The sequence below is a fragment of the Onychomys torridus genome, chromosome X, assembly GCF_903995425.1.
Source record: "Onychomys torridus chromosome X, mOncTor1.1, whole genome shotgun sequence".
In the NCBI taxonomy this organism is placed as follows: domain Eukaryota; kingdom Metazoa; phylum Chordata; class Mammalia; order Rodentia; family Cricetidae; genus Onychomys; species Onychomys torridus.
This window is the reverse complement of record NC_050466.1, coordinates 54,274,805-54,563,162: the sequence shown is the minus strand read 5'-3', so window position 1 is coordinate 54,563,162 and position 288,358 is coordinate 54,274,805. Positions and strand designations below refer to the sequence as shown.

The window sequence follows — 288,358 nt, the reverse complement described above, 5'->3', positions numbered from 1 at the left end:
ATTTGCTTGTTTCACTTCAGGTTGCACAAAGTGCACCTAATATATCAAGAGCAAGTTTTTGCACTTAATTGTATTTTGTTCCGTGAGAAAAGTGACATACACTATAAACATAGACCCAAGACAGTGAAGTTCTGGCTGAGCTGCCACTGCTGGCTCTGAGTCTGAGCATTAATTGTGACAGCCTACTAGATTGGCCAGGGCCAAAGAACAATGAGGCACTGCCAACGGCTGGCAGGAGAGGGGCCAGTTGGGTGTGAGAAGCTGGAGCTAGTTGTCAATGGAAATATATTAGTCCCAGAGCACCAAGGCTATATAAGCTCCTAATGATTTGGGCTACTCGGATCTCATGAACTGTTATCATCTTGAGCTCACTAAATTGATCCCAGAGGCTTAAAAATGGGCACACTTTAACCTCCCTTTTCTCTCTACAATATCAGGCCTAGCTGTTCTTAGTTTATAGTTTCGAAGGAGAACAGATATGATATGAGGAATTTTTAGAAGATGTGTGCAAATCTTAAACACATGCTATACACACCTTCTAGTAAAAATGATTCACATATTCAGGGATGGAATCAGGGATGCATAATGTGTTGACTCCAAAAACATACAAGAGAGAAGTTAATGAACTAGAAAGATTTCCATGCAGAAATGAGTTTAAATGGGAGGGAAAATTTTTAAACATATCACACAAATAATCACATAAGGAGTAAATTAATAAGGCAAGACAAAGTGCAATTGATATCACAAAAGATCTTTAAAAAGAAGAGTTGTAATAACTGTCCCAAATTTTCAAACCAGGTAGACATGTTAAGAACTTACAATCTTTTATTTTTTCTTTATTATTATGTATTTTAAATTTCATACATCAGCCATGGGTTCCCCTGTCCTCCCCCCTCCCGCCCCCACTCCCACCTTCCCCCCAGCCTCTCCCCTCCATTCCCATGTCCTCCAGGATCAAGGCACCCCTGGGGATTCATTTAAACCTGGTGGATTCAGTACAGGCAGGTCCTATTACCTCCTTCCAGACTGAGCAAAGTGTCCCTGTGTAAGCCCAAGGTTTCAAACAGCCAGCTCATGCACTAAGGACAGATCCTGGTCCCACAAACTGGGTGCCTCCCAAGCAGATCAAGCTATTCAATTGTCTCACTTATCCAGAGGGCCTGATCCAGCTGGGGGCTCCACAGTCTTTGGTTCATAATTCATGTGCTTCCATTCGTTTGGCTATTTGTCCCTGTGCTTTTTAAAAAGTAAAAATAAAAATAAAAAATTTATTCCTCATATATTATCAAAATTCCCATTATTGAGATTTAAAATTTGTTAAACTTATGATTAAATACAGAATATGAAAAAAAAGAACTTACAATCTATGAGAATGATCAAAAGGCTTTAGATTTTCTTAGAGCCCATATCCCTTGCCTGAATTAAGAACATTTGTGTAGTGCTTAAATGAGTACGAGGTTGTAGCTTTTGGAGACATTCTGTCCTATGAAATTCACATGTATTTGAGTTCATAATGGGCTTTGAATACTTTTGGATCCTCTGACTCCCAGATTTCCTAAAGAATTCTTGTCCATCTGACACTACAATCTTAATGTTAGTCTAATCCTCATCAACTCTGTCCTTAGCTATCTCTTCTGATTATTATTTTGTAGGGGTGTAAAAAGAACAGGGGGATGCTAGGGATTAGATTCAGGAATTTTACCACTGAGCCACTTCTTCAGATCCCATATCCTCAACCATTGGAGATCTCTCAGAATGTTTCCCTCCCCCTAGTCTCTCCTCCCTCACATTCACCATTTCATAGTGTCATGAGACTGAACCCACTAATTTCTAAATTGAGTACCAAATTTCAAAACTCAAAGCCTTCATGCCTCCACCCCTGCTTAGCTGGTTATCTGCAGCATTGTCAATGAAACCATGGGTCCCTGCCAAGCCTTGTCTTCTCTCTTTCTATCACCTATCACTCTCTTCGTAGCAACTCATGTTATTCTCATTTAGCAAATTATGGATCATTTGTAGAACAATGAAACGTTTTCTTGCGTGTGTGTCTAGTATCAGAACTCTTGCTCGGGATATATTTTTAATTATACAGTGAAATATAAGATGCCTGCTCAAGCAACACAAAGTTTCTAAACCTCTGATATGAGACAGTTGAAAGAATCCGTCCCATCTCAAGTAGAAAGTTTTAGTGTTACAGCTCAGATAGAAAGGTGTCCTGGCAGTCAGGAACCAAGAAATACCACAAAATCACACTGCACAACCAACCTCACTCAAGAGATTTATCGGGAGGGAAAAAACAGGAAGGTAGCTGCCTCTGCTTGGGCAAGAAACAGTAGGGAACTGAGCAAAAGACAGGGTTTATATAGAGTTTCTTGAAGGAGAGTTGCAACCTTTCAGGGTGAAGCTTTCCAGGTGGGGATGGGTGGGATTTCAAGTCCAGAGTTTTGATTTTTTTTACTCTGTAGGGTGGTGGCTGGGTCCAGCTGTTAGGACAGTTAAAGTGTTCTGTGGGTGGAACCTGGCAGTTAGAGGTCCTTAGGGGAGGGGCCTTGACACTCGTGTGCCAATGGAGGCTTACAGAAAGTAATTTCTCTGACTCATGGAGGAAGATGAATGTAACTCCTCAGAAAGCTTTGGAATGGATGAGAGAATGTAATTAGAGAGATGGTAGATTGCTGTACAATGAAATCAACCAAAATATTCAGAAAAGACCCTTAAATTTAGGAATATGAGATTAGGTGTGTAAGTTATTTTGTTTGAATGGATAGAATTCCATGCAAAACTCAGTGATCAAATTTATAAGATCCAGGAAGTTAGACTTAGAAATTCCCAAACATCTTGCTTGACCTTTGTGCTGGTAGTGGCCATGGCCATGGGACACCAATCAATTATACACAGATCTTGAACAATACAGTGGTCTTCAGCTATTTTGAGATGCTTCTAGAAAAGAAATAAAGGTTGCTATACTGATATCTTGTGTTTAGCCACAATCCATGAGGAAAGTATTAGCAATTTGTCCATATATTTTCCAGCTCTCCACACTATAACAAAACGAAAGCATCTCATCCTAGATAAGGTCAATTTCTGACCTTTCCCTATATGATACTTTGCCTTAAACTTGAGAGAGTGGCAGAAGCAGAGCTAGGGCCTAGTGTTTAATGCTTCTGTACCGTGCTTTTCCCCCCTCTTTGTATTGACTTAGTGGAAACTAGGAAGTCTTTGTCAGTAAGAACTAGTCCAAGTAAATAGAGGCTAGAACATTACAGCAGTTAAACTAATTGTTTCAGTGAATCAGATGGCATGGGCAAGGATGATCTCTGTCATCAGTGCCACTCAGTAGCAGATCACTGCTCTGGGGTCACAGTGTGTACCTTTCCTCTATTCTAGATAAGTCACCTACTAAGGAGCTTATTTGACTAATGGGTGGAGAAACAACTCTTCCAAGTACATCTTCATTCACAAATGAGAAAGGAAGCATGATTCTCCCCTACTCAACAATAATACATAAGCATGTAATTGCATCCTCTCTGCCTAACACAATGCTAAAGGATTTACATGTTCTCATTAACTTGTTATTGAGCTGTTTGGGAGGTGATAATCGGGGTTGTCCTGGAGAACTGAGGAAGTTAAGTAAGGTATGTTAATAATGCCAAGCTGTATTTCTCTTACCTCTGTACATTACCCACTGCCAGTTTCTTTCTCTTCTGTTATAGACAAGCTTTATACACATATCCACATGATGGGAAATGTGGCTGATAGCCACTCTGCCAGCTTCATCACTGAATACAAACAGGGGCTTTCTCTGGCCATATGTGAACACATAAGCCAGTTTTTAAAATCCCAACAGTAGTAACTGATCAGCCTGCTCCAATAACTGTGCATTCATTAGACCAATTTGCTCGCTCTCTCTCTCTCTCTCTCTCTCTCTCTCTCTCTCTCTCTCTCTCCTCTCTCTTTCTCTCTCTCTCTGTTGTGATTGTGATCAGTAGAACATTCTAGAGCCAGTCATAGGTTAGGGTTTTCTCCAAAATAAAACAAGATGACTAAAAGAAAAAAATAGTTATAGCCTAAAAACAAGCACCTATCAAGGATATACGATTCTGCCCCTACAAAACACAGAAAGTGCTTCAAGACTTAAGGACAGTATATAACTTACCTAAAGTAACCAAGTGAAAGTAACAGGACGTGCATCTAGACTTGCCACAGTGCAGAGATTGCACTGCAGATTTCCTGGCTGTAGTAGTCAAGCCTGGACTATATCTGTTCTATGGCTGTTTGGGGGTCACTGTTCAACTGATTAAAGCTCAAGTCTCTTTCTTGGATGGAGCTTATTAAACTAGAAACAGTAGTTGACTCACTAAGTTCTGATTAATGAAATCACAGGATCTAGGTCTTTCAAAGGCAGAACTCTTACTACCAGGTGAGCAAACAGCAAACTGTGAGTCATTCCTAACCCCATCCATCGTCCCTACTACTGAACTAACCCAAAGCAAGCCTTCCCTGCAGGGTGCTCTTAATGCTGCTGTCTCAGTGTAGGAAGGGCCTCAGCCTTTCATTTTCCTGCCCAGGTCTTCTTATATTTGTTCTAACAAGACCACTTTCCTTTTCATTTTACCCTCAGCAGTGGCCCCTGCTGGGACAGGAGACAGAGCTATCATGGCTGATGATATCGCAGCTCATACCCCCTCCGGTTATTCTTAAGTGGCAGCCTGTGTTCTGTTGCATGTTTCTTAGCAACCACCACATGCCATGTACTCTCTTTTCATTTGTGTCTTCCTTTGTCAACCTACGGGGCAAATTTACTACAAAATGAACCCCTGCCTTCTCAGATTTCTAAGCCATGAAAACCAGAAAATTAACAATGATTGCATTTTTAATCTCTTAAAATGATAACCAAGTTTAGGTGCTTGGTAGGAAGAACAGAATCCTTTTGTCACATACTGGCCATAGCTTTGTAAAGTGCATGTGATTTAAAGCCTGTGTAAACTCATGCTGGGGAAAATCGATTTTAACTGAGATTCTTCATATGATCAAACTTATCTACTGTGTTGTAATTTGCTAGACATGCATTTAAACCTAAACACTGAGAAATGTAAGGATTGCTTTCTTGTAAGTTTCTATCAAAAACAACCAGTCCCCCTAGCTGATTTGCTTGCATATGGCGTGCACTCAGTGTGGTTTTGTTTGTGAGGAAGTTTCCCAAGACACAGGCTTCATGTTTTTCATAGCCAGCTAACAGTTTGTTCTTATTCCATGTACTTGTGAATAAATGACTCCACACCCCTTACCCTAAATATAGTTGTTAATATCCTTGGACCACGGAACAAAGGCTAAAATTCCTTCTCCAGAGTTTGGACTCTTGGCTCTAATTTATATTAATCTGGTTTTGTTTGTTTGCTTTTATTTTGCATTTTTAATGCTGCTGTTTCATATTTATCTTTGGCTTGTGTGTTTTTCTCTATCACCACCACATTGCTGTAATTCAGTCTCAGTTTGTTTATAGCTATAGCCACTGGGATTGTTCATATCTACACACATGTGGGAAGCTAAAAAAAGAGTTTCTCACATGGTGTTCCCAGCACAGATCACACAAATGGTCACCCAGCTGAAGAAGCAGCCTCTGTAACGCATCATGTTCCTTCTAAGCCACAATGGTATTCTTCTGTCTAGACAGTCTGTTCTCTAGAACAGATGCATGTAATTTAATATGTCAGTTTTCAGGAAAGACTTGATTCTAATAAGCTTTTAATTCTAAGTAATAAACTTGAGCAAAATGCAAAGACAGTATATTGTTTAAAGAAAACTTTAGGGGTGGATATTTTTGGCTTGGCACTAGTAAACTATTTTGTAACCCCTTTTCTTAATGTCATTGGGAAAGTACCAGAAAAGTCAAGTCCATGTCATTTGTTTCAATACACCCAGTGAGCATATCTGGAGACCAAATATTCAAACATACTCTGTTTGTATTCATTTGATAGGTTGGAGTTAAATCATTAGTCACAGGGACTGCCAAAATCAACCAATTGTTCCAGTGACTGGAGATTTGAAACATAACAGGCCCACTTATGTTAGAATGGGGACATGAAAACCTCAACTTGTAAAAAAGTGAATTCAATTTTTCTACTGAGAGTAATTTGTAACTTTGATAAAATCAAGAAATCAGGGATAGGGTATCTTGCCCTCTGGTTGTTGAACCCATAAGCAATTCCTCTTTTTACAATGGAAAGCAATTTTTAAGATACTAACAAAGAAAATCCACAAGGTAATTTTCCTTTAAATCTCTCTCCTCTTTTTTTGGGGGGGGGTTTTTCTATTTGAGATAAGTAGATTTCGTTTGATTGGTTGTTAGAAGAGCTAAATTGTATCTTCCAAGACACACTCATAGAGGGTTTTTTTGCCATTTATGGTGCAAACACATAGAAAAGAGAGTTTTTAAATGTAGTATGCTTTCTTTAAGATTCTGTTTTGGTCCATTCTTGCTCAAACTCTTCTCTATTTTGACACTGGCTGGCCACAGTCTTGAATGTCCTGTGAACTCATTTGTTTAGTGACTCTTTGATCTCTATTAGCATGCACTTCTAGGAAGAAGGAGGCAAAGCATTGCCATTATATAGCAGTTGCCAAGACTTTAAGTGCTGGAGTTGCAGGATCTTACCTGAGACTGAGAATTTATAAGAGATAGTCTTTACAGGGTGGAGAAATTTAGTCACTAAGTTATAGACAGAGGTGGGGTAAAAGAGAGCCTACAGTAGCACTCTGAACAGAAGAGAGATTAAAGTTGGAAGACTGAGGCCTCCATAGCAAATTCCTCTGATTTTAAAGTATTCCTAGAATTTCTTATTCCTGCTTCTTTTTGTTATCAAGAGCTTTACAAAAGTGTAACTTGTTACTTTTAGTTCCTTAAAAATAGCCACTTATTCTTCCAAACATGTCATTCAGTTGTGTCCTTGAGTATCATTTATTCATTCAGAATGTAATTTTCCCCAAATGACAATACCCACATTTCTTAAATTACATATTGCTTGATATCTTTTCAACTTAAACTCCCTTCTTCAGGTGGCATGATTTTCCACCATTTACTTTACAAGTTGCTTCTTTAGTACATTATCTCCATACCTTCACTGTAAAATTAACCTCTGCTTGGTTTTGTAGTGTTCCTGTAACAAGCTCAGGAAATGATGAGCAGTTAGAACAACTGCCTTTGTTCTCTAGGTTTTCAATAGTGTAAAGAGAACAAAGATTGTTTTCAAAGGCTGATTTTTTTCTAACCTGAGAAAAGAATGCATTGAAAAAGGAAATGAAAAAGAAAGCATGTCCTCACTACATTGTTATCACTGACATTACTTCAGGGTCTTGATCAGCACTTCCTATCTGCACACAGATCCCTAGTGTGCAGGCCAATCACAATCTTAAAACACATCCAGAATTCCTCCTTTCTCTGACCCTCTCATTGTTGAAATTGGTAGTCTTAATTTATTTCCAAAGTCAGTGTTTTCTCTCCAAATTAAAGTGCCAAGGAATGCTTCACCTTTTCTGTCCTATCAACAAAATCCTAACCTTCATAGTCCAAGGCTATGGTTTGAGCTTTAAAAATGTGGAAACATTTAGGTGAAGTTGATGTTGACATAGTACTGATTCCCCCTTTATAGGATCACAATGAACTTTCCTTTTTGTGTGCCTTTCTTGCAAGCAAAGCCTTATCACTTGTTAATATGCCTTGCACCACATCTCACATTTGACTTCTGGCTGTTTTGCCTGGATCTTAAAAGTGGTTAGGAGATGTTTATACGGCTTTGTTTGATTAGACTTTATAAGAAGTTATCTTTGTTGTTCTCAGACACCAATTCTTTCAAAATACCTGGGTCTCTCAGAGTAAGCTCAAGCAACATTCAAGACTGATACACAAGTCAACACTGAAGAAAAGTTCTAGCATACACTTGGAGAAAACAATACTCAAAATCCTAAGTGTAGAAGGAACACTGAGTGTGCTAAGAACTTTACATGTTCAAATTTAGTTGATCCTTACAACCATATGAAACATTATTTTTAACCCCATTTTACAGCTTAAAAAACCAAGGGTAAGAAAGGGTAAACTCTCTGCAAACATTAAACAGGTAATTGAAGGAGCAGGGATTTGATTCCATAATTCAATAAAAATCTGTTTTTTCATTTCATTAACTGAAGTAAGTTGTCCAGGGACAATTTAAAATAATAAAGATTGATGAATTCTCTATCAATCATATAGTATTATGGAAGACACCTCCAGCAGGATGAGTAAAGGATGGAAGAATTGGAAGCTCTGAAACTAAATTAGTCCCTGGCTGGGTCTACACTTACTGAGTTACTGTTTCCTTCCCTGTAAAATGCCATCAATAACTCCTACCTAATACCAATGTTGAGAGGATTCCAAGTGAACATGTAGTAAACCCTAAATCAGAGGTGTCACATAAATGTAATATAATAGCTGTCTCTGAGTTGGATTTTCTCCATTTTGTACTTTATATGTCATATTGCATCCCAGCTCTCAAAAATAAAGAAAAATGATGTGATGATGGCATAGTTCACAAATATTTTTAAGTATATGCCAAAGGTATCAATGATGTATTTTCAAGTATGTAAGCATTTATATAAACATTTTCTACATCTATACATATCATTAGGTTGCAGTTCAGAGCCCTCTCTGACAGGAGGTCAATGCCCAGAGGTAGGGTGTTGAAAGTATTCAAAACAGATGCAGCCCACTCTCTAAGGCTTAGTCTGTGGCCAATTATTTCCCAAGATGTAAAAAATTGTGGCTCTATACTCATCAAAGAGAGTCTATAGTTGGGTGGATGGAGAACATTAAACAATGACCCCTTCAGTTTGAATTTACTTTCTGTTTTTCAACAGTGTCAGAATACTCTTTGCCCCAGTTATTTTTCCTAATGTTCTTTATTTTATACTTCAACTCTTTTCTTGATACATTTCCATGACTTTATCCTTCTATTGGTAACCTCCACATTCTACCCAACCTACTGGCACTTTTTCAAGAGATGATTGACTCATTCCAAAGTTCAACTAGTACCCTGATAAAATATTTAGCTTGAGTATTATTTTTTTAATTCACAAGTTTCCTATTCTAATTTTTTTGAGGGAAGATATAAATTGTTTCACTAAATGAAGACAGTTTAGGAGACACCATTTCATTGCTTTTGGAGAGAAGGTTGCTAAAAATAAATAGGGATTTTTTTAAATTAATACCAGAAAAATGTTCAAGTTTGATGATATCTGAGAGACAGATCTATCGTTCTCATTTACCACTCCTCTGGAAATCAGTAATATAGCTCCTTGTGGACATTTGCTACTCACACAGCAAAGCACAGTATATCTAATTGTACAATTATTTCTCCTTAACTAAACTACTACTCCCCAATTTTATTTCTGCTCTCTAGATTCTTGCTCAGCAATTTGTCTAACCAATGGACCCTTTCCTCTGCACATATTGAGTTTTTTGCCCTTTGAAGAAGTGAATGCATTGCTTTCCTCCTGAGAAATAACAGTTCAGTGAAGGAAATTGCTTTAGTGAATAGTAAAAGAAAAATAAACCATAATATACAGAATAAGAGCTTAGAAATATTTTGCAATTAACAGGAAATTGCTTTGTAATAACAGTGAATGTGAGTATTCATTATTAATCAATATATTTTAAAAAATGATGGGTGATATGATGGAATTAATGAAAATATACATTCATAATGACATAGGATAGAAAAGTAGACCTGGAACTGGAGTTGGCAGATTAAAAAAAAAAAATAGGGTACTCTCTTTAACTGGTAATTTAAATAAACTCATTATTTAAAAAATATTTATTTATGCAGATGAGTGCTCTATTTACATGTATGCTTGCATGACAGAACAGGACATTAGATCCCATTATAGATAGTTGTTGCTGGGTATTGAACTCAGGATCTCTGGAAGAGCAGGCAGTTCTCTTAACTGCTACAACTACAGTATTTGAAAGTTTTTTCTGGTTCCACTGGTCCCATGGTCCTGCAGCCCACTTATAAAATAATCACTCAGAAGCTTATATTAATTATAACTGCTCAGCCATTAGCTTGACTTATTACTGACTAGCTATTACACTTAAATTAACCCATAATTCTTATCTATGTTTAGCTACATGACTTGGTACCTTTTCTCAGGTCTGTTTTGTCATCTTGCTTCCTCGGTGTCTGGCTGGTGACTCCTTACTCTGCCCTTCCTCTTCCCAGCATTCTCCTAGTCTACTCACCCTGCCCATACTTCCTGCCTGGCTACTGGCTAATCAGCATTTTATTAAACCAGTGTACAGGAGCATTATCACTTTTCTGTAATTTTAAGAAAATAACACCCACATTCCCAAGAGGTGGGGTGGGTGGCTTTTGGTCTTTCAATGGGTTTTGGATAATTCTCATTGTTTAGGATGGTTGGTTAAAGTTGTTATTGTTAATGGTCAGGAAAAAAGCTAAGCAAAGGAATTTAGATTCAGGGTGCTTGTTTGAAAAAGAAAAAGAAAAAAGAGAATTTAGATAAAAGGTAGATTATTGAATCTGCTCTGAAAAAAAAGATATAGAAATGATAGAATAAAGTGTAGATTAATGAATCTACTCTGAAAAGAAAAAAGAGAGAATATGGACATGATAAGATAAAAAGGTAGCTTATTGAATCTACTTTTAAAAGGCAACTACTAGTTTTAAATATTTTACGTTGGATTATATTTTTGTATATTGTATACAAATTATGTATATTGCTACAAATTTGAGATTGATTTATATAGATATTATAAGATAAAAGGTAGATTATTGAATCTACTTTTAGAAGGCAACTACTAATTTTAAATATTTTATATTGTATACAAATTATGTAAATTGGTACCAGTTTGAGATTGATTTTGTTAGAAAATACTATACATACATTTCTAATCTTGTTCAAGGTATTGTACCTATACAATTCATTTAACAATGTAATGCAATTTTCTAATCCTTGAAAGCTATTACCAACTAATTAGGATATAAAGAAATGTAAGTTAGTAGTTAGTCATTACAATTGAACTTGTAGTCATATTAAGTATGTTTTCAAGGTCAAGCAGAGATATGTTTTAGATAGACAGGTCATCTTCAAACACTTTGGAGATCTACAAAATATGCCATTTAAGATGTTTTAATAACAGATTTTTTTCTTTTTTTTTTATGGCAATAAGACATGTCTGCTCCTGGCAGCACCAATCTACTTGAGAAGATGATGGGCACTGATGAAACTCCATATGGAGCTTACTTTCACTGTGGCAAAAGTTAGCCGCTGGAAAAGAAAGTGCCCTCACACCGACTGCTGACAGTATGCTGTCCAAAATGGACAAGCAGGACACACACAAAAAAGAATTCCAATCCTTACCAAGACATGGTAGGAAGGCTCTTTCAAAAATCCTGCTTCATATATGAGTCTGTCAGATATGCTAAGCCTGTAGACCAAAGAATGAATGCCCCAATATTACAGAGAAATCTCTGGTGACTATCCAGGCAGCTGGCTGTTTCTGTCATAACTCACATTTTTTGGAAGTTTCTTGTTTATACTTCCTATTTTATTAGGTAATATTATTTCCTTCTCTGGTCTCTAAGGGAGTTAAGATTAGATAGTTATAGTTTTCCTTGTTAAGAAGTTCAGAAAAGAAACTCACTAAAGAGGTGTAAAGTGTGTAAGTTTGAAAGACATCAAAAGATAGTTTTTGGTTGGTAATACAAGTTAGGATAGACAGTGAATTTGGTACATTTTGGACTCTCCAAGATAGGATAGATAATGAAATATTTTTGCTGAATTTATCAAATGCAAATGGACTAGATATTGTTGATATATTTATTGCCTGTATATATTGTAAACAGTTATTGTACTTATTGTATATAATTTTTCATATATTAGTTATCTTGTTTTATTTTAGACCAAAAAAGGGAAGTGTGGTGATATTTCATTTGTGCACTCCAATAAAGCTTATCTGAAAATGAGAGGAAAAAGTCAGCCACTATATTAAACATAGAAGTCAGGCAATGGTAGCACACACCTTTAATCCTAGCCTTCAGGAGGCAGAGATCCATCCGGATTTCTGTGAGTTCAAGGCCACACTGGGAACAGAGCCAGGTGTGGTGGCACATGCCTTTAATTCCAGCACTAACCATAGAGGTCTGGAGGTCTGTATAAACATGCAGGAAGTGATGTAGCTAGGCAGACAGAGGAAATAAGAGGACAGGAACAGAAAGACATATAGACATGGGTGTAGTGGGTAGCCGGTCCAGCTTTGACCTAGAAATACTACCCACTTTGAGGTTTTGGTAACTGTCATGCCTACAAGGTGGAGTCAAGAGAGGACCCCTGAAGACCTGGATCCAGATGGGGGAGCTCTCTTGGTTCCTGGACCCTGGATGCTGGAGGTAGACCGAGCAGAGTTCTCCAGAGAACACTGCCTGACTGCACTACACCTTTTCCAGATCCTATAAACTATCCCTTCACTTGTAAGTTACCCCACAAAATAAACCTCCCTTTTAACTATGTGGAGTTGCCTTAATATTTTAACCAATACATGAGTATACAAGAAGTAGGTCTCTCTTTTTGGCTGAGGATTTCTAGTGGTAAGAATGTGGCTGGCTTCTTTCTGCTTCCCTGATCTCTCAGTTTTTATCCCAATATCTCGCTTGAGGTTTTTTTTGTTTTGTTTTTTATTAATAAGACCTTTTAAGATTCGTCTTACATTAAACAATCTCTCCAGCCACTTTTTTTGTATTTGTTTTATTATTTTCTGTGCATTGATATTTTGTCTACATGTCTCTGTGAGGGGAAGGTGTTGGATCCCCTGGAACTGGAGTTACAGTTGTGAGCTGCCATGTAGGTGCTTGAAATGGAACCCAGGTCCTCTGGAAGAGCAGCCAGTGCTCTTAACTGCAGAGCCATCTCTCCAGCCCAAACTCATTCCTTTTTAATACATGTATGTCCTGAAGATTTTGTTCATCTCTATCTCTTCAAGAACTTCTGCATCTCTTCTCACTTTTGCATCCTTCCTTTCATTTCTTTTAGAACACATGAGGTGTGTTTCCATTGGACTACTCAATGCAAAAGATAGTGAGGCATGGATGGATAGTATAAATGACAAATAATAAAAACACTTTATTTGAAATAAACAAAAAGGCAGACACAGGTTTTATTTGCAAACAAACTCTTGCTTGACTGGAATACTGAGCCAAAACAATGCTGAATAAAAACACCCTTCTGTTTTGACATATATGTGGGGATAGATAGGAAGACACTTTTGATTTTTTAAAAAACTGACCTTCCCCTAAGGCCTGATAATAGAAATGTAGATAATGTAAATGAATCTGAAATTTCCAATTGTACACACATACCTGGGAAGGTTGCTATATCACAGTTACCTATGGGTTCTTGGTGATGAGTTCAGGGTGATGGAGGAAGAGTAATTTGGAGTGAGTTTTACATTCTGTTTAGAAAAGACAACTAGCATTCTCTGAAATGCAAGGTTAGAATAGTAAGACCCTGCCTGGGAGTTCTTTTCACTTCAGTTTATTCCAGTTTTGTAAGTGACATAGGTGTTTGATTCATCTGCTTATAGAACAATCCTGGCAGAGAGCATTAAAGCACACACAGGTACCTATTATTCCTTTAATGTCAGTATTATTCAAGTTTCATACTCTACTACATACACAGTATGTCAGAAGTTCTTGAATATTAAACAGAAACATAAATGGATGAAACACTTCTAAAAATACCATCGTCTATAGCTACAATGGAACTAGATGTGGGGAGACAACTAGGGAATGAAAATAAGTAAATGTTTATGTGCAGGGGATGTGGTTCATGTCTTTTTGTTTAAAATAAGTCCTCAGAGAAGCTGCTGCCATGGAATTTCCAGGAAACTCCCGTTTTCTCCCAACATGGACTAGAAAAAATCCTAATCCAAATGTCTGAAAACTATAGTGATGCTATGCTATAAACAAGGAGGGAGAAGAAGGGATGTGGTGTGTACTTAGCTACAGTTTATAGTGTAACCTATTTAGCAGTTGGTAGACCAGTAAAAGACACTGAAGCACTGAAGTGCCTTAAAACATAGGTATAAAAGATTATCTGGATAAACCAGTACCAGAACTTCATGCCTAGGAAATTTTCTAAACAGTAAAATCTACTTCAGGGTAGATCTCCTTGGCATTAAGTGTAGCAGACTTAAAAAAGAGATTCACAAATATATATAGTGATAACAGAAAACTACAAGGCAGAGAACACACAAAAGAATCAAAACAGTGCTACAGGTTCAGCAGTATCTCATGAAGCTAGATCTCCTAAATTTCTTAATGAAAGTATCGCTCTCATTTGTTTATTACTTATTTATTGTATGAGCACACCCTGTTGGGTACTTTTTTTCCTAAGTACTGGAGACATTAGGTGGTGTAATGATAAGCTTCCATTCTGATCACCAACATCCATTCCAAACGTTTTCGGGCTGAAACTGGTGGCTTTCAATGCATGCAATAGTGATATTTTGCCCATGTATAGTTTTAGCATAAACTATATTAAAGCCAGTAGAATAATTCTGTTTCATATAGGCTCTTAAAGCCCTATGACGGGAATCTCTCCAAGAGTTTAAACCTCTGTCTACAATCTTTGGCTAGGGGAGTCACGTGCTTGTTTTCATAAGTGATTGAACTTAAAGGAAATTTTGTTTCTTGTATCTAAAAATCTGTTGTCACCTAGAGCACCATGTTCTGTGACTAAGACCTGGTCTTCATAACCTTGTATCTTAACAGGTATGAAGTGATCTATGTTATATTTGGGCAATTGCCTGTGCTACCCTTGCTCTGAGAAGATTGTCATTATTAAGCAGCAGCCAAATATCCCTGAGGACTTCCTTAAACTCCCTTGGGGGTACATGGATGATGAATTTTGAAGCAATAAGTACCTTTTCCTTATCGGACATCTGATTCTGGAAGTTGACCATTTTGTCTTCTCACTTTAGCTCTGTTTTCAAAATACTGCATATCTCACTTCTTCTCTCTGCTTGGGATAGGGATAGCTTTAGAAAGTATTTCTTCTGCTATGGATTATCTGAAATTCAAATCCCACTGAGCACCAATGTGTTTGCTAAGCCTATTCATTCTAGCTAAGATACTCAAAGACTAGAGAAAGGCAGCACAGAAGCCCGGGTTTTGCTTTTCTGGTCTTGGTCTTGCTGACTCCTTGGCATGGCCTCCCTCCTCTTACCATGGATCTAGGTGTGATAAGCAAAGCCCTCACTTGGTTTGGGGGAAAGCAGGAAAAACTACTTACCTCCAAAGGTTTGGATGTAGGATTACAGTTTCTGCTTCCAGTAAACAGCCACCTTGGTTTTACTGTGACATTTCTTGTTTGGCAAGCCCTCCTCATTTTGGAAACTTGAGCCCTAATGTGAACAGGAAAAGATAATGCCTTTTACAATTCGTCAAACCACCAGGAAGCCACTGCTACTATACTAAGATTAGGACACATACCTGATGGTTAGTGCAGGACATCTACCTGGTGATTAGCCAGGTGACTGTCAAGCTTCCTGACTATGCCCTCAGAGAGTGGCATTTCACTACTGGCAGCTCCAGGAAATGTTTCAGGAGGGTTCTGTCCCACGTTGTTAGCTAGACTATCCACCACAGTGATGCTGTCCAGTAGAGGCCTAGCTGCACCATGGTCAACATAGCTGTGAATAGCCTCCCTCCTTCTTCCTTTCTCTATCCTTGTCCTCACCTTATCTCTGCTTTTCTGTGCCTGTCCTATGTTTTTTACCACCACCACCCCCTTTCTTTACAACAACGTCTCGCTTTGTAGTCCTGACAGGCCTGGAACTTGCCATGTAGACCCTGCTGTCCTTGACTTTATAGAACTCTGTCTGCCACTGCCTCCCTAGTCCCACAGGACTTACCCCTCCTTTAACAATGTCCACACTGCTCTCCTCACCCACTCTCATTATTATCATTTTATTTCTATCTTAGTCTCTTTCTAAATCTGCCGTCTTGTTTTTCTCCCTTCATGTTCCTTTTTCAATGTTGCCCCTTGTTTCTCTCCCAAACCTTGACTTTCCTCTATCTGACACCATGCTGTCTATCTGTTATTTCCCTGTTCCTCTTTCCTTGTGTAAATGGTACCTCTCAGTCAGATGGAAAGGTATCCTGACAGTCAGGAGCCAAGGAATACTACAAAGTCACAAAGCACAACAAACCTCATATAAGAGATTTATTGGAAGGGGAAAAAAAAACAGGAGGGTGGCTGCCTCTGCTAGGGAGAGAAACAACAGAGAACTGAGCAGAAGATGGATTTATATAGCTTTTTCTGGGGGCTAGGGTGGGGCAGAGCTTTCCAGGGTGAAGCTATCCAGGATGGGGATTAGTCGGATTTCATGTCTAGAGCTTGGCTTTTTACTCTGTAGGGTCGGGGCAAGGCCCATGTGTTAGGGTAGTTAAGAGTGCCCTGTGAATGGAACCTGGCAGTAAGAGGTCCTCGGGGAAGGGACCTGGACACTTGTATGCCTTCAGGGGCTTGCACTTTGTTCTTTCATGGTCTCTTCCTCCAGCACCATTCCATATTCATCTTTTCTTCTCTTTTTGCTGCCTACCCCATACATTTTCATGGACACCTGCTATGAGTATCTTCTCAGAGGTAGCTATTGTGATGGTGGCAGGTAACTTCTGGTGGTATTTGCCCTTCCCAGCTCTGCCATTGTCTACATATTCAACCTCGTGTTGGCTCACCTCTACACAACAAAACTTCTTAATTAGATACCAAAATCCACCCAGAGTAAGGAGATTTAAAGATTAAAAAAGTACTTCAGTACATCCCTTGAATATCAATATTATCTTGTGTACAAGGGTTGTATATGTTTGATGAATTTTGGGGTTCAGCAGAAACCAGTTTTGCAAGAATTCTCAGAAAGCTTGTCAAATAACTCTGATCGTTGGGTCCTGTTTGTTCCTAACTATAGTTTTGAAGGGATTAAAGTACGGTTCTATTAGCATTTTTCAACTTTTTTGTTAAGAAATGAAAAACAATATTCTAACACTCCTTATTTCCCAAATTCAGAGGGAGAATACAGAAGTATTTTTAAATAAGAGTATGCATGTTTACTTGTGTGATGATACACACATGGTATAAATATAATAACTATGAATATGAATGTACTTCAACAAAAATTTTCATATACATAAATCCTTTCTCTTTCTCTGTAAGACCTGCTATTATATACATAGACACAAATCCTCTAGAGCAGTGGTTCTCAACCTCTCTAGCTGTGACCCTTTAATTCAGTTCCTCATGTTGTGGTGAACCCCAACCATGAAATTATTTTCATTACTACTTCATAACAGTAATTTTGCTACTGTTTTAAATTATAATGTAAATAATTTTGGAAACAGAGGTTTGCCAAAGGGGAGGCAACCAAAAAGTTAAGAACCACTGCTCTAAAATCTACAATGCTATGTGAAGACTTGACTATTTAAAGATAATTTTAGGATTGTTTTAGTATTACTATTGCTGTGATAAAACACCATGACCAAAGCAACTTGGGGGGGGGGGGTTATTTGGTTTATACTTCCACATCGTAGTCCATCACTGAAGGAAGTCAAGATGGGAAGTCAAACAGGTTCAGAACCTGGAAGCAGGAACTGATGCCCAGGCCATGGAAGAGCGCTGCTTACTGGCTTGCTCATCATGGCTTGTTCAGCCTGCTTTCTTATAGAACCCAGAACCACTAGCCCAGGGATGACTACATCCATAATGGGCTGGTCCCTCCCTGGTCATTCACTAATTAAGAAAATGCCCTACAGTTCTGTCTATGGGCCAATCTTATGGAAGCATTTCCTTAGTTGAGATTCCCTCCTCACAGGTGACTTTAGCTTGTGTCAAGTTGACATAAAACTATCTATCACAGGACATTATCATCAACTATATTTAGGAAGGATGACTAGGCAGTTTGAAAGTTTCTAATTTTAAAGATACTATGGCATCTCTTGGTTCAAGTTTAAACAGTTTCATTCAAAAACACATCTAAATAGCTGTCACAAATAACTGAAAAAGGAAATAACACACAACTCTAAGAATCTATTAGTTTGCATAAAGGAAAAGAAGTCTGAAAAAAAGAAAAAAGAAAAAAACCTGAGGATAGAGAAGTGTACAAGTTCTATCATAGACAGACTAAGTCTATATGTCAGTATGTCCCTTCCACTGTCTTCTGTGTATATTGGGGCTGAAGAGATCCTGGTAACCTTCAGAACAATATGCCTCCTTTCTCATCAAACTAACCCATAGGAGCTGCAATGTTCTTTGTTCTTATTGATGGAAAGGACAATTTGCAATCTTGAACAATAACAACTACTGCAAAATAAGACTTAGGGACATCATTGGCAAAATGTTTCTTGGCTCTTGAAAAAAAAAAAACCCTAAAATAAAGTCATTCTAAAGTGGTACTTTTCAAACAAGATTCCCCACTCACCTTCTAAACACCTTCTCATTTCACCAACTAGGTTTCCTAGCCAAAAGGCCCAGAATACACCTTCTGAATTCAGATTCAATGTAATAATGTAATTCGAATTATAAACAGTAATTTTAGATTAAATATATTACCCTTTGAAAACTCACTTCAATTTGCCATATTTATACTGGGGTAGAAATTAGAAGAATATTAGAAATTAATTTACCCTGTCCATGTTCCTGAAAAATTCATGAATAAGAATATTAAATTATTTTCAAGAATTCTTTGTCTTTAAAGGCAAAATATTTTGAAGTTTCAAGAATGAGAAGTTTCAGTACAACTTCAACAGACATAAAATTCAACAAAATTTCCCTAAATTTTATAGTGCACTATACTAGATTTTATTTTAGTATAGGAAAAAAATACATCAAATACCTGCCAAAATAACAATTAAGACCAAGAAAAATTGTAGAGTGTGTGTGTGTTTCCAGATCCTCTTTGTGTATGATATTTTATTTTTATGATGGAAAATGGAAGAAAAGTAACTTTAGTTAACAGTTGATGTCTGAGATTGCCGTGCTGAATTTCAAATAATCAGGTAGTGATAGACAAATCTCCACTAAGAGGTATGAGGGAGATGCAGCCACAGCCACTCCTGAGCTCAAAAGAACAAAGAGTCTAGGAACTGCCAAAACTTGTTGATTGAGATAAAGCTGACCCCAGGTGAAATTCACAGATCCCAAATACACAGTATAATGAGTTTTAATGAATGTATATGCCCATGTAACCAGAGCCTTAACCACTAGGACATTACTATCTCCTGAAAAGTTCCTCCATGCCCCCTGCTAAGTTTTCTACCCACTTAAACATTTGGCTTATATACCACTTGTGGGTATTGTGAATAAAAATGTTCAAAAACATTTATGTACAAGTTTCTATGGGGATACTTACCTTTGGTAAATACCTGGGAGTGGAAATTGTGGTCACAGAGTGTATTTACTTAAATATACTAGAAGCTACAAAATACTTTTTCAAAGTACATCCTATATACTCTCAGTGGCAATGAGTGAAAATAATTCCTGTTACTACACGTCTTGCTATTCCACTCAGCATGAAGTAGTATTTATATTTCCCTGACAGCCAATGATGCTAAAAAGTGTTTCTGTATACTTACTGGTAATTCATATCATATACCTTTGGCAGTGAAGTTTCTGACTTGTTTTGCCCATTTTGTTGGGCTGATTGCCTTCAGAACACTAAAGTATAGGGATGCTTTGTATATTCTAGATCCATGTCTTGTATCTGAAATATAGGTCTATGATGATTAGAGTTACAGATAGTTGAGGGCCACCATGTGGTGCTGGGAACTGAATCCTCTTAACCGCTGAGCCATCTCCCCAGCAGCTCCTGAGAGTTTGTGTACTTTAAATGTCCTTTACCATTTTAGTAAATGTGCCTTCAGTTCTTAATTTACAGAGAGCTCTACTTTGTTGAGTGAATGTGAAAACTTATAAGATATCTTTCTGTCATTAACGAAATGATCATCTGGTTTTCTTCTGCAAATGTTGCAAATTGTACTGATTGATGAGTTTTGCATGTTAAACTAACCTTACATCCCTGGCAATGATGTATTAGGCTTTTTACATGCTTCTGGACTTAAGTTACTAGCACTTCAAGCCTTTCATGTCTATTTTCATGAGTGATGTCAATTCATGATTTTATTTTCCTATTCTCTATTTGTTTTATCAGATTTTCTCAGCTTTATGTCACCTTCATAATGTGAGTTAGGTGAAACAGTTCTTCCTCCTGTGTTTTCAGATAGTTTATATAAAATGAATACTATTTCTTCCTTCTTTTAGTCAGTAGTGAAACTCTCTAGAATTCTTTTCTTTTTATGATTTCTTTTATTTTTGGAGATTATAATATAATGACATCATTTCCTCCTTCTTTTTCATAATTTCATACCACCCCATATACCTCTCCTTGCTCTCTTTCAAATTCTTGGCCTCTGTTTTTCTAGGGAAAGAATTTTCATTACATTGCAATTTCTTCGCTAGATATAAAACTAGCACAATTACTCTATTTTTTCATGTATCTATTTCCACCAATTTGTGATTCTACAAATTTATCTCTGCCAACTACGTTGTTGATTTCATTAGTACTGAATTGTAATTTTATTCTTTCATTGAAGCTCATAAAATCTTGCAGAATATGCTACCATTTTTTAATTTATGATAAAACTGATTTGGGTTTTCTCTTCTTCCATGATCAGTATTGCTAAGCATTTATCAATTTCTTAAAAGAAATAAGTTCCAGGAATCGATTTTTAAAAGCTTTAAGAATTATATTCATTTAGCCGGGTGGTAGTGGCGCACACCTTTAATCCCAGCACTTGGGAGGCAGAGCCAGGTGGATCTCTATGAGTTCGAGGCCAGCCTGGTCTACAGAGCAAGATCCAAGAAAGTCTCAAAGCTACACAGAGAAACCCTGTCTCAAAAAAAAAATTGTATTCGTTATTATAGTTATATGTACATGTGTATGTGTCTGCAGGGTGGGTGATGTATGTCAAGGCACATGTGAAGGACAGAGGACAACCTTTAGTAGTTAGTTCTCTCCTTCCCCTGTGGCCATCTCTCTGGTCCTTCACTCTTTTTTTGTGCCATAAATTCTTAACTTTTGCTGAATATTTATGATTTGTCATCTTTTATTCACTGTCTTTATTATTTTCCTTTTTCCTTCTATTATTCTAAGTTTGAGTTGTACTTCTTTACTGAGATGACTAAAATGTGAATATACATAATTGATTTTAAACTTTGAGCTTTTTTGTAGCCATTTGACTCCAGGAATTTCCCTACAGTCAGTGACTCAAATCACATCTCACAAATTTTAGTATATTGTGAAAGTGTATTCACTCAGTTGAATCATTTTCCAATTATTTTTGCAATTTCTTCCACTTATTGCTTACCTGGCAGTGTGTTATTTCATTTTTAAGGTATTTGAGGGTTTTATTTATGTTTTAATTTTTGATATTTATTTAATTACCATGTGCACATGACATGTGTGTGTGTGTGTACATGTGTGTGTATAGTGTGTATATGTATATATGCCATGGCACACGTGTGGAAGTCAAACAACTTGCAGGAGTAAATTCTCTCCTTCCATCATAAGGATCCAGGTATTGAACTCAGGTCTTCAGGCTTGGTGGCAAGTGCCTTCACCTGTTAAACCATCTTGTAATCCCTACTTTGGGTTTTTAAATATCCTTAACTTTTTTTGGCAAAGTTATTTCATTTGCTACTGAAAAGAAAGCATAATATATGCAGCTATGATCATGGGTTTATCTTTTTCTTCTTTGTCTTAATTTCCTGTTAAACTCCATTAGAGATGCACAGATATATCATTATTGATATATCTTCTAATACTTTCCCTTTTCTGATTATTACATGCTCTGACCTTACCTAACTTTAGCAGTCCTACCAGTTTTCTTATGTTGACTATTGGTATGAATATACAGAACAAAATGTAATACTGAAGAGCAGTAATAACAGTAGACTAATTGTTATTCTTACTTTTACCATATCTGAAATTATTTACATTTCAATTAGGTGTGATTTCATCTCTGAAGTTTCTAATTTGAAAGATCAGTTGTTTGTAAAGATTTCTAATCTTTAAGCATTAAATGTTTTAGTTTGATTATCTTCTTATAAAAGCATAGCAATAGCTTTTGAGATTAAATCTAAATTATTATTCTATTCACTAACATATCCTCTTACATACTTTCTATGTTCAAAATTTAGATGTCAAAAAGAAAGAGTTAGTGGAAGTAGAAGAGGAATGAAAGAGAGTGCTAGGAGGAAGTGTGGAAATGACCAAAATACATTAAATATATGTATGAAATTAGATAAATAATGAATAGATAAATAAACAAATAATGGATAAGTAAGAAAAAAGTTAGCTAAGATTATATGTAAATCTACACTCTCTTTCACATAAAACATATGTAGCATGTTTACTATAGCATTAAATTAATATATATATATATACATATATATATATATATATATATATAATATGTTTATGTGTTAACTGTCACATGCAGGATTTTTTTCATCTTTAAAAACATGTTGAATCTCTAATATGCCATGTCTACAAATGAAAAAGATCTTACCATAAAATCCATTTTGATTGTTTTAAAGAGTTCATATCCAAGGCTTACAGCATTTCAAACTATGTTTTGAAAGTAACAACTGGAAGTTAACACTACAGAGATTTATAAGAGCCACTTTATTTTATTGATAATCACAAATACTTTTTGTAAACTAGACTGGGATAGAATGTAGATGAGGTTTCACTTTATAGGCCCACTTATAAGATTCAAAGTTTAAATATTTCATTTTTAAGGAAAAAATATTTTTTACCTAAAATGTCAGGGGTTGGCATTAAGTTAGATAGACATAATAATTGCTTTACTTTTGAAGTTAATTTTGCAGTTTATTTTCCCTTTATACTCATGACTTAAGCAAGGATTAGCATTCTGTAACTAAGGTTTAAGAATGCACTGTTGATCCACTGGGGCAAACATGGTTTTGGAATTTTAATTTGGGCAGTCTCTGCTTTAGCTGGACAAAGAACACGGAAGATGATAGCATGTCTCGAGCTTGCTGCTGCTAGAAATGTGACCCTGTTCTTTTGAACAGTGCCCAGTTTCTCTGCTGAAATAAGCCTGCATGCCACAGGAGAGCAGTCAGGAGAGGACAGGGAGTGAACATGGATGACAGAAGTGTCTGTGCCACCCATTCATTAGGGACTCACAAAGGGGTATAGAAATTCTGAGCTTTTGTAGGGATTGAGAGCTCCATATCAAATGTCTATGGAGTAATTTAATTACATGGGCATGGTAGGAATGACACAGTGGTTACATTAATAAACTGAAGCATTAAAGAATAATAGCCCAGTTATTGCTGAATTATGGGAAACACGCTGCCTATTCATTCCTCGTGATATTAGAAGGGAGAAGGAGGAGGCTTACTCACCACTTTGCACCCCCAATGCATAAAGAAACAGTCTCTTGCTTCTCCAGACCTGTGGAACACCTGTGGAAGACCCAAAGTCATGCCCAATAGTATAAATCTTGCTTTGTGTAAGATGCTTAAAATATCATAAGCTAAGTCTGTTTTTACGGTGCTAAATAAAATTGACTTGGGCCAGACATAGTAATAAGTATGTGCTACATAGACATCTCTGAAGAACCTTTTCAACGGATCTCATAGATGATAAGCCCTGTTTGTTGTCCTGGGCCTCTTGTTAATAGAATCCATTTGACATACTCATAGGCCACTAGATTACTAGCTTAAAAGAAGTAGTCTATTATTTAATAGAAGCTAAGGTGGCTTTTCATTTTTATCCATCCCTTATGGACAACTAGAAGAAAATACTCTCTACCCTTTTGCAGGAGCAGGGGAAATGGAACTCACATCTGATTTCCTATCATTTATCAAAAAATGCTCATTGAATTGTATCAACACTGTTCCAAGAATTGCACTGCAGGAGAAGAGAGGAGGATATGTAAGATATGGTCTCCACATTCAGATTCCAGTGGGGGAACTCACAGCCACCACCTCCCACTTATTTCCCAGGAATCTCTTTGTAAACTCTTGTACACACTGTCTTCTCATTGGCGTTTCTCATGGGTTAATGATTCCTATGGTTCATATGGTTAATGATTAGAAGATCCATCCACCTCTGAAATCTTTTGACACTATGAAGGCAGTTATCTTGAGGAATCAAAAAACTTCTCATTTTCATGCAAACAAATTACAATAAACAGAAAACGCCCTTACGAACCACTAATAATACAAATTAATATAAACATACATCTAACAAAATAAAGTACATGTTGTACTTTGAAGTTTCCGGAAAGCCTTACGAAATTCAAATTTGAAAAACTCAAATAATGGAATGTTAAAAAACAGAGCACTTACTTTCTTCAGCTAAAGGAGTCTGATATGAATTCATGGGCAAAATTCAAAGTTGGAGTACTTCTGGAGACATGTATTTCCCAGAAGGTGCCAATACTGCTCATTGTCCCAGAAACAGCTCCACAAAGACTCTACGTCAATGGTCTTCAAGTAGAACAGGCAAGACCATCACATGGGAAACTTGTTTAAACAGGTTCCTGGGCCCAGTCACAGAGCTCTGATTCAGCAGGACTGGGTTGGAGCCAGAGAGTCTGTATTTCGCTCCGTTTCCCTCCTCCCTTCTTCTGGGGCCAATGATCCAGGGACCAGCTTAAGAACCTCTGCTTTAGGTATTAGAAAGACAATGCCCTCCAGAGCCTTGAGAGAAACTGCAAAATCCTCTTTAACTTGGCAGTTAAGGCCAATTTTCTTTCATGTTGCATTGACAGACATCCTTGATGAGGTAGTCCTTGATAATTCAAAGGGCAGAGTTTAGAAATACTAAAGACAAAATGGAAACAGCGTGGTTTTGCCTTGTGCCACTTAACAGGCGTTACATAAACAGACATTCTCCTGCAGACGTGGTTCTTTACTTCAGCTCTTCAGAGCATTCCACTGGGATCAAAGAGTAGCTGGATAACCCTGGCTAATTGCAACCCTTTCCAGTCCCACTTCATCATGTGCTCTGGGCAAAGCAGATGAATCCAAACATTGCCCATTGGTTCCTGGGTAGCCACAAGTTTCAGAAAAGGATTAGTCAGCAGTTTTTGGCTCTCCTGCCCACACTAACCGCAGTTTGGACACCAAAAATGTGGGTCAGCACATTGCCAAAGTGCCAAAGCATGGCGGTTACAAGGACCAGAAAGCTCAATGTGAGTCCGCTGCTGTTCATAACATGGAGAAGGAGGGCAAAGGTCAGCCCTGCTGTTCTTGGACCTGATCCTGTTATGTCATCCTTTTGTGAAGCTAAGTGCTGCTCACAGGATTTTATTTTTCTCTTATAAATTCTGCCAGACAGTGGTTTAATTCAATGAGACTTGGCTGTAATATTTAGTCAGATGTACCTATTACTCTATTTTTTTTCCTCAGAGAAAAGTAACACTTGACTAAAATTTATACTGCAGATTGAATACTGAAAATCACTAACCTTCCCTCCTACCCAGACTTACAAAGCCACACTATTAGAAACACCTCCTTTTCTGTTTTGGTTGTGCTACAAGTACATAATTTAAACATTTGCTACTTTTGCCCTCATAGGGAATTATATTGTCAGCTTCTTGGGAGATTTCTTTTTTATACTAAATTATTCATTTGTAAAGAATGACAGTGCTTCTCAGTCATTAAGGAAATGCTATCAACTTGCTGGTTCTGATCTAGTGAGAAATCTACCTTAGGGTTTGGCTGAAACAAAATTCTCAGGACCTATAATTTGTTATTCGCCTTCCTTACACAGCTTTAGCCACAATGAGAAGCTTAACAATACATATTGGAGGGATGGAGAGATGGCTCAGTAGGTAAAATTGATCAAGCATGAGGACCTTAGGTAGATCCCCAGAATCCATGTAAAACTTACATGTGGCTATGTGTTTCTGTAATCCTGGTGCTAGCCAGCCAGTATAGCTGAATCAGAAAGCTTTGGGTCCAGTGAGAGACCCTGTCTCAAAAATAAGGTGTAACGTGATTAAAGAAGACATCCAGCCTAAGCCTCTGATTTGCACATGCACCTAAACCTGAAGTATATGTGCGTGCACGCGCGTACACACACACACACACACACACACACACACACACACACACACACACACACATATGTACAAAGAAAAAATCCATAATGAATTTTAAAGCTTTTATTTCTCTGCATTAAGAATTAATGGACTGGGTCCTAGAAACATAGAATATATTAAAAGAAACCATGAGATGCAGCAGAATAGCAGAATTAAAAACATATTTGGACACTCTGCTATGTTCATTGGCTATATCATTTCTTTTGTGCAGCAGTTATTTTTCTAAGCACATTAATAGTAAGGATGGCACAGCTCATGTTTAATAAGGCACACCAGTTTTTTAAAATTCACTATTGTAGGCTGAAGATATGGCTCAGCAGTTAATAGCACTTGTTTAGAAATCATGAGGATGAGAGTTCAGGTCCCAGTACCCACTTAACAAGTCAGGCATCCGGCAAAAATCCTGTAACTACAGCTCTCAGGGATCTGATACACTCTTCTGTCTGTGTGCAAAGATGCATGCTTGTACATGCTCACACACATGAATACATACTTGTGCAGAAACATACATCCACATAAATAAATAAGTTTTCTAAAAATTCATGATTATTTCAATATGGAAAATTTACATGGACAATATATCTTTATATTTTAAGATTTATTTTATTAATTTGTATGTATGTGTGTTTTGTCTGCATGTACATCTGTGCACCACATGTGTCTCTTGTGCTCAAATGCAGCTAATATGACTGAGAAGAACAGGAAAGCACAGGTGGATTAGAGTTCAGGGCCCTTAATGAAGCCTTGTGTGACTTCATAGGGGTGCCATCCATGAAGCTCACCTCTCCTATGAGTAACAAATGAATGACTTATTTAGTCACTCACCTAACCAACCAAAGGCATAGTTTTGGGCTGTGTAATAGTGGTTTGGGTCTTTAACTAACTTACAAAACACTGAAGATATGTTTTGTGGTCATTTTTTAAATGCCTTCAGATAATTTAATTTTGTCTTCTTTTAATTATTGCCATTATTTAAATGGGAGTTTCCTTAACATACTACAAGTTAGTGGACACCATTGAAGATTGCCCAGCCAACAGTAGACTTTTTAGGGAAGTCCAATCACCATGCATTATGTGTCTACAGCCCCATTTTACTGGAACTTATAAGTTTCAGTTGTACATCCAGCACTGAGGCAAAAGGGTAAAGAAATAGTACGTTAAATGAAATAGCACAATTCTCCTAAATAGTCACAAATCACATTTTAAAATCAAATTCTGTCCTTATTATTGTTCTTTTTTAGGGAGGCTGGGGATGTCAGTGTGATGTGTGCTTTCTGTGACAAATTTCCTATGTGATTTTTTAATGAGAAAGGAGTGTCACATGGGGACATTCTTGAGCAAGGCTTGTTTTTGCAAGTTGGAGAGAATGGAGCTCTACAAAAGGCAAACAAGAGAGAAAATTTTTCCCTGGAAAAATTCAGCCGCTGGAAATGTGGTCTTGTCCAGATAGTGAGAAAATAATTGTCTCCAGGTTTGATGAAGGGGTTATAGCACTAACGTTTTAGGATGAAATACAGCTGCTTTCAGATTCCACTTTCAACTCAAAATCAAGCTAATTTCATGTGGTTTGGAGTTTTGCAACTATTTTTTCTAGAGTACTTGTAGGGACTTTTTGTTCCAGACATATCCTAGGGAATACCCCACCCCATCCCCATTCAAACTCTAGCTCCAACGGAAAATTTACCGGGCAGCATTACTGATTTTCCCCAGCAGAGGACACCATTATACCTCCAACGGTTCTGGATGTAGCCACCACTTCCGCAAACCCCTAAAAAAAAAAAAAAGTTTACATCCTCCGCATGAACACATAAAACTCAACAAGACAAAAAGAATAGGAATAAATCTAACAGGAAAAAAATACACTTCTCCAGAGCTGCAGCTTCTGCAGTTCTAAGATGGAGTTCTTTGTGTCAGTAGTGTTGATAGGGGAATTTTGTCTTAAAAACTTAATTCCAAGATAGGTTTGGGGCTGGCTCTCTGGTGGTCTTGCTTCTCTTTGTTCTTGTCCTTTTTATGAGCTGTTTTTCATTCGTCTCAGAAACTGCTTTGTTTTTTAATGAAATTTATGTATACATACACTATAGTAAAATGAGGTAAATGTCAATTTTCCCTTTGAAGTCTGGTAACTTGTGGACCTTGTGTTTGGGATGATGGAACATTGAAATGTATTTTTTTTTCTGTTTTCATAACCAGTTTGGTAGAGGAAAACAGTTCACTAATTCATATTTGTAAGTTATTACTCAGCTGTGCATATGACATTGTATTAATTACTCTTTAATTCACACTGGAGAGAGCTGTTCTGATTATAGAAAATAGGTCTATTCGCATGCAAAAAAAATTGTATAGGAAATACCCTATTTAGAACAAGAAACCCTGTAACACCCAACTTGATTTTCAAGAAAAGATCATGGCAACATTTAGATTCTGGAGATTTTTGGATAGTTTTAACTAGTGGTCTTAAACTTTATACATTTATGATATCATCACCAATCTTAGGCTCAAGATGTGAAGCAAAAATCCTCATCACAAATATTATATTTAATCTATCAAGCTTATGAAATTATCTTGCTGTTCTTTACTTTTTTCAAATTACATTTATTTATTTTGTTGATAAGAGTGGGCCACAACACACATGGGGAAGTCAGAGTACAATTTGCAAATGTCGGTTCCCTTCTTCTACCAGGAATTGAACTCAGGTCCTCAGGTTTGGCAGAAAGTACCTTTAGTCACTAAGCTACCTCAATGGCCCTATTTTGATGTTCTTGAGTGATTCAAACTTAGAACTTCCTTGAGAAACACTTGCTATCTGTCCCTTTGTGTTCCTCTCCATGACTCTTCAGCTTGGGTGTCGGTTTTAAACTTAACCATGAAGTCAGCATCACCTAAGAACACAATCAGTCCCTTTCTGATTTCTCAAGTCTAGGATGGGGCACCAGATTTCTACTTTCAGTGAGTTCTGAGGTGATGAAGATGGTGGTGATGAATTTGATGGCGAAAAGATGATATTCAGAAGACCATTGAGCTATACTCTGAAGATACAGCAGTCTCTTCTTCCTTTGAGGTCTTGTTGAAAGTTGAAATACTCCTAAATCACTGCACAGCTTCTAGAAATTTTTTGTTCTGAAAATGAAGACATCTATCTGAAAGCTAAGGGAGACTCCAATCTTATTAGAATCTCATGTGATCATGCCTGATAATGTTTGAAATAATTACTCAAATTTTGAATCCAACAATCTGAGTGTCTCCATCTTGTCATTAACAACAATCAGACCTGGTTATTATTTGGGGTGCGAAGTTATCCTGCAAACTGTATAGCATTATCTAGCTTGTACAGGCCAGACGCCAACAGCATCACAACATGCTTACTCAGGCTGTGACAGCCAAAATTGTTCTAGACATTGCCAAATGTCACCTGGAAGGGGAAAATAATCCCTGGTTGAGAAAAACTGTTACATTATTTTCAAATTCATTAAAATGTGGGAAATGATTGCATTGCAGGGTACAGTCATATGAACATGCCACTGTAACTCACTTGAGCTTCCCTTTCAACATTTAACTGGTGCAAACCTTCATATTCTGCCTATCACATCTTAGTTTTGGCTCAGTTATTCATAATGCTACCATTTGTTCTTTCTCTTTCTTTCCAAGAGGTGAAATATTTAGGAATTCATGAATTTCTAATATAGCTATTCTGTAGTGGTTCCTTGTGATTTGAACGTTTTAATCATGTTTTGTATCTTGTGTGCCTTAACATGTTTTATTAGTTTATAAATACTGCAGTAGTTTTATTAAACTTCAGTAATCCCTGTAAAGGCCCAAATATTGAAAGGGCTTTAAACAAACAATCAAAAACCTCATGAGATGCTGTGGCAGAAGTTCAAGGCCAGGTAGCTCTATATAGTGACTTTTAGCCAGACCTTCTCTTAAAACAAACAAAAGAGGCTCATGAACAATTTGAAATGCATTAAAATGTTCTGGGCCAAGAGTGAATTCTGATCTTCTCACTAATTGAAAAGCTATTTGGAAGCATTTTCACTTAAAATAATACAGAAAAGGGCTTCATTAATTGGATATCACATTCCTTTACAAAAGATCACAGCTCATCTGGCTTCTTAGAGTTCCATGAAAAGAGCCCATTAATACAGTATGCAGTTTTGTAAGGGAGGAATGAAGAGCCTGACAGGCTCCACTGCATGGCTTATGATGCACTCTTGTCTTCCCGCTGCTGGGAAAGATGAAAGATGAAGTAGGGTGTGGAGGAGGCACTATGTGCCATGACTGAAGAATCAAAAATAGGAAGCATTATTTAATGAGTTCAGCAGTCAGTCTGAAGACTGGACATGGCTGGTTTCTGTCTCACACAGTTATAGTGACAATATTTCCAGAGCAAAAGAGCATAGTCTGACACAAGAATCTGTGTTACTTCCAGATGTGAAAAGCATCTGGGAAGGAGAGAATGGAAGTCAGTATGTTGAAACACTCATGATATTTATGTGGGTTGTGTAAAAGGGCAAAAGAAGACTGCAATATGGAATCTTTATCTTCCTCTAATGCTACTAATATGATCAGAGACTGTATGGCTAATGCCGAATGGGATTCATCAAGGTTTATCAGAGTGTATGAAGGAGAAAGGAGAGGAGGCAGGAAATAGAAGGAGGAACAAAAGACCAAAATAGAGAAATACATTCTTCTCTTCTGTAATGTAAAAGTTGATCTGGCTGAAAACTATTAAAAGAAACTAACAACTCTCATGTGTCTTGTGGTATGGTAAAAAGACACAAGTTTTAAGGAAAGTAATTTCATGATCTTATAAAAGATAAAGCCATATCTTATAAATAATTAGTTCTACTTCTAGAAATATACTTATGTAAATACTTGGATAGTACAGCTAATGTGACAATAAATTAAGGTTGATAACAATGATGTATATATTATATTTAAAAAACTGTAAATGATCAAAAAGCCAACCTAAGTAGCTAAAATACTATGTGGCCTATCCATATAATGGAATGTTATATAACAGTCAAAAATAAGAATGCTAGTTAAAAAAAAAAAAACTTTAGAGTGCTATACATAGATTTACTCCACTTTAAAATATATTTGTTATGTTTACATAAGGGCAGTTCTGGAATCTTGAACTACAAATTGTCACATGTGATTGATTTCTGTAGGTATACTAGATCAAAGATTATTTTATATTCCTAATTTCTGATAGTTCAGCAATGCACAGGAGCAATTTTCATTTTTACCTCCTTTTTATTAAAAAATATTCATTTTATATACCAACCACAGATCCCCCCTTTCATCCCTTCTCCATCTCCTCCTCCAGCCTTCCCCCAAGCCCACCTCCATGCCCTCCTCCAAAAAGGTAAGGCCTCCCATAGGGAGTCAGCAAAGTCAGGTACATGCTGAGGCAGATCCAAGTCCCTCCCCCTGCATCAAGGCTGTGCAAGGTGTCCCACCATAGGGAATGGGCTCCAAAAGCCAGTTCATATACCAAGGATAGATCCTATTCCCACTGCCAGGGGCCCCTTAAACAGACCAAGCTACACAAGTGTCTTGCTTTTTCAGAGGGCCTAGTCCAGTCCCATGCAGTTTTACTTCATTTTAAAATAATGGGTGAAAGATCTATATGATATGAAGTAAAATCAGAGTATCAATAACAATTTAAAGGAAAAAGATGTATGTAAAAAGTGATTCAATATATATGTGCCTCACACACTTAGGCTAATCACAAACTGGATAATACAGTAATTGTTATTTCTTAGGAATTACTCTAAAAAGCATATGCATTTGTTGGCTATGTCAGTTCATTATACATGAGTTTTTCTTGCAAAGACAACAGTGCTACCCAATAGCTAATAAATTTACTAATTTATAGATTACATAATTATGGGACTGATTAACATAAGGTGGTATAATATTACCACTGCAGAAAGAGGAAAAAACATTAATTGTTGCATATTCTTGTTTAACTCTCTTGGAAAAATAAAGGCAGGAGAGATATAAAACACATGCATTTCCATAAAGGAAGAAATAACAAAACTTTGCATTATGCCAAACTACAGAGCAGAACAGACCAACACCCGGAGCTACTAAACCCCCATTAGCAGCAAAGGCCCTAGGCTCCCTCCTGACCTACCTGTCAATGAACTAGCCACTATCTGAATTTCTGCCCTAGCAAGTTCTCTCATTGCAAGCAACACATCCCTACACCTGTAATAACAACTGCCTGTGAACGTTGGACCGCCAGGTAGCTTCTTTCCCCCAGAGGACCCAGACACATAATCTTCCCCAACAGTTAGACCCATAAATTCAAGACTGTTAAACTGAGCTGTCTCATTTAGAAGTGAATAATCCCTTTTTTTCAAAAAATAATAATCTGCTGTCTTCCACTCTCTCTCCATCCCACTCCCACTCCATCCTCCAACCTTCTCCAGACTTACTGACTTTTCCACTTCCTTTCCTGAAGTTTGTCTTGTGAATCAAAATCACCATTGCAATTAAAGCTGTGTTAGAACAAAATAAGAAAGTTTTAACTGGCTCTTATAACCTGTCACAAGGGGATTACAGCTTCCAAAATGTCATGCCATCCAAAAACATACAGGCTTCAGAAGAAAGGGCCCAGTGATAGTTAATACATAGCATGTGAATGCTGCAGCACATAAGTGAATCCACTTGTATAAATTTGGAATTGAGTTTCAATTGCAGTGGTGATAACTATGATGGTGGTCAGAATTTGCTAACTGCCTCTGGCTGCCTTCACTCAAATAATTTTCATCCACTTCTAGGAACTTTTCAAGTCACCAGGCCTTTTTTTCTTAGACAAATGAACCAGAAAGGGCCCGAATTGCCTGCTCTTCTGTGTCTCCCAGATATAAAAATGAGTGGAAAGCTACATTACCTACTGTGCTGCTCATCAAACAGACCTACCATTTTGATAATTGCTGTTGTCCCATACTTCTCAGTCCATCGCTTAATCATTGGACAATGTCAGCTTTTACAGATGATAATGATGATGATGATGATAACAATAATAACAGTCCTCGTGCTTAAAAGTGTTGAGGCCAGAATGTTGGAGAATTTGAATTACCTGGAAGTAATGCCTTTTGAATTAATTCACTCCATTAACATGTTCCCCCCACACTAGATTATTTTCAACATAATATATTTTAGTTTTTATAAAGGATACATTCCCGGCCAGATCTTAGGGACAAACTTAAAAAACAAAAAACAAAAAACAAAAAAAACCCTACCATTTTATGTGGTTTTCAAAATGGTCAAATAGTGACAGTTTCACATAACTCAACCTAAATATGTGAAAATAATGTTTACAAGACAAAGTGTCTTTCACTGGTTCTAAGGAAAATGGACTAGTTCAATATGTTTTACATACAGTAAATGCCAAGTAAAGAGTGAATTCTCTTTGTAAAGCTGATAATCATCAATGCATTTGCCTTATGTTTCCATGTTGTCTTTGCTTAAAGTGGAGAATTCCACAGACACTGAGATCCAGCTAAACAGAGAAGGAATGCCAGTTATCAGCCTGTAAAAGCCACAGCTTGTAGGTTCTCACTTCCAGAACACACGCAAGATTGCCTGGGAAGAGACAACCCCTTTTGTTTCTCTTCTGTCTTCTTTCCCCAACCCTCAGCCCCAGAACTTCTATTTTCTCTGATAAGAGGCAGGATTCTACTTAAGTAGTCTAGAGAGAAATTAAAGAGCAATTTCCTTTTCCTCTAGGACCAGCTAACCATTCTTTTCTGCTCTGAATTTCCATCCTTCTCGGAAGGAATTGATTCATAACCTGAATTATGCAGAAAGAACTGTGACTGCTGAGAAGTAGGAGTTATTTTGTTGCCATTTAGTTAATTTTTCAAATTTAACTTGTTTTAAAAAAAACATGAATTATTTATACATGTCTGAACCACGGGTCCACATTTTACTCCCAAATATAATTAGTTTCATAGAATATACACTTTAAATATCTAATAAATGTTAAGTTGTTGGCATGGAATGCCCATTCATTTTTATGATTTGAATAAATATTAGAAAAGCATAACCCAATTTATTCTTCTTCCATATCAGAAAAATGATCAGATAATTTCTACTAGCCATTTTCCTGTTATCTGATTTATGATTATATCTCTTTACTCAATAGTAAGGTCTTGACATTGAAAGATCATTCACATAGCTTTAGCAAAATCATGCATTTGTTTAAACCACATTTGACTAGTGGTATATAAATAATCTCTCCTAAACCATATTGATTTCCCAAAGGGAATATTAAAAGCTAAATAACTTCACAGATTGAAAGTAGTCCTATCTCTACCCTCATTTTTGATCAAATGTTGATATTGTGCCTAGCTTATTTTTAATAATTCACACACTAAGAGCAAAAGAAAATATTACACCACTGCTGGGGACATGGACTCTGGACTGCAAAACACATGCTCCTTTTCTAAATGAATAATTGTCCAACCACAGCATGGTGTCGGCCATGGATTAAGAATGTGTCTCTTTATAATGGTGCTATAAATTAGCATAGAGTATTATTCTTCAGATATCAGATATATACGTAGCAAAATCTTTGAGAAGAGTGTAGCTTACATATCTTTCATTCGTCCTCACAGAACTTTGCTGAAGTATATAATACTCTGATTTTATAAATCACGAAATTGGACAATGCTTAACTCCTGGGCAATGAAAATAATTTTAACCACATTGATAAAGTATGTCTATATGTTCATCAAATAATTCTCCATTCCTATCTGGCCATATAGGTAGATTCTGTTAGCCAGGTTCTCTACTACTTATTGGTAGTCATGTAACTATAAGTTCATACCATTAGTGTGTATCATATTGCTAGTCATGGTCATTAAAAAATGGCAGAACTATTCATGATTGCTAGAAGATTCATGATGCTTGAGTTCTTGAGCCTGAGTAGTGGGGAACATCTCAGAAGACAAAAACTCACTGGAGTACAGGTGGGACTGTTACATGAACAAGAAATAAATCTGCATTGTATAAATTTTGAATTATAATTAGGTACCTACAAATATAATAAGTCTTCCAATATTGACTATAACAGTCCTTGATTCTAGCCTCCCCTTTATCAATGTTTTCCCAACTATTCAACTATAATGATACAATTAATCTCAACTATATTAAGAGATACTATGTCTTTATAATCATTTATTCTTTGAGAACATAGCCTATTTCAGATACAATGATTATAAAGTATACTTCATAAAGAAATTTTGATTACTTTTATTTGATTACTTACTTCCAAACTAGAGAAGTTCCACCAAGAATATTTTGATACAAAAATGTGAGCATTTTTGAGAAATGATAGTTGTTCATCACACTCTACGTCATATGCAATTTGAATGATATTCTCTTCTTCGTTTTAGGAAGAAATTATATGTTTAGAAAACTTCAGCCTAAGTAAGGTTTTATCAGTTTTGTAGACACAGGATTCTATTTTTATCTTTTGGCTCAGACAGGGTAACACTATGTAGCAATCCTGCCTCAGTCTCCCTCCAAAATGCTAAGAATACAGATGTGCAAACTCACTCCCAGAAAGGCATTTAATATTGGATTCACAAAAGTAGTGGTTCTTATTGCACTGGCCTAGAAAATTTGACTTTTCACAGGTTTTATTTATTTATTTATTTATTTATTTTTATCTATCTATTGGGGGGGTGTTTTTTTTCGAGACAGGGTTTCTCTGTGTAGTTTTGGTGCCTGTCCTGGATCTCGCTCTGTAGACCAGGCTGGCCTCAAACTCACAGAGATCCTCCTGCCTCTGCCTCCCAAGTGCTGGGATGAAAGGCGTGCGCCACCGCCGCAGCCAGCACCACCTGGCAACATTTCACAGTTTTACAGACACAATGAGGGAAGGAAACCTAATGACACCTAGAATCCAGACTTGCTGCTAAGTGTCCTGCAATATGCAGTCCTAAAATGCCAGTAGCATTGAAATAGATAAACCCTGAGTTAAGTTGTGAGGTAAAGAGTGAGAACCATGTCTGCTGTAGTCATTAGTTTATGGTCAGCAAGTGATAAGGTACCTGAAAACCTAGTGAACACTCAACAGAATTTGTTTCATGAATAAATGGTCCAAGAATATCTTGTATAACAGATCAGTGGGACAATGGGCAATATGAGATTTAAAGATGGATTATTAGTTTTATGGCTCAGTAAGAATACATTATTGATTAAGAAACTCTATACTCCAAGATATTAGTCTTCTCATCTGTAAATTGGGGGTAAGAATACCCTCAAAATTGATGTTATAAATAAGTAAGAAGATAAAACATGTGGAATACTCAGCATAGTACCTGAGATGACCTCAATAAAGACTGATACTTATTTTTCCAAAGGAAACAGAGTCACTACTTTCTGGGTTTAATTATGTGCCAAGCACAAAATTAAGGATGCTCATAACTGGGGGCTGGAGAGGTGAATCGGTGATTAAGAGCACTTTCTGCTCTTGCAGAAGACCTAGGCTCTCAGTTCCCAACATCCACATGGTTGCTCACAACTGCCTGTAACTCCCATTATAAGGGATCTGATGTTCTCTTCTGGCCTCAGCAGGCAACAGGCACACATGTGGTCCACATACTTACAAGCAGGCAAACACACACAAAATAAAATGTCTTTTTAAAAAATGGTGTCCATATTTAATTGTTCTCAATGATATTTATGCATTAAAGAATACATTTAGGACTTAAAGGAAAATAAAAAAGAAACTGGATGTTAAAGAGGAACACTAACCTGCCCCCAAATATGCAGTAACTGAAAGGCACACAGACAAAGCAAGAATCATAAGACCCCAAATTCTATGTTCTCTCCATCATAGTAAATTGCCTTCTTCATGAAAATGAGGCCTTTTCTGTGAACTTGGAGGTGTAAAGCCCATCCGCTATGCCTTTACTACTTCACTTTTATGTGATATTGAGCATGTTTGTTCAGCAAGATGGCACTAGCCCACTTTTCTGGAACTTTCAGCTAGAGTTGTGGTATGTTCTGGAGGAAATCCAACAACTTACCAAATCAGAAGTCCCATACTGTATAATTGCAAATAGGTTCATTAAAAAGGAAGTGTACCTGTATTTGTTACCATGTGGGGCCTTCCCTATTTTGTCTTCTGATGTTAAATTTCTTGAATTTATTTATTGTATTCTGCTTCTTTCATATAAATACCTGGCCTATTGCTCAAAGCCAGGCAGAATTTCTTCAAATAATCCTACTACCATGCTATAGTAGGCATGCCAGGAAAAATAAGCTTACTTAGATACTGATTTTTATAGATATCTCAATTGCTAAGATGCAAAACTATAACCTCAGAGTACCATAAAACTTACATTGACTTCATGGTAACAACAAGATTGAATAAAGTTTTAAATTTTCTAGTAAAGCTTATCTAATATTCATCTAGTGGTTAACAAGATTTAGAAAATTAGGTATAACAGTGTTTGTGAATGAAAACAAAATGAAATAATAAAGGAAAGAAGCCTAGGTGATCCTAATCTTTCAGTTTCTTTTCTTCCTTTTTCATTCTCTGAGTTTAATATTTCTCAGCTTATCTTGTTCTTCTGTCTTTTTTTATGTGTAGAATGATATTTGGATTTGTTTTAAGATTTACTGATATTTCGCATCCTATACCAGCTTGATAGTGGCATTACTGGGTTTTTTTTAAAAAAAAAGCAAATTACAGTAGCATTTAGAATTACTTAAAGACTCAGAAGTGCTAAGGAAGCAGAGCTCCCAGTGTTGGGAGGGGTCAGAGGCCCTTTTTGACTCAGGCCTTTCCCTTTGATACCTTGATAACAACTGCCACACAGTAGCAACTCAGTGGTCCCTTGACTCTTATTGAACTGTATTTTTCTCTGAAAAAAATTATAGGAAAACATTCATCTGCTAATGACATAACTATACATTAAAGCTAAATGTACCTTTAAAATGTCAAGATTAAGTAGAAGAAATAAAATATAATCAGGAAAGATTGTATAACCATTTCAGAAAGTGAGATGATTGATAGAGGGGTCAATGTGCCTGCTGAACAAAGCACTTGGGCTACATGCTTTGCTGTGCACTGATTTGAAATCATCATTTACATCTTTTCTGAGGAAACAGACATCATATGGTCTTTGTTTTGGGGAAAAGGCAAAACCTAGTCTATCAAAACTACATTATAGCAGTTCTCTGAGAGGTGTTTTGGCAATGGATTTGTTTTAGTAATTTCTTTTAGAATAAATCTCATTTCTGTTCATAGAGCTAGGACATGAAGCACAACTGGTAATTAGTCACTACATATTGATTTTGACAGAAAGGGAAACTATTTTGAACTTTGGGGCTTACTTTGTGGTCTTTTTCTTCCTCCTTCCATTTTAAGGTCTTTTTCAGATTCAAAATGAGAAAATTATATAGGAAAGAGGGATTAAAAAAAACCTCTAAAATTCTCTGCCAATATCTTACTTTATTTTATGAGTTGTCAAGTTCTTTTTTGTTGTCACAAAATTATGAAGTTTTAGCAAGAAATTGTCGTGGTATTTCAAAATTAAACATGCTGCCAGCATAGTTTTGGGGTGCTTTCTCTTCTTGAATGCTAACAAATTTCATGTTTGCTTCTGAAACACCAATGAAGTTACAGTTTCCAATAAAAAAAACATTGGTGAGCTAGACCTTGCTAAGTTGCCTTATTTGTTGAATTAACATAACATGGACTACCACAGCAAGATACCATAGATGGAATGGCTCAAAAATGTAGTCTTTTAGCAGTTCTAGACTCTGATAAATCCAAGATTAATCTGTATCCTTCTCATGCTCTTGCATGCTCTTTTTTCTCTGTGCCCCCTTAAAGCCAGACCAAGCAATCTGACTTCTCTCTTCACGGGGACACAAATACATTGTATATATACCACTCCTTTGTTAACCTTAAGTACTTCCACTAAAATCCAGTTTCCAAATTTAGTCACATTGAGAGTTAGGGCTTTAACACATGAGGGGGACATTAATTGCAAAAATAGCAAATATCCTAATAATTTTTAATAACTATCATCTAACTTTCTTGGTGGTTAAGTGATCATTGTATTTGAGCTAACCAGAATTTGGTGGCAAAAAAGACCCACAGTGGTGCTTCCTCAACTTGCTCATGGGTTCTGATAACTGTTTGCATGTATGACAAATAAGCAGGAAATTTTAAATGCCTAGATTCATGGGGGATCAAAATTATTTAAAAAGAACCTTTCGCATGAGCTTTCCTTTGTCTAATAAAGCTGTTAGCCAGACTCAGTTGGAAGACAATGATTCTTTCTAAACAGATTCTCCACAATATTTGAAGATACACTGCAATAAACATTCTTCTCAGCAAAATGATTTCAGTGTAGGACTCCTGACAGCTTCATTTTCAGACCAGTCAACTAGGTTGAAAACTGAGCTGCCCAAAGAGAGTTGGCAAAATAGATTACTCCCTGTAATTAAAATAGGGGGAAGTTTCTAAACCACAGTCATATTCAGTGCTAATTGGAACAACCAAATGTTATTTCCAGTAGATTCTTTAAAAAATTTCCTCATTCTTGGCAAGCTGGTACAACACTGTGCTGTGGGAAATCAGATAATTTTCCCATAAGATAGGAATATTCCTTATGTCAAATACAGAGTGTTAGAGTTATCCTGTATTTTCATTTCATAAATACATTCCATTGATCCAAATTCCGTAATTTTGAATGTGAACACTTAACTATACACCTTTAATTTAAAAAAAATCATAGAAATTTTGGAGTTCAAGCAGAATATTTTATGAAGACCATTTGATTTACTTAAATATCATGTTTGTAACCATGTGGAAAGATCTATGCCAAGGTATGAGCTTTTCTTAAATGAGATTTTTTTTCTTTATGTGCATAGGTAACTTCATTTTTTAAAGATTTATTTGGTTCTGCTCAGTGACACAATATGGCTTCAGAGACGTACTTGACAGATCTCAATAGTGAGAAAAATGGAAAATTTTGGATTATAGATCCTTGTAGATGAAGTATAATAATAAATAATAATAAGCTGTAATAACCAATCAATGTCCATTTCACTGAAGTATTAAAGTTAGTATAGCACCTAGGTATTGGGTATACAAGTAAGTCATTGATTACTTCCAGATGTTTCCATTTTTAAACTGCTGCCACATCTTCTCTTTTCCCTGCCTTTGTCTTCTTTAAATATAACAAAGTTTGAACTCTAATTTTCACAACAAAACTTTCCCAAAGGCTCCATCCATATTTTACCAACCATGGAATGGCATTACTGTATGTTTGGAAAGCCAACAGGAATCTCAAGAGGTGCTAGGAAATTAGACAAGGCCAGCTTCCTATCATGTGAATGTTAAGGAGAAATTCTGCACATTTTAGCCACTACCTGTTGTGTGTGTGTCAACATCTTATATAAGACTCAACATGTTTTTTGAATGGCTTCATTGATTTTGCATGTCTCCATGGGTCTTAGTTACCAGCCTTGAGTTGCAAATGGAGGTACATCCTAAATGTGTTTTCACTAAGACATAAGGACCTAAGGAGGGAATAGCACTTCATCACTAATGGGATTCACACTTTGGTAGAAACTAGCCCTGTTGCTCTAACCTTTGCTTGCATCAACAGCTGCTGCTTCGAGACACATACTTGCTTTCCCTCTTGCCTGTGACGTTGTATTCATTTCTCGTTCTAGCTCAGTTGTCTGCCTCATCTGGATGTTACATTTTAATGCTTTGTGTCCAGGATTGGAAACTACTGCATCTTTTGCTATTTTTTCATTTAAAACAAATGGCTTTTAAAAAAAGAAATGACTTTTTTGTCTTCATAATTTCAAAGAAATTTATTCACAGATGACCCTTAAAATAACATAAAAAAAAATCATGTGAACTTGTTTGTCATGCCGATGTTACAAAACCAGTACTATTACACATACAGACTTCACTCAAAATAGCAGTCACCTATCTTCCTTAAATCATTAATCAGTTTTCGCTTGTGCTGTACACGCAAGAAAAGTCCAGCTCTTTAATATGCCTCAATGCTTCCTTCTTCTTTTTGCATAAGTTTGGGTCTTTATCATCTGAAATTATGCTACTCTAAATGTAATGAAAGTCTTTTCAAAAAATTTTAATTCCATCTTTATATTCATATTTATATTCATAAGCCCATGATAATATTAAATATAGGAAAAATAACAGTTTTGTTAAACTAGAGAATAACTTCCTTTTTTCAGTTACTTACACTTACTTATTTTATATATATTTCTACATGCACATGTATGTGATCATGGTGGGCATGTGGAGATCAGAGGACAAGCTGCAGTAGTCAGTTCTTCTCTTCTACCATGTGGGCCTCAGAAATTGAACTCTGGTTATCAGGCTTGGTGGCAATTGCCTTTACCCTCTGAGCCATCTCACCATCCCAATTTTACTTTTCAAATGTATTATAGTAAAACTTCATTAAAGTACTAAGCTAGCTACTCTCTCTAGTCTTCATGCAAGTGTTTTCCTGCATACTTCATGCTAGAAAGGAATCTAGGAAGTTTCCTAACATACCTGTAGAGTATAATTGTACTCTTCGTCTAAAATTGTAGACTCTGTCTGGGTAGTTATGTTGCCTCACAGACGGTGAAGGAGACACTAACTTCAAGTACAACTTCACTTTTCTGGGAGAAGGGGAAGACTCAAGTAACTGCTATGGGGAAAGAATAGCCACTTCTATTCAAACAGGACCATGCAAAACAAGTGAGCTTCCAAGCACAAGCCAGGAGGGCAAAGCTCCCAGCTATAGTCTTTTTGTAGAAGATGAATGGAGGAGTGCTTTTTTCTTAATTATTATTGTTACATATAAATATATGCACATATGTATGTGCAAATTCATCCTGCTGAGTCCATTTAGTGTTTTCAGTGTTGTTTCTATATGTATGTGTTTAGGGCTGAAGGCATGGGATTGCATAGCCCATTAGGAGGCTCATCCCTGGAAAATTCTGATTCTTTCTCCCTCAGCAGCACTTAATTGCCTGGGTCTCTTCATCTATGGGGGCCTTGTGAGATTTCCTGCATCTGTGCTCAGGTGTCAACAGGTGTTGTTATTGTGCAGGTCTTCTTTAGATGGCCAGGTTGTTGCGATTTCATGGGTACAGCTTCTCTGTTGTGTACAAAAGATACTCTCTCACAACAGACAGAAGTCCTCTCTGTCTCTTCCTATCTCTCTGCTCCCTCTTCATGAACATTCTCCTGGAAACCATGTGCTAGTCAAGACATAAGTGGTGCATTTAAATGTGACTATTTTTGAAAAAAAAAAAGAATGAAGTCATCATTTACGTTTTATTTAATTAGAGGTTGAAAGTATGTGAGTGTTAGAAGACTGTTCTATGTCCTCTGTTGCGTATGGGTTCTTTAGGAATTTGAATTGGTATTATCACATCAGAATGTGACAAAAGCTTCTTCGATAACTGCTCCATTCTGACCTTGGGTGATATCTCAGCCTGCCTGATGAGATCATGGCTCAACGGAAAGTGTATTATCTTTAACATTATCCATCTTGCTAGATTGAATTTTGAAACACATAAATGAGGATGTGTATCAGAGAACTGGGGGATAAGGAACAACTAGAAAAATCCACATCAATATGTTGAAGTCTATGCTTCTAAACATAACATATTTCAAAAAATTACCTCACTGGTTCTCAAATAGGTAAGGGGGGGAATAATTTTGCCTCCAGTGAATATTTGGCAAAATCTAGGGATATTTACTTTTTTGGTCTTCACAACTTGGAAATATGAGTAATGCCACTGGCCTCTAGTTGGGTACACTCCAGGGATGCTGCTAAACTTCCTGTAACACACAGGAAAGAAATCCTGTTTTAGATCACCATGCATCATATGTCCATGAGTAGCTACCCTCCGTCTCCTGATCACAGCTCCAAAAACAAACCACTATTGTCATTGCACCCACAGACACCAAGCTGGATGTTTAAAATGAGACCCAAACCTTCAATCAACTCCTAAGAGTCTTATATGTTTTGAAACAACCACATTGCATCCTGAGCAAAGATATTTGAGCTGCGCTTTTTTTTCTCCTTTGCACGGAGTTTTCATGGAAAAAGATACTATGTAAGATGAGTGGACACAGGCATTCACGTGTAAATCATCTCTCTCTCTCTTTATTTTGAGGATTCCTGGCTAATTGGGAAATTTCCCATCCTCCTTTTCCCTGCTCCAGGCTTCCTTTGGTGTCTCTCAGTATTTCTTTTGGTTTTATTTGACCTACCTTGAGCTTCAGAAACATCCCCTGAGGCACCCCAAGATCCTGTGTTTTTAGTGTTGATTCTTGGGCAGATCATTAAAGAGCTATTAGGATCTGGTTGTGATGCCTCTTTATAGAATTCAGCGTTTCACCCACTGAAAGGAGCCCTGTGAGTCTTCTGTGTTTTTGCCTTTAAAGAAAGTAGCAGATTTTTACCACTAAAAAAGAAAATCTGCTAGTTTTCTGAATGAAAGGCAGTCTCCAATCTTTCAACTCACAAATGAGACAGATGGTATTGGGATCCTAGTGTCTTCCTGTATCCTGTGCTTTTTTTGTTCACTTGGCATTTTATTTATTTAAGTTTTACTTTAGTGAGATGGAGTAAGTCTGTAAAGCCATTGCCAGCCTGAAACTGGTAATCCTCCTGTGTCAGCCTCCCAAGTGCTAGGATTGAAGGTCTATGAAGCTGTGTGCCACCATGCTCTACTGACACCCTAAGAAAGTAAAGATTCCTTTATTCTCACATGAATTTATACAAATTAAAATGAATGATTAAATCCATTTTGACTAAAAAAAAGGAAATTAAAGATTACTTACTATAGGTTAGTAATGTCCTAAGAGTGACTTTCAAAAAGTTAGTTATTTTTAAGACCTGCCATGATGCAGAGCAAAATTTGTTCAGCAGAAACACAATGCAAGCTACATTCTTTCTCAGCTGTCTTACCAGTTGTTCTTAGCTAATTCCCACATATTCCTCAAGAAAACTCTGGATAATTGCTGAAAAAAAAAAAGGCTGCCCTTGATATCTCTCTCTCTCTCTCTCTCTCTCTCTCTCTCTCTCTCTCTCTCTCTCTCTCTCTCTCTCTCTCTGTCTCTCTCTCTCTCATACAACACACACACACACACACACACACACACACACACACACACACACACACCCAGGTAGCAGAAGTAAGAGGATTGCAAGTTTGAGACTTTACTGATCTGCATATGGATACCTTGTGTCAAAACAATGTGTTATAAACAAAAAGCTTTTATTTCCTTTCTTTGAAAATTAAATTATTATTATTTTATGTGGACGGGTATTTTACCTGTATATATGTCTGTTTACCATGTACATTCAATGCTCACAGAGGCCAGACGAAGGCGTTGGATCCCCTGGGACTGGAGTTGCAAATGGTTGTTAGCATGTGGGTACTGGAAATTGAACCCTGGTCCTCTAGGATAGATAGCTCTTAACCACCATGTCATGTCCCCAGCCCCAAATTTGCTTTCTTGCATTTGGTGAGTTGAGCCTTCAAAGTTAAACTAAGTAGATTACCATGAAAAAGAACAACTTATTTATGCATGCAATGCACATGTGGGAATACTCAATGATGTGTCATTCAAAAAATTGGGGTGGAGTTAACCTGATAAGGGAAAATGAAAGTGGAGAAAGATTCCTATGGCAACAACAAATGGACTTTGATAGGAGAGGAAAAAGGGATGTTTGGTAAAGTCAATAGGAGACAAGAAAGTTTCTTGTATTTGTTTAAACAAATGTAATTGATCTTTACATATTCTTTACCAACATAGAAGTCTCCTGAGGTCAGTAGTGAGTGCACTTTTCTCCATTCTGTCAAATGGCGACCTAATTTTCTTTTATCCTTCTGTTTTCTCAACCTCCCACTAGATAAAACAAAACAAAACAACAACAACAACAAAAACAGTTGTCATGAGATAGAACTGGAGGAATAAGACTAAGACAGGGCTCAGCATGATTTTCTATAAAGAGTCAAAGGGTCAATATTTCTAGGCTTTTAGGCTATATAATCTCTGTTGAAACAATTCAACTACTGCAGTGTAGCACAAGACCACTATAGAAAGCCCCATAGAAAACATGTCAATAAATTAGCAGGGTTATTTCAGTGAATCTTTATTTACAAAACAAGTAGTGAGCCAGTTGGAGACCATTGGATATAATCTGCCAACTGTTTGTCTGGATTCATATATGCCAGTGTGGAAAGAAACAGTTTGGCTTAATATATGACATTTTCCCCTCCTATAATATATGAAATTAATATAATACAATATCGGATTTTTTGACAAATGGCTATGAAGAAAATTGGCTTTGTGAGAAAATATTGACTATTACTTAATTCAATAAAACAATTAAAGATTAAATCAGTAACCAAATAGGAAATAATAAAATTTATAAAAACAAAAATTGATTTAGATATTTTTGGTCACTAGATATTGAAGGGTAGTTGAGGTGAAACTATAATGGGAAAATAACAAAATAAATGATATTTGTGAACATAATATTCTGCCTTCTGAATGTTCAAAAATGTCAAGAACAAAGTAAACAGGTAAATCTCAAAAAGAATGAAACTACTTGCAAGAAATACTAATAAGAGTGCTGGGTGTCCCAACACTCACATGGCAGAGCCAGGCAAATCTCTGAGTTTGAGGCCAGCCTGGTCTACAGAGCAAGTCCTAGGACAGCCAGGGCTATACAGAGAAACCTTGTCTTGAAAAATTGTGTGAAAAAAGAATATATATTACACAAATAATTCAAACTAATATGAAAAGTACCCAAGTTTTTATTATAGAAATAGGAAAGTGATTTGAATAGACAATTAAGACAAAAGAAAAATTTCTTATTTAAAGAAAACAATATGATTTTCTCCTTTCTCCTACAAAGAGCTATTTAAAAATATTTGATGGCAGCACAGTTTTGTATAAATCTCATGTTTTACTGACTGAAATATAAATTTGGGAAACCTTCTATGAAAACGTTGTACTAACTTTAGAAGTATTTTGACTCAGCATTCCCACTTGGATGCAATTTTAAACAAATACTGAAAATGTATATCTAATTCATATTCTGAGATGTTTGATCTATTGTACCAGACAGGATTGCACTTGGATGCATGTAACAGAAACCCAACTGCTGTAGTACATTAAACAGTTGGGGAGACAAGTAATTCTCAAACAACGAGAAACAAGACAGTAGTCATATCAAGTTTCACAGCTGTTTGAGAGGGATAGCCATGTAGCCTCTTGTTCTGTCTTGTTCAGGTTGTGGATTTTGTTTCCAAAGTCTCCCTTTTCAGGCTCAGAGAAAGAAGGTTAAGAGAAAAATTGCTTTACCTCAAGAGACTTTGCCTTTTTTATACATAAAATGATGCTATCTCTGGAATCTCTCTCCTCCGCCTTTCTCTCTCAAGTAATGCCATTAGGCTACCTTGTCCTTCCATCTTTGAAGGAGGCCTGAGCAGAGAATAATTTGAAAGGTGAGCATGAGCTGATTGAGGGGGCACATACCCACAAACTCAGCACTCCAGATATTGAGGCAGGAAGAGTGTAGGTTTGATCGATATATAAAGAGCTTAAAGGAGCATATGAGCTGAGTGAGGAGGCACATACCTGAAGCCCCAATAAAAGTCCAGTCTGGGTACTTAGTGAGGACCCAACTTGATCAAAGAAAAGAAACAAGTATAAAAAAGAGCACATGGAGTCTGAAGAGTTGGCTCAGCAGTTAAGAGCACTGGCTACTCTTCCAAAAGATCTAGGTTCAATTCCCAGCACCCATACAACACCTCACAACTGTCTATAACTCAAGCTTTAGGGAATTTGACACCCTCACAGATGCACAACAACAATACATATAAAATAAAAATAAATGAATCATTTAAAAAAGAGCACATAGCATCTGGAACAGAAATTGGGGTCCTGTTTTTGAAAATAAAGTCAAAGATTAACTGATCAGTGATTCTATGGATACTGCTCAGATGGCCTCACTATAGAAGAACAGACTGTGTGGGATAAAATTGTAGCCCAGGGCTTCCCCAACTGTGGAAAGTCATTTCACCCAAGGACCCCTTCCATCACTGCCTGGTAGGTGAGCCTCCAGCAGCCCAGGGCTCAAAGGGAATCCACAGAGTCAGCGCATACTAAGACATTATTATCTGAGGGTGTGAGGGGGAAAAGACACTCACACTCTTTATTCCTTCTTCATTCTCTATTCTTCTGTGTTCTTTCTACTATATGTTTTTTCTACAGCTTATATACCCCCCCAAAAAAGTTTTTCAGGCAATATAGCAATTACAATATGGTTATATTCTATTTTTTCAAGTGAATGATTTTATAATGAATACAGGTTAAAAAAAAACAATGTTTTTCATCTCACTTACATTTTACTTATTATAGCTGAAAAACAAATCATCCCAAGAACCCACATACACTCATTCCCAAACAACTTGTTATAGATTAGATTAACCATGTAGGCAAGCAAGATGATCTTCTCAGTCAGGTCTTTTACTAGCAAGCTGCATTTTGCAGTTACAAAGAAAGAGCCAATTACTTTATTATTCATCTTGAAAGGTAATCTCATAAGGAATCTTAAAGGAATCACAAACCTAAACTTTTATATATGAAAAATAATCAGCCAGCTCTGCTTTGAATCTTTAGGGTGCATACTCCCTCATTAATAGATTTTTATATCAGGAGGTTGAGGGCAAAAATGGGTACAAGGAATTAATAATCATCACCTTTTGTCATTAAGCAATCATAGCAAGAAAGGCACATCAGCTAATGATAATTGGGCCACTTTGTTCTTGTTCCCCAACCTTAATGAGTTCCTCATTCAACTATGTGCCTTTCTAAAACTTTGGATTATCTTCCTGTTTTGTTTTGTTTTGTTTTTACCTCTAAGCTATTTGATGAAAACATCTTAGTCTAACTTTAAGTTATTCTTAAGGCTTTGCTTCAGCTATTATGCACTCCAAAACCTGTTAACAATCCTCCCAACATTAAGGTTAGAAGAATTTAAGCTAGCTGGGCTACCAGGACTCAATTGTTTTTCTTAATCATTAACCTAAGCCACAGTCTATATGGCTCCTCAATAGAAACTCATGTGTTCTAGCTGTGTGACACTTCCTTGTTTACATTTTTAATCTTCAAAACTCTATTTAAACTAACATTATCATAGACAGTACAGCTTAGGAAAAAAATCATCTTCATAGTAATTCATAGGTAAAAATGCCCAGTAGAACAGGATGTTTCCATGAGATAAACACACAAAATTACAGGCAGTGGGGATCTCCCCACACCAATCCACACCATATCAGATACCAGAAAAAGATAGCAGCCGCATACATGTAAAGGCACAGCAGAAGCAAAAGACATTCCAGGGTCTGGGGTCTCAGGGCCTTGTCTATCCTTGAACTTTAGTTGCCATCTCCTGCTCCTCTGACATGACTAACAGCACCCTTCCTCCCTGAGTGGCCCACATCTGGCATCTGAAATAGACAGGGACATAAAAGTCAAGTGATTTTTATCTCACAGACATTAGTACTTCTATCTACCTTCTTGGGTTATCTAAGGATTTACCAAAATTTCTCTGTCTATCCAATCCTGCTTCGGTATCTTTTCTTCACATTTGTGGGTCCCTAGCAGGCAGTTTCATCTAAATCCCATCACAGTGTCTGTTTTCAGAAAATCTTACCTGCAACAATATAGTATTATCTGTGGTAGGGAATATACAGCAGTACAAGGGAGGATTAATAAATAATACTAAGAGGAACAATTATGGCCATTAAAATGAGAATTGACATGAAAATGTAATGCTATAAAATAATTGTGGCACAACTTAGTTAAAAAGACAAAAGAGAAATTGTGGCACATCTATAAAAGAAAGTACTATTTAGCAAAATACAAATGGAGTAATAATCCATGTCACTCCAAGAATAACATTCAAACATAGGTCATTACATGAGAAAGGCAAACACATAACACCATATTATCTAATTTCAATATGAAATATCAAGAAAACCAAATGTATAGAAACAGGAAAGGATTGCCTGGGACTGAGAGTAGAAAGGCTGTAACCAAGCATAAAGGATCTTGGGGTGATGAAAATATCCTAAACCCGAATTTCTCTATTGTTTTTATAACTTTATAAGTTTACCAAAAGTTTTTTTAAAATGGGGGAAATTTATGAGATGTAACTATATATGTGTGTGTGTGTGTGTGTATGTGTAAATACAAGCTACTGACTCCACTTAGTGTTGCTCCTATGTATATGCATTGGGATTGGATAATCTATAAAGGGATTCATTCTTGTGGAAGACTGTTTATCCCTATCTTAGCATCCATTAAGTACTGTAGCTCTTCATCTAGGTGTGTGGCCTTGTGATATTTCTTCCATTTACAATGGCATATCAACTAGTCTTGTCATTGTGCTGATCTTATATAGATCACCATATTGTTAAGAGTTCATGAGTGCATCTCCCTGTTACATATAGAAGACACTATCTCAGGAAAGTTTATGATATGTAAACTTTTGGGTTGTTGTTGTTGTTGCTGCTGCTGTTGTTTTTAGTACAGGTAATTAGCCTTGTTTGTGTTAGGCCACTACTTTACCATTGAGCTACATCCTCAGCCTATCCCTTTCATTTCATTTAGTGACATGGTCCCTCTAAGTTACTTGCTGGACTTAAACCCATGATCTCCCTTCATCTGTCCAGTCATGTGCCATCAGGCCTAGGTGTAAAATTAACCTCAATAAAATTGTTAGATTCCAAAGCAATTACACATAAAGATGTGGTAGAAATATATATTCAATTATGATATGAACACATCTTGATGAACTTTATCTCTTTCTACCTGTTTATCCATTTGTATCAAAGTGATAATAATGATTATCACTTTATTTTTTTAATAATGGATGATTTTTATTATTAGACTTTTTGTTTGTCTTTTCTTTTTTTGGTTTTTTCAAGACAGGGTTTCTCTGTGTAGCTTTGATCCTTTCCTGGAACTCACTCTGTAGCCCAGGCTGGCCTCGAACTTACAGAGATCTACCTGCCTCTGCCTCCCTAGTGCTGGTATGTGTGTGCCACCACCGCCTGGCTTGTTTGTTTTTTCAAGATAGAGTTTCTCTGTGTAGCTCTAGCTGTCCTGGAACTCGCTCTGTAAACAAGACTGGCATTGAACTCACAGAGATCTGCCTTTCTCTACCTCCTGAGTGCTGGGATTAAAGGTGTGCACCACCACCGCCTGGCTTGTTCTTAGACTTTTTAATAACCATATTTTCTACTTGAGAATTTCTTACATAAATCATAAACTTACAAACGGGAAGCAAACATTTAGAAAGATGAAATGCAGTTCTTTTTAGCCATAGCACCTCCTGGTCTTCACATTGTGGGTCTTCATGATCATAAGCCATAGTGTAGAGTAAGTATCTGCTTGGGACAGGTTATATTTCCCAATGAAAAGTTGATGTTTTAGTTGAATAAAGTTGTGTGTGTGTGTGTGTGTGTGTGTGTGTGTGTGTGTGTGTGTGTGTGTGTTTCAGGCAATTCTTAAGAAAGGATCCAAATCCAGACGACTACCTACAAAGCTTATCTTGCAGAAACATGAGGAACTTATTTATTTGTTATGTTAATGATTCTGTCTTTACAAGCTAGTAGAAACATTGGAAGTGGAGTTCCCCTTGTTTCTTGAAAATCAAGATTTAATTATTTCATGCATTCTTTTGGAGGGATGACCTTTTAAGAGGTCAAGTAATATTTTAGCTTAAAGTCTTAGACATGATCAAAAACAACAAAATGGCTACAAGTGAATTTAGCTTGCCAGTGTTGTCCAAAATATGAATGCTGCTAAACTAACTTTAAAATGTCCTTAAAACATATTTTTTCTAGCATTTCATTGATGATTCTTGTTAGTCTGGATTATTTGTTCAGTCTCCTTTCATAAATTCTCCAAATTTGACCCTCTTGTTATGGATTGCTCTCTGGCCACAATGTAATCCTACACTCAGATTTGCCTAGATATTATTCCTAACATTGTTCAATATCACTTTCAAAGAGAAACTTTGCCTCCAAACACAAGTTATACTTTAATATTTCTGTAAAATATTGATGTTCATGGAAAAGATAGAGATAGCTTAATCCAATTCATTATGTAGTTACCATACTTCTTTTCTATTATCTAGGCCTTTGTAGGATTACATTAAACTAAATCACTGATTCAAATATGAATTTCTTTTTACTGTTGTCTTCATGTGTGTGTAATACAAAAACAAAACAATGTGGTCATCATTATTAGCACTTTGGTACACATGTGAAGAAACAGGTAGTTAACAATAAAGTTCATCAAGTTGTGGTCATAGTATAATGTATATATTTTTATATTATGTCTTTATGTATCATTGCTTTGGAATCTAATAATTTTATTATGATAAAATTTACAGGAGGTCTGGGGGCAAATGACTGGAATCTCAGTGACACTGAGGACAGCTTATAGGAATTTAGAGACAAAATGTTTTAGTGAGATTGTCACCTTTTATTTGTATATTCATTTATTACTTTTGAAACAGGTTCATGTCATGTCACCCAAGCTGGCCTCAAGCTCCTGAAGGTTGTGTCTCAGCCTCCCGAGTGCTGGGATTATAAGGGAACACCACTACTTTTCTTTCCTTTCCAACTTCCTTTTATATTGAAATTGCCCCCTTTGTTCTCACGCATGAAAAAGGAAAGTCTTCTATTCATATTCCTTAAGTACTTTAGGTATTTCACATCCATCAATTCCTACAGCTAACTCAACAATAAATTCTTCCAACAAGGAGAGGAAAGAAAATGTGCTTTGCTATAGAGTGTGCTAATTAGCTTTTAATCAGCCTAAAAAAGAATTAGGTCAACCAGTTTGAAACTCAACTCAGGTTATTGTCCTTTGAGATTCGTCTTAAAATACGTTTCAATATTCTGTGCATGTTTGTTGTAAGGATTTTATGAACTTGATTGTTTAAAAAGTTTAATTCCAAGCTAGGTATATGGGCACACCTTTAATCCCAATGCTCAGGAAACAGAAGCTGGTGAATTTCTGAGTTAGCGACCAACCTGGTCTAGGGAGCAAGTTCCAGGACAGCCAGGGCGACACAGAGAGATCTTGTCTTGAAAAAACAAAACAACAGCAAAAAATCAATTCCAGTGTCTTCATAGGACTAATACCAATATTAACATCTTGCTGTAACCTCTCATAAGATGCTTTCAATGTAAATATAACCCATAAGTATTTGTTCAACATATGATTACTGAGTATCTATTAAAAACCAAGGTTGGGGTTGGGGATTTAGCTCAGAGGTAGAGCGCTTGCCTAGCAAGCACAAGTCCCTGGGTTTGGTCCTCAACTCTGGGGGGAAAAAGCATGAGCCATCATGCAAGAAAAAAAACAAGGTTATTTCTAGAAAATGGCAGCATATTTGCTTATGTACCAACTCCAAATTTATTGTCATTTGAATGCCTTTCATGTCACCCAATTTGGATCTGCAATATTAATTTGTTTTAGTGAGTATCTCCTCGGCTCCAACCATGTGTGTGTGTGTGTGTGTGTGTGTGTGTGTGTGTGTGTGTGTGTGTGTGTGTGTGTGTGTGTGTGTGTGTGTGTGTGTGTGTGTGTGTAATGTAGTGTGAGTATATCACATGTGCTTGTAGATATGTATGTGCAAATGTGTTGTGGAGGCTATAGATGAATGCTAGGTGTCTTTGAATCTGTCTCCACCTTAGATTTTGAGAAAGTGCATGTTACTGATTGGCTAGGTTGGCTGGCTAGTGAACTCCAGGAATCCTCCCACCTCAGATTCCACCACAGATTTGGGATTATTGGTATGTACCACCATACCTGGGTTTTACCTTTGTTCTGGAGACCTGAACTAAGATCCTCAGGCTTATACAGTGGACACTTTACTGACTGAGCCATGTCCCCAGTCCTGCTTTAGTGTTTTTGAGATAAGGTCTTACTATATAGCCTAGACTGGCCTTTAACAGAAGGTTACGATTACATGTATGTGTGACTATGCTCAGCTTGCTATATTATTTTATTAAAATAGGGTATTATTATTATTATAGATGCACTTTCAAAGAAGTGACATCAAAACCTCACGTTTGCCTTATATATGTTTTAAACATTGCCATACCCATTGTCTAGTCTATGCTACTCTTCCTTGGACCTAGGTAAAATTCTGTGAGTGCCTCAGTTGGCAGATGTAACAGCAGATATCTTCTAAAAGAGATTATAAAAGATGATATGGCTCCCTGTAGTTAGAGTTTTCCTGCCTGGCCCATAGTCAGGACAAATCTCTCTTACTTGCCAGGCCCATAGATGCTCAGACCCAACCAAGTAAAACACACAGAAACTTACATTGTTTAGAAACTGTATGGCCGTGGCAGGCTTCTTGTTATCTACTTCTTCTATCTTAAATTAACCCATTTCTGTTAGTCTATACTTTGCCACATGGCTTTTGGCTTACCGGTGTCTTTACATGTTGCTTCTCATCCCCTAGCCTTCCACTTCCCAGAATTCTCTTCTCTCTTGTCCTGCCTATATTTCCTGCCTGGCCACTGGCCAAACAGCATTTTATTTATACAGAGTGATAAGATATCCACAGCAGTCCCCTCCTAGCCTTATCTTTGGAATCCAGGCAGAATGCTATGAGAAAGCCCAAACCACATGGAAAGGCTGTGTGCAGCTGTTCCAGCTGACAGCCCCAGCTGAAGTCTCAGGCAAAAGCCAGCATCAACTGTCAGCATGTGAAGAGCAGCTCTTCAGATAACTCTGTGTCTAGACTTCAAACTACAGCAGACAACAGCATATAGAACAGAAGCATCTGTAGCCATTGAACATTTCCCAAATCACTGATTTGTGAGCAAAATACACATGGCTTTCTTTAAGTCATTTGATGTCCAGGCAGTTTGTTATATAACCATGGACAACAATACCAGCAACATGTCTTTGAATGACCATATCACATTGTTTTAGGCAATTACTTACTTTTAGAAATGCATATTATTGTGAAGTTCTTTTAATACTACATGTTGATATGGAGGTTTTATTGATAATACATATTATTATTGAGGGTTTTTTGTTGCTTTGCTTATATAAATATAACTTAAATATACATTGCTGGGCACAGTAGTATATATAACACTGTATTCTCCATATTAATTTCCTAGAAGTAGAAATGCAAGTACAAGAATATACACATCTTAGGGAATGTTGATGTGAGTTTTAGCAGTTTGATTTGATGTAGTAACAGTCCACAAACATACATGATTTAGAAATAATTATACTTAAGGGAATAAGGAAGTGGCTCAGTTGATAAAATGCTTGATCCCCATGTGTTAGAACTGGAGTTTGGATCTTAAGCACCCATGTAAAATGCCTAGTAGGATCTGGTGGGTTAGCTAGACTTGCCCCATCAGCAAGCCCTGGGTTCAGCAAAAGATTCTGCCTCAAAAAAAAAAATATGGTAAAGATTACCTGAGAAAGACATTCTGACTTCAACCAATGAAATGCTTATATAGGTGCACCTGTACAGTTGTACATGTATCTTCATGCACACACACACATAAGTGCATGCACATTCCTAATGCATACACACCACACACACATACACATGCAAAAATAGTCATATTTAAGACAAACATAGCGACACATGCTTGTAATCCTGGTGCTTTAGGAGGCTGGAGGTGCTGGAGGACTGCAATTTTAAAGTTAACCTAGGCTACAGAGTGAGACCTTAACTCCGAAAAGAAAGCAGAAAAAAATGATATATTATACCTAAAATAGTTTGCAAAATAAATCTTTATAAAGTTTTATGAGAGGTCCCTGTATATAGAAAAACCACTGTGAAAAATAGAATTTAACTTATTCATCAAAGATAATACATTCAAATATTTCAAATGATGAAAGTGATCATATAAATATGAATTTTGAATTTTGAAGGTGTCTTAATTCAATTCTGATTCTGTCCCAAACAATCCTTGAGCAGACCCCAAATTCACTTGGCCACTTAATATGCCACTCTTCCTGGTATAGTAACCCTTACTAATGAATTTAATCTGCTAGAACTTAAAGGTTTCTTCACATTTAGAAATTTTCTACATGCTTTTTGCAGGCCAGACAACTTTTTTTCTCAAAAGCGTCACTTTATTAATATTTAAAAAATAAAAGATAACTATAAATCATATAAGTCCTTTTAGTTTTATAAGCCTGAGAGAAATAAAAAGTAGAAAAAAAAATCTTTCTTAAATGTTTCCTGAGGGAAGAAGTGATTTAATCAAGTATATCTTATATTAGATATGTGATAATTATAGTTTACCACCATAATCTTTGACACTGTCAACAATCATTACATTCTCAAACTTGTCCATTGTTTACTCTGAATTTCCACTTTTAACTGTCTTTTTGTGTGTTTGTTTTTGAGACCAAATTTCATGTAGCCTAAGCTGGCCTTGAACTCATATAGCTAAAGCTGTATTTAAACTCCTGATCCTTCTGCCTCTACTTACCTAGTGCTGTAATTACTGGACTCTACCACCATGACAGACCAGACAATTCTACTGGAGTCTAAAGACATTGTCCCAAGTAGGGATTGACGCAATCCATATTGTCAGATGACCAGGTGCAAAGACCTCCACTAGTCACAGAGAACAGTCAAGAGCTGAGTTAACTCATGGAATTATTACCTAAGAGTGGCAAACGAAAGTGAAAAGCAATGTTTTCATGTTAAGTGCAGCAATTTTTAAAGTGCTATGGCCATTCTAATGTCAACTGTTTTTACCAATTATGTATGTGTTACCACCTTCCCATTTGATCACATTCCCACTACTAGGATCAGAAGGTGGATAATGTAGCTTACAAAGAGCTTGACCATGTTTGTTCATTGTTTAATCTAATCTTTGAAACAAAACAAAGTGATCAGCAGTGCTTTTGAAAATCACTTTATTGACAAATAAAATATGTCCCAGAAAGTGAAGACACAGAGACAACCTGAACTTGAAAACTAATGCTGTATCATCATCTCACCTTGAGCCCTTTAGAAGTAGAAACCAGAGACACCTACTCCTCCCCTAAGTTTGTTACTCGCATTGTGCTAAAATTATACCATCCAGTGTAATAGTAAACAAATGTTTTCTGTAAGGGCCAAATGATAAGCAGTCTCAGTTTTGTGAGCTATCTGGTTAACAATCACAACTATTTACCTCTGCCATTATAGCATTTAAGCAGTCATGGTTGTCTACTACACCCATTAAAACTTAAAAGAAAATAGTAAAGACAGTGGTGAAAGTTAGAAAAATATTGTGGATTTTCTTTGGAAAAAAAAGTTCCTATCAGAAATTCAAATAGACTTGCTGAGCATTGCTCAACGGTAACACTAGTGTGATACACACTGAAAAGCTATGACATGGCATAGAGCCATGGCCAAGATTTATTTCAGAGCTATGCTGTACCCTATACAATAATGGATAGGAAATGTTTTCCTTCTTTTCATTTTTTTCTTGTTTCTTTATTCCTAGACGAAGTCTCACGCAGCTCAGGCTCAACCTTGTATGTAGCCCAGAGTGACTTTGAGCACCTGATCCTCCTGCCTCCTCTTCCTCAGTGCTGTGATGACAAGCTTGTGCCATCATGCTAGTCTAGGAAAATATTTCTAATCAATAAAAACAAACGTGATATTCAATGAGTTCCAGTAAGTCTGAAACTCTTTATTCAAATACATTATTTTTGCAGCTGTTGGCATCTAATTTAAATGTAACATCTGTTAAATTGCATGTTACAAATGACAGGAGTATCAGTGTACAAGTGCTTTATGGTGATACAAAAATCAAAATGATTTAATTACCTTTGAAGGTAATTATTCTGCTATGAGATCACAAACTTTCAGAATATTGTATCCTATGATCTTGTTTTGTTTTATTTAAATTCTCTTCTCAACATATTCTCATCTCATTCTCCTTCCATTTCCCAAGCAAAGGAATGTCAGAAAATTGACGTTTAAGGCAGATAAGCTAGGCTTATTTTTGCTATTGAGTTGGCATCATCACCAAGCAGAGGATTTTTTTTCTTTTCAAGAAAAAGAGGCAGGATTGGGGCCTGGGGTGGGGGTATAGCTAGAACTGTGATGTCACCGATTGCTTTGTCTCTTGGGAAACTCATCCATCAAACCGTCACCTCTGATTCTGCGTAGGGTCACTATAGAAAGAGGCAGCATGCCTTAGTTTAGGCATGCTGAAGTGTGAGTCTGTTGTGGGGCTGCTGGTGTGAAGGCGATTCATTTCATTTCAAAGGCCCAGTGGCACTCTGCCCAACACAGGCACAAGCACAGCGCGCTCCTTAGAAATAATGACTAAAAACAGCCTTCCCTGTGAAATGTAGAACTGTGCCATCTGCTTGTCTTCTCTGTGATTTATTCGCTTCAGGGTTTTAAATGATGTAGTGAAAAGGTAAGTCTTCTCTTTAAAAACAATTTCTGTAGTATATTTCTCTTGAGTTATATGGAGATTTGAATTTATAATATAATAGAATTTTATAATGTAAGTGTGGCCTGTCCTGGGAATATAAGGTCAACTTTTTGTCTCTGTTTTGAAAACAAAAAGGCCATGCCTTATAGCTTAGCAGTTTGATTTTCTTTAATATTTTAAAAATCTTTTTTTTAAATAAATAACAATTTTTGTAAAAAAAAAAAAAAAGTAATCCTTAGTATGTTTGATGATGCAGATACATTCATACTTCTGTGTTTGCTATTTTCAGTTCATTCCCAGTTTAGGGGATGAATTAAAAACAAGTAGCCATCATACATTGCCAAGGACTCTTTTTGGTTCAGCCTGATGTAGGCAGCTCCTAGCTGGTTGCTCCTTAACTCCTTGGAACTCTTTCTGTTCAGGAAGGAAACATGGAGCTGTAAAACTCAAAGGAAGTTTGAAGCTGAGGCGTTCCCTGAGAGACAGCATAGCTTCTGGCAACCGCAGAAAGGAGCGGAGGCTCACCTGCCTGCCTGTCGCCTGTCTTAGCCTGCTATATTCCTGCACTTGCTCTGTGTTCTCACAGAGGGTTGCAAAGGGCTGGGTTCGAGACCTCAGAGGAGCAGACTGACAGAAAGCAGGAGCAAGCACTCGGCTTGTGTGCTGTCCCTCCCAGTTCCCCAAGAGAGAAGCTTCTGAAGTCATTTGGTGTGTGTGCCGCTTTTCCTTGTGAGAGGATTAGAGAATTAGAAGAGGGCTTTGTGAGAAAAATCCTGGGAGAGGTTGCTGGGATGAAAGCAAACAGGGGAGGAAGATTTCAGCTCTCCTGGCCGGTCCCCTCAGTCAAGTGGCTCTGAGAACCTCAGTTGCTTGGCCTCCAGCAACTAGGGATTTTCTTCCATTCACATTGGAGACACCGGTAAGGCATTTTTTCCCCTGTGACACTAGGAAGCTATTGCATATGGTTTGCCTTTTGAAGTGCAGGGTGGAGGGGCTGGGGGTGGGATGGGGGGTGGGGTCCTAAGGAAGGAAGTTGGTTAATGATTCTGGAGACATCCTGCATTGTCTTTGCCTAGTGTAAGAGAAAGTCGCTGTTAACTGCACAAAGGGCTTGTGGCCAGAGAACAATTTTACTTTTCCCAAACTTGATTAGCATCACTTTTGAGTAATGGACTGAAACAAAATGGGTACACGTAAAGACCACATACTGGAATGCTCTTATCTATATGATAATCACATCTTAAAGCATTTTTAATCTAAATTTGAACAGTTTAGGAGTAGGTGAACAGTATAGGAATTGGTGGTGGTAGTTGGGGGTATCTGGCCTTTCCAGAAAATTCTCAATTATTTATATCCCTGGGAAAATGTATTTTACTGCTGTGTGTTTTGCTGCGTTAATGACTAGAGCTGTGTGAGCCAAAGTGGTGGCTAATAACCCAAGTATTGCCAAGAGTAAGTTCCAGGCAGAATGAGAACAGGGTAGAACATTCCCGATGAATGTGGGGAGAATGGAATTTGGCCTTCCCTGTGCAGTGCACCCTATTTTCCATTTGTTAAGCAGATCTATGCTCACTGGAAAGAAGAAATGAGTAACCTGCCATTAGGGTCAGAGGAATATGTGGTATACCTATTCAGCATTTTCCAAGCTTCTGCTGATCATACAGCCTTATTTGGCTACTGATGGTACTCCCTAATTCCACTCTGTTATTTTGGGAGTTCATTTTTGTTGTTTGTATGAAGATGCAACTATATATTATTTATACTCCTTGTAAGTACTATTTTAATGTATAGATACACATATATCCTTTTAGTACCTCCTGAGACACCTGAGCCTAAAGGGATCAGAAATAATTTATTTTGTTTGACCCAAAGTGTTCCATGAGCAATATACTGAGGGGGTATATTCAAAGTTTGAGGGTGTGAAAGATCAGCTAGTCCAGAAGCCTCTTCTAATTAATAGCTGCAACCAAATTCCTGAAATCCCTGTCCACCCCTCCCCACCTTAAGAACAGCATGATAATCTTTGTTGATGATTCTTTGAAAAACTTTGGCTGCTGCCTAATGTAGGGGGCTTCCTGCATTTCTTCCTGCTTGTTAAAATCAAACTAAAACCCTTGCTCTATGAAATGTTCTGGTGGTAAATGTCTATTTTATAATCTTTGTGTTTGTGTAGTACAGTTAATTAACATTCCAGTTGATTTTGCTCATCTGAAAATACTGATGAAGTAAAATGATCCCGACACTAATTATGCAGGTCCACTTCAGTTGGAAACTAGGTCCATAGGTTGTTTTTTTTTTTTTTCCTACTTAAATTGTGGTCTTAAGATGACCTAATTATTAGAATATTCAAAAGTTGAAAATCTGTGTCATTTACTTGATAGCACACAGGGTTTTCTAAAAGTACATATCTAAATAAATTTTTCTATATATGTATGAATATGAAAACTTAAAAATATGTTTTAATATGAGCTAATTATTTGTCAAAAATAAGTCAGTTTCCTTTCAGTTTCAGGTTTTCACTCTTTTATCACCTAAAAATGTTAGTTCAACCAAATAGTCTTATCTTCCACCTTTAGGAGTTGTTTACAGAACGTTGGCAGTTAATTGGGGGAGGGGTGGAGTGTGAGATAACAGTACATCCATCTGTGGACTGTGAGGATGCTTGGGTGTTTTGCAGGTTTTGATCAATGTCATTCACTATTCTCAGCCCCATGTTCATTCCACTTTGAAAGACTATTTACTTTCATCATATTTGAGCCTGAGAGCATGGAGCTTATTAGAATTGATTTTCTTTCCAGGTTGATATTTTAAAATACTTTGGCTGGTCATTTTTCACTACCACCTTTGGAGATTCTCATTCATCTGGCATATATTTATTGAGTGCCTGTTGTCACCAAGGCAACCCGTGTTTGCTGTGAGACATGAAGACATTGTTTTGGTGGGGCTTGCTGCAGTTAGCCAAGGCCAGGGGCAGAAAGACAATCTCTTGATGTCCTAATGATTATTTGTCCTCTCACATGGCTCCATTGCAAATATGTTTTCAGTAATAACAGAAAACAAAAATTCTTCTGAATTATTGATACATTAAACTATAATACTGGTGACTTAGAAGCTAGAAGCTAACTAAGCTAATCAATAATCTTCTCATATTGCCTAAGACCCTCTGTGTGTTGTTCTCAATGATAGGCACTTAAATAATTTAAAAAAATAAGATTTCTTCTGAATCAATCTAGCCATTGCACAAGCTGAGGAAATAAAGGCCAAATTCTTTTTGGTAAACTTAATTTTAACAGCTTATAAATTATTATTTTTTTTTCTCATTTTTCTTTGCTACATTGTTTCTTGTTAGACAATATTTGTTAAAATGTTAATATTTATTTCAAGAATATATAATTTATAATTACACCTATAAGGAAATAAGAATTGTGATAGGTAAATAAATAAATACTTCTTGGACCTACCATGTACCAGATACTCCCGTACTCCTTTACAAACCTGTTCCTACCTACTCTTCTCAACAACACTAAAAACTAGATACAATGGCCATTTTAAAGATGAGGGAACTTAGGCCTTTGTTGTTTTAAAAAATATAAACAGCTCTGTTACTGGGCAAAAAGGTCATGAGACACGACAAAACCCAGTATCAGAGCTTTATTGGGGGGGGGGGCGGGGATGGGGAGGATGAAAGAGAGTAACCAGGCCTGGGGGGAGACAAACTTGCAGAAAGAGAGAGAGATAGTTGTGGGGGAGGAGAGAACAGAGAGAAGAGAGGAAGGAGTCTGTGCCCGGCCTTTTACAATTCCGGTGCATATGCGCAGGTGGCCCTACAGAGCTACACCATGCATGCACTGATTGCTGGACAACACTGCATGCATTTGCCTATCATGGATGATGTAAGACCCCTTGCTTAGCTACTGAACTATGCATGTGCGGTCATGCAGCTGGAGGAGCAGCAGAATCCTAACACCCTGAGAATTTAAGAATGAAGTAGATTATGCCAAGTGATTCCTAAAGTAGCATATGAGGATTTGTCTCATCTGCCAAACCTCTTTTGAGCTCATTTCTCTGTTGCTCTCATCCCTCAGGTCTTTCTACCCATATTCATATCAATCAGTTAATTTCCACAGCTTACTTCGGATACTCTCTCTACTTGTTCCTTTCCCTGAATTTCTTTATGAGCAGATATGTGTAACTATGGACAAGGCAGGCCCTACACATACTTATGTAAAGAGAGTGCTTTTGAGATAAGTGTGGTGGTTCATTGCACAGAACTTGGAGGCTGAGGCAGGAAGATTGCCCTAAGTTTGAGGCCTACAGAATGAGTTCTTCAGTCCAGCCTGAGCAACAGAGTTAGAGAACCTGTTTTTCAAAACAATGGGAAAATGCCTTTTGAATTTTCAAGGAAGAAACAATATTGTGTTTTAAAAATCCATATATTAGACTGGCATGTAGAGTACATCTTATAAGATCTTCTTTGTTAGGGGAAATGAGAGGTTGACTTGGGTTTTGACTATGTGTACCTGGAATTCAACAGGGTATCTGGTCAGTGCACTAGTCCACATACACTCTAGGATGTGCATATTTCTGTTCTGTATAGAGAGCTCTGTTTTAACTAGCTAGCCTCCAGAATATCAACAGAGGAAAGCATGGCGTTGTAGAAACCTTAAAAATGCATCTTCTGTTCCTATCTGAAGTTCCTGCTTCAAAAAATTTAAATCATATCAGACTATTAGAAAAGAATGATTACTAAATGACCTGATAATCTGGTATATTCATAGTTGAGTCATTAATTTACCTCCACATGCTTGCCTACTATCCAAATGCTTTGTGTATCAACAAGTCAGCAACAATGTATTCAAGAACTTAAAAACATAAATTTATTATATTCCTGAAAGTCTGAAGCTCCAAATAGGTTTAAAATCAAGGTGAATCACCAGCATAGCAGTATTCCCTCTGGAAACTCTCAAATAGAATTTAGTTCATTTCTTGTTGTATGGCCCTGCATCACTCTAAGTTCTGATCCATCAAATCATTTTCTTTGATTCTGAGTGTTCAGCCTCTCTCCTTCCATTATGGGGATTATTACATCAAGACCACCAGGCAGATGGAAGAAATTATCCCATTTGATACCAAGAAGTTGGACATGTAAGTATACATATCTTTGTGGGGTACATTATTTTCGTTACTACACATTTTAAATGTAGGTGGTATTTACTTGGTGATCTTATAGACAGTTGACAGCTATGGATACACTGAAAGAAGTGAAACTTCACTGACAGAGACCTTTGCAGATGGAGGCCAGTGAAGCTAGAGTGCAGGAGAGATGTAGAGTGTAACTTCTCAGAGTCTGCTGAGAAGATAAGAAAGACTTTGAGAGACATTGCAGACAAGGCTTTGGTAGAGTAGCCGAGTAAAAATTTATAGCTTAGAATAGTTCAAGTAAATAATGGGGAGGGAGAGGGAATGGATGAATCTAAGAATTTGTATGTATGCTGCTGTAAGAACTGGTGATATAGCACTATCTAGAAACACCTCTTCTCTCTTGTGACTCAAAATCCATCTGTGAAGACACTGATAATACTAGTGATAACATGTTTATTCAGTGTTTCACCTTATTTCAAGTATAACGCAATAAATCTTCATACTAATCCTCCTAGGTAGGTACCTCTATTATCATCATATTTTCAGATTAAGAAATAGATTTGTCCTGGATTGCATATTTTGCAAAGGGAGAGAAAGGACTTGAGGGCTCATATCTTGGCTCCAAGATCCATAGTTTTAATTCTTATGCCTGACTGTCTTGTTATACTACCAATTATAGTTTTATGTGATTTTTCCTATGAGAATTATCTGTACATTTCCATGGTGGGGGCAGAAGAAGCCGTTACTGCTATCAAGATGAATTGAAGTTTGTTTATTTCTTTTATTTATGAAAGATTCCTGTGGAGTCTTGGCCATCAGGAGGATGTGATTCCCTGTGAAATGTAACAGTTGCAAAGAACAGTAGGACTGGACTGAAGGGAAGACTAGATATTTTCTACTCTCCTTGCTCTCTAAGAATTGATATCAACACTGAAAAAGAAAACCAAGATTGCACTCATGAAAAATAGACTATTGAAAAGTAAATGCTTCCAAGGCCCTCTGGATAATTCTGAAGTTAGCATGTAAATCTTTTATATAAGGGCGTGGACAGAGCCATGGAAAGTTGAGGGGAGAGGATGAGGATGCATGGGCATTTTCTCCAATCTTTGAATGACACAGTGTGCTATACATTTTCCAAGCATTATCCTGTCAAATGCTTACATCAATGCTGAAAGACTATAGCAAAGTTTGAAACCCCAGTCTTTCACTCTGCTATGTGTGTACATCAAAAATATTGGACTGAACAATCCAAACAGAATTCCCATTTTATATGTATTTTTAAATACATCAGGAATCTTGGGATGACTTTTAATGTTCTAGTCTCTGACCTGATTGTCTTTATTATCTTTATTATTGACTGGCTGTGAAGATCTCAGCATTGATCCACGTAGGTGGTTCTTTAAAAAAAATCCTTGCCAGGAAAATTGAGTATAAACTTCTACATTTTTATCCTTGTCAAACTCTTCTGTAATCTCTGTAGAATCTTTAATGTTAAATTATAAAACATTTGTCCCTGGGATCTATAAAAATTCCTACAATGATCATTAGGGGAAAAGAACTCCTCACCAAGAGATATTACTGATGATAATATGATTTTTTATGCCTTATTGTTAAGTCACCAGGAATATGAATTCTTGCCAATTAAATTTGCTTTAGATTTTAGTAACAAAGATTTAGATTGGCTTAACCTTTTCCACTCTTTGGGTATTTAATAAACGATTGTTTGAAATCTACTGCTGTCGAGCCCACATTTGATTGTTGCTTGCCATTCACATTAAGAAAGCTCTTCTTGCAGTTAAAGGAAAAGACACTAACAGAATAGCACAGCCATACCTGAACTCATTGTTTCTGCCCACGTGGTCCAGAAACCTGGCTCCCATTCCCTGCTTAGCCACTGGGGAAGGACTCCATGATCTTTCTCATCTGCAACAGCAAACCTAGAGATTTTGGCTATATCTTTGTGACAAAAGGTAGTCAAATTTGGGGGTAGTTATATCTGTACTATCTAAACCAATACTATTTTCAAGGTAATCTTCAGCTTGATTTAATGACAGAATTTCAAAGTCCACTTGTTCAACATTACTCTCTGAAATTCTAATTTACCTCTGAGTAAGAATTCTCAAAACTATGAGGTTTATTCAGTAGTTTGTTAGCCAAACTCTGAGAGGTGAATATTCAGGATGATGCCTCTTCAGGCTTACACCTGTTTATCTATGTGAGCAGAAAACTTCAGGGAAACCTTCCATTAACTTGTCCAGACACTCATGTCAAGAAAGGGACAGAGTTGGATTGATTGCTCTAGAGTGTCTGGCCCTCTGTTCATTGCTTAGAGGAGAGTATCATTAGTTAGTTCCAATAATGTATAATTACAAAGTGGTGCCTTTGGGCATGGGCAAATGGCATTGGAAGTAATGCTTTGGTTGATGTCATCATTCAACTCATCAAGGCTTGAGACTGCTGAAAACACAAGCTTGCCCATTGAGTTTCACTTGCTGGTACCCTTTCCTATGCCATAGAACAAAAGCAAATAGTCTAAAACACCTTGTAATAAGAGGAAACTACCTATCTTTGTTAAGTACATTAACTTTCCCTTAATGTCAATGCTTGAAGTTGAGAACTGAGTAGCAAATTGGCAGGGAAAGTGTGTTCAGATGCATATGTACACCAATGGGGAATGAGACATCTCCTGGATTATCTTACAGTTCTTAAGAATAATAAAGAAGAAACTCCACTGTTGAAACCTAAGTAAATATAGTTACCAATACACTAATAACATCTGCAAAGATAAATAGCATGAGTTCTCAAAAATTACTTGAAATGGATTTCTAATACAAAGTTTGAATACCCTTACATTGAAGTTCTATCGTTCTTCCCTATATATCCACACTGCATAATGCAAGTATCAACTAATAGTTGATTTTTGGATAATTTGTGTTAGGGCATTCAATAACCTTAAGTTCAGTATACAGGTATAACTCTCAGTGCGTTGAGGCTTGGAATTACTGAAAACACAATCTTTCCCACTGAATTTCACTTGCTAATGTCTTTGTTTGTGTCATATAACAGAAGCAAATAGCCTAAAATGTTTTATAATAAAAGTAAACTTATAACCTTTCCCTCAACTGGAATATAATATAAAGGATCAAGAAAAAGCAATAAGTATTGAAGCAAATTTTCCTAAATTTAAGCAAACATTGTACACAAGTAGATTTGTATACTAAATATAGGCAGAGGATCTAAAAGATACCAATGTATATTAGAAATAAATATAAATATCTTATTTTATAATACAAGCCCTAGTAAAGATTTATTGTTTACCTGTAAGTCTTCCAATGATATAATAGTAACATAGACAGATATAGGCAGCAGTTACAAGTCTGTTTAAAATTCTGTTGTACCTCTTAATAAACTACTTTTTGAAAGGGTGGAGTCACCCAATGATGTAATAAATAGTTTTAGAGTAGTTTCTGACCCAGCCTGTCCATTCATTGGATTCTAGAGCACAAGCTGTTTTTCTATAAAACCACATGCAATATACACTCTAGATTTGGGATTGGACTAACCACTTTCTAATTTATAAATGCCATGATTTCTACATTGTGGAATAACTTCAGTGAAGAAAACCTTATTTTAGTGGCTTAATTTCCTCTGAATATTGTAGGCTTGCTGTCTTTAATTCCATTTGAATGCATGTTACCAGAGGAGTCCCTCTGAGTTCATGGTGGCTCAGTTATGCTTCATGGACCAGTTCCAGTTCTTTTGGTGACAGAACTAAAAGCCCACAAGATGCTGTGTATCAGCAATGAAACAATTAGTCTTTGAGAAGCTTTAGGGAAATTTCTTAAGCAGTGAATTAATCAGTCTGATTCTGGTCCCTGTTCACAAATACCAGTTCTCCAGAAGGTCTCCCCTGACCCACCACTCTTCCTGTTCTTCTTATTAAAGGTGTAAAATTTCATAAACCTTTAGTAAAACATTATGAATTTTTTTGTGCATTACAACTGGTATTTTTTGCAGACATGTATTTCCATAATTAAACATCCTAAAATACAAATCCCATTATTAGTTGTTATGTCTAGTCAGTAATTAGACCTCAGCTGGTAGGGCAATTTCAGAACAGAGTTTACCAATTTACATACTAATCCAGCAGAGTCTGGTGGGACATGATTAGCATAGATTCAGTCAACATCTTAATTAGCCTTCATCCCAGCATGCACTCTGAGGTGCCTTATCCCACCCCCACCCAGTGGGTCTTGTTTAGCTTCGTTTTTCTCCAGCAGATTCACACTCTTCAAACCATCTTTTCCAGAGCTCTTTTTTGAAGAAGAAATGGTTCCAATTCAAAATGGTTGGCAAGAAAAGGAATTTTATGGAAAGCCCTGGAAATGTGAGAAATCTGACTCTGAGTGACACATGACCAAAGTAGCAGAGTGTATTCTTGTGGAATGTGGAACTGTACCCATTCTCTCACTTCAGCCGAGTTCCAGATACCAAGGTCGATAAAGTCATCCAGAACCTGTGGAACTGTTACCTATTTTCTAAATCCACAGGAAAAGGAAGTTGTTTCTTCCTATCCACCGATGGGGAGCTATTATATTATTTACCAACTACAGTGGCAGAAAATTTCTTGTACCAAATGAATGAAATCTTCCACACTACTTGGTAAAGACCCTCGCCTTTCTGTCCATCCACAGAAAGGTAGATACCTATGAAAAATTCTCCACTGAGCTGAAGACCATAATTAAATTATCTCCCCAATATTATCTACTTTATGATAGGTGCTTCTAGCTTCCTGACTCCCTCTGGGATCCTTTGTCTTCAACCCTTTGATCTTATTTCCAGCTTTCCTCTAAGCTCTTTCCAAGTTCTCTACACCACTCTTTAACTGTGCACTCAAAACTAGGAAGAGTACCTTTGAAGTAGTTTGAATGGTCAGATTTCTGAGGATAAATTCCTAATACTTTTGTGTATTTCCATATTCAATTTACTTTTGGATGCAGTGCTTTTATTAGCTAGCTGTCTTGGCTCATTTCTCTTCTATTTAAAAGATAATTTAAGTGTTCTATTTGTGTGTCATTTCATATCCAAGAGGATTTTTTTATTTGCTCTGTAGATATTTTGCAGTTTATCAGAAACATTTTGAGTTTCAATTTCATTTTTGCAAAGCAATAAACTCCTGATATCTGATGATAAGGTTTGAAGGCATTTGTAAATCTAGTCCTGGTATTACCAATGAATTATTGTACATCCCAAGAGAATGAAGACCTTGAGGCCACCTGTGAGAATCTCAGGAGAATATCACTTGCTAGCACCTTCAACCCATGAACTCATTTTTTCTCATTTTCCTATTTTTCTTCCATGCTAACCTCTTTCAAATTTTCTCTTAAGATAAGATCTTCTTTATATACTTTGTTTTCTTTCCTTCTCCCACACATGTTCTCTCTCTCTCTCTCTCTCTCTCTCTCTCTCTCTCTCTCTCTCTCTCTCTCTCTCTCTCTCTCATTTTCACTCAGTACCTTCCATATTTTTCCTCGTCAAGAAAATTTGTATAGTTGCAGGAGTTAATATTAACCCAAGGAGAGACAATAGAATAAGATAAACTCTCCCACTCAATGTGCCATTCTGGCTTCCTACTGGCTTAGTTGAAATTAGGTTATACACAATTCACAGATAAAAACAATTCAAAAGTATTGACTGATGAGCATTATAAAAATTAGAGTAAGGAAGTAAAATTGGTCAGTGCTGCTAATAGAACCAGGTCTAATAGAACCAGGTCAGGAAATACTTTCTGTCCTGCTTGTGGCTTCCATCATCCACAGAATAGAAAAAGAAGTGGTCATAGAGTTGCTAGCTATGTGTGTGAATGAACCACTCAAATCCACTTTCAGACTATTCCTGGATATGACAGGGACAAAGCTCATGTTTTAATTCCAGAACATGCCCAAGCTTGTCTTAAAGCTAAGATCTGTATTGGTCTAAAGTTTAAGAATCCTTGAGATTATATGGGTTTATTCAATGTCTTTGGAAATTAAAAATAAAAAGAATAGTTGTGCATGTGTGAACAAGAAGCAACCATGAGTGCTTCCATGTAGATGTCTATATAGAGAAAAACATCTCTTACTATACAGAACTCTAAAAACAGTTCATATATCTCTCACATCTTCAGGAACTATTGATGGAGGATTGCATGCAAGGCTGACACTGGGAGATTCTCTGGCTGCTTGTCTAACTTTTTCTATTCTTATTTTTGGATGGCTAGTCAAACTTGCACATGTATTTGCTACAATGTGAGATTTAAATGTTCTTCACCATAATAGGTATAGAATTTATGAGCACCTCCTGAATGTCCTTGTATCCCATCATAATTCTGGGTGGCTTTTCTGATATCTTGGGAAAACAACTGTACTTTCCCTCCTTTTACCTGGTCAGACCCACAAGTGTATGAAAGAATGAGCCCTGAAGTTTAGAAACTGTCAATAGCCATTACAATAGTTCAGGTTAAGAATAGGGATTTTTGGAAGGGATGTAAGATGCTGGAGCCACGTTGAAAACAGTCTACAAATTTTTCAGATAAAAACTTACCACATGAGCCAGCAAGAGTACAAATGGAGGGATTGGGGATGTATATCAGTGAGTAAGAACACTTACTGCACAAGTATGAGGAACTGAGTTCAAATCCCCAGCACCCAAGTTAAAAACCAGGCATGGTTGGGTACACACATATAACCCTTCTGCTGCTAATGTCAGAGAAGAGAGGATAGCTAGGTCTTGCTGGCTGCCAACCTAGCTCCACATTCAGTGAGAGACCTTGTTTCAAAGGAATAATGTGGAGAATCATGGAATAGACATCTGAAGATGTTCTCGGGTCTCTACATGCATGGGCACCTACACACACATACACACACACACAAAAAAAAAACAATAATAAGAATAATAAGAACACACTTAGATATAATCGATACATGAGACTAATGAAAACATTTATCTTTGGTGTGAGAAAAACTTATAAATCATAGCATAATAGCTAAAAAGTGTCAACATCCTAAATGTCCATCAACTGATGAAAGCATGAATAAAATGTAGTAGTCAAGCAGTGGAATACTAGAAAAGCATTAAAAGCATAGCTTACTGATAAAGGTTGTGTTATGCTACAGCATCACACATTTTTATGAATTTGTTTGTATGAAACATTGGGAGTAGATACACTTATAGATACAGAAAGTTTAATGCTCACTGGGGCCATGGGTGGAAAGTAGAGGAAAATGAACTGACTGCTAACAGACACAAGATGATTTCTTCTTCAAGAGAGGAAGCTTCTCTAAAATTAGGTTATACTGATGGTTAAGACTCTGTGACTATATTAAATTTATTTAACGAAATACATTAAATTGATGGACTTTCTTACATATGAATTATTTGCCAACTAGGCTCTTGTTTCAAAAAGTCATGATCAGAGTTAAGTATGCCTAGATCTTTCATAAAACATATATAATTGCTCCAGTTTTAGAAAAGGATAACATCTGGACCACTCCTCAGAGTGATACTACTATAAATATTCTAAAAGATAATGTAAGTGTATTTGTAACTGTGGAGTAGGGGCAGGAATGAGGAAGCAAGAACCAGGATGAAATGTATGTTTGCAGCTCTGTCCTCACCATTTACCTGCAGTGGAAGGCTAGGCCAAAGGCAAGCTCATAAAACAGTATTAGAATACAATTAGATGTGTGCTCTGATGGATTCTTAAAGATTATCATGCAAGTGCATGGAAACATTATATAGTAATCATTATATATTATAAAATCAAACATATGTGAACTTCCTGGTCTTACTGGTATATATATATATATATATATATACATATACATATATATATATATATACACACACACACTAAAGGAAATACACATTTATGATAGTCATATTTTTGGCTAGTGAAGTGTTTTATTTTATTTTTTTCATTTTCCTTGAAACAGTCTCTTTATATAGCCTGGCTGTATTGATACTATGTAGTTCAGAGTGGTCTCAAACTCTTGGTAATTCTCCTGACTCAGGTTCCTAAGTGCTAGGATTATAAGTATATGCCACCATGTCAGACTTGAGATGGTTTATGTCATTTGGTTATGTATTAGAGACAGGCTCTTATATAACCCAGATTGGCATCAAACTCTTTATGTAGTTGGAGGTGATAATCTTGCCTCTCCTGTTCAGTGCTAGGATTAGAGGCATGTACTACCACATCAAGCATATGCAGTGCTGGAGATGGAAACTAAGGCTTCATACCTGATGAGCAAGCATTCTTTAATAAAAGAAAATGGTTTTAAGAGAGGGGAATTTAGGCATAGGACAGTGCACACCCAAGATAAGGATGCTAGCTTCTCAAGAGAGTCATTCCTATATTGTGTTTCAAATGTTTGAAATTCTCTTCAGATGGGAATGGGAGCAATGGAAAGCTATGGTTTTAACTACAGAGGATTTAAAAATATAGAATTAAATGTCAGACTATGCCTTGAAATTTATAGGAATTGTAAATACTGTTTAATTCCTAAAAGAGCATTTTAATCAATAAAACTAAAGAGATTCTTGCTCCTAATTGTTTACAGAATTCTTTTCTGAATGGAATTGAAATTCCAGGTAAATCAAATTTTTACTGAGAACTCATGGTCCTAAATTCTTTTGATTCCGGAGGTTAGACAAGTTCTGGGTCTAATAGCATATGGTTGTATGGGCTCTCCTGACATGGTCTATTCCTATACAAGTAGGAAAATATGTTTTTCTTATGCATCAAAATGCATTAAAAAGTAACAATACCATTTTCGAAGTTATGATAGCTGAAGATTCATGAGGTTTCGCAAAAGTAATGCAGAGTTCCTGCATGCCGTTTATATGGTGTCCACAAGTGATGTGTTCTGCCCGTGATCTAACCCATTCTAATCACAGTAAAGTGTCAAAACACACAAAGTGACACTGACACATGTTAACAAAATTGTGGATTTTCATAGCAGTGATAATTTCCTCTCAAAATTGAGCTACACATGAGTACAGCCTTCCAAGTATCAAGACCCCAAATCCAAAGTGTCTTCATTAGGGAGAGGTTTTATTGTTCAATTCTTCATTTAAATAATAATTTAAAAATTAGAAAACACTGAATCCTAAATAATAGTACATTTTTAATTGCACAGTGCAATCCAAAAATAAGCTCCACTTAAGACATATTACTGTTTTTTTTTTAATTCGACTTTGCTTTCAAACAATGCTTAGATCATTAAATTAGCACCTCTTGTTTCCTTAGAGGTGGTGGCATTATTAAAAGGTATTCTGCATATTTTGTTTCTATAATTATGTCTAATCAGTGTGAGTTGGTTCTGTAGTAACATACTTAATTAAAAACCCATATTTGAGATAGAAGTGGGTGATACAGGAGAAACTGCCCTATTTTCCTTCTAAGGTACAGACATTGGCAGAAAATTGTAATATTAGACAAGATCAGCAGCCTGGAACAAAATGCAAAGCCTGCTTAGAAATATCCTGGAGATCTCATAAATGCCTCCATAGGCCAGTTTGAAGCACCCAGGGAGTAAGGTTTTCAGGGATGGGGGAGCCTTCCCATGCTGTGTAAATGGCACATGTCAAGGGAGAAAGACCTCAGCATAGCAGTGATGGAGCAGGAGCTGCCTGGGCTGCTTCCTTTGTGTCCTGATCATTTACATGACTTAAACACAACAATGTGCTCTCTACTCAATAGCCCAAGACGCTTTGCCATAGCAACAGTTGCAGAATGTGGCACAGCCTCCATGGTGTCCTTGTGACACAGAGAAGTTTCATAAAGAACCACTCCTTATGAATATGCTCAGAGGATTCTTTCTCTTAACTAGTGCTTTTTCAGATTGCACTGGGCTTAGGTTTTATTTATGGGGCCCATCTTTCCTCTGTTGCAGAAGGGGCTTAGCACAGAAGTTAGGAGAGGCATGGCTTAGGAGTCAGGGGGTGTGAATACATACTTGGCTGTGATGGAAATGGAATTCTTGAGAACATTCTCAGAAAACTGTTAACATTGCTCAGGAAATCGTGTAAAACTCGGGAATGTAATATACACCCTGAAGTCATTGTGGGCTTCCTTGACGGTATGTAATAAATGGCCTTTTTGGTGTTTGCATTTTTTGCTTTTTCCTATCGTATCTCAACATGTGCATCCACCACAACACACTTGGGACAATTAGGAGGAAATGAACTCCACATTCAATGCTTATATCCAAAGGACATATGTTATCAAATCTGCAATTAAGCACCAATACTTGCCTCCTCTTTTCAGGCAATCTTTGGCAAGATACAATTTTTCTGGGGTCTGGGAATGGGGAGTATCCTCTTCCTGTTCTTTGTCATTTTTTAGAAGCAATCTCTTTAACTGTGTAAATCTAACACAGTTGGTCTAGCAAAAAAAAAAAAAAAATGCTGCCAAAGGCATAGCAGAAAAGAAAAAAAAATAACTGCTTGATAGCAGTTGATTATAGTTTGCTGTGCATTATACTAAGGAGGTTACTTTTAGGAAATCATTGAAACCCTTTCTAATTTATCTGCCTGAAGGGAAAGAAAAGGAAATTTTCTGTTTTGATATATTTGTGCTTCTATGGCACCTGTGTGACATCGTCCCCTTTCCTTACCTCTAGTACCCTCCATTGATTTCTAGTAAGTGGTGATCTCTTAATATTGGAGCTGCCCATAGTGATAGATGAGACTCTGAACCTGTGCACCTGGCTCCATAGTAATCTATAAATTAGTGATGAGCTTGTAATAAAATATCCTAAGTATTCCTGCTTCTCGGGAAGCCAACGACCCCAGGGGTCATTAAGCAACAAAAGATCAAACTGGGCTCCCCAGTGAAAACGCAATTAATTATTTATACACATCAGTATTTGACATTGGTATCATTTCAGTAAGGAGAGCCTTTGTTTTCTACGTCGCTATGATGATTTTTGTTCCGAGACTCACAGTTTAGTCACACCCTTATTCATGCCAGATAGAGATGAATGGTAAGCTTTGAGTGCACATAATGATTAAAAAGAGAAAGTGATGTTGGCTGCTATAGTCATATTATAAAGCAGTTGGATGACATGAAGATAGTGAGTGGCTCCAGAATGGAAGGCAAGATGGACAGAAAAGGAGTTGCTACTTTCTCACTCCAGTCTGAGAAAGACAACTACATTATTTAGAACTGGGAGAAATGTGGAGAGACTTCTCCACAAAATGTCAATGGAGAAATTTCAGTGACATCATCAAGAAATGACTTTCATTCTTGTGTCTTGGTTCCTTTGCCATCCTCTAAAATTATTTCTTATTATCATGGGTTAAATTTCATATTGTGAGAATAAAGAATATCTTCCTAGGTGGCTTGCTTATTATTTAGCTACTCAAAGGACAGGGAAAGTCTCTCTTTCTTCCTCTCTTTCTCTCTCTCTCTCTCTCTCTCTCTCTCTCTCTCTCTCTCTCTCTCTCTCAGCAGAATGGGTGAAATAAAAATCTTTATTTTTGTATGTTCTGCAATTTTCAAGGATTTTTTTAACAATCAAAAGAGCTGCCATTTGAATGCAGTGGATTTGGTGGGTCACTGTTCAACAATGAGGAAATTTCATTAAGCTGAGCCAAAGCTAATTTTAAAGCGGTTTTAATACATTTCCTATTAAGTAGAGAGGATATGATTCCCTATCCTTCCTTTCATGCTTGAGGAATCTCAGAATCCTTGACAAAGCAATGGCTGCAAGTAAAGAAGCCTTATTCCAATGGTTACCAGTGTCCCTCAGTTGCCAAAATTGCCATTTTTTCTTATTGAATTCATAATTCAGAACTACTAAGTATTTTCCACTCTTTGTTAGAAGATACATACATTAAGAGGTCTTTCCCCAATCGGTTTGAGGCCCAGATTGCTTACTGTTCCAAAAAGTAAAGAATAAACATGAGTAATATTTAATTTGCATGTACAAGTAAAGACTCATAATTTTCTGGACCACACAGAATCTCTATACAACTTTGGATGTAATCTCTGTTTGTTTTTTTTTTTACCAGTTCCAAACATGTCAATGAAGTCTGAAGGCATTTGGCAATAAAAGTAGCCTATTTTAGCTCTATAGTTTAACCTATAACCATAAAGCCAATATTTCATAAATATTTAAATATATTTATTAGAATCCCCTCTACTTATGTTTTGAAGTTATATATGTGTTTAGATAAATGACTATATCAGAACATCATTCTTCTAAAACAATGCAAAAAATAAAGTTTAAATAGCCTCATGGTGAAAGAAATTAAATTTTATAAACTTACTGTTCAGTGAATATTGGGCAAAATGATAGATGCACATGTTGTGGATGAGCAGGATCATGACCCCATATTATCCACATAATCATCATTGATTCAGTCATTATGACGAAAGAGTCCCTGAGGGTGAACTGCGCTCAGAAACAGCTATTAACTTATTCACCATCATAAGTGTGGTCCTTTGTTTTTTATTATGGTGTATAGAGTAGGGCAGTACAAGTGACATAACACTGTGAAAATCAGAGTATGTGGATTCAGTCTTCTCCTTCCACCTTTATGTGGGTTCTGGTAACTCAATGCATCAGTCTTTACTCAAAGTACTTTTCCCTCTGAGCCATCTTGCTGGCCGTCAAATCTGGTTCTTTCTGTCATCATAATAATGTTGTTTTTCTTGCTAAATAGTTATTATTGTTTTTAGAGATCCAGCTCCTGTCCTATTATATGAGAAGGTCATTGTCTCTATTTGTGTATTATCTGGTACAGAACTTAGGATGAAATTTTAAGAGAGACCTATTAAGGAGAGACAGGGACAGAAAGTAATATGTTATCAATGAAATTACTGTATGCCATGAGAACCAATGGAAAATGAACTTCTCAGACATACTACATCTGAGGAACAAAGGAAGTGGTGTATCCTTCCACCCACTTTGATTAGTCATCAGATGGGAACTACACAGATGTACAAGTAGGGAGTCAAATTCTCTAGCACTTTTAGCCAGCCACATGTAAGCAAAGTTGGCTATAGCTGAAGAGAAAGCTCTCTAATAGAAAGATATAGTGGCAGACAGTCAGGTGTCAGACTATGGGGCATAGAAATTGAAAGGGATGAGGGAATATTGGCATTAGCCATTTGTTGTTTAAACTATAGACACCCAACTGGATTATGTAGAGCCCCAAGGCCAACAAACACACTCCTTGTGACAGCTTTGCCAATGTTTTCCCAACAGAAACAGATGTAATTTCCCTACAACTTGTCTTTATTTTTTTAACTGCCATATAATTTTAGTGTGTACAATTTGTCACCTGGTTGAAAGCTCAAATACATTCACCCATCTTCACATGCCCAGCTCTGTCTCTAGCATAAGGTAAACAAAAAAAGGCAAGTGGATAGGATTTAGAACCCAAGGAACAGATCAACCAAGATAAGGGGTATGTCCTGAGAGAAAACTGACCTTTGACCTTTGGTGGGGAGATACTTTCTGTGTCCAGGAGGAAACCTATACAGACTTGTGAAGAGTGGTAGCAATAGCCGGGCAGTGGAAGCACATGCCTTTAATCCCAGCACTCGGGAGGCAGAGGCAGGCAGACCTCTGTGAGTTCGAAGCCAGCCTAGTCTATAAAGCAAGATCCAAGACAGGTACCAAAACTACACAGAGAAACCCTGTCTCAAAAAAACAAAAACCAAACCAAAACAAAACAAAAACAACAAAAAAAGAGTGGGGGGGGGTGTTTGGGGATTTAGCTCAGTGGTAGAATGCTTGCCTAGCAAGTGCAAGGCCCTGGGATCGGTCCTCAGCTCCAGGAAAAAAAAAAAAAAGTAGCTATGATGACCTTGAACTCTTTGCCAGGCAGTGGTGGCACACGCCTGTAATCCCAGCACTCGGGAGGCAGAGGCAGGTGGATCTCTGTGAGTTCGAGGCCAGCCTGGTCTATAGAGCTAGTCCAGAACAGGCTCCAAGGGTACAGAGAAACCCTGTCTCGAAAAAACAAAAAAAAAAAAAATGAGTGGTAGCAATAGATCCAGCAATTAATGGTTGGAGTGTCACATTGTTAAACTGTTGATATTTAGAAAAGATAGAACATGTAAGGGTCCTACCTGATACCTATTGTCATGAAGTGAAGTCATGTTGTGGTGATATATTGTGTACCCTAATAAAATTTGCTTGAAGATCAGAGAACAGAACAAGCCACTAGATTAAGCATAGATGCCAGGCAGTGGTAGCACACACCTTTAATCCCAATGATTAGGAGTTACATCACTTTAATCCCAGCACTTGAGATATCACACCTTCAATCTCAGTATTTGGGAAGCATACACACCATTAATCCCAGCACCAGGAAGGAAGTGATGGCAGGGCAGAGAAAGGTATATAAGTCATGAGGAGAGAGGAACTAAAACATTTTCGGCTGAAGCTTTTTGGCTGAGGTTTTTCAGGCTGAGAAGTCCTAGAGGTAAGATGTGGCAGTGATTTGTTCCTTTATTTCTCTGATCTTACAGCATTTACCCCAATATCAGACACCCAGAATTTTTATCTAAAGACCATTTAGCAATTCATATTTCACCATGTCCTTTGGCAATTTGTGAAGGCAAAGCTTAAGTGGATAAGGTCAGGCTATGGAGTTAGAAAGAGAAGCTTGAGATTCAAGGGCAAAGTTGAAGATACATGAGAATGATGAACAGAAGCAATGAAACTGTTTTTGGCTAAGAATCCTTTTGCTCATAAATGACACAGAAAGTCTATTGTATTGTAGTAGTAAATGGAAAGACTTTTGTGTTTGGTGTGCATGTCAGTTATCAATTGCTGTATAATGAGACGTTCTAAAGCTTGTAGCTTGGAACAATTTTCAACTCATGGTGGCTCTGGTAGTGTATGCTTTTCATACTCAGGAGACAGAGGCAGGAGTGTCTTAAGTTCCATGCCAACCTGGAATAATAAATAATAATAAAGAGAAGAGACAACCCTGTGTCAAAGGAACCAAGTCTCTAGTTCTGATTCTGTAGGTCAAACATTAGCTAGACTGGATATGATGACTGTTTTGTTCCTCCCCACAAAACTCACTTGTACGTCTGCAGTGAGGTAGCAGGCCACTTGAGGGATGATTTGGTCCAGGATCACCTGTGGTGCTTCCACAAAAGTCTACATGATCTTAATTCTGATTAGTCACTAATCTTCCAGCTGACCAGCCTGGCCTACTTCATATGTTCTTGGAAAGGTTCTGGACAGCACCACTGACATTTTGTTCTTTTTCACTTGAAACAATCTAGCTACGAAGCCCAGGCTGACCTCCAATTCACAGTCCTCTTGCATCCTCTTACTGAGTACCAGAAATGTTAGTATATGTCACCATGTCCAGCAAGCAGAAATAGGTTTTAAGCTGGTACGTATTTAATTTTTACTAATGTCTCACTGGCCAATAGAAGTCATATGAAAAACTGAGATGATGTTTTTTGGAATCCCTGTAGGAAGGCTGCTGAATCAAGCACACAACAATAGTAAAATGATATTTCTGCTTATTGGGCTTTCTTGCCCTTACATCTGCCAACTTCAAAGTCTTGAAGAATCTGACAAGTGACTTTGGGTTACTTTTGGCTCCTAGGTTACATCATCACTCTATCATAAATTGAGAGAAGAGGTGTTGTTGTTGTTGTTGTTATTGGTGGTGTTGGTGTTGGTGTTTTGTTTTGTTTTTTTTTCTCTCTCTCTATTAATCCCAGTTGAGAAAATTCTGGGAATAAAGCTGTTTGGCCTTTCTTTTATGTTGGAGAATGAAGATGAGTAATGCTTATTCAACCCATATGATGAGAAGGGAGGGTGGAAGAAATATTCATCAAGTGTTTCCTGTGTCTCTGGTTTCATTTCCATGTTTTCTAGATTCCATCTCTTCTTGTTCTAGTTTTCTCTCATGTGTATAATTTTCTGTACTACATAGTGAAAAATGCTATTTGGAAAGTAATTTTTTGAGCTCTTGCATATGTGCTCTCCTACTGTCCAATCTGAAGGAACGTTTCTGTGAGTATAAAATTCTATGGCGTTTATGTGAGCATAAAATTCTATGGCATTTACCTCAATTTTCGTTTTCAACTTGTTTCCTTTTAAATAAATTCAGTACTCATTTCTTTTTAATTTAAAGGATCCCTTCTGATTTTTGGAATATATTCTTCAATCTGTCACTCTGATGCTGTGTCATGAAATATTTTCTCTTATATCTTACTCTGAAAACATGAATTTTAATGTATATCAAAATTTCCCCTACAGTCAGGGAATTTCCTCTTATTTTCTTATTTTTGTATCAATGGTGTATACATTTCATGGTCCTTTTCTTAAAAAAAAAGAAAACATATTTTTGTACCTTTTAATTTCATGCAATTTCAGCACATTACTTTTAAGCATAGTACATAGAAGCCAATCCCATCTTTTAGCTACAGCTAGTGGCCTTTTCTCTGAAGTGTTTGCTCATATTCTATGTCAGAAGTAGACTAGACAAGTTTTTTTTTCCCTGAACTATTTGAGATAAAGAGATTAGTATGTATTTCTTAAAAAACAAGGGTATTCACTTATAGAGCTACAGTGCAATTTATCCAGATAAAGTTCAAGATGTTTGATGTTGGGTTCATGATACATCTCTGTTGTTGAGCCTGCCTAACCTGTACAAAGTTCTAAATTCCATTTCAATCACCATGCAAAAAAATTTAACTGACAAAATAGTATAACCTAATTTAACACTCATTTAAATTTATTGCTCCATTTATGTTCAGTTATAGCTATTACCTGTGACATCTCATTCTGTCTTTTTAATATGTAAAATATGTCAAATATCTCCTTAGCTATTTTGTGTGTTTTGTTTTTAATATTAAAAAAAAAAAAAGTACAAGCCAGTGTGGGACTATCTGTGGTCTCATTAACTTAAGTTAAGTCATTTTGGTAGAAATAGTAGTTATCTGAAAACAGCTAGTATTTAAGGTTGAGATTCTCAGATTAGTTAGAAAACTATGTACACAGGAAAGGCTTGAGGTATTCTGGGCTATGCAATGGGACATTGGACAGGAATTGGACTTGTTATTAGCTAGTCAGATGTCACTGCTTGCTTGTTTTTTTTTTTTTTTCTTTTTTCTTTTTGGCGAGATTGAAGGAATTCTGTTTTGTATATACTTTTAACTGACTTCTTTGTAGCTTCTACTCATATTACAAGTCACAGCAACTAGCTAGTAGGGACTTAACTCACACCAACCAAAGGAATTTTAGTTACCATCAGGGCATGTATTTACTTTTCCAATTACAAAACTTTGTGAGTTTGTTCCCATCTACTTTTCTCATTTTTTTCTGTCCTTTCATGGTACAAATATATCCCTTCTGTCCTGTTCCTGTCATTTTGGGCAGTTTGAAGAGAAAACAGGTATTTCATCTGCACACATCAATGTAAGTGATTTTCTTTGCTACAAAGGCAATTGTATATGTTTACTATGTACAAGGTTTTGTTTTTGTGCCAGAGGGGAATTAGAATGAGCCAGAGACACATCGGGATCTTAGACCTTGCCCTTGGAGGAGGAGTGACAGAACACACGTGTGCAAATCCTACGGAGCATGCTACTTTGTGGCACTTGACTTGAGACAGGCCAAGGATTTAAATTAATTGAGTACCTAGTGTTACCAAACACATATAAAAAGAGGAGAGTAAATATTTGAATCTCCCTAGTGATTTTTCTTTTCAGTATTGAGAATGGAACCCAGGATCTTGCACAAGGTAGGCAGGTGCTCTTCCACTGAGCTGCATCTCCTCTTAGCCAGGACTTTGTTATGGAAATGGCAACATTCCATTTTGTTGAGAGGTGGAATTTATGCCCAGACCATCAAATAACATGGAACAGGTTTCTAATCCAGGCCACTTAGACTGTCACTAAGGTGTTTCCCCACTTCCTTGGTGTTGCCCTGGAAGACATATTTCATGAATTGAGATATGAGTATCCCTTTCTTAAGAGACCTTCTCTAAGTTCTCCTATGGAGTAAAAAATTATACTTTGCCCAAGTTCTCCTAGCACCTTATTCTATTTCCCCCACAGGCCACATCTGTGGGGGAAATTAAGATGGTATAGAATTTTGTTGTTTCTTATTTTGCAGTCTTTTCTGTTACCCCTTTTTCCTGCTATAGAAACACATTGAAAGGAGAATTTTTTTTATTTCCCTCATATGTTCTGAGCTTCTAGATTGTACCTTGTGCATAGCACGTACTTAAAATTTATCCTTTAAAGTTAAAATGTTACATTTCTTTATTTTTTGTGTATATCTATGTACTTGCCACAACTGTGCATCTGAAAGTTAGAGGGTAACTTAATAGAGTCAAGTCTCTCTTTCCACCATGTGAGAGAATCCCAGGAATTGAACTCAAGTTGTTAGACTTAGTGGTAAGTACATTTACCTGCTGAACCATCTTGCCAGACCCTGCTAAACAGTTATGGTTTGGCTCCTTGATTTAAGTAGTCCTCTGTTGCACATGTTCCTATCATCGCCATTTGCCTGTGTCTTTGTTCTGAACGGCTCAGTGAGTTTAGATGGTTTTCTACATTTTCACATTTTCATGCCCTGACAACCCTGGCATGTACAGGAACTTTGTAAGTTATTCTTTTAATGACTAGAGATAGACAAAGATAATGCTGTTGGGAAGGTGTATTAATTAGGGTTCTCTAGAGTTACAGAAATTATAGCATAGATAGATAGATAGATAGATAGATAGATAGATAGATAGATAGGTAGATAAATAGATAGATAGATAGATAGATAGATAGATAGATAGGTAGGTAGGTAGATATTCCATATATGGAATTTATTGGAATGACTTACAGTTTCAGTCCAACTAATCCAACAATGGCTGGCTGTGAACAAAAAGTCCAAGAATTTAATAGTTGCTCAGTCCCACAGGGCTGGTGTCTCAGCAGGTCTTCTGTATATGCTGTAATCCCAAAGAAGTAGGCTCCAATAACAGTGAAGCACAGGCTAGGGTAAGCAGGCAAAGAGCAAAACCTTACTTTTTCCATGTCCTTCCATAAGGGAAAATTTCTTTTCAGCAAAACTGTGTTTTACCACCAGGCACGGTAGCAAGGGCGGTATTTGGAAAATGGAGGCAAGAGTATTAGCAGCTTAAGGCCAACCTGGCTAACATGGTGAGAACCTGTTTCAAGTAGCCAAGGAGGACTTGCCTAGCATGCACAAACCCTGGGTTTGATCCCAGTCACTGCCTCCCACAAAGTGTTTTCTCTAGTATTTAAATTCTCAAGGTCAAGGAATACATGAGTGAATTTATTATATAAAGTAAGACCAAATTATTTTTCTTGCTGCCATACTGACATCTATTTATAACCATAACTTTATTAATGTCAGTGTATAGATAGACTTGTTTGACCTAGTTGAAATTACTTCCTTGCCAGAACTTTCTTTGCCATGAGTAATCCTTTTTCTCTCTCTAGTTCTCTATATTAAACATAGTTTTTATAAACATTTGCTGTCTTAACATAGAAGTAATACATAGATTATTTTCTTATTTAAGTAAAATGCTTAGCAGGACCAAATTATCTAATATAAAGTTCTTACAATTTGACCTTTTCATTCCATGAAAGGTATTGCTGGTAAACATTTTGCCTTCACTTTTGGAAAACAGTTCACAAAAAAGCCACTAAAATTTATCAACATTTAAAAACCTCTATCAGCAAAATAGTCATTTTCAAATTTAAATGATTTTCTTGAAAAATTTTCCCTTTAGTGTTTCAACCCTTTGATTTTTTTTTTTCTTAGAAAAAACATCATTTGCCTTTTCTTGAGCAATGCAGGTTTTCATTTTGACCTTGTGGCTTAAGAGAACAGAATAGGCTTTCTACAAAGTGATGTAGACCAAATGTTTTCTAAGAAACACTAGTAATGACAATGATATTTTGGTGGAAACTGTAGTTACTGCACAAGAGCAGATTTGTAAGTCAGGAGGCAGAATGAAATATAAGATGTAGAAAATGCAGATTGGTTATCTAAGGTACTTTGCATTCTAAACTAGTCTTAATTAAGCTTACATTTTATTCAGGAACTTACACATTTGAAGAATAATAATGAAAAGTAAGAAGCTGTAAAGTACTTGTGGTGCAAATTAGAGTTTGTGCAGTTAGTTCTCTGAATAGAGTGTAGGAAGTTATGAAAAAGTGTCTGGAACCAGGGTGAAGCAGAAAGTTGAGAACAGAAAAGCATTCATACATTTTTCAGCCCATCTTTATTGAATGCCAACAACACAGCTAATGTTATATAAGGCAATTAAACATGTCCCTGTTGTCATTCAGCTCAAAGTTTTATGGAGAGAGATGGACAACCTACAGGAGATAAGGCCCCCCAGAAGGACAACAGCTAAGCAATTGTCCATGTAATTGATTTGAGAGGCCTTTTCTTATAAGACTTGAACAGAGACCTGGAAAATCTCAGAATAAAAAATGTGTTGTGATCCTGGGGGCAAGAACTCTAGTAAGGAAGAATATCAAGTATAAAGATGATGTGATGAGCTCACACACTGCCTGTGAGGGACCAACAGGATTCTAGAGTGGTTAAAACAGGATGATTCAGGGGAACCTTGAGAGAAGACAGTCACAGCAGGGATAGCATCATAGATCTTTGAAGTATCACAGGGACTTGGGTGTTTACTCTGTGAGGTGAGAACCACTGAAGAGCTTTGAGCAAAGAAGTTAGATGAAATGAAAGCTTTTAAGCAGTCTGGGTGGAGGGCCCAAGGGGAGGCTAGAACACATGCCAGAGGAAGTAATAGCAATGATGCATACAATTATGGTGGCTTGGATCACGGCAGTTTCATTATTCTCTACAATCTATCATATCTATTTCTTTTCAAATAAACGAAGTGTATACCAGAGACTGGGAGGATTGCTCAGTTCATAAAGCATTTGCTGGGCAAGTGGAAGAACTTGAGCTAAAATCCCCAGAAACCAAATAAATATAGCATGCACCTGTGATTCCGGTGCTCAAGCAGAGAGGTGAGAGGTAGTAACAGAAGAATCCCTGAAAGTTTGCAGACCACCTAGCCGGACAAATGTAGCAACAAATCACCAAAAAGAGACCCAAGGTTGTCCCCTGATCTTAATATATGATTCACTGTACACACACACACACACACACACACACACACACACAGACACACACACACACACACACACTGCTGCTGGGGGTGGCTTTTTCTCTTAAAATCTTCCAGTAAGTGTTCAGAAGCTACTAATTTCAAAATTATTTCAAAGTCATAGCATAATTAATCAATTCATAAACACCATTTCAAATAAATTATAAAATCAAACTTCAAGGAAGCACACATGTTGTTTTCTTATGGAGCTAAAGTTCAAATTATCATTTCCTGCATCAAGTCAATAGCATTTCACATTGTATGGTTTATATTAAAAAATTATAGTGGCCTGAGCAGAGCATAGTGATGACCACCTGTAAGCCAAGCAGTTTGAAAACTGAGGGAGAAAGAGCATGAGTTCAATGCCAGCCTGGACTATATTGCCAGACCGATGTCTGAAAAACAATATAGTGACAGCTAAAAGTCTTTGAAAAGTACCAGAATCTTCTGCATCTTTTAGATTGCTTGTATAGAAATTATTCTCATGGATTTAAAAAACTTAGATAACTATTGTGACTCTATTATTGTGCTTGCTTGTAAAGGGAAGACATTCCTCTAAGTACAGTATGACTCACAAACGGACAGCTATGTTAACATTAGTGGGCACACAGGTTTATGCATACTTGCTCATGTCTTACAGTGTGATCCAACAACTAAAGGTGGAATTCTCCTCCAGCATTTCCCCATATCACCACATTTTCTTTTAAGACACAGCCCTGCTATCCAGAATGGATATGTAGAGACTGTATTAAAAGTTGCAAGAAGAGATAAGATGTCAAGGACACAAATGAAGGGGGCATATAGACAAATAAAATATCACTACATAGTCTTAACACATCATTTTTCTTTCCAGAAGGCATCTATTCTCCGTGGTGGATGTTTAAGGATAAATTACCTCTTTTTACATGTACTTATTTAGATAGCTACAAAGTGTTTTGACACCCTAGATGAATTTGCTCAGAGAGCTTGAGAAGTTCATCAGATACTTTAAAGTCATTTTCCTATGTGTGCTTTAATATAGAGATTGAGCTGATTTTTCTTTTTAAAAATAATCATTATTTCATGTGTGTATGTGTTTTGCCTGCATGTGCGTCTGGGCACCACATGTGTACCTGGTGTCTGTGAAGGCCAGGAGAGGGCCTGAAGTTACTGATGGTTGTGAGCCACCAGGTAGGCAGGTGATGGGAAACAATCCTGAGTCCTCTGTAAGAAGAACTAATGCTCTTAACTGCTGACGATTTCTCTAGCCCCTCTGAACTAGCTTTCTTAATTATTAATTTAAATATTCCTCTTTAAATGCAAAGCAGAAGCCATGCCCAAAGAGTTAAAATTTAAGTAAATCTTTTAAAATATTTAATTAGTTAATTTATTTTTTAATATATTTTAAATTAAAATATAATTACATCACTTCCCCATCTTTCTTCCCTCCAAGCCTTCCTATGATCTCCCTTTCAAATTGATGACCTATTTTTATTTGCTACTATTGCCAGACACATACAAACTGCAGAGTCCATTTTCATCGTTTGTATGTATATGCTTTCAGTAGTGACCACTTTATATTGGATAACAAATCATGGGGCTCATTCTTGGGAGAAGCCAGTTCTCCATCTCTGTGCAATCATTAGTTGCCTGTAGTTCTTTGTGAAATCCTCACCCACCCACTTCCATGTTAGCATATCTATTGAAATGGTCATTTTTCAGGTCTTACTTAGGTAGCTATTTCAGAATGTGCATCTAGTGACCAATATGAAGATTTTTTTCATCCATCTCACGACTACACTCCAATCTACAAATATACTGGTAATATGACACCAACCAGAAAGGAAGGTGGTGGAGTCACCTGGAATTGTAATATGAAGCAGCTCAGTTGGGGACTACATTACTTTTTCACCACAACCCAGAACTCAGTGATGTGATGTCAGCCTAACTATGTGGGAATCTGAGAAATAATGGTCTGTTCTGTTCCAAGGAAGAAAACAAACCACAGCATGGTTTAATGGACACTCAGCCTTATCTGTCATAGTAATTATGTAATGAATGCACACTTATAATTGTAGTGTGGCAGAAATACTTTGAGTTCTAGCTTGCAAATGAAGAAAGAAAAAGTCAGACATGTTGAAGGTGTTTCTCTTCTTGCATCACTCACCTTATCCTGTTAACGCCAAAAAATAAATGTGTTTGTCACCATATTAAGTTTGGCTTATGGATGGGTAAGCTAATACTTCAAAGTACTGTGTTTAGCTTTTATAATTATATGTTATAATCAGTTGATTTGAACAACATAGAATTTCTTCTTGTTTAAAAAAAAAACTCCTACACACAAATATTCAAACACAATGAGTTGTGGGGATTGGTTAGTGCCTTGGTATAATAATGTCACTGAGAATACTGGCATTTTTTCCACTTTCTGCTCTGTTATCTTTAGCAAGTCAGCTTACATCAGCAATTGGCTAGAAGATGGCTGTCCAGCTTCATATATTATCTCCTTACTAACTACATATGAGAGTGAGAAGTAGAGCCCCCCCCAACCTGTTCCACACACAAATCCCATTACCACCTTATAATTTTATCAGCTATCAAAACTTTTCTTAGAAACATACTAGCAGATTCTTCTTTTTATCTCATTGGTCAAAAGTGATTCCCATGCCAGTCCGTTTACTAATTGCTGGTAAAGTCAACAATTCCCAAATTAGTCATTGGCCAATAACATTAATGACTTAGATAAGCCCCATTCCCAATTATATTGTACCGTACAATAGGTCTAGAGAGTATTTATTTGAACAAAAAAAAAATCATTAAAAATGGTCTCACATGCAGGGCAGTGGTGGCGCACGCCTTTAACCCCAGCACTTGGGAGGCAGAGCTAGGAGGATCTCTGTGAGTTTGAGGCCAGCCTTGTCTACAGAGTGAGATCCAGGGCAGGCACCAAAACTACACAGAGAAACCTTGTCTCAAAATACCCCTCCCCCTCAATAAAGGTCTCACACAACCACCTCACTTTACAGATGGGTAAACTGAGTCTCAAACTAATTAATTGTTTGTTATTGGGTTATATAGCTAGACAAAAGCAGAGGTAGAACTGAAAGTGGTTTTTTTTTTCAGTGTGTACCTACATGTCATTGCATTGTAGTCAATTGACTATTGAATACTATTGAATATGTTCATATGACAGATACTTCTTACCTGGGGCTTAGTTTCTGTATAATTCTCTCTCTCTCTCTCTCTCTCTCTCTCTCTCTCTCTCTCTCTCTCTCTCTCTCTCTCTCTCTCTCTCTCTCTCCCTCTCTCTCTCTCTCTCTGTGTGTGTGTGTGTGTGTGTGTGTGTGTGTGTACATGTGTGCATTCTCGCACAGAGGCACAGACATGAAATGCAGAGGCCAGAGGAGGAAGCTGAATAGTTTCCTTTATCACACTCCACTTTGTTTTTTGAGACAGTTTCCCTCACCTGAAACTCAGTTTCTGCTAAGCTGATGGGCCAGTGAAGTTGTAGGAACTGCCTGCTTACATCTCTTCATTCCCCATAAGGGAGATATATGCACTTGCAGCTCTCTCCTGGGTACTGGAAATTAGAACTCATCCTCTCATACTTGCACAATAAGTGTTCTTACCCACTAAGCCATCTTTCCAGTCCTTTTATATGATTTTATTACAGAAACAATGGCCTCTTTGAATAAAAAGGACATTTTATTGTGCTTTTAATGGTGCCTAACACAATATGGTGTGTGTGTGTGTGTGTGTGTGTGTGTGTGTGTGTGTGTGTGTGTACAAATTTCATTTTGTAGGAGTAATGCTGAGGAAATGCCACATTGCTAACAAAAGATGATAGAATCATTAATTTATAGAATGATATACTAAATTAACAAGTATAAATGTGAAAATCTAGATGTGATGATGATAAAGGACACAGATCTGTAGATCAGCATTTGCCAACATTCAAATGAGGATTTCTGTTACATACCTACTTTCAAGGATTGTTCTTTAGACTGAAGGGTGTGGATGATGTAGGGAAATGTCACAGAAACCCTAATTCACTATCAAACATTAGATCATATGTATATATTATCCTATATCAATAAGTCAAGGACATAATTAATAAAGCTACCTCAAGTATTGACCTACTAGTCTATCTTCCAATTAAAACACTGTTCAGGTTGTAACCAAATACAATGGTTTTCCTAGCAGTGAAGGTAAAGCCAAAACAAGCACAGCTAAAATGTAGAAAAATGGAGGAAGATTCATTACCTGCAATAAGTAAGGAGAACATGAGAATTATTTCCAAAGTGATATCCTTCCTGAACAAAGCAAGAATAGATTATATTCAAGGACACTGTAAATATTCATATAGTAAAAAACTTCATAGGCGGGCACATTCCTGAGCCTGTGCAATTAAGGACTGCATCCTGAGCATGCTCAGTTTGAAATCATAGTTTAAGAAGGGAAGAAGGCCCACGCATTTTGGAGCATACATAGCTCAAAATCAAGGTACTAACTTTATGTGGAAGACAAGAGCTGTTTTGGAAATGTTCATTTTCTGTGGTAAGATGGCAGGCAGGAGCACTTCTAGGCATGTCCAACTTTGTCCACAAACAAGAAATGAGAGGGTACTGCATTAATAGAGGAGCTTTGTAGTTAGAATTTTCCTGCCTGGCCCAGTCAGGACAAATCTCTCTTACCCGCCAGTCCCACAGTTGCTCAGACCCAACCAAGAAAGCACACAGAAACTTACATTGCTTACAAACTGTATGGCCATGGCAGGGTGCTTGTTATCTACTTCTTCTATCTTAAATTAACCCATTTCTGTTAATCTATACTTTGCCACATGGTGTGTGGCTTACCAGTGTCTTTACATGTTGCTTCTCATGGCGGCGGCTGGCGGTGTCTCCCTCCAACCTTCTACTTCCCAGAATTCTCTTCTCTCTTGTCACGCCTATACTTCCTGCCTGGCCACTGGCCAATCAGAACTTTATTTACACAGAGCAATATCCACAGCACTTCCCCTTTTCTTTTTTTTTAAAGGAAGGTTTTAACTTTTACATAGTACAATTACATATAACAAAACAATTATCAAGCAAGAATTATAGTTACAATATTAAAGAAGATATCCTATCTTATATTTGTGAGTCTAAGGTTTTATATCTAACTTATCTTGTATCATAACTGAGGAAATTATAACTATCTAGTCTTCAACCACATCAAAGACCTCAGAAGGATATAATATTACCTGAGAACCGGGAGAAGGATGTAAGCAACTTTCGGGAGTCTTGCAAGAGTAGACAGAGACAGCTGGCAGCCTGGACAGTCACCTAATGTTACTTTATAAAGTTGGGGCATTTGTCTTCATCCCACAGGGCTAGAGTCTCTCGGTCACTTCTCTCAGTGTCCTGTAGAATGTCTGGCAGTTTCCTCTGCGAAGCAGGAACCTGAAGGACCATTTTGTCAAGCAAAGTTTAGTGGTCACCTTTCTATGGGTCCTGCATGTCAAGTTGATCAAGCAGTCCAGGCAAGAATAGTTTCTTGTCCAAATGGCTATTTTTGCCAAGGTGAAGATAAACTCCATATGAAGTGTCTTCAATGCCCATCTTCCTCTCTGAAGTAAATCGGTGCTGCCAGGAGCAGACATACATGTCTCACTGTCCAGAAAGTCTAAATTTTAAAAGTATTTTAAATGCCATATTCTGTAGGTCTTTGAAGTATTTGAAGATTACCTATCTATCTGAAATATGTCTATGTATATCTAGAAGACTTAACTAACATGGATACAAGTATGATTATCATAGATGACTAATTATTAATCTATTTTTAATTATCCATTACAATTTTAAATGAGCTATATAAACATAATACCTTAAACAAGAGTAGAAATATACACACAATATAACACAATTAACTTTAAGTTTGTATCAACAGACTAAAATCTATACCAATGCAAAACATTTTAAACAAGTTGTTGCTCTTTAGAAGTAAGTTCCCTAATCTACACTTTCATCCTATTATATCTATATCATATCCCCCTTTCTTCTTTAGAAAGAGATCTCATTTATAATCAACCTGCTTTAAAGAAAAATATTGGTTTTTCTCTGTCCCACGCCAGAGGGCTCTTCTGATTTGGGACACAAGAATCTCTTAACCTTTTCTTTTAGCAATATGTCTGGGTTTAGAGAAGGAGTGAGCCAATTCCATCTCCAAAGTCAGCTTGCTAATTTTGGGAAATTGGGCGTAGTTTCTCTTACTACTTCCTGCTGGAGGGGGGCACTGTATCTTATGGGGACACAAAGAAAATTTTAGGATTGTGGAGTAGTCCATTAGGGTGAACCTCTGAGCCAGTTGCCTTGAAACCATTCTGGATATCAGATCATCTGGACCATGGTGTCATCGGAGACCTTTCAGGTGGTCTTGGCTGATCAAACCTGATATATCTTAATCTGTAACAAATCCACAGCCTCTGGCTTTCTGTGGAAACAAAAGCAGAGACTCTTTTCCAAAGCAACATATCCTTATATCCAAATTTTGAAGTCAAAGTACCTTTAAAATTTACATATTTGTTTAACTCAACAGCTTTTACAATCAAATCTTTTTCTGTGGTTAAAAATCCCAAAGACAACATAAACCAAATTCTCTGTGTAATATCCATCTTTGTAAGACTGAAGCGCGGCTGTGGCTGCTGGCTCCGCCCACCTCAGCTTCCCAACATGGCGGTGGTACAGTTTACCGCCAGCTCTGGGTCTGGAGCCATGTATACCATCAACTATCAGAAGCAGTTCTATCAAAGCAGTGCATAGCCCAGAAACTTTTTTTTTTTAACTGGCAAAGACTAAATCTACCACGCAGCAGAGTAAAGTGCCACTTGTAGATTCCTCATTCCCGCCACACTGCAGGTCAGACGCACACGCCAGGAACCCGCCATAGTAGCTCAAACCGGCAGGCTGCCGCTAACTTGAGAGAGACACCTAGGAAGCTGTTTTTAGCTCTGTCTTAAAATCTTTTTTCTCAGGTTTTAGGTGGAAATTCTTGCCAACACGTTGGGCGCCATTTGTAGTTAGAATTTTCCTGCCTGGCCCAGTCAGGACTAATCTCTCTTACCCGCCAGTCCCACAGTCGCTCAGACCCAACCAAGAAAGCACACAGAGACTTACATTGCTTACAAACTGTATGGCCATGGCAGGGTGCTTGTTATCTACTTCCTCTATCTTAAATTAACCCATTTCTGTTAATCTATACTTTGCCACATGGTGTGTGGCTTACCAGTGTCTTTACATGTTGCTTCTCATGGCGGCGGCTGGCGGTGTCTCCCTCCAACCTTCTACTTCCCAGAATTCTCTTCTCTCTTGTCACGCCTATACTTCCTGCCTGGCCACTGGCCAATCAGAACTTTATTTACACAGAGCAATATCCACAGCAGAGCTTGGTCCCCAAGGTGCCTGTGTGGCTTAGTGGCTGACAAATTCATGAAAAGAAAAATATAAGAGAAGCTGCCATCTTATCCCACTAATGAAATTTGAGACATCCACACATTCTTGGTCTGTAGAATGACCCTATGGAGCCAGATAGGGTGGCACTGTCCTGTAAATCTGACACTCAGAATACAGGTAGTTCATTTCAAGATCATCCTTAGCTCTATAGAATGTTTCAGGTCAGGCTGGGCTTCATGACATCTTGTCTCAATCAATAAACAAAGAAAAAACTCTATGTATAAACGAGTTATATGGTGCTTTCCGAACAGCCCTTTCAAAGAATCACTAAATATGTTATTTTAAAGCAGGGCTCGTAGGGGTTCACAGAGACTGAACCAACAACCAGGGAGCCTGCATAGGACTGATCTAGGCACTCTGTGTATATGTTACAGTTGTGGAGCTTGGTTCTCTTGTGAGAGTCCTAACAGTGGGATCAGGGGCTGTTTCTGACTCTTTTACTGGCTTTTGGGACCCTACTTGTCATACTGGGTTGCCTTGCCCAGCCTTAATACATGGGGTGGTGCTTAGACTTACTGTAACTTGATATGCCATGTTTTGTTCATACTCATGGGAGATACGCTCTTTCCCGAAAAGAAACAGAGGAGAAGTGGATTGGGTGGGGGGAAAGAGGAAGTGGGGGAGGGACTGGGAGAAGGGGAGGGAGAAACTGTAGCAGGGATGTAAAATGAATGAATGAATGAATGAACGAACGAACAAACAAACAAATAAATAATAAAGCAGTGGTTCTCAACCTTCCTATTGCTGCAACCCTTTAATACAGTTCCTCATGTTGTAGTGACCCCAACCATAACATTATTTAGTTTCTGCTTCATAACTGCAAATTTGCTACTATTATGAACCATTATGTGAATACCCAATATACAGGCTCTATGCCACCCCCGTGAAAGTGTCATTTGATCCCTAAAGTGGTCATGATCCACAGGGTGAGAACCACTTTTATTCTTCATTCATATATTATATCCAACTGCACTTTCCCCTCTCTCCTCCCCTCCTAGCCCTTACTCCCCATCCACTCCTCCTCCTTTCTCTTCTGAAGAGGGTAGGCCTCCCAGATATATCAACCAAACATGGCATATCAAGTTGCAGTAACACTAGGCACCTCGCCTTGTATTAAGGCTGGATGAGGCAACCCAGTAGGAGGAAAAGGGTCCCAAAAGTAGGCAAAATAGTCAGGGACAGCTCCTGCTCCCACTGTTTGGAGTCCCCAAGAACACCAAGCTACACAACTATAATATATGTTCACACAGGTTCCCTGATTGTCAGTTCAGTCTTTGTGAGCCTCTATGAGCCCAGGTTAGTTGGAGAACAACTGTTTTAAAGGCATGTGGAAGTGTTGCCATTTGTTAAGAATCCTTTAATTTATTTACCAAACTTAATTGACAAAGAATACTCTTCCCCACCCTCAACTTTTCTAGAAGGAAGGATGAAATGCTTCTTTTGTTTTTGGCAACTCACAAACATGCACTTTTCTGAAATTCTCCTGAACTTTAAAAATTCTGTTTTGAATAGAAATTGGGCTGAAAAAGCATTCCCCTAAAGTTTTCCTTGACACCGGGAATGGAGAGAGAGAGGTTTGTGCATTTGTTTAAGTATTTCTGCTTAAATTACTCTCTGTTAAATTTCCTTTCCATTTTTATTAGGTTGTTGTGCTATATAGTTAAATATGCTCTGGGACTATATCAGACCCTTATACACACTGGCCTTGTGAAGTCAGTCAAAAAGCTGGAAGTAATTTTCTGTGATCCTGACCACTTAGTTCTTCCCAGCTTGTTCTTATTACAAGGACCACTGGGCAGGCACAAAATTGTAGAACCATCATCATTTGAAGCAGGAAAGGATGAGACTGTCTGATATAGAATAGAAGCTTGTCTTAGCCTGACGTGCACATAACCCTCCTTTGCAGAAGCTGAAGCAAAACTTAGAGGAAATGTGCAGGCAAAGTTGTCTCAGGGAGCAACCTGATGATGGGGTGGGGTGGAGTTGAGTGTTATATCAGAGACAACTGGAAAGCCAGATGAAGAGCATTATCTAGTTACGCCCCTCCCTCACAGCTAAGGTTCATCTCAGGGAGTGTTCTAGGGAACTTAGAAAAATGAGTCTCTAAATTTCCCCATTCTGAGAGATAACAAGGTCCTGTTCTTTGACAGTGATGGCTCAGTGGGAATCAACCCTCTATGCTTTGAGGTTGTGAATCCAGGAGTGCCTGAGGATGATTCTACTCTCTATCTGAAAAGCCCCTATGTAGAAATGGAGAATAACTTATACATCCAGAGGCAAGACATCCAAGTTGAAGCAAAGGGAAAGTGTTGAAACCAATGTAGAAAAATGGTCACTGTGGCAGTGGCTAGTGGAAGAGGTCTGTGATGTGGTCCTTAGACAGCATTCAGTTTGGTGGTCAATAAATCCTCATTGCCAGGGCCTAATGGTTTACCAGAGTAAAGTCCAATCACTGGCTTTCTGAGGAGTTGGAAGCCAGTCCTTCTAATTGATTCCTTGTTTCTTTGGAACTTCAGGCCATTATACTGCCTCAACACAAGATTATATTTACCCTGGCAGTGGTACCAAATTATGAAAGCAAGGTGCCATGCTGTTGTGCCCATAGAATTTGGACAGAACTTGAGACATGTCTGGCTTGTGTAATAGTAATAACAGGGAGCAAATGCATTCTAAAACAAAGTTGATAATGAAAGGAATGACTGCAACTTGGTGGAATTAACAAGAAGCTGAGAGAGGCTTAAGTGAGATTGGGCTTTTGATGCCTGCTTTTTGCTCTTGTAATCTCAGTTTGAAAGGGTACAGTTTTATGACATGCCTGGAAGTTGGGCTGCATAGCTGTCATCATGGGAACGCTGGAGCCTGCTCTTACTCTAACAATATTTGAGGTAGTAATGGAGGCATGCTAAAGAATGGATCAAATCCAATGGGCCTTTGTGGCCATACTGAGGGCTACTGTATGCAGGGCTTTTTATGTTGCTACTGGTGCTTCCATTGCCCCTGATTTTCTCAGTAGTGGAAAATAGGGAAATGGTTAAGTAAAAGGTGAAAGGATGGTTTCTGACATTCAAGTCTCACATTTCTGGAATTTTTCTTAGGAACTGGTTGTCAACATTCCTTAAAGGGTACTATTTATTCAGGAGGGAGTTGACATAGAGCCTCACTTTGTAGCCCAGATTGACCTCAAACTCATGGCAAGTCTCCTGCCTCAGTCTCCCAAGTGCATTTTAAAGAGCTAATAGTAATATGCATAGATAGATGCCCAGTACAAAACAAACAATAAACTTCTTCTATAAAAGAACCCTCTCTATCTTTTCTTCCTCCCTGAATTTTAGTCACATATTATTCTTTCCATTTTTTTTTTTTTTGTTTTAAGAAAGGAAAATTTTGATTTGAGAACATTTCTGTGATTTGTAGAAACCAATGGAGCAAGTACCAAAATGTCTCAGATATCCTTGCTCCACCATGTGAACAGTTGCCATGACCATGGCACATTTGTCAAGATTGAGGCACAACACTGCTACATTGTTCTTGACTCTTTGTACTTTCAAGTAACTGTTGTCTCTTTCTAAGACATTAAACAGTAGCCCAGGTCACCCAAATACTGACATTTCTCTGAACTAGGATACTTCTTTCTATATGAATGAGCACTAACTCAACACTGAACATACATAGATTTCCAAGACTCTTTGGTCCAGTTGATGTGGCGCTATCTGAATTCCATCAGATCTGGCAGTGCCGAGATCTGCCGGTTTATTACTAAAACTAAATGCAGATGAGCTCTATTGAAGTCAGTTTTAAAACATGTGTTTATATGTTCACAAACTTACCTTCACTCAGTCTGAAATTCTTCAGTCTTCTCTAAAGATATAGAATATCTGGTGTTGAACTAAGCATTCTAAACTGATGTGTAAAGATATGTCATCAGAAACAGGGGTGAAAGATTGCATCACTCTTTAGAACATGACAGTTGACACAGATGAGATGATTAAATTTTGAACATCTTAGACAAAATGTCTCAATGGAAATATTATCAGTCAGAATTTGTGGTGTTTTGTCCTAAACAGATGTTCTCTAGCTGGAAGAATTGTAGCAACAAAAAATGCACCCAAATCTTGCTAATGGACAGACCTCTGAACAGAGCCTTCTAAGGGTTTAAAATATTTAGATTGTCTAAAAATTCTCAGGGCTTAAAAATGAAAATTCCAGGTGTCAGTCTCTACTAGTTGAATATCTATGTAAAATACTTGGAGAATTGGAGACAATTCTATATTTAGCACATTTCATCAATGAGAAGGTGTAAAGAAAATGCAATCCATGGCAAGAATGGGCCAATTTGTCAGAATACAATCCCTATTCCATCTGTGATTGGCCTTGAGACTGATGAATTCATTTTCATTCCAACTAAATCAAGGCTGGGTTCCTTCCTTCAAGTCTTTTGAGTAGTTACTTTCATTTTGGCTAAGTCTTCTGACCTCGGAGCATGGAGGTCAAGAGATCACCAGGAAGCCTCTGACTTCTTGAGCTTTTGACATTCAGCCACCAGAGGCTGCTCTGCCACTGTGACTGTCTTTTCAGCCCGGGTCCAAATTCCACTGGTGAAGCTTGTACAGACTGATTTCCCTTCTGTTGCTTTAACTTGTCTTTGCTCAATACAGTTCCCTGGTGGTCTGCTGTTTGGAGCGGATGATTAATTACAGTTAAAGAGGAACTGCTGAAAGAAAACAAAAACGATAGATCATTGTTTTTACCTTCCTCTCTATTTTCAAATTCTTAATCTTGTTCAATTTCTTTGAATTAAAGGAGAATTAGTTGGAGTAGAAAGAGGGGTGTAAATTCCTACTGGCACTGGCTAATTTTCATTATTTTCTTCTCCATGTTAATGCATTTTCAAAAAACATTTCTGAAGGTTTTTATTTTTTTAAAAAATGAAAGAAAGAAAGAGAAAAAGAAACCCAAATTTTTTGTTCCATAGTACTTCCACATCACTTGTATTCTTCCATATTTACCAGCATTTTATTGTTTCTTTTATTCCATTCCCTGTTTTATATTTTTAAATCTTTGCTTTTATTTTGTAACGCTTTCTCTTTATCTAACAAAACAAGCCCAAAATTAGTGGAAGGAATAACTGTAGTTAAGTAAAATGGGATTAGAAATGATATTTATGCATCTTGAGCAACTAAAGACCAATTGAAATTATTCATTTAAAAAGTAAATCAGTTTCTGTATGTGAAAACACTTTCTATTTTCTCAAGCACAGGCATAAATGTGATAGACAAGGATCAGATATCTGTGGTGGTTTGAATAAGAATTGTCCCCATAGTCTCATAGATTTGAATGCTTGGTCACCAGAAAGTGACACTATTTGCAAGAATTAGATGTAGGGGGAAATGTGTCCCTGAAGATGGGCTTTGAGATTTTCAAAAGTTCAAGCTAGGCCCAATGTCTCTCTCTTCCTGCTGCCTGTTAGAACTCTTAGCTGCCTCTCCTTCACCCTCTTTGCCTGTGTACCACCATGCTCCCCACCATGAAGGTAATGGACTAAACTTGTATGTAAGCCCCAATTAAAATTGCCATGATCATGGCATCTCTTCACAGCAATAGAACACTGACTAAGACACCATTTAAAACACCTGTTTTGGTTCACATGCTACTAATTACAATGTGCCATAGTTAGAAAAGTAAGTCATTGCATTAAGAAATAAAGGCTGTAGAGTGCTTGCCTAGCATTCATGAAGCACTGGTTTTGATCTCCAGCACTGAAGCTCATATTCTGTAATCCCAGCCCAGGAGAAGTAGATGTGGGAGGATCAGAAGTTCAAGGTCATCCTAGTCTAGATAGTGAGTTTCAAGCTTGTCTGAGCTACATGAAACCCTGTTTCCATGTTCAAAAAGTAAGAAAAGGGTATACAGTTTAGAAGCCATTGAAGATTCTACATTAATGAATGCCTTATTCTTTCCTTTTTCTTTGTTTCTTTCTTTCCTTCCATCCTTCCTTCTTTTCCTTCCTTCTGTCCTTCCTTCTTTTTCCTTCTTTCCTCCCTCCCTTCTTTCTTTTTTCTTTGTTTCTTCCTTTCTTTCTTTGTTTTTCTTTCTTTCTTTCTTTTTTTTCTTTCTTTCTTTCTTTGTTTTTCTTTCTTTCTTTCTTTCTTTCTTTCTTTCTTTCTTTCTTTCTTTCTTTCTTCTCCCTCCTCCTCTTTCTCTTCTTGCAACAAACTGTACAGATGACTTGGGGAAACTCATCATTGCAATTTTTTTTTCAAAATTCTACATCAAATTGAATAAGACATAATTGAAATGTATGACTACTATAGACAATATATTCAACTGAACTGGGATGAAATTTTTCTATAAATTTCTATTTATAGCAAAAAAAGGTTTTTAATTATGTATTTTTCTTTCTAAAGACATTCTTGAGAGACCATGAAACATTTTAAATCACTAAATGTTTTGAAATAGATATTTGTGTCTTAAGATTGCACCCAGTCTTATATAATAGTCAAGATCAACAATACACATGACTAAAGGGATACGTGGTGACTCTTAGCCTCAAATACAAAAATGTAGCCATGCTGTGTCCTTGGAACATATTTCACTAAGTGCTTTGACAGAAGTGAAATTCCAGTAAAAGTGCTGGGTCTCTTCTCTGTAACAGGTTATACTTTTCAACTTGTCCCTATGGGAGAAAGAATACCAGAAGCCCATGAGTAATACCTTATTAAACCATCATGATTTAATATGGCATATTTTTCTCTCAATTTGCATGCCTGACAGTCGACTTCCTAAATATCACATACAAACTGAGCCACAGAAGAAAAATAGACCCACTGAAGTAGCATTAGGTCAGCTTTGTGGGATGCCTTAGCAACCTGTTTGAACAAAGACAGGGGACTTAGGCACAGAAAAATCACAACATGGCCTTGGGAGGTAGCCCTATCACCTTCCAAATTCACTGCATGACTCATTACTAAACATGCCAAGAACAGACGAATTCCAGGCAAAAGAACATGCACTGATTGAACTGCAGTTAGGCACGTGAGAATTACCTTACTTGCTTTTCCTCAAGGAGCTCCAACGCCATTTTTAACTGCTTGTGAATACTATGTGTCAAATGCACAAAGCAATTGTATTAAGACAAAATTGTTAGTTTTAAAGAAAGGTGGTTAAATTAATATAACCCTTAGACTAGGTATACTTTACTAAATTATGCAGACTTTAAACTACCACCTCTCAGTTTAAAAAAAAATGTTTCCATAGCAACACCTTTGTTAAAGGCATAGGATCCAAAAGGATACTCATCTTGAGATGAAACCATATTCATTAACTATGGGAGATATTACTTGGACTTAAATATGACTAAGAGCATGATTTAAGAGAAGGGGTTTTTATGAAGTTATAGCTTATGTGCTCATTTCTAGTAAGATGTTTCCAAATCTTCTTTATTACTAGTATGTTCTTACATGTGGTATTTCAGTCTTTTTTTTTTAATTGTAACGGGATCTTGATCAAATTCTCAAATTCTTGATCTTCCTGCCTTAACTTCCAAAGTTTCAAAGTCTGTAATTATACTCATATGCCACCATAACCAGTGTATGGAACACACACACACACACTGGGGAGGAGAGAAAATGGTCAAAGTGCATGATATACTTGAATAATCTTAGGTTTCAGACATTTAGAATAAGTATCAATATTCTTTTCTTCCTCCATGCATCATGCCTATCATTTTTTTAGAAAGAGCCTTCATTTATTTTTATATATGAGTCATTAATGGTCATTTCATGAAAGACTTGGAAGGAAGGGGAGCTAACCAGAAAGGGTAAATCATCATGTCCTATTGCACAGCCCTTCTGTTGTGAGGTCAACTGAGAGAAGCCATCTTATTTTCCAAGATGCTGTCTCTAATGAATTAGCTTTTCTTATGGTCATGTCATACGATGTTGGATCATATGACATGGGATACAAGCAAAAATCAGGAGAGGAATTTTGCATATAGTTGGCAGATTGAGGTAAGATAAAAGGGTACTTTAGGAACCCGCCCACTTCACCTTCTCACTGAATAACAAATGTTAGGAGAAATTTATTTTCTCTGCCCTCTTATGTTATCAGTAAGGCAGGGGTCCTATAAATTAAACCAATAAAATACAGAATATCAGGAGGAAAGGGGCATACTTTGATTAACATTTATGTTCACAATATTTTACAAAACAACATAATGAAACTCAAAGGAATAGTTAGATTTGGGGGACTTCTGTACCCATTTAACAAAGGAAAAAGGGTTTAAAGTGTGGGACACTGACAAAGAAATATTTAAAGAAACTGGTGACTATTTATAAGGTTTCTATACATTGTTCTCAGCCATACAAGAAGAGAGTGCCCAGCCTGAGCCCAGAGATTTTTATGTCACTCACTGAAGATAAACAGGAAAAAAAATAGGTGTGACCTAGCCTACTTACATTTTGAAGTATTGATGAGGGTTAAAATACTGGAAACAACCTGGATTTATTAGAAACTTCAAAGGTCAGGTTATCTTTTATATAACACTGATTAACTGAAAAACACATCTGGAAACATGCCCTGAATAAAATAAAAGCTATGTTGGGAAGCTCATAGGCAAGACAATGCAACCATAATGAGGAGAAATGCAATGCAGAGACTCAGGAGTATCCTATCTGAAAGTACTTTGGACTGAAGAACTTGGAAGGGAGGGAAGCTAACTTCAGGCCTTGTTGCCAGCCTTGGAGCTCCTTGTGAATGTATCTGATCAACTGTTTCTTGTTCCATATCTGGAAGATTGGTAAATGTGTTGCTGTCTTAAATGTCATCACTGATGATTTCAGAAACAACAGCTAGCATTTTCATCTTTGTGGTAGATTTTCTCACTCTCGGGTATTTTTCAAAGGAAATTTATAATGATGAGTTCTTTGTTATGATTTTCTTAGAAAAGGCTACACCACTTTAACCATGAAGTGTAGCACAGTTGGCTCTTGGACTAAGGCTGTTTCCAGAATCACGGCTATATATACAATCTACAGTGTTGTATATCCTTGGGAATAGAAAATCAAGTACCTGTGGTCAATGTCTCCCCATCATACCGTGGGTGGTACCAACTCTTGCAGTCTATCCACTTATCTATGGTCCATGTTTTTATACAGATGATTATAGCATACCTCCAGATTCCCCAACCCACAGGAGCCTGAAACAAGATGGAGACTTTTCCTGTCAATGGCTCTTCCTGCATTTAGCTCCATCTCAGTAACTGCCAATTCCATCATTCTAGCTGTTTCAATCTAGAATCGTGGAAGGTACCCTGGCCTTCTCTCTCATTATGAGACTCTTCCATGCAGTTACTAAACCATAGTCAGAAAGCCACAAGTCACCTGACCTCCAGTGTCACCCTGTGCAATTCCTTCCCTTTCACCCTCCCTTCCTCCCTCCCTCCCTCCCTGCCTCCCTCCCTCCCTCCTCTCTCTGTTCTTTCCTTCCTCTCTCCATCCCTCCTCTCCTTCCCTCATATCTTCCCTCCCTTGATCCTTTCCTCTTCTTACCTCCAGCCCCCCTTTTCTTTTTAGACAAGAATGGTCTGTAACTTGTCATATCCTGCCTCCAAGTCCCAAGTACTAAGATTTTAGTTGCACAAAACCACACCTGATGACTTCCTTACCATCTCCTACCTACTTGGGGAAAGAGCTTTCCTATCCTTTTTTTAATTTCACCTTGCCAACTGCTTTCTCACAGAAGTCCCACTTAGCTAAAAGAATCAATTAGTTATTACCCCTCAGCACTAAATCTCATGTGTCACCTGGTTTTGCTGCACTGAGCACCCCAGTTCTTCTGGTGATTTAAGAACCCTACTGGATGTGCATACAATCCCTCACATACACACACACACACACACACACACACACACACACACACAGAGAGAGAGAGAGAGAGAGAGAGAGAGAGAGAGAGAGAGAGAGAGAGAGAGAGGTGCATTCATGAGACTTTAGCTTCTATACACGCCACCTTCATTCACTGCCTTCCAGAAAGGACAGATCCTTTAAATTAGTCTGTTTGTCCTTGGCTGGCAAACTCTGCCCCTCCCTCTTACCCTGTTACAGAGCTGAAAGTCTTGCTTTCTCTTTCCTCAGGGCTCTGCTGAAATGTTCACTTAAAACACTTACCCATCCCACTAGAACTTGCTATATCACTTATATCAACCCTATCACTATGAGCTCAATTTTTTTCTATTTGCTGATTTATTTTTCTATCTCCTATTCATGAAGGCAGCTTGAAGCTTATTGCTATCTTCCTAAATCACCCCCACATAGAACAACAAGAATGCAAGAGATGCTCAATAATATTTATAGAATGATTGTTCATTCTTGTATAAGGAAAGGTTTATTGTTGCATTTTGTTAGTATGAGCTTAAGATAGGAGAGTTTCCCCAGATCTTTTTGCCCTCCCACTTTTGATGGGGTCTCCCCATGTAGCCCATGCTAAAATAGAACTCATGATTCTCTTGCTTCTACCTCTCAAGCATTGAAATCACAAAGCTAAAACTCCAGATTTCTTCCTGCTTCTCCCCTGTCTCCTCCTTTCCTCCCTCATCCTTTTCTTTTTCTTTCTCTTCTTCTACTTCCTCTTTCTTTTTTTTAAATGTGGTAAGGCCTAACTCTATCTCAGTTTCTGTTTGTTTTTTTCTTTAATGAGATAGGGCCTAACTCTATCTCAAGCTGGCCTGGAACAAATGGCTATTTTCCTGCCTCAGTTTCCCAAGTGCTTGAGGTTACAGACATGAGCCACCATGCCCAGCCAGGTTTTCATATAAGAGGCATTTGTTTCCATGCTAGGGCTCTTTGGATGTCTTAGGAACAATGTAAATCACTTCATACAGATCTGCAAGTCTTTATATGCTGCTAATGAAATGGATGGCTAAAACCACTTGTGAACCAATTGATAAGAAAGGAAAAGCTCCAAAGTTCTTAACTGTGAAAATGAATCACAAAGCTGTATTCTGTTGGGAAAGCCATTTAGAAATTCTGAATGGTGAAAGAAAACCACACTCACAGTTCTCCAAAAATAGCCCCTAAAATTCACATCCTGTCTTGACTAGCACAAGAAGTACATCTTTCCCAGAAATACTTCCCTTTCAATAGGCATGTGAATTGTTTCTTTCTCACCTAACAAGGACTGGATGGTCGCAGCCTAAATGCAGTTAGCCGTTAAAATAAATAAAAATTACTGAAGTGCTTTAACTTGTTTTCAAAGTAAAATGGCAACCCCCTGGCTTATCTTGACACAGCGTGAAAGACTTTTGCAGGTACAGTGAGATTGGGGATTCCACAAACAAGTCAGAATGTATGTGCTGAGTCATATCTCCTTAATATAAGACACGGGAGATGGGGGTTGGGGACCAGTCATGGGTGCTCTGCAATTTTGTTCCTCTTTGTGAAAAGGAAAGGCGTCTTTACTAGAGTGGCAGTATCACTGCCAGGAAGACCACAGGCTCTAGAGCCCAGTTCCCCAAGGAGCAGCTGTGTACCTGTTGCATCTTTGTGAGGGCTTAGTGCTTAATTGGTCTGTGATAGATCCCTCCATTTTATTGCTTTTATTTGAATTCAGAATAAATATCTCCTGAGGTTTTTATTTTACCAAATAGCACTTCTCTCTGGTGTTGATCTCCACATTTCAATTTCACCAGGCTTGTTAGCATCTACTAAATCAGGTGGTTTTGAAATCCCTTAACTGGGCTCATTAATTTTGTCAAAGTGAAGATGAGTTCATTTATGTGCCAATTGGTTGGTTTCTAAAGGTGACGTTAACAAAATTATCCCCCTTCCACAAATATAGTGGAAAGAAATACCAGAAGAGATTTTGATTCACTTTAAATAATGGTACAAATATGAATAGAGTTATTTTGTACTATATTTGAAGTTACTTAATTATTCACATTAAAATAATTTCAAGCTGGGTGGTGCACACCTTTAATCCCAGCACTCAGGAGGCAAAGGTAGACCAGCCTGGTCTACAGAGCGAGTTCTAGAACAACCCAGGACTACACAGAGAGACCTGTCTCAAAAGACAAATAAAATAAATAATAATAATTTCAAATACCGTCACTATGCAATCATATTAAAAGTAAAAATCACTTACATTTGTAAATTAATAATTTAAGAAGCTAAAGTGAAGCTTCATTTGATATAGTTTCTCAGACATTGAGACCTCTGTAACACTTATTGCATTTCTTTCCATGAAACAAGTTGGTATATTTATCTTGCACAGAGGTACAATACAGGAAAACATATCTCAGTATGTGTAAAATTTCACAAGTGGTTCCCAGCAGAAGAAAAGCTGTCCAATTATAAATAAATGAGGGCAAAATATTATTTCCTTAGCTATTAAATAAGAATGACAAGGAACCTGATAAGTCTAACAAAGAGAAGAGATGTGTAAATCCTTACTCATAAGCATTCTGTATCTTTACCTTCATTTTAAATCTAAGCACAGGCACTTTGAATGAAGTCGGAAAGGGTATTTGCCAATTGTTAACAACACTGCCATCCCAACAATCTTTCTGTATATTTGAGAAGTAGTAATATAAATATAGGTACTGAATTTTCATAAGCCAGGAGCACAAATCCTGTTGAAAGCTTTTCAGTAAAATTTGTGTTTACCTTATGTCCACATGGTTATAAGTAAAGCCTCCTGATTTGCCTGTTTCTAACACAGATGCAAAAAGAGATGTGATGCACAAAGGTTAATTTTTTGAGACAGGGTATATGTTAGACTGGTTGGCTAGGAACTCACTCTGTAGAACAGACTGGCCTCAAACTCACAGAACTTTTCCTGCTTCTGCTTCCCAAATGATATGATTAATGGTATATACCACCATGCTTACCTAAAAGTGAACTTTTTAAATCATTGATATTAAGAACAAAAACAACAAAAACCTTTGGGCATTAACATATGTCTTAGTGTTCTATTTATGTGAAGAAATATCATGACCAGGGCAACTCATAAAGAAAAGTATAATTGGGGCTTGCTTGCATTTTCAAAGGTTTAACTCCATTGTCATCTTGGTGGGGAGCAAGCAGGCAGAAATGGTGCAAGAGAAGTAGCTGGGAGTTTGGCATCCAGATCCATAGGCATCACGAAGAGGAAGACACTGGGCCTGGCTTGAGCTTTTGAAACCCCAAAGCCCACCCTTAGTGACATACTTCCTCCAACAAGGCAACACTTACTCTACACCTACTCCAACAAGGCCACAACTCCTAATGCTTTCAAATAGTGCCACTACCTAAACATTCTTATTCAAACCAATACAACATATTAAAAAATTGTGGGGATATTCCTCTTTCAATATAAGCAAAGTGAGAAAAATTAAGGATAAGAAGTAAAATGGCTATAATATGGACAAGATTAGCCAGCTATCCCAAACCACACATAAATCTACAACAAAAATACAAGATTTAAATAGAAAATGATGCCAGTTAGAAATAAAATAAAAAAGGGGGTTTAGATTAGTCTAATAAATTACAAAGGTATATGGGTTGTAGAATCTTCACTCTTGGAAAGCAGAAAAAATGTAATGTCTAAAGTAGTTTGGAGCTAATGTATGGATCTCTTTCTGCACACAGTGAATCAATCATAAATCTTGAGTAAATTAAAGCTGTGGTAGGAGAAACAGGAAATGCCAATCAACTCATCTATGCATGAGGTGGTAGGCATTACACTGGGGATTGAGAGTAGACCATTAGGCAGAAACGATTGGCCAGATAATTGTGAAACATTACCAGTTTAAAGAAAGTGAATTTAAGGATAAGAAACGGATTTAATAACCACCCAGTATCCTTTTATCAACTGATTTTAATTTTTATCACAGTAATGCATGGTTATGTGCAAATGTATTGAAGTCTCATAATGAAAAACAGAATCCCTGCCTCATCCCATTCCACCCTAGGGAAATAATTTTCAACTGGAAAATATTTCATTTGCTATGTACTTTCTCATTTCACAAAATCTGCTTTTACTGCTATTTATTGACTTCTGAATTTTAGATATCATCTTTATAATCTCTCTATGACCAAGAAGGAAGTTTTCCTTGCCTGTGTTCAGGCTTTAGTATCAAAAAGGAAGGAAGGAAGGACTGAAAAAAGAAGGGAGAATGGAAAAGTGGAAGGGAGGGAGAATGTAGGGGGAAAGAAGATGAAGGGGAAAGAGGAGTGAAAGGAAGAAAAGGTGGATCCCTGGGAACTTACTGGACAGCAAGCTTAACCCACTTGATATGTTCCAGGGCAGTGAAAAACCTCATCTCAAAAAATGTAAAAAGGTGGATGGTGCCTCAGAAAGGACAGCATAGATGTCCTCTGACCTCTGCCTGTACGTGCACACATGAGCACACATGCATACAGGCAGAGAAAGAAAAAGTAAGAGAGAGAAAGAAAGAGCAGAGAAAAATAGGTTTGGTGTCCAAGTCTGTGATCCCAACACTTAAGATGCGAAGAGGCAGGGAGATTGCAAGTTCAAGGTGAGCCAGGACCAGCAACACCTTGAAAGATCTTGTCTCAGAAAACCAACAAACCAACAAGGGAAAGATGGATACTAGATTGAGTACAACATAGTTAGAATTTCAGAATATGGATTTGAGGACAACACAGATGTTCAAACCAGAGCAGTCACCAAAATGAGTTCCTATCTGGTACCCCGATTCTTGGTACAGTCATTTATAAAGATGGAGTCTTGATTTACTTACTCTGCCTCAAAGGTAATGGTAACTTTCTAGTACTTGGATAGACATAAAATGGTGCACATTTGTTGAATGCCAGTCAAGGTGATTAGCTCCTACTTGGTACTCATAAAGGGTGTTTGTTAATAACAGAACTATTAACATGTTTTCCTAATGCATGAGACAATTATAGAGTAAGCCCAAGCAATAACTGATGTTCTTACTTGAGGAATCACCCTTACATAGACCTACAGACATTATCATATGTATTCTTCCAAGAGATCCTTGCTCTATAGCTGAGATGATATATAGGTATACAGATGTAAAGGGATAAAACATATTTTCCCAGGAATACATCAATACAGTTGAGACTTTATATGAAGCTCATTTCTCCTCTTTCAGTCTGAAATGTGACTTACATGTGGGAGTGTTATGATAGAACATGGCAGGACTGATGATATAGCCCAGCAGTTAAGAGCACTTGCAACCTGGGTTTTGATTTGTAGCACTTACATGGGGGATAACAGCCACCCAGTTCCTGCGGTCTGATGTCATCTTCTGGCCTCTGTGGGCACCACATGTACATACATATGTACATGTACATACACACAGGCAAAACATTCATACACATAACACAAAATAAATCTATAAGAAATATAAAAGGTGGGAGGGGAGGTTGTGCTTATAGCCAGAAGTACAGAATGGATAATAAAATTATGATATTTGTGTTTATTTCTCAAAAGATTCTTTCCCTTCTTTAATGTGGCAGTGACAGGTCTCCCTGGTTTTAGGAAAGTTATCATTTTCGTTCAACAAATATCCATTCATGGCAACTGTGATGGAAGTAGCTGAGGTTATAAAGATGAACTAGACATCATTCCTGTCCTTGACACATTTATGTTATAATGAGAGTGAGAGATTATATGACTACAGTAAGCAAGGAAGTACAAGAGCAGAGATGATCCATGTTTTGTTCAGCTGGTATGTGCTACCTTCTGACTGGGGGCAGGTCTCTTCCAAGTTCATTTGTTCCCTCACTGTGGGAAAGGAATGCAGTCTTTATATCATAGGAATTGAGATAGAGTACTATAAACCTTGGCATTTATTTATTTACTCATTATTTAACTTTTGAGAACTGATTGTTAAACATCTACATGCACACAACTGGATGTATCTAAACTGATGTAAGAACATAGAAGGAGGTAAGAGATTAATTTTCTTTGGGGCTTTAGGGAAAACAACAAAAGAATATTGACATTTGTGGTTATAGAGTGGTGGGATATTGGATCAAAAGAGGAGAAAACTGAAAGAACTTTTGAAAGTACACAGAACTTGAGAGAAGAAATCCTAGTTTGCACTTACTTTAAAGTGATGCCAATACACAATTGATGAATGTTTTCTGGAATCAGTAGTTGTATGATATGGCAGGGGTCTAACTCCAGTGGTGTTTAGTAGCAGCAGCAGCCTTGGGTATCTTCTAACATCCTAGGCTCAGATATACCTAAGGCCAAGGTAGATGCAGGATCTCTTAAAGTGAATCAGAGCCCATTGGGTGTGGGAAACATGTGGATCCCTAGCATCCTTCGCACACCTACTCAATCAGATTCTCTTGAACCAGGGGCCTGAGAATTGGCACGTTTAACAATGTCCCCAGAGAGTCTCCTTCACTTAAACTGAGAATTGGATTTTACCAAACACTAGTTTTGTGCCCTAGGGGACATTCAGTAACGTCTTTAAGAAGCCTTGATCTACCAGGTGTGTCCAACCCAACCCATGACCCTAAGGTTGTGTGTGGCCCAGGATAACTACGAATGTATTGCAAAGTGAAGTTATAACTTATTTAAAACATAATGAGTTTTTTTTTTTTTGATAATTTGGTGATATGGTATCACCATTTCAAAAGGGTAAGCAAGCTTTGGCCTAGGCCATAGTGAAAGGGTAGGAAGAATGAATAAGTAGATCGAAGGCAGTTGGTGTGATTAGGGGGACTCTAAAATTTCTCAGTGGGGAGCTGAGACAGAGCTATGGACTCCCAGCCATGCCCTGCTGCCAAAATCTCAGAGAACCCAGCCAAGCTCACACGTATTGAACCACACTTCCAGCAGTCCTGAAGCCACTAAATTATTATTTGCTGAGCTTTTCTTCTCTAATACTGAAAAACTGAAAATATTTATTGGATTATCCTCACTCTGTGGTCACTTGTTTGGAAAAAATATATATTACTGTCTCTACAAAAGCAGTCTGTAACTCAGTTTACATTTATCTTTAAATCCAAGAGGCAGATTTGCATAGGAAATCATATTCATAGGAACTTGAAAAGGGTCACAATTTTTATGGAGAGTTCAGAAAGAACACTTTGGAATTGTTCCTTAACTTGGGCTTGAACTTTCCAGGAAGCCAGCTTTTCTTGTCTGTGTTTGTGAGTTTAGCATGTTGGCATTGTTACAGTCAACCACCGTGAGAGATGGACACATTTATTTTAAAAATGGTTTTCTTAACCAAATGTCTGTTTATTGTTCTTATATTGTGCTTTCAGTCACCAGCAGTAAAGATTCTTCTTCACTTGCTGTACTGCAAAATGTTTGTGTGCCAGTCCCATTAATATTTGCCTTTCATAGGTTGGATATAGAGTTTCCATGGAGATGAGGTGGGTAACACCTTGTTTCTTGATAGCTTGTTTCAATTAAAGTGGTACTCACAGCAATGTGGTTTACTCTCCACTGTTTTTGCAAAATGAGGTATCCAGACCAAGATATACTTTCAAAAATGTCCTTGGGTCCAGAGGGTTGAGGTTTTCTCGCTGAAATAGCTCTGCACCTCTCAAATACTTTAATGCTTTTAAAGGGCTCTTAAAGTGCAAAGATTTAGGGCCCGGAGCTAGTTAAGCTTTGAGCAGATGCAGTTTTGTTAGACAAGAATAGAACTCATCCTTTACTTTGGGAGCTCTGACTCTACACGCAGCTGCTTCCAGTCATTTGACTCCCGAAAGCTGCCCTAATCCTGGTAGAGGCAGCCTCTCCTGCTCTCAGGTCCACCCCCTACTCCTGATTGGCCAGACTCTCCGCGGCCAGAGCCCGCCGCCTGCGATCTCCCTCTGAACTGATTTTAAAAAAGAGCCAGGCAGTCCTGGCTAGCCTGCGCCCGACTTTTCATAGGCTGGAAAAGGAAAGATTGAGAAACTTGACATTGTCTTGGGTAGCGTGCAGATCAAAGAATAAAAAGGGAAGGGGACGAAAAACGTGCTCTTTGCTGCCTGTGGATTCCACCGAGTTGCTTTTGTCTTGTGGGCTTTTCTGCCGGCTTTGGTGTCTGCGCTTGGAAGCCGGCGAGTGCGCTTCCACGCAGCTCGCTCCCTTGCCGGATGGGTCATGGAATTCTAAACATGAGGCAGGTAAGCTTGAAGGTTGTGGTTGTAGTTGCTCTGGGGCCAGCCACGGGGGGAGGTATTTAGCTTGGGACCCCTGCGACCTGTTACTCCCGATTGCATGTGGAGTGATCAAATGCATGGTTTCCAGCAAATCCATTAGGTGGAAAGAGGGAACTGCGTGTTCTTCTTAAGGCTACCTTAGAAAACACATCACCTGCCGTCTTCCCACTGTCTCGTCCTTACTACCCATGCCAAGTTTTGCCTCCAAGAGTGGTTGTTGATGTCAGGAAGTCTTTGTAGAAGGTTCAAAGCGGTTTGTACAATATGCAAATCAATTCCAGTTTGCCGGCCTCTGCTATGTATTGTGCTGGATTCATCTCAAGCTTTTAGCCTCTACCCTATTATGCTTTAGGTTAGAATAAAGACAACTGCATAGCCTGACAAAGAATTACACGGGGACCCTTATCCTATTTTGCTTTCACATTCTGAGCACTTTAGTGTGTGTAAGCAGCTGAGAAGGTGAAACCAGTCCGAACCGAACAAGCAGCTCTTCCAGCGGGGGTGGGGAGTGGGGTGGAGGGTGTATACAGACTTTTTTTTCAAAAAACATTTTAGCAGTTAAGGAGTTGTATTGCTCATGGATGGGTAAAGACAATCTTTGGAAGTAATGAACGGAGAGTTTGGGGATTACCTAAGTATTTCTCTGTAAAGAATTCTAAGCCAGCAGCTTCTTCCGTTGCTGTAGGGCATGGGGATACAATTCCTTATCAACCGAGGTAGAGGTTTATGAGCTTAATAGCTTTGCCGTTGAGAAACAAGAGAAAAGGAAAGACTGGATTCGAAAGCCTAGAAGAGGGTGTGCTTTACAACTCTATCACAATTGTAGTAAAAATCTCACGTAAATATTTCAATACAAAGATCGATCGATCGATGCTCATAGGAGAAGACAGGACTAGAAAAGTCTTCCATCGACTGTGAAAGGCAGACATTGCAAGGGAGGAGTGCGACTTTTGCCCAAGCTGAGTAACTCCGGTGGGAAAGTGAGCATCTATTTTGCCACCGGAAAAGCTCTTTCACCTTTTCTTCCAATTGGGTTGGATGTGCTCCACCCCAGAGTGCTCACTTTAAGGGAAAGTGAACCTTCTCATTAGTGGCTGGGCCAGTGGGGTTTACAACTTTCTGTCTCTCAGCTTTTGTTTCCAGAGGTAAAGCAGAGTCCTCACCAGAATGGTCAGGAGCAGAGACCTTCAACTTTTTTTGTTCCCAAATTTGCTCTTATGGGAGCATACTTGGCAAATTCCAGCCAATGAAGAAAAGCACATGAAAAAAAACTGTGTGCATTCAGCAAATTGCCTCTGCCTAACTGGAGATTGCTGCAGAGGCTGGCTTTCTCTAAGTTTTTCAATCTTATAGACCAACCTCATTCTTTGAATTTCTAGCAACCATATGGGATAGGCAAAGGGACCAAGGAGGCTTAATGAAAAGGAGTAAGAAAGAGAACAGACACACAATAAAATTTTTGACAAAGGTCCTAAGCCCAAACAAAGAAGTTATTTGATGATGTGGAGCCACCTGTCTTGTCCTCGGTGGTGTGTGAACTCAATTTTTAGAATCTTTGTGCCCACACAGTTCCTCTGGAATGGTGGCACTCCCTCTGTCTGATGCCTAAGGCAGGCTGTCCAGAGCTTGGGATGATTTTTCCCATGTATAACTGTGGCATTTGTGTGAAGTTGGAAAACAGCCCAGTACTGAAGTTTTAAATGTACAAGTAGGCATGTAGTAACTCCTTAGTTATTTAATGAATGGACAACTTTTCATCCCACATCTCTGAATATGTATACAATATTTTTTGGGGTGTTGGATACTTGAAAAGAGGGTGGAACTGGGGGAGGAGATGCAAGAGGGCTAGAGGATCATAGTCCACACAAGAAACTGGGCATGGGATTGTATCGTTACTGCATGGATAAATCCCAGCTTTGTTCTTGTTGCCTTATTGCTTCATTCAGGCAGAGGAGTCACATCCACCAGCCAATTTGTCATCTTAGTCCAGCAGCCCCTGGCTGTATCTGCAGGGTTAACTATCAAACCAATCCATGTGTCATCAGCTCAGCAATGAAACTTAATCTTTTTGCTGGTAAGTGATCTATCCCTAGGGTTGCACAAATGCCGAACAGTGGTGTGGCAGCCCAGAAGAGATCCCTAGCACTAACTAGTCAGAAATTCTGGATAGCCAGAAATTGCCAACACAATTAGAAGGCTGCTTGTTGGGCTGTAAGATTCAGGAGAGTTTGGGTTTTTGCCAAGTTGTCAGCAGAAGACCCATGTAGGATAGAATTCTTTTAGGGTAAGGCCACATTTAAAAAATGCCACAAAAACAAAACAAAACAAAACAAAAAAACCAAAAAAAAAAAAAAAAAACCAAACCATAAACCTGACTTGTGTTTATCAGGAAGTAATTTTAAACTGTGTGCCAACCTCTCTCTGCACTTTGATCATAAGTGGAAACTTTGAAACCCTCTTTGAGAAGGAATTTGCTACGTTCCCAGGCAAAAGGAAAGACATGGCCACCTGTTACAGAAGCCCAGCCAAAAACAACAGGTTTGCTTATGGCATTCCCACAACTGCAAATATGCTCTCCAAATAGCAAGTCACATTCATTGTCCCACCACAGACTAAGAACAAATATTTCATGCTCAAGTCGGAAAAAACAAATATGGATTCTACGGAGAAAATACCCTACGAGACACATTTTGTGTTTTTAGCATCTTATTAACTTTAGAAAAATACTCTAAGAAAATGAAATGACTTTCCTTTTAGTCTCTAGGTCTCCCAGTTGCTAAATTTTTGTGAAGCTAGGATGCTGCTGATCCAAGGGAGCTGTGACTCAGTTTGATCAGCCCATTTTGCATTCTTTAGATTGGAATTAAAATGCCCAACGACATCTGGCTTAATAATGAAAGTCTTGGTGGTAATCTTTCCTCAGAGGATTAGAAAGTCCTTTACAAAATCTATTTATTCTCCACCACATCCCCAGGAGAGAATGAAGGGCAACTTGATCCTCATTGAACAAATGGTGAAGTGAAGGCAAAGAAAGGTTAATATAAAGAAGACAGCAAGTTAGAGGCAAGTCTGGAATTCACCATCCAGAAAGACTACCTGTGTAGGCTGAGGCCCCCAAAAGGCATTCTAGGGATGAAAACAGAACCTTGCCTTTAGTTTTCTTTTTCTTCTTGTTCTGTTACCAGCACTCTTTCCCAAGTATGCACTATCATTTCCTTCCTTTTAAATCGAAGCCTTGAAAAGTATAGAAGACATTGCTGTTCTCCCAAAATGGAGATCAGCCAGTTTTTATGACATCTAGTAGGAAAATGCTATAAGTGGAATTTTAAATATGTATCTGAGGAATGTTCCCTCTTAACGGATGTTTTAAGTTTATATATATGTCTTAGAAAGTTTGACGTCTTCAACAGTTGCTAATTTTTTCTAGGAAATGTTATCATTGTAGGACTTGTTGTCAACTTAAAGATATTTGTTGGACATTTCAAAGTAATTTTTTGAGTTGGTTGAGTTGGGTTTTCCTTCGTGTTCACTCTGACTCATGTTCTGAGTTTGTCTGGCTGTGGACCACATAGGCTTCAAACAAATCTGTTAATTGGTAGTTGCATGTTATCCACAGACATTCCTGCAAGTTTTAAGGCTAACTGTGCATGTGGATGTCTCCTGGCTTTGATCCCTTGTGTGGTAAATAGACATCCAAGGTAGCTATGGAAACCTGGGACTTGCAATGCTGAAGGGGGTGGGGGAGGATATCATCAGAGAGTAATTTATTTGATTAAGAAAAGACGGGGCCAAATCAGAACATTTTTAATCCACATGATTTGAGTATTCCAGTTCATCCAAATCAGTTGGCATTCTCTTGATAAGAAAAAAAATGACTGACCATAACAGAATATTTTGTAAATGTAATTTAAATTCTTCTTAATCAACTGTTTGCTGTGTTTCCAGAGAAACTTGTAAAATAAAAGAGATGTCCATCATATGTCAATGTTGTCAGTATCCCTGTTGTACCTGCAGGGGTCAGACTTGAAGTTTCCATGATAAAAGACCAGGCCTTGGACACTACTGCAGGCATCCCTGGGCAGAACCAGAGAGCTTACTCTGCTTACATAGAGTAATTAGTTAGCAATTCTTTAACCTTGTGACCAAATATGCTATGAAAACCAATTCATTCAAGGAAAAGAATATCAAATACACTGCAATTAAAACAAGGGTAGTACAGCCAGGTCAAACTGGAACCTAATGTCTGTGTAGATATGAGGAGGAAGTTTATGAGGAAGATTTTCAGCTCATTATCAGCTCCTTCCATCTGACACCAAACTCCTCTTATGTCTTTTGTTTTAGATTGTTTACTGAGTCTTGCTAACTAATATGTTGTAGACATTTCTTTTAACTAAAGGACACAATATTAGATGCTCACCTTAATTTAAAAGATTTGTTTTTCCCTTAGATGAAGACATTATTTAACACAACTTTAAGATCTTTAATGCCTCCTGAAGGTGGTATTAAGGAGCTCAAAAACTGTGGCACTGGGTTGGGGATTTAGTTCAGTGGCAGAGCGCTTGTCTAGCAAGCGCAAGGTCCTCAGCTCAAAAAAACAAAACAAAACAAAAAACAAAACAAACAAACAAACAACAACAACAACAAAAACCTGTGGCACCCAAACACACAAATACCTAAAGGGAAGTTTACTAAAATGAAAATCGAAACCCAAAGTTTTAAAAACATCTTTTTCATGCTTTAAAAGACAGGCAAAAGCAGAACATGGTCCTGATTGTAGCATATAAGTGGCTTCTTAAGGTTCCATATCCAGCCAACTGTGAATGGTAAATAAAATATCAAGGCTTTTCATTTCTTATCATCCAGCATTTACTGAGCACTTACAGAATTAATCTAAGTTCTTACTTACTGAGTGAATTAAGTTCATTCAGAAAAGCAACACAGTGAGTGGTTATTGTATTTCAGATGGCTTTTCTCTTCTAAATGTGATTTAATATGATCCTTGCCCTCAAAGAACTTTCAATCTGCTGTGCAGTTTTTATATCAAGGTTTAACATAGGTTATTACATGAGAAAAATGGCGGCTTACTTGTTCTTACCTACATATATATGTAAGGGTCAAAATCCATTTAAAACTGATGATAGTCTAAACTTCACTGAACTTAAGGGAGCCAGGAAATTATCTATATTTGTCACATTTAGTAAATATTTACTTCCATGTTCACTTGTAGAAATTTGTGATTTCTTTGTTAAAATTAATTTATCAGAGAAAAATAAGTCTCAATTCTATAAATACTTTATGTTCCATTTTGTATTATGTATTAAGATATATTTTTTTTAGCTTGTGAGCATATATTCTTTGTAGAGCATCTTTACTATTTATTGATTTTTAGTAAGCATGCAACATAATGGGTTTCACTGACATTTCATGTGTATCATGTTTTTTAATCTTTTACTGATGCATGAAATATAAAAATTGTACATACTAATGAAATCCATGTGATGTTTCAATACGTCTATATATTGTATAATCAAGTTAAAGGTATCTGTCTCTTTAAATTATCAATTCTTTATGGCAAAACATTTAATAGTCCTTTCTTCTAGACCTTTGAGATACATAGTTATACAGATACTATCTAAACTTACCCAAACTTCTCTCTCCTAAGTGTTTTCTGAGAGTTTTTTGTTTGCAACCATTTTCAAGTGAGAAATTATACCATGAACATTTTGAAACGCTATTTTGAAAGGTTTGTGGAGATGGTTCAGTCAGTAAAACCATTTGCTTTGCAAGCATGAGCAAGTGAGCTCGATACAATGATCCCACATAAAAATGTGGGAGTGGTAATGCACTGTACTCTCAACACTAAGGAGGAGGAAATAGGAGGGTCCCTGGCAAACTCACTGGCAAACCAGCCTAGTTGAATTAATAAGCTCCAAGCCAATGAAAGACTGACTCAAAGGAGGGAGATGACAGGAAAAATTCCAGCATGTATGGGAAGGGGCTCATAAAGTCCCTACTTTTATCTATGTATATATGTATAAAATTCTCTCGGTAGACCAGGCTGTCCTTGAACTCACAGAGAACCGCCTGGCTCTGCCTCCTCAGTGCTGGGATTAAAGGGCCTGTGCCACCACCACCCAGCTTGTATATAACTGAAGATGACACATGCACAGTGATGTGCATGCCCCATGCTCCTGAACACATATACGCATACATATACATACTGCTCACTATTTTGAAAATGATTCAATCTGATTAATTCAAGATCAAGTTCTGAGTTTTATGAACTTGCTACTATATTATAAAAGGTGGAAATACAGGATAGTTAACATACTTGTTGATACCAAACCAGTTCCAGCAATATTTAAAATAAAAAAAGCGTCAGGCTATTTTTTCCCCTTTCTCTCCCTTCTGATATATTCTGGTCCCTCCAAGGTATCTGTCTCCCCACCTGGCCTAATTTGACATATAGTGAGTTGGTAATTGTCCAACTCTTATCCTTCTCTTGCCTCCCCTGCCCTGTCCACATACAGCATTTCTGTTTCTTTAGGATATTGGTCTTCAGGACAAATTGGGAGAGAATACGTACAGATAAGATAAAGCTGTTTTAATCTCTTAATCCTTAAAATAAATCTTTGATTGGGGATATTCAGACAGTGAGAAATTTCAAACAATGGAGTCTAGAGATGTAAGACACATGACTGCCCTGTCAGGAGACAATATTTAGGGACCAGGTCGTACCTTGTCAGACAGGATTTGCTGGCATGTCTGACTCATAGTTCAGACTTCTTTCTTTGTCCTCTCTCAGCATCCTGACTGAACTTCTGGACTCACTAGAGACTTTATGTATGACAGCCAGAGAGCCACAGGGGAGCGAGTATGAAGGAATGATGGTGTGTGGGGGTTTAGGCTGTTTGTGAGGACTTTCTTTGTATGCTGGGAAGTATCTATTTGGATTAGAATAAGCAGCAGGAAATGGCTGTGGCATTATCTTACACACATTCATATTTGAGATAGCCTAAATATTTCTAGTTAGTCATAGCTCTGCCTATCTTGGGACTGAGTTACCCGAGAGCAAGAGTCTCATCTCAAGTATCTTTGAATTCTCAGATCCAAACTCAGGGACTGAAGCACAGTAAGAATTATCACATGTTTTATGGAAACACGTTAGGTAAATTTTAGTAGGAAAGAGAATGGAAAATACTAAGGTCAGAGTGGCTCTGGAGAAGAAAGGACATTTGAAAGGTCAACAGTATAGTAAAGACTAATTGATGAGTATCAAAACAAATTAAAATATGTGGAGTTTCTTAGCCACTCGGTTGGGTTCTGCCAGCCGTAGCCCAGAACATTCCAAGCAACTTACCTTATTCTTTGCTTGATGGGGCACAGAAATAATTCTGATGTGGGACTTTCCTCCAACTGATCAAAGCCCAATTGCCAAGATAGAATCTGCTAAGCTTGTTCACACTGTGGCTAGTTTGATGTTTTAGGTAATAGCCGAAAGTGTAGTTGGTTTATTTTGCCAGGTTAGTAGTAGTATGCCATGCTCATTCAGCAGCAGATAGGATATTTCTATATTTCTGTTTTTCCTCTTTCTTTTCTTTTTCTTTTTCCTTTCTTTCTTTTTCTTTCTTTCTTTCTCTCTCTCTCCCTCCCTCCCTTCTTTCTTTCCCTCTCTCCCTTCTTTCTTTCTTCCTTCCTTCCTTCCTTCCTTTCTTTCTTTCTTTCTTTTATTTTTTTTGAGACAGAGTCCCTTTACATAGCCCTGGCTGCTCTAAAATGCACTGTGTAGACAAGGCTGGCCTTGGACTCACAGAGATCCACCTGCCTCTGCCTTCTGAGTGCTGGGATTAAAGGTGGAGTATTTCTAAAGGCTAAGATATTCCACTGCATACAGGTGGTGCTTGCATTCAATAGAGTGGCATTCCAGACAAAGCGTTTTCACTGCTTCTCAGTGTGATGTGCTGTCTGAAAGTTCTGGATAAAATTGTGGAATTGAAATTTCAAACCCATTTGATGATTTATAGAGACATCAACACTCACACATTTTTTAGAGTACACTTGGTAGACTGTTTCCTGTCACATGTCAAATTTTAGAGTGTTGCTGCACTTGGATATATTTTGCAGGTGATCTTTTTGGAACAGGAAGAAAAGAATTGTGGACAGGGGTTGTGGTAGAGCACTTGCCTAGCAAGTGCAAGGCCCTGGGTTCAATCCTCAGCTCAAAAATTAAAGATAGAAAGAATTGTGGACAATTGGAATTTTCTGTATATATTTTCTTACTAAGTATTAACTAGACAAATCACCATAGAAAACAATGGAGAAATGGAAATCACCACCAAATAATAGAAATATGTATATTTATGCAAGATCTGGGATATAGGAAATACATTAGGGATTCAGACAAACATGCTAGCTAGGTTAGGTGAAGTGGTGCATAATTGTAGTTTTGGCAATTAGAGGGCTGAAATATGAGGATCAAGAACTTGAAGGCAACATGGGCTTCATAGGGAGGCTGTCTACAGAAAAAGGTAAGAAAAAATAAGTTGCTAGTTAAAAGTTTGGCTCTTGTAGGTTGAAAAACAATGCTTTTTGGTTTTTCAAACATTTCATTACATAGTTGTAACTTGCCTGGAGCTCACTATTCTGCCTCAGCCAGTAAATGTCAGGATTACAGGTATGTACCATCACACATGGTTTATAATTGAAATGTTAGCATGGTCCAGAATGGCTCACATCTGTAACCCCAGCCATGAGAAGGCTGAAGCAGAAGAATTGTTCTGAACTTGTTACTCTGGGATACAGTGAGTTTAAGATGAAATTAGTTGATAGAGTTAACACTCTATCTCACCACCACCACTGCAACCAGCACTGGCACAGGTGACACAATTTAGCTCAAGAAGCACTTTAGCCACAGCAAGGAATAAGTTTACATTTAGAACTTGAAAATTTGCTCCCCCATTCTGTTATTTTCTTTGTCCATTCTACATGCCATTTTCATAAGCTATAATTTGGTTGCTTTTAGATCCCAAGCTGTCATTTCATGTACTAGTAAATTTTGAGACAATCAGAATGGGTTGTTGGTTTATGAATAGTCAGGAAAGAATGCATCATCTTCAGACAAAAAGGGGCATCAATGGGAATAAGAGGAGAACAAGAGAGGGGAATGTGGTTAAAATCCATTATAAATATGAAAATGTCCTAATGAAATCCATTATTATGTAAAATGAACATATGCTACTATAAAACATTAAGAAAACACCCTTTTAGAGATCCAAGTAGTTAAAATGGGCTTGTAGATCACAACTGTCATCTTGGCATTTAGAAGAATTGGGAAAGAGGATTGCCACAAGTTCAAGGATAGACTGTGCTATATAGCTTGTCCCGTCAGCCTGGGCTATAGAGTGAGACTATCTCAAAGAAACAGAAAAACCCAAGTAGTCAAATGGTCTTTTAGTTGCTGTTTGTGCCACTTTGTGTATATCCTCTGTGCTCTGATTTTAGATCAAATATAAAAATACCAGATGGTAAAAATTGGGAGGACCATGTTTGTTTAGATGAAAAGTTTATGATGTGAGGTGATTTTTTTCATGAATTAATCAGTTGTTCTTTGGAGTAATAGTGCAAGAAACTGGAGCAGAACAAATAGAAGGGAGAAAAAAAAGTAAGTTCTTTTAGGGCAAATGTGATGTGGGAAGTAATGTTTAAAAAGGAGGCTATTTGATGTGTGATTCAGTTGAAATTATTTTCCATTGTCAATGAAAAACACATTTTCAATGAAATTAATGCTACCACTCTTTCTGTCTGACTATGTATAAAGGGCAAAAAGCTCATAATAATTAGTTGAGAAGGTCATGATTTTCTGAGTAGATTATAACAAACTATCAAAATGATATTAGATTATAAAATAATGAGCATTTACTGTTAAATCCTTCCATCAGAAGGAGATGCTTTGTTAATATTTCTCCCCTCTCTAACATATAAGTTGTCAGGATTGAGTAGTTCACATGTACACTACATTGTTTTGGTTTAACTAACAAAGAGTGATAAGACATGAATTGTTTGTGACAGCCCCAAACATTGATAACAGAAGACAATAATGCCTGCAGACACAGCCTACATGGTAAAAATCTGGAAGCAAAAATGCTTATTATGTTAGGCCAACATGCTTTGACCTAGTTTTGCTTTTCTGCTTGAAAATTATGTCAGTATTAGTTACATCATCCACTCAGATGAGCCATTTCACATTTTTGTTTATTTCAGGGTCATGTTATTAGTTTTGTATATTTAGTTCTGACCTTCTAAGAGCCAAACTAATCCTTATTGACTTGCATTTTCTTTTGAAAAATGAGACTTCTGGGAGCCAGAGAGGGAGAATTTCATGTATTAAAAAACAATCTAAGATGTATCATCAAAGGCATTCATTTTTACTTGTTCTATAACCACTGCCCTCTTGAAGAATCTGAGAGAACATCCACTTTTCTGCTGGTTGCAAAGTGTCTTCCTTTCTTTGTCCTGTGGAGACATAATAAATTATAGTGCCTTGGACTGCCATAATTGAGTAACAAAAAGTAAAACAAGGTAGAAAGGACATTTCCCAGTCCAGCATTCTTCAGTTTGCCCTTTTCATGCTTCTTCTTTGCTTGTTCATCCATTACAAACTGACTTGACACATTTTTCTTGTTAAAAATTTTTACTGAGTATACTTCAAAATGAATTGCTTCCCTGGTTGATTTCAAACACATTTCCCCCTGCCATTTAATACTTTCTATCATTAGAGGAGTCATTTAATTCTTTCATACATTTGTGAATTCTAATCTTCAAAGAGTGAGAGTTCTTCTAGCGATCAGCTTACATCAGATTTACAAGTATAATTTGCTACCAGAAGACCATGAACAGTTTTTGATCCACAAGTTTTTGAATTCCTTATTAACAAATGCAAATGCAATCAGGCAATAACACACAAGAATATGAAGTTGTGATTTTTCTGTAAAATAAATAAATAAATAAATAATCTACCATTTACTCTTGTTTTCTAATTAAGATTTTGAATATGAAGAATCCCTTTGTTGTTAGCTCCTTTGCAAATCCTCTGCCTGAATTCAGAAAACATAAGGGAGTGTCCCCTTCAAAGTACAACTATCTGAATTTTAGCCAGGTGAATTGCTGATTAGCTTGGAGTCCTTTTTTTTTGGATTTTTGGTTATTCGAGGGTTTCTCTGTGTAGCTTTACTCTGTCCTGGAACTCACCCTGTAGCCCAGGCTGGTCTCGAACTCACAGAGATCCTCCTGGCTCTGCCTCCCGAGTGCTGGGATTAAAGGCATGCGCCACCACCATCTGGCAGCTTCGAGTCCTTTTAAGAAACAGTATGTAAGCACTTGAGATATGCTTTAGTCTTAATTGTGTTATCCTGGGGTGGGGGGGCTTTGAACATTGTTTGAACAGTCAACTGAGTATTGCATTCTATTTCTGATCTTTATGCTAATTTTCTGTAATCCCCAAAGACAAACTTCTTTAGAGGTCTTCTTGAGCCTCTAATGAGTACATAAGCATTGTCAACCCTAAGCTACCACAAGTTACAAGCTACATATAGTGCACTGTGTATCTCCTATGGTGACATTCATTTCTACAATAAGTTTTATAATGGTTGAAGGCAGATATGAGTGTATTTCTCTCATCTTACACGGTGACATTTCTGTGTACTATTCTGCATACCCAGACATACTTCATGATATATCCTGGAGTTATTTCCATAACAGGGCAAAGAGAGTTCTCTCTTTTTGTTTCAACAACTGTACGGAATTGCATTTTGATATCCTGCCATTTCATTGCAACATCCTATCATGACTGACTTGGCTTTGGTCACAAGGGTAGTTTCCAGTCCTTTGGTGTTAAAACAGAATATATGGAGAAGACTCATGTTCACCACTGTGTTGCAGCCAGGTGTATCTGTCTAATAGATTACAAAAAGTGGAAGTGGCTTTTCTGAGTGAAAGGGTAAATAGGCTGTCTGATTTAGGTAAATCAATAAGTTGGCCCATCCAGCATGAATGACAGAGATTCCTGGATGCTTGAGAAACAGAATCTCTGCTGAGTAGTTTTTTTACTTTATTATTATTATTATTATTATTATTATTATTATTATTATTATTAGACGGGACAAACTTTCATGTATCCTAGGCTAGCCTCAAACTCATCATGTAGCAGAAAATGGCCTTAACCTCCTAATTCTCTTGTCTTACCCTCTGAAGTCTTAAGATTATAAGTGTGTGTTACCAGTGCAGATTTAAGGTTGTTCTTAATAAGCATTTCTGAGCTTATCTTTATAATCACTTACCAGCGTTGTTGACTCTCCAAAAGTGAGTCCCATAAAATGTAGCTGATTCCAGTGATTTTGTGTGAATGGGCGATGAGACAGTTTGCAGCAAAAATTCATGTGAGAGAGTAGGCCTTCATGGCTCTCCCTCCCATCCTCAACCAGTTCCTTTTTTTTTTTAAGAGCTACATTTGTTATTTATTTTAAACAGAGGATAAAATTAGGATGAAATACATTTTGGACAAGTGGCAAAAAAAAGAGCATTGTAGACAAATTTCTTAGAGAAAGATCAGGGAAATAGGGAAAGCCACAGCTAACCTTATCCCTCCAACTTGGCAGCTTCCAAATATGAGTTACTTCCTATCTATCCACACTTTATTTCCTTGCTGTTCTTAGCCCAGCTACCTCACTTCCTCTTCCTACACAGCTCTATCACTTTTTGTCTGTCTGTACAGACCTTCAGGTCTCTATCAGTTCCTTTCTCTTTTACTCTCTATCCAATGCTAAGAAGCTCAGCTTGGTAAAGTACAAGTAACCTCCAAGGTATTGAAAGTTTACTTCTACAAGTCTAATGCCTACAAGATGTTTATATTGTTAGGACTCAGTTTGTTGGAATTGCAACCATTTTTCAAAGTACTAGTAAGAGGCTCCACTTAAATTACCATTGATAAGAAATATTAATTCCTTAAAAAATATTGTCCACCTTTTCCTCAGATACCAAATATCAGAGTGCACCAGTTATTAAAGTGATTTAATTATTCATGCATATGTAAGTGGTTCTATATCAGCCTTCTACAATTTTTTCTGTGTGTGGTATGTCCATGTGTGCATGCGTTTTCATATGTATGGGCATGTATGGGCACATTTGTGGTGTGTGTGTGTGTGTGTGTGTGTGTGTGTGTGTGTGTGTGTGTGTGTGTGTAGGTCAGAAGTTGACATCAGGCATTCTCCTCAATTGTTCTCTACTTTCTATAGTAGTGCAGGGTCTTTCACTTGAACCCCTATCCCTTGGATACAACTGGTCTAGCTAACCAGCATTGAGGATCCTCCATCTCTGCCTCCTGAGTGCTGGGATTGTAGGTGGACCACCTCACCTACTCAGCGTGTGTGGAGGTTGGGAATGCAAACTCCAGTCTTTATAATTACATAAAAAGTGCTTTACCTACCAAAACATCCCTTCAGCCCTGTATCAGCCATCTTAAGACTGTTTTATATAGAGTGACTAGAGAACAGATTTATGACTCTGAGTTTTCAATGTACATTTATTCTTTTACTTACATATTAATTTGTGGTCTTGCTCTCTAGTTAAGGCTGGCTTACAATCCACAGTCCTTTTGTCTCAGCTTCTTGAGTTCTGGATTTCAGGCACTTGTCTCTACAATTGGCTTGTTTATTCTTGTAATAATGGGAATCATATAGTGTTTAGGAATATATATATATACACACACACACATATATATATATATATATATATATATATATATATATATATATATATATATACACTTACTGTGTTACATTAATTATCCAGTTACTTAATCATGTATGATTGTCATTCCATCTTTAGGAAGTTGGGAATAATAAGCATAACACTTGTATCATAAAATTTTGGTGAAGAGTGAGTTAATATTTGCTCACTATTTAGTATAGCACATGATACAAAGTGTTTATGGAGATATGTATCAAATAAACATGTGCCAAACTTCAGAGGGGTAGTTGTGAAGAACTTTGAAGGATCTGAGATCTTACAATACATTTCCATTAATAAGCTATACTGCCATTGTTTCTAGGATGTTGTCAGCAGATATGAGATTCCTGTATCTGAGACAAAGAACGATGTTATTCATGAGTTTCATGTATTGCCTCTCCTTATCTGGAAGTCCCACAAGGTGTCAGGAATGGAAACATAATTTCTTACTGACTAGACTCCCCATTGCAAATGATGGAGTACTAGGAGAGAAATCAACAAAAATCAGTGAACACGTGCCTTTCATCTATACATGTGGAAGAAACTTAGGAGTAAATGAATTCAAAGAAGTGGCTACTATACCAATTTCAGTGAAAATGGAAGAGTGGATATGTGATAAGCAAGTTATGGGAAAGTGTTTAGGAAAAGGCACAGGAAATAGACTAGGGGAAGGTGTCCCAAACCCTTCATCCAACCTCCTTTGTTCCCCTTCCCTAACTTTTGGCAATTACTAGTCTGTTTGACAACTCTAATACTGCTGCTGCTACTGCTACTACTACCACTATTCTTATTGCAGTGCTGGAAATTGATCCAAGACCCTTTGCACACCAAGCAGGTGCTTTATCACTATGATCTTTCCCCAGCCCTCCATCTATATAACTTTATTACTCCAAGAATATGATGTAAGCATAATTGCACAGTGTGCATTCTTTTGAGGTTGACATTTGTTTAACACAGCATACTTCTCTGGTGTTTCATCCAATAAAATGCAAAGACTTGTTTTACTCAAATATTTAGAAAATAAGATGTTTTTAAAAGTTGTACATGTTCACTACATATGTAAATTGTTTCAAGTCTTTGCAATCCATTACTGTTTGATTCTGAGGCCATTGAGCCCAGGAACACAGAGGACTGGTTGTAGAAGATGACCTTTTCGTGTTGCAAAATCTTCTTACAAACCAGTGCTGATTTGCTGAGTTCATATGAGCAACTGAGCATTCTCTCCTGAAAAGGCTGCAGCTCAACCTGACAGGCAGAATAGCATGTTCATAAGATGCTAGTAGAGAAAAATATGAAAAGATCCCAATAGGTTGACAGTTTTCTTCAGCGACTCAGTGTCATAAAATCCTGTAGGAATCTTCCTCAATTTACTTGTCTGTTGAACATAAAGTTTTTAAATGTACTATATTGATTCTTTGGGGGAGGGGAGGATACCTCTGTGTAGTGGAACATCATCATTCAAGCTGTCTCGATTTTCCAGTGTCCTACCCAATGTTAAATCACATCAGATTTCTTCAAGGTATAACTTAAGACACCATGTACAGTATAAGAAAATTCTATTTGTTAGAATTACAAATGTGCACACCAGAAGCTCACTGTTCATTGCTTTTCTGTTAGCAGAACCTTCTAAAAGCTTTCCAAACTGTTTAAGAACTTCAACATTTTTAACTTTCAACCAAGGGTAGGAAATACAATTTCAAGAAACACAGAGAAGGTGTTCTTAGTTTTAGCTAAGGCCATAAAATCCTACTAGATTTTAAATTCTGTATTCTTAATTACAAATGCCAGATATGGGTTCTTAATATGGTTCCTGAGTTTATTCTAAGAAGCACATACTGTTTTAGAGTTGTTTTTGTTTGTTTGTTTGTTTGTTTTTTGAGAAGGGTTTCTCTATGTAGCTTTGTGCCTTTCCTGGAACTCGCTTGGTAGACCAGGTTGGCCTCGAATTCATAGAGATCTGCCTGCTTCTGCATCCCAAGTGCTGGGATTAAAGGCGTGCGCCACCACCACCCAACCTGTTTTAGAGTTTTAAATGTCAAGTTTTATCATATATATGTATATAATTTAGTGTGTGTGTGCACATGTGGGCATGTGTACAAGTGCCTGTGAAGGCATTGATCGGGTGGGTTCACTGAAGCTGGGGTTATATGTGGTTGTGAATGGCTGACATGGGTATCTGAAAATAAATTCCAGTCTTCTCTCTGCAAGAACAGTGTATGCCCTTAACTGCTGAGCCAGCTTTTGAGCCTATATGCTACATTTTTTCTTGTGACACGATTTCTCTGTGTAGTTTTGGTGCTTGTCCTGGATCTCACTCTGTAGACAAGGCTGGACTTGAACTCACAAAGATCCACCTGGCTGTGCCTCCCAAGTGCTGGGATTAAAGGCATGTGCCACCACCACCCAGCTATATGCTACATTTTAAATAACCTGTATTTAGAGCATAATTATCAGTCATATATCTTTAAGCACAGAGAAACTGCTTATAGCCTTTGGCCCAGGTGTTATTTTTCTTTAAAAATACGATAATAATAAGTATCTGGGCACATTAAAAATCTCTAACAGTCACCAATATAGATAAACTGCTGCACAAACACTTTAAAAAGTATGTTCTTGCTTATATTAAGACATTACCAAAGCTGAGCATGGTGACACACATCTGTAATCCTGGAAGTCAGTAGGCAGGAGGACTCCTAGTTCAGTGCCAGCCTGTGAGACACTATCTCCACACAAAATATTATAAAAATAAACATATAATACACATTTAAATAAAAGGGGGCTTGAAGTTATACAGCTCTGAGTAAACAAACAGGAAGTTCAGAGGCAAGTATAACCAAAAGAATGTAAGAGATGGAAGAGAGGAACTCTGGTGTTGAAGATACAGTAGAAGAAATGGATTCATCAGTCAAAGAAAACAATAAAACCAACAAAGTCATGACCCAAATGTCCAAGAAATTTGGGACACCATGAAAAGACCAAACCTATGAATAATAGGGACAGAGGAAGGAGAAGAATACCAACTCAAAGGCACAGAAAATATATTTAACAAGATCATAGAAGAAAACTTTCCCACCTTAAAGAAGGAAATGCCTATGAAGATACCAGAAGCCTATAGAACACCAAACAGACTAGACCCCCCAAAAAAGTCCCCTCGCCAGTAATAATTAAACAACTAAATGTACAGAATAAAGAAAGAATATTAAGGGCAGCAAAGGAAAAAGGCCAAGTGACTTATAAAGGCAAACCCATCAGAATAACACCTGATTTCTTGATGGAGACTTTGAAAGCCAGAAGGACCTGGACAGATATAATGCAGACACTAAGAGACCACAGATGCCAGCCTAGACTAATATACCCAGCAAAACTTCAATCATCATAGATGGAGTGAACAACACCTTCCAAGACAGAACCAGATTTAAACAATACCTGTCCACACACCTTCCAAGACAGAACCAGATTTAAACAATACCTGTCCACAAACCCAGCTCTACAGAAAACACTAGAAGGAAAATTCCAACCTAAGGAAGGCAGATACACCCATGAAAACACAGGCAATAGATAACACCACAGCAGTAAACCCCAAAGAAGAGAAGTACACACACACTACCACCAAAAAATAAAAATAACAACAAGAACGAACAAATCACTGGTCATTAATATCCCTTAATATCAATGGACTTAATTCACCTATAAAAAGACACAGACTAACAGAATGGATACGAAAACAGGATCCATCTTTCTGCTGCATATAAGAAACACACCTCAAATTCAAAGACAGACACCTCCTAAGAATAAAAGGCTGGGAAAAGACTTTCCAATCAAATGGTCTTAAGAAGCAAGCTGGTGTAGCCATCCTAATATCCAGCAAAATAGACTTGAAACTAAAATGAATCAAAAGAGATGATGAAGGACATTACATACGCATCGCAGGAAAGATCCACCAAGATGAAGTCTCAATTCTGAAAATTGATGCCCCAAACACAAGGGCAGCCACATATGTAAAAGAAACATTACTAAAGCTTAAGTCACATATAAAACCTCACACATTAATAGTGGGAGACTTCAACACCCCACTTTCACCTCTGGACAGATCGGCCAAATTGAAACTTAACAGAGACATAATGGACTTAACTAATGTTATGGCTCAAATTCACTTAACCGATATCTACAGAATATTCCACCCAAACAAAAAAGAATATACCGTCTTCTCAGCACCCCATGGAACCTTCTCTAAAATCGACCACATACTTGGCCACAAAGCAAATCTCAACAGATACAAAACCTCCTGTGTTTAAAGTTAGATTTCAACAACAGAAAACACTACAGAAATCCTACAATCTCATGGAAACTGAATAATGCTCAACTGAATCACCAATGCGTTAAGGAAGAAATAAAGAAAGAAATTAAAGACTTCCTAGAGATCAAGGAAAATGAATACACCACATACCCAAACTTATGGGATACTAGGAAAGCAGCGCTAAGAGGGAAATTCATAGCACTGAGTGCCCACGTAAAGAAGCTGGAGAAATCTCACGCTAGTGACGTGACAGCACACCTGAAAGCCCTTGAATAGGAAGAAGCAAAGTCTCCCAGGAGGAACAGGTGCCAGGAAATTATCAAATTGAGAGCTGAAATCAATAAAATAGAAATAAAGAGAACAATACAAAAAAATTAATGAAACAAAGAGTTGGTTCTTTGAGAAGATCAACAAGATAGACAAGCCCTTATCCAAACTAACCAAAAGACAGAGAGAAAGCATCCAAATTAACAAAATCAGAAATGAAAAGGGGGACATAACAACAGAAAATGAGGAAATCCAGAGAATCATCAGGTCATACTTCAAAAACCTCTACTGCACAAAGCTGGAAAATCTAAAAGAAATGGATAAATTTTCTGGATAGGTACCACATACCTAAGTTAAATGAAGACCAGATAAACCATTTAAATAGTCCAATAACCCCTAAGGAAATAGAATCAGTTATTAAAAAAGTCTCCCAACCAAAAAAAAAGCCCTGGACCTGATGGTTTCACTGCAGAATTCTACCAGATCTTCAAAGAAGACTTAATACCAATACTCTTTAAATTGTTCCACACAATAGAAGCAGAAGGTATATTACCAAACTCCTTCTATGAGGCTACAATTACCCTGATTCCTAAACCAAACAAAGATGCAACAAAGAAAGAGAACTACAGACCGATCTCCCTCATGAACATTGATGCAAAAATACTCAATAAAATTCTGGCATACAGACTCTAAGAACACATCAAAACAATTATCCACCATGATCAAGTAGGCTTCATCCCAGGGATGCAAGGGTGGTTCAACATATGAAAATCCGCCAATGTAATACACCATATAAACAAACTCAAAGAAAAAAACCACATGATCATCTCACTAGATGCAGAAAAGGCATTTGACAATATCCAACACCCTTTCATGATAAAGGTCTTGGAGTGATCAGAAATACAGGGAACATACCTAAACATAATAAAGGCAATCTACAGCAAGCCACAGCCAACATCAAATTAAATGGAGAGAAACTCAAAGCAATACCGCTAAAATCAGGAACAAGACAAGGCTGTCCCCTCTCCCCATACTTATTCAATATAGTACTTGAAGTTCTAGCCAGAGCTATAAGACAACACAAAGACATTAAGGGGATGCAAATTGGAAAGGAAGAAGTCAAGCTCTCCCTATTTGCAGAAGACATGATAGTATACATGAGTGACCCCAAAAATTCAACCAAGGAACTGATACAGCTAATAAAAACCTTCAGCAACATTGCAGGATACAAGATCAACACAAAAAATCAGTAGCCCTCCTATATACAATAGACAAACAGGCTGAGAAGGAAATCAGATATACATCACCCTTTTCAATAGCCAAAAATTATGTAAAATACACTGGGGTTATGCTAACTAAGCATGTGAAGTCCCTATATGACAAGAACTTTAAGTCCCTGAAAAAAGAAATTGAAGAAGATGTCAGAAAATGGAAAGATCTCCCATGCCCATGGATAGGCAGGATTAACATAGTAAAAATGGTGATCTTACCAAAAGCAATCTACAGATTCAACGCAATTCCCATCAAATTCCCAACACAATTCTTCACAGATCTGGGAAGAATAATACTCAACTTCATATGGAAAAACAAAAAACCCAGGATAGCCAAAAGAATCCTGTATAATAAAACAACCTCTAGAGGCATCACAATCCCTGACCTCAAACTCTACTATAGAGCTACTGTAAAAAAAAAAAAAAAATCTTGGTACTGGCATAAAAACCAACATGTGGACCAATGGAATTGAATTGAAGACCTTGACATTAACCTGCACACCTATGAACATATAATTTTTGACAAAGAAGCCAAAAATGTACAATGGAAAAAAGTAAACATCTTCAGCAAATGCTGCTGGCATAACTGGATGTCAATGTGTAGAAGGCTGCAAATAGATCCATATCTGTCTCCGTGCACAAAACTTAAGTCCAAATGGATCAAAGACCTTAACATAAATCCAGCTACTCTGAACCTGATAGAAGAGAAAGTAGGAAGTACTGTTGAACCCATTGGCACCGGAGATCACTTTCTAAATATAACACCAGTAGCACAGACACTTAGAGAAACAATCAATCTATGGGACCTGTTGAAACTGAGAAGCTTTTGTAGAGCAAAGGACATGGTCAACAAGACAAAGTGACAGCCTACAGAATGGGAAAAGGTCTTCACCAACCCCACATCTGACAGAGGGCTGATATCCAGAATATATTAAGAAATTAGACATCAAAATGCCCAATTGTCCAATTAAGAAATGGGCTATAGAACTAAACAGAGAATTCTCTACCGAGGAAGTTCAAATGGCTGAAAGACATTTAAGGAATTGCTCAACATCCCTAATTATCCAGGAAATGCAAATCAAAATGACTGAGATACCACCTTACACCTGTCAGAGTGGCTAAGATCAAAAACACAGAAGACAGCTTATGCTGGAAAGGATGTGTAGTAAGGGGAACTCTCCTCCACTGCTGGTGGGAATGCAAGCTTGTACAGCCACTTTGGAAATCAATATGGCGCTTCCTTAGAAAATTGAGAATCCATCTCCCCCAAGACCCAGCTGTAGCACTCTTGGGCATATACCCAAGGAATGCTCAATCACACCACAAGGGCATTTGCTCAGCTATGTTCGTATCAGCTTTGTTTGTAATAGCCAGAACCTGGAAACAACCTAGATGCCCTTCAACTGAAGAATGGATAAAGAAAATATGGTACATATACACAATGAAGTACTATTGGTGAAATTATTAAGGCCACTCCACGTAGTTAAAAGGGAGGTTTATTTTGTGGGGTAACTTACAAATGAAGGGGTAGGTTGCAGGGTCTGGCAAAGGTATAGGGCAGTCCGGCGGTGTTCTCTGGAGAACTCTGCTCGGTCTCTTCCTGCGTCCCGCCTCCCGGAACCAAGAGAGCCACCTCCTCCTGCTCCTCGGTCTTCTGCTCCCTCCTCTGCCCCGCCTTGTGGGCGTGATCATTACTGAAGCCTCAATGGAGGTTGGAACTTCCAGGCCAATGCTGGGATGGCTATCCACTACAGAGTACTACTCAGCAGAGAAAAACAATGACATCATGAGGTTTACAGGCAAATGGATGGATCTAGAAAAAATCATCCTGAGTGAGGTAACCCAGACTCAGAAGGACAAACATGGTATGTACTCACTCATAGGAGGATACTAGTTGTAGAACAAAGATGACTAGACTGCTACACAACTCTAGGGAGGCTACCTAGAAAATGGGACCCTAGGAAAGACCCAGGAATCACCCAATGACAGAGAAATGGATGAGATCTACATAAACAACCTGGACGACAGTGGGAGTAATGAAGGGCAAGGTTTGAGGGAAAGAGATCTTAGGGGAGCAGGAGATCCCAGCTGGATCAAGAACAGAAAGGGAGAATGAGGAATAACAGACCATGATAAATGAAGACCACATGAGAACAGGAATAGGCAGAGTGCTCGAGAGGTGCCCAGAAATCCACAATGATATATCCTCTGTAGACTGCTGGCAATGTTCGAGAGAAAGCTTGATCTGACCTAGTCTGGTGATCAGATGACTAAACACCCTAACAGTAGTCTTGGAACTCTCATCCAATAACTGATGGAAGTGGATGCAGATTTCCTCAGCCAGGCCCCCGATGGAGCTCCAGGTATCCAACTGTCAAGAAAGAGGAGGGACTGTAAGAGCATGAATTTTTGAATCCAAGATTGCAAAAAGCACAGGGACAAATAGTCAAACAAATGGAAGCACATGAATTATGATCCAATGGCTGAGGAGCCCCCAGCTAGATCAGGCCCTCTGGATAAGTGAGGTAATTGAATAGCTTGATCTATTTGGGAGGCACCCAGTCTGTGGGACCAGGACCTTTCCTTAGTTCATGAGCTGGCTGTTTGTAACCTTCTGCTTCCACAGGGACACTTTGCTCAGTCTGGAAGGAGGGGACAGGACCTGCCTGTACTGAATCCACCAGGTTTAAATGAATCCCCAGGGGTGTCTTGTTCCTGGAGGACATGGGAATGGAGGGGAGGGCGTGGGGGGAAGGTGGGAGTGGGGGTGGGAGGGGGGAGGACAGCGGAACCCATGGCTGATGTATAAAATTAAAACACATAATAATAATAATTTAAAAAAAAGAATACAAAAGAAAAAAAAAGATTGAACCCAGTTCACCATTCTTCAGAGTTATCTCACTCTTTCTCAAACAAAGATTTCTAATTCAAATTAAAACACTTAGATTCTGTGCAGCTAGCAAGTAGTATAGCCTTGCAAATATTAGGAATGGCAGCCACTTTCTTCTTTCCCATTCCAAATTCTTAGTAAATTGTGCAGGTGTACACAAATGTGGGTGTTTTGGGGGGGGGGTATTTTGACAAGAGTAGTGTTCAAATCAGGACCATGTCATTTCCCAGATCTATAGACAACCCTATAGCATAATTGAACAAAATATCAAACTGTTTGCACCATTCTCATGCCACATGAATCTAGGCTGGGTTTAGTATCCTTGCACACAAAGAGCACACTAGTTTGCAGACTTCTGCTCTAGGCACTGACTTAGAAAGGCACCTTGCTAATCATCACATTTTCATGAAGCATGTTGTATTCCTCAAGCCAGTGTAAAAGGGAAGGCAAGTGCTGTGTTATTTTGAAAGACTGGGCTCTTGAGAGGCCACATATTAACAGTCAGCTTTTTTAAGGAAATTATGAAAAATCAGTTAATAGGAACTTTTGAAAAGAGTATTCAGAATTTAATAATGCTACTTTGTGAGATTTGGGTTTTTTTTTTAAAGTCAGGGAAGCCATGAATATTTTGAACTTTGTCCATTACAAAGTGTGTCAAGGTTGTGGATTTTAAAGGCATGGGAATTTTTCATTGCTCCTGGCTCCTGCATATTAACAGCAAAGTTATTCATTAAGTCAACACTTTAAAAAAACTGTCAACAAGTCTTCTTTATACCAACCATATCTGCATTGAATACACCTCTATAGAGGTGATTTTCCTTCAACTAATGAGTGTATGCATTGTTTTTTTAATGACAAATTATTTACAGAAAGAGAAAAACTTTCCAAGCAATCAAGTCTCTTACATCAGGAAGTAAATGACCCAGATTTCAAACAGAGGGAGGCCCAGTAGTTTATAAAATGGCTCCTATAAAACCAGTCACCCAGGATATTGGCAGTGCTTCTTGGGTAATAAGACAGAAATACAAAACAAAGAAAGCTGTTGTAAATATGTTGGCCATTTTATGTCACATTTTGGGGGTTACTTTTAGATTTCAGCACAAGTACAAAACTGAGCAAGATTTTGAAGTATTTCTTGCCATCTTCCCAACCTCCCATACCCTGCTTGGTTCAAAGAAAGTGTCTATTTTGGGCCTTTGATTTATTTTCAATACAAGTCCTAGCTCTTGACCTTGGATATGCTCCACCTGTGGTTTGAACTAATTGTTTTGTGAGGTGGTCACCAGCATCTTATCCAATACATACATCTTCAGGACACACTAGCCAGTTTGTTGTACAGCATTCCACAACACATATTATCTACTGCTCCCACCCACCAAAGGACCTTTTTAAGCCTTCTCCACATTCCACTTCCTATGAAATTTAATAACCCTACTACATTGCATATCTTTATATATCTATGCTGTATATAAAAAAGTAAGATTATTTGCCACTAAGAACTATCTTCCACTGATAGTATATACTGTACTGGGTGGATTGCTCACGTTCTATCTATTTAGCTTATGTGGTCAATTTGGTTTGTAAAGTAGCTGCAATACTTCAGTTGTCCTAAAAGGTACTTAAGATTAATTTTGAGAAGTCAGAAGAGTCTTTGAACATGAAAAATCACCAAATATGTTATATTTAAACTAACAACTAACAAAGAAAAGTAGAATGTATGATTCCATTTTTGTGGTTGAAATGTACAAAACAATGACCAGAAGTATCATTCTGTGGAATACTACTTCTTAGTGGTAACCCCCTCTCCAGGTGACCTGCTTTGGGAACTGTGATGAATGAGTGCACAGTGCATTCGTGTAAAGTAAAGTACTATTAAAAAGTTAACCATTCTCTGTTTTGCCTTTAACACTTAAGATGAATGGGCAAGCTAAACCCAATCATTCACATGTAGCAAAAGAACTATTTTACATGGCTCATTCATGCCTCACTTAGATCTCTAGAGGGCAGCCTCAAAGTTTACTATTCATTCTTAGTGCTGGTTGGATGCACATATGCTATTTTCTGTAAAAGAAAATACGAGGGAGTATTTCTTCTTTTATAACAAGGTTTTAGTGTTCCCCAGGCCCCCTTAGTTCTATTTACTTTGGATATTTCAACAGTTACTGTAGGGCTCAACTGTGGTGAGTCTTTAAGCCTTCTTTTTAAATTCGTAAACTTTTTCAAGTCTTAGAAAAATGTCAGGTTACATTTATTGAGAGGCTTGGGAAGTAGACATTTTGTAGCCCAATTGGAGTACAGGCTGATTCCATTCCGAGTACCTTGTTCCAATTTATGTCAGGAAGAATCATGTATAGGTCAGGGTGGGGGAGCAGGTTATAATTAATGAGGTAGACACGTGGACTTTTAATATTTCATAAAGTAAAATGGAACTCACATGTACTTGGAACTGTTGTGTTTTTAAATATTTACATCTATTCTAGTAAGCATTAATTATAGCTGATATATTTATCTTGTGAACTTGCTAACTGAGTGGAAGGAATAGATGACAAAGTAGTTATGTAAAAACTGGAGTACTCAGGGGATATCAGTGAATGGATTCATGGAAATAATCCAGTCTTAAGTTTTTTTCTCCTAAACTTTCTCATGCTTAAAGCACCCTCTTGTTGATGTGATCCAGATGTTTGTCCTAAGGGAAAATGAGGAGACCTTTGCATGGGAAATTCCTTAATGGCTCCTGGTGATGAAGAGGTGATTGACTAATGTGTAACTGCTAGTCTTTTAAATTTAATTTATAAGTAGTAGAGCCTAGAGTCCATATGTTCTTTATACTCATATATCAAAAGTTCCTAATGTAGGAGCAACGTTTTTCATGCCCATTGAAGATGATTTTAAGAGATGTGAAAATGATGATTCTAAACTGGGCTGTGCCACATGCCAACTATGTGGCCCTGGGAAAAGTCCCTTAAACTCTGAGCTTCATTCCCTCATCTACAGAATGTGACAAATAAGCCTTACCATGTAGGATCTGTGTAGGGATTAGCCAATTTATATAAAATATATAACAAATTTTAGGTGCTAAAAATCCTGGCTATGGGTATATGAAAGAATGTTTCAAAACAAGAAATGCAAAGGAAGACTTATACATGTTAGACATATTAATGTACTCCTTGTTTTTCATATAAGTATCTACTCCCAAGTAATTATTTCTATAAAGGTACACACACACACACACACACACACACACACACACACACACACATACACACACACACACACGTTATTTGCACTGTGTAGTGAAAAATCAATGCAGTTACCTTTTTCTTATCTACAGTACTTCTTCATGCTGCTTTTATTACTAAGACAGAAGAATAAATGAAATGAGGCTACTTGTTCAGATGTTGTAACCCTAGACATTATATGCATCCAGTTAACCTGGAAATCACTGGGATGACAGATGTTGGATGCCAGTCAACCTTGGGGACTTGGCACCCTGTTTAATTTAAGATTACAAAGTATCTTTTGGCTTCTCCAAGTGTTTAGTCTGTAAAAGTCTTTGCAGAGTTCTTAGAAAGAAAAAATGACTAGGCTTTTGGCATCATTGCATTTCTTAGTGCAACACTAAGAAAAGAGGCAGGGGGAGGGGAGGCAGAATGGATGGAAAGACACAATGGAGAAGAAGACAAGCCATTCATCTTGTCTTTCCAAAGTCTATGCTGAGCTCTGGATTGAAATCTAAAATATAGCTAATGTGGAAGTACATGCCTCTAATCCCAGCACTTAGAAATAGGGGGTAGGGGGATTGTGAAACTGTTTGTGAAATCTAAAATATAGCTAATGTGGAAGTACATGCCTCTAATCCCAGCACTTAGAAATAGGGGGTAGGGGGATTGTGAAACTGATTGTGAAACAGTTTGAGCAACATAATTAATGAGAACCCCTCAAACATACAATAAGATATAAAATCTTAAATATACAATTAATACATGTATCCTTCAAAATGACCTGCAGTTTTGTGCTCAAATCATATTAGTTAATTAAATAAATACACAAATATATTTATATCTTATGATAGAGTTCTAAGTTAGGATATAACAACTGTACCAGTTTCAAAATAGTCATCATTGAGAAACACCAATATTGCCACTTAATTTGGCATCATTGATCGCCCTATAATAGACCTTTTGTCAATCTATATGTGAGGTATATAGCTAAGCTCTTCACCATTATTCAGTTTTTTTTTGTTGTTGTTGTTTATATACATTGGTACTTTGCCTGCATGTACAGCTGTATGAGGGTGTCAGGTACCCTGGAACTTGAGTTACAGACAGTTGTGAGTTGCCAAATGGGTGCTGGGAATCCTTAGTCCTCTGGAACAATAGCCAGTGCTCTCAACCATTGAGCCATCTCTCCAGGGCCCATTCAATTCTTCATAAAAATATGAAAATTCTACTGTGTGCACAGTCTTTAACAAAACTTCTGCCATGAAATAAGAACTCAAAAAATGTCTATTGTTGCTTTGGTAATACCTATACCTCCCCCCCCATAAGAAAAGATCTTTGTGCATGTGTGTGTGTGTGTGTGTGCCCACATGTGTGTACATGTAAGTGTATAAGAGAGAGAGAGCAAGCAAGTGAGAGTGTGAGAGAGAGACAGAGAATGAGAGAGAGACATTGAGAGAGAGAGAGAGAGAGTGAGAGAAGAGAGAGAGAATGAATATAAATGAATATAAGCTTCAGTCTTACTGGACTTGTCTTTCTATACACTGTGCAAGTTACCGGGAACTGTAGTGTTGGCAATTATCTTAGTCAACATTTTCAAAGTCATTCTCTATCTTACACTGGCACGAATTTCTTCCATAAGAATCTTTACTAAAAGGTAGGAAGCCTTGCATATGTTTAGAGATATCTTTATCTTGGCAATAGTTTAATTCAATATGCTCATAATATTTGGTAGCTCAAGCTACCATAGAGTAGATTTCTGTGGGAAATTGCAATGGGGCCCCAAGGTAGACTGGTTTGAACTGTACTGTGAAAAAGAGGATATCTGGGGCTATTCAGCTGTCATTATATTCTACCAGGAAGCCTAAACACTAGCATTTTTCTCAATAAGAAATATTTTATGCTGAGCTGTGGTGGCACATGATTTTAATGTCAGCACTTAGAAGGAAGAGCCAGAAGGATCTTTGAGTTTGAGGCCAGCCTGGTCTACAGAGTGAGTTCCAGGACATCCAGGACTACCCTGAGAAATCTACATCTAAAAACAAAACAAAACAAAGAATATATTATGTAAAGTGTGTGTGTGTGTGTATATATATATATATATATATATATATATATATATATATATATACTCTTTAAACGTATATTTAAAGATAATATATTTCAGTATTAGTCTTTAATTTGTGCTAACAAAACTGATTAGAAGTACTATATTAAAATATTATGTTAAGTACTTAACGTTAGTTAGAAAAGGAAATTTTATTAATTTCCTTTAATATATAAACATTGAAAGCTTAATTAATCTTACTCTTAATTTTGTCAATAAATGAGCCTTTTATTAATTACAATTTCTGTGATACGTTTCTGAGACATTTGTGAATTATAAGGACAAAGGTGATTGATTGTATGATGAATGTGAAACTGGGTATGAAAACAGTTATACAGTCAAGCTAGTCTCTGAAATCTCTCTTTGTGATGAAATGCAAAGAAATATATTGATGACCTGAAAGGAAAAATAAGATTTGGAATTACCCAAGAACCTTTAAATGAAACCCTCACTTGATTTGAAATTGCATGAGTAAAAGTGGGTGGACTCAAGCATTTTAGACACATTTCAGTGAAGATTAAAAACAGGTTATGTATTTGAGGTTCAGTTAACCAGAAAATCAAATTAACCAGAACTCTTACATTTCCAGAGAATTTTAGACAAATGAAGAGTCACTGTCCTTTTCTTGTTATCTTAATTCCTGAATAGAAATTAATTCTATCTTCTGACCTGTTTCTTGAAGGGTGTGTATTATCAAAGTCATTGCCTTGAGTGACCAGAGCAGGAGTGCCTTTTAATTTGGATATTAGTGATTACTACATATACATACATATGGAGTGCTTGTGAGAGAGAACACATATGCACAAGAGAGACTGTTTGCAGATGAGGCATTTAAAGATGTCCCAGTAGTCAGTGCTCTCAGAATGATATGACTTAAATTTTCCTCCCCTCAGTATTTTTCCCCTTCAAATCTTTGGTTAGAATTACAAGTATTTTTTTTTTTTTTTTTTTTTTAGAAATGGAACATGTAGGGTTACAAAAGTATTGCACAGAAGGAAGTGTACCACAATCCATGGGATAAATAATGTCTATTTAAAAGAACAATGTCTTCACAGAGATAACAAGAAAGTGAGTCGGAAAAGCTCCAAAATAGCACAGAAAGAAGCCAGATGCTCTTGCTCTCTCCCCCTCTCTCTTCCTTCCTTTCTTTCTTTTTCCTTTTCCTTCCTTCCTTCCTTCCTTCCTTCCTTCCTTCCTTCCTTCCTTCCTTCCTTCCTTCCTTCCTTTCTTCAGTCCCTAAGCAGGAAATTTTGCCCTATTAAAGAAAAACTCATCTTGATTTTCCTTTGACAATTTTGAAGGACTTCTTTTTAATGGATGCACACACACAAACAATTTTTATTCAGGCAAATGATCATTTGTGCTATTGTAAGCAAGATTCTGCTGATGAGAATACGAAGAAAGAAAAGGAGTCCCCAAGTCTCAGCTCGAAAGGATCTTGGAATTTCCCTGCTACCCTAAAGACCCTCATTACCATATCCATCATATTGTTGTAGGGTCTGGTGTTTTGTTTTGTTTTCTTTTGATAGCCTACAATCCAAGAAAGGCTGTGTAGCACAGTGGCTAACTAGGGTTTTGTGAGAGCAAGGTAGAGCCAAGGGGAGAAAATAGAGGTTTTGGAGTTCATCACCCCAGGGGGCTAATGTGCATAAAGCAACTGCTCCAAAGGACCTGAGTTTAATCCTCAGAGCTGCCACTCAGGATCAGGATGAAGAAGCACCCATGCAAAGAATTGCTTCTGGATGCTGATAGTCAGGGGGCGGGAAGCAGGACCTGAGCGCCCCTCTTTGGACTACTGATGTTTTGGCAGTTTATGTTGTTGGGGGAGGTTAACTGGCGGTGGCTCATGGAAGTCACCAGCATTCCTACCATCATCTCGTGCCCTTTGCCCAGCACCCCAGGACTGAGTAATTTCTCAGTCTGTTTTCCAAGAAAGAAAATGACTAAAGTTGCAAAACTAAATATTTGTATCCATTTAAAATTGAGAGTATCTTGTAGGAATTTGGAATAGAAAGTATAGATTGAGACTGTTGGCAGAGCTGTTTGGATCTGTGCCTTGAATCAAGTGTCCCTGTTGACTTAAAGAATGACAAGCTAAAGCAGCTGCTTAAGAAGAGATAACTGATCAAGTTTTACCACAAAGATGATAAATCAGGCATTAAAATTATTTTTTTCACAATGTAAGGCTACTGTGTCGTATTTTCTACAGCTAACATTCACTTTTGTTAATGATAAATATAGTTCCACCATAGTACAGCTTAGCCACTTTGAAAGTTCACTGTTCTTAAAGCCAGACAATTTTATAAATGTGTTTTTGAGTCACAGATTACATCTCAAGTACTAAATCCTTTCAGTTTCCCCTTTTCTTTTATTTGAAGAGCCACAATCTTATCAAGCTTGATTGAGTGAAAGGATAAAGTGTGTGTGATGAAATACACATGTAAATTGAATCTCCATGAAAGAATAAAATGCTTAAAACAGAGGGCTTTCCTTTACGTCCTAAACAATCAATTAAATAAAATATAAAACAAAAATAACAACACAAAACCTATAGATCAAGTGCCTGAGATCATACCTTTGGGTATGAATTCCAAATTAATGCCTTATATTAATGCTATACAAATAATACTTATATACAATTCTTAAACATAATACTAGTAAAAACAGAGTCTGCCACAGGATATGTTTTAAAAGTCATTAGGATCCTCCTGACTGTAACAGAATTTATACTCATAGATTACAATTATTTTGTGGTGCTTGGGATAGAAGCCAGGAACTATGATGTTTTTAAAGAATGTTTTTTGCTCAAGTATTGCATCTCCCCACCCCCCAAAAAAAACAGTTTGAATCTTGGCTTTTAGTCCAAAAACCTCTTAGTGTTGGGGCTAATTCACTTTCAGAAGACTGCTTGTTTTAAAAGGCACCATGTCCTTTCCTAAACCTTATCACTGGAGCTGGGGAAATGGCTCAGTGGGGAAAATGCTTGCCTTGAGAGCATGAGGATGGTAGAACCCACATCAAAGCCAGCAAGTGGGGTAGCCACCTGTAATTCCAGCACTTAAAAGGCAGAGCCAGGAGGCTCCTGGGACAATGTGGCCTGGCTAACTAATGTAGCTGATTGGTGAACTAGAGTTCATTGAGAGACCCTGCCTCAATAACAAAAGTTGAGAGCAATCTAGGAAGACAACTGACATCAGCCTCTGGCTTACACATGCACATACACATACACACACACACACACACACACACACACACACACACACACACGTGTGTACCCACATACAGGTGAATGTATGTATACAACACACATTTATACATACACAAAAAAAGAACCGTGTCACTTACTTCAGTGTGGAAGAGAAGCAGAGTGCGTCTCTTCCTTCCCAAGTATTCTGTGGGCCTATGCTGTTGATGCAATGGCAACTCTTTTTTCTCTCTTAATGAATGTCTTTGCGATCTTATTCTTTCTGGTTGATTCTTACTAAAACGTCCCCAAAACCCATGATCCAAGCTTGGTTACAATTTTGCTAACTAGGAAGGGCATTTATTTGGAGATGCTATTTGTTGCCACTGTAAATCAGATACCAATAGAACCTGCCAGACAACAGGACCTTCCAGTTGTAACACATCTTTAACATTCACCAATCTTGAGGCTCTGGTCAAAGATATCCATTTCCTCCAGCACTCCTCCGACTTCCTACATTTCCATTCCCTATAACTGTAACTGTGTGGCCATTCAATTTTGAGTTAACATCCTAAGATCAAGCACACATCCAGCTAATTCTGAGTACTACATGATGTGGTCTAAATGTGTTCACAAAATTTATAGGCTGGAAATTTAATTCCCAATGTAACAGTGTTGAGAGGTATTCAGGTGTTCAAAGGGGCCTGGCAACAGTGGGCTTGTTCTTTTGTGTTCTTCTCCTGTCTAAAGACACATCATTCCTATCCTCTGGAAGACATAGAATTCAAGGAGCAATCTTGACAACAGAGCTAGGGTCCTCCATTGCACACGTCGTGATCTTAGACTCCCCAGGTTATGCTTCAGAACTGTGCAAAGTACATTGCTCTTCTTTATACGATGGCCTGTCACTCCCTTTGCTATAGCAAGACAAACTAGCCCAGGACATGATACTGCTTTCTTGGCCCACTGAATCTCTGGGCCATTCTGTCAAATTGTATTGCAGAAATAAATCAGGAGGTCACTGTTTTCAAATAACTCATCATCTTACCTTTTCAAGCAATAAATTGTAAAGGCTGGACTTTAGTGCCTTTTAGAAAGAAATTTATGCTTGATATATGAAGCTAAGCATTTAATAATCAAAGAGATGAAATTATATCTCTCTGCCTAAATGCTGAAAAGTTTAATACTAAAATTAAAATATGGTTGGGGATTTAGCTCAGCAGTAGAGCGCTTGCCTAGCAAGCGCAAGGCCCTGGGTTCGGTCCTCAGCTCTGAAAAAAGAAATTAAAAAAAATAAAATTAAATTAAAATATGTCTATCATCATACCACCTTTAATGTGTCTGACCAAATCTAAAATTATGATGTTTTTGCTTGTTTATTGGCAGGGGAAACCAGAATGTCAACACAGACTATCCAGATATGAATTGAAATACCCCTTTTGCTAAAATAGTCTGCATATACCTGTCAACTTTGTTTTATGATATCTCTTTAACTTTTTTCATTTTATATATTAGTCTTTAAAATAATTCCCTTCCCTAGCCATTTATTTTCTGTTTTCTCCATTAAAATCTCAGTTAGAGAACTAAGAGCAGGCCTTTGTTTTTGTGTTTACCACTACATTGCTAGTGGCTAGAGCTGCTCCTGGCAGGTGGCAAGACAAAAAGAAAAAAGCAAATACAAACCCCTGTGGAATAAAAGAACTGACTTTTATCTGCTTTTTTATTCCCAAATAAGTAAGCTTACAATTAATAATGTTTAGTTAAAGATTCAGCCTACTCTCCCATACATTTATGTGTGGTATCTGTGTATATAGTTATGTGTGCCCATACACATGCATGTAGAAGCCAGATGAAGTCTTGGAAGTCTTAGGTGTCTTCCTCTATCAGTTTCAACCTTATTTGTTAAAAATGAGTTTCTTACTGACCATGAAACTTACTGTTTCAGCTAGGCTGGCTGACCACTGAGCTCTAAGGATCTGTTTGCCTCCAACAGAAAACATGGGCTGACAAGCATTTTTGGCCAAATGTAGCTCTTATGTGAATGCTAGGAATTTGAACTCATGTCTTCTCTTCATAGCCCTCTTTCCTATCCTCTTTAAACTACTTTGGTACACAGTGGGGAGCTGATGTTTCAGGCCAGATACAGGCTTATTTGAGACCATGACGGACTTTTTTCTAGCAGCTTTTGATTATCTGGGCAAAATCTATGAGTAGGACTTTCTTGATCTATGGTAGTTTTCCTGTGGTTGCAACTTATTATAAAGGGTGGTGTGATGGTGAGGTTGATGCTGATGGTAAACTTGTAAACTTGTTTTACCTCTGGACTTCCTTGACTTACCAGTCATTCAATGCCAGGCGAGAGTCTGCCTCCACTGTAACTTCTAGAAAGCCCATTGAGAAATAGACCAGATTTTTATTTGCTACTGTGAGTCAGACCCACAGGTGGGGACAGGAACTGTGTGTTGACCAGTAAGTTTCCACAGATTGCTCAGATTTTTGTAGCTCTTGGGAGTGGGGTAATTGTCTTTGTTGTAGACTATTTTTGAGGATGTCTGTATAGCAAAAGTCTCACAGAATAGAGATAGTTATCTTCCTCTAAGCCCATGGAGGTATTTACAATCCACAATACAAGATACAGATTTTTTAAGCATTGGGTTGCTGAGCTGTGGTGTATCCCACTATGTGTACCAGGTACACTAGATGATACTTGGGGGACAAAGTGAAACAAGACCATGAAGGATACACCATTTGTGGTTTCAAAACTGCATTTTATCTCTAATTCAAGACTCTCATACTTTCTGTCAGCATCCATGTAACCTTCAAGTTGACAGATTAACTTACAAACAGAAAAAAATCTGGCAGTTCTCGGCTCTCACAAGGCTAATGTATAATGTCCATGCCAGAGTCTCTTGTTTCCTGAAATGCAATGGCCCTAGCGTAATAATTCTCAACCTCTGGGTTGTGACCCCTCTAAGGGTTGAACTATGCTTTCACAGGGATCACCTAAGACCACTGGAAAACACAGATATATACATTATGATTTATAACAGTAGCAAAATTACAGTTATGAAGTAGCAACAAAATAATTTTATGGTTGGGGGTCACCACAACATGAGGAACTGTATTAAAGGGTCACAGCATTAGGAAGATTGAGAACCACTGCTCTGGCAGATAATACACAGAGAGCAAGGTGACTTTGAGTGGGAAGCAGAGAATATAACCTCAGGATTTTTGTAGGCGACACAGTGATAATGACCACAGAGTTCTACTGAAGTCTAGGAAGCATACAAGATTGTCTACATACAAACTATCATAAAATAGTTGTTCTTGTGAAGAACAGAAATGTTAGTTTAGAGGCCAGAGAGATGTTAAGAACACTTGCTGCTTTTCCATAGGACACAAATTTCAGTCCCAGAATCTACATCTGACAGTTCACACTTGCCTGTAACTCCAGTTCCAGGGGATCCAACAGCTACATATAGCCTCCTTAGACTACCCTTCTCTCTATGGCATAAACACACAATAAACAAATGAGTAAATAAGTTATTTTAAAGAAGAAATATTACATTATTAGTCCCTTACTGTCCCCTCACATAAGATATTCCATGAACATTATGAAATAACTGAGTGGATTGATATCCTTCCTACTTCCCAAAATAGCTTGAAAGGGTTTCTAAGAGAATAAATAGTGAAATTAGTGAAGAGGTTATTCAGGACAAGAGGGGGAAAGGACAAGAAAATGACAGTTTTGCCTGGCACTTTTGAAATTCAGCCTCACTTGATCCTCAAGGGACTGTGAGATTTCTCTCATCCTCATTTTACAAAGAAAGAAACTGTGTATAAAATATGGAGAGTGTCTATGAATATGACAGACATAGAGTATCAGGTTCTTATCTGCCATTGCAAGGAAATGTCAGAGGCCAGGCTTGAACTCAGTCTGCTTTCATGCTATACATCCTTTTGCATGCTATCACTCTGATGGGATTGTTTCACAAGTACACTAAGGACCCTCTAAGTTCAAGGTTTAGCCCCAAGTTTTCTGACAGCACAACAGAGACAAAGCAATTCTCAGTCATCTAAAATAGGAAGGACACAGGGAAAGAGAAACTAGGAGAATCTAGATGGGCATTTCTAATGCTGTGCAAAATAGATTACTTACTGTTCAGAACCTATTTATCTTAGAGACTGCAGTGATAATAATAACGAATAATATGTTATGTTCAATATGCTAGATGAAGTTTCTTTATGCCTTATTAAATGAGTCATCACACTGACAGTTTTTGGAGAATTTGCACCACTTTGATTTGATAAAACCAATATACTGTATTAGTTACTTTGATTGTTTCTCAATACGGTGCTCATTACATGGTTTTCCTGGGAATACTAAAAGGGTATGTATAAAGTTTAAGTTAGGGGGCTGAGGAGACAGCTCAGTTGTCAAAGTCCTTGCTGTGTAAGCATGGTGACCTGAGTTTGGATCCCCAGAAACCATGTAAAAAGATATGTATAATCCCAGTGCTGGGGAGGCAAAGACAAATGGACCCTTGGAGGTGAATGGCCACCAGTCTAGTTGAACTAGTAAGCACCATGTCCGGTGGGAGACAAGAGAGAGAGGGAGAGAGAGAGAGAGAGAGAGAGAGAGAGAGAGAGAGAGAGAGAGAAACAATTGAAGATATCTAACAATAACCTCTGTTCTCCACATGCACTCACTCAGGTGTGCATATATTCATATGCCCATGTACACGTACTCTGATGCACACACACACACACACACACACACACACAAACACACACAGAGAGAGAGAGAGAGAGAGAGAGAGAGAGAGAGCGAGAGAGAGAGAGAGAACATACTGTGAAGAGACAGTCTTGCTTTTTTTTCCTTTTAGCAAAAAAAAAAATCAATTTCTGTAACTCAGCTATTTGGTAAAGCTAGTGCCTCATTTTATATAGGATAAAACATAGATCTCGAAATTTTGGGAAGTAGAATATGGGTTCGAAGGAGGGAGATTTGATGAGACTTGGAAGCAGTTTTAATTTTATGATACGTTATATTGCATGTCTATGTGTGTCTTTTAATGGTAACTCATTTTTATTGCCCCAGATGTAAGCATCCATGCTTCCCTGAAGCAGTTGATCTGTTGTCATTTCAATGTGGCGAAAGTGTCTTTGCTCGAATTTCTCAGAGAAGCTTCCCTCTTGCCTTTGTTCTGTACAGACAGTCCTGATACTGTTCTTAATATCCTGTTTTCATCCGTCAGAGCTGTTGTTCTTTTCATTGCCATGTTCCCATCGTTCCCAGTCTTTCATGTGGTGCTTTACAATAACAACTGAGAACAAAAGAATCATTCCTCTTTTGGTTGCCTTTAAAAATGGAGGGGAGCTATGGGAGGGGGAACTCTATCCTTTGACTGTAGGGCTTCAGTGATCACAGGAAATGTTCATAATAGTTAACTAGGAGTTTTGGATGAAGGTTAGTTTTCTTTATTTTTTTTAAGATCACAAAGTAACTTCAGGATATTGGGAATACCAGGATTTTGTGTGTGGCTAACTTTGAAGTTGAGGGGGTAAAGCGGTTTTCTTCTTTTTCATAATTCCTGTGTGTGTGTGTGTGTGTGTGTGTGTGTGTGTGTGTGTGTGTGTGTGTGTCTGTCTGTCTGTCTGTCTGTCTGTGTTCATATGATGGGGGTGGGCACTCAAGTGATGGTCAGGAGACAACTTCCCGGAGTCAGCTCTCTCTTTCTACCATATAGATGCTAGGGATCAAACTCAAGTTATCAGACTTGGCAAGCGCTCCTACTGGCTGAGCCATCTTACCTGCCCAGAAAAGCATTATCATAGTAGATAGTTTCCCCATCTGCTCATACAGCAGGAATCGTTACTCTGTAGTCCTCTTTATCTGCGTGAGCATGACAAGAGGATTTATGTTTGCTGTTGAACAACTTTAAGCTTTGCAGTGTTCAGAGAACAATCTGAACATTTAGAGGATAATTGGGAAGAAATGGGTCTCCTAAAGGAGTACTATTTAGACAAAGTTTAAAAAAATGTCCTAAAATAGTTCAGAGTTTTCCAGGATTCAATCTACCTGCAAAAATCTGGTTCAAGTGTCTTTAAGAGAATAGATCTCTCATACCGTCTTACAAATTTCAAACTAACCTTTGATAGATGATTGAGCCAGGAGATGTTTTGGGGTAAATAAGCATTATCTAAAAGTTTCTATCTTAGCACAGAATAAATAGTGTTTCTGTAATGTAGTGGGAATGAAGAAACTAAGGGACTTCTAGAGAAGGACTGCTCTTAACAAGTTCAAGTAATTTTCAAAAGGTGCTTTGGTATATGTCTGTGTGTGTGTGTGTGTGTGTGTGTGAATGCATATATTTGTATGTCTGTATGTACATATAAAAATACTTATTCCATTATATACAGGATTTTATAGATTTCTATGGAGGTATATATAAATGCCTACCCAAATATAGAAATGCATGAAAAATTACTCAAGGAAGGCATCACTATAAGCTTTTCATCTGTGGGTGGTTTTAAAGAAATCAGTAGCTTCGGTTTCTGCCACCACCATGATATGGGTCCACTCACCTGAAGATCCAAGCGTAGAGACAAGTTGAGATATATCCTTCTTTACAACTTTCTTTTTGTAACCTAGCAATGTTGTCAGACCCAAATTCTTGTATGATAGCCAGAAAAGCCTAGAGCAGGAAACATCAATCATTTTCAATGTAATATAAAATATATTCCATTTGCCTTTAAAAATAAATTAGCTTAGCCAGGATTGGTGAGAGTCAGCTATGATCCTAGTGCTTGGAGACTGAGGGACTGAGATCATAAATTCCACACCAGCCTTGACTACAAACAAGACTAGGTTTCTTTGTGTGTTTTTAAAGGAAAAGAGGAAGAAAATAACCAGGATGCTTTGTTTCTTAAAATGATCTATGATATATAAAACGTGAGATATTTGAGATTCTCTGATAGTTAGAAATCTCAACTGAAGGCCAACAACTTGAAAAGATTATAAAATGCTTTATTGTTGTTTATCATTGTCTTTTCATGGGTGGAGTAAACGTTTTGTTTCCTGATGTTTTAACTTGAGCTATTAAGGCTGATTTTCCCACCACAGTGCCAGAATATAGACAAATTAAAGCCATCTCATAAATGTTAACAACTTTAATGTTATGTTCACAAAAGCTTTTAAAAAATCTTAGATGAAAAGTTATTGAACTTTCTATTTGATAATAAGCATGTGTGTCTTTGGTGAATAACACAAATATCTTAAGGAAATCATCTCTATTTTAAAACTGAGTAATGCCTGTACTGTTAATAGGTAAATAAAATTACGATTTGGAAAAATGTAAACCCAGAACAGCTAACAGTGCATTTTTATGTCCTATGAAGTGTGTTCTGGTTTACCATGAAGTGTTGTGTTATAAAAACAATCAGAGTAAGCTCTCTGCTTCCCCTTTATCTTGCGTGCTCCTTCTATACCTTTGGTGGAGCCCAACTGTCTACCGAATCATGCAGAATTGTTTTTTCACTTTCCTGGTGAAGTACTTTAGTTGCAGTTTCTTGTCGTATATACTGATAAGCCACATCCTTCAAATAACTGCAGCGCAGGACAAATTTTATTTTTGCTCTTAGAAAATCTACTTCTCTTTCTTTAGATAGTCACATTTTAAATGACTACTTTCCATTCTCAACGTGTCCTTTTCTTGCCATTCTGGAAACCAATTCTAGAGAGTGAAATCCAGTTTGGGGACAAACTACAGACTTTTTGTAGTTTGAATATATATGTGGTATTAGATTTTTATAATATAATATTATATGCATATGGAATCAACCTTCTGTCAGTTCTACATTCATAGATTCAGCACAGTTCAGATATAAAACATGTGAAAAATGTTTTGTCTATACTGAGCATGTACAGACTATTTTTGCCACTTTCTCCCAAATAATTCGCCATAGCATTGTATTAGGTATTATAAGTAATTTGAGGTGATTTTAAATATGTGAGAGGATGTGTGTATATGCAAACAACATGCCATTTTGTATGAGAAACTTGAGCATCCATGGGTATTGCTATCTTTAGTGGGGATGCTCTGAAACCACTCTCCATGGAAACCCAGAGAAGACTATTTACACATAGGATACTTTTTTGTTGCTTATGTATGTGTATGTATGATGGATATGTATAATTTATACATATGTGTGCATGTATAGTTGCATATCTATATACATATATGTGGGTGTGCAGCTCATGCACTTGTATATTTTTAGTTTTATGTTAAGATAATCCATTGTATAATATAAAGGTCTTTTAGGAAGAAAACATCTATAGTTTACTGTATTTGTACAAGAGATTGTTCCTCCTAATATAAGCTGAAAACTAACTTCTTTCAGAAATTAAATTTGAATTGTGAGACTAAAGAAACAGAATAATGAGCGTATTCTTTTTAAAACAAACTAACTAACCTTCAGAGCATAATGAAACAGTAGTATGTTAAAGTCAGTTTCTGACCCCCAAGCTGGGAAGGATAGTTGCTGATAGCAGCATGGAGAGCTGATGTTCTTTCTGCCTCTGGCTTCAGACATCATCCATCCAGTCATCTGAGCCACTGCTGCTCCCCGTAAACAGGGAAAGTGCCGATCGATCTCAGTGCCAAGTCCTCATGCTTCTGGGCCAGGCAGTGGGTGTTAGCCTGAACTGAGCTGCTTTTTCATTTTATTTCAGCTGAACACTGACTGGGCTAGGGGACGGGGAAGTCTCAGTGGGGGCCATGGAAAAGGCAGTTGATTCTTCAACTCAGGCAACCCTGGTGGAGTGGATGAGGTGGAGCTGGCCTTCCTGGAATTGTTGGACCGATTTTCCTGTTGTGTTTCACTGTCGACTCTCTCACAGAGAGAGGACTGACTGCTCCAGTTCTGCCTGCCACCCACCACCTGGTCTCAGTGGCCTGTCTATCATTTTGTGGAACTCCAACCTCTACCTACAGCGATGTTTCTTCAAAAAGAACTAATGTGCAGTCGGTTGGTGGGTATTCAAGGGGATCTGTTTGTCAGAACCTTAAGTGGTGCTCAAAGGACTCTTAAGTACCAGTGTACAAGTTTCTGTTTTCAGCCTGTTTACCAGGCTTCTAGGAATGCATTGCATGGTTGAGGCTTTCTTGGGGCTTTCTTTACTGTTAAGACAGTGAAACAGGGATTGGTCTTTTTCACTGCCATGAGTCTCTTTTGCTTGCCTATGTGTGGAGATGAACTTCCAGGAGAATTTAAGCATTCTGTTAAGTAAATTTGGAAGACTGGGTTTCAATTAAAATAACCAGACTGTGTGACCTAGCTCCCATTTCCCCTTAATTTTGATCATTGAAACCTTCATATCCCCACAGACATCTGCCATGCTTCCAAATGATTCTTTTCAGTAATGTTCATTCATTATTAATCAGGTTGCATGGTCAGGCAAGTGTGTGATTATTTTAAAGAATGTCCTAGAGATCCAATTACTAAAAGTGCATGTGTTACAGGCAGATGCGGAAGTACAGAAAAAGGGCTGCTTATAATTTGATTTGATTTGCATGAATTCCGTCAGGTGAGTGTTTGGTGACATTGTCTTCCCTAGTTCTCATGTCAGGCAAAATATCGATTGCAACCTGATTTAGCCTAAATAAAACAAACAAGAAATTATAAATTGTCCAAAATGTACTAATTGGTTGTTTGAAAACTCAAGACTAGCATCTTGGGGCTTATCTGCTTGTCATTTTTGCTTTAGTTAGTCCAGTCCCCCTGGACCCCTCCAATTTGTTTGGCAGGAATTCATACTTGTCTGTTACCAATTAAATGAATTTGGATGTGCTGACACTTGAAGGTTACATGTAGTACAGTAATATTTTAATTGTAGAGTAATGTTCATTACTTGTAGAATGTTACTGGATCACCATTTTCCCACAGGTTCCTACTCAATGCACTATTTATATTGAAAAATTTGTTTTGTCTGTGTATTGTTCTCTGTCAAAACAAGAGTGTGTGAAATTGTTGAATAATATATGTCCCATTCCTAGTCTTACAAAATGACTTTAAATCAAGTGGAATCTCCTCTCTCTAACAAACCCTATTTTATTGTTGTCCCTTTTTGGCTCTCCTGAGAGGATAATAATCACCAAAGTAGTTTTTAAGTAGTATGTTCATTTGGTAGCTTTTATAACTGAGCATTAAATATTAAGCTACATAGTTGAATATGCAGATGTTGGATATGCAGATGTTCCATGCTTGTATTATGTCATTTAAAATTTGTATGTGTAGTGAATTCCCCTTGCAAATAGGAGCCAGCTTTTACTGAAGTTATTATATACTTCCCTGGCCTGGGAAATTACACTCTTATGGATGAAAGCAGGTTCCTTCTGAACACAGCCTGTTGAAATCTCACAAGCATGGGTTGATTCTGTGTTTCACATCATTCATTTTGAACCCTTTAGAGTCTGAAATCTGTTGGTCCATGTTCTTCAAAACATATAGCACCTGTAATTATATAATAATTTTGACATATCCAAAACTCTAACATCAGTAAGCCAACTAAGTTTTAGGTTCCTCTAGGTGGTGGAGATAAGAGATGTGGAACATGTTTCTGAAACAAATAATACAATTTATTTGTGTCATTTTCAGTGATGTTTGTTGCTCACAATTCTATTAGGAGTTAACCTTTGTGAAATCAATTTTATGAATCTTGGTATAGCTTTCTGTTGTGTTAAAAATCAGTGGTTTTCAACCTGTGGGTTGAAACCCCTTTGGCAACCCTTTATCTCCAAAAATATTTACATTACAATTCATAAGAGCAAGATAACAGTTATGAAGTAACAACAAAAATAATTTGTGCTTGGGGGCCACCACAGCATGAGGAATTGTATTAAAGGGTCTCAGCATTAGAAAGGTTGAGAACCACTGTGTTAAAGTTTTTCTTATCTGGGTTGTGTTTTGGTAAACATAAACATTCAGTTCCATAGTATAAAGGATATTTGGATAAGAACCATATGAAGTTCCTTGTGAATCATCTGGGAAGTGGGTGGGAAACATCTGGTATTGACAATCAATCACAAGCAGCTCAAAGTTGTTTTTTCCAGTGTGTTCCGTGATTCAGCACAGTATTAATATGCCTGATTGTAATGGTATTCAGAGCTGTTCAATGAGGGACTGAGAGTGAAATTATTCATGTGTTGCTTGTGTGATCGTCTTTCTATGGTCCAAATGAGAATAACAATTATGTTTCATGCAGTGCGCAAACATGACACAGAATATGGCTAGGTGGGTAAAGAACACATCTTTCCTGGAGATACCTAATTCTTAATCTGATTCATTTTTAAAATTAGAATTTAAAATGACATCTATTTATTTATGCATGTGCACATGCTTGCCTGTGGGGTGTGTGTGTGTGTGTGTGTGTGTGTGTGTGTGTGTGTGTGTGTGTGTATACACGAGCACACACGTGCATGCTCTAGCATGTCCATGGAGGTCAGAGAACAACTTGTGAGAGTCAATTTTCTCTTTTACCATGGAGGTTCTGAGGATCAAGTTTGGCAGTAGGTGCCACCTTCCCAGCACTCTCAGTCCAACTCTGAGCATGAAAGTGAAACTTGCATGGTCTTGATGTCTGAACCAGAATGCTTGCCTGAGTTTGGTCATGAATTAAACCCTGCAATGAATGCTGTCTTCACAGGGATACTAGATGGTTCCTCAAGGTCTAGGTTATGTTAACTGTATCAAAGTAGTGATCCTGGGAGGCTTCCCAGATTACCCTTGTGAAATTCTAGCATGAGTTGCAGAGCACGATGATGGCAAGGGATTTAAAAGTATAGACTTGGAGCTTATAGGTTTTGTTGGCATTGCCTGCATTGACTTCCTAGGTCAATACTATGCTTTTGCCTTTTGCTTCAGAAGAGTTTTGTTTTGTTTTGTTTTTTCTAGTCAGGGCTTCCCTGTGTAGCTTTGCGGCTTTCCTGGAACTCACTTGGTAGCCCAGGCTGGCCTCCAACTCACAGAGATCCACCTGGCTCTGCCTCCCAAGTGCTGGGATTAAAGGCGTGCATCACCACCGCCCGGCTTTTTTTTTTTTTTTTTTTTTTTTTTTAAAGATGAGTCCAATAGGTACAAGCCCATAGGTTGTTCCTTAAGAGTACCTATCCTGGGTTTCACCAAAACGCTTTTCTAAAGCCAAACCCTACAGCCTTTGTTTTCTCCCATAGGCTATGCCATAAACAAAAGACAATACCCCACCCCAGGAAAGTTCTCCTGGAACGAATGCTTCTTCAGTACAAAAATACCTTAGGATAAAGCAACCTGGAACCTACATAGAGCAAGGAAGTAGCTTTCTGCTCAGGTAGCTGACAAGCTAGATCACCTCAACTATCACCCTGTGCCAAGATTCTGTTATGCTTCCAGCCCTCCCCACTAGCTTTTTACCCCTTTGTTAATTGATTTTCCTTGATTCTATGAGGTATGAACTCTTGCATTCAGGTTTTATCCCTTGTGAGGGTGTGATGGCTATTTAGTTCAAATCACACATTCATTTGAAGCCTACATTTGAGACAATGAATGTTTTCTTCCTAGGAAGCTTGTGTGTGTGTGTGTGTGTGTGTGTGTGTGTGTGTGTGTGTGTGCCTGCTCATGCCTAAACTCATGTAGCCCTGAATGATTTAGATTAAGAGAATTGGATGAGTCACATATTAAACTTGGGGTCTTGTTATTCTGTTGTGTAGGAGGAAATAATATTTTTCAATAATATTTTAGTGATTTGTTAAGTAGGGTAATGTCACTTTGTGTTTTTCAGCTTAAAGGATTACATTGTAACTGTTAAGTGTAAACATTTATCACATGTCACACTGTTTACAGCTGTGTTTCTAAACAGTTCTTCCTTGTTTAATATGAAGTTGCCAAATACAATAGTAGCCAGGATTCTTTGGGCCTCTGAAAGGTTCTATTTCATCCCCTCCACCCCAAACAAAGACAGAAAAGCTAACATGAAACTAAAAAAAAAATCTTTAATGAAAATTATTTATATAGGAAGAAAAACAAAAGCCAATTGCAAAGAGTGGCAAATGGTCTTACTTATTGGGCCTGTGACTTAGGAAGTAAGGGGTAGTAGAGCTGAAGGTATAGTTTGAAGAAACTTGGTCAAGTCTTTGAAAATGGTCATGAGATGCCAGGCAAGATTCATTGTTTAGGCAACATGAGAACTCCTATGTTTTATACTATGAAGAGAAATGTTATGTAAAAGCTGTAGTTCAGGGAACAGGTTACAATCAGTAAACTCAAGGAGGAAAGATCAGGAGTAAATCACATTTGCAGCTGGAGAGTTGGCTCAGTGGTTAAGAATACTTTCTGCTCTTCTAGAGGACCAAAGTTTGGTTCCCAGCGCCCAGTCAGTTAGCTTATAATGGCCTATGACTTCAGCTCCATAAGCTTCAATGTCTTCCTCTGGCTTCTGAGGGTTTTTGAACTCAGGTGTATATACCCACACATAGACACATGCATACAGTAAATAAAAATAAAATAAATTTTTAAAAGGGAAATCAAATTAAGAGGGTTAGTTTTCTTTATGGAGGAAAAGACGATGGTCTAAAAATGTAGCAGAATAAGTCCAAATTAACATGGAACTACGATAAGTAGACACACATCTTACTAAATGATTTGAATTTTGGAGAGGAAGAACGTATTTGTTTCTACTGATGCTATATTAAATTGTAACAAACCTGATGGCTTTTGACATCACAAGTCCATATTTTTGTAGTTTCAGAAATCTGATATCACACATAAATTGCCTATTTATCAGTATCCACAGAGTTCTGCTTCTTTCTGAAGGCTGTGGGATACCATCAATTTTTATTCTTCCATCACCAGATTCTCCAGGCTAAATGTATCCCTTGGCTTATGGCCTTGTCCTTTGTGTTAAAAACAGCCATGGTTGGTTCTTGCCTTCCTTATAGCATATCACTCTGATTTTGACTGTTCAGTTGACATCTTTCACTTTTAAGAAGTCTTGTGATTCTTTTGAGTCTCTTAAATAATCCAAGTTATTCTCTTTATTGTAAAATCAGCTGCTCACAAGTCTTAATTATATCTGAAACTTTAATTTCTCTTTTCTCCTATTACCTACCAAGATATAATTTGTAGTCATCTTTGGGGCCAGAGAGAAAAGACTAGAAAAGATGGCAGATTTCTCCCTTTTTGAAGATGGTAAGTGAAGCACTTTGGGAGACACCCCTATAAAAGACAGGTTGAGGAAGGAAGTCAGTAAGCCCCCTGAGAGTTGCATTCTGAGTCTGAAACAGTTATAGACCATGAAGCTGAGAACTGTCTACTCTGAAGAGAAATGCCAGAAAGATGGTGCTTTGAGATTCAAGTCCGGAAATCACTTTCATGGAAAGTAACCATGAAATGAGTGAAGACACTGGCTTACCTCCTCGAAAGAAGGACACACAATTAGAACACTCCAAGGCTTTGATAGACAGGAAGAAGTCAGCAGCAGTTTGAGAAAGAGCAACTAGAGAAGGATAATTGCAATGATACTTAGAAGGAGAGGATTAGACCTGGAGAAGAAAGAAGTAGGCATGCATCTACCTCTTTCTTTTATCCACCAAAACCTCCATTTATTTGCTTTCCATTGTGAAGTGCTTTCTTTGGTAAATTAGTTCCATGAAAAGGGGCCTGGCATCTAAGGATGCAAGGCTTCACTGAAATGTATCACTGAAGACAATCCTAATTCTGAACATGATTAGACTGAGTGCTAATATTGCAGGGAACATCTGTGGACTCATTCTTTAGGACACTCAGGCAGCTTATATGCAGCATGGTATATGTTCTACATTTTTGACTATCTGTTCAACTCCTCTTAATAGTCTACCCTATTCTAGTAGACCAACTGCAGGCAGGCAAAGCTGTGGATGCTGAATTGCTGCTATTCCCAGTTTGTTTCAAGAGGCTCCCATGATTAGCCCTGCCTCCTCCAGAATAAAGGCCAGTCAGCCCATTCATAAAAATGTTGAGCTATAGAATTTCCTGACAACAATATACATGTGTGATTTCCTTCTATTGTAATAAATTCTAAGACGCTAGCTAAAAAAAAAATATGGAAAGTGAACTATGAAGGTTAGGCAAAAAAACAAAAGAAAGATAACTTTTTTTGCACCAATCCTACCTGACCCCCACTATCTTGTGAATGAACCTTGCTCAGCCTTTGAAACCTGCCTCATCTTTTACCCTGAGGAAACTTTCCTGTCCCTCTTTCCTATTTGGCAGAGTAGATTATTCTGTTTTTGGATTTCCTATTTCATTATGTTACACAACATATTCTTTTCATTTTTAGATTTATTTTATGTGTATGAGTGTTTTTGCCTGCATCTATATCTCTGTACCACATTCATGCCTAGTGACTGTGAAGGGTGTTGGAGTCCATATAACTGGAGTTACAGGCAGTTGTGAGCTTCCATGTGGGTCCTGGGAACTGAATCCAGGTTCTCTGCAAGAGCAGCAAGTACTCTTAACTGCCCAGTACTTTTTGCCTTCCTTAATGAATTGTTAAATACCAAGGCAAGAGCTAGACATTGCCTGAGCCTACCCCAGGACCAAGTGCATGCAAAGATTTTAATATTTTATTAAAGGATTAATAGTACTTCAATTTCTCTAGATATTTTTAAATGGTAGAAAATAAGGCAGGCTAATTTCTTGAAGAAAGGAATGGCATATGTAGGTATTGAGAAATGAAGATGATGTGTGTCAACTTCTGGATAAAAGTAGAGAGTGGAATTTATTGCAGATATCAACTCAGAACCCCTTCCTTTTTGGAAGTATGTGACCCAACAACTTAGAAATTTGGCTGAACTTCACTTATCACATCTAGCTATTTTCTCAGCACTTAATTCAGCTAACTATTTACAGTGTAGACACTTGCCCAAAGCAGCATGCTGAGTACTATGGCAGTAAAAGGAAAAGATTCAGATCTGAGCAGCTGCTATTAAATCATTCCTACATGAATTGCCCCCAAGCACTGAACTCACATAATTTCCATTGATGTCAGGGTGAAATCCCATTGCAAATAATTTCCTGTTAACAAGGGAACATGTACTCGCTTGTCCAAGTCAGACTCCTCCATCTTTGCTGTTGTTGTTACCCACCTGGCATTTTATTCATACCTTTGTGCTGCTGATTTTCATTTTGTTTTCTGGCCAGTTGTGTGTGTCTCTCTTCTCTAAAAAATAAGATCTGTAGGTCAAATCTGGCTCGTTATCTGTTTTTAAAAATGCAGCTGTATCATAACATAGTTATGCACATTCCTTTATATATTCTTTATGATTATTTCTGCAATACATATCCCATGCCCCCCCACAAAAAATTATTACCCTGCCATTTATACAGAAAGCTTGCTGACTTCCATTTTACTGGTTGACAGATCCTTAAAGGAAAGACTTATACTTTATTCATTCAACTTCAGCCCAGTACAGTTGAAAAAAAATCAATGAATGTTTGAATTTATTGTGCATTGGACACTATTCTAGATATTTGTGACACAGCCTCCAAAAAGAAAAAAATCTCTGTTCCTATACAGCACTGTCTAGTGCTAAAGACATTAAAGGGAGACATCAATAAACAAAGTAATAGAATATGTTAGCAATAGATATTTCTAAGGAACAACAGACTGAATAAAGCAAGGATTTCTATAATGGATGGGTAGTTATGGTGGTAGCGAGGGAATTAGTTTTATGTGGGGGTTCAGATAAGGTGACTGTAGAGCCCAGAGATACATGGATTTCAAAACTGTGTGTGCCCAGTGGAAGATAGGATGCATTTGGCATATCTGTGGATTGACAAGGAAACCATGTACCCTGAGCAGAACAAGAAAGGAGTAGCGTGGGAGGAAATGAGCTCATCGTCTGCGTCTGTTTTCTAGTGCTGGTTTTATTGTGGTGCGTTTCCCTTTGACTGACATGGGAAGCCCCTGGAGGGAAGAGAAGAGAGGCAGAATTTGTCATGTTTTAACAGGTTCTCTTCCTTCTGAATGGGAGCTAGACTATAAGGAGAAGGGCCACAGTGAGGAAAAGACATGAAAGCATTTAGTAAGGTCTTGTGATAGCCCAGGAAGGAGATGATAGTGGCTTGGCTCATGATAATAGAGATGCAGTGGCAACAGTACATAGGTCTTCCTTTTTGGACCAGCTTAGTACCTAGCACACAGTAGCCTTCTCTTGAATAAGTGAGTAAAATGTCAGCATTTCCACTGGAAATTCCCATGCTACCTCTATGGGAAGAAATCTGACACTTCCACTAAAAACATAGTCATCATGTAATATTTATCTTTTGCTGTCTGACTTATTTCACTTGTCATAATGTCCTCTGGTTGCATGTAGATTGCTGCAAATGACAAAATTCCATTTTTATGACCAAATAGTATTTCACCGTGTGTAACGTACTACATTTCTTTATCTGTTCACCAGTTTACAAACACTTAGGTTGTTCCCATAGCATGGCTACTGTGACTAATGTTACAACAAACATGGGAATGCAAATGTCTATCTGACATATTCATTTTTACTTCTGGATCATATGGCAGTGCTATTTTTAGTTTTAAAAAACTAAAAAATCAATTTTATCTATTTGTGTTCCATGTACTTCAGTGTGTATGTGCATATTCACATGTGTGCAGGCACACTAATGTGTGCCATTCTGTGGAACTCTGAGTTTATGTTGGGAGTCTCCTTTGATTGCTATTCACCTTATTCATTAAGGCAGGGTCTTTTAGATTAACCTAGAGCTCTACAGGCCTACTCTGGCTAATCAGCTTGCTCTGGGAGATTGGTTTCATGTCTCCTCCTCCCAAACACTGGGATTACAGGTGGCCTCCATGCCCACGTAGTGTTTATGTGGGTTCGGGGAGTCTGAACTCCAGTCTTCATGTTGCATGACAGGTGCTTTAATGATGAAGAATCTACCCGTTCCCACTTTCAGTTTTTTTTTTTTTTTTAAAGATTCTCCACACTTTGTTGTTGTTTTAATGTATTGGCTTATAATACTGTAGAGGATGGAATACTAGATAAATATTATATAAATATATATGCTATATTTATACTATATACCATATAAATGTGTGCAAATACTGTGTATGTGAAAATAAAAATTAAATGGAAATAATTTGGCTATGCATGGTGGGTGGCGTGCTTCTGTGATAGTGATTTGCTCTGATGATCTCTCCACACTCAGGAGACAGAGACAAAGAATATTGCAAGTTTATAGCAGGTCTGTAATACATAGCAAGTCCCTGACTCAAAAAATTAAACAGGAATATATTTAAGTAAGTAAATAATGTAAAAATTAACAACAACCCTCATAGAATAGAGCACAGGAAAAGGAGAAGAAATTTGACACAGAGACAAGTTTTTTATCCCCAGTTAATCAAAGTCTTGCTTAATAGGCAAAACCTTTCCATTTCTTCGGAGCCTTCTACCCGAAAAATGGACTAGGCACAAGTGAGGAGGGTGAAGTTTCTTACAAGAGCAACCTTTGGTTTTACATTGCAGACTGGAAAGATGAGTAAGCACCAGTATTTAAAATTGCAGCCACTCCTTTATCAGGCAGTAAATATGAGTGTCTGCTCACAGGTTGCTCCTGGGCTACTAGTTTGCTCTTCTAATGTTTAACAGGCCCAGGACATACACTTTATACTTTTTATTATCTACCAGTTTGCAGTGAGGTGATGGTGTTTCTCTGAGCTGTGCGGGCTCTTCATACTTCAAATGGATACTGTTTCATAAAAGGTCAGATGATTCTAGAAGCCCTGCCTTTTGAAAAGGATTGGAGGTGTGAATACAAATGACTGATTGTCAGAATCACTAAGCACAGCTTTTGGAAGTGAAACCTTCCCATAAAGCCAACTGAGAACTTTCTACCCTCGTGAGTGATTTGCACCTCCTGACCTGGTAAACCTCACTGTTCTCCCACAGCCTGCAGTGGGCTGCAGCTAATATGCCAGGCAGCATTCTACAGCCCTCCACTAATGGTCTTGAAAGGGAGAAGGTTCAAAGAAGCTTAGTTCCCAGGCCTGCTAATGAGCAGGAGGCCTCTTCACCCTAATGAACTGGTGCTTGTGTGGGATTCTTTGCCTTCCCTTTTTTGATGGGAAGGGAGGCAAGAGTTCACAAAAGCAGTGAGGTATTTATGGGAAGGGGCACATTCAGCTGGGCCACCCAATAGTAGCCTGGAGGGGAACAACAAAGCTGGCAGAGGTCATGCCTGGGCCAGCAGGGTTGTGAGTATGAGACAAGACCTCCTGCCAGCCAGGCTTGTTGCTGGCAACAGTGACAAGCCTGAGATAGGATAGTTTAGGCCAAGTGGCCTGCACAGGATTCCTCAGCAGCCTTTGCATAGTCTTTCCAAGTTGCTTTCATTGTTAGAACTTATCAAATGTATGTAATAATATTACTTATTGGCGTGGCAGCCTTCAAAAAGGCTCCCGGATAGTTTTCTCTGTTTCTCTCTGCCTCCCACATCCTGTTTCTGGATTAAACAATAGAAGAATAATGAACATATGCCAAAAATACCATCTCTACTATGATCATATTCATGCAAATCTATGTATTTTTTTCCCTCAAGAATGTCTTGGAAAATGATGTCCTGAATTTAAACATTATTTCTATTGAAATGCATACATTTGATTTCATATATGCCTAATGCTCATACCTATAGTGAATATTTCTATAGAGTAGAATATCCTGACCTGCTGTTGCAAACTGATAGTCCTTAAAATGCATATACATTAATATTTAAGTTCACCAATTCAAAGCTGTGAATGATTATGGCTGTGACATAAAATTATTCTGATCATACACCAATTATAGAAATTATAGTTTCAATTAGTTTTTCAGGTTGGATTTAGACCTTTTAAAAGCCAGAACTGTGAAGACCATGAAAAAAAAAAAACAATAAACAGTAAAAATGAAAGCTGTCACTTTCAACAATCAGAATCTTGAGAAAATGCTAAGCTCATTTATTTTTTTCAATCATTTGCTCCCAGTAAAGAGAGGCATTTGGAACATATACTTATTTTCCCTTCCATGACCTGTGCTTGGAATTATTCTGAGATGCATTCAAAGCTGTCAGCCCCCCCCCACCCGACCCCTCATGCTTAATCCAATCTTACGTTCTGTTTCCAGATAGCTGATCAGCTTCCTTGGATTTTGCTGATGACCCTGGAGAGTTTTGCCTGAAGATGGAAACACTGGAGTCGGAGCTGACCTGCCCTATTTGTCTGGAGCTCTTTGAAGACCCTCTCCTGCTGCCCTGTGCACATAGCCTCTGCTTCAACTGCGCCCACCGTATCCTGGTCTCTCACTGTGCCACCAACGAGCCTGTGGAGTCCATCAGCGCCTTCCAGTGCCCCACCTGCCGGCATGTCATCACGCTCAGCCAGCGAGGTCTAGACGGGCTCAAGCGAAACGTCACCCTACAGAACATCATTGACAGGTTTCAGAAAGCATCTGTGAGTGGGCCCAATTCTCCCAGTGAGACCCGCAGGGAGCGGGCCTTTGACGCCAACACCATGTCCTCTGCCGAGAAGGTTCTCTGCCAGTTCTGTGACCAGGATCCTGCCCAGGATGCTGTGAAGACCTGTGTCACTTGCGAAGTGTCCTACTGCGATGAGTGCCTAAAAGCCACTCACCCGAACAAGAAGCCCTTTACAGGCCATCGTCTGATTGAGCCAATCCCGGACTCGCACATCCGGGGGCTGATGTGCCTGGAGCACGAGGATGAGAAGGTGAATATGTACTGTGTGACCGATGACCAGTTAATCTGTGCCTTGTGTAAACTGGTTGGGCGGCACCGCGATCATCAGGTGGCAGCTTTGAGTGAGCGCTATGACAAATTGAAGGTTAGTCCGATCCGCCTTAAGCCAACCCCTTTCTGCCAGGAAATGTCATGGAAATAATACGTGTATTCACTGCTAGCTACATGGTGGGTGAAGGTTTTCCCTTCACCTTTGTTGTCTGATTAGTTGTAGCATGTTTTTGGCAGCCTATAAATGTTACACAATGAGGGTATCTTGTAAAAGTTGACTGCTGCTTGTAATTTTAGTGTTGTCAAGGTGGGGGCAAATTCTAAAAATCTGGATTATTTTCAACCCTTGCTGTTTGTCTGGATCATTTTCAATGTCTGCAGCTCTTGCAAAGAGAGGAGAGAGAGAAAAAGATGGGGGAGGGAAAAGAGCGAGAAATAGGGGATGGAAGATAAAAACCTATCTTGTGAGCACTTGTGGACATTTATTTTCCTCACTCATCCAGGGAAAACTAATTTACTCACATTGTACCTTTATCTAGTTACCACACAAACAAAAGACTAGAAGGAAGAATGTCTGTAGCAAATGTGGGATTTTAGAGGACATGTGGCCTCCTTTTGTAAATGATACTTGGCTTACTGCTGAACTATCATGTTCTGACAGTCTCAAGTTTCATGAGAGCATTCCTGTCAGTATAGGCTTCTTTTATTCAGTGACTTTAGAGGCAAGACTGTCTGAACTTCACTCACTTCTAGTTAGAAATCATCCAAATTCCATCGTGAGGGAAAGTAATTAGTATGGTTACATGTTAATTAAAAAAAAAAAAGTCAGGCTCTAAATAAGGTTAGAAAGCACCAGGGAAGAAATAAAAACCCATCTCCTGTTGTCTGTTCAACTTCAGTTGACTGTGGGCCTAATTACTGCAAACTCAGCTGAGAGAGTTCAAGTGAGGTATTATGTTCATCAGCTAATTTTAGATCACAAGGCACTAATTAAAAGGAAAGGAAGTATAATTTAAAGGTGCTAAGTAAATATATACTGAAGCCCTTCCTCTCAGGAAAAACATAGCAACTTGTTGAGTAAACAAAATGAATCAGATGATCCAAAGTGTATTATTGCTCAGAGAATATCATCACCTTTAACAAATGGTTCCTATCCCTTCTCCTAATGCTAATGAGTGGTTGTATTTACTTGGGCTACATAGTTGATTTTGTGACGATGAGGATTAAGGAACCACATCTGGGATTCAACTTTGTGATTTCTTGACACACTGAGGCAAGTTGACATGCTAAAGTGAATCCCTGCTTCTAAATGTCACAGCATTTCTCACTTCAAGCATCCCAGGAGTAAGTGGCTGTAATCCATCTGTTCACCATGTAGAGGAAGTTTGCCACAAGAATTTAGGTAACACGGGCAAGAGAAAATAGACACCCATCAGATTCTGCTGCATTGCACAGCGGTAGTAGAGAAAAGTATCACCAAAGTGGGCAACAGGGAAAGGAATACGTGTGAAATTATGACTAAGTCTATTTTTCAAAATGTCAGATGGCCATCAGCTTGTAAAATCCATGGTGATCTCCTTTTAACCTTTCCTGTCCTTGGGAGGTAAAGAACTTTGGTATGATTGAATAGAGATCTTTAATTTTCCTTTCTTTCTTGTCCTTTATCACGAAAATATTCTTTTGATTAGATTAAGGATTGTTTGTTAAAACACTATCATCATAATTAGGTTGCATATTCAACAACTCCCAGGCTATTATATTTGGTAATCAAGTTCTGCTCATTTTCTGTGTGCTGTCACAGCACAGTTATTAATTATTTATGTAACATCTTCAAATTTATGAGGAGATATTGCAATAGCCCTTTCTGTGATGAAAATGCAAATCTGCAATCCAGCGCATTTGTCTAATCAAGCCAATGAATTATCAGTCATTGATATTGTCACAGGGAGGACCTGACAATTAACCATGTTGTATATTTTATTTTCTAATTACAGAAATATAGGCATATAAACAACATCCAATGAATGGAAACACATGTGCAGCTGTTTAACAAAATATATTTATGAGCAATTATTTACAGTTATTCCATGAAATGTGCTTTTAAGCATTAGGATGGATAACAGACCAGCAGAGTATGTTTGTTCAGGAACATGCCATTAATGTTAGAATAAAATTTCATAAGCATATAGGACATTTGGGAGGCGATGAGATTCTAGTCATCACAGACCAATGAATACATGTTTTGGTAAAAACCAAGTACAATATAAATGCCAATTTTTTTAAAGGAATTAATAGGATAATGAACAGACTCAAATCAAGGAATTGTGTATTTTTATTAGTTGTTACAGTGGTCTGAAAAAGTAAATGGTATTCTGTGGGATTTCATATTGATACATATTTGTGCTGATATGATTGTGAAGAATAATTGTTTCTTTTGAAAACATAAATTTGGGGGAGCATTTTAATTACATCAGATTTCAATATAAAAGATGTATGGTAAAGAATAAAATATACCTGGCATGGTTGTGCATGCCTTTAATTCCAGCATTCAGGAGTCAGAGGCAGGTGACTATCTATGAGTTCAAGGCCTACCTGGTTTTCATAGTGAGTTCTAGGCCAATCAAGGCTATATATTGAGACCCCACCTTAAAAAATAAAACAAAACAAAACCAGAAATGAAATATAGTTCTGTACATCAACATCTTTACCTGAAGCATAAAAGATAAAACAAAGTAGCATTTCAACATGTAGAATTCATGTATGTATAATTTTCTACATCTCTGTTGACATACTCTGTCTCAAAATGGAAAAATATTAAAAATATCTTCCATATCATTTGAAAGAGTGTCCCATCAGTAATCTGCTGTATTCAGAGACTATGCATGAGAAACATTCATGAGACAGTGAAGTAATGAGAAAATTAAACTCACCTTTCCTGAACTTTATGTTTTAAGGTAACAAGAGAAGTCTTCATATCAAATGCAGTCTCTAAATGAGGCACATCAAAACATGACATTTTAAAACATCATTTTAATTGAATTTTAAGAAGCCCTCCAGTCCTACAAACTCTGGTTAAAGACTCTATTTGTGAACCACATAACTGATACATAAGAGAGTTTAATAATGCATTCTAGAGTTTCCAAGAAATTACGATGTAGTTATTTCCTCTCTTACTGTGCTCACATATCATACTAGTCCTCTTGTTTCTTTCCTCTAGCTGTGCCTATAAAAATATGCCAAAAGAGAAAAATTGACCTTTCACTGTCCTTCACTCACCCCTTCAAACAAACTAAAACTGAAGTTCAAAACTGCTCTCGCTATGCTTACTTTAAAGGCTGGCTGTGGGGATTTCTTCGTGCAACAAAGCTTTCAATGGACCAACCCACCGAGATTTAAAAATTATCCCTCCAAAAGATCCATTAAAGCTCAAATTTCTTTATGTAGCACTTTGCACCTGGAGGTAGAGATAAGAGATTTTACTCTTAGGTTTAATTTCTTTCTTTCCTTTTTTTTTTTTTTTTTTTTTTTTTTTTGGTTTTTCAAGACAGAGTTTCTCTGTGTAGCTTTGCACCTTCCTGGAGGAGGAGGATCTCACTGTGTAGACTTGACTTGTATGATACTCATTATATAGTGCAGTTTGGCCTTGAATTCTCAGCAGTTCCCCTGCCTCAGCAATAGAAGGGTATACAATCATGCCCAGATAAGGTTCTATAGTTCTAAAAGTCTTTCCAAATTTACAATAATGATGTGAGAGTCTGCTGAACTAGAGATTGTTTTCTTTTCTCTTAAACTTTCTATAATGTGTTTCTACTATAAAAATAGAAATGGGGCTGGGCCTGGTTGCACAGGCCTATTATCCTAGTTATTCTAGAAACCAAGGCAGGATAGTAAGTGTTCAGGGCCATCTGGGGCAACATAATGTGTGACATACTCTTTCAAAAATAAGAACTAAAAGAGAGGACTGGAGCTACTGTTCAGTTGGAGAGAGCTTGCCTAATATGTGAGATGCTCTGGACTCAAATGCCAGTACCACCAAAAAACCAAAAATCCTAATTATGTATAATGCAGGCCATAGGCCAGTGTGTGTGTGTGTGTGTGTGTGTGTGTGTGTGTGTGTGTGTATGTGTGTGTGTGTTATAGACACACATTGTGTATCTGTATGCATACATGCTGTTGCTTATTTTAATATTAGAATCTTCATAATTCTGAATTATATGTAGGTAAGTTGATGTTTCCAGTATTCCCTTTATGGCAAACAGTAGCAACAACTATAACAATGTTAACTGTGTTCCTAGAATCTTAATAGTTTAACTATTCTCCTATTACTTGAAATGTTTTATCTATTCCGCCTATTATCTTAAATATTCTAACCATATCTTGAATATTTGGTGGATTAATGGAAGTAATTGCAAGATTTTGTGGAGTCATTGAAGTTCCAAACATTTGCATACAGTTAAATATATATTGTATATGGTCTTATTTATGTACACAGCATTGCTTATTAGACATTAGTATGTTTGTTCATTGTATCTTAAATTTCCTATAGTCTCAACAATTGGTCTCTATTCTGCTTAATCAATCAAGCAGTGACTAAGACATTTAAGCTTTCCACTGAAGAGAGTGAACTTTTTTAAGTTCTTTTCAGACCAGTGTCATTTTTCTCATCTCAAGACTTTTGATGCTATGTTATAAATAATATACAAGATTATAGATCTTTTGAGAGGTAATTGATAATTAAGTTAATATCCGTTTATTAAGTGAAGGTAATATGCACAGAAACAGTCACCATCTTCAACAGACTAGTAAGGAATTCTAACAGTCAAATATTTTCTCTGCTGCTGGTGGAAGTCATATTGTGTCCAGAGCAAAGACTCAGATACAAGTCTTAGAGATGGAGAAATTATTCCCAGAAAAAAATCCACCTCCACATACCACTTCCAAGTTTTGTATTAGAAAACAATGTTAAGTATAAACTATAAAACTCTTGTTATACATCACTCAAATTTAACTTTTTTATCAATACTACATTCTTTTTGTAATCCTATATAGGTTTATTAAGCAATTCACAAGTACTTTAGATTAGATTTTAATTTAAAATATATACAGGTTGTATGATGAGTCACCACATGGTATTTTAAAAAGTGAGTCATGTATTTTCTAAAATACTGTGTGTGTGTGTGTGTGTGTGTGTGTGTGTGTGTGTGTGTGTGTGTGTGTAGGTATCACCAGTTCCAACTGTATCCTTCAAACATTGTTTGTGCTTACTTCATGGCAACATTTCCGTAGTCTACAATGTGTATATATTTTTAAATATTCCCATGTGGTACGAATAAGGTTGTGAAATATTTGTAAAATGCACAAAAATAACATTTTAAATTATTTAGTTTGCTGCAAAAATATTTATGATGGAGTGGGAAGAAAGCGTCTCCAGGGACCTATTCTAATGGTGAATCTCAAAGCCACTTCCCTTCTCTCCTCCTTTCTACCTGTTTACTCTCTCATGATTTTCCCCCTCTCTTATCCTTCACTTGCAGGGAGAAATTTACTATTGCCTGATGATTTATTATAATTGGGATCATTTTTTGTAAGCTATGGGAGTTTGGAAAGTGCACAGACAAGTACACATGGTACCTCTGAGTCATCAGACTGTATAAACAAATGTAATAGCTGGGCACATTACTTAATGTTCCTGTGCCCCATTTTACTTGTCTATAAAACAAGGCTAGTAATGTACTGTGCCTGCTTTTACAGAAACATAGGAGAACAAAATGAAGTGTTTCATGTAAACTTTTAGCATTTTGCCTGGCCCAGAGGAAGCTTGCAATATGTCAGAACTACTGTTAGAAAGCAGGAGGCAGCGTCTAATTGTTAAGTGCAGGACTTTGGCATTTCACTGGCTGCCCAATATTGTTTTAGCTATTGCTTGCCATATCTATGTGTGAGATAAGAGTGCATGTTGTTCTTTTAACGTATTTTGTTTTATTTCGAAAGTACCTAGCCACAGGTAGAGGCATGCCAATTATAAACACTTGTTGAGTGGCATGTGCAGAATTGACTGATAGGTTAGAAAAGTGGGGATTCAGAGGAGGAAGAGATGACTTTGGTGTTGAGTAGACAATAAACCTTGCTTCAGGGTAGTGGGATTTAAGCTGTGTTGACAGATCGGTGGATTATGCATCAAAGCAGCTGAGTAAAGCTTCTGCGCATGCACTGGGCCAGCATAGACCTGTCTGTAGCAATAGATAAGACAGCTTAGGACCCTGGACAATGCTGGTTAGCATTTGGAGTGCTGAATAAAGGGCCAAAAGAGATAATATTGGAAGAGGCATCTTTAAGGAAGATTTTGAAAGTCTTTGAATGTAAGATTAAAACTTTGGGGTGTTTTTTACTCCTGCCTATAAGATAACAGTGAAATAATTTTCTTTCAAAGGGAGGGTGATACAAAGTATGTTTTATGGAAGAAAGGTCAAATGAGAATAGCAGATACAGGTAGTACTGTAACATTCCTGGGGGAAAGAAAAACATGAAGAGACAATTGCATTGGTTTTCATCTTATGGTCTGTTTTAATTGACACAGTGCACCCCAGCTCAAAACACAAGTGACATTCAAAGCCTTGTCCCTAAAGACTAAGAAGCAGCATTTGGGTGTTACTAACTGTTAATTGGCTTCTGGATCCAGGTGTAAGTGTAATTCTTTTCCTGCAGTCCTGGCACAACTAGATATCACATAGAGCCCAATATGCTGTCTCTTCCAGCTTTTGATTCACTGTACAGAGGATGCAGTTCAGAGCACTGCATCTACTGCAGTGGCCTTTTGGAGGACCTTGGAGCTCCTGCTTCCATCACATTGTGTAGCTGTGATTATTTAGACTGAAAGTTGTACACAGTTGCCGGCCCCTGGTCACTTTGACATACAGATCTCAGTTCCCCAGTGCCCAGTTTGTTCTTTCTCTTCTGGTTTAACATGGCCAACAAAGGCAGTATTATTTTTAAATGAGCTAATCATTTAAAATTAAATATACGCAGCAATTTTATAGTGATTTTAAATACACCTGGCCTGGCTGCAAGCCACCATCCTAAAGGAGGAAGATGCCCTCCCACCGGCTCTGCAAATTGCTGTAAGAGATACCTCTTTGGAATGATGCCTCTAGAGCCATCACAGAAGCTGTCTTTTTTATATAATTTTTTATTAAGAGATTTTCTATTCATTTTACATACCAACCACAAATTCCCCTGTCATCCCTCCTCCCACCCCCGGCCTTCCTCCCAACCCACTCCCCATCCCCACCTCCTTCAAAGCAAAGTCTCCCATGGGGAGTCAGCAGAGCCTGGTACATTCAGTTGAGGCAGGTCCAAGCCCCTCCCCACTGTACCAAGGCTTCCCAAAGTGTGTCACCATAGGCACAAGGTTCCAAAAAGCTGGCTCATGCACTAGGGACAGGTCCTGATCCCACTGCCTGGGAGCCCCCTATACAGTTCAAGCTAAATAACTGTCTCGCTTATTCAGAGGACCTAGTCCAGTACAACGGAGGCTCCTCAGCTATTGGTCCACAGTTCATGTGTTTCCAATAGTTTGGCTATTTGTCTCTGTACTTTTTCCAATGATGGTTGCAATATCCCTTGCTCATAGAATCCCTCCTTTCTCTTGTCGATTTGACTCCTAGAGCTCTGCCTGGGACCCGGCCATGGATCTCTGCATCTGCTTCCACCAGTCACTGGATGAGGGTTCTATATGATGACAATTACGGTATTTAGCCATCTGATCACCAGAGTATGGAAGCTCAGGCATCCTCTGGACTACTGCCAGTAGTCTATGGTGGAGTCATCCTTGTGGGTTCCTGGGAACCTCTCTAGAACTCTGTTTCTCCCTATTCCCATGGTGTCTTCATTTATCATGGTATCTCTTTCCTTGCTCTCCCTCTCTGTTCCCATTCCAGCTTGAACCTCCTACTCACCTAAGCTCTCATTACCCATTCCTTGCCCTCCATTACCTCCCCTCACCCCCTGTTTGCTTATGTAGATCTTATCTATTTCTCCATCACTGGGCAAAACATGCGTCCTTCCTAGGGTCCTACTTACTAGCTAGCCTCTCTGGAGCAGTCTGGTTATCCTTTACTTTATATCTAGTATCCATTTATAAGTGAGTACATACCATGTTTGTCTTTCTGAGTCTGGGTTACCTCACTCAGGATGATATTTTCTAGTTCCATCCATTTGCCTGCAAATTTCATGATGTCATTGTTTTTTTCTCTCCTGAGTAGTACTCCATTGTGTATATGTACATTTTCTTTATCCATTCTTCAAGTAAGGGGCAGCTAGGTTGTTTCCAGGTTCTGGCTATTACAAATAATGCTACTATGAACATAGTTGAGCTTGTTCCTTGTGGTATGATTGAGCATAGAACGGAAGCTGTATTACAGAGTTCCCCTGCCAGCATTTCCATAGACTGAGTATCTTGAAGAGCCAGACCTCATACCCAGAGCTGGGATCCTGTGCATGTTCTTAGGCTACCAGAGGACACAGCAGAGAAAAGACAATAATGCTAATTTACAATTTGTATTTTTTTCCTTGAACGTCTCAAAAAACAAACAAAAATACAGATTCACTTTATGATCTGAACTTTTGAGCACAAAGCCCAAGTCTTTTGTGTAGCATTGGGCATGTATTATTTTTAAACTGGGGAAAACACTTTTTTTTTTGGTTTCTCATCAAAAAGGAAGGTGCTTGTAAAGTGCAAGAATGGGCATGCAGTAAGCATTGGATGAGCATCAGTTATTATTTTATCTCTGCTTTTACTGGTATAGTCAAGGCTTCATCTGTCTAGCCCAATCATAGACTTTTTTCACTGAATCATAAACTACTGAGTAGTTATAGGTTTGAGTAGTGTTTCTGGCCCCCAGTGTGAGATACATTGCATAACTATTGCAGAATTCGAAAAACTAGTGGAAATTTTGGGTTGTCCTTCATGACCAAGCTAAGTCATGAAACTGACTTTTTAAAAACAGTAAGTGGTAGGTGGACTGAAATGGCTTGAGAAACAAAGCCAGTTTAAAGATCACAGGTGGGGGCTGCTTGTTCATGTTTCTGTTAGAGCTGTTGAGTCACCACGGAAAGAGAAGCTGGCATTTGGCTTTATACCATGGCTGTTACATTATGGCATACGTAAATAGGTAAGGAAAAGATTGTCAACAAGACATTCAGGGAGCTTAGACCAGCTGCAACTTGGTGATACTGTCCAGTTAGTTGCCTTTGGTGTGTGAAGGAGCCCTGGGCTGTGTTACCTCAGCTGTTTACCTTGCAGTGGGAAATAGGAGGCTCTCATTGCTGCCTAGTGCCCCAGAGGGAGACAACCCTGGAGTGAAAGACCTCAAGGAGAGAGGTGGCTTCTATGTACCACCGGTGGCCCTGGGTGTGCTTTTGTAAGCATTGTACAAAATGAATAGAGTGGTAGTGGCATCACCTGCCTCCACCCTCACATCTTGTTGCTTTTTCTTGCTTATATCAAGAAAATACTGGTTTTACTCACATTGGGATTAGACTAGGTTTCTCATTACTGCAAGTGTATGCAAATCACTAAAGCATCTATCCGTTTTATGCCTTCACCAATGTTCTCTTCCTTATCTGTTTTATCAAATTCTTTTAACAACAACAAAAAAATAAACCTTTCCCACTCACCCAAGGAGAATTTCTATGTAGTCACTATGAGATAAGAACGGGTAAATTCTGGGAATGTAGAAATGAATAACAAAGATAAAACACTGCTTCCAGTGTCTAGAAGTAAAGATCACATGGCACAAGAGTACATAAAAGAACCATGGAAATAGTTCCATGAGGCCAATCTGAGAAATAGTTTTCAATGTGAGTAATTGCTGAAGATCACTGGCTTCAGTGCTGATATCCAGAAACTGCCTAATTCTAGTAGCTGAGGTGAAACCATCTTTCTGTAGAAATACCCGGAAAGATTATTGACATTCCTTTGTTTGGAGTTGCAAGTTAGAACTCAGTGTGAGAGCTCTGACTCATGTTAAAATCCAGACTGGATGCCTCTTTATTAAAGGACTGCTATTCATGGGCTGGACAGTCAGCTCTTCTCACATGCTTTCCTCAGAGATCTGATATCCTCCCTGACAAGGGGGTCAGATAAGTAGCCAAGCTCTGAAGCAGTTGCTATGATTTCTACATTGAGAGAACCACCTCTAGGAAGAGAGAGAGAAAAGACCAACTCACAGAAGTGTTATTGTGTTAATGTGACCAGCTGGGTAGTCTGTTTTATCTGTTATGGGATTCTTACAAACTTGGGCTTTAGGACAAATGTCCTGACCTGGTAGAGAGTTCTTATTTCCCTCTCCTTTGACCCTTGACATTGATATACAAAGTGCAGTTGCTTTTGCTTGGTGGGGTCAATTTCTGGGCCTAGAGAGAAAGGGTCAGGCTTTCATTTCAGACTGATCATGGCCTGTTGCTTCTAGAAGCTCTATAGGCCCTAGGCAAGAAGGGGTTAAAGGGAAGTGTTGCTATCCCAGGATGTTTAAGCTGAGCTGCAAGGTCTCACTGACTTGATCACACTCAGCTCTTTAGGCAAGGCAGTTGCAGGAGCTCTTTTCTCCTGAAGATTCATCCAGACATCTATAAAAAGTCTTGTAGGACTGGGTGGAATGGAAGCTTAATTGTCTTTAAGGAAACTGCTTTAAGTTCATTCGAGGATAAGACTGAAGTGTATTTGTTGTTTTGACACCAAGAACATACTATCTCCAGGCACTTATAGCAAAAAATATAGCATTTGTAATTCTTCAGACTGATAGTTTGCAAAACACATTCAAATATTATTTGATACTTGGAAAAACAATATACCTCCTGCAAAAAAGTATATTATTTGTCTGTTAGTGATAATGAGAGTGTTAAATCAGAAAATATAAAAGTCCAAGTGTCCTGCTCAACATCTAGTATACAGAAACAGGTTAGTATATTGGAATCATCTTAATGTTGCAAAGCATGAGGCCATGGCAAAATTAGAAAGCATGTTGATGAGAACTAGGGTGTAGGTCACCTACCTAATGTGAACAAGGATATGGGTCAATTCCTAGCATTCTCTCTCTCTCTCTCTCTCTCTCTCTCTCTCTCTCTCTCTCTCTCTCTCTCTCTTTCTCACACACACACACACACACACACACACAAAGAGAAAGAGAGAGAGAGAGAGAGAGAGAGAGAGAGAGAGAGAGCGAGCATATCTACATTCTGAGAACTTGAAGTTTATGGACATAGGCCTTGAAGTTCAATCTTGTCCTTGAATAATTACCAGCACCATTAAAGCAGAAAGAAGCCCTATTGGTTAAGCCGGGGTGCTCGTGTGCAGTGGCCACGCTGACAGAAGAGAGTGCTGGATGCTGTGGTGACGGAAGAATCACGAGCCATGGTTACCTTTCTAGAGCTTTATTGAGAGAGAGAGAGAGAGAGACAGAGAGAGACAGAGAGACAGAGACAGAGACAAAGACAGACAGAGACAGAGAAACAGAGAGAGACAGAGAGACTGCACACACAGAAGGGAGAGAATATGGAATGAGAGAGAGTATGGAAAGAGAGGGCACAGAGAGAGCCCACCCACTTTTTAGGCTGGGATGCTGTCGCAGGATGGTGATGTAATAAGAACATAATCCTTACAAGCCCTGGAGGAGATCTTGTTCCAGTGCATATTATGATTCATCAACTCTGAGGCAGATTGAAAATCTAATTTTTACCGTGTGCCCTGATCTTGCCATTTTACAGTTCTGTGAATTTAAAGATTAAAAAACAATCTGAACCTCTCTAAGCCTAGTTTCTTCATCTGGAAAACAGAGGTCATAATTGAAAATCAACCCTGTAATGCTTGACCCAGGAGATCATTGAAAAAATGATATATAGTGTTCCCTTTTCCAGTTGTTTTTGTTGTTGTTTTTGTTCTGTGATTTTTTTGTTTTGTTTTGTTATGTTATGTTTTGTTTTGAGACAGGGTTTCTCTGTGTAGCTTTGCACCTTTCCTGGAACTATTCTGTAGACCAGGCTGGCCTTGAACTCACAGAGATCCACCTGCTTCTGCTTCCTGAGAGCTGGGATGCACTGAGTACAGGCATGCACCACCACCTCCCCTGCCCCTTTTCCAGTTCTGACTGGTGTTTTCTGAACGTTTGTATCTTTCCTTACTTGTTGCAGATTTTAAGCTTTTTCTATAGTTCTACAGACAAAAATGCATTATTATTAAAAGTTGGACTGTATATTTTATGTAAATAAAGGTGAATAAATTTCTTACTAAATCCTTCCACCTCTTCCTGTAGTAAATCTTGATTATTGTTAAAGGAGCAAATTGAGGTTCATGGTTTAACATTATAGTTTAGCTTCGGACACAGTTCTCTTATCTTCACCATTCCCTGGTTTCTTTTCCATCACCTTACATATGCCTATTATTTTATAAACATTCCTAAGTCCAAGTCTTCCCTTTCCAAATATTTTTCAGTTTCTCAAGTCCAATGCATATATCTTACAGTTATTTTATATCTGATTATTCATTTTTCAACAACTGGAGCATTAAAAAACTACATGGTATTTTATCAGCAATGAATATTTGTAGAAACAAGTGGAAAAGGCTGTAATAATTTAACCAGATCATAGTCTCAATTGTGTAGGCAGAATTTGCCTATCAGATAAAAAAGAAAACCACAGCCTGCCAGCCGTTCTCTTAAATTTCAAATGCATAGACAATAAAAATATTCCTTTTCAGGCCTTGGTGTTCCTTTCTAAATCTACAAATTCCCTCCTAAATATTTCTCTCAAGAAAGTCCCTTAGAATGGGGCATTTTGCTTAGTATTACAGCTCTTGACCCTGGGTTCCATTCCTAACACCAAAAGAAAAATATTAAAAAAGAAAATCTTACTAAGCTATCATTTGTACTGAGCCCAGTGGTCTAGGCCTGTCCCCACTACCCAGGCGACTTAGGCAGTAGGATTGCAAATTCAAGGACTGCCTGGGATACAGAATGAGTACAAGGCCAGCTTGGGCTATGCACTAATATCCTCTCTCAAAATAAAAATATTAACAATTATTGGAATGCGTGCATGTGAGAAGGCCTGGATTTCACCTTAGCATTGCCAAAAAATACTAATAGGTATAATATTGGTTCCAGTACAAGAGGTAAAACTAAACAAGGGGCTGGGATTGTAGCTTAGTGGTAGGTAACGTGTTTGCCTTCTATGTACAAGGTCCTTGGTTCAGTCTCTGTTATCACAAAAGACCATTAGCTCAGGCAGAAATAACAGACATAATAAAGTATCATCATATAAATGGCATATAGATATTTTATGTGTCTATTTCATCTTACTCAGAATAAAGTTATCTTTAGTTTACTTTGAAATAGAATAGTGTGAAATCATGAGAGCCATTGAGAAAACCTAATCCATTGTTTCATTGGTCCAGCTCAGTAAAGAACATGGCAGCTACTGTTAACATTAACATCCCATGTATTGAGGCCAGGGATGCTATTCAGCATCCTAAACGCACTGGCTAGGTCCCACAGCAGAGAATCATGTGATCTTAGATGTCAATGGTGAAGAGGCATGGGTTGAATCAACCTATTTTTGCCATCAATGCAATGGTCAGTTTCAGTCTCAGTATCATTTACTTGTTCCTGTGACTTCAAAAGCCAAACCTATTTTAAGATGTAGAGCCCAGATTTTGCAGAGACAATCCCCTACTCACTGCCATCTATAGTCATCCTGAAAGACAAGCTGACAGCCTGAAAGCCACCTCAAAGCTGAGAGCGCAGCAAACTCTCTTCATTCTGTGTACTCCCCGCCTTTCTAAGCAGTCTGGGCCTGTACATGCCATCTTTCAGGCTCTTGCAACAATATTTAGACCTCTAAAGGCTTAGGAAGTATTCTTTAATCCCTTCCCCAAACATGATTTAGGTGCTTCTGATATTATCTGCTATCCCCAGACTTCCTAGTGTTTTGCAACTTGTTCTCAGGACAGCTTTCCAGGTGTAGCTGTTTGTGGCAGAGACAGAGCCTGGGGCTTTCCTCCAAGTGGGGAGTCTGCAGAGAATAGAGTTGTCAGCTGAGATTGTCACTGAATCAGCTTATAATTGATGTGTAATTGTTTTCATTGTGATATATTTAAAGTAAGTTATTTCCATAGATCAAACGTTAACTCATTAAAGCTGTTAGTCTAACTTAAGTTTCTTCCAAAGGAACCATTTATATTTATGTAGCACTATATCTTGATCCGTGAAAATCCACAGATTCTCAAATCTCCAAGTCCAGGATTTGGAAGGTTGTAAATCAAATGAAAGTCTTCAGTGCCAGGGCTGACTGTGTTTAGGCATGATTTCCAAGTGTTTGTTCCTGTTGGATGATCCTACTTGCTTCACAAGAAGTTCATGCATGAAAACACTGAACTCCAAGGGCCTTAGTGACTTAGGGCTTCTTTGTGAGTTCCCCAAGTTGATCACCTCAGGCAAGAGCCTCTCCTGACGTAACAAGAGACTGTGCAGTATAACTTAGTCTGGGGACTTCCTCTAAGCCCAGTGGCCCCTAGAGATTCTGATGTGTCAGCTTAGTGGAACAACTTTAGCTCTGTCTAATCCCTCAAGTTATGAGTGGAGAAATGAAAGCCTAGATTAGTTCCTAAAAACAGAAGTCAGCAAACATAGAAAATGTCCAGTTGCTCTTCCTGGGCCATATGGCTTCTTTCAGAATTGTTCAATTCTAGTGTCATGCTAAAGTAGCTATAGACACACTACATAATGGCTGGATTCCAATGACAATTGTAAAAACAGGTGGTCAGCAAGATTTGACCCATGAGCCAGAGTTTGCCAGCCTATAGCTCAGATTTCTGAGTTGGTTAGTAGATGCCCATATGCTAGGCCACAGACATACCAGCTTTGAACAAATGCTGTTTTTCCACTGGATTCAGTCTTCATTTTGGAGGTGTGTCTATAGCTTGAGTTCTGGAGAGGTTTAATTCATGCCATTATATAAACTAGGCGGTTATCTTCCAGACTGTGAATGTTCTCACAGAAAAATTTCATTTACTGTGTCTTTGTCAGAGGTCTGCATTTTAAATGTATTGACTAAATTTTAAATAGTAGTGTTTCTAATAGAGTAACTTGGGAATAATCCTGTCAAAGACAAGTTTTCAGCCAGAAAGTCAGAACTGAAATGTTATGGTTAGATGATCAAAGCAAGACCAAAAAAAAAAAATCTTTCTTCTTTTTCTTTTTTCCCTTTCTTTTGTTTGTTTTTCTAGACACAGTTTCTCTGTGTAGCGCTGGTTGTCCTGATACTCACTCTGTAGACCAGGCTGGCCTTGGACTCACATAGATGTGCCTGCGTCTGCATCCGAAGTGCTGGGATTAAAGACATGTGCCACCAGGCAATAATAACATTTTCATTAGAAGATATAGATCTTGTTTTTCTCTTTACTCAGTAACAAAATCATTTGTAGACTTCTCAATTCTTTATTATTGTACTAATGGCCCATGGGGAATATTTTATTTGGATTTCCCCTGAATAATTCTGAGCAAATTTGAGTATTATGCCTAATAATATATCCTAAGGGGGTTTACATTTGTAAATTTACATTTTGAGAATTTCATACAACATATTTTGGTCATATTCTTTTCCCTACTCCAATTCCTCCCAGATCCCCCTCCATCTCCTTACCCACTCAGCTTCATGTTCTTTCTCTCTTTCAAAACAAGTAAGCAAATAAACAAACAAACTCATAAGCATAGATTAAGGCTGAGGCAGCAGAAATGAAACCATCAGAGTTTACTTTTTGGAGCATTATGTGTTCAGATATTATGACAGTTTGGGTCTTCTACCCCTTTCGGTGTAACTCTTATTCCAAAATACACTCATTGAAAAGTAGCTAAAAGGTTAAAAACCCATCAAATCTAGTCTTTTACCTCAGAGATTGGCTGTTCTCTGCTTGGCAGTTACCTTCATAGCAACTTTTCAGAAAAAGTGATTCTATTCCTCTATTCTGTGTCTGCATAATATCTTGCCTATCTTTTTCCCATCTTGTAAAACTCACCACTGTGTCCACAATACATACATAATATAAAGTGACTTCCTGTCAGTCATTTCTTGGAGTGACTAAAGAATAGAGAAAGTAAATCAAAATCAATTTTCCCCCACAGAGCCATGTCCCTCACCATCACTGCACCAAATGGATCAAGAGGAAGCATTACTGAGAAAGGTGATGTAGAGGAGAATCATAGCTGATACTATAAAGAGAGGAATCACAGATAATAATGAAACAGATTAAGACATCACAGATAATAACAACATAGAAAAGGACCTTACATTCATGAGAAAGAGGGGTAGATTCCAATAATCTAGTACTCAATTTGTCTACATGCATAATAATGACTACTAGGTTTGCCCATACAATTAAAGTATGTATAGTAACAACATGTCATGTTCAACATCTTATACATGTCTTCTATACAGTTCTCTGATATGAAGAGCATGAGTTTGTGACCTTTAGAAGTATTGGAATCTGGGCTTGCAACACACTGTATCTTTGAGGCCTTCTGCATTAACCTGCTTGGTTGGCATTATTAGGTTTTCCCTATTTTTATTCAGATAAAGGTGATTTGTAGTCTCACCAACTTTAATTCAAATTTTGGCTCTGCCTCAGATAAGCCTGAATTTGATAAATATTCTGAACATCATTAAATCAGAGATCTCAAATTTAAAAAAAAAAAAACAAAACCTAAGTCTAGGAAGATCTTCCTCTCATAGCTTATGTGAGAAGTGTAAATGATTGGACTTGTAAAGAATTAAGAAACCTGTTAATTTTTTTATTTTTGGTTTTTAAAGACAGTGTTTCTCTGTGTAGTTTTGGTGCCTGTCCTGGATCTCGCTCTGTAGACCAGGCTGGCCTCGAATTCACAGAGATCTGCCTGACTCTGCCTCCCAGGTGCTGGGATTAAAGGCATGCATCACCACTGCCCAGCAAAACCTGTTATTTCAAAAACTGTCAATATACTATAACAAATGATTATCTTCAGTGCAATGATGATATGATGATGATGATGATGATGATGATGATGATGATAATGATGATGCTTCTTTTTGCCATAACACTGCCAAGGTTTCAAGCTGTTTCTTCTTTTCCAAGTGTCTCTGTTTAGAAGTACATGACAGAAAATAATGCTAGAGTTTTTCTTTGTTCCTGTGTGTGATGATAGCAAAACCTAAATTTATTCACTCCACCATGTCTTAATCTTTGATTCCTGAGTCTCAGAGTCTCCTTTCAGAGAGGAGTAATTGTCCCATGATGAGAGTTATATATCCCTAAAGGATTCTATGAAATGAAGTGTTACAAAGGAATGTTCTAGAAGATGAGTGATATGAGTTTATCACAAGCACTTCTTCTGACAAGGATGTGTTATGTGACAACCACTGACACTTAAATTGGTCTTTATCCTAAGTAGTTCTGCACATGAGGTTGTTTTTGTATCACTGACGATAGCTGTAAAAAAAATATGGCAAAAATTTGCTTGCTTTGTTTGTTTCACAGCAACATTGAGAAAACAGCTATAAAGATGATCTAAAGAAAAATGATATATCTGTACAGACTGTGATCATTAAATGGAAGTCAACTGAGTCAATGGTTAATAAACAGCTAAAATATAGATAGCATCAAGAAACACAAACAAAGCATTTCAAAACATATTCCCCAAACCTATCATTTGACTGTGTCCCAATATTGGCTGTATGTGTTGATGCTCTGAAAGTAATTATTACTTTTAAATATTTTGAACATTTTTCTAAATAATAATTTCTATGACATGAAGGCAACAGTGACCACAGTGAACAGGTAGACAAAAGCTTTTAGAAAGCAAGAAAACAAAATATCTGGATTGTTGTCATTGGGCATTGAATTCAGGCTCTGCCTCAGGAAGAAAACTGGCTTTGGAGGAATTTCTTAGAATGTTTTTTTCTTCTTTCTCCTAAGTTCCCTTTTCTTCTTCTTCACCCAGAATCCATCATCATGTCACTATGAACAAATATTCTATTTTGAAGATACTCATCAGGAAGTGTTTTCTTCTTTAAATTTTGTGACCTGAATACTTTTATAACTTTTATCTTAGTAGCAGGCAAAGAGAAATTACTAGATATCCTTAAGGGGCATGGGAGTCTGTCTGGTATTATACATTAGAGAAAAGTGAAACACAGAATCATGTAATTTTATTTCAATTAGGCAGGACAATAGACACAGGTTCCAGGAAACTTCTCTTTGTCCTTAAAATCATAAGAGTAGATATACTGACAGTCTTATTTACCTGGACTAGAGGTCACACATTTAAAGAAAGAAAGGCAACAACTTTCTGTAATGGTCTGTATTGGGGAATTTTAAAAGATTATTATGTGGCAAGGGGACTTCCTTTTCTGTTCCAATCTATTTGGTGTTATTTAAGTATCTTTTACTTATAAAGGTTTTTAAAGACATGGCCTTCTTTAGGTTAGGAAAATTTTCTTCTATGATATTGTTAAAAATATTTTCTTGGCCTTTGAACTGGGATTCTTCTCCTTATTCTGTTCCATTGGCACAGGAGACAACTTCCTGAACAGAGCAGCAACAGTACAGGCACTAAGACTGACGATTAATAAATGGGACCTAATGAAACTGAAATGCTTCTGTAAGGCAAAAGATACTGTCAACAGGACAAAATAGCAGCCTACAAAATAGGAAAAGATTTTTAACCAACTCCACATCTGACAGAGAGTTAATAACCAAAATATACAGAAACTCAAGAAACAAGATATAAACAAACCAAATAATCCAATTAAATATGGGGTACATATCTCAACTTAAAGGGATGTTCAACATCCCTATTCATAAAGAAAATGACTTTGAGATTCTATCTTACACCTGTCAGAATGGGTAAGATCAAAAACACAAGTGACAGCTCATGCCAGCAAGGATATGGAGCAAGGGAAACACTTCTCCATTGCTAGTGAGAATCAATACGGCAATTTCTCAGAATATTGGGAATCTATCTACCACAAGACTTAACTACACAAGGCCTAGGCATATACCCAAAGGTGTAACACGAATTTTAAAAGGTCTTATTTAAAACAAAACCCCAGAGCTAGATATTGGGGTGATAGCTGAAAGATCAGAGAAACAGAACAAGCCACAGCCAACCTCACCTTGCCACCTCCTCGGCGATCCTGTTTCCTCAGTCTGAAAACCCCTGAGTCCTCACCCCTGAGGGTCTCTGTAGCATGAATCTTAAAAGTTCTTATTAATAAAATCAAACCTGAGGCCAGTTATTGGGGTTAATGTTGGAAGATCAGAGAAGCAGAGCAAACCACAGCTACCTCACTTGACCAGTTCCTCTGCTGATCCTGTTTCCTCTGGCTGGAAGCCTCAGAGTCCTCATCCGAATGGGTCACAGCTGAACTGTGTTGCTCAAAGCCTAAAAGCTTAACCAGCCAAATGTTTCTAGTTTCTGGTCTTCACACCTTATATATCTTTCTGTTTTTGCCATCACTCCCTGGGATTAAAGTCTCACTTCTTGAGATTAAAATCGAGAGTCACCATGCCTGGATGTTTCTAATGTGGTCTTGAACTCAGAGATCCAGAGGGATTTCTGCCTCTGAAATGCTAGGATTAAAGGTGTGTGTGCCACCATTTTCTGGCCTCTGTGTCTGTCTACTGGCTGTCTGTTCTCTGACCCCAGATAAGTTTATTAGCATGCACAAAATTTTGGTGAACACAATACCACCACAGGTCTCTGTTGAACAGCTCTAAAAAACTTCTAGTTTATAGTCCTCCAGCCTTAAATACCTTTCTGCTTCCTGCCATCACTTCTTGGGATTAAGGTCATGTGTCTTTCCTAAACAAAGACTTGAGGTCTCAAGCACTGGTATTAAAGGTATGTGCCACCACAGCTGGCTCTGTTCCCAGTGTGGCCTTGAACTCACAGAGATGCAAACAGATCTCTGTCTCCCAAGTAATAAGATTAAAGGCATGTGTGCCACCACTGTCTGGCTTCTATGTCTAATCTAGTGTCTGGCTCTGTCCTCTGATCCCCAGATAAGTTTTAATTTGTTAGAGTACAAATAAGATATCACCACACAAGGGACACTCCATCCTACCACAAAGACACTTGCTGCCCTATGTTGATAGCAGGTTTATTCATAATATCCAGAATCTGGAAACAACCTACATGTCCTTCAACTGAAGAACCTATTTAGAAAAAGTGGAACAAATACACAATGGAGTATTACTCAGCTGTAAAAAACATTAACTTCATGAAATTTCCAGGAAAATGGGTGGAACTAGAAAATATCATCCTGAGTGAGGTAACCCAGATCCAGAAGGACAAACATGGTATCTACTCAGTTGTAAGTGGACATTAGCTATAAAGTAAAGGTTCTGTGTATTTAATTCCAACAGCACAAAGTACTCTATGGAAACATTGCATATATTAGTAGCAATGAACAAATATTTCTTTTGTTTCTATAACTATTTTGGAAAGCCATACAATTGCCAAAGACAGCATATACATGGTCAATCTGGACTCATCCCAGCCTTTTAAAAATCTGAAAAACACAATAATAGTTACAATATACAGGCATTGTGGTTATTTCATTTATTTTAAACATGCCTTTGAGTTGTATGTTGTCAACTTTTGATTTAGGTTAAAATTCTGTAAGAATGCCATCATTATGATCCAAGTGTGCTAACTATTTTAAAGGTCCATTATTTTGCAAAATCCATTCTATGTTGAAAGAATGTTGTTGGCCTCAGTTTCATTAATGAGAATAATATCCTCACCAGATCATTTAACTAAAAGATGGGAAAACGGCTTTCTAGAAATAAATGTGTCAGAGTATTGAGCAATCCAGTGCAAATACCTAGCAATGAAGGTCTTCCAAAATCTTTGAAGCAAAATATTCCTCTCTTGAAGCCCTATCCACCCTTGCACTCCTCAATCTGACCCTTGCACTCCTCAACCTGACATTTGCACTCCTCAATCTGACTCTTATTTCTACATATGCTAAAAAATTATACTTGGGATTTTGTATTTTATGATTTGAACTCATTTTTGTAATTTCCTTTTACATTTCCAGACATCAGCTTGAAATGAATACCAGAAATGCAGGTCCATCCTGGCTTATGTGTTTAGGAAATACTTTGTTAAATTACACAGTGGAGCCAATTTAAAACTACTGTAGAATTCCTATTTTAAAATCCTATTGTGCCTTAGAATAAGAAGAAAGACAATGCTTGTCAGTTGTAACTTAAAACTTATGGTTTTCAGCCTTGATATACATAATTAGTTATCAGAAAAGATTCTGCCACACAAAATCTGCCTCAGAGTACACTGAAGAGGATTTTCTTCTGATACAAATTTTAAAGTTAGATATTTCAGACACTGAGAAGCTGCATTTGCTGACTGTGAAACACTTGGGGAAACCTATCCACACCTGAACTTGGCATTGTCTGTAATTCAAGCACCTCCTAGCTTCATGTGCTAACACGCAGCAGCACATTCCAGGTTAGAGCAGAAGAGAAGCCTCTTCTGCCTGGCAGTGGTGGCGCATGCCTTTAATCCCAGCACTTAGGAGGCAGAGCCAGGTGGATCTCTGTGAGTTCCAGGCCAGCCTGGTCTACCAAGTGAGTTCCAGGAAAGGCGCAAAGCTACACAGAGAAACCCTGTCTTGAAAAAACAAAAAACAAACAAACAAACAAAAAGCCTCTTCTTAGCTCATGGACAAAAGAAAAAAAAAAAGCGTTAGTGTTTGAGACAGAGACAGATGACCTATTTCGTTGCTCTTTCTATAGAATGCTACAGTGCAAATAACTGGAACTTTCTGGAAATGTCAAAAATATTTTATAAATATCACTGAAAGAACCTCCCACTCATAGATAGAAGCAGCTTCTCTCATATCCTGAGAACCTCCTCTACTGCAGAAATTTACTCTCAGGATTTGGGACTAAGGTGCCACATGATTTTGAAAGACTGTATCTGATGATGACCTTCTTGTTCACACAGTCTGGAAACAGGCTGGTAGCACATCACACCAAAAGTGATAGTGCATGTGCATGTGTATTCTTGTCTCTCCCCATCATTAATAGTGTCACCAATATGCAACCATAAAGGTTCCCCACTGGTGACCTTATCTAGTCCTAATAATCTCCAAGCCACACCTCTGAACATCACAGTCAGATTATGTTTCTACCTTATTTATAACTCACAATGGGAATAAAATCTCAAGATATAAATACTTTAAGCAGGGAACACCCATGCAAGCTGTATCCAAAGCCAAGTGTAGTAGCACACTTCTTTTGTCACAGTTTGAGGCCACCCTTGTCTACATTGGAAATTTGAGATTAGCTTGGGCTATGTACCAAGAACCTGTCTCTAAAACCAAAAGCAACAAACAAAAGTCTTTGGGTTGGTGTTAAAAAAAAACTGTTAAGAAGTTGAGGATTTCTCACATCTTGAAACCTTCCAAAGACCATTTGTATATAGTACTGAACTGAGACCCTGTTATCAATCAAACAGGATAGTAAACATATTACTTACTGACATTACTAAGGCAAATAACTAGTCCTAACTTGATCTCTAGTTTCAGGAACTAAATCGTTATTAAGATGTATGCAAACAGGTGGGTAGGGATGTAGTTCAGTAGTAGAGTATTTGCTTCCCAAGCTAGAGGAGCTGGGAACAGACCTATCCCATTATCTTTCTAACTCTCCAGCACAACGCTGACTATAGCGAGCATCAAATTTTTTTAATCTACTAGGTCTAGTGCAGGCTCCTAAGTAGATCTTTTCCAGAGCAAAGAGTTTGTATTAGCCTAGGATATTCCTGAGGGATTAGTGATCAAGCACAGGAGTATCAGATTCCCTAATAATATCTCTTCATCTGCTTATGATGAGGACTGTTATGTACCCTTCTCTAGCCTAGAAATGGCTATGTATCAGAAGCTGGCCTCCAATAACAAGGTAAAACCTGCCCTTTTCATGAACACACCCATTCTACATATCAGCCTCTCTCTAGGGCATGTTGGGTTATCTTTGTATCTTGAACACCAGAAGCCATTTTTGGTTAAACCTTAAAAGGATATTGCTTGCCTACTAGGTATGGTATAGATAGTGACAAACAGTGCTCATTTTCAGGCATCTAAGAGACTATTAACAATTAAATTAAATTTAATCATGAAGAAACTTTAAATGAGTGACTTGGTTTTACTTATTTATTAGTTTATTGTTATTGCTGCTGGTGGTAGTTTTGAATTCAGAAACAGCTCAATTTGAGAATCTTGTCCAATTCTCCATATAACTGTGTTAATGTAACTTGTTATTTTTAAGTGCTGAGTAACAGTGAGATCCCACAGACCAAGGGCAAAGGTGGGAGGGGTGGTGCTTCTGCTCTAACCCACAAATGCTGGTCAGAGGTCAAAGCTAACAGAGGCCAAGTCACTCTACAACAGTTACATGATAATGTATTATCTTGAAGTTAAGGTAAACTCTCATTTTTTTTTTCGTTTTTGTCTCTAACATTGATAATGCTTACTATATGTTGATATTGTTTTCTGTGACCATCAACGTGTCTACTTAGCTTCAAAACTTGGATTTAACAATTATACTTCTATAATTATCATTGAAAATTTCAGTTTGTGGAAAGAATGACCATTGAACATTTGTTTATAGTAAAAATTGGAACAAAAATATCAATTCATAGTGAAGGTTTGATTTCCTTACTGACCATTAAGTAAAATCAGATAACATTGCAAAGAAAAATCAGATCAAATATTGTAAATTCTAGTGCTAACATGATTAAAGCAATATTTGGAGATCATGGGTAGTATAAATTCTTTGATTATTAACAGAAATGAGGGTTGCTGCAGGGAGATGGATCATTATTAAGTCATCTGACTGATCTAGAGCCAACAGCACCATCTAATGATTTCATTCCTGGATCATCTTTAATATGTAGAATTAGAGATGTCTGAGAAGAGGTGGCTATTATTATAATAGCAGTTTCCTTCTCAATTGCCTGTGTTAAGTAAAATAGCATTGCATTGAAAAGAGTGTATGTTTCTCAGTAATTCTCCACAATCCCTTGTCTCATGATTCAATAAATCATCTCACACCTGTCAGCATGTATAGTCTAAGATTTATTGCGTGGTCCATTGTGTAGCAGATAGCTCTTTGGCTGCAGAGCAATTTTCTGAAACTAATTTAATCAGTGTTTTTATAGTACAGTGAACTGGGGCTTGATGTTTCAAATGTCTTCAGAACCATATGACTTAATTCTATCAAATTTTGGAGTGGAATTAACATTTGGCTTCATGTGACTCCAGTTACAGACAGGAAATCTTCAGTTGAATTACTATTTGTGTAATTTTTAAATCAAACAAACCTCTATTTCAGCAATTCTCAACCTGTGGGTTGTAGCCCCTTTGGGGGTGAGGGGGGTCAAATGACCCTTTCACAGGGGTTTCCTAATACCATCAGAAAACACAGATATTCATATGACTATCTGTAACAGTAGCAAAATTACAGTAATGAAATAGCAACGAAAATAACTTTATGGTTGGGGGTCACCACAACATGAGGAACTATACTAAAGGGTCGCAGCATTAGAAAGGTTGAGAACCATTGTTCTATTTAAATAGTTATCCCTCTCCTAGTCACTGAAAGGCTGTGCAAAAACAGAAAAAAATCTAGGTTGACAGAAAGACACAATTAAATGGACACAGTTACTGGCCAATTAAAGAATTCAGTTTCACTGAAGTTGAATGTTCATTTTGTACTGTGCAGCTAATTATAGCTGGCCATATTGGAGAAACTCTAAACCTATTATACTATTGAAGATTTTACATGCCAGTTCACAAACATGCTTTGATCAATTAAGAATGGACAAAATTTTGAGTTTTGAAGGAATATAAACTTCCTCAGAAGGTTACTTCAGTGACTCTGTGGCATACACTTTGGCTGAACAAAAATGAAAGGAATGAAAGCCAGAATTCCATAGGAGAAGATAGAGTAATAACTTTGGGATGAAAGGGAAAACTGAGTCAGGAGAGATGGCACATGTCTATAATCCCAGCACTTAAAAAAATAGAGAAAATTGTGAGTTTAAAGCCATCATGAGCTACATAGAGAAATCCTGTCTTAATGAAAGCAACCCAAAAGGCCTTGAGCAGTGGTTGGACACAGGCAAGAAGGAACGGTCACACTGTAGAATTCTGCAGGGATTTACATCTGAAGATTTGCATCTTTTGTAAAGCTAGAAAATGGGAAGACATTCCAATGAAACAGGATGCAATTATGAAAGCTGATTTTAAAATAACAAGGCAACATCAGGACCAAAAGTTTGTATAAAACTTGGAGTGAGAGATCGGCATTTAGGTCAGAGTTGAGATCTGAGAACGGCATGTGAGTAGGAAGAGGAGAGAGTTGACACTGTAAAAATCAAGTGTGTTATGAAGGAGAAGCGACTATATGATGTCACCATTTTATCATAATTGGAAATGGAATAGCTTGTTCTGGCAGAAAGCACACTTGTGAAAAGCCTATGTCTTCTCTTAATTTCTGTAATCGCGTACTTGAAAATTTGGTCATTTGCTATAAGTGGCCACTTATTAAAATAAAAATTACACATTGGAGAAAGACAATGATTTATGAAAGGCCACAGGTTCTCTATATGGCTATGGGGTAAGTGGCTAGACCTGATTTGTTGGGTGTCTCAGTGCCCTCTGGCCTAAGATTATGGTAACAGTGCTAGTAAACCATATAGAGGACCTTTAGCCTTCCACAAATCAATGTCTTTCTCCAATATGTAATGAGAGAGGCAGGGTGGACAAAAGCAGCAGAGAAATCCCTTAGCCATCTCTTAGCTTCTCCACTTTCTCATTTCCTCTAAGAAAGCTGAGAAAACTATTGATTGCATTCAAGCTGAAGGATGTTGAGATGTTGTAGATAAGTGGTTCTCATACTTAGATACCCATCAGGATTCCAAAGTTGCAGCCAGTAGGTCTGGAGTAGGGTCCAGCAATCTCTTTCTCACCAGCACCCCAGGTGCTGTTGGTTGCTGCTGTTGGCCCAATCTAACCCCTAAGAACTCTAGGCTTTCTTTCTAGAGTCTGTAGTGATTTTTAACTGTTATAATTGGCCAGTCTCTTCCAGTTCTCTGTATATTAGACGATTTCTTCCAACTGGCTTAACAGCCAATGGTACTTTTAAAAAAGCAACTTTTACTCTCTGACTCTGACTCATTACACAACACTAACTAAAATCTATTCCAGGGAAATGAGAGATCATTCCTTTTCGAAGTACAATGACCCTTACATTGTCTTTGTTATGTATACATAAATGAACTCTATTGGGAAAATGGTTGAGTAAAGTTTTTTTTGTCAAGCACTGAAAGTTAAATAATTAACTCTCAAGAATTTCCCCTACTCAGGAAAATAGTCATTAATCAAAGAAATAGTACTATGTTCTCACTTTAGTTTCCATCATTGAAAATATTAGCATTTCACATTTTAGGCTACCAGGCTTTTTACGTTTGGAGTAGTCATATTACCAGAGTTAGTCTTTAAAAATTAATGAATAGGGTAGTGGGCCAATTCTTTTGCTAATAGAGACTGAAATTTGTTACCTAAATCTTCAGCTTTATGTATTAAGAATATTGTTGAATTATAAACATCTATAGTATAATTCTGTTCTATATTTTATTTTTAATGTTCATTGATGTTTTGCCTCCATATATGTCTGTGTGAGGGTGTCAGATCCCCTGGAACTGAAGTTACACACAGGTGTGAGCTGCCATGTGGGTGCTCGGGATTGAACACAGGTCCTCTGGAAGAGCAGCCAGTGCTCTTAACTGCTGGGCCATCTCTCCAGCCCCACATACCAAATTTATGATACAAATGTTTCTATAAAGTATGACAGGAAGTCGAATTTAGGTATTAGAGATACAGAAATAACACAACAAAATATTCCTTAAAATTCTTAGCAGTAACAATGTATGTTTCCCTGCTAGCCACTGTTTTAGAAAAATTCCTGAGATTTTCTGTGATGAATTCATATTTCTATATGCAACTACCTGTAATTTTATTTCTGTACTTGCTATAAACATGGAAAACCACTATTTTAGTTTGAGTAACTATTAAAGCATAAAAATAATGAATTTCACTAACCATTAATTTTGTTGTAAGCAGTGGTTTTCACCATTGGCTGCACATTAGGATATCCTAAAAAGTTTGAAAAGCTTCAATCCTTGAACCTCTCCCAAGGCCAGATTATTCAGATTCTGAGTTTGCGAAGGAGATATAAACCAACCATCATGTTTTCTAAGTCCACAGGAAGTTGGGTATGAGTTCAAGAAGGAGCCCTTCGCCTAGTACATGGCCATTATCTTGCTTCCTTCTATTACACCAACACTGCTTTCATTTCAACCTAGTGGCAATTATGTTGTGTGGATAAAGGCATCATCAGTCCTGCTAAAGACTGAAGGAAGATGCTGAGTAAAGGTGGGAACTAAGGAGCAACAGAAGCAATTCACTGAAATTATTTGAGAGTCACACTTTCTGAATCGCAGGCAAGAGTCTGTCTTGGAAGGTTATTGAGAGCTGGAAAGCAACAGCAAACTGTCATTTTTTTTTATTTTTGTGAGATGTCTCCAAAAGAGAATTCTCTTAGATAACATTGATTTTGTAAATTCCCAACAGACCAGACACATATTGAATACAATGGGATTTTCATTTATTTTTTTAAGCCCCAAACTGTAACCTCCTTTGGCTTTGAATACCTTTTGCATCACCAATGAGGAAGTGTGAGCATTGTGAATAATATGAACCCTTCCTGGGAATACTACAAATTCAAGAGCAAAGTTGAGCACATATTATAAAAATCATTTTCAGCACCTGGGGCAGGAAAGGCAATTCCTATAAAACCTAAAACTTGGAAAGGTAAACATTGCTATATAAACCAAATAAGTCAGTTACCTATGCAAGATTATTAAATTAAATTTTTGGCTATTATTTCAGCTTGAAATATATTCACAGTATTCATTTGAACCAACATGACATGCTGGATGTGAGGTTCTGTCTTAAAGAAAAGATTTTGTCATCCTACAGTATCTGAATAACAAAATGTATTTGCATACGTCTAAGGCTATGAGACTACTTCAAGATTCAGGACTGATAAAAATATTGATGGTATCAATAAATGCTGTTTAAGTAAGGAATGCTAGAGCATGTTTATTAATGAGTATCTGACATTGTCGTCATCTACTCAAGATGGAAGAAAGGAGATAAGATCGACATTATTCAATCCCTGAATAATGGAGGAAGTAAAACTTGAAGGGACATATACAAGCAACATGTATGATATCCATCAATATCAGGGAATTTTAGTGACATTAATTATACAGTGCTCTAAGCCCCCCTTAAAGATCTATTTTATGATTAAAGAAAAAAAGCTGAGGGAAACAGCATCAATGGAGAGAATAATTAACAAGTGATTCCAAATTCTATGTGCCCTCTCAACTCAGCATACTTAGTCACAAACAGAAAAATCCAACTAAGCTATGACCATGTTCTTGGTTTAGCAATTTGATTAGATTTGAGAGCAAAGTTTCTTTTTCTTCTTTGGTCTAAATTTTCTGCTGCTCTGAACAAAACCCACAAATAAAACAATTTCTCCAATTATTGTGTTTTACCAGTTTTTTAGTTACTTTTGTCTGAAGTGAAATAAAAATCATTTTGCTAGTTAATGAAAAAGAGACCAAACGATTTTTCTCTTTTCGAATTTTGTGTATTCAAAGAGTAGAGTTTGAGGCATACACCCATATTCCTGTAGTTGAGGCTGAAAATGTTGTGTGAAATTTATTTTGCATCTTTTGAATAGTTTGGAACAGCAGAGAGAATGTTCTACATCTGCTTACACAAGAAAGAAAACAATTTTCATCAAATACCCAAATAGCAAATATATTTGTCTTCAAGGACAAATCTTTAAGTCTGCTGCTGTAGCACAAAGTCAACGACAGATAGAACATGAAAGAATTGGAGCATGTATATTCCATAGGCACAGAAATATGAATTTCTTCTACTTTTCACGTGCCCCAAATCTCATTCTTCCTTTAATTTTTAAAAGCTTATTTATAGGGGTTGGAGAGCTGGCTCGATGATTAGGAGCACTTTTTGTTCTTAACAGAAGACCTGGGTTTGGTTCCCAGCTCCCACATGGAGGCTTACAGCCATTGTGGCTCCAGTTCCAGGGGATCTGACATCCTTTTCTGGTGGTTCTGGGCACTGTATAAGATGATTCACATACTTACATGCCCACAAAACACCCATACACATAAAATAAAAATAAATACTTTTGTTAATTGAAAATAGATTATCTCATACAATACATCCAACCACTTTCCTTACTTTTTTCATTAAAAATAAATCATTTCAAAATGTGTTGTATATGATGGTACATGTCTGTAATCTCAGCATGCAAGAGGTAAAGGCAGAAGTTTGAGTCCAGGCTGTCTCAAAAAATAAAGGGCAAAAATTATGAAATGTAAAATCATCACTTATCTGGCAAGCCATAGGAAAAAAACAGGCAGTAGGTAGGCTCTGGCATGCTGTCGTAGATTGCTGGTTTCTGGTTTAAGATATTTTAACTGTATGATTCTGATGGGAAATCTTTTCACTTGAACAAATGTAAATGGATTCGTGTGTGTGTGTGTGTGTGTGTGTGTGTGTGTGTGTGTGTGTATTATTGACTACCAGGTTAGAAAAGTAAACATTGAACTCCTGATGACGGAATTTATAAATATATAGAACTGATTTTGTGATGTTAATATAGAAATTTCAAATAAAATCTGACAAAAGTAAATACAGGATCACATATCAAAATGACTTAAATTGTAGTCCATGGAACACTAGACTTGAATTTGTATGCAGATTGTGTTTTATTAGGTTTTTGAAGTTCCCTGGGCGGCCTGCCTTACCAGGGGATTTGGAAATAGTAACTATCATAACCAATGAAAAAAAGCATTAAAAATTAAACCAACAAAAATCACGTGTATTTACAGTCTTCTGGGAATCATTCCTGAAGATAGCCTCAGATGCTTGCAATGTAATTAAAACATCTTAAGAGTTCAGTTACATATAAAGAATTTATGCTTTTATGCAGGTGGCATGTGTTAATACAAGTGTGTTTTCATATTAAAGATTGTGATTAACATTCCTTAGAAGAAAATATACGGGTTGTGGCACTCGACGTATCTATATCCTGATGGCGTTAGAGTGGTGGTATTAGGTGTCAGGGCTGCAAACACAGTTCCTGAATGTCGCTCTGAATGTTGTAGAATGAAACAAGCCAGATCTGTGTTTGCCTTGAAAGGTATCCAGACCTAATATTATACTTTAAAGACATTCTGAAGTATTGACTTCAGAATAAGAGCAAACATTCTTTAAGGCCTGGGAAAACCCAAAAGGAATTACTGAAATCTCCTATTTCAGGCATACATTTTAATAGTAGTGTTCAATGACAAGTCATTAATTCCCAGCAATCCGACTCTTAGGTACAGGTCTCCAAAGGCTGAAGTTAGGGGCATTTGTCTGCTTACCTTGCTGTTTGATTGGGTAGAAGGACAAAGCTCATCTGTTAAGTTGGATCTACTATTCTCTGTTGATGTCCACATCGATGCCTCAAGGCTTATATCAAAATTGGTGTAGAAATCAGCTGTCTCAACATAGATTGTTAAATTATCAACTCAAATAAACCTCATTAAGTGTGCTCCACAAAATAGGTTAACTATGGCTCCATGAAAATGCATTACAAATGCACACATTAAAAACTAAAATGGCAGGAAAAATCAATGCATAAAGAAGGTATGACACATATCTTTTATACTTTTATCTTTCAAAATTTGGCCTGCATTATTTTTTGGTTAGTATTAAAAGATTTAATCTAACTGCTTGCATGCATGCCGTTAAAAGAACCATCCTGAGCTGTTGGTATTCCTCTGTGGTGGTAGAGGTAGGCGGCTAGCATTTGGATGCATGGAGTAGTAGCGCACTCACTAAAACTTTATGGCATTAGTAAGCTTGTTTGCACTATAATGAAATACACCAGGCAACTAACATTTTATGGAGAGAAAAGCTTTCCTAATTTTTCTTTTTATATTCTTTTTTTAAGAAAGCAGTTCTCTGTATACCCTAATATGCCATGAACTTACAATCTTCCTGTCTTTCTGCTTCCTGGCTGCTAGTGAAGGAATGGTTTCTTTAGTTCATATTCTCAGGAATAATGGTCATGGTACCTGCAGACTGAATTCTGCTGAAGGACTCTTCGCAATGGTAGATGGCAATGATGAAAGTGAACATTGGAGTAAAGAATCACATCTTGAACTGAGAGACAGAGTGAATTGGGGTAGTCCAGACTCAGCCTTTTATATGAGGCCTCTTAGAGCATCACTGATGATTCTCATGAAAATCACTTGCCACAGTGTGTTACCCAATGATCTTTCACAAAGCCCTAGCCGTAAAAGTGCTTTCTACAACTTTCCAGTAGCATTCCCCAGAGGCCACATCTTTAATTACAAGTGGACTCTTGTGGACCCTTCAAACCATACCCAAACCACAGCACTTGATTTTCTCAACAACTATTAGCATGTCCTTTCCTCTCACAGAATTAACAGTACTGTGAAAAATTCACCTGAGGATGACATAATGAATTAACCCTCGAAACAACTTGTTTGAGTCTAAGATAGAATTTGAAATAAATGTGGCAATGATTTGCTCATTAGATTTCAGAAAGGATGTCTAATGAATATTCAGTTTTTCATGCCAAATGTCCCCATGTGATTATTAGAAGGTGTATGGTGGGAAGGAATACGCAGGGATAAGTGTAAAGTAGGTACTTTGAGGCACACAATCGTTTTGTTTTGCTCCTCTTTCAGGAGTGATTATTTCATGATATGTACAAGCATATCACATGGAAGAGCATGTCTGTGCCCAGGCTGAGAATCAAGCTGGGATCCACAGAACACTGTCGATGGCAGAAGCATAGTGAGAAAGTCCATTCTTAACAAAAACTTGCCCATTTAGATTATAAAGTAAAGAAGGCTTCATAAATAATTTGGCACCAACTAGTAACATTAGGACTCACTGAGAATTAGCACACAGACTCTGTGTGTGTGTAGCTAAGATGAGAATAGTGACATTAATACAATATCATGAGACTATTGAAGAAATTGCACTTCGTATTTCTAGGAAATGTAATCTGGGGTAGAATATAGTCTTTTCGATATATACTAGTACACTAAAAATCTATTGGAGAAATATTTTGTGTAATGAAGGGAAATACTTTTTAGTTTGATGCTGGTGGGTTACAAATTAAGCTTTTATAGTACTCATAAAAGTTCAAAGTTGAACCCAAGTTCCTTATTCCATGTAACCAACAATTCTAGAACACTGTTTGTGCCAGGCTTTCTTTTGTGGGGTTTCATACATTTCCTCCTGACTGTACCTTAGCAGGTTCATGAGGATAATGAGTCACAGAGAGGTAAAGGACTGCTTGGAGGTCTTAAAGCTGGTATCTGAATCCACACACTAGGCTTCGTGCAATTAGTCATTATGCTTCTAGGAGCACAATGTCTACAGGTCTCACTGATGTTGAATTTTCCTTGGATTGTTGTGAGTTCTGTCAAGTTAAGCTAGTCAGCCATAAACAAAAAGTACCTTTTTGTATTTTGTCTGCAGAGAATTTTTCCTGAGGCCTGTGTGCCTGTGTCTGCATTCTTACACAAAAGATTGGATACAAAGATTAGTGTTTGACATAAGGTGTGTGTGTGTGTGTGTGTGTGTGTGTGTGTGTGTGTGTGTGTACATATTAATAGGCCAGAAAATGGTGACATATTAGTTTATATATTGTAGAGTCTGTACCAAGCTTTTACAACAACACTTACAGGTCAAATCTCATTTACTACCTGTTTTGTAAATAAAGTTTTATTAGAGCACAATAGTATGGTGTTCACTCATTTTCGTACTCTCTGTCTGTGACTGTTTTTATGATGAAACAGCAACAGAACTGAATCACTGTTACAGACCAAGTAAGACCAAAAACAATCTAATAGTTCTATGTGACTCTAATGAAAAGGTCTTTTTTGAGAGTATAGTACCACTGTCCAAAATTATTAATCACTAGCTTTGTGTTGCTGTGGTGCAGTTGAAATATGACCGACATGTATGAGTTAAGATTCCAAAAACTTAGCAAAAAGAAAGAAAAAAGGGTATAAAATACCTCATAAATGCTTACATATTGGTGATATTTTGAAACAATGACGTCATTAAGTTTAGTTTTACTTATTTCTACTTTTAAAGCAGTAACTACTAGAAAATTGTATATGTGAGTTAAATGTGTCTCACATTAGATTTTTGCTAACTGCCAGTCTAGAACTGGAATTTGGAGGCTATGTGACCTCTAGAAACAGAGAGCTAGACATTAGTCGAGGGAGGAGAGATGATTTGCAAATATCTTTCTAAAGCAATGAACTGCCAACTCAACCATGCTCACCAATCCTCATCAAATACTCAGAATGTATCAGGATGTCGATTGAAACAGTTGTAGTTGAGTTCTCCCAGAAGCAGACCCTGACTGTGAGTTTGAACTGGGAGATGACCCAAAAAGCACAGGGAAGGAAGAAGAAAGAGGGTATGTTAGTGAGCATGCTATTGCTATGGATCCACACATTCCTACCCACTGAAGCCCTGGGGGGCTTTTATAGTCTAAGGCTCAGGGCAGTCTCATCCAGAAAATGAGGGAGCTGTACTATTTGTCTACTAATTCCAAGTTCTTTGTGGTAGAGAACTGATTCTAGGGACACCAGCTTCTCTTGAGTTTCCCCAGGACTGTAATCTGCCTTTCCTGGGTCCAGAAACAACCCTAAGGCAAAGGATCACAGGTGGATGCATGAAAGAAAAAACCATCAGCAAACTTGAGAATAATGCTTGCTAAAGGCATAAATTTGAGCTCTCCAGTATCTTGCTGTGAGAACAGATTGAATTTTTTTTTGTTTGTTTTTTTTGTTTTTTTTTCCTACAGTCAACAATTGTGTAGCTTTCTGGTATTTAGGTTCCTTTTCTCATATAACCTTAGTGATAGCGTAAATATAAGTGGGTTGACCATTATCCTCATGTTATGTATAGGAAACTAAGCCAAAGATATATCCACTGATTGCCAATTTGGAATGGCATTCCACATCTCTTCATGATCATAAATGGTCACCTATACTTCTGGCTTCTCTAAAGCTTGGCTTGACAAGAACATGAAAAAATATTGGTTGTTTTAAAGTGACAACAGAAAACTAAAGCTATCTTTTGTGTTCTGTAGACTCTTAGAAATACATAAGAAAGTGGACATTATGTAGGGAGGGTTTGCTTGTTTTGTTTTGAGTCAGGGTTTCAGGTAGCTGAAGATGATCTTGATCCTCTGCCTTCACCTCAAGTGATGTAGTTCCAAGACTTCAACATTGAAAAGTGTTATCGCCGGGCAGTAGTGATGCATGCCTTTAATCCCAGCACTTGGGAGGCAGAGGCAGGCGAATCTCTGTGAGTTCCAGGCCAGCCTGGTCTACAAAGAGAGTTCCAGGAGAGGCGCAAAGCTACATAGAGAAACCCTATCTCAAAAAAAGTGTTATCATTTTTTTCCCACAAAGCACATTCAAAATTAGGAGGTTAAAGAGCTGGTCTCGCCACCACACGGGATATTAATGACAGAGCTAAATTCCAGAATACCTCCAGTGAAGTCCCTTAGTGGAAGCTTGTGAATGCATGGCTTAGTGAAGATGGGATTTTGTTACTACCCCATTGCCCATGTTCTCTTCAAAAGTGTTGTCAGCCCCTTTGGTACTACTTGGAAACAAATCTCTCTCCCAGCTTAATTTCTCTTTATTGTATTTCTAACTACCTCAGTAATTCTTTGTGGACCTCAATAACACTTACACTATTTAAATTTGAATAACCCCAAAGGATCTGGATAGGTCAAAGTGCTTAAACAGCAGGCTTTAGTCTTCGTATCAGTTGATTAAAAACAGATTTTATGCATGAGGTAAACTTAGTAATAGGAGGGGAAAGCAAGCAGATATTTGTAAAATCTGAATGTGTTTGGATTGCATTTATTTGGCTCTCTTTATGACCAGATTTAGAAAAGTCATACCTGTGACAATTGAACTCTAAATGGTTAGATGATGTATTTCCCTAGAAATTTCCTGCTATGAATGGTCAGCCACGAAGAAAAGTAAAAGGATTCTCTAAGATTAACACACCAAAAGAAGCTGACAATTTCCTCTTACCATAGTCATATCTAAACCAAGGACACTTGAGCAATGGAAAGTCTCAGTCTCAGTCTCTGACTCTGTATTCATTTACTCCAAACAATAGAAACACTCTGTGTGTGTGTGTGTGTGTGTGTGTGTGTGTGTGTGTGTGTGTGTGTGTGTGTGTGTGTGTGTGTGTGTGTGTGTGTGTGTGTGTGTGTACACAACTGTGCTCATATGCATGTGTAGGAGGGAAGATTGGCTTGAAAACAATCAGGTTTCATCTAAACTGCTCTTGTACTCATTCTCTAAAGTACCTTCAAATATATATATATCCAAGCTTAAGCACAAGAGGGAACATGTCAAGGTCAAGGTCAAGAAATGGAATGAGGGGAATGGTGGAGACTGAAGCTGGACTGCTCCCAAGAAGTAAGGTTGAAGTAGAACAGTGGGGTTATAGGGAACACTTAGGGGAGTGGGGACTTCTTGTGCAAAAGCCTCCAACAGTAGAAAGAAAAGATTCCTCATGCTCACACTTGGCTCACACGACACCTCGCACCTTCTCTGGAATTGAAGCCAAACATGGAAGTGACATGGAAGGAAACAAGGCACTGAGCCAAAGCAGGATTTGTGCCTCACTTGCACATGAGTATCTTATGGGAGAGTACCTAACCTCAGATGTGCACCTCCCCTGGCTAGGCTACATCAATACCCAAATCACAACACAGGGAGCAAAGTTCACAGCAGATGAACTGTCAGACAAAAATTACAAGACACAAGCTAAACTCAGATCCTTGGGAAACACTAAACAAACACCAGGAAATGTGGACCTTCTCTTTCTCAGAAGAGTTTAATAATAAGTGTGTTTAGCTGTTTCGGAATTATGAGGGGAGTTGCATTCTTGGAACAAGAACAGAAAGCCTTTTTAACAAGAAAAGAGATACGTGATAAAAAACCTACTGGAAACAAAAATGTGCTCATTATAAAAATGATCAAGTAAGCTTGGTATAGTGGTTCACACCTGTAGTCCAAGCACTTGGGATGCTAAGTCAGGGTCGGGGTCAGGGAGGAGAGTTTGAAAAGAGCCAAGGCTACAAAGCAAGACTATTTCAAACAAACAACAAAAATCCCCAAACCTAATTCCAGATTAATAAATTGAATTCTTAAAAGAATAACCAGAGATTACTGCTTCTGGAACACTCATTAAAAATAAGATGAAAATAATTTTCATCCTTACTATGCCTTTTTTAAGTGAAAAGTTTAGGAAAGAAAAACAAGCTATTTTTTTTTATAAATTGTAGAGTGAATTTATGTTTTTATTGTTGCTTTTTTTTCTTTTGTTTGGATAGAATCCACATCCTTGCTAGGCAAGTGCTTTACCACAGGGTTGTACCCACAATCCCCATGTCTTCTTTGCTAGATGGCATTATAAATCTGCTGAAGTCTGATATCTTGTTCATGGAATTTTCCTTTATTTCATGTTTTTGCTATGTTTCATTACTTTCATTTCTCTTTGATCTTGTCATATGATTCATGCTTATGGAGGAGTTTTCTACATTGTCAGGTCCACCTTTGTCTCATCTAAGAAGGTGACACAGTTGTCCAACAAAAACTCCATGTCTGTGATTCTATCCTCAATTGAATGATTTCATCATCTTGGATACCTCCAAGCAGCCATCAGCTCTCCCCACCCTTCATTTCTGGCCTCTCTCTCCCAGTTGCCCAGCCATCTCCCTGTGAACAGGAAATAGGGGTTGTTATTTGTATATCCCTAGTGTCTCTCTCAGACTCTGACATGGACTAAAACCTTAATTGTTTGTTTGTGAATGGATAATAAGTGAATGGACAGCATAAATGGGGAACACATGGAATAAAGAACGATGGAGAAATTTTAATGACTCTTACTCAGAGCAAAAGGTTATTGTGGTAAAAAATGTGATTAAATATTTATTCCAGGAAACTAAATTTGATGCTCTTAAGGAACAGACCTATATTAAGATGCATAATGTTGTGAATATACTGTTCAAGACATATGATCTTGTACAAATAGAGAGAAAATGGAAACACAGAGAATAAGATATATTATGACTGGGAAGTATGACATATTTGTGTATCATATGTGTGATAAGAACCCCTAGCAAATACTATAAATGGCTATATTTAACCATAGCTGGTCAATTCAAACCTGCTTTTAAGAAATTAACCTCATCCAAACCATAAATTGGTAAATTTCAAAACTTGAAAATTAAGCTATATGGTAAGGGAATATATTCTTGATATTACTACTATTTCTGACTCAGACAAAGGGATAAATATTGAACTATTATGTACTTTCTCCCAAGTTCAGGATCTATCAAGAACTTATTGCTAATTATCCAATTAAATATAAATGAGTTAATACAATAATCATTAATAAAAATATAAAGTTTGAATATTTCTAGGAGAATCTTTGAAATACAACTTTTGAAAATCTGACTTAAATTTATAAATACTTGAAATTGAATTAATAACATTAAGATTTCTGAAAAATTATTTTCTGAAGATGAATAATTTTGTACATACTAAAAAGTATGCAGAATAACATTTCTTTCTTCTTTTTAAACAGCAAAACTTGGAGAGCAATCTCACCAATCTCATAAAGAGGAACACAGAACTGGAGACCCTTTTGGCTAAACTCATCCAAACCTGTCAACATGTTGAAGTGAGTATCCATACCCTACCCCCATGGTTTATTTCAGATGAAAAGCACTAGCTTGGACTTTTTCTGTCCACTCAAAAACTTTAAAGGGGAAATCTTTCTTGGGGCTGGAGAGATGGCTCAACTCTTTTTTTTCTTGTTTTTTCAAGAAAGGGTTTCTCTGTGTAACTGTCCTGGCTGTCCTGGAACTCAATTTGTACCCCAGGCTGGCCTCAAACTCACAGAGATCTGTCTGCCTCTGCCTCCTGAGTGCTGGGATTAAAGGCGTGCACCACCAGCACCCAGCTCCCTAAGAACACTTGCCAAGTCAGGTGGCTTATAGTCTCATAACTCCAGCTCAAGGATACCCTCTTTTGGCCTCCACAAGTACCCTCACACATGCACACCCACACACTCATACACACAAAAAAATACAAATAATAATACTAAAATAAATGTTTCACAGAGAAAAATCTTTTAAAATATTTTAAATATTTTATAGAATCCAAACATATGTAACAGATGAAATTGGAAAGAACTAGAAGCTTAGAGACTTTTTCTATAGCCAGGGCTACTGAATCCCCATCCCTTTATAGCTCCCTCTGGATTAAATATTATATGTCATTCCTAATATTGTAGATTTTAATCACCCTCAAAAAGAATACCCTTCCAAAGCACAGTTAAGAAGGTGTTTTTTTAAGTTTACTAGGGCTGCCATAACAAAACGCTATATTCTTAAAAATCATAAACAATGTAAGTTTATTGTCTCATAGTTCTGGATGGCAGAAGTCTGAATTGCAGATGTCAGCAGGACTGTTTATCTGTAGGCTCTATATACAAGCATACGCATACACATACATACATAGGACCTGACGCAGACCTGTGCAGGCCGTGAGCATCCTGCCTCAGTCTCTGAGTTCATACAGGCTTTGATCATACTGATTTAGAGGGTCATGTTTTCTTGGTATTCTCCATGTCCATGTCTTCTGGCTCTCACACTCTTTCTGCCTCCTCTACTGTGAGGTTCCCTGAGCTCTGAGGGAAGGGATTTGACAGAGACATTCCATTTAGGGCTGAGTATTCTAAAATCTCTCACTCAGTACATATTATCTGGTTGTAGGTCTCTGTATGTGTCCCCATCTGTTGTAGGAGGAAGCTTCTCTGATAACGGCCAAACAAGACACTAATCTATGAATATAGAAGAATTTCATTAGGAATCATTTTATTGATATATATATATATATATATATATATATATATATATATATATATATATATATATATATATATATATATTTAGAACGGTAGTATTTGTTTTTGTCCTAAGTCCCTGTGCTGTCTAGTTTCCGGTTCTTGGTCACACAAGTGGTACTGTGTATGGGTCCTACCTCATGGAATGGGCCTTAAATCAGATGTTGGTAGGTTACTGTGACAAGCTTTGCACCATCATTGTCCAGGACACCATTGTAGATCAAAGGGTTTGTGGCTGGGCTAATGTTTACATTTTTTCTATTGGTAGCATGCAGAGTACCTTCCTATATCAAAGCTGTTAAAACATAGGAGTGAAGGTTCTATGTAGGCACCAGCTCACCTTCTCCCTGTTCAATGAGTTGTATAGGTGTTGTCTTCAGCAATGGGGCCTGAGTATCAATTTGTGGAGAGTAACCTTACAGTCCTGGCAACAGCCTGGATTGTTGGGGGTTCCCATGGGACCCCTTTAGCCAAAAACTTAATTAGATGTAACCCAATTATGGTACTGGAAGCTTCATTTGGTGATAAGAAATGGCCAGTTGGGACTCAGTCTCCCTGATCATTTGGCATTTTGATATATATTGCCTTCATATGTGTATATATTCTAAGAAGCTTCTACTGTATTAATTAGGTTTCCATACTTCCTCTCAAATGCCCCTTGATTTTAGCTGTCTCTCCCTGTACTCTTTCTCTCAGAATTTAAATAAGGAAGAAAGAATTGGGGGGGGGGGGCGCTGAAGAAATGGCTTGCGCTTACTTACAAGTGTTTGACTTACAAGCATGAGGACTTGAGTTTGATCAGGAACTTAAGTTAATAAAACAAATCACCAATCAGGATAGTTACAAGGATGTGGAGGCAGGTAGATCCTTGGGGCTCACTGACCAGCCAGACTAACCAGTGGGAGACCTTATCCCCCTAAAAAGAGTGTAAGGTGAGATGGTATCTGAGAAATGACAACAAGGTTGTACTTTGGCTTCCACATGCACACCTGTGAATCATTGTACACAGATAAACACAGAGAGAGGAGAAGGCTGCAGGGAGGGAGGGAGGAAGGGAAAGAGAGAGAGGGGGAGGGAGGGAGCAAAGATAGAAACAGACAGACACATACACAAACAGAGAGGGACAGACAGACAAACACACACACACACACACACACAGAGAGAGAGAGAGAGAGAGAGAGAGAGAGAGAGAGAGAGAGAGAGAGAGAGAGAGAGAGTTTGCTTGAAATCTTGTGGAGTTTACAGAGGAGTCAAGACCCGAGTTTGTCCTATAGATTTCAAAAGTACTGTCTTAAAAAACAACCCAGGGATTGGGACTGTCAGCTTTTTTTTAAATGCTATTCAATGATGTTTATGATGGTATATTCTTCAGCACAATAAAGCTAAGCTTTCAAATACTCTCAGCTCAAAAGCATCTTTATTATGCAAACATTGGAAATTTAGTGTAATGCTTAAAATATTTTGTGTTCATAAAGATTGTGCTTTTCCTTACAAGAACCCTCATTATGATTGGAAATTTAAAATTGATTACTGAGAAGCAAGAATGTTGGCAAATATTTCAAGCTCCAACTTGGCTATGTGTTTCTGCAGTAGTGTTCAGAGGTGAGAAGTGGGGTGTTTCCCTTTTCTGAACCATCCTTTCTAATGCTCATTATAGTGGTGCTATTAAGAATGGTATAATAGATAAAAGAAAGATATAGAGCAGAGCAATATGGAAGTCGAAAGGATTAGCACCTGGCCTCATATCATAGATTCCTTCCTTTAATCACTAAATCATCATCCTGCCTGTTTTTTATGCTGTTAGATGCAGCTTAGAGTGTGAAGGCAATAGCATCAGCAACAGCAGGTTGCAGAACCTTGACCATTCCATCCTACTGAAACTGAATCTGTTGGGCCTTATTGATCAAATAATATGGGAAATAATAGTGAAGAAGCATAATGTTTTCATTATTACAGAGCAAAGTGAATATATGTTATTGCATGAATAAATGGATGAACAAAATAGAATGATCCATGTGCCATATTTTATTTTTATGGTGTGATGGCACTTGATGTTAAACGATAATAGGCAAGAATTATTTCTCTTCAGTAGAAAAAAATCACCTGTGCTTTATGGTACATCTTATAAATGCTTTATGGATTGGGTGATTATTTCATTCAATTTCAGCTAGTTACTTCTTAAAGCATTAATGTCTGGTTTCCATTATGGCTGGTAATAATTTCAGAACAAATGCCTTGTTCTTAATGCAATGTTAGTATGACTTGAATTTACAAAATGGTATTCATTGTAGCATGATATAAAATTATATTCTATCATGTTCAGTACTTTCAGAAGAGAGATATGTTCAAGAAATTGATCACCAGACTATTTATTTTAAGGGATCAGGTGTTATTTAGTTGAGATACTAATTTTTAAAAGAGAAATATTACTGAATTACTTGTGGCCAACTTACAAATAGACATAAAATTTAAGAGTATTTATTTCTTCCTCTGCTGCTTTGTAAATCCATTGGAGTGGAAATAAATGCTTATTGTTGACTAAATTTGGAAACCAAGAAATGTATTATAAATAAAAATTAAATAGTCATTTATGAATTATGAACATTGCATTTATCCTAATTATTAATATTCTCAAAATTATTTTTTAAACCAAACTCCAAGTTTTCCTATAATAATTGAATGAGTACAAATCTGAATGAAGAGCTGCCAGGATCATAAAAACCCATTTTGTACAAAAGAGGCTGTCATAGCCTGGTAGGGAGCAGCTTTGGAGAGATGGGAAATGGGAAGAATTTATTTCATTGGGCATTTGAGTTTGAAATTGGCTCTTGAAGGTTCAAGGGCAAATCATGAAGCATGTAGACTGTGTTGGCTTTACACTTCTAACTAGAAACCCTAACTCGTTTCAGGACTTGATATTTGTAGCTATTTGGAAAATATATTTATCTTCCTGCAAAAGAATCACTCCTCCATGTGAAAAGGCCAAAGTCACAGTATTAAGGGAACTCCAGGAAGGTAGTGGAATGTGTTGGGCACCAGCAAGCTATTCTTTTAAATCAGTGCAGTGGAAAAGAATTTCCGGCTTCCCAACCTAGGTTCCTAGACTGTACTTCTTCCTTTTCCTCTTCCTGAAGTTGTCCTTGTATTCAGGTTTGAGCATTCTTGGGGAAAACAACATTCCCATGCTAGCTGGGGCTAAGAAAACGCTCAGCACAGAGGTGACCCCTCATTGTTGCAAATTCAATCAATGAATTCCTTCTCGGGCCTTAGGAGGAAATGCTACATTCTCATAAGCCCACCCCTCATTCTGGGGGTTCATTTTGGCTTTTCTTTAAAAAAGTGAAGCCCTTGAAGTTCTGCTTCTTCCCCCATTGTTTTGCCATTTATAAGTAAGGGCAAGCAAATGAAAGAGCCTTGTGATTGTGTAAGTGCCAAATCTTTGAAAAACTAGAGAAGAAAGAGTGTAAAGGCCATGGCTGTTTTAGATTTGGGAGGTAGAGGCAGTGAGAGAGCAATCTCAGAGAGACTCTGACAAATGTGCGTGTGAAGTTGATGGCTGGGGTTCTCTAAATGATAGGTCTGAACTGCTCTGCTTTGTTTTTTCCAGGAGAGGATTACAGTAAAAGCTGCCTCAGGTCAAATTTGGAGTTACTGTTATCTAGAGCATAAAACAAGCTTATTGGAAGTGATAAAAATTTGGGTCAGGAACTGGATGTGATCACAGATGCACACAAACACATACACACACACACACACACACACACACACACACACACACACACACACACACACACAATTCCAGCACTGGAGGTTCTCAGGCAGGTGGATGGTTCAAGTCCAGCCTGGGCAACATAGTGAAATGTTGATTCTAAACAAAATGGGGGACAAAATCAATTTAAATTTAAAAAAAGAACCAGCTGCAGAACTTAGTAGGTCAAATATGGATTACAGTTCTTATTACCACATTCTCCTACCGATTTTCTTTGAAAAATCAGAAAACCTATTTTATTGCTTAAGAAAATACTTAGAGTCATTACTCTTGTTTTTGTAGCAAATACATTGTAAAAGACCATTTGGGGAATTGTTGGTGACAGTGACTATCAATCCACACTGAGATAGTAATGGAGAACAAGTAGATAATTGTGACCAATTGCCATTATTGTGGAAGACAGAGACCCAGCTGACTGTCTTTGTTCAAGGTCTGATCCACCAGCTTGTCAGTGTGCTATCCTTGGATCTTTTGGTTAAACTTGCCTTGTTTGTAATCACAATTTTTTCTCCTTTTTTTATTTATTGTATTTGTGCTTTAATTTTATACATCAGCCATGGGTTCCCGTCCTCCCCCTCCAGGCCCGCTGTCCCCACCTTTCCCCCCAGCCCCTCCCCTCCATTCCTATCTCCTCCAGGGCCAAGACTCCACTGGGGATTCAATTCAACCTGGTGGATTCAGTACAGGCAGGTCCAGTCCCCTCTTTCCAGGCTGAGCAAACTGTCCCTGTGTAAGCCTAAGGTTCCAAACAGGCAGCTCATGCACTAAGGATAGGTCCGGGTCCCACTGCCTGGGTGCATCCCAAACAGTACAAGCTATTCAGTTGTTTGACTTATCCAGAGGGCCTGATCCAGTTGGGGGCTCCACAGCTTTTGGTTCATAATTCATGTGTCTCCATTCATTTGGCGATTTGTCCCTGTGCTAGTGGGAGTAGTGAAGGGCAAGATTCGAGGGAAAGAGAGCTTAGGGGAGCAAGAGATCCCAGCTGGATCAAGAACAGAAAGGGAGAACAAGGCATAACAGACCATGATAAATGATGACCACATGAGAACAGGAAGAAGCAAAGTGCCAGAGAGGTCCCCCAAAATCCACAATGATATATCCTCTGTAGACTCCTGGCAATGGTCGAGAGAAAGCCTGATCTGACCTAGTCTGGTGATCAGATGGCCAAACACCCTAACAGTCGTGCTGGAACTCTCATCCATCTAACCGATGGAAGTGGATGCAGAGATCCTTGGCCAGGCTCCAGGTGGAGCTCCAGGAGTCCAATTGTAAAGAAAGAGGAGGGACTGTAAGAGTGTGAATTGTTGAGATCACCTTAATATTTTAAAATTCTGTGTGTGCGTGCGTGTGCGCATGGATATGTACATGCTACCATATCTCTTATATGGATATCAGAGAACAATTTGTAGCAATTGATTCTCTCCCTCCTCCATGTGGATTCTAAGGATGGAACTTAGGTCTTCAGGTGCAGCTGCAAGTTCCCTAGACACATCATCTTTCTGGCCTGTAATCAGTCTGCAATCACTTTTAAATTCTCTTTGACTCTTTCGTTTTTCTCCCTTAGTTTTTCCTTCTCTTTTAATGTTAAGTTTGTTTCCTTATTGGCCTTCTGTGGATTTCCAATATTGGTATATAGAACACAAGACCTTTTGCGAGTGAATTAAGCATTTTTAACTAGATCTCTGCTCCAGTAGTGGACTGTATGAGTTAAGAGGAATGATGGGGATAAATTATCATGAAAGAAGATGAACATTTTTGCTCTAATTGTGCCATTTTCTGTTGTGAAAGTGTTCTCTCTTTGTAGAGACATTGGTAATTGCTTCATCCACATCATTGGACAAAGGCCAGCATCCAAATATATACACACACATAAAAACACATATATAGACACAGAAACACACACACACACACACACACACACACACACACACACACACACACATGCCTTTTAAGTCTTGTGGACATGTGTCTGATCTGAATGAAGTAGATCTTGCAGTGGGCAACTTGAGTATCTAAAGTTGTATACAAATTTTAGTCCATGGCTACTTGCAAAGAAAAGTCAGATTCCCAGTCCATTTGACACCCTGCAAGGATGTTGTCAGGGATTATTTAGAGTTAGATTCCTAGCCTTTAAACCAGACCAACAAACTCCTATTCATGCATACAGCTCTAAAAGGGTGGCAATATGATTAGACAATTGTCAGCATTCAGAAACTCTATTGTGGCCACTACTATAGTGAAATTGATTTATCAGGTTCAGGTCTTGGGATTCCTGTGACACAACTACAAAAGAACTAACAGTCTGTATTAAATTTCATCATTTCAGAAAAACTCCATTTTGTGGGTCCATTATGTATATTACTATATCTAGTTTCTGCCACCAGGCTTACAACCATTAATAAGTTATGAAGACAACCTGTTTTCCTCAGTGTGAATTAAAGTGATTGTTTATAAAAGTATTATCTAGCACATACTTGTATTCAATGCTTTGGGGGTAAAAATTATTCATAAGAGTCATTGAAACATTTTTACTTTCTTAAAATTCATGAGAAATAGAGAGAATACAACAGCAAACGTCTTCCGGTAAATTAGAATTCGAATACTTTTGACTGAATGAAGACAAGACTGAATTGATAATGCTTTTATAACATTTCCAAGTTCAAGCTTTGAAACATTAAGAACAACATCCAAAATATTCATCATCTGTTAATCTTTATAATTTGAGCACAATGAAGTTTTATGTTATATAGTCTGAATTCTACCAGATGATTAGAGTGGAGTTTGACCTTGTTAAACTGAATGTGGAGTACTAGGCCTAAACTAGGGCTCAGTGGCTGAGCAATAATAGGAAGGAAGGAGAAAATGTGGTTTTTCTATTGTGTCCTAATGTGGTCTCTCTACAGAATAAAGGAATTCTTTATAGTACCTCCCTTAAACTATTCTACATGCAACATCATTCTCTTGAAATAGTAACCTATTGGGTAGCTAGAGCAGTACCGATTTTTCTGGCATGATGTAAAGAATACTGACTCACTTGGTAAAGTGCTTGACATACAAACATGAAGACCCATGCTTCATCTCTAGCATCTGCACAGAAGCGAGGCATGGCAGTGCATGTCTATAATCCCAGTGTCATGTGGGGCTAGTGGAAGTAGAGACAAGCAGATCCTTGAAGCTTGCTGGCTAGCTAACCTGGCTAAGTCAATGAGCTTCATGATCAGTGAGAGACCATGTCTCCAAAAAAGAAAAATTAAAAAGAAGAAGGTGAAGGAGAGCATATCAAAAGATGCCTGACATTGACTTGTGGCCTTCACAGGTATGCTCACATACATGTATGTGCAAATGTATACATGTGAAACACACAAGAATAATATGAACAGTTTATGATACACTTTAAAATGGTCATTACACTTAGCTATAACTCAGCTTTCACATAAGATGAGCTTAGCTGGATGGATTCAAATGAGTAGGTCAAAGATAAAAGAAGGTGACAATGATGAGCCGATAGGAGCTTGGCTTCCCCATGGCTCGCTCCTGTTCAGTCCATTCAGAAATAAGTGTGATCACATTCAGCAACAATCATTAACTTAGCCAACTTTTTTTACTTCTATATTTAATGTATATTTTAAATTATTTCCCTCAATTAATGGGTAGCAAAATGTCTTCTATATGACATAAAGCCATATATGTGTGTAAAATAATTATACATTATGAGAAACAGAGGCATAGCATCTAGTACCCTTATTCTATGGGCTTTTATTTTTAATTGTCAAATGTAAGAAAAATGGAAGAGGCTTATTCTAATTTTAAAATAATTTGTCATGCATACAAAATTCCCATCAACAAGAGTGCAATTGTAGCACTGCTTATTTCTGTTTGAAATAGAAATTTGAATTTTTAAATTCAGCTATTTAAATGGCTTGAGGCTGCTACTGAATGCAAAAAGCAGTGAGGAAGAACTCACAAAGGATGCACAACCAAGTGAGGCAAGGTCTAAACCTGGGAATGTATGGTAGAACTTCCACTCTGCTTTAAAACTATTTTACTAGCTACAATACCAAGTTCCTGTATAAAAGGTGATGAAACTCTCATGAAGGCATAATTCTCTGACTAGGCAAGTTATTATTAGGTCATCACACTGTTCTTCTGTCTATTTCCAAAGGATTGGGAAAATGGTGTGTCCTTCATGAATTCTGGTATCAGGAGGAGAATATTATTGTATAAAGCTATTAAATTCCCATAACCAAGTATGTTTTAGAGAATAGGGAAAGCAAAAGTAATAGGATTTATACACATGTACCCTGAAAACAACTATGGCCATTTGAAAGATCATATACTATTAGTGAAATTATTAAGGCCACTCCACATAGTTAAGAGGGAGGTTTATTTTGTGGGGTAACTTACAAATGAAGGGATAGGTTGCAGGGTCTGGGAAAGGTCTGGCGGTGTTCTCTGGAGAACTCTGCTCGGTCTACCTACAGCGTCCAGGGTCCCCGAACCAAGAGACACCTCTCCTTGCTCCTGGGTCTTCAGCCTCCTCCCTCAGCTCTGCCTTGTGGGCGTGACCATTACTGAAGCCTCAGTGGAGGTTGGAACTTCCAGGCCAAGGCTGGGATGGCTACCCACTACATCATACTCTCTTTTTCCCCCTTAAATAGTTGTTTATTAGCAGTGGACTGGAAGGGATGTCAGAATTAGCATTCACAGACAACACCACATACTAGTCATGAGGGCAGCATAAAAGTGATGGGAAAGTGCCTGAAGGCCCCCTCTTCAATAACAAGTGGGGGGGGGGCTGGAGTGTCCATGGGGCAGCCTTAGGTCAACTCTGCTTAGTAGGCATGGTTAGAGATGAAGAGAGATTCACTGCCTGCAGCTCCAGACTGACCACTTGGGGTCTACTTTCCTTGACAAGCGAGGCTGTTGGCCAGGACTCTCTTGATGTACTCCTCCTGGGCAGCCTTCAAGTTTTCCTTCTTCCTACCCCAGGCCTTCAGAGCAGAAGCCTGCAGGGCTTGGCAGTAAGAGAAAGTCAAGACCCATGGCTTCAGCAGCGGGCACTTGTTGATAGCATTGAGGTTAGGGGATGCCTCTTCCTCACTCTGCCCTCCAGACAGGAAAGTGACCCCAGGAACAGCAGGGGGCACTGTGTGACAAAGTGCTGTAACAGTTACCATGGCAATCTCCTCATTGGGAAATTTCTGGGTACAGGAATGGCCTGGGGTGACCATGTTGGTCTTCAGCAGTGTGCCTTCCAGAAATCGTGGTCACTCAGAGCTTTGTAGACAGCAGCCAGTACCTTCTCAGTTACATACTGACAGTGCTTTAAGTCATGGTCCCCATCAGGGAAGATTTCAGGCCCCACAATGGGTACAATGCCATTCTGCTGGCAGATGCTGGCATAACAGGCCAGAACATTGGCATTTTCCATGATGGCAAGGGCTGAGGGAATGTGTTCCTCAAACTTTAGCACACAACGCCACTTAGCAAAGTCAGCTCCATCCTTCTTATACTGGGCACAGCGTTCAGACAGCCTATCCAGCCCTTGGGTGGTGGTCTCGCCATTGGTTCCCGCCAGGGGCACCAAGCCTTTATCTACCTTAATGCCCACAACACCGCCCTTGGACTTGATAACTTGGGGGAAGGGTCGTCCATCATCCACCTTCTGGTAGAGTGTTTCGTGGAAGAGGATCACCCCCCCCCCCCCAATGCAGGGATTCACAGGGTCATCAGCAGTCAGCAGCAGCTGGCAGTAGAAGCGCCTGTTCTCTTCCGTGTTCTCAGTGCCAATGGACTGCAGCTGCTTGGCAATGCTTCCAGTGGACTCATCTGCAGCCAGGATGCCCTTGCCCGGAGCCACAATTGTATGAGCGATGTCAGCCATCTCCTTCTTCTGCTCCGGGGTCAGTGCTGGGTATTGGTAGGACATGGCACCAGTGGTAGCACATTCCTGGCACAGGAGCGGGGGAGGGGGAGGTGGGATCTGCCGGGTATGGTGGTAGGTAAGCAAAAAGACTGAAGCGTGAATGTGGATAGTCACCAGAACCCCATTCTGTGGTGCCTTCCAAAAGAACACAGCCTATTCAGCTGGGGGTGGGGGCATATACTCACTTTCTAATATAATTTTCTCAACAGCCTTTTCATGTAAACATTATCATATTGGCCATAGGTATGTAGCTTGAAGCTAGACAAAACAAAACAAAACAAAGATCAACTAATAAAGAAATGAGGTAAACCAGTCATGGTGGTGCACATCTGTAATCCTACACTTTTAAGACTGAAGCAAGAGGACCATGACTTTGAAGTCATCCTGGGCTGCATCGTGAGTTTCAGGCCAGGTTTGTGAACACAACAAAATGAGGTAGATGAACGAGAATGCATATGAAGTTCCCTCCAACAATGTAAAGTGACTGGAGTGGTACCTGAACTACACAAAGTAGGTGATAAAATGAAAGTGGTGATTGGAATGATAGATCCCTGGGAGAAGTCACACTAAATTATGCCCAGAAGACCTTCACAAAGGCTCAATAAGTACACAAACACATCTGTGGTACAAGTAGAATCAAAGAGCCATCAGTTCTGAAGTATTCATAAATCTTTGGTCATTAACCATTGCTGTGGTTACCCCAACTTCTTTGAGACAACAAATTTGCTTCCTTTAAAGAGTTGTTTTTCATTCTCACAGGGAAGTTTAACATATGTATCCAAGACAAAGACCTAAATAACACCATACAATCAATATTTCATGTTATAATTTAACATTTGTATCTCAATAATGTATAGTCTTTAAGAGATGACACTTTACAGAAATTTGAAAATTTTGCTTTCAGATTAAATTTAAAACATAATTTATTTAGATCTGTAATTTTAAGCTGAATGTCTAATTTATGAATCTTACAGAAAGCTACTTAGGACTTGGGAAAGATGAACTTTTTAAAGGTTTCAGTTTATCCTTTTAAGAATTTGAAGTGATCATAAAGTAAACTGAAGATGAAATTTATAAATGCAGTTTAATATGTTTCAGGAATTTGTTGGTAAAATATGAGCAATAATTGTCTGGGGTGAGCATTGCCAGGAAGAAGGGCTTGAGGGTGTTTTGTGGGATTATAGAAATGTCTTATATTCTTGGTCATGAATACCTGTTTAGGTACCCCTTAAAGTAAGTGCATTTCCTTGTATGAGAGTATTTACTTCATTTAAAAAAATTACCTTAATTACCTAATTTCTAGATGGAATTGATTGTTTAATGAAGTTGGGTCAGGCCAGCTTGAGTTAAGGATACCCTGTGAGTGGTTGTTCTTGGTTTTATGAAATGTATTAGATTTATAAGTAGATAATGAGATTTATTTAAAAGCTTAAGAAAAACTATATAGTTAATGACTTGTATAGATGCATTCCTTGTACAAAAATTCCCATGGTCTGTAAGTCCATGTCTAGGCCTTTCCTACTTGGCAGGATTCCTTGGGAAGTATGCCAGGCTTCCTAGGATGTCTAGCAAATGGTATAATATCTGCCAATGGCTCTAATAGTGTTTTCCAAGGCATCACCTGCATCCTTCTGTCTGCCTTCCAGCATTGGCTCATTTGCATAAATCTGCACACCAGATAAATTGTCACCCTAAAGAGCAGAAATGGGCCTTCCTTGAAAACATTATACTCATTATACTCTGCAGTGGCAGATTTCAGTAGCCACAGATACCCAGACATAGCCTATGGATGATAAACACGCCTGCCAGGACCTTGCCCAAACTGGGGAATGTGGCACTGGATAGGGTCAGGAAGATGGAGTCAGCAAAGCAAAGAACTATGAGGCAGATGTCCATCTGGGGCATTCTGGAGCCATTAAGAGTGGTCATAGAATGTCTTCCCAAGCCCCCCAACACCCTCTCCCCCCGTAAATCTGTACCTTTCCTTTTGATTTTCTGGATCAATGGTTCCCAACTTGTGGTCTCAACTCCCTTCACAGGGGTCACCCAAGACCATCGGAAAACACAGATATTTATGTTACAATTCACAACAGTAGCAAAAATTACATTGCAACATGAGGAACGGGGTTTATTAAAGGTTACAGCATTGAGGGGTTTAAGAATCAATATTCTAGATACTCTCAGAAACCTTTTTTTTTTCTTTTTGGTTTTTTTGAGACAGAGTTTATCTGTGTAGCTTTGCACTTTTCCTGGAACTCACTTGGTAGCCCAAGCTGGCCTCAAACTCACAGAGATCCACCTGGCTCTGCCTCCAGAGTGCTGGGATCAAAGGCGTACACCACCACCACCCAGCCAGAAACCTCTTTTGGTTCTAAAATCAATCTGATAGCCAGACTGAATGAAGTTGGGGGGAAATACTTTTAAAAGAATTATTTGACACATGAAAACTAGTTAAAATGACAGAGGTGTAAAAGTGACTTATTGAGTCATCTTTTAAAATATCAGACTGTTCCTATACACAATACACACATACACACACACACACACACACACACACACACACACACACACGCACGCACATGAGAGGGGGGAAACACCACACATCCTCTGAATCAACAACCAAAAGACATTCAAAGTCAATAAAACTTGCTTCAGGTAGCATCATGGGTATGCTGGTAGCATCTCCTTCATTCAGGGAGAAATAAGAGCAGCCTTGTCTCCTCTTGCTTCCATTCATCTACTGCTAAGACTGTTGCAAAGATCTCTGGAAACCACTAGCCTTGGTTTCCTTGCAGTCAGGAAGTTGATTGCATAACAGGCTTAATTCATTGGCAAAAATCAAAACATGTACTGAACAAAGGTGCAGTAGTTCTAAGTTTATCAATAGGGCTTGCATGGGGAAAGTAGGGGATCGTTGGGTTTTGGTGCAATTAGTTCTTCTTTTAGCACATTATACAAAACCAATGATGCCAAAGGGATGCCATCCTGAAGGAAGATGGGATTTGTGTGTGTGTGTGTGTGTGTGTGTTTTTCATGCATTTGCCATCATTATGACCTATTGTGAGTAAAAGAGTGGGTTCAGGTAGACAGTAGCAACAGATGCTTCTGTAAAGAGGACACACGTAAATGCTAGCCTGGAATCAACCCCTGGCTACTGAAGCAAAGGATCACTTTAATGTTTGCATAATCAAATGGCTTTTCCCTTCTGCTTTTCATGAAAAGGCCTTAAAGAATTCCTCTTGTTTGTGGTTTCAAAAAAATTAGAACTATGCCAGTGAGGCCTGCCTTTAAGGATCCTATTAAACAATAAGAAGGCTTTGTTCTTAGCTATAAAATTAAAGCAAGCAGTGTTTCCACTACCTGGTAGGATGCCTTCTCTAACCCCTACCCAACCTTCATCTTCACACACTGAATAGAGCCTGCTGTTTCCCAGGTAGGACAGTGAGAAAGCAACATCTTCCTGGCTTGTATATACAAATATAGCTGACCATTCAGATAATGGAGGAGTTGAGCAGATGAGGAAGGAGCAAAGGAGAGAGAGGGAGGTAAGGATAGATAGATAGATAGACAGATAGATAGATAGATAGATAGATAGATAGATAGATAGATAGACAGATAAATAGATACATAGATAGAAGATAGATACATAGATAGATAGTAGATACGTAGATAGATGGATAGATGGATAGATAGATGATAGATAGATAGATAGATAGTAGATAGATAGATAGATAGATAGATAGATAGATTTTTTTCAAGTGCTGCTCCTTAACTCAAGTTTTTTTTTAATTAGCTATAGTGCAGATCTTCAATCTTCAGAACGATTGCTTTAGAAAGTCAACAATAATTTCACAATGAGTGGAAATGATGGAAGCAAGGAGTCTCTAGATAAGGAAACACACACATATACATACATGTTACACACACACACACACACACACACACACACACACACACACACACACAATGTTGTCGTCTGGCTCTTGCCCAAATATAGACAAGTTGTGGTAAGTGAAGCCAAAATACTCATATGTGGATTGTGGCCCTGAAGTAGGAAATGGCCATGGTCAATACAGAAAGCACTGTCAGATACAGTCTGTGTGCTTCATATTTAGTCATAAACTATTAGAGCTACAGAGCAAATGGGATGAATGTGGCACCAGCTCCTTCTAGCCTCCTCTAGAGCCAGGCATATGAAACCATTGTAAGGAAAATTATCTTCTAGAGCTAGTCTTAGGAAGAGTGTAGAAGGCCAGGTAGTGGTGGCACATGTCTTTAATCCTAGCACTTGGGAGATTGAGGCAGGCAGATCTCTGAGTTCCAGGCCAGCTTGGTCTATAAAGGGAGTTCTAGGACATCCAGGGCTGTTATACAGAGAAACCCTGTCTCAGAAGAAATAAAAAGAAGGGGGAGGAGGAAAAGGAGCAAAAGAATATGACAAGAAGAGTGTATGGCACCTATGGTTATCAGTGCCTTGTCCATGTGGGACTTACTGAACCTGCACCCGTTAGTGTGGGGTTTTCTTGGCTTCTCGCAGAGAAGTCCAGAGGAGGTGAATTCCTTGCCTGTGCTTAGAAGCTTTTGACTCACTCCTGGTGGGACATGTTAGATAAATCCTTTAGCTGCAGTGATTCTGAGTTGCCTGTTGATTTTAATCTCTAGTTGCCCAGACTGAGCTTGGGTAGGCACACTGTTGCCTTAATACCTTTCCTTGTCCACTTCCCTGCTTCCTACAGGTATTTCTCATCAAGTATCTGTGCTTCCATTCTCATCTTATACTATTTTTCAGTAATAGCAAAGCCATAGACTGCATCTAAGATAGAATAATAGCATGAGTGCTTTCCTTGTTTGTGACCATAGTCCACAGATCCAATTTCTACAACCCATCCTCTATTTTGCTGTATTTGCATAAATAAAGATACTAAAGCTTTGGCAGCAAAGATATTCAGTAGTCAGCCTCTGTGCTTCTATTGCTATTCTGGAGGGGCAACAGCATACAAGAGGTTACATAGATATTACTTGTGGATACTTCATGAAGATAGAACTATTTTTACGTTTTTCCAGTTGTAATTCCAAGTTTTATTAGTAATGTAATCAAGTATGTTTCATTCTCTGGAAGGAATGCTGAGGGGCAGGGACTGGTTCTCATTCTGAAGAGCTTTACAGAGGAGCAGGTGGTAACTACACTGAAGTAATGCAAGCTTGACTAGAAATCCAACTCTGTATTTCTCCATCACATCACTACACAGGAATCATGGTACAAACTGGAAAGAATGCCACTTACCAAAATGACAAATGCAAGTACAAGTAATGAATGTGAGACCGCAGACTAGAAGTTTCCTCTTCCCATTAGGAATTGCTTCCTTTCTCTGAATTGTATTGCCTCTGTCTTTCCTTTAACTCAACAAGCAGCTGTAAGTTATTTTCACCTTCAAAAGAAGCTGATTTTTACTGAAGACACTTGTTGAAGATTACCTAACAGAATGTTTGGAGAAATTTTATGAAAAGGATTCGATAGACATAATTGTACATGCCAGTTTAGTGGAGTTTTTTTTATTCTATGTGCCCAGCCCAAACGGAAGGGTGTAGAGCATTTGTTTTATAAAGAGCATAATTAATAAGCTAAAGGAAGGAAGGAGATCAATTGTTTTTGAATGAATTATGAGCAACACCTTTCATTCTGTTGCTTCATTTTGGAACTGCTTTCCAAAAAGTTGCCATTAAACAACCTAAAATGTCTGTGCCATCAGTGCCAAGAATGTGACACTGAAGGCTGAAGTCGTCTGAGTGTACCCCAGGAAATAGAGCATAGGACGGTCACTGTTTGTTATAAATGTGACAGAAGTCTGCAGGACATAGTGGGGAAAGTAAAAGCCAGACAGCACTGGAGGAATGTCAGCTTCAAAATGGAAACCTATTAATTCAGTAATTGCAAACTCTTCATGACTAGAAGGAAGACTAGGTTTATTCAATATCTACTATCTTCCAGTTTGTTCACAGATGTTTTCATCGAAACTATACAAATAAAGGAATCTTAGAAAAATTTATGCATTTTCACACTTTTCCCTTTAAAGCCCATGATCTGTTCTCTGTGCTGAAGGATGGCAAACTATGACCCTAGAATTAAATCTTACTTGTCATCTCCTTTTGGTAAGTAAAGTGTTTTTTTGGCACACAGTCACACCTATGTGGTTACACATTGTCTATGACTGCATTTAAGACTATAACAAGAATTGATTAGATGCAACAGAGTCCATATGGTCCATAAAGTTAAAATATTTACTTTCTAATGCTTTGCAAGATTTTTTTCCACCACCTGCTTTATATAATGGAAGAATCGTCTCAGCCCATCCTCTCTCCCAACTCAGTTGCATAGGAAACAACAACCTTCATGGGATCCACTTGGGATTTCAAAGTAGTGCCAAAAATTCTAGAGTTAGTCACCATGCTAACATGGCTTCCTGAGTTACTGAGCTGATGAAAAGATGCAGCTGTATTGACTAATGCTACAATGTCTTCAGGAAGACAGAACAGGATGATTGGTCGTATTACCTATCATTTTCATTCTATATGGACATTGCAAATAAACTGAGCTTAGAAACAGCATTGAGAGTGGATATGAACAAAGGATTGCTATGTTTGAAGCAAGTTTCAATGCTTTTTCATGTACTAACTCATTAGTTCTTGCCAGTGCACCTACTGTTGTGAGGACTGTCCTGTACCCTGTATTACGTTTAATAATATTGCATTTGCTCTGGGAGGTAAGAATCTGTGTTTTCTTTATGGATATAGGGAACCTGAAAAGTGGAGAGTTGACACAGACAACCAGGAATATACAGCTAGTGATTCACACAGACCTTACATTGCTATCCTCGGAAAACATCTCAAAGTCCAGAGCTCTGAAGTGTCTCATTTAGCCTTTGGTCTCTCTGAATTATACCATATTTGAAGATTTGGCTTTACTGAAATATTAGCAACAGCATCAACACTTGGAATGGACATGTTCTGTTATACTACTCTTGGGAATAAAACTCCCTTGTGTGAAGTTTCAAAGTTTTAGGCATTAGCAGTGGCATTTTTGCTGGGCAGTTTTATTGCCTTGTTACATTTGTATTTCGTTTATAGGAATTTTATTGCTCTACTCACTGTAGTGTGTTACTGTTTTAATAGCATCAGATGACCTTGTTTATCCAACATTTGAGTTTCATAATTTTAGTAACCTCAAGCAAAGATTTACCATGAGGATCCTGAGAATCATTTTTAAATAAATAGCAAACACATAACAAACCCTATCTGAATATTCACTCAATAAGTATGATTGATCTGCTGTGGTCCAAAAGATTGTCCACCATAGTGCTCTTATAGCTTATATCCACAGTTTTGCTATGGTTACTTCCCGTAAAAATCCCTTTAGGAAGGGATTCCATGTTTTAATCACGAAAAGCCATTGATGGAACTGGATAGTCAAAAAATAGTAACTATTAAGCTCTGGCATGTATCTTAGTGATAGAAGACTTGCTTGGCATATTCAAGGCTCTGGATTCCATTCCCAGCATCACAAAAACTCACAAACTAAATTAACACATTGAACATTAAAGCTGCAGCTCTGTGTTGTGTCTTCTGGTTTCTTCTCCTTACACAGAGACCCTGGGTACTGGGGCATTCTCTCTTTTGACTACTTGAGCACGATCCATAAGTATCTGAGTTTGGTCAAGAGAGTTTCAGAGTAAAGATTATATGTAAACATATTAGATGTATTACAGTAATACCGTCTGTGCTTACTCAGTTCTCCTTGGCTCAGCTTTATATACAAACTGAACTATTAGAATCCCTTTCATTGTTCCTTCTGGCAGCTCTGTCTAACTTCTGCCCCAGGGTCTGGAATGTTCATCACAGCTGCCTTTGGCAATAAAACCCAAAGCACCCTCAGATCCTCATATTTCTCTTTGCACCTGGTCAGCAAAGCACGTTGGGGCACAGAGCTAAAGTGTATGCAGTTTTCCCATCATTCCCTCATCTTACTGGCCAAATATCAGCTTATCCACATTCGAATGAACTCCTTTAGTGTGTTTGTTTTGGAGTGATATAGGATGACTAGGACATACTTTTTAATACTGCTACCTGCTTTAGATTTAGATGCAGATTCAAAGTTACAGATGACTAGTATACAGAGACAAATGCTTTCGAGTCCAAAGTACAGCATCTACAGAACATCATATATGAATGTTGCAACCTTTGTCTACGTCACCTTAATTTAAAGCAGTGTGGAATGACCCTGCTTTTGATTTTACCGTATAAGAACTGATTTTAGGCACGCATATACTGTAGATGTATACTTTTAAAACTCACAGATGTCAAGGTTAACCACAGTCTCAAAGGAAAAGTGTAACTGTTTAGTGGTATAATTTCAAGATTGCACTAATTGTGGGCCAGTGTGTCCCTTGGGAGGTGTAATCCCCAAGGGTCATTATTCTTGTAGAATTCCTAGTACATTGAGCAATGCTCCTTTCCCCCTGAATACTCTGAAGTCAAATTTCCTGTCTCTAACACATTGGCTTTATCCTGTCCCAGGCTTACTTCAGTGTTCCATCTGTGTACAAACAGGAAGCCACCCATCAAGTGAGTGTATCCCTTTGGCAGGAGGAATTGTGAGGTTCTACTTTGAAAGACTGTAGGTGGCTAACTCATTTCTAGCAGGCAGTGTCAAATGAAAAAAAATTAGGGTTTTTAAAGTATTATTAGACACAACAACAGATGCTGGTATAAATGCAGAGGTAAAGTAAACCTTTATTCACTGCTGGTGAGAATGCAAGTAGTATATTCATCATGAAACTCAGTTTGAAGGTTCCTCATAAAAACTAAAATTGGAAGTACAACATGATCCCAGTACACCACTCCCAGTCATGTACCCAAAGGACTCTGTATCCTACCACAGAGATACTTGCTCAGCCATATGTATTGCTATACTATTTACAATAGCCAAGATATAGAATCAGCCTACAGTTCCATTTACAGATGAATGGATGAAAACTGTTGTACGTACACATAATGTAATTTTATTCCACATAAAAAAGAATGGAGCCTTAACATTTGCCAGAAAATGGATGGTCCTGGAGATCATCAGAGTGGGTTAAATAAGCCAGATTCAGAGGACCCATCATACTGTACAATGGACACATATTAACACACAGTTTTAAAAACAATCAAAGTAATAAATAAATAAAGTGCACATTAGTTAAATTTTCACTATGAGAAGTGGCCAGACATTTCCTCCCCATTGATGTTCCTTTTTCTAAGAGTTCCATGAAATATTTCTAAAGATTTTAGGGCCACATAGTGAAACCATTGTTACTCTGTGTGTGAAAATTAATGATGTTTATACTCAGTACCATACATCTCATTTAGCAGTTAAATACAAGTTGAAATAGAAAGTTTTAAGAAATAATGGAAACCATTTATAGACTGCTAAAGAACATTCCACAGACATATAGCCTGATTTTCAGTCTCTGTAATTAAATCCCTTTAATGTTTATATATTTGACAAGGAAAAAAATTGTCCACTTTACCCCACCCCTTCTGTGAAATCTTATAACACTATTAGACCATAAAATGTAGCAGGAGGACTTTTTATTGGGCACTGCTAATAGACTGATCTAGAAAAAAATAGTTAACCAATTTATGTTGTCATTGACTTATGTAAGAAACTGTGTATATTACCATAAAAGAAGGTAATATCCATGCTGAAAGTTGATATGGAATTCTAATCAATTATCAATGTGAGGTGGACATTAATGTGGAAGAGACACCTGTGGGGCTGAATTTGATCTCTAGTCTAGGAGACTTTGGCCTTAGGTGTGCCTTCTGTGCTTACTTCAATTTTCAACTTTCTCGTTTCAAGGTTAAAAGATCATGGTCTGAGAAGCAGCAAAATGACCCTATCACTAAAAGAAAGTTGGTCAACAAGTCTTTATAGCAAGACTCTTCTGCTGTTCCTGGATTACATAATTTCCCTTCCTAGTCTACCCTCTCTGCTCCCAAAATACTTAGGACAACTGTGAACTCACCAAACAGGTGGAAAATAAGAGCCTATTCTCATTATTTACTGTATTGTGTTCTATCAAGCCACTATGAGCGCTAAATTTCCCAATGCCATTGTTGTCTCTCATACACACATGGACGTACAGGAATATAATCTTTGTCAAATCCTAGCACTCATCTTGTAGATTCCATTTTCCTTATTTTTTTAAGAGAGCAAAGGAGGGTCTGTAGTAAATGGCTACTGTGAAACCATCACAGAACTGAGTATTTGATTCATGTGCCTCCATCCCAATGCCAGAACCTTCCACATTGTCTCCATCCTGTTGATACTTTTGCACAAAAGCTGGCATAGAAGGCAGAGGATTAACACCATATCCCACCACAGTTTTGGATACACAGGGCAACACATCTTTTTCAATGCTCCTTGTGAATACAGTTGAAAGAGCCTCTGGTCCAGAGTTAAGGTTTAACAAATAAAATGTTGCATACAGAATTTTGGCAGCTATTGGGGATGGACTGATGCTATTTATCGGGAGGTTAGCCTGGATGTAACATCAAGAGAATCTCTAAATGCCCTGTCTGCATCCTTTAGCTCATTCCTTTTCCTACTTCTTGACTTGTCAAAGGAGTCTCATCTGTACAATAAAGTGGACTCTCTTCTCTGCCATGTTTAATCACATTACCCTCTCTAACTTCTTTCCTATAACACCCCAATCTTAAATTTCTATTTATTTTTTGTTTTTATGTAAACTGCAAAGTAACAATGACTTTGTCCTTTTTATCACAGCAGTTGGAATGCTGCTTGGTATCATGCAGAAGCCTAGGAGATTCTTTTGAATGAATGGATGGATGACTAAATAAATGTTTGAATGTGTTTTTTTCTTTCTTTTCTTTTCTTTTGTTTGTTTGTTTGTTTGTTTTGTTTTGTTTTTCGAGACAGGGTTTCTCTGTGTAGTTTTGGTTCCTGTCCTGGAACTCACTCTGTAGTCCAGGCTGGCCTCGCTCGAACTCACAGAGATCTGCCTGCTTCTGCCTCCCAAGTGCTGGGATTAAAGGCATGTACCGCTGCCGCAGCCGCCGCCACCACCACCAACCGGCCTGAGATTCTTTCGAAGGAGGAGTGCCAGGTATGTTGCAAGCATAGTCAGGACTTCAGCTGGCATGGCATTGGCTAGGGCACTTGAAGTCTCGATTAATAAATTGGGGGCTTATCAAAAGAGGGACAATGTTTTCTTGGTTTTTAAACTTGAGGTTGTCTCTGACATGAGAAGAATTAACTAGAGAGAGATGGAGCTGGTACTAAAGAAGAAAAGAAAACCAGGGGGAGGAGATGATGGCCTTCAAGAGGAAAAAGGCAGCTGTGAGTCTAGATTTAGAGAAAGTATATGCTAAGCACATGGGGGAGGTCCAAAGAGAGACAAGGCAAAGCCAGCTGTGCCTCTTAATTTCAGGAGCTGACTTAATGTTTGTTTGTCAACATACTTGAGAACAGTTGCAGTGAGGAGGCTGAGATGGGACAGGTTCTGATTTTAAGCTATATTCATATTTTTATGCTCAAATGATCTATATTAATATTTTTCCTGACAAATCAAGGACTTTGAAGATCTAATTCCCCATTCCAATGTGGTCCAAATACAGGATGTCCCACTTATCTATATCCCACACTTAACCATAGTTTGGGAACAAAGAAAGACATTGATGACACAAAAGTGGAAGTGCATGTTGAGAAAAGAAGGTTTAGAGGTTGTTTTTGTGTGTTTAGATGGCTCCATGTGGAGCATACCATCTGCCACAATGATTTCTTTATCAAAAGGTATGAATTAGAAATGAAAGCTAAAATTCATACCCAAGACCCGCTCCTTTCCAAACCAAACCTGGGAACTAGAAAGTCCTGATGACATCTGTTACCTTCTCACTAAAAAGAAATAAAATCCAATCAGATCATTAATTCTAACATGATATGGTAAACCTGTGGGAAACTTCATTGTAGGGAAATAATTTCAGAAATGTAGAATATTATCCAATTTCTTTTAGTCTACCTGTAGGAATATAGGAATGCTCTCAGTTATCAAAAATTTGGAACTTAATGCTAGTAGAAAAACAGATTCAACTTTTCTAGTTTCAAAGAAAAGCTGTGTGTATTCTTTTAAAAAAAATTTTAAGGAAAATATGTGGCCTAAAATTGACACACCATGTTTTCAAATTTCTGGAAATATTGTTTCAAGGTGATAGTGACTGTAGTATCCAGTTTCTCAGACTATGTTTGGGTCAACACAGTAGATCTCAGTCCACATTTTTAAAAATTCAGTAAAGTCAACCAATCCATCATAAAAATGAAATCCGTACAATTGAGCTTCATGCTACTATGACAACTGTGACACACTTTTTCCAATTTGCAATAACTCAAATTTCAGTGAGTTTTGAAAGAGGAATAGATCTATTAAAAGTATACATAAAGAATGGAGCTTCTGACTAAGGATTCTGGATAACTGTAGTTTTGATGAAAACAGACCAAGGTATCAAGTATAACCCCAGTAACGGTAGAAGATGAAGGTCAGATACTGAGGGTGACCAAGAAGGAAGATTCTAAATAACCAATTTAGCAGTGTTCCTGTTAAAAGGACATTCTGCAAGGAAGTGCATAGCTGGACCTAGGAGAAGGTTCAGAAATCTCACTAAAGTTTGGTCAAGAAAAGAATTTCAATCATTGCTACATTCCAAACATCTCACTCCCTCCATTGTAATATTATTCATGTTCTCAACATGGGCTGTTTCTTTTCACAGCTTAGTTAGAAACAGTTACTAAATTACGTTAAGGTTAAAAAAAAGAAAGATAATGCACTGATTGAGAGTAAGTTTTAAGTAAATATTTCAATATAAAACTAAATTTACTTAGAAAACATGTAGGGGGACTAGAAATGATGACATAAAATAATGGTAAGACAAATTGAACCCACTGATTATCTTCCCTGAATTATCAGCCTGACTTCTAAATTCTGTAGCTGTCAATCCATTCTTTCTTTTGTTTTTGTTAGTTAGACAAACATTTAGCAAATACTTCTGTGATAATTTAACATAGAACACAATGTCTCACAGTTTGTTATAGATGGCTGGTGACTGTTGTCTTCTCAATAAAATGTTTTGTGTCATCTTTATGTGGCATCTGTTAATGGTCAAGAATAAAATTCAAGGAATCCTAGGCCTCTTGAAGGGGACATAGTTTATGTGAGCTGTGATGACTGGATGTTTATCCTGAACTCACAGTACTACTTCCAGTTTATCTCATTCATAAAGAATGAAATTATCCTAGCTCATTACCAAAATCAAAAGAACTCATAACTGGCCCTTGTCTTCTTTGTGAGATATGCTAGAATCATCAGTGCCATTGTCTTCCTGTGAAACTTTACAGCTCCTCCTGTAGCTATACTAAAATAATAAAGCTTGTGGATGTTATCTCCATCTCTCACAGCTTGGATTTCTGGGTTTCTGTGAATAAGTATTTCAGTGTGGTCACAAGGTGGAGGAAATAGCATGTACACGCTATTTCTCAAGCAAAGTTGCCAAGAGTGAGCTAATTGTAATTCTCTGTCCCATACAATGCATCTTAAAGTTTCAAACACAGGCCATTCTGCATTGATCCACCTTTGCATGAAGATGATGTGCTTTCATTTGTACAACCTCTGGGTCTAAATATATCAGGAGTAAGATTTATAATTATGTCATAAGATGAATAAAGCACCAAGCCATCATTTTGTGATTTGAGATCTTACAGGGATTAAATACAAACATGAACATTTAAAACATGTTAAGTGAATATATAATGTAAACTGCTATATTGTTTCTGGGAAACTTCTGTTAAAATATCTTGAGAATAATTTGTTCTGAATAAATTAATAAGATTAAGTGGTTTTTAAATTTGTTTTTCAAGTTTACCAAAATGGGAATTACACATACATTTCATTTCATGTATCAGTTCCCAACTAGTTGATAAGGGCAAGTCTGGCTTGGCAGAAAGAGTGTTGTAACTGATTTGTTTTATAAGGATACAAGTCAAACAGACATATGGGACCTATATTTGCCATCCTTGCAAACAGTAGGAAGAAAAATTAAAATTTAAAGTGTACATTCTGGCAATCTAGAGATTACTACAAATGTATTAGTCTGTTGACAATAATATTTAACTGAAAGGCCAAATGAATGCCATGTTATTCATCCTGTAGGTCAATGCATCACGTCAAGAAGCCAAATTGATGGAAGAATGTGATCTTCTCATTGAGATTATTCAGCAAAGACGACAAATTATTGGAACAAAGATTAAAGAAGGAAAGGTATGATTTCCTGGGCAGAAGATTTTTTATATTTCCTACCTGGAGAATATATACTCTTATGCACATCTGCAGCTTTGAAAATAGAAAATAATACATGCTGTATTATCCATACTTCCATCTTAAGTATCTGCCTTAGTCTATTTTGTGTTGCTATAATATAATATCTGACACAGAGTAGTGTATAAAGTAAAGAGGATTATTTGGTCCACAGTTCTGGTGACTGAAAATTCTGAATACCATTGCACCACATTTAGTAAGTGCCCCTGGCTGTATTACAGCAGTGAGTGTCCATCTGAAATATATGGAGGATGCAATTCCCCCACCTAGAGAGGTGATTCTCAACCTGTGGGTCGCGCAATCCCTCTGGGTTCAAAATGACTCTTACACTGGGGTTGCCTAAGATGATTGGAAAACACATGTATTGAAAACACATTCCATAACAGTAGCAAAAAATAAAAGTTATGATAATAACTTCATGGTTGGGGGTCACCAAAATATGAGGAACTCTATTAAAGGGTCACAACACTAGGAAGGTTGAAAAGCACGGATCTAGAGCATCATCATGTTCATCTCTTATTCCTGCCATCTTCTAGTTTCTCAGAGGCCTGAAATTTTCTGAAATGTAGCCATCATTACTTGTTAGTATGCAAGAGGAAGGTAATTTGCTATTGCCATGTGACTGGATGCAGATATTAATACTTTCCTTACCTGTATATATTTCTTTTGAAATTTTCTGTTTTTAATGATAAATTGATAATTTATAGTTGTGTATATTATTGGGTACAATGTGATGCTACAGTTTATGAATACAATGTATAACAATTAAATCAAAGTAAGTAACTTATTTATCACCTCGAATACTTATATTTTTGTGGTGATAGATTCTAAAATGCTCTGTTAATTTTGAAAGGTTCAGTAGTTTACATTTGGCATATTTATTAATCTGTGTAATGTATCTTAAAGTTTAAAAAAAGCTTACTTCTCATATTTAATTGGCTTTGTACTCTTCTCATAATAGTTTCTATTGTGCTATTACAAATTACCACAAGCTTGGTAGCTTAGAATACTCTTACCGATTATTTTAGTATTATGGAGTTCAGAAGCCTAAAAGCAATGTATTGCTGGAGTTATCTCCAGTCCCGCCCGGGCCTGCAGCCACTCAGACCCAAATAAACACATAGACACTTATATTATTTAAACTGTTTGGCCTAATGGCTCAGGCTTCTTGCTATCCAGTTCTTATATCTTAAATTAACCCATTTCTATCAATCTATAAGTTGCCACATGGCTTGTGGCTTATAGGCACTTTACATCTTAATTCTCATGACAGTGGTGGCTGGCAGCGTCTCCTGACTCAGCCTTCCACTGTCAGCAAGGTCACATAGTGAGCCATAAGCAGAAGTCCAGCGGTGGTAGCACACATCCTTAATCTGATCACATGACAGAGTCTCTGTATGGTCAAGGACACAGCCAAGTGTGGTGACACAAGCCTTTAATTCCAGTACCAACCATAGAGACCTGGAGGTCTGTATAGACAGGCAGTGATGAGGAAGTCATGTGGCTGGGCTTAGAGACAATGAGAAGGCAGAACAGGAAAATAATAAAAGTGCAGGTTAGGCAGAAAGAAGGTTTCTCTTGTGTGGAAAACTACGGCTTAGTGATAAACTAAAGGGTAGTCAGTAGCTCTCTGCTAATTCTCTGATCTCTTCGGCTATCACCCCTGTATTTGGCTCTGTGTTTCTTATTTACTAAGACTGATTAAAAATCCTCTACATCAATCTCCCTGAGTTAAAGGCTAGGTAGGTTCTTGCAATGTTGGTAAGCTATTCCTTACCTTTCCAAACTTGTGCATGCCATCCACAGTTTTTGGCTCACAACTACTTCATTATAGCACTCTACCTTCTGTTTCTGTTCTCCCATCTACTTCTCTAACATGGACCTTCCTGTCTCCCTTTCATTAAGACTTTAGAGATTACCTGAAAATCATCCACATAATCCTGAACAACTTCAACTCCTCAACATCCTTAACCCAGATATCTACAAAGTTCCTTTTGTATGGAAGGTAACATAGTCAATGATTCCCAAGGTCCAGATGCAGACCTCACTGACAGCCCATATTCAGATTGCAATGACACTTCAACATAACTGTCCAGCAAGCATGCTTACCCTTACATAGACAACACATGAATTTCTTGGCATGGGAGTTCCACTTATGAAATAGAGGATAGTGGTAAAAGATATTCCAGTTTTAGCCATGGTGGTATGTAAATTTCATTCTTTTTGTTTTGTTTTGTTTTCTGAGACAGGGTTTCTCTGTGTAGCTTTGCACCTTTCCTGGAACTCGCTTTGTAGAACAGACTGGCCTCGAACTCACAGAGATCCGTCTGCCTCTGCCTCCTGAGTGCTGGGATTAAAGGTGTGCACCTTTGAAACACTCACATCACTACAAACCTACACCATCAATAGAAATAGAATAAAATGGGAGAGAGTAAAATAAGAGAAGTATTTCCATAGAGCAGAAATGGGACAAAAGTACAGTGCTACAACTATGGCTCAAGGGACAGATCTGGTCAAGAAGTACAGCTGCAGTTCCAACTCCTGTCATTTAAAAACACTCTTGAAGTTTTGTAGGAGGGGACTAGAATTGCTTTTGACAGAGGGCAGAAACCAGACTTGTGCCTTAGTGCCATGGGCTGTAGAAGGCTTCTCATTCATTACAAAGGATTAGAGAAGATTATTGCCAATATCTGTCTGGCATCATAGCTTTGGCAAACTTCAGTTCTGGGATTCTGAAACAATGTCAGTTCTTAAGTGGGCCCTGTGCCCCACCAATTCTGATATCACACAAGACAGGTACCTCAGAGTCAGAGAGATATAATAGAATTCCAGAGTGCTGAGCCCATGGGCCAGGTTAGGTGAAGGCAACTGTAAAACCATTAGAGTAGACTGAGTAAGGGAGAGCAAGGTGTTATCTTCAGCTTCTTCTCTTTAAAGCTGAAATGCTAAGCTCTGTTCCAAAACAAAGAAACTCTCAGTTTCTAAAACTACAACCAACAAAATCAGCATCATTATCTTACCCCAAGTGAGATTAGTTTTGCAAGAGAGTAAGCCAAAGACTTGAAACAAAACAGTTCAGAGATTTTTTTAAAAAATTATTTTTGTTTTAAAAGAGCAAAAAACATGTGAAACCATAGAGAAAGGGACTTAAAGAGGAAACACAGATAGGAATACGATAAATGAGCAGTTTTGCAGGTAAACGCATAGACAGATACATGACAGAAAACAGTTACAAAAGAAATTGGGAAGCCAAGTTTTGGCCTCCACTTGGAGAAGTCCATAAATGCAGGAAGGGAAAAAAGTGTCTGAGTGACATTCAAGCATGGCAGATGTCCATGGACTCAAAGATTAAAGTAGATTGGTGTTTTAAAGGCTAGGCCTGACTGTGCTAGTGTTCATCACCTGGAGATTTAAAAACATTCCTTGCTTGTTAAAATGCAAATTACTGCTGCTCTGCTAATTAACTAGAATATTGGAGGATGTGCCCAGACATCTAGAGTTTTCCTTTGAGAGAGTCCCCAGTTGATTCTTTTGCATACAGTGCTTGAGAATCTCTAATGCCACTGTACACTGACCTATAATTAGAAGTATGCCCTAAATGGTTCTCTCTAGAACATTCTTGTAGTTTCCCAGGATGCTCTCATTTTCTTTTGCTTCAATACATACACAATTTAGAGAGGATTTTTTTCCTTGTCTTTGCATGTCACTTTTAATTTCTAATACCTTGATAGAGGAAGCAGAAAAAGATGAAACTGAAGGTCAGTCATTGTAACATTTGTAATACATGTGCTCTCTACTTCGCATATCCAAAGGATAAGACAGTAGCATGAAATACATCCAAAAGGATAGCTTGACCTCATTTTCTTTTGTTAGAATTGTATCAAACATCTTCAATTTAAATTATTCTTTATGTTATGTGATTAAATATTCCATTCGTTTAGTCTATTGTAGGGACTATTAACTTAGTTTTCCTTCTGGAATTTTCCCTTCCTCTGACAGTTTCTAATGGATGTTTTATAACATCCTGAATTAGACTGGATGGCTGCCTTGGCCTTGCCTCTCTATATAATGTTGCCAGAAGCTCTGTTCTCTTTGGTGTAAAATGGTGTTATTTTATTCAACTAAGGTACACAGTTATCCTGATAGGAACAAGAACTACCATTATAATGAATGATGTACTTTTACCATGCTTAAGATCACATACTCTTTGCTGCCAAGTTTGGACATTTCATTCTGACTCATTATTTTCATGGATTCTTCTCAGCCTTGCTTGAAATCTTGGGCCTGCCACTTCTCAATTCTGCTTTAGTTTCTTTTGTTTGCTAGAGTACATACTTGGAATTGGATAATCCCTAGAGGCGCACAGATCTGACATCTCCTTCCTTCCTTTGCTTCAAGATTAGAGTTGTCCTGGGATGATAATGATGGCTTGGAGAAAGCAGAAATTTCGTGGAGTTAGCAGGAATTCGGGGGGAGCCTGAGCCTGTCTTGTCTGTAAGACAGATTAACCAGGCATCCTCCTTACCCTTTCACCCAAGGTTATTTTCCACTCCAGAATTATCAGAAAGCCAGTCAAAACCTGTCCCTGTTGCATAGATGGGGGCAGTAGGCATGAGGTGATTCCAATTACTGGTCTAAATTTAACTTGCTTTCTGGCCAGAGAGCTCCAGCTTACAGCACATTTCAAACACTAGTGCCATGGTCAAATGGGTTACCTTGGACTTATTTTTGCCTGCCTGAGAGGTTATGGTCAATTACATTTGAGGGTCATTTTCAAGCAAGACAGAACCAGGAACTGGAAAGGAGGTTGTGAAGCAAGTATGTGTTTTATCCCAAATGGGAAATGCTTATCAAAATAGTTATTACTTATCAAGAGCACAAAGTGCCTGGAAATGACGTTTATAGTGAGAGGAAATGGCCCAGCTGTGCTTTCTTTGGCTTTCTCTCATCAGTTCAATAGGAAAAATATTAATCAATGGGAAAACTTCTCCCTTTCTGTTAATTTAATACACAAGTTTTAGACAGTATGGAAAATAGGAATACTTCAATGCTGTTACATCACAATTTTATTACATGGATTACAAAGAACTTTTTAGAAAATGATTTTTACTTAAGCCTCAAATTTACACCTACAGAAATGCTTTTTGTTTTTTTGTTTGTTTTTTTGTTTTTGTTTTTGTTTTTGTTTTTGTTTTTGTTTTAATGGCACAGCTGAAAACCTGAGATGGAGAAAGTTCCAGGGTTCCCTAAGGTCTTAAGTAATTATGTAGAATAAAATAGTAGAGGGAAGAGGTTCAGTGACCCTTTGTCACTTGCCACTGGACAAGCACCTTTTTTTCCCATCAACAGGGAAGTAATTAGCAATTCAGTGTTTCCTCATAAAACAAATTACCAACATTTCTCCAAGGAGATAAAATTGAAGTTCTGTAATTGAGTCTTCCCAATTTCTACTTTTCTCTGCTTCTACATAACAGCATGCACACCTCAGAAAGGCCCAGCCCTGCACCATCTCACAAGTGAGCCTTGAGTATAACCATGTCTGCCATGCTTCTTTTGTTCTAGGTGATGAGGCTCCGCAAACTAGCCCAGCAGATTGCAAACTGTAAACAGTGCATTGAAAGGTCGGCATCACTCATTTCCCAAGCAGAACACTCTCTGAAGGAGAATGACCATGCCCGCTTTCTACAGACAGCAAAGAATATCACTGAGAGGTGAGTGCAGGGACATCTAGGATGTTTTCAGGCTGTTGATTGCTTGTATTTGGGTGTGACTGCTTGGTCTTGCTCTCAACTGACTTTCCCCCCCTTATTTTCAAGGTTGAATACCAGACAGAATAGAAGCTGTTGCTGTTTTGCTCCAGTTAAGGATACTTCCCTTTGACATAATAAAACCCTTTCTTTAACTGCCTAGAGTTCAAGGTCTTCCTATCAGCAGTTCACCAGTTATAATCAAACCAATCTGGTGTGTGGAGAGCATTTGTTGTGATTCTCAAACTTGATCTTATTGTAGCCTTGGGAACGAAGAATGGAAGTGAAGGAAAAATAAAACCAATAAAAGGAAAACTTATCTTCCATTGTGTGGTCCTTTTGTCTAAAGAAAATAACTGCACAGGTGTTGTTCTCTGTTTGTCTTGTTTTTTACTTGACCGAGAAGGTTGACATCACCTGAGAAGGCCAAGGCTGATTCACATGGGAGAGAAAGGTCTAACAGGCCACCTCCCACTGCCTTCTTTTCAAATCCCCTCTAATTGTGAGGAGGAAAATTAAATATGATGTTCCTCGTGTAGTCAGCTCAGTAGTAAGATGAGCAAAGATGAGTCTTCTCTTGGTATATTCATTTATTTAGTATAGAAATTATTCGTTTCCCTGGGCATAGACCCATGTAGTAAATCCAGTGGATCCAAAGAGAATCATGAGGCTGGCCTGGATAAATGGCATCTCTAGACAACATCAAATACCCTGACTTTTTATTTATTCTAATTTTCAACTGCCCTTTATGCAAAGCCATATCAGAATTGTATTAGTAAATGCCCCCAGAGAACTCATTCATACTGGCCTCTATTCTAGAGTAGAGACCACCACACTGTTCCAGAAAGTAAACTATTTTTCAGCTTTGTAGGCTATAAGGGATCTGTCACAGCTACTCACTGCTGCCTGGGTAGCTCCACGTTAGCCATAGAGAGCAAGTGGGTGTGGCTGTGTGCCAAGGAAACCATTCACAAAATAATCTGCAGGTGTTCCCTTACTAGCCCATGGCTTTAGTAGGGGAAACATGCTTACCATCCTAAGACTTAAATTTCTTCAAAGATGGAGAAAGAAAACTAACACAGGTGCTTGCTTGAGTTAGAAACCATTTTCATCATCCTTTAAGAGTATACAGTATTTTCATAACCCTGGTCTCCTACTGATCAGCCGGCTTCACTGTTTTCTTTTTATATTTGGGAAAAATTCCTTTTGCAGCTGATTAGCTATTTTTCACCCACAAAAGACATGAATAATGGCTGCCCTTAAGACACTCTCCTTCCGATTGCAAGAAAGGCGAGTTTCCTTGTGGTTTCCTAGATTTTAAGTATTTAATTCTTTGCACTGCTCATCGAATTCAAGTCCAATTTCTATTATTTATTCTCACTTACAAAATAAAAACAAATCTAAAAACTTAAACATCACTGCTTTCCATTGTATTCAATATACTCTAAAGATGGTTAACACACAGCTTGGAGATCCCCAATGGGGTCTGAGAAGCCATTTCTCTTTATGAATTGGGGCATATCCAGATGAAACAGCAACTGTAAATGGCATTCCACAGCAATCCTTATAAGTTCAAGTGAGTGAGGCCTGAGTGCATTTGCAGCTAACTGGCAGAGAAAGTGGCCAGTTTCCAGGTAGAACAGGAAAAGACTTATATTTGAAGGACAGCACAAGCGCCTGGCTGCTCACACGTGCACACTAGTCCTCCTTTGATCTGGTGAGCAGATCTTGTCCCGTTATCTCATCTTGTACCATAAGCATACCATCAGGAAAGGAAGGGTGACTTGTGTCTGTTTCCATGAATAAGTTGCTCTTGTCACGTAGGAATACAGAACACCTGTACTGTAACTATTCACTGGCCAACATTTGTCCAGCTCTTTCTATTGTCTCATCTCTTACTTGCCCATCTCCTTGGTTAAGACATCACTTTTTTCTCTTTCTATGATCTGGGATATAGCAGAAGGGGACTGGGCAGGAACAAGTTGTTGGGAGATCAAGATTCAAATTCCTGCACTGCCACTTTGCTCTGAGATGCCATTTGTGCAGCACATATTGATTGGATCAAGCCCAGCCTGATTCTCATCGAAGCCACTGGAATTATTACAGGTGTTTACACCCATGAAGATGAGTGATTTTTATTTGTCAATCACCTAGATGTTCTAAAGTAATTCTTACCTATGTCAGTTTTATTTCTGAGATCACCATGAGGGTGCAATTTTCTACTTGGGAAATGTGCTCATTGTAGTTGTGCATATAATGATAACAAAGCTGAAAACTCCATCACAGACACTGTAAATGCTGCCTGAATGGATGTTCTAATCCTTCAGTGTTTCAGTTGACCTCTTATGTTTGACTTTTCCATTGTACTGGCTACCTGCTTCTATTCTGCAACCTCTCACTTCAGATTCATACAGTATGACTTCTGGGGTCTTTCTTCTAGTCCATCTGTCTGCCTTGGGTTTTGACACTTAAATATTTTACAACACTTTTATGCACAGAGTAGAATCCAGAACATGCTTTCAGTCCTGCAGGCATTCCCAAAGTGAGAATGTGTCAATAAAACCATTCACAAAACAACCTTGCGTGTTCTATAAACTGAATCAAAATCGCACAAACATTTTTTCAACTAAGAGGCATTTAAATAAATCCATAGTGCAGTGAGAGTCCTAAGCTTTACATTGTGGGAGATACATCTCTTTTGGAATCAACTGTTTAGCTCTGTCCTATTTGCTTGGTTATTATGGATAGAATCAGGGTTCTCATTAACATTTCTGAGTCCAGTTTTGCTTATTTGCTTCAAATATGCAGGAATCTATCCATCTTGTTTTCACAAGGGTAGCCTCAGCATACTGAAAACTGTCTGACATGGATGAATTACTTAATCTATACACAATGTAGTTATTTGTACTTATTCCTACAAAATAGAGTTGTTATGCATAATATGAATACAGACATTAAAAAAAAAATCCCAGCTCTTGCCACAAAGGTTAACAGGCAACAAAATCCCTCCTTTCCTGTTCCCTGCATAGCTTCATATATGATGTGTACCACACTGTTTTCAAGCTGCCACTGGTGTGGTTTCATAAGTGACCTTTTGAGCAGTATGTTAAATGAGCAAAAGTATTCACTAAATCGAGGCATAAGAAACTTCATGCACTTTTTTCAAGGAATCTAAAATTACTTTTAGCAGCAAATTTTCTTTATCAAGTAGATGTTAAGAAAATTCCTTCAGAACAGAATGTATTTTCAGATCACCTAGAAGTTTTCTTTATTGTGAGGTGATCCCTTTATTCCTTACCCACACAGATAGTTTAAGGATATGCCAGGCTTTTCTAAAACCAGAAAGACAAGAATTCCAGTTGGAAACTCTGACGAAACGTTATAGTTCTAAGAGTTAGAGCATATCCCATGTGTGGGTTTTGAAATGCTATCTGTAGGGTGTTGATACGTTAATAGATGTTATAACAACACTGTGTTTCTAGGGCCAAATATTTTTGGGAAATCTTGAGCTGACCAAAGTGGAACACATTTTGTTTCTGTGGTACTTTGCTGTTTTTGACCATGGTGGTGTATGGTGTTTGGCAAAGACCACTGAACAGTGTCTCTCTGGACATATCCACCTTCTGAAATACTGGCCCTATGTGACTAACAACTGAGTGTTCTGCAGATTAGAGATACCAAGGTAGAAAGACATATATGTAGGAGTAATGAGTAATAGACAATCCCTCTACACAGAGTTGGGCGGGGAGGGGGATGACTGTAAAGCAAGGAAGTAAGAAGAAACATAGCACTAACAGCCCCACTGAATGTTGGCAGCATAAAAGACCAGAAGATGGGCAACAAGCATTTGGGGGGTGGGGAACATGCCCTAAAATGTTGAGTTTGGCAGCTTTCCCTTTACCTGTCACTCAAGTTGATGACTTGAAATTATAGCCAAAGGTAAGTATCTTTCCTTCCACCAAGGGAAGAAAGACTGTAGGTGTTAAAAGCTGCACTAACCTCCCAAGATTTCTCTGTCAGTCTTTGCTAGGCACTATCTTCTTTCTGCTTCCCACTCCAAGTTCCCACTGTCAAAAGGGTGGGAGCATTTACTATGTCATTTTACAAAAACACATTTTGTTTTATTGGATGTTGACCCCTGAAACAGGACAAATTTTGAGAACACCATCTGTTTTGGATGTGCCTGAACAAAGAGGCTCCTGCCTCCAAGAGGGGAAACAATAAAGCCAGTTTATCTGTATTCAGAGCAGTCTCATCAATTGACACAAGATCTAGGTTGCAAGAGAGCCTAAGAGAAAGGCTATTGTAAGTTTGGTTCTTGCTTCCTACTAGCTTGGTCCAGTTTTCTCATTTGGGGATTACAAGATAGAATTTATTGAGATTTTTTTATTTTGAAATATTTTTGAGGCATGCAAATGGTACTAGAGCATTCCTTTGAAGTTTTCTGCATTAATGCAAATATTTTGGGCTCTTTGGTATAAGGCACACTTTTAAGGGCTTCATGCATATTTGGTGAATATTGGTTAAAGGTACAGTTTAATTAGTATCCCTCCCTGTATCCACCCAGATACATTACCTGTTGTAAGTATCAATAATGAAATGAAAGAGTACACACCTAAAAGTCCTCTTGACTATTAATTGCCACTTAGCCCTGAGATCTTGTGCAAATGAGCAGCAATGCTTTTTACAAGAAAATAAGTAACTAGACTTACAACAAAGTCATTTCAATGTTGTTGCAAAAATTTAAAAAATTAATGTCCTAATGTTTATGGAACTTAACAAAAACTTGAAACACATCAAGATTAAAGTCTAGCATTGTTTTCTATGCTCAGAAGTTGAGTTCTTCAAGCCATGGTTTTCTTGGTTTTAAGATAATTACTTGCATTTTGGAACCCACTAGAATGTTCTGCTATTTGTAACTGAACTTTCCAGATCAACTCAAGAGCACATAGGAAATACACACATATACCTTACCTTATAGTTTATATATGAGAGCTCTCACCAGAAAACCTGAGTGTGGAGAAGAAATTGTGTGCCTTCTGGGGAAATTTGTGAAAAAACTTATGAATATTTTCCATGGCATCTGCTGGGAATATGGTGCAAAAAAAAGTGAATAGAAGGAGAATGAAAAAGAACCAGACAAAACCCCCTTTTTAATGTTTATTTTAGAGAGAGGCTAGTAATTGATTAAACTAATCCAATATCTGGAAACATTCTTTTTTAATCTTCACTTTTCCTTTTATGCAGTTTGAAATTTTGGAGACTCCCCTTTGAAGTGGAGCAGGGGCAAGTCTGAAAGGAACAAACAGTTTCCCAGACAGATGTGTGAAGAAATGCCTGGAGCTATGTGCTTCTTGCTGGGGTTAGATGTGACTGGGCCAGGCTGTTAAACACACAGCAACATGAAATATGAATATTCTTTTGCCTCCATGGGGAATTTTTCCGATAGTATAAAGGAAGGAGGGGCACTGTGCTATTTCTCCCAGATCCTTTGCTTTTTCTCTATGTTTGCTTTGTGTTAGTGCACTATGCCATTCAGAGATGGTACTTTTGTGTGTGTGTGTGTGTGTGTGTGTGTGTGTGTGTGTGTGTGTGTGTGTGTGTTTTACATCTTTATTCTTAATAGACCAATATATACAAAAGTATAAGAATCAACCATTAGGACCAACTTAAAGCAATAATTAAAAGGCATGCATATTAAGGAACATCAATAAGCATTGTAGTACCTAATAATTTTCTACCAATTCCCTTAGTAAAAATTTACCTTCTTTTCAGTTACTCTTACTTTTATAACTATAAATAACTGATATTTAAATTATCAGTTAATTGCAGAGATGGTACTTTTTAAAGACCTGATATTGCTTTTCCTTTTATTTTTTTTCTCACTTCTTCATAGTGATGATAAAAGCCACCTTGACATTCCTTAAAACATTGTTTTGTTTAAATTACAGAGTCTCCATGGCAACTGCATCCTCCCAGGTCCTAATTCCTGAAATCAACCTCAATGACACATTCGACACTTTTGCCTTAGATTTTTCTCGGGAGAAGAAACTGCTAGAATGTCTGGATTACCTTACAGGTATTATCTTACTGTCTTTTATGTTCTGTCTAATATAGTGTACATTTAGTGACACAAGCACTTTTCCACTGGATCAATTATTCTCTAAAAACCACATGTGTGCTTCAGGCTTTGAAATGCTACCTAATAGTCCTATAAATGATTCATGTACACTTTATGTTCTTAACTCAAATAACACAGACTAAGGATAAATTGGGGCAAGAAAATAAAGAGAATCCTGGTTGCTAAATGTGTCATCACCATTTCCTCATTCTCAACACGGAGATGGTCAAAGTAATAGCACTGCTAGCCATCAAAAAGATATGGAAGTTTACGTGGGTATTTGTCGTCACCATGTTAAAGTGGCATCTGACTCTCATGGTGGGAAAACAAAGGCAACTGAAATAACTGGCCATCTATACCACTCTTGTTCTTTGTATTTGTGATCTTATCTTAGTTGTTACAGTATCAAATTTAGGAAAAACATTGCAGTCCTCATTTTAGAAATGACAAATTTGAGCCATCATGCTGAAGGTCACATAGGAAGGGTATGAGTGAAATTAGGATCTGGCTCAGTTATGTATGAACAGCGAAGATCTCTGCACTTTCTAGTAAAAACCTGAATGTCATGTTGCTCTGACAAATGTCACAGAAATCACATTGCAATTCCAGATGCCATGTTTCAACCCAATACTGTCTACTTGGCTTTCCTCTCCCTTCCTCTTTCCCCACTCTTCCTCTTTCCCTTCTCTCTCTCTCTCTCTCTCTCTCTCTCTCTCTCTCTCTCTCTCTCTCTCTCTCTCTCTCCCTCTCTCTCTCTGTCTCTGTCTCTCTGTCTCTGTCTCTGTCTCTCTCTCTCTCTCTCCTTCCTTCCATCCTCCCTTTCTTTTTGGCTTAGAAAACAATGAGGAAAAGAAACAGGAAGAAAAGAAAAATTGTGGCTACTCATATTCCTAGTAGTAAATCTTAATCTTTCCTTTGGTATTAGCCTTTGCAGCAGAAACTGGGCTCAATGGTTGGTAGAAAGAATGAGGGCCATTTAGACAAAGTTATTAGTGTTAGCCAAAGCCACCAGGACCTTCCACTTCAGGAAAACACCATGTATACAGTGAAGCCAGATGTGCCCTGTACTTAGGACATAGAGCCTTCCAGAAACCACATCCCTCACTGAGCATGGTATCAGTTTCTCAACTCCCAGCCAGTATGTACATGTTTGTGGGAGAGTGGTTGGGGAGGGTGGAGTTGAAGAGAGGGAACATTGTGTAGCATTTGTTTTTATAGTGTGTGGATGGAAAGCAGGGAGTTATCAAGTCCTCAATTTTCTTTTCTTGTTAGAACCCCAGCTGCCCCTTTTCACATTTATTCTGCATTTGCAAGCAGATTGAGATATCCCACAAAACATCTCCTTATCTTGTACAATTCTCTCTCTCAAATATATGGCTTCTACTAAAGAAGAAAGAATTTGATTCACAAAGCATTTACAATAAGGAACCAAACTTGGTTTCAAATACTCATGGATATGATGCCTCCTTTCTTTAGCTTTTGATTTTGAGATTTGTCTAAACTATTACCATCTAGCAGAACTTTCTATGGTGATAAAAAAATGTTCTGTGTCCATGATGGCCAACATATGAGTTATTAAAAACTTGAAATGTGCATAGTGAGATGTGATTTTTTTTAATTGAGCTGAAAGTAATTAAAAGTTAAACAGCTACATGGTGCCCATAGCTACTGTATCACTATCTACATTTTTTTCTTTTCCTGCCCTGACATCTTCAACTATAACGCTGAAGTTTTATCTAAAAGTACACAAGAAAAAAGGGAATAATGTTGAAAAAACTTGGCCAGCCAAGTATGACCTTGTTTATCATAAAACCAAAACTCTTGCTCAAAAGACCTACCTAGCAAATTTTCACTTAGGTCTCTTGGACCAGAACCATGTCACAGTCTCATTTCCAAGGCCAGAGGAAACCAGAAAATTAAATATTTGCCCAGGAACATGGTCTTGCTATATGCTGTCCTTTTCCCATCAACAAGAACGTGTCATTTCCCAACATTTACCTAGTATATTCAAAATAGATGTCCATTTAAATTTCTGTAGGAACATGAACTCATTGACTAAAAAGGAAACTGTGAAAGTGGTCTGCATGAAACTGTAACAACAGCTGTTTATGCCAACTAAAGGCCATATCGGGTACCTAAGAATTTGCTTTTTGAGCCATCAACCCCAAAGTCCATTTCTAGACATAACATCAATCCTGGCCATAACATACAATGCTTGGCCGATAATACCAAGTCCAAATAGTTTATCTGATATTTATAAGCAGGAAGTGAAGTGTTTGTGGCATATTAGCCCACCATTCCTTGTATAGTGTTTGTGATGAAGGCAAGAAAATAACACTTCTGGTACTGATTGTGTGGGTATTGAAATTGGCAGCATGTTGCAGTTTTCATTTACAGAAAATTAGGAATTGACTTTGCAGGACAAACCCATTGGGTTTACAATCAAAACAGGGTTAGCCTGCCTGGCTGTGCAAACAAGATTTTTTTTCCCTATGACTTGCCTCTAAGTGGTATGTCAAGTTAATGACCCATAGAGGTGACATTTCCTTCCTGATTGCAGCTACTGCCATGTGTCTCACAGCCACTTGCCTATTTTGAACTTACATTTTCTGTCTTTTTAATCACATATTGCCATGTGGACAGCAAAATCTCTTTTCTTTCCCCAATAGCTGATAGAGAAAATTTTAATTAACTATTTAAATTATGAAAGACTAAGTTATTTTTCACTGATTTGTGCAGGGATGATACCATGGCAACAATGACCACACAGATAAAAACAAACACTTTTGATGGCACAGCTGGACCTGCATGGAATGCATCTCCTGATTGGTGTCACTAATTCATGCATATCCAAGTCACACCACACAAAACTAAATTTCACGTGTGGGCTCTTCAGAAAACAGATGTTCAAACACACATTTCCAGAAAAATGCTTGAAGGGTTATGATGAATACTTATTTATTTCATTTCTATTTCCTTGTTTTTCATTTGTGGACATAATTTTGAGATGGGATCTACTATATAACCCAGACTATCCTCATATTCACATTCTCTCTGCCCCTGCCTTCCAAGTATTGAGATTACAAATGCATGCCATCAGATCCCACTGAGCTCCTTTTTCTTAATGGAGAGTCTTTGTGAAATTCAATAACTTAACAGGCAGAGCTTTTCATGATTTGTCCTAAATTACTTTTCAGGTGGCAAAGCACCTGAATTAAAGCAGAGTTTTTAATTTACTATTTATATAAACACTCCCCCTCATTTGGGGTTTCTTTACAATTCACCAGTTCTAATCAGAAACTAATCTAGAACAGAAAAGACTTATGCAATGGTGTAAGTAAAAGTTGTTCTAAATCCATAGAATGCAAACATGCTTCTCTCTTTGAAGTTCAGCTGCAGTATACAGAAAAATATAAAGAAAAGCTGTGGTTCAATTCTCTAAACCACAGACTGGTAAACTTTGACTGAAAATGGCCAGATGGCAGATGTCTTAGGTTTTGCGGCCATGTGGTTGTAACTACTTATCTTTGCTGTTGTGTGAAAACAGTCATAGACAGACAGTACCTGAGTGAGTCGTGGCTGTATTCCAATAAAACTTTATTTACAAAAATAGCTGTTGTGGCCTTGTTGCAGTGGGAAGGGGCTTTGGCATGCCTAGGCTCAGTATGTTGGGCCCTGCTGACTCCCTATGGGAAATCTCAATTTGGGGGATGTGGAGATGCAGGGTGGCTTGAGAAAGAGGGCTGGGGGTGGAAGGAGGGAGGAGTGGGGATCTGTGTATAGTATGTGAAGTGAGTAGAAAATTTCTTAATAAAGAAAAATGAAAAAGAAAACATAACTGATAAAAAAAATAGCTGTTGTGGGCTGGAGAGGTGGCTCAGTGGTTAACAACAACTGACTGCTCATCCTCAGAGCGATGGTTTGATTTCCAGCACCCACATGGTGGCTCAAAATTGTCTGTAACGCCAGTCCCAGGGGATCTTATGCCCTCTTCCTGCCTTCACAAGCACTGCACACACATGATGAATGGACATACATACAGGCAAAATACCTACATACATAAAATAAAATAGCTATAGTTTGCCGACTTCTGCTTTAATATGTTATTGCCAACACAAAACACTTGTAGCCTTGTATTTTCTTATTTATTCTACTTATTGAGTTACTTATTGGATTTAATTCAGTGCAAGTGATTTAGAAATCATTTTTAATACGATTTAAACTTCTCAGCTATTGACTATGTTAAACAAATAAAACAAAGGGCTTCTGTAGTGATAAAGGCAACAATATACAAGCATTCATGATTTTCTTAGTAAACAAAAATGCATTTCTAAGAGGACTTGTTGTTAATTTTAATATTTTTAATTAAATATATCACCTATAAATTGAAAAATGAAAAGAAAATAGGAATGCACCAATAATTTTAGCAAAGCATCAAATATCTAATAAAAGAAAACTTTCAATCATTTAGTTGATTTGCTATTGGATAACAAATGATATTTTTCAAATGTCTGGTGTCATGTAGATAAGAGGCTGGCAAAGTGGGTTTCAGGTCAAATCTGTTCCTGTGACTATTTTGTAAATAAAGTTTTATTAGAATGTCACCATACTCATTTATGTACAAATTATCTATATCTGCTGTCATGACACAATTAGTAGTTGCAAGAGCAACAGTCTGGCCTACAATACCTAAAATTACCACCTAGTCATTTACAGTAAAATTTTCCAACCCCACCCTCAAAGTGAATGAGCTTATGAAAGTTTGTCTTGGTTACTTTTTCTTTAATGTGTTTCTCTTTACATACAAGAAGCTATTGTTTGCTTAGTCTCCTAAATATATTCTAATGATGAATTGAGATTAAAGTCTTACTGTCTGGTGGACAAACACATTCCCTAAATAGACCACTAGACACTTTGTAACTGAAATCTCCATCTCTAGGATAGCAGTCCTGGTAGACCTACTTAGGAATGCTTGCTTTAACAGTTACATATCTCCAGAATGGGATCCCTATGATGTCTGCTGCTCCACTGATAGGTATTCTTAATGCCCACAGCTCCCAACCCTCCCACAATTAGAGAAGAGCTCTGCACGGCTTCCTATGACACAATCACAGTTCACTGGACTTCGGATGATGAGTTCAGTGTGGTCTCCTATGAACTCCAGTACACCATATTCACTGGACAAGCCAATGTTGTTAGTGAGTATCACATGGCCTATTTACTTCTCAGTTTGATGACTGTTTTCAGGTAAACTGGGTGAAGGAATATAAACACCAAAGGTAGATAAAGAAGGAAAAAAATTACAATATTTATTGGTTTCTTTTGCCTGTCTAAGGAAGGGATAATGCTCACTTGTATTGCAGCAGTGAAAACAGATGATCAAATATCAATGAAGTTGGAAAACTACATGGATGAAGCTCATGAATATGTTGTTTAATGAAAGCAACTGGTAACAATATATACAAAGTAAATCCATTTGTCAATTCCTAACTTAAAGATCAAAATATTTTTGCTTAAAGATTCATTCTTAGAGGTTAAAAATATACATATTAATCAGGATGTTGATTATATCCTGAATGGAATATAGAAAGTGTCACTGGGATGAAATATATGTGGGAACTAGGGATACAGCTGTCAGTAAAAGTATTAGTCTTGCAAACATAGGAACAGAGTTTAGAACTCTAGTACACATGTAAAACATCTAGGCATGGTGACATTTACCTGTAATCCCAATGTTAGGGAAGGATAGAGACAAGAAAATGCTAGGGGCTCAATAGCCAGCCAGTATAACCTAATCAACAAGTCATAGGTTCAGTGGGGACCCTGGGTCAAAAAACAAAATGGAGTTGGATAAAGGAAGACACTCAATGTTGACCATGGAGTCCACATACACATGCAGCTATGAGTACACAAATCCATACCTACACACAAACACATATCCTGCTTGCTGCACACATACATATATACAATAGACATATATAGTATATGACAGTCAACAATTGAACAGGCAGAGGGCCTTAAATAGAGCTTCTTAGGGGAGGAGTTTCTCCAGGGAGAAGATTTTATGCTCAGGGATTGGTTAGTTTTCTTGCTCGGGAATTGGTTAGTTTCGTTAGTCAGGGGCAGAGTTGGCTCTGATTTCAGGGCCAAACTGTGTTTTTTTCACTGGCCCTTTTTAGCCTTTTGGCTCTAATTTTAGGGCCAGGATGTGTTTCTTGGGTTCTGGGTTCAGGGCTAAAGTGTTTCTTTCAGTGGCTCATGTCTCAGATCCAGGGTACATATATATTGTATATATGTTTGTACATACGATGGTTTATAGGATGAACAGCAATTTCTGGGTGGGAGTTAACATGCTTTGATCACTTTATCATGTGTTTAATTTTATAAACTTTACCAAACTAATGGAAACACATGAATTATGAACCAAAAGCTGTGGAGCCCCCAACTGGATCAGGCCCTCTGAATAAGTGAGACAATTGAATAGCTTGAACTGTTTGGAAGGCACCCAGGTAGTGGGACCCTGACCTGTCCTTAGTGCATGAACTGGCTGTTTGGAAACTTAGGCTTATGCAGGGACACTTTGCTCAGCCTGGAAGGAGGGGACTGGACTTGCCTATACTCAATCTACCAGGTTAAGCTGAATCCCCAGGGGAGTCTTGGCCCTGGAAGAGATGGGAATGGAGGGGAGGTGCTGGGGGGGAAGATGGGGGTGGAGGCGGGAGGGGGGAGGACAGGGGAACCCATGGCTGATATGTAAAATTAAAACACAAATAATTTTTAAAAATATATAAACTTTATTAAATGTTTCAGTTTGGGGAAAAAAGATAAGAATTTAGTAAAATGAACAGCTAAAGAATGCTAAGTACCCTGTGCCACTCAGAGGTAGTTTAGGACTGAGACTTCCAATTTTAGTAACTAGCACCTCCTAGGAAGAACCAGGCTTACGTGATATGCAGAGGGATTCTTCTGTCATGGATGCTTGTTTGACAGTTGGCAATAGCTGCCCATAATAGAACAGAGCTATTTAAAATAAATTGAAGTATTGGCAAAGGGCTAGAAGAAATCACTTTCCAGGGGAACAAATTTGAAACTTCTTTGGTGATTTTCTTAGTTTCCATTGCTATGATGAAACACCATGACCAGAAGCAACTTGTGGAGGAAAGGATTTATTTCATCTCACAGCTTATGGTTCACCATCCAGGGAAGTCATAGCAGGAAGTCAAGGCAGCAACTGATGCAGAGTCCATGGAGGAACATTTTTTACAGGCTTGCTCTTCATAACTTGTTTAGCCTGCTTTCTTATTACACCCAGGACCCAAGGGTGGAACTGTGAACAGTGATCTTGGCCCTCCTATATCAATCAATAATCAAGAAAATTCTCTGTAGACTTTCCAACAGGCCTACCTAGCAGGACATTTTCTCAAAGTTCCCTCCTCTGAAATGATTCTAGCTTGAAGGAAAACTAGCCAGCACAGCAATGAAAATACAGAACATGTGAAAGTAGAATACAATAGCAGTCATTTTTCCACAGAGATATTTTGAATGCATCAATATCAGTTTAATGTGCTTTTTATAAGAATCCTCTTCTCTCAACTTGTTTTCACACTACATATTGTTCTGAGGTACATAGTGCTTTAAATAGACATTTGGTTTAAGATTAATTGTAAGAGTAACACAGAAAGACACTAGCTTCACAGTGACAAAAGTGCAAATGATCCATATTAACCCCCTTGTAGACACTTTTCTCAGATATCTCTCTCCCTTCCCTGGCTCTCTCTATTCCTCTCTCCCCCATCTACTTCTCTAGCCCCCCTCCTTTCTTCCTTCTTTCTCCCTTCCCCTAATTAGTTTGCCTTTGGAAGCATTAATAAAATTCTTGCAATTTTTCAAGCATGTGGAATATATGAGTAGAAGAGTGATTCATGAAATGTTACATCAAGAATGGTTTTGGCAGCCCATTTTGTAGGTAGAGAACAGAGAGAAGTCAAAAGTGGATGTGACCAAAAGGCCTTGGAGGGAAGTTACAGTTAAACTAAATCTTGAAAGGTTGTGGTCACTGTCATGAATTATTACTCTTAGAGCCCCGAGGATATCCCCCGTGTGCAGGAAACCATGCTGGCAGATGAAGCGAGCTGGACAGATGCATGCCATGCAGGACATAGCGGTGGCTGCGGCCAGTGATAAACAACCCAGACGATGCATCCACATGGAGAGTTTGCTATAATATGAAGATAAAGAGGCAGAGAGAGACAGGAAGAGGGTGACCCAAGAGAGGGAGAGAGGGAGAGGGTGGGAGAGAGAGAGAGAAGAGGGGGTCGAGGGTATGCACATCCTGGGAAGGAAGTGGAAGAGAGAAGAAAGAGAGATGTGGGCAGAGTTTTTCCTTAAAAAGAGATTTTTATGTCAGGACACAGGGTGGCGTCAGGGGCAGGAGCAAAATATTACGGGTATTTGCAGATAACTGTCTATCTGCAGACAGCTGGATCATAAGCAAAACCAACAGATAAAGTAGTAGAATATACTGGAAGATTTGACTTGATGATGCCTGGCTGGAAATTTCCGTGAGGAAAGGGAAGCAGTAAAAAAGAAGAGGGAGAAGCATAACCATGGAGCTAGTAGCTTCAGAAAGCACATGTTCTCAGGCATCACTCACTTAAACCCAGAGACAAGTACTAGACCACAGAATTTCATGCTGGAGGGTCATGTTCAGGTGCACAATCCGAAGCTTAATTGTGCCAGCACTTCACAGAGTGGAGAGGGGACAGAATGGGCTAGAAGAAAGAGAACAGCAGGCCTTTCGTGGGAACTCACTAAGGTGCAGGTTAACCAAGATCTTTAAGTGACACTCAGCTGAAAAGACTCCTTGTCCTTGAGCTGATTTAGTCCTGTAACATTATCACTGTGTTTTACTTGCTCAAAATTCCTTTGAGACAAGTCTAAGCAGCACTCATCCTAAGACTGAATTCTTCTGAAATCATTCTTCCTCCCAATTGTATAGGTCTTGCTGCATGGCATTAGTAAATGCCAATTTTTCTACCTTCCTGTGTATTATCATACCATATGTGGATATTACTTTTTTTAAAGTAAATGTAATGAGACCATTCCATTTTGGCACAAATAATTGCCTCATTTCTTCCTGAAGCAGTAAGGAGTCCTGTTTCAAAGCCTGATTTATCTTCCCCATCTTCTATTGACGAACATTAGCTCCTTTCCAATGTCTGCAAATGTTACCCCAGTGAATATCCTTGCATATTTTCCATTTCGTGCATGCAAAATTAAATTTCTATTATAATCTCTTGAGATATCATTGATAAAAAGAGATTATTTGCAATTTAATTTTGATTGACATTGCTAAATTGCCCTTCAGAGAGGTGACAGGTGATGTTTAAAATGCATTTTAGTAGCAGTAGGAACTTACATTTCACTGATCTTGGACATATGTACTATAAGCTAAATGTAAGAAACCCAATTTAAAGCAAGGCAAGCAAGTATCTACAGGATTACATAATATTATATAATAAATCTAAGGTATAACTTAACTAATGCAGAACCTATAATATATTAATGCATACACATCTATGCTATATAGTGTAGAAGGTTCTATAGTATAGAAAAGAAAACACAAGACAGAAAAATGGCAAATATCTTTTTTGTCTTCATTTAAGGAATTATTTTGTATTATATTGCTGTTATTGTATTATATTTTATTACTAACTTTATTATAAATAATTACATCCAAGTTCTTAGTGTATCAAATTACTAGTGTTTTGGGTAAACTAAGCTAAAGATTTTATGAGACTTAAATATGGAATGCAAAAGATGGCAAAAATATGTAGATAAGTGAATATTATATATTATATAAGTGAAAACTTGATAAGTGAATATTACAAGTAGAAAAAAAAAACATTTAGAGTTATTTAAAACCAAAAGGGCAGTTCTTGGTCCATGTGAAGAGTATTGTATTTCTCTGAAACAATTTTTGTTTGACTGAGAAAAATTATTCAATGTATATTTAGCAGGATTATCTCCATCACAGCTTCTTACACAGTCCCCAATGAAAGGCTCTCCTTGAATGCTGTTTGTCCATCCATCGTATACTTTGATGGAATATTTTTCATTGACAAGATCTATTGGTAAAACTCTATTGATAACTGGAAAACAGTTTCAAAACCTGCCCAGGGCTCCTTGTGCCACTAGGCAATCTCTTATTGTTTCTAGGTCATGGTTCCCTCACTTGTTGTAACAAACCATAGTTAATTACTTTCAACTGGCTTTAGTGAGGGGGAATTAGATAATATCTTTGAACATTATTTAATCTCATTAAATTTCTCATAAATATACACATCCAAATACTAAATTAATGATACTGCTTTTGTCATTTTATTGATAGAATTATGACCACTTATGTTACTAACTTTCTTATTAGGACATAGATACATATTTAATTTACAATGTTTACCAAAATTACTTTTCATGTGTTCTTTTAAAATCTCAAATTGGGGCCTTTTGCCAACAAGCTCTTCTCATTATTTGCAAAATAAGCAGAAGTCACATTTCTTTTGGACATCATGTGAAATAGTTATATGTATATATTTCATTCATGAAAGTTATTAAGCACATATTATTTTAATAATGAAGAAATAAAAATGGCTTACTTCTGCCCAAACTGTTAGAAGAGACAAAGGTTGTTGAGAATACATAGACAGCCTCTGCAAACAATGTCCACACTGCACAATGTCCTGCGGCAAAGTGGCTGTTGCCATGCAAGGCTCTCAAATCCCCAACATAATTAAGATCATTTAATATGCTACAGTGGGAGAGAAATGCTTCTGACTCATCAATGAAAAATACTGTACAAAGTTAAAAGCTCAATTATGCTTCATTATGAACAAATGATCTTCTCGTTTCATTTGTTGTTTTAATATTTTTACCTGAATTGCAGTCATGAATAGCAGAGCCTCCAGACAAGTCTGGGAGAAAGTAAAGTTTCAGTCAAGATAATCATATGAGTGTTTCATAAACAGATGAAGCAAACCTACCCACTAGACTAGGCACAGTGTAGTGTCAGGGTAGCATAGTACCATGTGCAAGAAATTAGGTGGTACAGGCTGGTATAAGACCAACACTAGCAACATATGTGAGGTGCACCCCAAGGCATCCTCAAATAAATAACCAAAAGAAAAATTTCACTGTTGTTTTCTTGGCATTTTCAATAAATTCTCTGTCATTATGCTGGCAATATTAGTAATATAAAGGGAAGCAAAAAAAAGAAAAACTGGTTAGTGTTTATGAAGGTAGCTTGCTCACTGTGAAGCTACCCAGTAAAATTTTATTCCGCTGATATTCAAAGAAAAAAACTGGTGACTTCTTCAAAATAATCAAGATAGTCAGTTTCTCACCCTGGCTTTTTGTGGGGAGGGTTTGATACATTAAATATATGTTAATATTTGTGGTTGGAAGCCAAGTTGCAGTGTGTACCAATTTCAGACATCTGCTCTATGGTGTTGCTGAAATTATCCCCATCCACATTAAACCCAGCTTTGGGTTTATACAGTGACTGTAGAGTTTTTTGAAGCATTTTTATCTTGTCTCTCTTTGACCTCAGTAGTCATTTCCTTGTAACATGTGCAATTAAACAGGAACAGTGCAAAAGCAGTGAAATTGATAGATTCTCATTTGAATATGCTGAATGCTGTTATTGTTTTGTGTTCATGCCTGACTGCTATTGATAAAGACCTAAGGATATGAGTGGACTATCCTAAGATAGAAAAGTTAATTTTGTTTTATTACTATTTTAATAATATTATTCAATGTCTTCAAGTAAATTATAGGTCTCTTGGGGACTGGATTATAGAGTTCAAAATGATGTTACTTTAGTTGGCTCAAAATCTAATATTTGGCTGCAGCAGCCTCCAGAAATACAGGGTTTGTTGTAGTTATTTTCTAAAACAAGGTATAATAAGAAAGGATCAAAGAGAATATAGAGTAGGGAGATCCTCCTGTCACCATAGCATTTGGGGATATTTTCTTGTTTTCCCCTTCTTTTATTAAAATACTTTTCTCATATAATATATCCTGATTTCCCTTTTCTCTACTACTCCTCCCAGTTCCTTGATACCTCCCCTCTCATCCAGATCCACTGCCTTTCTGTCTCACATTAAACTGGACTAAACCTTCTGCATAATTGAGACAGTCATATGGCTTGATCTGCTTAAGGGGCCCCCTGGCAGCAAGATCAAGATCTATCCATGGTGCATGAGCTGGTTTTTTGGAGCCCACTACATAAGGTGGGACACCTCACACACAACCTTAGAGAGGAAGGGGCTTGGACCTGCCTCAACTGAGTATACTAGGCTCTGCTGACTCCCCATGGGAGGCCTTACCTTGTTTGAGGACAGAATGGGAGATGGGTTGGTGGGGGGCAGGGGAGGCTGGGAGGAGGGGAGAGAGGGGGATCTGTGGTTGGTATATAATGAATAAAAAAAATTCTTAATAAAAAAAAGAAACGAACAGGCTTCTAAAAGATAACAACAGAATATAACAGCAGAAAATATAATAAGATAGAACAAAACCCATCACACTGAAATTGAACAAGGCATCCCAACAGAAGGAAAAGAGTCCTAAGAGCAGAAACAAGAATCAGAGACTCACTTGTGACCTCCAGAAAAATACTAAACCAGAAGGAGGGCAGAGAGAAGAAGGGAGACTGGGAGGAGAGAAGGCATGGGGGCGGGGGACTGTGGTTAGAATGTTAAAAAAAATCCTGAAAATAATTACTAAACTGAAAGCTATAATATAAACACAGAGAACCTGGTGCAGACTCATGTCCTTCCTGTGCTTGCTCTCCCTGAAGGGAGGGATTTGATGGAGACATCATTTAGCTGTGTCCAAGGTCTCTCTCGTTGCATAATGTCTGGCTCTGTGTCTTTGTATCTTTTCCCATCTGCTTCAGGAGGAAGCTTCCCTAATGATGGCTGAATAAAGCCCTGATCCTAGGTCTATGGACTATCTGGTCTCTCATTCTCGGTCACCCAACCAGAGTCCAATATGGGTTCTATCTTGTGGAGTAGGCATTAACTCAAATCCTCCCATAAGTTTTGTACCACCATATTGCAGGAAAGATCCAAGCTTTTTGTGGCTGGATTAATGCTTAAATTTCTCTTTTGGTAGCCTGCAAAGTACCTTCCCATACCAAAGACACCAGAACATGGTGGTGAAGGGTCTATGTAGGTAGCAGCTTGACCTCTCCATGTTCCATGAGTTGTGTAGATGTTGTCTTTAGTAGTGGGACTTCCTCTCCATTTGATGAGAGCAACCTATTCTCTTGGCAACTGCCTGGGTTGTTTGGGGATTTCCATGGCATCCCTTGGGCCAACAAATCAATTGGATGTAGCCCAGTCCCGATACTGGAAGCTTTGTTTTGTGATAAGAGATGGCCAACTGGGACTTGGGATGTTTTCTTCTTACCCAGGGGACACTTGGGAGGAAAATGCAGGTGCAGATTTACAGAAAAATTGAGGAGAAATAGATGTCTTTAATTTTTCTACTTAGTATTAAATGCAGTTTCACACATTCAAATTCTTCTATGAATCTCAAGTTATTTCCTTGCTTTTTGCTTACTTTTTTTAAGTCTCAAGGTCTTGTGACTAAAAACATTGTTCCAAGGTAGAAATGAAGAGAAGTGTCAGAAAATTCTCATGAGACCAAATGACTTACAGGAGTACCTGAAAATACTATTCACTCAAGATTTGGAGCCTGGAGGCTAGAAAGATGATTCAGTGGATAAATTGCTTACTGGTCAAGCATAAGGACCAATATTTGGATCTCCAGAACCCACACATAAAGCCAAAAGGCATTGTGGCCACCTATAAACTTTGCATTTAGGACACAGACAAAGACTCCTAAGAACAAGCTGGCTAGCCAAACTAGCTAGAACTGGTGAGTTCTAGGTTCAAGGAGAGATCCTGTCTTGATTTTAAAGTAGAGAATAATCAAGGAAGGCACTTGGTATCAACCTCTGGCCTGTGCGTGTATGTGTACTCATAAGCACACTATAAATACATGAATATACACCAAAAATGGTACAAAGAATGTAAATGGATTTTCAAAACAGAGTTTTTAAAAGTTCTTCTCACATGTCATAATCCCAGGTGTAATTTTAAAGTCACAAGTTGGAAAAAACATTTAGTATATAATTCAAATACAGACTTCAGGAAGCCCCTGACTATCCTGCAATGCTATGCAAATATTTGTGGCTTGTTGTAGATGTGTATTTGTGAATTTCTTCTCTCAGAAAGATTAGATTCTTGTGGAACTGTTACTTGAGAGTTGGGTTAGGTGTAAGTTACCTTGAGATAAAAAAAAAAAAAAACTAACCTTTTGACTTGCAAATGAACCAAAAAGGAAAGAGTGGGAGGTGAGTTTGTAGTACCTCAGGAAGTGGAAGGGTCTGGCATTCTCCCAGCGACTAGTACTGAGAAAGAAAACTTCATGACAGCCTAGTCACCAGGGAAATGGGAAAAGGTTCTATTGGAATGGAGATTGATGGATGGAGAGAGGAAAGTTGGGCCTGATACCAAAAAAGTTTCTAGCATCAATCAGCTGCAAAACAAAAGGCTTCCTTTTTTCCTACATGTTCTTGCAAGCCTCATAAATCCTCAGCCTATTTCTCAACCCACATTCTGCAGAATGAAGACAGAAGAGCAGCCCTACTTCATCTGGACCAGAGATCCCAGGGATGTAGCTGGTTAAAAATGCTATGGACACTTTCTCAAGGTCCACACTGGGTGCCAAGCTGCCCCTAAAGTGCTACGGGTGCCTCAGGTTTCTCTCCATCTACACTAATACAGGATCATAGACTGACTACCTTGGTGATCACTTTTAAATTGCTTCCATTAAGTTGGATGGAGTTGGCTGATCTGTGGGGGGTTTCCTGCTGCACTGACCTGAGGATAAGGCTGTTGTCTTAGATGGACTACTGCTATGATGAAACACCATGACAAAATGCAGCTTGGGGGAGGAAAAGGTCAATTTCACTTACGCTTCCACATTACTGTTCATTGAGGGAAGTCAGGTCAGGAACTCAAGCAAGGCAGGAACCAGGAGACAGGAGCTGATGCAGAAGTCATGAAGTACCACTCTACCAGCTTGCTCATCCTGCTTTCTTACAGCACCCAAGGACCACCAGCCCCAGGACATCACTATCCACAGTGGACTGGCCTCTCGCACTTCAATCACCAGTCAAGAAAATTTCCCCATAGATTTCTCCACAGGACAATTAGTGGGGAATTTTCTCAGTTAAAATTCCCTCCTCCCATTGACTCTAGCTTGTGTCAAGTTGACATTAGTCAAAATAGCTGCCTTTCTTGTCTCATTTGTTGAAATAAGCAGACTCTCCCTCCCAAATGTTGCCCCCCCATGGCAATGGCAGAAAAGCAGGGGACCAACAGAAAATCTCGAGCCTACTCTTGCAACAAGCACATTGTCATTTGTACTCACGTTAACAAGTCATATGACCAAACCCAAAGCCACATGGCAAGGCAGTATATCTCTCCTTTTCAGAGAGAGCAGCTGCAAAGCTACTTTGGCTTGGATATGTGCAGGAAAAGTATCAGAGGCAAAATGCAATCAACTGTCAGTGCTGGTGAAGGCATCAGAAACCCTCACAATCCGTGAGTTTCCTAATTCATGAGAACCAAGCTGGAATGACCAGTGTCATTGGTGGGGCAGGGAGTAAGATAGGGTGGGATCAATCAGTGGTTACTTTTGTTTCTGCCCCATAGCCCTTAATAACACATCATGTGCATGTTCAATGCATGAGATCCCAGACAAAAACACCTTTGCTGCACCTGTTCACACAGACCAGAGTTTGCAATATAAGCATCTTCAGTGGCTTGTCCAGATGGAACACTCAAAGGGAACATATAATATAAAGCAAGTTCTCGATAGAGATAGCATGCAGTTTTTATTGGTTATCCCATATAAAAAGTGAGAAAAGCTCTCTGTTCTTCAATGTTTACAGTTCAAATAACCTAAAATTCTGCAAACATTGCCTGTAATTACCTCTGTTTTGTTGGTTTTGCAGGTCTGTGTAACTCAGCTGATAGCTGGATGATTGTGCCCAACATCAAGCAGAACCACTACACTGTGCATGGCCTACAAAGTGGCACCAAGTATATCTTCATGGTCAAGGCCATCAACCAGGCAGGCAACCGCAGTAGTGAGCCTGGGAAGCTGAAGACAAACAGTAAGTGCTGTGAACTCAAATGAGCTGTCATCTCACATTTGTTCATCTCTTGGCTAACTCTATTCCTCCCTGCCTTCTTTTTCCTTTTCTGTCTTAGGCATCACTGACAGGCTCAGAAAAGAAAATAAAGAGCCAGTGTGGAGTACCTCTGGGTTCCAAAGTGTCTTCTACACCATGTGGCCATTAACTTCTTTGCATACAGTTGCTCTCATTTCTTGAGAAAATAATCCTGGAGAAGTTCTTGTGAGAAATAGAATAGGTGCTTACAAAGCCCAATACAGAACAGGGCTCGATAGGATTGTTTCCACAGCAGAAAACAAGTTCATAACTGTTTCTTCAGAAATTCTTTGTTTTATTCCAAATATCTGTCTGGGTCTGTAATTCTAAATTGGGGGCAATTATGTCTTTCTCCCACAGCCCAAGCCCATGTAACATTTAATAAAATCTGGAGACGTTTTCCTGGATTATCACAACTGAGGAGGGTGCTGCTGGCATCAAATGAATGGGAGACAGGCATATTAAACAGCTATGGTATAGAAGACAGCTCCCAACACAAAGAATGGTGCAGCCTGTCCTTGTGTTTCATGATCTGTCATTTTACTGTCGCTGTCTCTGTCTACATGTGTTTTCGTTTAACCTCTTTTCTTCTTTACATCTTTTTGATCTAGAAATACTATGCTATGTCAATATGGCACCATGTCGTGGGGTTGCCAGTCAACAGAAACAATGAGTTTTCTAGAGGGACTCCCGTTTAACCATATCCTTGTTTCCCAGAGCATGATCTAAGGACAAGCAAAGGGTGGAAGTAGAGTACTGGATTAAGCATGAGAAAGCTGAGGTTCTGCCACATGGTGTCCATGTGGCTGTAAGACTCGCCTTTTCATATTTTCTTAAACAAAACCATTTTCTTTTGTGATGATTGTAGATTCCCATTACAGAAAGTCCTGTATAACCTTTACTCAGCTTCCCCTAGTGTTAACATCTTGTATAACTTTGGCACATTTGTCACAACTTAAGAAGTTAACATTGGTACATTTCTGTTGTCTAAGCCCTAGGCTTTATTTAGAGTCCCCACTGGCATGTCAACTGGCTTCCTTTTGATATCTACAGAAATATAAAACAAGGATCAAAAACTATAGTTCAAGGGCAAAATCTGACTACCTACATTTATAAATAAAGTTTTATTTACATATACCCATTCATTTATCAATTTGTGATGACTACAAAGACAGAGTCACAAAAGAAACCATATGGCCTACATAACTAAAAATATTTATTTTCTTACCCTTTGCAGAAAGTGTGCTGGTCACTGACCTAAAGGCAAAAATTTTTGAAGTTCTGGTGTTGTGTTTAGATCCAAGCAGAACCACCCATATTTAAGTGAATACACAGTACTCCATGGGGTCTGCAGCCCAAACATGCATTGCTTTTAGTCATATTTACCAGGCTTTTTTTCCTGTCTTTCCCTGGGACCTGTATACACGGCCTCTCCCAACTGCAGCAGTGACTCTCAAGGTGGACAGCATGTTATTACTACAAAACTGGAATATGTTGCCTGTCTTTAAAAGTCCTGTACCCTATGTGGTGTCAAGCAATAGCCAGGACTCACACCCAATACTGAATTGACAAAGAAGGAACCGCTACATCAAAGTGCCCATAGATGACTGTGCCAGGATTTTTAATGTTGAACTTTTCAAAACACAAGTGTGAATGATAAAAGAGAATTGTATTTGTTATAAGTATTAATAAATCCAGAAATAGAAAACTTAAGCATTACTGTCATTTGCCCTTGCTGAAAAAAATTTTAAATGTATAGTCCCTAAAGAGTCATACTTTTACTTTTGCCAAGCTCAGAATGATGTGTTTGAGAGTTTAGAACAGTCTACATTCAGACTTGAAATCTTTGTTTGTATTTCATGTGTATGGGTATTTTGTCTGCATGTGTGCCTGTGAACTTATGCCCAAAGAAGTCAGAAAATGGCATCAGATCCACTGGAACTAGAGTTACAGATAGTTGTGAACTGCCATGTGTGTGCTGGGATGAACCCTCTGGATGAGCAGTGAATGCTCTTAACCGCTATGCTATCTCTTCATCCCTTGTTTCAGACTTTTAAATCTATGAAGATATACCATTTGTTACATTCCAAAAAACAGTACTTTTTCACTTCCTTTCCTTTTGTGAACTTGTTTCTAGGTCAGCCATTTAAACTGGATCCCAAATCTGCACATCGCAAACTGAAGGTGTCCCATGACAACCTGACTGTAGAACGAGATGAATCATCATCCAAAAAGAGTCACACACCAGAACGCTTCACTAGCCAAGGGAGCTACGGAGTAGCTGGAAACGTGTTCATTGATAGTGGCCGGCATTACTGGGAAGTGGTCATAAGCGGAAGCACATGGTAGGTAGCTTCTATCTATTTTCCTCCAACTGTAAAAAGGCACAAGCTGTTCTAAACTTTGTCACGGATATCAATAAGTTATTTTGTATTTTGTCAAGGTTATAAGTTTATAACCAGCATCTATTCTGAAGAACCAAACCTACCCCCATAATAATGCTACACAACAAACATCCCCAGACATCAGTGTGTCTTCAACAGCAACCATTTACTAATGCTATTAAACACATATATTTGTGGGCTAGCTGATAAGGATTAATTCCAACTGAGTTTATACTTTAAGCTACTGGTTGGGTCTAGGTCTATTCTGTGTCTCTGTTCCCAGCACTGTAGAAATCTAACATGGTGGTATAGGCCTATAATCCCAGTATTCACAAAGCAGAGGCAGGAAGAACTAGAGTTCAAGGTCATATATATATTTCAAGGCCAAAAGAAAAAAAAAGTAGGTGATGTCATTCTCATTTTACAGATGAAGTGACTAAGGCATGAGCCCAAAGTCATAAAATTCACAGTTGGTAGTTACAAATTCTCTGGTCAGGGGTCTAACTTTTAACTAGGAGCTCATAAAAAAGGACAAGAGAGTTAATGTCTTGATTTCACAGGCCAGGAAATTTTTGTCCCAAGTACTCACAGCCTGGGGCTGTTCTTGTGGGAAAGCAGCCGCAGACAATGCATATACAAATGGGTATGGCTGAGTGCCAATTGAACTTCATTTGTGAGAATAGGCAAGGTGCCAGAGTTGACCCCTGGGTTGTACTTTTTTGATCTCTGCTTTAACTGCCACAATATACCGTCACTCATTAAAGGGTGATATAGTTTTGAAATGTTATAATTATGCTTTAACACATAAAAGAGTGTACTTAATGTATTGGTGAAATTATTAAGGCCGCTCCACATAGTTAAAAGGGAGGTTTATTTTGTGGTGTAACTTACAAGTGAAGGGATAGGTAGGTTGCAGGGTCTGGGAAAGGTGTGGCACAGTCCAGCTGTGTTCTCTGGAGAACTCTGCTTGGTCTACCTCCAGCGGCCAGGGTCCAGGAACCAAGAGAGCCCCCACATCCGGAACTTGGGTCTTCATTGTCCTCTCTCAGCCCCACCTTGTAGGCGTGACCATTACTGAAGCCTCAGTGGGGGTTGGAACTTCCAGGTCAAAGCTGGAATGGCTACCCACTACATTAATGAGTGATATCTGACACAAAAGAAGTGAAGTTGTAGAAAAGAATTCAAGTGGGAGAGGGAGGGAGATGATAGAGGTGAAAATGACTAAAATTCATTACAAAAGTATATGAGGCTGCCAAGCAATAAAAAATAAAAAACAAAAAAATAAAACTTAAGACCAGCATTCAAAAGTGCATAACCTGATAGTGATGAGGATACCAGCAATGTTTGTTTTAATACAAGCATGACAAAACACTTCTAATATAAAAGTCATTTTCATTTGACTCTGTGCAAATAAGGCAATGTGCACATAGCTGGGTACAAGTCAACCCAGATCTAAGGAAGCTTGCACAATAATGGTATCTACATTAGCCTAGCAGGTAGTTTTTCATCTTTTATTATCCTCTTGATTCTCTTTGCCTAGACAATTCTCATGTTCCAACATTCTGTCAGAGGATGGAGAATAAATCCTTCTTCTTCCAAGGCTGTGAGATTCATTGGCACTTGAAATTTATGTGTGTACCTTTGTGTGTGTGTGTGTGTGTGTGTGTGTGTGTGTGTGTGTGTGTGTGTGTACATATGGAGGCCACCTGCTTTCTCAACTGCCCTCCATCTTATTTTCTGAGACAAGGTCTCTCACTGAATATGGAGTTTAAGGATTTGGCTAGATTGGCTGACCACCAGGGATCCTTCTGTCTCCATTTCTCCAGTGCTGGCATTACAGGCTCAGACCACCATACCTAGGGTTTTTTCCCTCCTCTTTTTTTAAAATTTAATTAAAACACAATTACTTCATTTTCCCCTCACTTTCCTCCTTATCTCCCCTATCACATCTGCCCACAACTCCCAAATTCACGATGCCTCCTCTTCTTTAACCATTTTCAACCCTTGTGGTTACAGATATATATAAATAAATAAACACATTGAATACAGCCTGCTGAGTCTGTTCAGTATTGCTGCATGTATGTCTCTAGGGCTGACCACTTAGTATTAGATAACAAATGAGGGAAGACTGATTCTCCCTCTCTCAGAAGTTGATTGCATACAGGTTTTCATTTGTGGGTAGGACCTTATGAGACTTTCCCTTCTATGCTGTGATGTTCAGTGTTGTTGAAAATTTTCAGGTCTTGTGTAGGTAGCCATGTTGTTGAAATGTCCTGAGTATAGCTTCACTGTCATAGCTAGCCTTTTACATGGAATCTTGAGAACCAAGCTTGAGTTCTCTGAACCAATTTAACCATCTCCCCAGACTGGCACTTGAAATTTTTAGCTATGTTGAGACGAGATAAATACACAAAGGAAAACAGAATTCATGTGCAAAAAAAGTCATCGATTCTAGTTAATTGATGTGCTTTACTAATCTGGTATTTCAGAATCTAGTGTCTAAATGATTATAACCCCATTAATAATTATTTGTGATAAATGATACCTGATCATTATGATCTCATTGCCATTGATGAATGGTGTGGAAAATTCCACCAGACCACTTTAGTTACATAAACACAGATCAGTATTACCTTTAAAACACGTTCCAGATGTCAAAATTAAATCATGTGTATGAAAATAAATTCTACAATTAGTTGCCACACATTGGTTCTTTATATGCAAACCTGATTGCATCAATTAAAAAAAAATCACATGTAGAAAGTAGTTTTGCATTTTCTAGATGGTAACAGCAAGGGAGGGTTTGCCCCCTAGAATTAAATGCCTGTGACTTACAACAGTTAGTGATGCATATATATTTTCATGAAATATATGCTTGATTTTAAATTAACATATACATTATGATCCATGTAATGGAGCATGTTAACATTGCTCTGAGAAACATAGTTTTTGTACTTTTAAATTTCTTTATGTCTCACTGTGTACCATTAAGGAACATTATATTCTGCCTGCACCTTTCAAGCTCAATGGAAATATGTACATAGTTTTGCAGATTAATGATAATATAATGGTATTTTCCTTTGCTTAATGGACTGTACACTTGATTATTTTCTTGCTCTCAAACACTGTTAACATGCACTTGGTGTTAATGAATAGTGTTAAGTAAGGCAGTAATAATGGGTTCATACCAATATTACTAAACTAGAAGTCGAGTGGGCAGCATGAGATTTTTATACTTTTCTTCTAATTTTAACTTTCTGCTTTTCTGAATGAAATCAGCCCTCCAGGCTATAGCTACTTCAAAGGGTTCAATGGAGGTTAAAATTCAAAATAAACATTAGTGTTCTTTAATTTTAAAATGGTCTGCAGCATCAAGAAGGAAACAATACAGCCATTGGTACTTGGGAATGCAAATTGAAGTTCCATGTTATCTGGAAAATTAAAATAGTGTCTGATGAGCCAAGAGTATAACATATATTTTAAATTGCAAAATGTGTACCATGGGGCTAGAGAGATGGTTTAGCTGGTAATGTGCCGGCTACGCAGGCATAAGGACCTGAGTTCTGATCCCCAGTATCCACGTAGAAACCAGGCATTGGTTGCAGATGCATGTAACCCTAGTATGAGGTGGAGAAACACAGATAAAAGGATTCCCCATAGCTCACTGGCTAAACAGCTTAAGCAAATTAGTTAGGTCTAGATTTAGTGAGAGGGCCTGTCTTAAATAATAAGGTGGAGAGCAATAGAGGCCAACACCCAGTATTGAACTCTGACCTCATATGTGCACACATGGACATGAGAGAGCTCACACATGTGCGCGCGCACGCACACACACATACACACACACACACACACACACACACACACACACACACACACACACAGAAGGGGGGGGCTAATATTCCAAAATTGTATTGGTTGGCTCTTAACAAATAAACAGAAGTCAGTCAAGGACCTACAAAGATAAAGGGAGTAGGAAACTTATAGGATCCCAACAGGGCTGGGAATATAGGTCTGGAGTCTATCACTCCAGTTCATGAAGTCAAGAGGACCTGCTCTCCACTGCCAAGCAGATGCATCCTGAAGCCCTCTAAAGCTTCAGTAAACCTCATATCCACTGTCTGCCATTGGAAAACAGTGTCCCTGATCCTCTTCCAACTTCAAGATCCTGTGCAAGGATGTTGCAATTGCACAACCTGATCCAAACTGAAACAAAAATGGGGCTTTCTTTCCTTATTACCTTATTACCCTCCCATCCCTTTCCTTTCCACCCAACTTTAACATTACTTCTTTATTTTCTTCTTTCCACATTGAATCCATAAGATTTATTTTTAGGTGTGTGTGTGTGTGTGTGTGTGTGTGTGTGTGTGTGTGTGTGTGTGTGCACGCCTGTGGAAGTCAGAAGAGGGCATTGGATCCCTTAGAGCTAGAGTTACAGGTGGTTGTGACAGACTCAGGTCCTCTGGAAGATCAGTATATATTCTTAACAAGCCATTTCTACAGCTCTCTCAAAGATATATTTAAAACTTTAAATTGTACTAGTAAATATAATCAGAAAGGCAGTGATGTGTTGCACAATTTCTGGTAAGAGGAAGGTGGTATAAAGTGTCAATTGAAGTTGTGGCCTTTTGAATCATATTAGGTTTGAATTCTGATTCCTGTACATACTGTTAGTGTGTCATTAAGTAGTAATGATAAAATAATAGTTAAAGAACATCACATGCCAGCCATTGTGATTGGGATTTAAAACACATTTTTCTTTTACTCTTTAATTTGGGGATATGTAGACTATACTTCTTCCTGTGTTATATATGAGACATTGAGATTGAATGAAGACAAAGGACTTAACCTTATAAGTGGAAATCACTTTTCCTGTGCCAAAGTACATTTCAAAGCCTTTGACAAGCAGCAGATATGATAGCAATCACAAAGTTTAAAGTCTTCTGAAAGAATAAACCTATATGGAGTCATACTTTCCAGTATGGCAGCCTTGCTCCACATGTGTAGTTACTTAAATAAACTTAACGAAAATTAAAATTCATTACAAGTGGGGCTAGTAGCTCAAGTCCTATCACTCAGAAGGCTGAAAACAGAAAGGGTGTGAGATTTTAAGGCCAGTCTGGGCTACAGTATGAAACTGTTTTTCAAAATAAATAGACAGACAGACAGATAGATATAGACAGATACAGGCTCGTCCATATGTATGCTGAGATTATATGCTGATAATCCGATGGGGACAAAAGAAAATGTTATAAGTGTATTTCTGACACCTATCTTCCTGAACATCATAGCTCAGCCTGGACTGCCTAAAATGTTCTCAGACTACTTACATGAACCTGAAGTTAGCCTAACTCCTTTAGCACAAAGCCCTACTTGTAATAACATCTTGATTATTTCACTTCCTTTATTGTCTTCAGTACACTGTACAGTATCATTTACCCTCATGATACCCAATGTCATACAAAAGGATACCATTACAAGCTAAGGAAAGTATCAAAACTCAGAGGATGATTTTGCTGAGTGTACATTGTCTTTAGTGAGGTAAAAAAAAAAAAAAAAAAAAAAAAAAAAACTTAAATCCAGGCATCCTAAATCATGGATTGTCTGTAAGTTTAAGGTTAATTTTACAGGCTCACCAACCACAGTTCCAAATCCCAGTAGGTATATGGGACATATGACGACCACACTGAACAGAGCAGAACACTTCAATTACTACAGAAAGGCCTGGGTTGATCGGCACTGGTCCAGAGAATTTAATATGCAAGCATGCACAAAAGAGAAACAGAGCAGTAAAATGGAAAGTCAAGATTCTCTTGTAACATTTAAGATGTAAAAAGGAAGGTAGACCAATATGCCTTCCACCTCCATGTGTTCGGAAAGGACAAAGATGAGTAGATGAGTATTTAGATTTAAATACTCACTTCAAGGAAGTGATTAGTGACAACAAATGATCACATTTTAAGCTTCTGTGGAACACAGAACAAATTTTATTCACATGCAATGTGGTTTAATTTTTTTTTTTATCACTGCTGCTTTGTCTCTTGCAGGTACGCCATTGGCCTTGCATACAAATCGGCCCCCAAACATGAATGGATTGGGAAGAATTCTGCTTCCTGGGCCCTCTGCCGCTGCAACAATAACTGGGTGGTTAGGCATAACAGCAAGGAAATCCCCATTGAGCCAGCCCCCCACCTCCGGCGCGTAGGCATCCTGTTGGACTATGATAATGGTTCCATCGCTTTTTATGATGCTTTGAACTCCATCCACCTCTACACCTTTGATGTGGCGCTTTCGCAGCCTGTGTGCCCCACCTTTACTGTGTGGAACAAGTGTTTGACGATTATAACGGGCCTTCCCATCCCAGACCATTTGGACTGTACAGAACAGCTGCCTTGAGTGTCCAGCCCCATAGTAGTTCTGAGGAATAACAAAGGTTGAGGCCACTGTTTAGGGGATTGAGAAACTAAGGCTTCAAGAGTGTGATTGAATCTCCCCAGCTTGTCCAGAAACCAGCTCAGATAGGGCTCCAGATGAGAGATTTCCTTCCTTTTATTGTGTTTTGTATTAAGTTCAGGCTTTAATAATTTCTTTGATTTTTTTGTATTTAGAGGAAAATCCATAGATTATTTATAAAAAAAAAAAAAAGTCTGGATTACATCTCTTAGGAATCACTTGGTTTTGCGCATTAAGAGGCCCATAAGTTTACCAGCCCTTTGTCAGTTTCATTTCATCAGTGTATGGGCTTGCAAAAACCCTTTCATAGATTTGTGTGTTTATTTACTTTCTCACATTCTATTTCATACTAAGGCCGCGTTAGGTCCTGTCACTTAGAATAACAGAATATGCAGCTATTTAAAATGTAAAAGACATTACAGGCTTCCTTACTCTGGTTGAACTTGAGATATTTTAACTGTGATGTCAGAAACTTGTATTGGATCAAATAGAATGAGGAACAAGGGAGAAGGAAAGAATTAACTTTGGACCTCAAGCTTAGCTGAGACTGAGAGGATGATCTAGGGAAGAAAGAAGTTTCTTAAACCTTTAGTCATATATTCATCTACTTCTCCAGGGCTGAAGCTTTTGGGCTAACATCATGAATGAGATTATAATTGAATCTTACAGATGATTCAAGAATTCATGTTGATTTTGTTTTTTATCAAAAGTAGAACTATTTCCCATTTCCTCTTACTAGTTATTTTAGGCCTGTGAAATTTTTTCACTACTTTTAATAGGTACCCTATTTTATCCTTCCACAAATCAATTTTTCTATCCTTTCTGGGTCTATGGAAATTAACATGTCCTGTCACAAATAGCAATCCCATTTTTAATTGAGTTTGCTCTCTGGGACATCAACACACAGCCTTGAACACTATCATGTCCAAATATAAGTCACCAAAAACTGTATTTATGAGTAATGATAACACATTATACAAAGTACTAGTCACCAGTATACATGCCTCTAAAGTTACAGTCTTTTAGTAAGCACACTTTGAAAGTTGTAGACATCCTCTTATATCCTAGTATAGTTTGTCATAGAGTAAGAAAAAAAAATCAAATTTACTGTTCCTATAGGGGAATCTGCTAATAGAACCTGCTAATCAAATTTCAGATAGAATTCTTTTTATGCTGATCTGATACACTGTAATGGTCCCTGGATTAAGACTTCCTCAGGTGGTCTTTGGCATGGGACATTGGCATGGGTTCACCTGTATAAAGGGTTTCAATTGCTAAAATATTTATCTGGGCCACCATGTCAGCCAGACATTGATTGGTGGATTAAAGAACTGGTTTTGGTGATTTTATTTTTAATCAAATCAACCATTTCCCAGAAATTACTCAATACACTCTCCATTTAAGCATCACGTTGTGGTCACAATTGATGTACTTGCCAATCTGGACTTCATGGAAGACAAAGCCAGCTTCCTGTGTATTTTTGTCTCTTCCCTGGCAGATGCTGTCCTTTTTCTTAATGGATAGATTTTATATATTTACTATATTATTTATACCCAGATGAATATTTTGATAGCAGTTTAAGACAATTTCACATCTTAAAAATGGACACCTCAGTGGAAAAACATTCATCTTTCTCTAGGAACTTCTTAGGACTTTTTGACAATATAAAAATATGTATTTGCCTTCCCTGAATAAACTGAAAAGTTGTCTCAGTCATTTTTATGTACATTTTGGGTAACTGGATAATAGGTATTTTAATGCACTTTGTACACTTACAGGTTCTAAACAAAAGGGTCTAAAACTCAATTTCTGAGTTTTTAAAAACTCATAGTCTCCAGGTAACAATAAATGCTACAGTTTGCCTTACAATGTCAACATAAAGCATTTCCTAGCAGGACACTATTTCCTTGAATATGTTTTTCAGTATAAAGATGTTAACTATTCAGATTTTCACTGCAAGCAGTTTAGGGTGTGTTTTGACTATTTTTGTAAGGACAAGACAGATTATGTTATAATTTTGTTGTGGAAGTCTTACTCTTGGCTAACTTAAAAACATTGTGGATGTAGCAGTTACTATTTCCAGGTTGTCATATTTACAGGAAAATATGTATATGGTGAAAGGCCACAGTGTTTAATTGCTATAATGATATAGAAAAGATTTCCGTGTGGTTTTTTTAAGTCTAAATAATACATGATGTAAACATTTTGCTGCAGTATAAATCTGCATTTCCTTTAAGCGGACTGGGGCCACTCACAGGAAGCATTTCCATAGAGGGGCAAAAGAGATGGCAGTGCCAATTAAATTAGTACAATGAAACTGATGAGATGCCAACAAAGGCTATAAAGGCTTGGCACCATGTGTATGTGAATGACTCAGTTGCCAAGCACCCTGAATGCAGAAGGGCGTAAGCCTGGTATCATGTTCTCTCTTCACCAAGATGAAACTCTTAGTGCTTTTTGAACACAAGGCCAGAATTTTCTCTCTGCCCTTGACCCTGTGTGTTATGTAGCCAATCCTTGGAACAGGACTCGAAAACATGGTACTGCTCTTCCTAATGGATAAAGAGAACATGGATCCAATGTTGAACATTGCTCGGTGAAACTTGCTTTAGATTCATATTGTTGAAGTACAAATCTAGATGGTGGATTGGATGAGGTTATATGCAGGGTGAAGATTTTCTCTCCAGCTTTAAAAGAAAGTGACTTCAGAAAGTGACTGTATAGACAATGGTTTCTGGGGTGGGGGGTAAAGCCACCTGAACACGGACAGACTTTTTATTATGGTACCGATAAATGGACCTTGAACTTCCTGAGGAATGAGCCAGTGCCCTCCAACTCAAGATGGTTTCAATCTCAGCTCCAGGAGTACATACAAATGCTGCAGAGACATGTGCCTGCCTGTTCAGTGCATCTGGTATTGGAAAGCTGACATCTGGTCTCTCTTGGTAAAACATCAATGGCAAGCAGAGACAATGACACTAGCAAGAGAAATGTTTTGAAAATAGTACTTCTCATCCAGGTCTTGATTTTGCTACCCAAGAAGACATTTGCCCATATCTGGAGTCAATTTTGGTAGTCACAAGTTGGAGACATGTTGTTCCTGGCATCTGGTGAGTAGGAGTCAAGGATAGTATTAAACATCCTACAGTGCACAGTGAATCTCCTTGCCAGAAAATGATATCTAGCTCAAGATGTCAGCTGTGTCCTAGTTCAGCTACTCTTGAATGTTTGCCTTTTTTCCAGGGACAAACAAACAAAAAGGCACAACAGTCAATACCATTACAGAAGTGGCACCTTCATCATCAAAACTTATTTACAAAATCTGAATTCTAAAGCAATCCAAGACTGTATGAATGCAAATTACTGAAATAAGTGCTGTGATTCGTTGATCTTAGTGTAGAAATGAGGTTTTCTCTATGCCTGTTGGTACCAGCACAAATTCAATCCTGGTACTTGAGTTAACTGCCAAGCCCCTCGAGCCTGAATCTCTTCTTGTTTTCTGTTGCTTCCTGGTTCAAAATAAAATCCTTTTGTGGCACCAAAATTGGTCTTTGCCAGGCTTTGTTGCCTTTCACCACTTTACGTTTTCACATTCATGACCTGCACAAACATTTCCTTGACTTCTACGTGTTTCTTCCATTGTTTTATGCTATGCCATTCATTTTCGTTTGACACCTGATACTGTCATACCCACTATCCACCCACCTCCATTCAAAATACAGGTACTTTACAGCACTGAAAAATCCCCTACAGGGAATTTTATTTATTTATTTGTGGGGTTTTTTTGTTTTTTGTTTTTTGTTTTTCATTTTACATACCAATCAGAGAAGCTAGGTTAAAAAGGAGGACCCTAAGAGGGACACACATGGAGGGCCCCAGAAAGGGAAACAGTTAAGATCCCCTACAGAGAATTTTAAAACATAAAAAGCCAACTCCTTTTGGAGTTGTGGATAAGCAGAGCAAAGATTGCTTGATGTCCAGTCTCATAGGGGTGATAGAGAATAGGGGAACAGTGATCGCCAGCAAAGAAACAGTAGTCTTTAGAGTGTGGTCTGCAGCCATTTTTCCACGTGGTTCATAAGTCCATACCCATGCCGCTACCCATGCCAGGAGCCACAGGAACTGACTTCTGCATTTTATACATGCAAGCCCTTTTGGTCTAGGTCACTGCTAAGCAAAATGAGTTGCTCAGAGCCACAGTATCAGGACCATAAAACAGTTGTTGAAAAGGCCCTTTGTGTCTCACTTCAGGCCTGTCAGTCAGAACCTCTGAAAAAGGTATCCAGCAATTTGAATTTCAATAAGCACTACACTAGATTCTGCTACTAATGAGAGTTTAGGAGACACTTCTCTGCAGAAATCTCCAATCTCATAGCCCATATAAAAAGGTTTTTTCCAACACAAAATGTGTTTCTAAGGCTAAGTACTATCAAAGCAAAACATCATGCAGGGATTCCTCATCTGACTGTATGAAAATGTTCTTTTCCATGCATGGTGATTTCTAGGTCCTACTCTGAAAGGTGATGTGACAAGGAGGGGGGAATATCCCAGCAGTATGTACTTTTCAAAAACATCATTCTAACGCTCATCCAGGATTTGCAGTCAGTGCCATATCCTGAGTTTGTCACTTTAAGGTTCAGATGGTGAATCTAGGGTTTTCTGGCACACAGTATCTGTCATAAATCAATCCTCCAGTCTGTGGTCATAGAAAATATGTCAGTGAATGGATGTGATTGGGAGCCAATAAACTTCACCCATGAGCTGTAGTTTGCTGGCATCTCCTGTAGTGGATGCTCGAATACCCAAAAGCCCTTGGGCATTCTGTACCCTCTCACTTACTCAAGACTGGGCTGTGTCCTCTTCACATCTTGGTGAGCTCTAAAAGTTCTTTCCAAACACAGAATTCCATCAAGTCTATGAAACCACAGAACCCATGAAGAATTGGTTATGGAATATTTAAGACATGGCTATTCAATGGATATTGGAAAATCCCTTATTTGACAGACTAGGGTGGGGCATGTCAATGTTCTAATGATTAGCTTTACAACCTCTGTAATTTTAACTCAAATCAGATTTCTCACAAGTGACAGGTGTGTAAAATATATTCCCTTTGAAAAGCGTTTTAAGTCCATTTCACTTGAACTTTTAAAGCTTTACAGACACCACTATAATTAATCTCCTTCAAACGTTAACTTGAAGGGCATGCCAAGCAATTCCCAAGGCAGCCCACATCCCATCCTTTTTGTCTTAAGTGTAATATATTTAAAAGGCAGTTGCTTATGATAATAATAGGAGAACAAAGTGGGAGATGTGGTACTTGTAAATTCCCTTTCCCTTGAGTATCAGCCTTCTCACAGAATACACATTTAGATGAAAATGGGGTCTAGGTCCTAAAGGCAATCCTTTCTTTAAGTTGTCCTAACTTAGTGTGGGCAATCTATGGAAAAGAATGGAGTTATCTCTTTGGATTTTTTTTTTTTTAGTAATGCCCTCTTAAGAGAATTACTAAAGCATGATTAGATAGGAAGCACAGCAATTAGCAAGCAATTATGTCATGGCCTAAAACCAATTACCAATTAAGAAATAGCACAGAAAAAATGATTTAATGAACATTGGTTCTTTTGCAGTCTATTTATTCTCAAAGCTCAATTTTGATGATGGTCATTGAAAGCTGTTCAAATTCACTAATGCATTTCAAGTACTAATAATGATTCTCCCCTTAACTAATGGTATTCTCCCTCCAACTACTGGCCTCCTTCACCTCCTCTTCTCTCTCAAGCTTCCCCAGGGGCTGTTCACACCTGCTACTGCTCATTGGTCATCCAGCATTGCACCTTCCTATGTGCCATCAGAAGCTCAGGGGCTTTCATTACACTGAAAAATACTCACTGATATGAGAAGTGACATCCACACCTAGAAAAACAAACCAGTCTCCAGTATTCACCTGTCCTCATCTCGACATACAACAACTTTTTGAGATGTGCTTGGCCACCTCCTTTTTAATCTTCCCATAGGTGATATCTCTGCCATTGCCTTAATCATCATTGTGTGCAAAAACTGCTTACACATACAAGTTCAAATCTCTAGGTCTAATTTTTCCTCTGAGCTTTGTCATTATACATTGGCCAGCTTTGAGGCAATCATTCTCAAAATCCTAAGTGACACGGCAAGTTCAGTATGTCCAGAATTGTACTCATGAGCTCTGCTTGAAAACCTAGCCAAAATCCATAGGTAGATATTTGATGTCATTCTTGTCCTCTGTGTCCAATTCATTACCAAGTCCTTTTGACTTTATCTCCTAAGTATGCTTTTTACTTACTTCTACCTCTATACACAACCTCAATCTCTGTCATGTCCACCACTTCTACCACTAAAGTGACCTATCTAGTTTATATGGCATTCTACTATACTGACTAAAACCCTTCTGAGTTTTGCTCCTACCTCTTCAGCTCCTGAAGAGTCTTTTTCTGAATACCAGCTTGAACCACATTGCCCTAACATCCATTCACAGAGACATCTGTGTCTATCTACATGATGTGATTTTTTTTAATCAGGGAAAATTTTGTTTACTATTTCTGTTCACATGCCCTTCACAGTGTATAATATCTCTGAAATCTGTGACCAAGCTCTGTTTAGCCAAACATTTGCCATACAGTAGGTAACTGATAAATATTTAAAGCAGAATTCCAAATTCCCAATGATGTATTTTACAATTTTTCTCTTCAATTCACATCTTCAATAATCTTTTTTAAATTTTTTTCTTGATAAACATTTTATATAATATGTTTTCATCTTATTTTACCTCCCTCAATTCCTCTCAGATAACCCCCACCTCCCTAACCACCTAACTTTGTGTTCTTTTTCTCTCTCTACTTTTCAATATTTTTTTATTTTTGAGGTTACACTATAGTTACAACACTTATGTCGTCCATTTTCTTACTCTGAACTCTCCCATATATGCCGGAGAAGACTATTTACAGACTTGTGTTTCTCAAAACACACTCCTTCATAGCGATAGCAACCACATGCACCACAGAATAAAAAAATACACAGTGAACTATAGGAAACTAAGAAACACTGAGAATGGGAGAAATAGCTTCCCCCATGGAAGAGCACACCAATTAATTGTCCAATATCAAATGGTTAAGCCCTAAAAATATACATACAAGTTATATTATATAGACTGAGCAAGTTTTATATTCAAATGTATATCCATATCCATATACATATATACCTGTAACAACACAATAAAAAAAGAAGCCATGAATTTGAAAGAGATCAAGGAGAGATATATGGGAGAGTTTGAAGGGAGAAAAAGGAGGAGGGAAATGATGTAATTATACTATAATATCCCAAAAAAAGAAAGGAAAGAAAACACAGATCAAATCTAAAGCAAATTCTAAGTGCTTCCTGCAAGTAATATGGATGCAAAGATTTGAATTACATTGTCAATTGCCAATTGTGATATTTTGTTAAAATTAAATAAAACAATATTAAAAATAAATAATAGTATCAAAATAAAATCTAGAATATCTATCTTCTGGTAAATTCCATATTACCTTTATAACATCTACAAGTTTATCAAGAAAAATGTGGGAAAAATTTGTCCATCAGTATTTTATTATCTCCTGCCTCACTTTTGTCTCTGAATTCTAAATCTGGAGCATGCTTACATAATTTTAGTTTTCTGGCTTAGCTTACCTGACACTGTGAAAGTTACCCAGGTGTAAACCCAGAAATCATAATCTAAGGTATCACTAACTCCATCTTGGAACCTTTGACCTCAGGGTTCTACTTTTTTTTAATTATTCATTTTACATACCAACAACAGTTCCCCCTCCTACCCTTCTCCCCTCTATTCCCCCACCACACCACACTCACCATTTTGTCAAGCAAAGTTTAGTTGTCAACTTCTTATGCGTCCTGCATGTCAAGTCAATACATTTTTTTAAGCAGTCCAGGCAAGAACAGTTTCCTGCCCAAATGGCTATTTTTGCCAAGAAGAAGATAAACTCCATAATGGAGTGTCTTTGATGCCCATCCTCTTCTTTGAAGTAAATCGATGTTGCCAGGAGCAGACATGTCTCACTGTCCAGGAAGTCTAAATTTTAAAAATATTTTAAATGCCATATTCTGTAGGTCTTTGAAGTATTTGAAGATTACCTATCTATCTGAAATACCTCTATGTATACCTAGAAGACTTAACTAACATGGCTATGAGTATGATTATCATAGATGACTAATTATTATTCTATTTTTGATTATCCATTATAATTTAAAATGAGCTATACAAGCATAATACCTTAAACACAGGTAGAAATATACACATAGTATAACAAAATTAACTTTAAGTTTGTATCAATAGACTAAAATCTATACCAGTGTAAAACATTTTAAACAAGTTGTTGCTCTTTAGAAGTAAGTTCCTTAATCTACCCTTTCATCCTATTATATCTATATCATATCCCCTTTTCTTCTTTAGAAAGAGATCACATTTATAATCAACCTGCTTTAAATAAAAATACTGTTTTTTTCCTGTCCCACATCAGAGGGCTCTTCTGATTTGGGACATAAAAGTCTCTTAACCTTTTCTTTTAGCAATATGTCTGGGTTTAGAGAAGGAGTGAGCCAATTCCATCTCCAAAGCCAGCTTGATAATTTTGGGAAATTTGGCATAGTTTTTCTTACTACTTCCTGCTGGAGGGGGGCACTGTATCTTATGGGGACACAGAGAAAATTTTAGGATTATGGAGTAGTCCGTGAGGGTAAACCTCTGAGCCAGTTGCCTTGAAACCATTCTGGATGTTGGATCATCTGGGCCATGGTGTCATTGGAGACCTTTCAGGTGGTCTTGGCTGATCAAACCTGATGTATCAATCTGGAACAGCCTCTGGCTTTCTGTGGAAACAAAAGCAGAGACTCTTTTCCAAAGCAACATATCCTTATATCCAAATTTTGAAATCAAGGTACCTTTAAAATTTACATATTTGTTTAACTCAACAGCCTTTACGATCAAATCTTTTTCTGCAGTTAAAAATCCCAAAGACAAGACAAACCAGATTCTCTGTGTAATATCCATCTTTGTAAGACTGAAACACCACTGTGGCTGCTGGCTCTGCCCACCTCAGCTTCCCAACATGGCGGTGGTACAGTTTACCACCAGCTCTGGGTCTGGAGCCATGTGTACCATCAACTATCAGAAGCAGTTCTATCAAAGCAGTGCATAGCCCAGACACCTTTTTTTTTTTTTTAACTAGCAAAGGCTAAATCCACCATGCAGCAGAGTAAAGTGCCGCTTATAGACTCCTCATTCCCGCCACACTGCAGGTCACATGCACAAGCTAGGAACCCGACATATTAGCTCAAACTGGCAGGCTGCTGCTAACTTGAGAGAGACAACTAGGTACCTGTTTTTAGCTCCATTTTAGAATCTTTTTTCTCAGGTTTTAGGTGGAAACTCTTTCAAAACGTTGGGCGCCATGGTCTTCTTATAGTCCCAGTTCAATTGAAATTTAAAGCTGACTTTGGAGTTGGAGAATGGCTCTCTCCTTCTTTAAACTCAAGCATGTTGTTAAAAGGAAAATGCAAACTCCCTGTATCATACCAGAAGAAAGAGCCATCTTCTGACATGGGACAGGAGAAAAACCAAATTAATTAAGGGACTATTCTATTACTAATCTCAATTCTTTGATTCTATTCTCATCCTTTAAACTTTTCTTAAAGTATGAATTTTATATCAATATATATATATATATATATATATATGCATATATATATATATATATATATTAAACTTTGTTAAGATTATAATGGTCATATAGAGTACTAATTAATTCTAGAGAAAAGGCTTCAATTAGCTGCCTATACATGTCTTTGTGTTCGAGTCTCTTTTCAGTTTTCTGCAGGAAATCACAGCCAGGCCTAACATCAACTGAAATCTCCAGGAAGAAGATGGGGCCCCACAACGACAATTCCACATGGAAAATAATATTACTAAGCTGACAAACATCATCTACAGATCAGCTTTGGACTACAAAGTGCTTAGAGCAATTCTGAGATGGCTAGCTGAGATGATCCAGTTTCACTTGAATAAGGACTTGAGATAAACTCTGAACTTTGGCATTATGGATAACAAAGAATATAGTTACCTTTCCTAGAATTTGACAATTAACCCCCAAATTTTTCTTTTCAGAATAAAGATAACTTCGCCCATACCCAGCAGGAAGCAATTTTAAGAATACAATGCCCACATTCCCAAAGGGGTGGTATGGGGTGGGTGGTTTTTTGGTCTTTTTATGTATGGGTATTGGGTCTGGGATAGTTTTCATTCTTTAGGAGGGTTGGTTATAAGTTGTTGTTAAGGGTTAAGAAAAGGGCTAGGCAAAGGAGATTAGATTTTAGGTGCTTGTCCAAAAAAAAAAAAAAAAATGAAAAAGACAATTACTAGTTTTAAATATTTTACATTGGATTGGATTGTTTTATATTATATACAAATTATATATAGGTATATATACAGAGAGAGAGAAAGAGAGAGAGAGATTGAGATTGTTAGAATATGGCATACAAATATTTCTAATCTTGCTCGAGATATTGTACTTATACTTTTCATTTAACAATGTAATGCAATTTGCTAATCCTTGAATGTTATTATTACCAACTTAGGACATATAGAAATGAAAGTTAGTGGTTAGACATTACAATTAAACGTGTAGTCATATTACGTGTGTTTTCAAGATCAAACAGATATATTTTAGATAGACAGGCCATCTTCAAACCCTTCAGAGATCTACAGAATATGGCATTTAAAATGTTTTAATAACTTAGGAATTTTTCTTTTTTGCTATGATTATGAGACATGTCGGCTCCTGGCAGTACCAATCTACTTCAGAGATGGGCATTGAAGAAACTGCATATAGAGTTAACTTTCATTGTGGCAAAAGTTTGCCATTGGACAACAAAGTATCCTCAAATCAACTGCTGACAAACAGGACAGACAGGACATGAAACAAAGGACTACTGATTCTTGCCAAAACAAGTGTGGTTGTGGCTTTAACAAAGTATCTTCTGAAGCCAGGACAAAATGGCACCATCCCTGAAATAAGTGGCCTTTTCTTCGAAGGCAGCTGAACAGGGAGTGGGCTGATAGCTTCTGATGTGCAATGGAATAGCAGATGGAACAGTTATTCTTGAAGATTAACTAAGCTCACCCCTCTGACATTTAATAGAGGGATGTGGAGAAGAACAGGATGCTGAGATGAAGCCACATTATACACAGCCAAGAAAAATGGACAGCTGAATTAAAAAAATATATATCAAAAATGTCCAGAATTTAAAATCCTGAATCATGACATGACACTAATGGAATTCAGATGTTTCTGGTACATGGACTGCTCTCACCAAATGTGAGGTCAAACTGTTGACCTTGTATACATCCTAGTTCACAAATGAGTCTGTCAGATACGCTAAGCCTATAGGCTGATGATGATGCCCCAACACTGCGGAGAAACCTCAGGTGACTCTCCAGGCAGCTGGCTGTTTCTGTCAACTCACATTGTTTTTGGAAGCTGCTTGCATGCACTTCCTGTTTTTATATTTTATTAGGTAGTATTATTTCCTTCTTGGGTCTCTGAGGGAGTTGAAGATCAGTTAGTTATAGTTATAATTATCTTTGTTAAGGATTTCAGACAAACTCACTAAGAGCTGTAAGTGTATAAATTTGAAAGACGTTATAAGACAGTTCTGTTAGTAATATAAGTTAGGATAGAAAGTGAATCAGGTACATTTTGGACTTACCAAAATAGGATAGATAATGGAATTATTTTCTCTGAATTTGTCAAATGCAAATGGACTAGACATTGTTTGGTATTTATTGTTTGTATATATGGTATATATAGTTATTGTACTTTTGTATATAGTTTTTCTTATATTAGTTATAACTTTTTTCCTTTTTTTATTAAAACAGAAAAAGGGAAATATTTTATTTGTATTGAAATGTGATTTTATTTGTATGTTAATAAAGTTGCCTTGAGGTCAGAGCAAGCCAGAGCAGAAGCTGGGTGGTAGTGGTGCACGCCTTTAATCCCAGCACTTGGGAGGCAGAGCTAGGTAAATCTCTATGTGTTCAAGGACACCCCCAGCATGGCAGACACATGCCTTTAATCTCAATACCAACCATAGAAGACCTGGAGGTCTGTACAGACAGGCAGTGACGAGGAGGTCATGTGGCTGGGTTTACAACCAATGAGAAAACAGAACAGAAAGTCTATAAAAAAGGACAGGACACACAGAAGTAGGTCTCTTGCAGAGAGGAAAGACAGCAGAAGCAGTGAAGGGTAAGGCTCTCAGCTATTGCTCTGATCTCTTGGTTTTTAACTCTGCAACTGGCTCTGTGTTTCTTATTTAACAAGATGGTTAAGACTACACACTGGGATTCCAAACACCCAATCTGATCACCGCCCAGCTAATAAAGACTTTCCAATGGCTTAAACCCATGTCAGAGCAGTCTTCTCTGGTGAATATCCCACAGCAGTCATGTTTTTTGTTGTTGTTGTTTTTATCACAGAAATAGAAACCCTAACTGAGAGCAGATTACAGATCTGACCATATGTTTTTGGGAAGACTGTAGTAGCATTTGAACTTTGAGTGTTCAAAGCTCAGTGGACTGTTCTGAAGGAAGATAAAAATTTTGACAGCAATGCAGACAGTGGAAGCCAAATCAGTGGTTTTTAACCCTTGGGATGCAATCCCTTTGAGGGTCAAGAGACTTTCACAGGGTCACTTATGACCATTTGAAAATACAATATTTATATTATGATTCATAACAGTAACAAAAATAATCTTATAGTTGGGGTCCCTACAACATGAGGAACTATATTAAATGTCAATCAAAGTGTGGCGGCATTAGGAACGTTTAGAGCCATTGACCTATCATGATATTTCAGAGGGAAGCAAAAACTACAATGAGGGCTGGTTTGTATGTTATAATAAGAATATATGACCAGGCATGGTGGCACATACCTTTAACCCCAGAATTCTCTGTGAATTCAAGGCCAGCCTGGTCTACAGAGCAAGTTCCAGAACAACAGGGCTACACAGAGAAACCCTGTCTAGAAAACAAAACAAACAAACAAAAAACAAAAAAAGAAACAAAACAAAAGAGTATGTGGTTCTGGTAAACTGGGGATGAAGAACTGGATGTGATTAACATTAGACCAGAATCACTAAAGTGAAAACGTTGTTTTATTGAGACAGTCGATACTGGTCTGTTGGGGCTGAAGAAACAGTGGTGATTAAGAAACCAGCATCAGGGAGGTGAAATCTAGAAAGTGTTTCCCTGATGGTCAGTAAGCAGAAACTGTATACTAGAGGTTGTCAAGGCTATTCCTCATGCTGGCAGCTGAACTTGGTAATGTGTAAGAGTCACTCTTACAGGTGGTACTGGTTTTGAAAGCATGAAGGGGTCATGGAGAGCCGCTGAGGCTTGGCACTGTGAGAGGCCAGGAGAGGCCATTGGTGAAGGTACAGCCCAGTTGCAGCAGAGACTCCCATATTTTGGAGATGCCAGTACCATGGGACCACCACCAAGGACAGCAGCAGGTGTGCAGTGGTGCTGTCCTGAGCCTACAAGACAAGCTGTGTTTCAAATGTCAGAGCCAAAGAAGTACCACTGCCAGGGCTCTTTTGATCCAGACATCAAGCACTGAACTTGTTACACTGTTGAATTTTGGTTTGGCTTTATTGAATGTAGCAGTGCTCTGGTTCTTCCTTCTTGGAATAAAAGTATTTATCAGTTTATTTTTTTTGTTTGTTTGTTTTACAGGAACCCACAGTTGAGAGACTTTGAACTTTTAAAGAGATTTTGGAGTTTTAACCAAGACTTTGGAGTTTTCAAGAGATGATGGATATTTTAGAAAGGTTTGAACTTTGAAAAAGACTTGGGTGATTTTAAATATTTGAATTTTTAAAGACTGGGACTTTTAAAAGTTGAAATATTAATAATATGAGATCTTAGGAATGACCAAGAAGGAAAAGGTTATGCTTTAATGGTGATGCGTTTATGTGTCAAGATGTCAAGGGGTCAGGGCTGGAGAGATGGCTTAGAGGTTAAGAGCACTGACTGCTCTTCCAGAGGTCCTGAGTTCAATTCCCAGCAACTACATGGTGGCTCACAACCATCTGTAATGATATATGGCACCCTCTTCTGTATACACAATAAATAAATAGATAGATAGATAGATAGATAGATAAATAAATAAATAAATGAAAATATGTCAAGGGGTCAATTGTGCTGGCTATTTAGGTAAACTTGACACTAACTAGTCATTTTGGAAGAAGGACTTTCAATTGAGAAAATGCCCCCAGGGGACTGGCCTGTGGGCAGCCTGTGGGCATTTTCTTGACTGATGATTGATGTGAGAGAGTCCAAATTGCTGTGGGTGGTACCTTCCCCAGGCAGGTGGTCCTGGGTGTTATAAGAAAGCAGTCTGAACAAATCATGAGGAGCAGGTGAGTAAGTAGCTCTCCTTCAAGGCCTTTGCATCAGCTCCTGCTTCCACATTCCTACCTTGAATTCCTGCACTGATTTCCCTTACAGTGATGGACTGTGATATGAAAGTATAAGCCAAGTAAACCCTTTCCTCCTCAAGGTGCTTTTGGTCATGGTGTTTATTGCAGCAATAGAAACCCTATCTAAGATAGGACCTAGCAAATTAGAGGCTATTTCAACCATTAGAAGAGTACTATACACTCATCAGCACATGGAATATTCTCCAGAATAGATCATATACTAGGCCACAAAACATGCCTTTAACAAAATTAGAAAATCCAAAAATCTTATCAAACACCTTCTTTGATCACAATGCAATAAAACTACAAATCAACATTCAGAACGTCACATAGTGTTCAAATACATACAACCTTCTATCAAATGACTAATGTATCAGTGAAGAAATGAAGAAGGAAAGTGATTTTTTCTTGAAAGAAATGAAAATGAAAATACAATGTGTCCAAACCTACAAGATACAGCAAAAGCAGTGCTAGGGAAAAGTTTCTAGCAGCAAATGCCTTTACCAAAAATGTATATACATATGAGCAACACTAAATGTGTGTGCTTGTGTGTATGTGTGTGTGTGTGTGTGTGTGTGTGTGTGTGTGTGTAACAATAATTTAAAAAGTGGATGTCATGAATTTGAGTAGGAGTGGAAGGATATGAGAGGAATTGGATGGTGTAGAGAGAGGGTTGAAAATTATGTAAATACAGTACTCATGTATGAAATTCTTGAAAAAATATAAGTAAAAAAATAAATAAGTCGATTATAACACGAAAATACAGAGCCATCATGACATGTTGGTTTTTTATAGAGATTTCAAATAAATGATTTAATGATACAACTCTAGATACTAGAAAACATAACCAAATCAAATCTAAGTTGGAACAAAATAATAATCACTATAGAAGTACATTAAATACAGAATTTTTATAAGATATTAAAAATGTGGGTGACAATTGTATGGCTTGATCTGTTGTGGGGCCCCTGGCAGTGAGGCCAAGACTTATTCCGGGTGCATGAACTGGCTTCTTGGAGCCCATTCCCTATGGTTGGATACCTTGTTCAGCCTTGATTGGGGTGTGGGGGGAGTTTGGTCCTGCCTCAACTTGGTATGCCATACTTTGTTGACTCCCCAAGCGAGGCCTTACCCCCTCTGAGAAGTAGATGAGGATGTTGGAATAGAGGGGGAAGGAGAAGGAGAGGGAGGGAGTACTGTGGTTGGTATGTAAAATGAAAAATTTTTTTTTAAAAAAATCAACAAAAGCCATCTGTTATCTCCCCAGAATGGAAAACAGGCTCGGGCTCACTGTTCAATATTTTGTATTTCTCTCAGATCATAGCTTATTTGTTTGTTTGTTTGTTTATTTATATGCAACATGTATGACTGCAGGTCAGAAGAGGGCACCAGATCTCATTACAGATGGTTGTGAGCCCCCATGTGGATACTGGGAATTGAACTCAGGACCTCTGGAAGAGCAGTCAGTGCTCTTAACCTCTGAGCCATCTCTCCAGCCATAGCTTAAGTATCAAGATGCATTTAACTAAATTATAGAAATTGCAAATTGGCTAATTGAATAAAATTTTCAGTGTGCAAAAAATTATTGAAAAGTGTTGATTCCGAATGCATAAATGCAACTGACAGACTCTGAAATAAATAAATGAGAGTAAAAGAGAGATTAGAACAGAGGACAGAGAGACCTAAATAAAATTAGAGCTGTAAAATGACATTACAATGAATACCATGTAAATAGTAAGGTTCCTTTTAAAATTTATTATGAAAAATCATATGCCAACAAGTTAGAAAATTTGGGCAAAAGTGCTATGTTTCTAGACACAAATAACCCACTAAAATTGAACTCACAGAAATAGAGTATTGATTTTCAGAGCCTATGAATGACATGGATGAGGGAATGGACAGAAGAACATGTTTAGCAGGTATAATAAAATTTTTCCAGCACAAAAGAATAATAAATACATGAGGCTATATTACCTTATCTGATTACCTTATCTGGTCATTACACATCATATAACTTTTCTGAAATGTTATAGTGTATCCCATAAGTATGTATAATTACCATATCAATTACAATATTTGTATGAGGATTGGTAGAGCACTTTCTCATCATACACAAAGACCTGGATCCAATTTCTATAATCAAAAAAAAGTGAAATTTTGATGGTCTCCAAAAGTGTAGAATAAATAATAAAAATACATTTCAAATTTGAGAAAAAATTTAAAAAACAGGTTAAATTTTGTTATTTTGAAACAAAAATATCACTCTGTAACCTAAGCTGTCTTGGACCTCATTATTTAATACACGCTGACCTCAATTTCAGGGCAATTCTCCTACCTTAGCCTCCCTTCAGTTGCTTAGGTTGTAGATGAAAGACACTACACCTAGTTGTAGGTTGTAGGTCCTAAGTCCTTCACCTGGAGTATTAGCATAGAACTCCCATGAACATTTTTTAATGTAGATTAAAAATGTATTTACGTGAGACAATAACAATTTTGTATGTTTTCACTTTGACATTATTGCCCCCTACATAAATTAGTTTTTCTAGGACTCCCTGAATCAATCATAATTCCCTCTTCTTCCCATGTTTCTCTTACAGCCTCCCAAAGATGAAGATACAAGTGTGGACAGTGTCAGGCGAGACAAGCAAGGTGAAGTTAGTCATTTGTGGAGTCTTTCAGGGGGCCAGGTGCTTCTGGATTCTACAGTCAGCACCCAATAAATAAGCAGATGTGAATGATGACAGAGATGGATTGCTTGGGTTTAAGTCTCCAAGTCAGGTCTTGGGGTGAGGCCATTTTGGAGAGGCCATGTTGAGAAGCAGCAAAAGGCTCAAATATGCATTAAATGGGCAGCTGTCATCTTGGAACAATGAGCCCAGTCAAAGTTCCTCACCAGACCACCCCCTGGAAAATTGGTGCAACCAGAAAGAGGATGGCTGGCCATGTCTCAGCATCTGTTATCAGTTGCTGTTTTCTCTCTTTCTGCATTCCAGGCCGGGAACACAAGTCATTTGAAATGGAGACGGTTACTGCTGAGCTTGTGTTTGAAACCTTTAAATGACTGACTAGAAGCAGAAGTGCCAGGGCATGACCCCTTGACCCCATAGTTCACAGGGTCAACCAGCCTGCAGAAGCTGAGGCCTTGATCACATCAAAAAGACACACCTTTCTCATCAAGCAGTGCTACTGAATTCCAGGGCCAACACACCTCTGCAGCCTCCTGGGCCGCCTCTAGACCCTGAAATACATACAGTCCTCAAATTTCCAAGTCAATCAGAACTTTGGTGGGCTTGTTTGAGCAAGGGAGATAGTGGCTGACAGGGATGGGAATACACATGTCCTGGCAAGCAACAGCATGGGAAATGCCCCAGGCCTGGAACAGAGAGCAGGGCTACAGGCTGTTTGTCAGCTCCCCACTGGGAAGCAAGCTATAGAGGCCACCAGGGGTGTGAGCTCGCTCCCTATGAAGGACTTCAGAGAGCTATCAGAGGCCTTTCAAAGGCAGCTTTGCTTCCTGAGGGTTATGCCCTCAAACCCAGGAAGCCTTCATGGGCAGTTCTGACCACCTCAAAATCAGCACAGCTCATGACAGCATAAGAGACACAAATGTAACCAATTTGCCTTAATGCTGGACACAACCATCCAAACCACCCCCACAGTGGAAAGGCCAGGCTCAGAGTTGGAGAAAAAGTCCATCATGGGGAAACAGAAATCATGACACCTTTACTGCTCTTAGAGGGAATTAGATGATTGGGTGTTAAAATGCTTTGGCAAATTACAAGAGAACCAGGAAGGTGTTCATTCTTGCTCATTACAGACTGAATGTCAAATTATTTCTTATTTAGGAAGAATATTAAGGACTCTGTTTGCTTCTGTGTGTTGACTCTAATGATGTTCCAATTATACTCATCTACCTTCAGGGTCAGTAGGACAGGAAAGCAAGGATCTGTTGAGCACACTCAGTACCTTTTCTTTCTTGCATCATTGCTTGTGGGGTCAAATTGCTGCAGCTGTCTTTTTTTTTTTTTTTGGTTTTTGTTTGGTTTGGTTTTTTGAGACAGGGTTTCTTTGTGTAATTCTGGTGCCTGTCCTGGATCTTGCTCTGATACCAGGCTGGCCTCGAACTCACAGACATCCGTGTGGCTCTGCCTCCCGAGTACTGGGATTAAAGGCACTGCCTGTCTGCAACTGTCTTTTTATCCAGCTATCTCTTGCCTAGAGAGGATTTCCTTCTGGTCAGATTTGGAACAGGATGATTCTGGCTGGCTGCGGTGGCCCAGGGCATTGTAGAAGGTTCAGCGATACTTCTGGGCTCCATCTGCTCCTTGCCAGGAAGGTCTGGAATGAAGGAGACCAGACTGTGGGAACACTAAACACCAGCAAGCTGACACTCACAATAGCGGTCTCTTCCATTTGTACAATTTGATGGAGGGATCTTTGGCTTGTGACATTCTTAAAATTATTATTAATGCAAAGAAAGAGATTGAAGTTTTGTATATATAAACTAAAGTTTTAAATGGGCCTTAAGTTCTCAAAATATTTCTTTGCACTGAAAAACAATGAATTATTTCTGTACTTTCTTATAGGACAGTTACTCTTAATGTGTCTAACTTTCAAATTAGACAATAAGACAGTCTATAGCATCTGGACACAGTCCCCTGTGTCTTGTTGTTGCTGTACCATTAAGAGAAATGCTGTTGTATTTGATAGAAAGCTCCAGATTAAGTTCAGACAGTCTCACTGTGTAGCCTTGGTGCTCTTCAAACTCATGTTTTTCCGGTATTTGTCTCTAGAATGCTGAGATTACAGATGTGTCTCCCCTTACTAGAATATTGGGGGAAAGCTCTTGTTTGAAAGAATATAGTAGCTCCAAATATCATTCTCATAGCATCTCTTTATTTGGTTTCCCTCTTACACAGTTCAGAAGAATCTGTAAATGGTTGCCTTTCTCTGAGGTTTCTTTTCCTGGTAGTATGGAAGCTCCCCAAGGATCAAAATTATCCACAATGATCCCTTTTTAATGTTGTTGACATAAGAGTCCTTTGCTGTATGTCTGTAATGAGCGTTTCATTAAATAGAAATGAAGAAGAAAAGGGGGAAGGTTGGAGGGACACAGATTTAAATAGATGGCAGGGAAGATTATAAGAGGCAAAAAATGGAAAAGGCATGGAAGAAGAAAGACATCGATGATACATTCATATTTTTCACCATGCAGATTTGTTCCATAGAATTTATGCCATTGAATGTTAGCCTAACCCACTCTCCTTTGTCACCATATAGCCCAGGGATTAGCCGCCCTTTCTGACAACCAATATTTCACGCAGAACAAAATGACATGGGTGTGCTGGTTGAGATGCCCTGAGAGAAAACCCACATGGAGTGAAAATGATCAGTAATAACATGTCAGCAGATGCCAGGCTTTTCAAATTGTACACACTCCCATTCAGTTAGCAGTAGAAAAGATAACAAGGTTTCCAGCATGGCATCCTAAAGGATGAGCAATTAGACTAAGAGAACAGACTTAACAATCTTCCAATCTATTCCATTGCCTTTAAGTAAAGCCCCAAATTTATTTTTTCCCTCATCCACAGACTTGAAGGCAACTCTCAACTTCTGGATATGTGTGTGTGTGCGCATGCATGCATGCCTGAGTACATGAGTGTGTGTGTGTGTGTGTGTGTGTGTGTGTGTGTGTGTGTGTGTGGTGCTGGGAATTGAACCCATGGCCTCATTCATGCTCAGCAAGCACTGTCCCACTGACTTTCTCTCCAGCTCCTGAAAATGCCCTTCTTATATTGAGTTGGTTTTTCAATTCTCAAATGTAGTCTATTCTCTTCAGTCAAGGGGTACATTTTATTAAAGAAAAGTCTGAAAAATATAGAAAAGAATGAAGAATAAATCAAAGTAAAATAAATGTCCACATTGTTCCAGGAATCATTTAATCAACAAAATTTTTCATTTCTGAAAAACGTCATTCCTGCTGCATATTGCTTTATGAATCATTCACCTTAACATCCTGCTTTCAGATCCTACTCTTTATTTGCCATTAATGAGAAGTGCCATATATTTTTGAAGTGTGTTTAAAAGCCTTATTTTAGGACATGGGCCAAAAGGCAAGGCTCTCCAACTCATTAACCTGCTCCATAAACTTTAAAGCACTGTTTCCTACAGGAGAAAGACATACCTGGGAATAGAGTTACTATTTGAATTCTTTCCTCATAACTAGTTCAAGACCAGTTTATCCCCATTTCATTTGAATGAAAATTACTGGAGAATGTTTCCTCCCCTGTGCAAAGAGGAACTTACCAACTTAATTCTGGTGAAGAAATCTGATTGCTCCTATTGGTCAGAGAACCAGAAGCTAATCAAAACTTAAGAACCAAATAGAGTCTGCCACAATGGTGCAAGGAGCTTTAGTCAATTGCTGCCTAGCTGAGAGATTAAATGTTTCAACCCTCTGATCCTGTTAGCGCAGGGACATTTTCCCCTGGCTTATGCTCCAAGGACAAAGGAGCTGTGGCTCTGTGTGGTGCTCTATACTGCCATCCAATCACTTCCTTTCTGACCTGGAAAGCAAATTGTTGAATTCAGTTTGTACATACATACATCAGTACATCATTTGTTTTTCTGCTTCACAACTGTCTTCTTTGGCTGGAAATTATGGAATATTGCCCTAGAAGGCTTCAGCCAGAAAGCGATCTCTTCCTCTCTTTTTTTCATGCAGGAGAACATTGGAACTCCTCAGGATGTGACATTCTCAGTTCTCAGGGGACTCATAGCCAGAGCTTGCTTCTTTCTCATAGAAGCCTGGCAGACCAGGAGGGTGCCACTTTCCAGGTGGTAGGGCTGGGTCAATGCCCACAATTTAATGACAAGCCAGAGCCAAGTTCCTGTGTTGACTGGGAAAGTTGTATTCTTGCTAGGGGCTTTTTAGTAAGAAAAGACCTTCCCAGGCATTGTTTCCAGGCTGTTTCCACCTTGGCCTGGGGATTCTGAGTCAAATTCTCTGCAAGCTGTTATCAGTGGTCAAAATGTTCTGCCAATGCAAATGAGCTCACCAATGTAGTGTACTCTTATGCAGAATCAATAAAAGACCTGACCTTTGTCTCCAGGGCTTTGTGTCACCTCTCCAACTTGGGAAGCATATACACATAAGAACTGAGAAAGCCAGTAATTGACTAACATTGGAAACATAAAAAACCTTATTGGTCCTCTTTTGCTGATCCCAAAGATGCATGTAATTAAAAGTAATTGTTGCTTCTGATCCCTGTACCTCTTTAATGAAAGTTATTAAATAACACAAACTAGGAATGAGACTTTTTTCCGGGTCCCAGGTATTTTCATTTTTCAGGATGCTCTTCTAATTCTTTTTTTGTTGTTGTTGTTAAGTATTTTTAAAAATTTACTGACCAAATTGTCCATAAAAAGTTTTATCATTGGAGCTACAGTTGCATGCAGGCTCTGACCAGGAAGTTAACTCTCACATTGGCCAAAGAAAGTATTACTACCATCAGCTAGAAAATTGATCCATGACTGTTTTTGAAAGTCATTTTTTCTGATTAGGATGTATGTTTGTTTCAGGAAGTTTTCAAAATAAAGCATAGAATAAAAGAAAGCAAACAACATGCCTATGATCATAAATGCAGAGAAAGCACCTGCTTTTTTGCTATGAGTCTGTGAAAACATCAATCAACCAAAGGTGGGGAGAGGAAGAGAGACAGGGAAGAAGCAGGGAAGGAGAGAGGGACAGAAAGAGAGAGAGAGAGAGAGAGAGAGAGAGAGAGAATCTGCTCTTTGTATTTCTCAAAAAGAAGAGGATGCCTCTTTTGTGCTGTTTTAGACCCAGAGTATCCAGTCACTGCTGCCAACATCATAATGAACTCGATTTTCTTCAAAGCACAATTAATGATAAGTCAGACACTGCTCACACTCCAATTTCTAGAGAATGTCATTAAGGATGGTGTCATCTAGGAAGTGAAAATATGGGTTGAGGTCTAAGCACAATTCTATATGTGTAAATGCTACCCTGGGCAGATTGGTTCAAGCCAGTAATTCCCTACTTGAGGTGATTTTGTCCCCTAGGAAACACTGGCAATGTAGCAAGATGTTTGTGGGTGCCATAATTAATTAGGAAGGGGATATGGGCAGCAACCAGAGATGAACTACATCCTATGGTGCCCAGGGCAGCCCCACAACAAAGAATCATCTCAGCCCAGATGCTTAGTGCTGTGCTTTGGGAACAGAGAAGAACAAGAGAGCACAATCCACCTCCCCTGTGGATGATTGGTAAGTGGATAGATGTTCTGATAATGTTGTATAGTGTTTATAAGCACTGACACAACAACAAAACGTCAGTCAATTAGTTGAGCCCCTGGCACATTGTAAGTAGCTTAGTAAATAGTCACTGTTATCATCATTACCTAAAGCCAGCAGGTTCTGATACTTGATTTGCAAACTGTGAGGTATACAGTTGGAACTGCTGCTAGCTATGGATGAACCAGCAAAAGGCTCTCAGAAAAAAAAAAATGGACTCATTTCTTCAGGGTTCACTGGAATTCCAAACAAGAGCAATGCATCATGTGAAGAGGGCTCTTTTTTGGTGACTATAATTCTGAAATCACCATATAATCAAATGATCTAAGAAGTCCTTTAAGTTATAGGTTGTTTTGCAGATGTTAAGCACCTTCTGTGACAAATGCTAAATGAATTTGTGGTGAATTTTGTAATAGTATTCAATAGCAGTTTTCAAGCCAAGTAAATCTTTGCTTTTAAAATTCTAGACAGCTATCATCTGGTTGTCCTTTCCAGCATTAACTAATCACCAGTGAAAAATACAAATGTCATTCACAAATCATATCAAAGACGGGAACAGCTGGAATCAAATTCAAGAGACTGCATCATTTTATCATCTTGACATTCCTCATTCTACATGGATACCACAGGCAATCTGCAGCAAAAAATAATTTATGTTGCAATAGAAATGTTAACCATTTAGGGTTGGGATAGTCTCTTCCCACTGCCTCCCTGTGACCAAGGACACCCCCTGGAGACTCAGGTCCAAGGATTATCTGAAAATGTTTTATGAAACATCAATAAATTGTCCATGAAAGCAGGAAAAAATCCAAGTACATACACAGCTGAGTTGTCTAGCAGTCTAAGTTAGAAGCCAGGAAACTACAACCCACAAACTAAACATATCCAATTGTCTGATTTTCTATGGTCTGTAAGCTCAGAATGATTTTTATACATTTTAATGACTGGGGGAAATCAATCAAAGAATGGCATTTTGAAACATGTGCAAGTTACTTGACATTGAAATTTCAGTTTCTATAAACAAAGTTTTACTGTCATGCAGCCTCACCTGTTTGCTTACACATTGTTCCAGAGGCTTTTCTACTACAAGGGTTCAGTGCCTGCAATAGAAACCACGTGATCCACAAGACCTAAAACAAGAACTATCTGGCCTTTTGTAGTAAAAAAAAAAAAAAAAAAAAAAAAAAAAAACAAATGTCCATGCTGCCCTGGAAACCAAGAGATTCAATAATATATATACTTACTTACTTACTTACTTACTTAGTTTTTTGGCTTTTTGAGACAGAGTTTCTCTGTGTAGTTTTGGTGCCTGTCCTGGATCTCACTCTGTAGACCAGGCAGGCCTCGAACTCACAGAGATCTGGCTGGCTCTGCCTCCTGAGTGCTGGGATTTAAGGCGTGCACCACCACCACCCAGCAATATATTTATTTTCTACACAATACTTAGAAAGATTACTGAGTATTCATTGGGTTTTACTTGCTTCATCAGTTGTGCTCCACTCACATGGCATTCCAGCAACTGGTGGGCTAATTGTTGTTCCCTTGGAATTATCACTTTTACTGGGAAAGGAATCCTCAAATATCTAGCCAATGTCTACTGTCTAGACCTGTACCTATGACTTGAAGGGGAGCTTTCTAGGATGACTTCTTCATGGATTCGCTGAACAAATATTTCCAGGACACATTCTATTATGTAGGTATTGTTCTAGGCTCTTCACAAACTAGACAAAGTCTTGGCCCTTGCATGCTATAAATATGTAGTATAGAAGGAAACCAACCAAATAAAAAGTAATATCAGATTATAATACAAAATTCAAACAAAATAAAATGGATATTCATAAGGGATAGCCCATTAACATAGACTTAAATATACCTTGTGAACAGCTTTTTACTCAAAAGAGACATAAAGACTAAAAATAGATAATTGGAAATCAGAGATAGTTGTGGTGATTCATGCCTATAATCTCAACACTCAGGAAATTGAAGCAGGAGATTTCCTAGTTCAAGGACATCCTAGGGTTATGTAGTGAGATGCTGTCCCAAAGAATTGAAAATCGTGGATTTATTAGGAGAAGTTTGTCTCTACTAACTAAAGAGAGAGGATTATGGAAAACATGGTAACCAATCAAACCAAATGAAGGAATGGAGTCTGAAGTGGTTGTAACAATGAGGAGGGCACAAGTAACAAGTTGTAACAAGTTCAGGGTCACAATCACAAGGCATACATTAGCATTTGCTTGACACAGATAGCTAGGTCTGACAATCCCAATAGCAAGCAGTTCTGAGGAGTGGTGGAAAAAGAATATCCCTCAGTGTACAGTCAAGCAGAATATCTCATTCATCCTTTCTCTGGGAAGACAGAGATTTTGAACAGGTTTTCACGCAAATTCATTATTGAGAGGTAAAACTTGGTTGCTTTTTTGTGGAAAAAATAAGAATGAAGGAACGTGAATAAAGTTGAGTATCAATAGACCCTACACTACTGAACTTCTTATGTCAATGTGAACACATCTGATTACTATTGCAAAATGTTCAATTTCCCAGAAGCAATGTGGTTAAAAGTATAGCAGTCCACCAAAATGTGTTATGTATAGAAAGTGGTAAAGTCAGCCAAAACTTATATTTCAAGATTTCTGCTTAACATGCTAGAGCCCCTGAATGACAATATATTAGACAGGATGGGTAACCCTGTTAACTCTTTAACTCCCTTTGTTCTGATTTATGACAAAGTAATTAACTTCCATTGGTTGTGTGTGTGTGTGTGTGTGTGTGTGTGTGTGTGTGTGTGTGTGCGTGTCTTTTTCTTTTCTTTGTGTGCCTTCCATATCAATGTAACTTTGCTCTGCCTAGTCATCCTACATTACTTGTCAGGCTTCTGTTTGCTAAGCCAAATGCTTGCCAGAAGCTCCATAGTCAAAACATGTCTTGGAAGAATTTAGATGTTGTGGAGCTAAGGTCTGGGCCCCAATAGCTACCAAAATAGTAAGATCAAGAATTCTTCCTCTGTTCTTTAATATCTAATGGAGCTGAGCTGAGAGGCTGGAGTGTATATAGAAATGCTTCCAGGAAGACTGTGGAAGATGCTGCTTACTATCATTCCTGGTACTGCCTTAGAAGCACATGCTCTCTTCCTCCCCATCCACTCTCTCCTCTGACCAGAGTCTAATTGGATAGGCCAAGCTGGCCCCAGGCTTGTGGCTCTCTTACTATTACCTCCCAAGGGATTAGAGGCATGTACCACCAAACCTACTTCATGTCTATTTTACAAGAGACCCTTTTGGAACCTAAAAGAACAAGCAGCATTAAAAAATTTAAGAGACCATGGGAAAATGCACTATCTGGATTTTTGCCATGGAATGTCAAAATAGCCTCTGTTGATTCAGATTGTCCCACTCTTGCAACTCATTTGTTACTTTCAAAACATAAGTATTTGAAATTTCTGAACTTTATATATAATCATTATAATTTGTATATGTGCTCACAGCTTAAATTAAGTCATTTGGACAACAAATTCACAGAATTTTTGCTTATAATATTTCTCTGT

General features: G+C 38.0%; 1 protein-coding gene and 2 pseudogenes across 4 annotated transcripts; 1 reads left to right on the top strand and 2 right to left on the bottom strand.

The window, feature by feature from the left end:
* Positions 1–14,434: 14,434 nt before the first annotated feature.
* LOC118574644 lies at positions 14,435–15,007 on the bottom strand (annotated as a pseudogene).
* Positions 15,008–57,723: 42,716 nt separating this feature from the next.
* On the top strand, positions 57,724–262,063 carry Mid1 (midline 1). Of its 4 annotated transcripts, XM_036173850.1 has the most exons (12): positions 57,724–57,779; positions 58,220–58,716; positions 62,847–62,942; positions 160,931–161,646; positions 199,485–199,580; positions 224,764–224,871; positions 230,491–230,639; positions 236,627–236,754; positions 241,851–241,994; positions 252,881–253,042; positions 255,237–255,444; positions 261,531–262,063. In XM_036173850.1, exons 4-12 carry the CDS (start codon positions 160,987–160,989, stop codon positions 261,877–261,879), a joined length of 2,004 nt encoding a protein of 667 aa, XP_036029743.1. In that variant the 5' UTR covers positions 57,724–57,779; positions 58,220–58,716; positions 62,847–62,942; positions 160,931–160,986; the 3' UTR covers positions 261,880–262,063. The 4 variants fall into 4 exon arrangements, with proteins under 4 accessions (XP_036029743.1, XP_036029744.1, XP_036029746.1 ...); XM_036173851.1 differs by lacking the exons at positions 57,724–57,779; positions 58,220–58,716 and having other exon boundaries at positions 62,707–62,942; XM_036173853.1 differs by lacking the exons at positions 57,724–57,779; positions 58,220–58,716; positions 62,847–62,942 and adding an exon at positions 109,440–109,689.
* Positions 209,371–210,508, bottom strand: LOC118573573 (annotated as a pseudogene).
* Positions 262,064–288,358: the final 26,295 nt, after the last annotated feature.

What these genes read in the sequence shown, in the direction of transcription:
- Mid1 (XM_036173850.1), top strand. Translation starts at nt 160,987, where the DNA reads ATGGAAACACTGGAGTCGGAGCTGACCTGCCCTATTTGTCTGGAGCTC. An exon ending in GCAAAGAATATCACTGAGAG is followed by an intron (nt 230,640 to 236,626) that starts GTGAGTGCAGGG and finishes TTTAAATTACAG; the next exon opens with AGTCTCCATGGCAACTGCAT. An exon ending in TGGACAAGCCAATGTTGTTA is followed by an intron (nt 241,995 to 252,880) that starts GTGAGTATCACA and finishes TTGGTTTTGCAG; the next exon opens with GTCTGTGTAACTCAGCTGAT.